The 288,358-nt window shown below is 43.5% G+C and overlaps 3 protein-coding genes and 1 pseudogene across 5 annotated transcripts; 3 read left to right on the top strand and 1 right to left on the bottom strand.

Moving 5' to 3' along the window:
* The first annotated feature begins 7,586 nt into the window (after positions 1-7,586).
* Positions 7,587-61,831, top strand: SLC7A2 (solute carrier family 7 member 2). The gene is made up of 12 exons (XM_036250384.1): positions 7,587-7,701; positions 44,117-44,506; positions 45,230-45,385; positions 46,436-46,601; positions 47,924-48,057; positions 49,289-49,511; positions 51,512-51,651; positions 55,218-55,320; positions 57,612-57,817; positions 58,860-59,026; positions 59,880-59,988; positions 61,397-61,831. The coding sequence occupies exons 2-12, from the start codon at positions 44,131-44,133 to the stop codon at positions 61,591-61,593; spliced, it is 1,977 nt and encodes a 658-aa protein (XP_036106277.1). The 5' UTR covers positions 7,587-7,701; positions 44,117-44,130; the 3' UTR covers positions 61,594-61,831.
* Positions 61,832-69,462: 7,631 nt separating this feature from the next.
* Positions 69,463-113,114, top strand: PDGFRL (platelet derived growth factor receptor like). Its single transcript, XM_036250275.1, has 6 exons — positions 69,463-69,574; positions 80,375-80,672; positions 103,932-104,083; positions 108,042-108,335; positions 110,841-110,980; positions 112,638-113,114. The coding sequence occupies exons 1-6, from the start codon at positions 69,520-69,522 to the stop codon at positions 112,824-112,826; spliced, it is 1,128 nt and encodes a 375-aa protein (XP_036106168.1). The 5' UTR covers positions 69,463-69,519; the 3' UTR covers positions 112,827-113,114.
* A 2,617-nt stretch (positions 113,115-115,731) lies between these two features.
* On the bottom strand, positions 115,732-252,370 carry MTUS1 (microtubule associated scaffold protein 1). Of its 3 annotated transcripts, XM_036250038.1 has the most exons (13): positions 252,283-252,370; positions 206,528-208,693; positions 203,023-203,197; positions 179,699-179,860; positions 144,545-144,759; positions 136,076-136,142; positions 124,861-125,075; positions 123,479-123,584; positions 122,370-122,443; positions 122,128-122,223; positions 119,111-119,227; positions 116,567-116,664; positions 115,732-116,006 (listed from the first exon to the last, which is right to left on the bottom strand). In XM_036250038.1, exons 2-13 carry the CDS (start codon positions 208,550-208,552, stop codon positions 115,793-115,795), a joined length of 3,564 nt encoding a protein of 1,187 aa, XP_036105931.1. In that variant the 5' UTR covers positions 208,553-208,693; positions 252,283-252,370; the 3' UTR covers positions 115,732-115,792. The 3 variants fall into 3 exon arrangements, with proteins under 3 accessions (XP_036105931.1, XP_036105932.1, XP_036105933.1); XM_036250039.1 differs by lacking the exons at positions 179,699-179,860; positions 203,023-203,197; positions 206,528-208,693; positions 252,283-252,370 and adding an exon at positions 158,443-158,860; XM_036250040.1 differs by lacking the exons at positions 144,545-144,759; positions 179,699-179,860; positions 203,023-203,197; positions 206,528-208,693; positions 252,283-252,370 and adding an exon at positions 137,131-137,184.
* Positions 166,067-167,358, top strand: LOC118622952 (annotated as a pseudogene).
* Positions 252,371-288,358: the final 35,988 nt, after the last annotated feature.

Below are 288,358 nucleotides of genomic sequence, written 5' to 3'. Positions count from 1 at the left end.
AGGGCTGGCTTAGTGTTCTTAAATTTTTTTATTTGAATGCTTTCTTTTTTTTTAAAATTTGTTTCCTTTATTGATTTTTGAGAAAGAGGAAATGAGAGGGGGAGAGAGAGAGATAGAAACATCGATGAGAGAGTACATGGATGGGCCACCTCCTGCATGCCCCCCACTGGGGATCGGGCCCACAACCTGGGCATGTGTCCTGGCCAGGAATCGAACCGGCAACCTCTTGGTGCACAGGTCAATGCTCAACCACTGAGCCACACTGACCAGACTGCTTTCTCAGTTTCATAGCCTCCCTCCCCCCATCTCACTATTGTCTGATGTCCAATTAAATTCAAATTTTGGTTGTTACCTGCCTGGCCTTGCAGAAAGCTGAGATTGTAGCATTGGAATTGGGGACCCAGTAGATTTTCCTGAGACCCATTCTTAGATGCATTTAATAACACACGCCAACTAATTTTTATATACTTTTAATAATTATCACATACCTGCATAAGCTGTAACGCAATTGAGAGTTTAAAATTAAAATGTTGTAATTTCAAGATTTTTCTCCCTTCTTCTATTTTTCTTCTGCTAGTGATCGCTCGCACTAAGGACCCCTGAGCTGTAAGAATGCCGGAAGGAAGGCGGGCACAGGGCCTGCAGAAGGAGAAGCGGCATGACCAGCATGCTGAAGTCCTTCCGGCCAGTGATCAGCTCCCTCTCCGGCCTCAGGGCTGCTGACCCACGGAGGTGGCACCGAATGCGACACCACTGGAGAAGGACTGCGGACAGATCAAGCTGGTTGAGAAGAATCCATTTTTTAAAACCTCGGTTTCTTTGTTTCCATGTCACATTAAAGATAATGCTATATTACATGACTGACGCCTATAACCTGAGAATCAAGAGTTAGATTTTTAACTGTAAATTGTATTTGGAGAAGAATTTTAGATTAATGGGGGTATGAATTGATGAGAAACCTTACTTAGTGACTTGACTTGTTTCCAGTGTTTTTGTTTACTTCTGTATCTCCTCAGGACCTCTGGAGAAGTTAAAGTAAGTATTATCCCAAGAGGGGGGGAGGGATGTAATCGACAATTTTTTGCTCAAAATCATACATTTAATTAAGTTAGCAACGAGTAGGATTAATTTGTGCTTTTTTCCCCCCTGCACATCATCTTTTAGTTCATCTCTGCCTCAGAATTAAATTTGAGGGAAAGATCAAAATGAAAACTTAAGGGGAACTGGAGTACCCTCTGCATTAGGCCAGGATCCTACCCAGGGTCAGCCTGGCTATAAACACTGTCTCTCCAGTTTCACGCGACAGCACCAAAGGCAAGTTGTCTCTCAAGCTTCTGGAGAAAAGGCACCGTTGTCCTGCGCTGTGTGGTCTGATCTGATAGTCCAGACGAGGACACAAGCCACACGGGCGCCAGCAGCTTCAACTCTGCCACACCTGCGGGGGCCCCCCAGGTGTTCTCCCTGAGACTGAGCAAGCCAGCGTCGACTTGTGCTGAAGAAGCCAGTCGGACCAGACTGCTCATCATTCACGCGGAGTCCGCCTTCCTGTCTAGGATACAGCAGGGGAGAAGGGCTACTTGCTTCGCTGAGAGGCATCCATTCCTGCCAATCCAAATAGAAACGTAAGACAGGTGAGAACTTTAAGATCTACTCTCTGAAGCACTCATCCCCTGAGGTCTTTAGGACACATTACCAACTCAGAGAGCGTTTGAAGGGGTGGGTCTTGGGGGCCTAAGCCAGACAGATAAAGACATCAAAGTCATGATGAGCGAGGAGCCAACTCTCTTCTCCCTTCCCCTCACCACCAGCGGTTAATTTACTTCTCATTGTTTGATCGCAAAGAATTCAATGTTTTGATGGGAAGGTCTAGACAGGAACACTTTCCACATGAGGATTTTGAGATCCAAGATTTGCAACTTGGAATTCACAGCAAGAAGTTGTTGCTAGGTGGAGGTTGGCATTCTGATCTTCGTTAAGACGTGTGCTAGAACTTTGGGGTGAGTGAGTTCTGCTATAGCTAGCCTTACGAACACGTATGTAGATGGAAGGGTCTGAAAGACCCAGTTCAGTATCTAACAGTTCAGACCTGCTGCCTACCCTTTCACCGGTGTCTTCCTTCCTTTGGGACTTGGAGGCTTCTTCTGCATCATGTAACCCTTTTACTGCAGGACTTGGAATTGGACCTGCTCCTCTGAATTTCTCATCTTGGGGTTTTCACTTCCCTTTGACGCTGTCTCTTAGCTAACAGCTTTTGAGAACAGGAAGGGGATTATAAGAGCAGCATGACATCAGAGGCGCTGGGGAGGTCTCAAAAGGAAGTGATGGGATTTTCGGTCCCATTGAAGATATGTCTACTTTTCGGTAGGTCTTCTTCTAGTCGCACTTTTTAAAGTTAAAACAGCTCTCCTTTATTTGATTGAGGGTATAACTCCCTTCCTCTTTATAGTATCCAGTGACACATTTTGTAAATGAAAGATGGATGAATTTAATATGAAAAATTGTGACCCTCTAGGACATCTCAAAACCGAGGCTAAAAAAAAAAATTGTCAAATCAATTCTATGGTGGCCAGAGAAAGCAACTCCTTTCCTTTAAAACATAATTACACTGTCTCTGTTATTTTGTCATAGAAATAAAATTAACAGGAGGCCAGTGACTAGAAATGAAAACAAAGTCAGAGCCCAGGACATGAGTGAGTAAGGTGGACCAACCATCCCAGTTTCCCTGTGACTAAATGGTTTTCCTAGGACATGGGACTTTTAGTGCTAAAACAGGGATGGTCCTGGGCAAATCAGAATGGTTGGTCAACCTGGGTAGGTGACAAGTTAAATAAACACGGAGTTCTGTTCTTTACGTGGGTTGAGCTCTTCATTCAAAGGTTTGCCCGGTTAAGGCAAATGTTGCCTCGGTGAAGACACTAAGTAGTGCCACTGTTCAGGAACATGCAGTTGAAGTACGCCTTCTGGAAGCTTCGTCAAAAGCAGGGCAAAGATCTGGCTGGCACCATGCATGTGCCTTTATTTCCTAGCTTCAGGTCCTGAGCATGATCAAGTTTGAAAGAAGTCAATGGGCCAGTATGAAAAGCAGGCAAGAAGTCCTTCTGGAGGTGACTGAGAGCAGAGAGCACAGGAGTGTGTAGATCCGAGACCCTGCCAGGGCACAGCACTCACCCAGACAAATCAGTCTACGCATTTACCCCAAGCCTGCTCAGTACTTCCCTGCCTTCTCTGACCTCGAATGCCTTTATTCTTCTTCCACAGCTGCAAAAAGGACATATCATCTATTTTTCAAGGATCTTTTAAAATTCTACTTCTCAGAAAAAGCATCTGTGAACACTTAGTCATTTAGTATTTGTCCTCTGATTGTAGCAATAATCAACTTTTAACTCCTTATGTCCCCAGCTGGGTTGTAAAGGGTTGGCTGAGGCTGGACTACTCTTTTCTTTCAAAAACTGCCTCTGAGCTGATGCGTTGTGCCTAGCCCAGAATACACTAATCAGTTGTCAGAATGAGCACTGTCAAAGAGAAATAGGTAAGCCACATTTGTGATTTAAAATTGTCTAGCAGTCTCTCTGAAAAGAAGTAAAAAGAAATGAGTGAGAATAATTAGCCCAATCTATCTCAAACATTATTTCAACATGGAATCAACATGAAAATATGATTAACGAGACATGTTTACATGGCTTTAAATGTACTAAATCTTTGAAATTCAGTGTGTATTTCATTCCAGCACATCTCAATTTGGACTAGCCACAAACCAGGTGCTCAGGAACCACACAGAGCTGGTGGCCACTGTATTGGACAGCATAGGTCTAAACGATGAGTTGAGAAAATGTACTAGACTTTACACAATAGAAATAATTTAACTTGAATCTACAATCAACGAGAAGACAACATGAGTTGTTTAGAAGACTTTAATAACTTGTCTTAACATGATGAGGATAGAGATTAGGGAGGTAAATTCATAGAAATCAAGAGAAAGGATTGTTTCTGTGATAAAGAATAGAGGGAGGAATAGTAGCAGAACTTTGTGGCTATTGGTACATAAAAATGCAAAGGAGGAAAGGAGTGAACAGTAACTGAGGGTGTCTGGAGTACCAGGAGAATGGTAAGAAGGAAGTTGGAGAGAGATATCAGTCTAAGAAAGAGATAAATAGATTTGTTTTCAACCATATAATTTCAGGTGCGAGCAAGAGACGCATTTTGGATCAAGGATGAAAAATGATGCCTGGCAAAGTAGCTTTTGGGATGGATGCTATCAAGTAGATTAAACCTTAGGAATGGATAACAACAGAGATTGTGAAGGTGAAGGGAGATGAGAATGATTCAAAAATTTCAAAAATTCAAAAATTTAATTTTATGAGTTCCCTAGTTAGCAAGCAGGACGAAAACTTACCAGGATGATAGGAAGAAAGCAAAGAGATCATGGGAGCCCTGGAGGGGTGAGGACACAATGGCAAGACCGAAAGGGACAAGAAAGCAGGAGAGAATTTGAGGCAGATGAGAACTGAGAAAATCCACTGGACATGACTAGGAAGCAATCTTTAGAGCAATTAGAACCTTTGTCAGGGCTGAACAAAAGAAAAGAAGGATTTATATGAGCCGAGCTCTCTTTCTAAACCCCCAGTTTCCAATCCTTAGAACAACAAACTGAGCAAAGATATTTGGATTGAGAAAGACTGACTTTTTGAAGCAAATACAGGCCCAGCAGTAATCCTGGCAGAAGAAAATAGAGACCAGCATAGGGTGGGTGGAGCTTTGGGTGATTCCTGACCAATGGCCAAGGTAAAGAAAACCCAAACAAGCCAAATGAAGGGTGCAGGGAATTTCACAGGGTGCAGGACTAAAAACCATTGGGAAACCATTACTCGGTATCAGCTAAAAGACAAGCAGAAGAAAAAGAGAATTTAAGAGATCATTTGTCATTGTAATGACCTATTGTATTTTTTCCAAACACATTTTCAATATTTTATTACTTACCTTAAAGGATGGGGGAAATATGGACCGTGTCCAGTGGAAAGTTGCCTTTAATTTTTATGTTTTTGAATGGGGAGTGGAGAACAACAGTGGCCTGCACGCCAACCCGATCCTTTGTCTCTTTCAAGATTATTCAGTAATAACATAAGCATCAGTATCCAGTATCCAACAATTGGAAAAAAAGAAAAAAGAAATTGGGAAATTTTAGCTTTGTCTTTGCTGAAATAGCTCAGGGATAATGGAGTTAAAATGAGAACTAGTAAGAATCAACTCACTGAGTCTTGTAAGTAAAGATAAATCACTCACTTGTGGACATGAGCTTTACGTTGGGTTGTATTTGGTAAGTGTAGCAGTACAAGGTATAAAATTTATTCAGCTAAAAAAGTGTTTTTGAAATTCCCTGCAATTTCCTTAGGAGTTCAGACAAGTATAAGCGCTTCTGAAATCTTTGGAAGATGACAATCTAAATTACTCCTGCTGAAATGACTAAGTTGGAATTTCTGTTTCATTCCTAAGGGTCCCAGAAGCTTGACAGATGACAGTGAAAAGTGATTGAGCCCTGGCTGGGTAGCTCAACTGGTTAAAGCGTCAGTCCAATAGGCCAAAGTTGCAGATTCAATCCCCAGGCAGGGCACACACAAAAATCAACCAATGAAATTAAGTGGAACTACAAATCTCAGTCTCTCTCCTCTCCCTCACCCCCATTACTCATACACAGAAACACAATGTGTTTTTGTTTCAGGAAGTACTCAGTTCCGATGGGCAGATTAGATAAACTCACAGGTTGGTAGTCTGACCAAATTGCCAGTTTCTAAATGTCAGATAGTTTGATCCCAAATCATTGTGTTGCAACCTAATCACAAACTGTCCCTTCAGGGTGTTTAAAGAAAAATATGTGAGGGAATAATCTCTTAAACTTAAAAATAGCCACCGCTATTTGAAACACACAGGTGAAAAATGTTAGATCAGATCCCTTCACCCTTAGAAATGAGACAAAGTTTACCGAGTCGTGGTGAGTCTTCACACGGTTGTGTAATGCCTCCTAGCTTTTGTGGGATTGACTGAATTCCGTGTCAGAGTCAACAGTATCATATCCCGAAGTCACTAATGGTTATTTGCATAAGGAATCTGCTTTATACTGTAAAAATAAGTTTATGTTGACAGAGTCTCTGTTACTTAGGATACTCACTAGAATTCATACTAGCACCCTTGTAGCCATGGTGCTATTTCAACGTCCAGTTCTTTAATGTGGTGCATGGATGGCTTCGCCACCTACATGAACTTTGGAAATAGTCACTGAGATGTTGTGCGTGTAGCATTTCCAGGAGGGAAGCCTCAAAACTTTAATCAGATTCTGTTGAGAATACCTGTGTTAAAGAAGCTAAGAATGATTTAGAGCACAACATTAAAAATAGATGCGTAATGCATCAGTATGACTTTGACACTTTGCCAAAGTTAACAGTATTAGTAGTAAATGAATAAAGAGTGTTCACAATTTTAAACAAAATGAGGTAGAACTTTCTATCAAACAAAAATAATAATATCACCCTGGCCGGTTTGGCTCAGCGGTTAGAGCGTCGGCCTGCGGTCCTGAGAGACCCGGGTTCAGTTCCCGCTAAGGGCGCGTACCTCGGTTGCAGTTTGTCCCCGGCCCTGGTCAGTTGTGCAGGTGGCAGCCACTCGATGTGTTCCTTTCACATCGATGTTTCTCTCTCTCTCTCTCTGTTCCTCTCTCTCCCTCCCACTCTACCTGAACAAAAAATGGAAAAATGTCCTCGGGTGAGGATAAAAATAATAATAATAATAATATCCACTACTGTTCAATTCAGTGTCAGTATTTTGCCTCCTTTTGGATGAAAATTAACATAGTTTCACATTGTGTCTTTCATCTTATCAGAGACTCCTAAAGTAAACAGTAGCATAGCATGAGAAACCTTGATTGTGTAACTTCTCTTGCTGTCTTGGAAATAGCAAATGTCATTTTCTTATAGCCTACCCCCCAAATGATCATTATTGGAGTTTTCAAAATAACTGCACATTTTTATAAACCTTCGTGGTTTTTATTGCTGAAGTAGTACTATTAGACAAAGCACTCTCATCTGGGCGTCTGTTTATCATTATCATAACTATATTTTATTATCCTTATTTCACTATGTACAAATTCTTCTGAAAATGAAAAGTAAACACAAGACAAAAACCCCACTTGGAATAACGCTGCTTAGGAGCTTCGGAGAGGCTCCTGATTGATGTTGGATCCTGCAGGGGAAGCGAAAATTCCTGGACGCCAGGTTTTCCCTCCCAGCAGGGCCCTGCTGCCCAGGCCCGGAGCCCCTGGAGCCGCCCACCCGCCAGCCCCAGGGAGCGCACGCCCACGAGTGTCCGAGTGTCCCCGCTGCGGGCTGTGCCCAGACCCGAGCCCCAGCAGCAGGACGCCGCCTACCGCGAGGATTGGCCCGCGCCGCCGGAGGTCTGGGCGGGAGGCTGGCTCGCGTGGGGGTGGAGCGCGGGGGAGGGGAGGGGCGGGGCCGCCCAGCCCCGCGCCCCGCCTCCCGCGCGGCTACACAGAGGGGCGCCCACGTGCCCAGCCCGTCTTTTGCAGCGCTGCGCGCCAGGGCGCTCCTCTTCGTGTGGACCAGTCCGCGTCGGTTGGTGCTCCAGCCTCCCACGTCCGCGGACCCCGACACGCTCCAGCCGCTCGCCCTCCACTGCCCTGTAGGCGCGGCCCCAGTAAGTTGCCAAGTCTCCCGCCTCGCGGAGGGGCCGCAGGCGAAGGGGGTGCCTGGGCGCCCCGACCCAGCGGAAGGGCTGGGCGGGGGCGCTGAGGGTCGCATCCAGCTGTGCGCAGCTGCCCCGAGGCCGCGCGGCAGTGACAGACCGGAGCCCTGGGGCTGCGGGAGGGGGCTGCTGCCGCTGCGAACCCCATCCTTAGGACTGCCCTGAGGCATCGGGGTCCGCGGTGGGCACGCAGGTTGCAAGAACTGGGGGACAGCCTGGCACAGCGACTCTGCGGGGGCCCTTTAGCCACTTTTGTCCTGGGGGTCCCCCGGCTCCCCTCTCTTGGAGGGCAGACCAGGCCTCCCCATTTTTTGCACGCTGAGGGGTCCCTGAAGTCGCCTTCCGCTCTCTTGGGGTTCTTGGTTTAAATATAAAACACCGTTTGGAGTTTGGGAAGCCTTTTCACATCCTAGACCTGCCCAGGACAGGCAGGACAGATAAAGTGGTGTTCGGGGCATTTTAAAGTAAATGGGTGCAGTTTTAAACCCGTTTGAGAGGGGTTGTACTTTTTAAGCCTATTTCATACGCTCTTCGGCCTTGAACTGGAAATGCCATTCCTGATCCTTGGGGAGTCCTGAGGCCCATCACGCCGCAATACCCTTCCTCCAGAGAACTTGACAACTTATTCTGACGAACGTGCAGTCCGCAGAGTAACGTCGGCAGAGATTGTACCTTAGATCAGATATTTAAAGGAGGTGGCTCGCAGGTCATCAAAATGGGAGCAATACCTAGATCTCAGGAGTAAAAATGTTCAGAGTTTAAACTGAACTGCCAAAAAGCATTTAGGAGACACGACTCTTTAGGACTGGTAATAAGATTTCTCTAGTCATTTATACAGAAACACTCATCCTTTTAATGAGGGAATATGGTCAGATGTTATTCCAATAGAGCTAGCTGAATCTTGGCTGGGGGCTCAGTATATGTCCTATAAATTGGTCCTTTCTCATTCTTGCCCAAAAACTTTGGTCACATTTTTTTTTAACCTCCCACAGAATTAATAATAATTACCTCCTCAGCAAACTGCAAACATTTGTGTTTGTGGTCTTTTTCCAGGGGATGTACAGGGTAAGAACATTCATTATATACTTTCTTATGGTTGCTTTTTTCCTTTTGTAATATTAAATCCTATTTTCTTTTAAATCATAACATGACATGATTTATCAGTGCAGAAGATCATAAGCATTTTTTTTATTTCCCTTTTTGCTAAGAAGGTGCTAGTTGGCTACTCGGGATGGGCTCTGGGAGGTCACATTATTTGTCAGGATTTTTCATGTTTTCTCCCTTGTCCCTCACTCGTTTTCCACTGTGACTTGATTAGGGAAAGTCATTTATCTTAAGTAATTTTAATCTTTTAGAGTTTGCCACAGCTTTGGAGACCAGAGTAAAATCTGGATGGTATTTGCAAGGATTCAGTTTGCAGGCTCCTTGACTTCTTGTGCATATCAGCAAAGCCTGTTTGATTCCAGTCTCTAATCATTATCTTTGGACGTAGTGTCAGGAGCCTATAAAGGAGAATAGAGGTGGGGAGGGGAGGGGAGGGGAGGGGAGACCTGGTAACTGTTGGAGTTGAAAAAATCCAGAATACTCTGGAGTCTTTAATCTGTATTCTCATCTATTTTTGTCATTTGCACATATGCACCTGAAGAATTGTCAAGCTCATGGTTCTCACTTTCCACTACAAACCTGGCACCTGTGCAGAGTGAGTGTGCCTGTTCTTGCTGGACGGCCCAGCTCTTGTTCCCGTCTCAGCTCCGTGGCCAAGGTTATCACTGTCCCTCCCAGCTCTTCCGGCCAGACCTGGAGCCCCCACCTGTGGCCACTGTGTCTCTTTTCAGCCCACTTTTTCCAAAGAGCTTTCCCTTCAAGTTTTCCTTTGGTGACTTCTCTAGCCTAGCTTCTGTCTTCCCTGCTGCTTTGTTCTCTTTGCTTGCTGCTTCATATCTACCTATCCAGAAATGTATGTATTTTTTAAAGTGTTCAGAGCCACCTGCTGGTTTTATTTCGGTGCCCTTCCGTGACCAACTTTCAGAACAGAACCTTGGCAATACCCTGATGTTGCCATTTATTTCCCCAAATGTGATATGAATGCATTGGTTTTTAAGGACTGGCTTCTTATAGACTACTTACTATATGTCAGACATTTAGAACAAAAGCAACGTTTATAGTTGAATATATTTCTATGTATTCACACGTTTGGTGCTGTGCACCTCGTTTGAATGTTTGGTTATCCCAGTGAATACAGGTGCACCTTGTCTTATTGTGCTCATTTATAGCCACACCGACGTTGTGTTTTCTACAAACTGAAGGTAAGACTTTCCACCAGTCCTGGCCGGTTTGGCTCAGAGATTAGAGCTTTGGCCTGTGGACCAAAGAGTCCCAGGTTTGATTCCAGCCAAGGGCATATACTTTCATTGCAGTTCATCCCCGGCCCCATTGGGGTCATGTGGGTGGCAACCAACTGATGTGTCTCTCTCACATTGATGTTTCTCTCTCTCTCTCTTTCTCTCTCCCTCCCATGCTGTCTGAAGATAAAAATGTAAAAAAAATATGTATATAGATCTATATATAGATCTATATATAGATATATATAGACTCGCCACCAGCAAAAAGATTAAGACTCACTTTATTGCAAGTCTTTACTTCTGTGGTCTGAAACAGAACTTGCAATATTTCCAAGGCACGCCTGTACTAAAAATCTCAGTTAACCTTCAGATTTCATATATGAGATACCACTTGTCTAAGTGGTTTTGAAAATCTACACAGTGAACTCATTTCTATACCTTTAATCTGAATATTCAAAACCACAGAGAGATGGCCTTGATAAAAAACAACTAATGAAATTGTTGTTTTCACTGTCTTCTGTTTTAATAACTTTTCCTTCACAGGATCGGGCAACTAATATTTGCTCCCTCTGTCTTTATTGCTGAGTAAATGCCACTGATCAGTAATTTGAGAAAGGGTATTGTGTCTGTCTTCAAATGTATATTTCTTCTTTGAAAGTTAGTGAGTGCCTACTCTGTACCATACACCGGACCAACAAAAGTGAGGTGTAGCTCCAATTTTAGAGGGATTCTACACTTATTCTTACATTCTGTAAACCCTCTGTTGAGGAATTTTAAGAGTAATTTTTTGTTGTAATTTTATATAAAGTAACAACACCTGTAAACAGAGGGCTTCAGTCCTGTCTATACCAGAAAACAAGTGAGGAACACACTCTCTAATCCAATCATACGTGACTTCATGATGGGAATACGTTCTGAGAAATTGAGTGTTAGGCGATCTCATCGTTGTGTGAACATCACCGGGCGCACTTGCAATCCCGGATGGTAGAGCCCACTATGCACCTAGACTGCATGGTATAGTCTGTTACCCCTTGGCTACAAGCCTGTGCAGCATATTACTGTACTAAACAACCCGAGAATAAATCAGAGGAAATGAATCAAGAGACACCGTAACCACAAGATAAATGAGGCTGCTGCCGGTGTGACAAGGCCTGCTGTTTGCAGCACACTTTTTTTGTGAGTAGAGTACATTCTAACGTAATGATAAAAGTGTAATATAGTAAATACATAACCAGTAACATAGACGTTTATTACCATCCTCAGGCATTACATGCTGGATATGATTGTATGCGCTATACTTTTGTATGACAGTACCAGCACCACCACCACCGTGTGAGTAATGTGGTATGCTCTGACTTTATCTTGACCACTCCAGCACTAGGTGATAGGAACCTTTCAGCTCCATGACAACCTCATGGGACCACCATCATACGTGTAGCCTGTCATTCACTGAAACATGGTTGAGCAGGACATGACTGTATAAAGATGACGCCACTGACTATTCCATTGTCAAAAGCACATGTGCTTGGTGTTTTTGTTTTAATGGCAATAACAGATCTGTCCTGATGCTTCTCATATTTTTCTTTAATGGCCTTTCTGGCTGTTGAGTCAGAAGGGTTGTCTGTGGCCGTGGAAATGCAGTCGATGCCACTGACACAACCAAGCCAACAACGGGGGTTCATTTCCATGAGGCTGGAGCTAGTTTTTCAGGCTCTGACTAGCTGAGTTAAGGTCATTGGAGCACGGTTTACCTATTAACTTTTCGTGTCCAACTTAGTAAACAGAACTGTTATATACTAATCTGTGGAAGCAAATAGTATGCTCTTGTTTTTCATGTGATCCCAGGACTCCTTTAGACTTTAAATGTCTCTGAGAATGGTCCCCACTGCCGTTAGTCAACCTTCTCATCGGTGAGTTCAGTTAGTATCGACTTTAAAATTTTAGTTAATGCGGTTTGTATTGAAGAGGCTGGGTCACATCTCTTCTATCCTTATGTAGACGTTTACTTTGGACCTCTGTCATCTGGGAAACCCGCGGTTCTCTGTTTTTCTGGGTGTGCATGGACAGGATACATTGTTGAAGATCTTGGGGTTTTTCGCATCCAAGATTGAATCATCAAGCCGGAGTGTCCTGTGTGATGATTTGGTGCTGTCAATGCCATGTATTTAATTTTATGCCTGTTCCCTATCCCACTGCAAAATAATAATAATAACACACTAGTGAAGACATCGCACAGCCATCCCAGCACTGCACACTCACACTGCTCGTTACAATGAGCCTCGTCTGGGACTGGGCAGTGAGGCGGGGCACATGTGAACATTTCATAACCTTTCTCCCAGGAGTTAGAGAAAAGTAAGAAAGAGCCCTGACTACTTTGTATTCATTGTTGGAATATTTTGTGAACAATACACAACAAAGAATTTTTATGTTCCTTGTTGATTCTTGCTAGTTTTTCCCACAGTTGCGGGGAGAATTTTTCCTTCCTTAACCCATTCTGGCTTCATCAAGGCTCCCTGAATCTTCATAGAGTCATACCTAATGTAATGCCGTTTATGTGGTCAAAGCCCACTTTCTTCCAGGGGGGACCAAGTGATCACAGTGGATAGAGCTTGATGTCACCAGGAGGCTGAAAGATACTGCAATTTAGTTAGATTCTTTGATTTTATTATTCTACTTTTGCCCATCTTTTTTTTGTGTCAGATTTTAAGATCATTGGATCTGTTCCACTTTTTTTTTTTTTTTTTAATCCTCACCCGAGGACATTTTTCCATTTTTTGTTCAGATAGAGTGGGAAGGGGGGGGGGGGGGGAGAGAGAGAGAGAGAAACATCGACATGAAAGGGACACATCAAGTGGCTGCCACCCACACGACCCCACCAGGGCAGGGGACAAACTACAACTGAGCTACGTGCCCTTAGCAGGAACCAAACTCAGGTCTCTCTGGACCGCAGGCCGACGCTCTAACCGCTGAGCCAAACTGGCCAGGGTGGATCTGTTCCACTTTTTTTTTTTAAAAGATGCTTATTCATTCAAAAAGGCAAGAAATAAATCTTAAAGCTCACTTTTTATTTGTTCTTCCCTTGTGTGGGTGCAAAGATGTTCTGTGAGTTGGTAGCTTGATCCTAATCAGGAGATAAAGGTTGTTGTGTTAAGGTTTTTTCTAGCCTTGGCTCTAGGTATCTAGCTGTCACCTTGGTAAAGGAAGACCACGATGATAGTCACTAGTGGAATTAACAGTTATTTTATATTGAACCATAAGGAGAAAATGAGGTCTCTTTGCATGTTCAGCCTTATTTCTTTACTTTCTTATTCTGAACTCGGGACAGATTTTCAGAATGTAGTTCAATTTGTACTTTTAAAAATCACACTAGCATCTCTAGAACTTGAGATAAATTTGAGTGCTGGATGTGGGACATTGTCTCTGTATCACCTGCAAAGTGTGTTTTCCCAAAGCCTGTGAGTTACATCCCCTCCTTCCCACATCCATGCCTTCTGGTTTCTGAAAGAATGTGTCTGTTTGTTGGAAACGACCGGATTTGATTTTTGTGAAACTAATATGGAAAATCGATAGTATTTAGCAATTGTATGAGCATCCAAATGAATGAATACTGTTTAATACATTGGGAGTCCCTTGGAATAGGAAATATGACTTTGTAACTTTGATTCTAAGAATATCCTATGAGGTATTCTATTTGGAGTCTTCCATGAGCAGCGGTCAGTTAATCCGTTTTGGGTGAATATGTGCTGTATATATCTGTGGCCCAGATCTAGAGTCTATAGAGAAGCAAAGAAAAACTTGGCCCCTGTGCTCTGGGCATTGCCCACCAGTGCAGGAGTTCAAAGCACACGCGCAGTGGGAAAGCTGCCGTTGAGTGATACAGATCGCTGAAGGGATCAAGAGGAGAGAACAATCTATCGCAAAGTTTTCTTTTTTTAATATACATGATGTGTTCCCAACATAAACCATGTGGTCAGTTGGTTTGGGTGCTGTCATCACCATCCGGTTTCTGTCGCTGCTTTTTGCTCCTATGGTTGCTCTTTGGTAGAACTTGGGTCAGTTGGACTTCAGTTCTGGCCGAGCAGTTGCTCACCAAATTTGCATTTTGGAGGCAGTAATACTTATTAATGATTTTGCAGAACTGCTCACTGTTTATTACCCTGGGCCTCTAGAAAAGTGGGACAGTTAACTGAAAATTCAAACTATTCTGAAAGGTCTTAGAGAGGAAAGTTAAAACACATTAGGAGATTATATTTTAGATGGAAATTTTTATTGAAAGGAGTCCTGGGGTAAGATCATTTCTACTTGGTAAAAATCGCTTCACAATATATTTCTTAATGGATGTTAGGTGCTCAGAATTCTACTAATCATAATTCTTTATTTAAAACACACTGATGACATTCCGATATTGGTTAATGTGTGACCAATATATGTTATTAATGTTAGGTTCTTGGGTTGAGTGGTGGATGGTTATTTATTGTATTATTATTTTATAATATATGGATAAATTAAATTTTAAATAACTTTCTCCTAAATAAATGAGTAAAAAAAAGTGTTTACAAATGTAGTCTTTGTGTTTTTCAAGTAGAGAACACCGTTATTAAACAAAAATGTCCCTTTCCTTCAGAACAGCTTGCTTTACACAGTGATGTTTTTTCTTCCCGAAGTTCACTTTATGCAGGCATAACCTTTCCAGACCACCACAATAAAGTGAGTCGTAATCTTTTTGCTGGTGGAGGATCGTGCCTTCATCTTGTCAAAAACACAGCATCTGTGACGTGCAATAAAGCGAAGGACAGTAAAACAAGGTATGACTGTACTCACTGCTGTAAAATTCCTGGTCTCCCCAGGCAAAGGGTACTTACTGTTTTTGCATGGGCTCATAGTCCACAGGACATTTGCAACTTGCTTAGGTACTTGTCCTAATAAAATTTAAGTGAAAATTTCCCGATAGTTTGTATCAACTTAGGTATGAATTCCTCTGGGAAAAGCTGTGTCTAAAACATTCAGGCTACACTGTACAGGCATTTATTAGCTTTAATGATCATACATTTTTTTCTTTATTGATTTTAGAGAGAGAGGAAAGAAGAGGGAGAGGGAGATAGACACATCAATGAGAGAGAACATCGATTGGCTGCCTCCTGCATGCCCCCCACTGGGATTTGGCCCACAACCTGGGCATGTGCCCTGACCAGGGATCGAACCAGCAACCTCTTGGTGCATGGGTTGACGCTCAACCACTGAGCCACACCGGCTGGGCTTTAATGATCATATTAAGCAACCCAGTTTTATATTTGTGTCTGAATCCAACAGCAGGTTTTAACTGTTTTCTTGAATTCTGTTGTAATGTGAGCAGTTGTTTGGGAGACATTTTTGTGAGACCTAGAAGTCCTAGGTGAGTTTTCACACACCATCCTCAGGGCTCAATAGCATTCAAGAGTGTTTGGGCCACTTTAGGAATTTACCTTTGTTCCAATGCAAGAAAATGGAGTCAAAATGGCTATGATGAATTAGGCGACGTGAGGCTGCCGTTTTAGTCTTTAGTTTTGACCTGTTGCATTGATCTGGACTTTTATGAAGGAGTTGACAGAAGGAGTAACAAATTTCATCCAAGTTCCAAACCTACCGAGAGTTCAGTTTGTTTGTCACCTCGAAACAGTGTCACTGCTCAGTTGTTTAGTGGGTCTCGGCTTGGTGGTGATGCTGAGCACCAGCTCTGCTGTGTGAGAAGGTGCCTGGCCCAATGGACAAGGTGCTTCTGCGGGTCACAGCTTAGTCTCTGGGGAGCATCATGGTGTTCAGAGTTACTCTCCTTCCAAATCCTCTTCTCTGGCTTGTTAATCTCTATTGTGAATTTACAGTAACATATTTGGGGGAGAGTTAAAGGTCATAGTCTTTGTAGTGGAATCATAGTAATATTTACAACATGAGGTCCACGCTGTTTGAGCAGTCTCTGAATTTCACTGTGTAACTCTTAAAAGATTGGACGAGCGAACTGAGGGGGGAAACAAAGGAGATTCAGGTTGAAGAGATTACCTTGACTTACCGTCTTTTCTTATGATAAGTTTCATATAGTTTTCCTCCACTGTATCTGGACTAATGGTATTTACAGTTCTTTGACATACATAGAAGGAGCTCCTTCCCTCTTAGTCCGATATTCTCAACATGCTGATTACATTTATACTTCATGGGAGGAGGAAGACCCACATGTCTGCATGTAAGATGCCCCCGACCCAATAATTTGTGTAAGACTTCTGGGTCGTCAGAATTCCCTGAATTCCAACCAGCGGACACTTAGGGTTTTAGGAACCCAGGACAAGAACCCTGCAATTCAAAGGCTATTTCATCTCCTGGAGAAAATGTCTGCGGAGAGAACGCTTTGGGGCAGGGTGGGTCCTTCTTGGTCATTCCTCCTTCCCTCTGGCTGATGTGAGACTGCTCCTGACCTCTGAGGAGAAGCTGAGAACCGGCCCAGAAGTAGGTGTGGCTGTGGGGCTCTCTGATGACAGTGACACAGTGATGACCATTCTCATTTCTGCCGTGGTGGGAGCAGTTTCCCGGCCTCAGAGGGACACTCTGGACTTCCCTTGTCTCTAGCATCACCACCCTTCTTTCCTCCAAATTCTCCTATTCGCAGGCTTCTGTGCCTACCTCTGGGCCAGGAAATAGGCTTGCTTCTCAGTTTAGCCGAGGTCGTTCTAATTGAATAGTTGTAAATATATACATAAATGGGAAGAAGAAAAGAATGGATGAAAATACTCAGTGCTCTTTTTTCTTACCTAAAATCGGAGCATCTTTAGAGTGACATTGGAAATCCAGCTCAATGCCAGTCTGATGTGGATCTTCTTGTAGAAATCTTTGGACTTTAATACATTTACAGTTTAGTAGAACGAAAGAAGTTATAGTAAAGAGCAAGGTAGCCCTGGCCGGTGTGGCTTTGCCATTAGCGTGTCGGCCCGTGGACCAATGGTCGCGGGTTCAATTTCGGTCAAGAGCACGCACCTCGGTTGCGGTTCCTCCTCCCTGCGGGACGCAACCAGTCGATGTGTCCCTCTCACATCGATGTTTCTCTCTCTCTCCCTCTCAAGCTATCTGAAGATAAATAGAAAAAAAAATATCCTCAGGTGAGGATTTTAAAAAAAGGAAAGAAAAAGAGCAAGATAAGCATCACTGCAGAGCCTAGTCAGTTTGTAAAGTATAAAACAGCCAAACCCTTTTCTTTTTACTTGTGCTGATTCAGTAATGTGCCTAATGAATAACAGTGGGCAACGTGAGCAACTGAAAAGTTGATTTCTCTACTGAAATTCTTATCTCTTGCACAACTTGCTTTATGAGTGGTTAGGGTTTGTAATGTTTTGTTGCGAAAAGCCCTGTGTAAATGCGTTGCATTTGTGGCGCTGTGGCTGTGTAGGTGGAGTGGGACTGTGTGTGCCGTATTCATGCGGAAAACAGCACAAAGCACGTGTACATGCCATTGAGAAACAGTCGTGGGTGTTGATAAAATGTGTACTATTAGAGCTTTGACAGCATACCCGGGGCTGATCTTGTAAACTCTCCCCTGAAACTTAGAATTTCTCCTTTAAAACAAAATCAGTTTTTCATTTTCATAATGTGAATACATGAATAAGGCCCAGTTTCCCGGAAATGTGGTTATTCCACTGTGAAAATGGTGGGACGCTGTTGGGATAGCTGGTTTTGTGTTCCATCCTCTACACTTAACAATGCACCGAGCCCTGGCCGGTTTGGCTCAGCGGTTAGAGTGTTGGCCTGCGGTCCGGAGAGACCCGGGTTCGGTTCCCGCTAAGGTCATGTACCTCGGTTGCAGTTTGTCCCTGGCCCTGGTTGGGTTGTGCAGGTGGCAGCCACTCGACGTGTCCCTTTCACATTGATGTTTCTCTCTCTCTCTCTCTCCCTCCCACTCTATCTTAACAAAAAATGGAAAAATGTCCATAGGTAAGGATAAAAACAAAACAAAACAAGAAAAACAATGCACCTCAGTCTGCCTCGTGGGCAATTCCTGACGCTTTGGGAGGGTTCATGTCCAGCTTCCCTGGCCGGAATAGTGGCTGCGTTCCTGGCACTAGGCGAATGCCAAGCACAGTGCTAGGCAGATTTGGAAGGGAAGCGGGCTTCTGAGAATGACATTTTAGAACTCTCTTTTTATAGATTAAGAAACAGATCTTACGAGGTGTAACTCATCTGAGGTCAGACAGCGAGGGGAGGATGAAGACGATTTCAAGCATTTTGACTTGACAGAAGCACTGAATTCATACCTGGCCACTCTGCTTTGGTGAAAGTATATCACAGTTGCTATAGTTACTACTTATGTGGCAGGAATTTTATAAATGAGAATCAAAATACAACTTGAACTTAAAAGTTAGATTTTTAAATTATTCTTGGAAATTAACATTTGAATAAGACATATTCGTATAGTGACATTTTTATCATGTTAATTTTTTAAAATGGCATGCTCTTACCAAAATAATGGAAAAAATGGAATCTTAACCTAAAAGTACAGACTGTACATATGTTCTCTAAGCCATCAAAAGTCATTAGGATTTAAACCTCATAAGTGGTGCTTTTAAACAAGTAAGTTCTGTTTGGAATGCTATTGTGCTATCTTTTCTAAAAAGCTGTTTGAATTTTTATTTTTTCGGATTATCATGAGTAACAGATGGCCTGCACTTAGTTTAGTGAACCAAACAAAAAAAGAGCGGACTTTGCATAAAATTTCTGTTGATAGTGCATTTTGTCTCACTGAGATGGATCATATGAACTTTCTGAATAATGAATAGCATATTTATATTTTTCTGATCTTTTCTGCTGCAGAGTACAAAAGATTCTGAAGGACACACAACCTAGTATTGTCACATTAAACATTATTCTTATAAATTAAAGTGTTGTCCTATTTTTACTACATTGCTTTCCCTGACCACTTCTAAAACTGATCAGTTGTTCCATTGACTTTGAAAACTGAAGGCACCGTGCGATTCATCGAACTACTGGAAATGGTAATACATGATTTTAAGCCTAAGCAAAGCCTCAAGAACCCACATTATTTCTCAAATCTCAGTTTTGAAAGCATTTAGTACAGTTGCTATCTAAAATTCGACTTTCTGTGGATTGATGATCACTGGCCTGGTCATAGTTACTGGTTGACTCCTGTGTGCGGCTGTGAAAGGCGGCGGTGACGGCGGCGGGCAGGCAGGACGATACGACCGAAGGGGAGGTGACCTGACTAGGGACGAGTGCAGACACCAGCTGTACTTGTTGGTACCAATGGTGATTTCAAGTTCAGTTGAAAGACTCCTGTTTTTCTCTCCCTCCTGCTCTATCTGCAGATGAATGCAAAAATGTCCTCGGGTGAGGATTAAAAAAAAAAAGACTCCCGTTTTAAGAATGGACCTGTACTTCATTCCATATCATTCAATGCATTACTTTAGACCAGGGGCCTCAGAGAAGCTGAACTGTATAATTTCACTTCTGACTTTGTATACATGAATCAGAATTCAAGCCATTTTCAAGAATTGGAAGAACAGTGCTCAGTTGATTGAACTAAGTGTAATTTCCAATGAGTGAAATAAAAGGAGAAAAAAAATGCAAGAAATCTTTATTTATTTTGCCTCAAAGAAAATGATGCACGTAAGACCATGTTGAAGGAGGAGAAAGTAATATTTCTCTAATGTTCATCTCAGCGGAATGTCTACAGAAATTATTTCCTGAATTGAATTTTCCACATCTTTAGAGGCATAAAATGCAGCATTGATAGTTCTAATAAATCATGGGATCCTAGGCTCAGAGAAGCTTGTATGTTTTTTTCCAAGCAGAACCATGACTAACCATTCCTCACAGGTGTGTTTCTATGTTAGCATGAGCTGGAGGTCATACATGTACAGACTTATCTGCAGAAAAGTCAAATAGTCCTAACCACTGACATGAATGAAAGCATTTTCATATTTAAAAACAGTAAAGTGTTGTCCTGGCCAGTTTGGCTCAGCGGTTAGAGTGTTGGCCTGCGGCCCGGAGAGACCCGGGTTCGGTTCCTACTAAGGGCATGTACTTTGGTTGCAGTTTGTCCCCTGCCCTGGTTGGGTCATGTGGGTGGCAGCCACTTGATGTGTCCCTTTCATGTCGATGTTTCTCTGTCTCTCTCTGTCTTTCTCCCTCTCACTCTATCTGAACAAAATATCAAAAAAATGTCCTCGGGTGAGGATAAAAACAAACAAACCAAAAAAAACAATAAAGAGTTGAGAATGTATATAACTGCAGCCAACAAGCAGTATTTTCTCCTTCACTTTGTAATCCCCAATACTAAATGTTGATTTCTTTCCAACTCTTATTTCAGTGCTTAGGAAGAGAGGGGCTTAGAACACCCGACAATCCCTTAAGCGTCTTTCCTGCTCTAGAAGAAAAATAGCGAGAGCACGTTCTCGTTTATTACTTCCTAGGCTTTCCCACCAAGAGCTTCTGGACATCTCTTGACTACACCCAATGTGCCACCACTCGCAGATGTTAGAGACCCTGACTTGGAGCCGGATGTTCCTTGGGGGCAGTGGCAACTGGTGGCCGTTTAAGATAATTCAGCTTAAAATCGAGAGAGCATTTACAGCTGGCTGCAGGTTCTCTTCCACCCTCCTCCTCCCGTCTCATTTTTCTTCCACTTGGAAGTGCGAATGCACAAACTGTCCAATTAACCTGAGCCCAGCACTCACCAGAGACCCAGCTGTCAAGGCTGAGCACCTCTGTGGACCATGCTCCGGGTGTCTCCCCTGACTCTCTGCTGTCCTTGGCGTGTAGGCTGTGTCTTCCCCTCGGGATAAGGTCAGCCTTGAAGAACATTGCTACACGCTCTGGGCAGAGGCCCCGGGGAGCACGCCAGTGTGTGGGAAACCGCACGTCAGCATCTCCTTGGTGGCATCTTGGCTCTCCTCTCCCTTCTTCTCTTCCTCACCTCCCTGTCCCTCGATCCTGGCCCTGCATGCACACTTGAGAACTGGCAAGGTTCTGAGAGTACAAAAACAAACCGAACAGTGACTACAGGGAGTGAAAGTCTGTAGCGTTTCAGTAAAATCTGCTTCCCCGTCCACGTGTAGCGTCATGGTAACTGCATGGAATAGCACTGTCTCATTACTCAGACAGGCCGGTGTCGTGTTTGCTGGGATGTCAGCCTCTCTGTTAGCATGTTCAGTCGTTGCTTTTTTGAGTGAGTATTACATGGAGCTAGAAAATGCTTGGTTCTGCCCTGGCCGGTTTGGCTCAGCGGTTAGAGAGTCGGCCTGCTGACCAAAGAGTTGAGTGTTCGATTCTGGTCAAGGGCACGTACCTTGGTTGCGGTTTGGTCCCTGGCCCTGGTTGGGGTAATGTGGGAGGCAACCAGTCAGTGTGTCTCTCTCACATCGATGTTTCTCTCTCTCCTTTCCTTTCTCTCTCTCCCCCCCCCCTCCCTCCCACTCTATCTGAAGGTAAATGGGAAAAAAATATCCTCAGGTGAGGATTTAAAAAAAAAGAAAATGCTCAGTTCATAATTTGAAGTAGGGCAGCATATTGACTGCTTTATGAAATCCTGTTATTATCAGTTACTACATTTGTTATTGTAAACATTATTCACAGGGTAGATTCAGTGAATTAGGTGTGGATTCAAGTACTGTTTCTAACGCATTAATCATTATGTTTATATTAAAAGAACTATTACACTTAAAAAACAGAACAATATACCCTAAGAAGCCTGAAACACCAATCAGAAAGAATATATGTACCCCCATCTTTGTAGCAGCACTATTTACAATCGCTAAGATCTGGAAACAGCCCAAGTGCCCATCAGTAGACGAATGGATTAAAAAGCTGTGGTACATATACACAATGGAGTACTACGCAGCGGTAAGAAAGAAAGATCTCTTATCCTTTGAGACTACATGGAGGGACCTGGAAAGTATCATCCTAAGTGAAACAAGCCAAGCAGAGAAAGACAAATTTCATATGATCTCACTGATTTCTGGAATATAATGAACATAACAGTTTGAGGACAATCCCCTAAGGAGTGGGGAATGAGAGAGGGATGAACAACAGAATTTATATGCATGTAGGCATGAACAGTGGACATGGACAACAATCGGGGGAAGGGGCAGGCAGGGAAGGGGGAGGGGGGAATCACTGGGGGAAAAAAGGAGAATCATTTGTAACAAAAATTAATAAAAAAAAAAACAAAAAACAGAACATAATTTAGTTCAGCTTTTTTAAGGATAATGACCATTTTATAAGGACTTACTGTTTCAAGGCACTAAACTTTGGGGCTTTACAAAGCCTGAACAACGATCCTGTCCATTGAAAAAATTTCCCATTTACAACTTAGATGCTGAAAGTTAGAATTTAGACAGTTGACCCCCTTCACAAGCCACCTCTCGACTGACTGTGACACACAGAACCAATGAGTCACGGCGTTATTTGCCAGTCTTTAAGCAAATGAAATCTTTGGCTCAAATGAAATGAAATGAAAGCAAAGATAAACATTAAACTTTATAATTTCATTTTTTTCTTTAAAAACATGTGGCTACTGAGTAGTTATGGAATGCCTCCCAAGTGCAGAACTATCCTGGGTACTTAGATGCAGACAGAGAAAAAACAGCATGCCGCTGAGCTCTTGGAACTTATATTCTAGGTCAGACTTATTGGTGTCTCCGTACCCAGAACAGAATAACAAATGACATGGCTTTTTTAAAGTGCAAAATAGTAAGGAATGGTGGGGAACTGCAGGGAACCAGAGAACAGTCCATTTTAAAACTACTGTGTGCCCCAAAACATACACTGGGACTTGGCAGGAGTGACTGATAAAACATTTACCAAGAACCCCGCGGAGTTCCTCACAACATGAACAGAGCAGATCTGGAATAAGAATGCAGCCCGGAAAACCTGCGTTTTTATTCTCGATCTCTTTAAATATGCCAGAGCACACCGGCACATAAAGCAACTCCAAATATAGCTTCCTTTCTTAAAAATACACGTAGAGGAAGAGACTGGGTAACGTGTAGCAGCTAATGATGGGAGTTGACTCCTTGCCGCTATGTAATTTGGGGATAACGTAAAATTGTAGGTTTTCCCAATTTCCCTCTTCCCTTAGAGCTACTCTGAATGAGAACAGAACTCGGTTTTGCTCTGTAGATTGTTCTTTTCGTGCTTCTTAGATCCCATACTCATCTCTTAAGCTAGCATCAGTGTCCTTTCATTTAGCCAAAAATGTTGTCTTGTAAAAATGATCCAATAAGCCTCAACCACCTTAAGTCCTGGAAGCATCACAGTAATGAGGATAAAGGCGGTGGAGACCGATGACTTTAACTGAAATGAGATCAGATCTCCCGTTCCTGTGTGGCCTGAACATTCCCAGTGCTTAGTTTTGTCATTGTCTGGGCTAAGGGAGTAAAGTGACTTTTCTTTCCTGCTCCTGTAGGGAAGTGTTTTACATGTGATAGACAGATGCATTGGTAGAGCTCTTATTAAAGGTATTACCTGCTATTTGGGATGAAATGTTTTATCCAAGGGTATAGGGAAAAGGGGAGAGAAAGAGGAATCATAATTGTTAATACTAAAATAGACTGGTTGCATCAGGTGAACCTTTAAACTTAAGAAAGGTTTATCAAATATTTATTTGATCTGAATGGTGGATATGTAATGATGTAATGTCCTTTGACACTTTTCCAAAGTCATCAGTGTTATGAGGACATACCTGTGAGTTTTTTATTTTCTGGTCACAGTGAACTTATGTGACTGCTACTTATTTGGAAAGAGGATGTTGAGTTGGGTGGAAGGTTTTGGACAAAATGGACTTTGGTGTAAACTACTTATTACCTGACTTGGTTTATACATATTCAGAGAATCATGAAAACTTAGTTTTTCAGTATAAAAAAGAGAAATCAGCCTGGCTGGTGTGGCTCAGAGGTTGAGCATTGACCCATGCAGCAAAAGGTCGCCGGTTCAGTTCCCGTCAGTGCACATGTGAGGGGCATGCAAGAGGCGGCCAATCAATGTTCTCTCATCAATGTTTCTATCTCTCCCTCTCCCTTCCTCTCTCTCTAAAATCAATAAAGGAAAAAAAAATTTTTTAAGAGAAATTTTACCATTAAATCATAGAATCTGAGTTGGCAGATACCTTAGCTATTACCCTTCTAACTAAACCTGGTTGCAAAAATTTCTGAATCATTCTGAATCACATGTTCTCTATTTAAAACAATAACAAATCTGACTCCTGTAGAGGTGGGCAGCTTCTTATAGGTAGGAACCGTCTTTATTAGGAAGGTCTGTATTTTGTTGGGTCAGTATCATCCCCTTTTTACATTTATTTCCTTTATTTGGAGTTTTTGTCTTCTAGTATAATATGGAGAGTTGTCTTCGTACATGTTGCCATTCACGTGTTCGAAGGAAGTTATCGTCTCTTCTCTAAGTCCCCCCCCCCCAAGAGTAAAAGAAGCAAAATGTAGAAATAATGCGAGCGTATGTTTCTAAAGCTCTTTGGTGTTTGCCAGATGTGTATTGTTCACTTATTCCTTATAGCAGTTCTTTTCAGTGATGAGAAGACTGGGGCCCCATTGACTTTCCCAGCACACGGCTGGGAACTCTCTGAGCTTATTGGCCAGACTCCAAGCAGGGTTCCCGCTGGGCCCCTGCTTTGTCTCTGCTTATTGTGCCAAATACTGAAATTTCTTTAATTCCTCTTCAAGTTAACATGGTTTTCAGATCCTTCACCCTCTTCTGGTTATTTTACTATACATACTTGGTTAGCATTGAAGAAAAAGTTGGTAGCTACAGCCAAGCATGCAAACATTCAGAAATATTTGAATGGCTCTGTGTGCCAGGTACTCTGTAGGTATTTGGGATATACCAGTGACAAAGCAGTCAAACGAAATCCCTGCCTTCTTAAAGCTTATAATCTGAAGGCTTATATTGGGGCTCATTCCCTTGTCCTACAACCAACATCTAAGAGGAGTTTGGAATAAGGGACTAAAGAGTTGGACTTGCAGACTCTGCGATGTTAAGGAGTTAATGTGGGAATTCTATAGGCAAACTTCAAATGATGTATCAAATGTATATCTATGATCTCTGCTGGTTTCCCCCTTTTCATTCCTTCAAACGGATTCCTTCTGTGGATTAAGAAAATAATGTTGACTTCAACTGAATTATATCAAATTACTCGCAGGCACAAAATGAGACCATAGAAAAATGTTGGCAATAGAAGGGAAAGGTCTCTGATATTATCAGAGGCCATTTGAAATAAAATCTAGGCAAAATTAAACACAAAAGATGTGACTTGCAGGGGCAGAAGACTGTTCTGAAATATGTTTTGAATTCAGAAATATGGGGAGAATTAAGAATATTAGGTATTTGAGAACCCAAGAGATGGATAAGGAATAAACTAGACAAATTGTAAAATGAATACAGTGTTTCAAAAAAAACTGTTTAGTAAAAATCAGTAAATCTCTTCAGCTTTAATATTATATTAAAGCCTTCTTATATTAAATCATTGCAGTTTTTTCAGCTAGAAGAAATGAGTTTTAATATATGTTAGAATTTTAATACAGACATAAGTTATGATGCTTATCTAGTTATTTTTATTGGTCCTTAAATTTATTTCTACATTGCTTATAGTTAAATAACTGTTATACTTTCAGTCTTAAGGTAGTAATGTTTTATGAATTGGGAAGGTTACAATCTATTAGAGATGAAGTTTTAAAATTCCAAAGTCTTCCAGATATTTTTTTGGTAACATCTGGATAATGACCTTCAAATTATCCTCCATCAGCTGGTATTTGGCTGCCAAGAGCCCAAGCAGCCGGGATTCTGCATTTCTCCTTGCTTGTGGGCTGTGAGGGCATAGACTTGGGAGTTTCACAACCTTAGGTTCAAATCTAGCTGTGATCTTGAGTAAGTTCTTAACATCCCTGAGCATGAAGTAATGTATATCAAGTGCCCAAAACATAACAGGAGACCAGTGAATGTTCCCAATTACTCCTTTTTATTGTCATAGCCCATATTTATTCCTTTTTCTTATTTCTTCCTTCCCTTCTTTCTTTTTTTTCACAACATTCAAAACTAAAGAAACAGTATCTTGCAACTATTCAGCATGCTATATTGAGCTAGATGATGTCACCATGAGCGGACGTTGGCTTTGAATCAAGCCGTGTGACACGTTTCTCTCCTTAAGGCATACCCTGGATAGTGTTTCATCTCAGTTTAGAGTGTGTACTTTATAACTGGACCATCTATTGGCAGATACTTGCCTGAGCTTCACTTTCTGGGATGTGAAAGATTTGTTTTGCTCCTCAGAGCACTCTTATTTCCTCAGTCGGGTGCTTGTCGTGCGAACCTTGAGCTCTGAAAGAAATAGAAACTTCACACTTGTCTCTTCAGGTGGTGCATATCGATCAAAATCTTCAGTGGCTGTAACAAAAATGAACCATTGGGGGGGAAAGGTGTGTGTGTGTGTGTGTGTGTGTGTGTGTGTGTGTGTGTGTGTAATTACAAGACTTCATGACATTGCTCCTAAAAGGCCCGTATTACATCTTCTTATGGAGAGTCAGACAGTCTTGATTTTGTATCCTGACTTTGATATACACTAGCTAGTATTTAACCTCTCTAAGCTTTGGTCCAATCTGTAAACTGGAAATAGTATTAGTACCTGCCTCGTAGGGCTGTTGGCAATTTAGTTGGGTTAATATACGTAATGCCCTTGATTAATGTTAGCTCTCAGTAGTGACAGCAGCAAAAGCCACAGCGGTGATAGTATATTTGTGTATTTTTTTAAATCCTCACCCAAGGATATTTTTCCATTGATTTTTTTTTTTAGATTGAGAGGGAGGGAGAGCGAGAGAAACATTGATGTGAGAGAGACACATTGACCAGTTGCCTCCTGCACTACCCGGCCCAGGGCCAGGATCGAACCTGCAACGGAGATACATGCCCTTGATCAGGAATTGCGACTCTTTAGTTTGCGGGCCAATGCTCTAACCACTGAACAAAACCTGCCAGGGCTATTTGTGTATATTTTATGAACATGTCTCATTCTAGAACCTTACCAGAACTGTTTTTAAATGTTAAATGGATGATTGAATTCTCTTTGAGCAACATCAATGAAAGTCTTGTCTTCTTTTCTATTCTTGCCGCCATTTTCTCTGCCCAGAGAAACCGCAAGTTGCCTGTCTCTGAATCCTGGTCTTCCAGCTGGTCTTCCAGCCCTGTCCCTCCAAGTCAGCCTCCACTGATGGCACTTCCTGGCCTCTGCGCTTGCTCTGCCTCTGCCTCAGCTTTATGCGCACAGGGCGTGGCCTGTCTCCAGCTTCCTGGCAGCAGGCCCCTCGTGAGCGTGGGGTGCTTGGGTGTGCTGGGCTCAGGAGGAAAGCTCCCGGCAAAGCCTTGAAGAAAGCCCAAGTCTTTACTTGTGCCGGTGCCCGTGCCCGGAACGATGCGTCGCTAGCACACTGCCAGTTGCAAAAGAAAGAAATCGAACCCAAATGTGAAGGCAAGTTTCTTAATGCTTTTGTTTCCCAGTTGAAAGTTTTCTGTCAAGCAACTTCCTTAGGAGGAGAACGCCCAGCAGGCATGCTCGGGAAATTGTTGTTGGCAAGTTCTTTGAACTGAGGTCACAGAATATCACTGCGACTGTGAGCTCATGTCCACAGTGGCTGCACGACCTCCTAGGCATGCGGAGGACAATGATACAGGCGGACTTGGGGCCTGGAAACTAAAAGCCTTACTAGTCACAGAGAAGCAGTGCTGAGCACGTGTCTTTGGACCTGGATATACAATGCCATCCTAGCAAGTGACTGAGAGGAGAGGCTTTGCAGGGATCTTATGTTTTATCATGTTTTCTCAGATGATATAATAAAAAGGACTATTTGCCCTCAACATCTGCTTTTGTTTTCACCTGGGCTTATACATAACCACCCAAAATAAAGATGAGGTTCTCAGACTCCCTAGAAGGCTGTATTCAATATGCTGATTAAGTCACACACTGCGTTTTAAATTTCTATAATTATATATTTTTTTTTCATTTCTGAACAATTTTTAAACTTTTTCTACATACTTATTCCATATACTTGTCTGATATTTCTAGCATCTGAAGTCTTAGGGAGTTTCAGTCTGTTGGTTGTTTCCACTGACTCTTAAAGAATAGTGGTTTATTTTGTGTGTGTTTGGGAATTTTTGATTGTGAACTCATTTTATATTGAATTTAATCTGTGGGAATCCTGAAGATCTAAATAGGGTGGCCTTTCCTCTGGAGAGGATTTGCATTAGTATATCCAAATAAGCTAAGAGACTCTTTGATTAGGTGCATTAGCCCCATTGTCCTTATCCCCATTGTCCGGCCCTAGCACAGTCTTCCTTCCAACTCACTCATCTTGAGGAGAATCTGAGGCTTCATACTTACACAGGCGTTTATTCCCTTCACATTAATTTTACATCCACTGTTCTGTTTTTAGCTCACTCATTCACATTTTTCCTGCCTGTGTCTGCCTGCCTTTCTCTGAGTGTGTGTCTGTCTCTTTGCCTTAGAAAACTTTCATTATTTTCTTGTGAGTTCTATCATTCTATGTTGTAATTTATCCAGGATTTAGTTGCATTTTTGTAACGAAGCTCTTCAGAATATGTAGCCCACTATACTTCTGGAAACAAATCCTTATGTACTTGCTAAGAATTAGTAGTGTGAGTATATTTAATAGTTTTCGATAAGCAGTGATGATATGAGAAAGATATCCTTGTACCCATAAGATTTAACAGTTACATTTATGTGCGGAGGTTAAGGATCTGATTTCCCAAGTCTCCTGACATTTAACAGACTGAACGGTAGAGCTTTCAGGAGACTCTGATGTCAGTATGCTGAGGTCTGGGCATAAGGGAATCTTATGTTAAAACAGACTTCTTTTGTCTTTCAAATGCAAAATCAAGGATTTGTTTCCTCTCCTTTAAATGCCTCCACTTCTAAAATTTGTATAAAGAGGAAAAGACTTGTTTATACAAAATCTCTTGGAAGAGAAGGGTGGGGTGGAGGGAGGGTGGAGGGGAGCCTGCCCCTTTGGTCTCACTGGGCTTCCTGACATGCCCTCAGGGAGTGAGCTGGAGAGTTGGTAAGTAAATCATTTCCTCTCTGAGCACTGCAAGCCACCTAGTACACCAAGAAGCGCGCTGGAGATAGAATTCAGCGTGATAAGCCACATGGTGTCATCAACAGAGCCCTGGTGAAATGGGAGACCTAGGTGCTAATGAGACCAGTCTCATTAGCTGTCTGTGAGCCTGGAAATAGTCCCAGGGCCTCCGTCTGTCTTCTTTACATTTAGAGTATGGGGCTGGTAGTCCATTTTATTCTAAATCTTCATTTCTGTATATCTACAAATCGTTTTAAGAGTGAGTGGCTTTTATACATGAATTATTTTTGGTGTTCCACGACATGAATGTCAAACATGTCTTTGATTTATATTATAATAGTAAATCAACTGCCCCTGTCATCCATTGAGTGCCTGCTCTGTAGTGGGCTCTCACATATAGTTTCTCCTCTGACCTTCATAACAGCCTCATGAAGATAAAACCTTCATTTTACCAGTGAGAAAATGAGGGCTGAGAGGAAAACTCTTCCTGCCACTGATCCCAAGTTATTTTCACACTGGGTTGCTTTTAGGAGTCTGCTTTTATCACCCACCATAGGATCAGATGAATGTGGATGGTAATATTATCACACCTGATTCTCATTCAAATTTGTGAAGGTGTTTAATCTTGTTTTGATGCCTGGAAGGATGAGAATAATTGAATTGTTGTCATTGCCCTGGTAAAGAGGCACATGAAAAGCATTTCGCGCCCCCCTCCCTGTAACACTTAGTCTCAGGAATGAGTAAAATAACTGGCTGAAGAGTTTATGCGTTTATTATATGCACAGTGTGACCTTCACATCTAACGCCAATATTTTTTTCTAGTTTGCTGGCAGCAGGGAAGAATACAGAGCCAAAATATGCCACCAGGAACAAGTTCTTAGCACATGTGATTGTTTCCCGGTGCTCACTTGCTGTGTATACTGACTGATAGCACTTTAACTTTTAGAAATGGAGAAATTACCGAAAATGATTGATTGGGGCAAGAGTCAAGGATGACTCAGAGCTGGGCTTTCTTCCTGCATCTACATAAAGTTGTAATCTAACATGGAACCATTTTCCCACATATTTCCCCCATATTTTTGCTACATTTGTGTTATTAAATTTATGCTTTCAGCCCACCAGAGATGTTTGCCTTGACTTTTTAAGTTGAGTAATATCCTTCCTTGGATATCTTACATCTGCTGGGCTCTTGGTTTGCTGCACTAGACAGGATATTTTGGTTGTGAGTATTTCTCTGTTTGAAGAAAAAGGAAGTGTTTAGAAAGCTTCAAAAAAATATATCAAATAAACAAGCTCAAGAATCTGAAACAAGAAAGTGCCCCCAAATCACAGCTGTAAATAGTATTGGTATTTGTTGTATTTTCTCCTGATTCCTCAATAAATACTCTTTGCACTCACAGACAAATGTCCTAGCCCTGGCCAGTGTGGCTCACTTGGTTGAGGGTCCTCCCGTGCTCAGAAAGGTGGCAGGTTCAATTCCCAGTCAGGGCACATGCCCAGGCTGTGGGCTCGTTCCCTGGTGGGGGCGGTGCAGGAGGCAGCCAATCATGCCCTGCTCTCACGCCAGTGTTTCTCTCTCCCTCTCCCGTCTTCTCTCTCAAAAATCAATAAAAACATCTTTAAAAAAAAGATGTCCTAGAAAACAGACCCTACGCAGACGGGATCAGACGTGAGCACTGTAGGAGTGGCAAGTCCTGGGAGAGGCACAGGGAGGGTCTGGAAGGATGTGTCTGCGGGGATGTAATTGGACAGTGAGCGGTTTTCCCGCCGCTTGCGCAGTACAGCGTGCGTGCTCCTTGGCCGCTGGGTGCGTGTGAGCTCACGCTCAGGGTCCCGCAGCCGCTGCGGGGCTGGAGTCCGCGGTGATGAAACGCCGTTTTGCTGCAAACAAGGACGTTCCGCAGGCGGGACCGTTGAAACCCTGTGAGGACCGAACAAACGTGGCCTTTGTTGACATGAGGTCAATGAAATCGGAAGGCTGGGTAGGGGGAGTTTAGGGGCTTCAGAGAATTTGCACAAGCTACACTTTTTGGTGATATTCATAGAATGTTGTCTCGGTGACAAGGAAGTCATTTGCTTATACCTTAGAACGTTCAGCAGTGGCTGGCAGACTCAGTCTTTGTACCCTTGATTATTTGTTCATTTGTTTGTTTGTTTGTTTATTTAAATCCTCACCCGAGGACATTTTTACATTAATCTTCAGATAGAGCTGGAGGGAGAGAGGGAGGCAGAGAGAGAGAGAAACGTTGATGTAAGAGAGACACATCAATTGGCTGCCACCTGCACAACCCCAACCAGGGCCGGGGACAAACTGCAACCAAGGTACATGCCCTTGGCTGGAATTGAACCCGGGACTCTTTGGTCCGCGGGTGACGCTCTTTCTGCTGAGACGTACTAGCCAGGGCCGTTCCCTTAATTTTTAAAAAGCAGATTTCTGATACAGAAAATATGGAGATAATTCCATGGACTGCGTGTAACCCTAAAGAGTCATGCCATTGGGAAAGATGTATGGACAAGTACAATCAACACCCTAATCAAATGCTCAGCGTGAGGAACGAGATGGGCAGAGATGACAAAGCTGCCTCGTGGCCGCCACGGGGGTTCATTGGCGGTGCCCCGACCAAGCACATGGGAGAGGAACGTAAGTGGTACGCATCTGTGAAAAGCAGCGAAGGGATGTTTGAGTTGAACCTTTCTGAAATTTAGTCAGGAAGGGGGAACCCGGTGTGACAGTCATAGGTGACTGACGGAAGGCAGAGCCATAAGTCCCTGTTTTGCTTTAGTCTTGACTAGAGGACAGAACACATAACGGAAGGGAACCTGAGACCCAGATTGAGAGAGAACCTAAGCTGCTTTAACTAGTTCACCATTTCAGGCCTGGGTGAAGGATATGTCCCAGCGTTAAAGTAAGTTGACGATGTGAGTGTGGAGTGACCACCTGTAGTCTGGCAGGTGCCCTGAGGTACAAGACAGGGAGCAGAGGAAAGGGAGGAGGCAGGTATCCTTACTTTCAGAGTGGAGGCCAATGTAGATCATAGAGCTGGACTGTGTTCACCAGCAGAACTGAGCCACTTGTGGTGTGGAGCTGGAAAAGAAGTGACCGGTTCCCTGAGGGCGTGAGTGCAGAGGGAACAATTATGCCTATCAAGCTCCAGGCCCTCTTTTCACGTGGTTATGAGACTGGTAGATCTGGGAAGTTTACGCATAATGTGTTAGGATTTTGGCAAAGCATTTAACACCATGGGTTATGATAACCTTGGGATAAGCTGGAGAGAAATGTGGGTTTCTAGTTGGTTGCATGATATACCCAGAGTGTTGATTAATGGATCGATACCAGTTTGGAGAGACAGGCTTGGTGGCCTGCCACGATACTCTGCCCGTGGCCCTGTGAGGTTTAAGCATGTTTATCATTTACTCGCATTAAGATAGAAGACATGCTTATTAAGTTGGCAGTGACATAGTGTATTTAGGTAGGATGCTGAATACCTTGATTGATGAATGGACTTGTATTACACATAATCCAGTGAAACAAAATGGATTCGAGAAGGCCAGTGCATATACAGATCTTTGAGAATAAAAGACCCCTGAGTGTTTTAGTGGACTATAAACCAAGTATGAATCGCTCATTCACTGAACGAACGTTTACTTCACTCCTATCTATATTTTAATCACTCTAAGTACGTTGATAATACCGCAAATGAATACATTACAGACCTTGCTTCCAAGCTGTTAGTCTAAAGGAGTGCTTTAGTTTCCTAGGGTTGCCATAAAAAAGTACACAAACTGGGTGCTTAAAATAAAAATACTGCCCCATCGATCTGGAACCTCGAAGTCTAAAATCAAGGTGTAGGTAGGGCCAGGCTCCCTCTGAAACCCACAGGCAAGAATCCCTCCCGGGCTCTTGGGGTTTTTGGGGGTGGCCGTGGAGCTTCGGTGTCCTGGGCTTGCGGCTGCGTCACCCACTGTCTGCCTCTGACGTCGCGTGGCGTTCTCCCTGGGTGTCTGCCTTCACGTGACATCTTCCTCTTCTTACAAGGACACCCGTCATCTTGGATTAGGCTCACCCTAATGACCTCATCTTAATTTGATGACACCAGCAATGAACCTATTTCCAAGTAGGGTTTAGCACTTTGGCATATCTTTTACGGGAGCACAGTTCAACCGAAGTATGTTCATCCAAGTAGTTTGACTTTGATCCTGATGAAGAAAAAGGGCCATAAAAATGCACAGTGCTGTGAGAACTGTGATAGGAAGGCCTTATTCAGCTCAGGGACGAGGGGTGTGGAGGCTGATTGGCAGCTATCTAGGTGAGGAGGAGGAGGGGGACGGGAGGAGGAGGAAGCAACTAGGCAGAAAGCCTGAGGCCCTAGGAGGCTAGAAACAAGGGAATGCAGAGCAGGTGGAGTGAGAGGAGGCCGATGGGCCAAGGAGAGGGCCAGAAGCGGGCCAGCCGAGCTTTGTACTGTGCTGAGATGGTTTGTGGCGTCTATTAAAAATAAGACAGAAAAAAATTAATAGGAGTGTATAGAACAGAGGCAGAGAATAAGCCAATTAGACTCTGCACTTGCTTGACCACATCTGAAATGCTTTGCCTTGTTGCGAGTGTCATTTAAAGTCAGAGTTTTTTCAAAATGTGGTTCTTGTACTTTGAATGTATTTCTCTGAGAAGACTTAGAAGTCTTAGGATGATGGCCACTTGGGATTATTTGAATGAGAAGACTTTTCCGAACTTGTTCTTCGGCCAGAATGAGGCCGGGGGCAGGAGCTGTAGGCGGCTGCAGGAGGGGAAGGCCTTGCAGCAGTCGGAGCTGCACAGGAGGAGGGGGCGCCCTACCCACGGGGTGGCCCCCTGTCGGAGACAAAGGAATTCTGCAGGGAAGGTGAGATGGGAGTGGCTTCCTCTACGGTCCCCTACGAGGTGGAACCACGAGGGTCTCAGTTAAGGTGCTAAGATTTCTAAAATACACCAGCATGCACTTTAAATTAAAAATTAAGAGCATTCAAAAGGCTTTAAAATGAAATGCCACTGGGGGATTATTAAATACCTGAATTCACTGAAAAATCTTTGCAATGCAATGCTATATGTCAGGGTACCGCAATTAAAAATATTTTGCAGAATTATTGCCACACAGGGGTTCTTCCTGAGGCAGCTATAGTCACAGCGAGTATCCTTAATCTCATGTCTTCGGTACCACTGTCTCTTTCTCTCAGCCGCCCCTGCTGGCCTGGTTTTCAAACTTGTATCTAGGGATCAGTTGCCAGTCATTTATATTACGTGAAATAAATCCTGTTTAGAAGTGGCGGAGGTAAATGTGTACATTCTGTTTCCCACCAAGCAAGCAGTTTTACCTCCACGGGGGGTGGAGGACACTTTGTGTACGCTACAGTGTTCATCCTTCCCAGGTGCCTCGGGACCCAGAAACACCGACCAGCTGCCAGAAGTGTATTCACAGGGGGTTTCGCCCTCCCCTTGTATCTCCTGAAGGAGACCCAGCCCACATACCACCCCCGCTCTGAACCTCCTTCCGTTTCTCTCCGCCCCTTCTCCGGGCCAGGTGGGCGCTCGCTCTCTAGGCCGCCGGCTGTGCTTCTGTCCCTGGCCCTTCATTCTGTCAATCAGCCTGGCTTCTTAGCTTTAATTTTTTCTGAGCGGGTGGTGTATGTTTTTTCTTCTTTGAGTCAAAAAAAAAAAGCTCAGGAGTTGACAGAAAAGGCAAGAAAGAACTTTGCTGCTGTCCCTGCAGTAGCCCAGAAGGCCTGGGAGGCAGACTGCTCTGTGGAGCAAAGGGGGCGACCAGGAGCACCAGGTCGGTGAGCCCTGTCCCGCACGTGGGGACGAGAAGGCCCGTGTTGGAGGGGTAGTAGGTGGATAAATTGGACAGCAGTATTTCTAGAGAACAGCAAAATAGAAGGCTAGGAAGGTAGGCCGAGGCCAGATGACAGGGGTGGTTTTGCAACCAGGCTGAAGCGTTCCATGGTTGATGTCGGCAGGAGGCAGATAGATACACGTGTAGGTAACTAGATCCAAAGCATTAAAATTACCCAGCATGTGTCAGAATTCTGTTAGTTAGGAGTATGCTGCTATTTGTAAACATTCACAAGCAGGTTTTAAAATCAAGGGCACTAAACTCTGTTTGACCAAAAGAATTCATTAACAAATCGCTGCACAGCTTGGTTTCAAATCGCAGCCTCCTGCCCCAGGCCTTATTTCAAGCCAGGGGAGGGAAATAACAGCGCTGGTTTGCCGGACTCAGCTGGAACCAGAGCCCAGAGATGGTCTCTTTCTCTCCACCTCTGGGCTCTAACACGCTGAAGGTCAGATGAAGCAGCTCTTTGCTGAGAAGTGGCAGGAGTGTGACCATGAAGGGAGGTCATTTATCTCTCTTCTTGTGACGTTCTTGTTGTAATATTACACATGTACTGTAACCGTCTTGTAGTACAGAGCATCATAGAGGCAAGAAGGCCAAGCTATTGTTTTATTTTTGGGTAACGAAAGATTAAAGATGAGTCTTTCTTAAAAGAAGTTTGGGAAACACCGTGAGTAGTAGATACATGTGTACATATATTTTGAATTTCTGCTTAAATGGCATATCTAACGATCCTCTGCACTTTTCATTTTTTATAAATTTTATTCTTTGTAGAGACCACTCTTCACACATTATTTGTTTAGAAAACTCTTAGTGATCAATGATTGCCTGATAGGGCTTTTAGAAGAATATGAGATAGTTTGAATTTTAAATTGTGTAGTAACTTAAACTGTTGCTATTCAGAATTAAAAACCAAAATAGATCTTTCTAAGATTTTGTAGATACATATGATTATTTTAATGATTTGTTGCTTTTATTAAGGGAAATAACCTCAGTTATTGTTAAATATCAGTAAAAAAGATTCAGGATCTTTTCCCAAGAAAGGATTCTTTTTTTTTTCCAAATAAAGTAAGAAAACATTGAGCTTTTAAGTAATTGATTTTAAGAAGTGGCAGATTATATAAATTTCAAAATGAGTCTTAAAGAATAGTGATATTGTTTAGTTATTAGAAAAATTCAGTTGTTTTTCTTATTTATATTCTTTGTTCTAAGGACTGGTAGAGCAGCATTCAGCCTTTATAAAAGATGAATTCTGGCCCTGCTGGTGTGGCTCAGAGGTTGAGCATTGACCCTGCACCAAGAGGTCGCTGGTTTGATTCCCAATCAGGGCACATGCCCAGGTTGTGGGCCCGATCCCCAGTAGGGGGCATGCAGGAGGCAGCCAATTGATGTTCTTTCTCTCTCATCAGTGTTTCTATCTCTCTCTCCCTCTCCCTTTTTTCTCTCTCAAAAAATCAATTTAAAAAAATTTTAAATGAATTCTGGAATGAAAGAATGGATAAGGAAGCAGGTCGATTTGGGCTCCACCCAGGAAGACTTCTCTGCTGCCCCAGCCCAGCCCCCGTCTGGACAGGGCACCCCTTGTGAGCACTTCAGGAGTACCCTGGGCTCCCCGTACCACAGGCATATTGTCTGGGAGTGGCCTAGTTGTACTTATTTTGCTTGTGTCCCCCTTCCCCGCACCCCACTCCGTGGAATTTTGTTTAGAAATTGCATGTAGACCATTTCATTTTTCTTTTTCAAAATTTCTAAGGCTTGACCTTTTAGAGAAATCAACAGTTCAATAAGTAATTGATAGTAATTAATATGCTCTAACTATAGTTTCTCCAACTTAAAAGTCTTCCTCGGCATTTTTCTTAAATTTTGTAATATAGTAATAGTATTACAAAAATAGAACATAAATGTGACAAGAATGTCAGACCTCGGTTTTAAGGACCTCATCATTTCAAGTTATTTTAGTTTTTAAAATTCTTAGTTTGCATATTCTACACTTAAAATTTAGTGGCTCCAAGTCTGGGTGGTGAACTGGTACTGTTTTAATTGCCTTCTCTGCAGCACAATAGAAATGTTTCATTCAGACTTGCTGGAAGCCAACATGAACTTCCAAACCCCTCAGCCAATAGCAATGCTTCAGCAGTCTGCCAAGATGCTAATGTTCAAGTTCTGGCAATACATTGTTTCTGTTCTTGAAGAAGTAACAGATCAGAACGTGCTTTTCAAAACTGAACATACTGTTTCAAAAATGACCGTTTTTTAAAGAAGTGTCTTTTCAGCAAAACCATAAATCTTAAGTACACTTGGTATATTATGCATCTAAATTTCTTGAACTTGGACTAAAATGAATGTAAATTCTTGTTGAATTCCTTTTCTGCCACAGTTTGATGGAAGGAACTTGGCCTAGCATTGAAGCAGAAGGGGTTTAATTTGAACACTTAATGGAATCAGATGCCTTTGAGGAGGTGGTGTAAGGTAGTGAATTGAGGGGGGTACTCTGGCTCTATTTGGAAAGAGCATGATGAGAGGAAACCAGTATTTCTCAATTCTTTGCTCTCAGACAAAAAAAGAGCTTTCTTGGATTTTAACATGCCTCCTAGTCCATGAACATATCTCTGACATTTTAAATCTGAAATTCAGCTACTAATGAAGACATAAATTAAAACAACAACAAACAAACAAATCTCCCTGAGCGACGGCTATCAGTCAGCAGGGCACAGGGCCCTCCAGGCCACCTGGGCTCACTGGTACCCTTGAGTTGGCTCTAATTTGTCTGATGGCAGATTAAAATTAGAATGAAGTTAATAGAGAATACTTTTTGCTGGCTTTATAAAACAGTTGTGTTTGTCTTTTTAGGCAGTTTCTTGAGAAGTAATACTGAGTGAATCACCTTCTTGTAAAGATGAGCAGTTCGGACTCCTGTTACCACAGCAGATAGCTAGCAGGACCCCTGAATTGTGGCAAGATTTGATCAAACACAGTCGAAGTTACAGAGATTTAAACTTCAGTGATCTAGAATGCCCACTCATCGAGAGTGTCTCGTTGCATGAAACGTCATGCCATATGTTACTGTTTTCTGGGAGTTCAAAGAGGTTGACATCATTTGAATTACATTCTAGAAGCCACGCTGACCCCTACTTATCTCGAACTTTCCCCAGCCCCTGGCACATGGTAAACAGTCAACAAACGTTAGTCATTTTAATAGTAAAGCACCTCAGGAGTGATGGCGTGGAGTCTTTGGAAAAAGGGATCTCCTGATGTTCGGAATGTTATATAGGCTGACAAGAGGACACTTCCTTTGGCAACTGGTCGGGGAGAGGGATTTGGGGGATTTATTAGCCAAAGATTGCTAAGACCCGATGCTATGGGTGGCTGCCCGGTGCTGCAGCGTGCCACCAAGATCCTTGACCGTGAGCACGGTGCCGACTAGGCAGATACCCCGGTCACAGAGGTGCGGAGGGCTCCGCTTCCTTTTCTGCACTTTTTTTAAACTTCCACTCTTCTCCAACCCTAAAAACCAAAGCTCGACACAGTGTTTTTTTGTTTTCTGTTTTTTCCAGCCATCTATTTGAATGAGACAGCTAGGCATGCCTTATGCCTTTATTTTTGCTTTTCCTGAAGCTAAATGGATTCACATGTTTTTAAGCTGCCTTTACAGACTTTCCAGAATTCTCTATCAGCTGCTTGTTTGCTGGTTGTCCTTAGGAAAGATGCTTATCTGTGTCTGGATTCCTTATCAGAAATTTTGAAATAGTTTAACTTCCTGGTGGTACCAATTTGGTATAAAAGAAGAGAAAATGTAAATGTTATTCCTGCAGGGTGTCTTTTGAGTGGCCTCAATTGTGTCTTTAATTTTTACCCCTTTATGTATTTGCATTCACCTATCTGGAGGAAATTTTGGAGGAAGATATACAGACAATCTTATTTGGAGAAAAGATAAGTTTTGAACCAAATATAACTGAAATGTCCATGAAAAAGTAGTTTTGTTTTTCAGAAAAATAAAGATTTTAGATTTGAATGCAAAGGTTTGTTGTTGTTGTCATTGTTTACTAACTAAAGTGAATAGTTACCATTTCAGATTATCTTTTTATCCTGAATTATACTTTTAATGTATTTTTTGAGGCATTAATCTCCTGAATGTAATGTAGAATGAGAGAAAAGTCACGAATTCCGTAGTATTATGTCTACATCTTCTTCTCCCTGCTACTAAATAGTTTAGCCTACAATGTAATTTGAAAATATGTTTTTGAACTTTAAAGTTGTAGAAGTGTAAATGATGTTGAGTTTGCAGACTGTCTAACCAAAAGGTCTAGTTTAGAGAACACACGCGCGCGTGCACACACACACACACACACACATACACTGCAGCAAAAATCCAAGTTGGTGGTTTAATTCCTTTTTCCCTGTTGATCCAAAAACAGAAAGTGCAGACAGATGTCTCACTATGATACTAGCAAATGGAACGAGGAAGGAAAATTTGGTTATAATTAGGATGAGTTGATTTGTTGCTGGAACACCTGCCTGCCCCCCAACTCGCCTCGGCTCCTTCTGTAAGATTTATTGACAGGGCCTGTCATACTGAGGCAGAGGACCGAGTTTGAAACTTCAGCCCTGGCTTAGGGGAGGAGGAGAAGATTCGTTTCCATGTGACTAAACACTACATCAAACTTTTGAACCAGAGTAAAAGTCCAGGACTGACATGTTTGACTGTAATTTGCAGATTTTCAAAGATTCCTGTGGCTAGTCGAAGGCAGTCTGCTCTGTGGTGTCATTGTCATTGTATCACTGGGGCTGGGGTTTACTCGATCCGCAGCTCTGCACTGACACGTTACAACCCGTTGCCGAGGAAGGAATTGAGCTTTTCGGTAAGAATTAATAGGGGCTCCATCAAGGAGTTAGGTTTCTTTTTTTGTTGTTAATCCTTACCTGAGGATATTTTTTCTATTTATCATCAAATAGAGAGGGAGGGAGGGAGTAGGGGAGGGAGGGAGGGAGAGAGAGAAACATCGTGAGAGAGACACATCGACTGGTTGCCTCCTGCACAACCTGACCAGGGCCAGGGACAAACCGCAACCAGTATGTGCCCTTGAACAGAATCGAACCCACCACTCATTGTTCTGAGGGCCAGTGCTCTAACTGCTGAGCCAAACTGGCCAGGGCTAGGTTTCTTGAAACTGTTTACTTAAGGTTGGGGGCTGAGGAAGACATGTATCATCAGGCTTGTTAGAATCATTCAGAGATGTTTGTGCTGCAGAATCTATTACAGGTCCCTTTGGGCCTTCCCTTGGCTAATTACATTTTCAGATCTTAGCTGAACATTTGCAGATTTTTCTCCTCAACAGAGAGCCCACTGTCTTAGCAAAAAGTAAATAGTTGTTTATTAAAGAAGGATACCTGTCTGTTTCTGGTATCACCAGAGTCACTTGTGACCTCATAGGAATGTTGACTTGAGTTTTACCCTCTAAGGCTAAGGCCTGGATATGAATGTTATGTAGACCTCTACATGTATGTAGGTTTCATATTAAATACCAGTCCTTGGTCACAGTAGCAGTAGCTGACAGTGCTCTTGGAAAAACAGAGATTGCACTCTCCAGACCAATAGAACCATCTTAAAAATCCCTGCATATTCTCCCTACAGAGGGATTTGTCGGTGAGGCAGTATACCAGCCCAGGCAAGGCCCGCGGGTGCAGATCTGGGCCAAAGCATAAGTATGAGTGGAATTTTCTGCAGCAAGGAAAGATCCTTGTAGAAATTAGAATAGTGTTGTCATAATCATTTTACATAAGGAGTATATCTTTTAAAAAATGGTTTAAAGGAAGAGTTATACAACTTTTAAAGCATGTAGATGTCAAATTATATCACTTACATTAGACACAAATATCCTATATTTTTCATTCTTCTATTGCCACTGTACTTTCATATGTCAGTCTGTCTCCACAAAAATGTATTTTATAAAAGCACGGGCTTTTTTTTTCTTTATTAACAAAACTGTGTATGATACACCTGCTAGGACTTAATAAGTGTTGGGTTAACAGTGATTCATCCAGTTGACGCAGGATGTTTTACATTGCTTTCTCTCTCCCGTTATATTTCTACAAAATTGATATTGTCATAGCTTTTGTGATCAGTATTTTATCAGCTGTGCATAATTGAATGTTTGCAGAGAGCACTGTGTAACCTGTCAGTGCTGAGTTCCTGACCTATGCTTTTCTGTTACTCAGAAGCCAATGGAACCTTGACAAATGGCAGCCTTATCTTATGTTCTGAGAGCAACATGGAAAACTGAGCCAAAAATACTTTTCTGCAATCAGATCTTACCTAATTAAAGCTATACATTTCTGTGAAGAACAGTTCTGCTTCCTATGTAAGGTGGAGTGAATTAAATTCACTTTTATATTGATGAGATGATGGCCCCTTACTCATTTTGGGTAACTATTAACAATAAAAGTTTTCACTATTTTTAACATTTTCAAAGGTTTGTTTATTGTTTGGCTTGTTTGTTCCCTTTCATTAAAAAAATATTTTTTTTAATCCTCACCCAAAGATATTTTTCTATTTATCTTCAGATAGAGAGGGAGGGAGAGAGAAGGAGAGACAGAAACATCGACATGAGAGGGTCACAGCGACCGGTTGCCTCCTGCACGACCCCGATCAGGGCCAGGGATGAACTGCAACTGAGCAGGTGCCCTTGGCTGGAATCGAAGCTGAGACTCATTGATCTGCAGACCAGCACTCTACCACTGAGCCAAACTGGCCAGGGCTAGTCCCTTTCATTTTTATACTGTTTTATTGGGGGAGGGGGGCTTTTTAAAAAGATCACTACCATAGTACCAGAAAAAGGATTTTAAAAAAGAAAACTTACCCACAATCCTATCACACTCCAAAATATCGTAATTTCCTTCCTTTATTCCAGATCCTTTCTCTTCATATGCAATCATTATAGAATTTGTGTCTTTTCATAAAAATTGAGGTTAAGTACTTTATTGACAGTGTTTATCTAGTTACATGACAAACATGTGTGCCTCATTTTGTGTATCAGTTGTTTCCTGGAGTTGTATATGACATGTCATTTTCACATGATCTTAAATCATTTTGAAATTCACTGAGTCTTCACTTCGGAGCATTTTTTAGTTGGCAGTGGTCCCTAAATCTTGATCTTTGCAGTTCTCTGTTTGTATAGAAATATTTAAATGTTAAGGAAGGTCAGTATTTGGTCAATACCCTAATTCCCACCCCTCCCCCACCATACACACACACCTTAGTTGACCTCCATATAACTTCAGCTTTTCACGTATTGATTCTTCTTTAAGCAGAACGCTTTCCTACCCTAAATTCTAGATGTATTATATGAGAAATAGCTAGTAAAGGGTTAGTTGTAGAAATTAATACACATTTGACTTATAGAAATACTGATACATTTTGACTTTAGATGCCAGAATACTGGCAAAATTGAAGATGTAATTCATCTGTTATTCTAAATTTTTCACCAAGTATTCGTGAGGTGCCACACTTGGCATTCTGCCAGGTGTGAAAGACGTGCAAAATTTTGTTGTTACTGTAAGGAACTTTTCACTCATTTTTGTTATTCTTTAGGGTTTTTCTTTGTATTCTTTGAGCTGCCTTCAATATTGAGGACTTGCATTTATATTGATGTGTGAATAATGTTCAGCAAGTTGTTTTATCTACTAGGTTTATTGTGAAACTGGATTAGTCATATGCCAGATATACATCTCTTATGAACAAGTCATTTAGATTTAGTATAGAAAATGTGTCTTATTTTATTTGTTATTTTTAAATAGAATAATTTTTAATAATAGGGTTTTTTGTTGTTGTTAATCCTCACAAGAGGATATTTTCCCATTGATTTTTATATAGAGTGGAAGGGAGGGAGAGAGAGAGAAACATCGATTGGTTACCTCCCATGGGACCTTGACCAGGGCTGGGGATCGAACCTGCACCCCAGGCACATGCCCTTGACTGGGAATCAAACCCATGATCCTTCAGAGGGCTGACATTCTAACCACTGAGCCAAACCGGCCAGGGCAATACTTTGTTTTAAAACAGAGATTAAGGTTGAGAAATGTTTAAAGGTTTATCTTATAAGATAAGAAATCTCTAAGTTCTTTGGAGAGGATTCCAGGTTGTGATCTCGAGTATTAAGGTTATTGATAATGAATGAATGAGATTGAAGGGAATGGCATTCAGCCTCTGTAGATTGTAATTCAGCACAAGTGGCAAAGTTGAATTTAAACTTCTAATATTTAATACATTTGAATTTAAGCACGGACAAGATGCACATACTATTATATTCCCTGTTCCCCAGTTATTTCCTAGTCTGCTGAGTTATATGTCTATAGACAAGGCCACGTGGGCTTTTTAATGTTTATACTTCTTTTGCATATACATTGTACATATTCATTGGAGATAAAATAGAAATACTAGGAATATAATACATATTATATGAAATATATAGAAGTAAAAATTATTCCACCACCCAAAGATCACTGGTGTTAATATTTGGTATCTTTTGCGTCAGCCTTTTTGTTGTAATAGGGGTGTGTGTGTGTGTGTGTGTGCTTTTTAAAAACCAAAACCCATACTTTCTTTTATAACCTGATAATATTTGTTCAGTGTTAGGTTGCTTGGATCTGTCTGGGGGGGAGAGTGGGGTAGTTGAGGGGGGAGTAAGACTTGCTGTCTACTTTATTCATTCCATTTAAAGGAACACTTAGTACTTGGCATGGACTTCAGGTTTATTTATTTATAAATCTCAAGTAACTATGAATAAGCGTATGTATTTCACTATGAATTCATACTTAAAGCTAGTAGAATAGAGGTTTTAGTTAGAAAAATCCAAGCATGTTTTTTGGGGGGGAATTTTTCTCCTCTAAAAGGTTCACATGGCTCCTTAAAGTAAAAGAGTGAAATGGAAACAGAGGCTCACACTGAATTTGCAGACAGGTGGCGCATGATGGCTATTTCCTGGGCGAGACTGGAGCGGTGATTCCAGCCACTTCTAATGCCCTCCTCCCTCCCCAGGTGACCTCCTCGCAATGATTCCCTGCAGAGCCGCACTGTCTTTCGCCCGATGTCTGATCCGGAGAAAAATCGTCGTCCTGGACGGGCTGGAAGATTCCAAATTAAGCCGCTGCTTATCCACCATGGACCTCATTGCCCTGGGGGTTGGCAGCACCCTGGGCGCTGGGGTGTACGTCCTCGCTGGGGAGGTCGCCAAGTCCGACTCCGGGCCCAGCATCGTCCTCTCCTTCCTCATCGCCGCCCTGGCCTCCGTGATGGCAGGCCTTTGCTACGCTGAGTTTGGGGCCCGGGTCCCCAAGACCGGGTCCGCGTACTTGTACACGTACGTCACCGTGGGAGAGCTGTGGGCCTTCATCACTGGCTGGAATCTCATTCTGTCCTACGTGATAGGTAGGTTTCCAGAGCCAGCGCCATCGCGTGCAGGGGTCGCAGTGGTACCCCCCACCCCGGCTTCGGCCCCTTGCAGTCTGCGCTGGTCAAGTCTGGGCGATCTTGAGTGAGCCACCTGACCCGTGTGGCTCTCATCTCTGAAGCGTCTCCTTCCCACTGCCAAATTGGGCAATTCTGCCTCATTTCTGAATATGCCCCTTAGAGGATTGAAAAACCTCTTTTTTTAAATGATTATAGTTCTGCCCTGGCCGGTTTGGCTCAGTGGTTAGAGCATCTGCCCGCAGACCAAAGTGTAATGGGTTCGATTCTGGTCAGGGGCACGTACCTCGGTCGTGGTTCGGTCCAGCCTGGTCGGGGTCGTGCAGGAGGCAACCAATCAATGTGTCTCTCTCACGTCAATGTATCTCTCTCTCTCTCTCCCTGTCTCTCCCTCCCACTCTGTCTAAAGATAAATGGAAAAATATCCTCGGGTGAGGATTTAAAATAAATAAAATAATCATAGTTCTTTAATGCGAACAAAGTTACCTGATTCCACAGGTGACGGACTTGAGCATTTGATTACTATTGTATACTTGTAGAATTATGAAGATACTTTTATATGGGATTAAAGTGGACAATTCTGTCTGAACTGGCCCATGTTCACCCTGGAACAGAATAGCAGTTGATGTTATGTTCCTTTTCTCCCAGTGACCTTGTAGTCTCTGAATGTCCTGTGTTTTGCAGGTACGTCAAGTGTTGCAAGAGCATGGAGCGGCACCTTTGATGAACTTCTTAACAAGCAGATTGGTCAGTTTTTCAGGACATACCTCAATATAAATTACACTGGCCTCGCAGAGTATCCAGACTTCTTTGCTGTGTGCCTCATATTACTTCTATCAGGTAAAAAAACAAACAAACAAACAAACAAACAAAAAAAACCCCAGTTGCACTTCCCCCTACATTAAGCCAGACTGATTGTCCCAGCAGAATAGATTGCCACTGAAATTGGGGCCCAAGTTCCCAAGACAAGGCAGCATATGTATACACTTAGATTATTATTGGAGATCCATGGGCCTGGCTAGAATCGCATGTTATCTTATGTGATACATATGCTTCAGAAAGAAATCTAAATTGTGTGGAGTGGTAGAAATAGCATTTTCAGGTTAGTGGCTCCTGGGATGCACTAAATAATAGGATGAGACACATCAGTTTTAGAACACTAGTTGGAGATTGCAGAAGTGGCCATAAAGTTTCAGTAAGGAAGAATGAATAATTTTTGGCATTATTCCATCTTGTTAGCTACAACTGAGGATATTTGCAGGTATACTATTTCTGAAAGAAATTCTGTCTTTCTGTTTATGCCTTTATCGATACAATGTAGGCATCTGGTTGAAAAGGAAGCATATTCTAACCACCTGTTATTTTTTGGTGTAGACATTATAGACAAACACACTTGGTCATGGAACTGTTTTGTGTCCATCAGTACTGTAGCACCGTGGTTTAGAAAGACATGGGAATTAGGCTCAGAGAAACCAGGCTTTTCACCCTCCTCTGCCACTTACTGTCTGGAACTGAGTGACGTAGTTTTTTCACGATTCAGTTTGCTCATCCGTAGGTGTCAGTGTGGATCTTGTGCAGGCCCCCTGCTTGGTACCTAGTGAGCACTTAGATGGAAGGCAGTCGTAGCCAAGGTTACGGGTTTTATCTGTTTCTTGGCTGGTGGGGTGTCTCCTGGCTGTGAGACATCTGCCTCCTGAAACCAGGTCAGTTGTGTCCAGGAGTCGTTTCTCAGGGAGGCAGGTGAGTGAGAACTCTCAGCAGAAAGGGACACATGTGGCTTAAATGTGTGAATGCTGGTGAAATAACGTCCCAACGCCCGTACCTGCCTCCAGCGCCGTTGCCTTCCCTGAAGCTGAGGGCCAGCGTAAAAGGCCCTTGTTCTTTCCACAGGTCTTCTGTCTTTCGGGGTAAAGGAGTCCGCTTGGGTGAACAAAGTCTTCACAGCTGTTAACATCCTGGTCCTTCTCTTTGTCATGATTGCTGGGTTTGTGAAAGGCAATGTGGCAAACTGGAAGATCAGTGAGGAGTTTCTCAAAAATATATCAGCAAGTGCCAGGTAAGATATCTGGGGTTTCCCCCTCTCACTCTGTTTGGTTTCTTGTTGGTTTTTGTTTGTTTAATTTGCTCACTTGTGTCTTGTGTTACATTTTCCGCTAGAACAATGGTTCTCAAACTTTGTGCTCCTGAGACCTTTCTGAGGGTCTGTTCTATTTCCAAGACCCTCTTCCGGGGCTCCCCCAACATATGGGGGTGCTCATCACCGAGCAGCTGTTGAAGCCACGCAGCTGCTGGTTCTCAACCTCAAGCTCTGCTCCAGGTTTAGGGGAAGAAAGGGGGACTCACCCGGCAGGTGTGGCTCAGTGGCTGAGCGTCGACCCATGCACCAGGAGGTTGCCGGTTCGATTCCCAGTCAGGGCACATGCCCAGGTTGTGGGCCTGATCCCCAGTGGGGGGCATGCAGGAGGCGGCCAATCAGTGTTCTTTCTCATCGATGTTTCTATCTCTCTCTCCCTCTCCCTTCCTCTCCCTCTAATGTCAATAAAGAAAAACATTTTTTTTTCTCCCAAAGGTTTTTCACCTCTACATAACAATGAGTATTTTTGAGTCATACATTCTTTAGTTCTTCCTTTGGGACCACCATTCGATTTTATTGCATTTTTTCAGCGTTGTAGTAATTTTCAGGCCTTGATTTTTGGAGAATGTTATTGGTTGCAAACCAGTCCTTGCATTCCCCAAAACTAAATTAATAATATATAAAAGGTTTCACCCCAAGGTTAATTTGATCATAATTCTCATATGTATATTTAAAATAAGATTCCAAAAATATCTATTCTATGGAGCGAGGTATCTCTACATGTTTTTCTTTACATGAGTTGTTTGTAGTCATTCTGATGAGGCAAAAAATTGGTATCCTCTGGTTTTATATAGTTTTTAACCTTTTAACATGCAATGAAATATTTGACTTCAGTATTACTAGTCCAACAGGGAGAATTTTATTTCACCTTTTCAAACGTCTTCGTAGTAAACACGTAGTCTGCCCACTGTCCAGAGAAGAGGACATTTCAGGTCATGGCCCCCAGATGGAGTCTCTGCTCTCAAAATCCTGCCTGGCTGTGAGTTCTAGCCAGAGTGGCTCTGGGCCTCCAAGATCAGTGTCCGTAACCCCAAGGGGGTGCCGTTGTTGGGGATCCTTCTGGATTATTCTCTAGAACAGAGTCAGAAAATCAGTGTTTACCTTTAGTTTGGTCTGCGTCAGCTTCAGAGAGCTAATGAGCACAACAGCCTTCTGAAGATGTCGTTTCAGACACATCACCAGACACAGTTTTCTATGAAAATGACTCTCTGAAAATTTCTATGAAAATCTGTTCTTTTCCCTAGAGAGCCGCCTTCTGAAAACGGAACCAGTATCTATGGGGCCGGTGGCTTCATGCCTTACGGTGTTGCGGGAACTTTGGCCGGGGCTGCAACCTGCTTTTATGCCTTTGTGGGATTTGACTGCATTGCAACAACTGGTAAGAGCAGGGTCCTGGTTCCAGGGGTAAGGGGAAGGTGCTCTGTGTACACGTGTACCTGTGGGTGGCAGCAGAGGGTCAAAGAAAGAGAACGGGATATGGACCTGGTTCCAGACCCAGTTGCGACATCTGGTGTATATGATTTAAAAACAAACAAACCAACAACTTAACGTCTCTGAGCCTTGGTTTCCACATTGGTAAAATTGGGAGAGTGGTACCTACCCCTCAGATGTTATGAAGGTTACCTGAGATATATATACATATAAAAAATAGTTCGCAAGCTGTCAAATACTTTATAAACGCCAGTCATAATTACTATCCTCAACCTTCTCTCTGAACATGCCATCACAACAAGTAACAAGTGATGGCCATGCTCTTAAATGATCTCTTCTTTATTAGGACAATAAATCGGGGTAATTCTTTTCTCTTTATTTTATACGAGGAGGTACTTATGCCAGAATCACTAAGTGTCTATTCTGGGTTTATATTTGTTGCATGGCCTTAAATTGATCATGTAGATGCTTCAAATGCAAGATCTTTTTTTTTTTTTTTTTTTTTTTTAATCCTCATCCGAGGACATTTTTCCATTTTTTGTACAGACAGAGTGGGAGGGAGAGAGAGGAAGAGAGAGAGAGGGAAACATCGATGTGAAAGGGACACATCGAGTGGCTGCCACCCGCACGACCAACCAGGGCCGGGGACAAACTGCAACCGAGGTACGTGCCCTTAGCGGGAACCGAACCCGGGCCTCTCCGGACCGCAGGTGGACGCTCTAACCGCTGAGCCAAACTGGCCAGGGCCAAATGCAAGATCTTATAGAAGGATCCAAAGTATACCATTTTCTATTGAAACTAGAGTTTAATACAAATAGATGGATTGGGCAGAAGTTTATCTGAAGCCTTCATATTTAAGGGCCTACAGAATGCCATGACAGGCATTTAATCTCTGTGGGTGAATTGTTTTCAAAATGGATTAGGACTACTTTCCTACTGCTAAACATTTTATCGTGCCTGTATACCGTGTTTTTTTGTTTTTGTTTTCTTTCCGGAATTGGATTTTTGTGCATTAGCAAAGCACCCTCAACAAAAGAGAATTGCATGTCAACTGGGTGGATCAAGCTAAGAACACAGAAGAGACAAAAGCAGAGTAGAATTCCCACGGAGGAGGAGGACAGTTCATGGTTTACCTATGAACGTTTCATTCAGCAGGCAAACCTTTTATGTTTCCGCAGGTGAAGAAGTCCGGAATCCTCAGAAGGCTATTCCTATTGGAATCGTGACATCTCTGCTCGTTTGCTTTATGGCCTATTTTGGGGTCTCTGCAGCTCTAACACTTATGATGCCATACTACCTCCTCGACGAAAAGAGCCCCCTTCCGGTAGCATTCGAGTATGTCGGATGGGGTCCTGCCAAATACGTCGTCGCTGCGGGCTCCCTCTGTGCTTTGTCAGCAAGGTACCTGGCGTTGCCTCTGGGGCGGGGGCTGTTCGGGTGACTGCACTGTGTTGTCCATTTTGTGTATTTTAAAAATAACCTGAATTTCAAGAACATTTTATGCAGCTATGTAGTCTCTGAACAGTTTGCCCAGAATTGCTGTCTTAATCTTAAGGGATAAAGTCTTTTTCCCTATCATTCAAGAGTCAGTTTTTCCAGATAATGATGGTCCAGGCTTCAGCAGAAATACAATACAGCATTGGAACAGGCATCCACATACACACACGTGTCCCCAGTGTCCATGTATGTGTGCATTATCGAACTTCGGGTGCTTTTCCTGTTTCCCTGCCGCTCTGGTGTCACTTGTAGTGCTTCAGACAACTGAGACCCCAGGTGCAGACTTGACATTTTCTGTTGTCTTTTAAAGTAATGTCAAGGCCATGGGCATGGAAACTGTATTCTGTGGCATTGTTAAATGTAATGTGCTTTTAAAAAGAATTTTTTTTTCCTTTATTGATTTTTAGAGAGAGAGGAATGGAGAGGGAGAGAGAGATGGAAACATTGATAAGCAAGAACATCGATTGGCCGCCTCCTGCATGCCCCCCACTGGGGATTTGGCCCACAACCTGGGCATGTGCCCTGACCGAGAATCAAACTGATGACCTCTGGGTGCGTGGGTCAGTGCTCAACCACTGAGCCATACCAGCTGAGCTATAACGTGCTTTTTATTGTGAAACACTGAGACTATTTCACTTAGCATTGGTCAGAGTGAACTTGGCCTAGAAACAGAAATTACCATTCTGAAATTAGTGGTGGAAATGTTATTATATCTATGCGAAAAGGAAGAATAGTTGAATCTCAGGTGTTTGGATTTCAGTAGCTGCTTGTTTTAATACCTCAGAATTCATTTCTCAAGTTTCCTGAGCTGCTCATTTTTTAAATTAACATGTGATCACAAGGTATTTCATTATAGTTTTATACTATGCTATCCAGTAGAGCATTCTTATAAAGAGAAAATTAATCTCTTTGCTTGATTACTAATTTTTTAAAGTGAAAATAATTTTGTATAAGTCTGCAAAAAACTATTTTTATATAATTTATCAGCCTGGGTTTCACCACCACCCCCTTTCCATTTTATTTTATATTCAATATAATGTGAAGTAGCAATTAGAAATTACTCCCATTGGTTTCTTAGCCATCTGCTAATGATAAGGTTTATTCTGAATAATTTCAAAAATCTGAACCTTACCAATACGGTCTTAGGAGAGATGAACACAGATTCATCTGTGGCCAACCTCAATCCAGCTCTTAAAAAATAAAGAAAGTGGATTTATTAAAATAAAATATTTTACTTATTTTCTCTTAAATGGTTATTTTTCACAACTAAGTCATGTATGGAATGGTGCAGTAAGCATACAGGTTTTTCAAAATATCTAAAGTTTTCTTAAACTTTTAATCATGGCTATTACCTATATACAAATTTTACAATGAGTTGATTTTTTAAATCTTTTATCTCTTGATTATCTTGTGATGCTGGGAATTATTTCTAATTTGATAAAAAATCAGGCTATATGAGGAAAAATAATGGTAAAATAAATATTAATGGGGGACTGTTCTATGAAATCGGATTACTTGATCTCTTTTTAAATTACATATCGGTTTAGGAATTTTATTTTCTGAGTTATTGCCACTGAAATGTCTTAATGATACAATTGCTTTGGTGTTTTTGTTAAGTCTTAATTACTTAGTTTTAATTCATTATAACCACGGGCATGCACAATTACTTGCATTATTGTTTTTAGTCTGATAATTTTGTGGGGCACATATCTGCAGCAGAATAATAAGTAGCCAGTGGTAAACATTGGTAATATTTTTAAATGCCCAATTATAATTTTAAAAATAACAAGACTTCATAATCATAGCTGTGATGCTGCGTTTTATGCAATTACTGAATTTGGGTTCTGGGATGTAATCCTGCATGAATGTGTTTGCCATACTGCGTGTGTTTGCTTTTCATTCAGTCTTCTTGGATGCATTTTCCCAATGCCTCGTGTAATCTATGCTATGGCGGAGGATGGGTTGCTTTTCAAATGTCTAGCTCAAATCAATTCCAAAACGAAGACACCAATAATTGCTACTTTATCATCGGGTGCGGTGGCAGGTGAGAGAGTTAACTTTTATTAAGAAGAGGGGGATCTTTTTTCATCCAGGATTCTGAAAAAATATGGAAACTTAGGTGGTTTTCTGTTCCGATTTACGTGAATATCAGTAACTTCTTTGTGAATGTTTCCTATTTGAATTTTTTTGGCATAGGTTGGCTCTGCACTTTAGTGTGTCCATTCTGTACCTGTATCTACCTGTCTAGGATAATGCTTGTAATAACTCACATGGATTATGAATTTTTCTGTTCTAGTCTCCTGGGCTCTATGTTTCCTTTACCCCGAATTCTGTTTGCCATGGCCCGGGATGGTTTACTGTTTAGATTTCTTGCCAAAGTGAGTAAGAGGCAGTCACCAGTTGCTGCCACACTGACTGCAGGGGTCATTTCTGGTAAGCTTTACAAACATAGGCTTCTTCAGTACTGGACTTGAACGTTTTGTGCGCATGCATGGACTTACAAGGAGGGTCTGCTTGCTGTGCATGTAAGTTAAGAACAAAATCACTGATGAATTGTGGTATGAGCATCGGGATGACATCTGAAAATTATGGTGGCAGTGGTTTACTGAAATTCATTCTTAACCGACCCTTTGGGATTCTTTTGCCATTTTGTTAATTTAATCTTTTGGGCTTCTAACAAATATGCAAATGGTTATAATGATTGTTCACTATATGTCAGGTATGAAATGCTTTTCAGATTGATTAAATCGCATATAAAATTATATTGTTGACACAAATCTTTAATTAAAGAATGATTACTTAATTTGGGATATATCAATTAAAAACAATGGTTCAGTATTTTGTTTTTTGTTCACCATGTAAGCTGGATATTGCTGGAGGACCATAGGATTTTGGAAAGCTAAAGCTTACTCATTCTTAATTAAGCATAAGAAGTGTCAAAAATAATTTGCACTTGGCAGTAGTAGTCACGGCTGTTAGTATGGCAGGTGTCCCCACTTCCTGGGCCATCACGGTTCTCTTGGTTACTAAACCCCATTAGGAAGCTGTTTTTCCTTTCAACAGTCTTGGTGCTTAAATCATGTTCAAAAACTCCAGAAACTTACCTTTTGGCATATCATAATATCCATGTCAAATGCCTTTGGCCAGAATTTTTTGCAGAAATTTTCAGATATGACAGGAAGCAAGAGAGAGACTTTAGCAAGCTTTATAGATTAGATGTTAAACTATCTTTTTTTTTTTTTTTCTTATCCTCACCTGAGGACATTTTTTCAATTTTTGTGTTCAGATAGAGTGGGAGGGAGAGAGAAGGAAAGAGAGAGAGAGAAAAAATCGACACAAAAGGGACACGATCGAGTGGCTGCCTCCTGCACGACCCAACCAGGGCCAGGGACAAACTGCAACCGAAGTACGTTCCCTTAGTGGGAACCGAACCCGGGTCTCTCTGGTCAGTGGGCCGACGTTCTAACCGCTGAGCCAAACCAGCCAGGGCTAAATTATCTTGATGTAGTAGAAATTTAAACGTGATAATTTTATTGAGGTTCCAAATTGTTGGGAAATTAGGTTAGAGAATGCTGATATTTAATTATTGTATGTAATGGGGTATTTTTCAGAGTCAGACAGTATTTGTCTAAACAGTTTCACTTTATAAATATTTTCTAGTAAGTGTGGCACTTCTGTAGGGATACATTGGAAGGTCAAGTCACTTATTTTCTCAGTGCTTAGATATCTGCACCCATCAATGGAAGTTGTAGTAGATAATCTAAAGTCCATTTTATTACTAAACAGTGCCTTATGATTTATAGTTTAAAACCACGACAAAGGAGCACACATTAACTCCATAAAAACTCCTATATTTTTTTCAGCAAAACTTTGCCCAGTGATATTCAGAATTTTATATATTATATTTAGAAATATATATTTAATTATAATATATATTTAGAAATATATATTCAGAATTTTAAAATATGTATCTGTCTTCCTTCAGGAAGAATTTAATTTGGCAGCATAACAAGATATTAAAATTAATAATTAAAAGAAGATAATTGTGCCTTGGCCGGTTTGGCTCAGCGGTTAGAGTTTCGGCCTGCGGTCCAGAGAGACCCGGGTTCGGTTCCCGCTAAGGGCATGTACCTCAGTTGCAGTTTGTCCCTGGCCCTGGTCGGTCGTGCAGGTGGCAGCCACTCGATGTGTCCCTTTCATGTCAATGTTTCTCTCTCTCTCTCTCTGTTCCTCTCTCTCCCTCCCACTCTACCTGAACAAAAAATGGAAAAATGTCCTTGGGTGAGGATTAAAAAAAAAAAAAGATAATTGTAACAAAAGGCTTTTTTTTAATGCTCTAAAACATATTTTTGTTATTTTGTATGCCTGTCTTACTTTGCTTGTATTTTAGTTAGATCATATTGCTTGTATGGATAATTAACCATGTCCTTCTGTCTTGGTTGCTTTCTTTTGGCTAGCTGTGATTCTTACAAAATATATTGAAATTTTAATCTAACGCATAAATATTCTAGCAATGGAGTTTTCAAATTAAGGCATGGGCTGCATTTAAAGAAACAATGTAGTGTTGTAGGAGGTGCACAGGGCTTCATTTAGGTGGAATTCTGCTTCTACCTGGTAGTTTTAACCTTGATAAGTGAACCTGTCTATAAAATAAGGATAATAATCCCATTATCATAAGGGATAATAATCCCATTATTGTAAGGATTATAACCCAGCAAAGCATGTAAAATTATTGGATTTTTTTTTTTTTTTTTTTGGTCAAAAACCATCAAATACTGGCCATTTTATATGGCTCAACCTAAATAATGTTTCCTGTCTCACAAGATTATTGAATTGAACATAAAAAGAGATCACAGAGAAAAAAATTTGCTGGGGGTGTAGTGGCCCATATAACTGAATGTAGTATCCACTTCCTAAGTTAGGGATGGCCGTGTGGTACATTCAAGTTAATATTATCACTATTTTGATGTTTTAATGGAGAAAAACATTGCTAAGTGCAAGTTAACTATTCTGCTATGTAAAGTATATTTTGCCCCTTAACATATTGGGATTTGGGTGCAGGACCATAGGGTGAGCCCTCAAAACTAGTTAGTCTTACTGGAGAGGGTGGTTTTAATCAGAGTAGAATTTAGCTTATGTAAGAAACATAATTTAATTGGAAATTATTTTATTGTGTATATGATATAACTCAAAATGCAAATGGAAATCAATATGATTTCAAGAATGAAAACTCTTTTGTTTGAATTTTGTATGGTTGAAAAAAAAAAGAGCCTGGCCAATATTTCTTAGCAGTGTTTTTCTTCTGAAACATCAAAAGAAAGTAATAATATTTTCTCTCTGTCAGGCCAGTATTTTTTAAAGTAATCGAAGTAGATGGTTTATAGTAATCAAAGCAGTAGTTACCAATCTGATAACTGAGAGATTTGTTAGCAATTTATATGATCTATAAAACATCTTATTAATTGTGAGAAATATAATTTCTGTGCCTTTTTGACTTATGTTGGTACTGAAACAAACAAACAAAATAGACAGTGCCCGACTTGAACGTTATCACTGCAGGGAATTTTAGCACAGGCCGTTTTCTTCATCGCCCTTGTCTTCCCTCAATAGCTGTGATGGCGTTCCTTTTTGACCTGAAGGCACTTGTGGACATGATGTCCATCGGCACTCTTCTGGCCTACTCCCTGGTTGCAGCCTGTGTCCTCATCCTCAGGTGAGTCGCCCTTGCTGTCAGGTGGTTCTGGAGGGTGTGTCCTGTTGCAGCCCAGGCAATGAAGGAAGCTGGGGCTCACCCTCCTTGCTTCCTTGGGGCCAGCAGTTTCAGAGGTTAGAGGTGATGCACATAAAACATCAGCATAGCCCTGGTCGGTTTGGCTCAGCGGTTAGAGTGTTGGCCTTCGGTCCAGAGAGACCTGGGTTCAGTTACTGCTAAGGGCATGTGCCTCAGTTGCAGTTTGTCCCCGGCCACAGTTGGGGTTGTGTGGGTGGCAACCACTTGATGTGTCTCTTTCACATTGATGTTTCTCTCTCTCTCTTTCTCTCTCCCTCCCACTCTACCTGAACAAAAAATGGAGAAATGTCCTCGGGTGAGGATAAAAAAAAAAAAAGAAAAGAAAGCATCAGCAAAGAATTTTAGCAAAGAATCAAATACAAGTGATAATTGGCAAGAATTGGGTTGGCCCAATTCTATGTGAACAGCACTTAAAAGACACTTAAAAATACTACACTTTTTGCCCCAAGAATTCAACTGCTAAGATTTTATACTAAAGACTTAATAATTGAGGCACACCCAGATCTATACAAAGGATGTTTGTGGAAAAGATCATTCACATTCCTGAAAGATTGAACTAACCTTGGTTGAATCAATGTTTCTCTAACCTGTCATCAATAAGAGACTGGTTAAATAAATAAGGGTACTTTTATTCAGTGGACTCTTCTACAACAAATAAAATGATATTTAATTATCATTAATTAAATGTATCAGTTTCAGGATGTAAAGCTCTATTAGCATCTGAACTTACTAAAATATCATAAATTTACACAAAGAAATAATTTTTGCCTATATATAAACATATAAGTATTTATGCCTGGCTGAAATCATATCAAAATACTAGCAGTGAATAACACTGGGCAGTTGTTTTAATTTTCTTCTGTGTACTTTTGGCTACTTTTTCCCCCAGCGAACATATTTCTTCTTTAGATGTTACTTTTGAATTAAAAAAATTTTTTTTCAATTACAGTTTACATTTAGTATTATTTTGTATTAGTTTCAGGTATACAGCACAGCAGTTAGACAATCATATATACTTTACAAAGTGACCCCCCTGATGTTTCCAGTGCCCAGCTGGCACCGTACATAATTATTACAATGTTACTGACTATATTCCCTATGCTGTACTTCATACCCATGACTGTTTTGTAAATATTAATTAATCTGTACTTCTCAATCACTTCACCTTTTTCACCCAACCCCCAACCCTCCGCCCTTCTGACAGCCATCAGTCTGTTCTCTGTATCTCTGAGTCTGTTTCTGTTTTGTTTGTTTGTTTATATTTTTCTTTATATTTTACAAATAGAGAACCCTAAAGATCCCACCAAAAAACTACTAGAACTGATAAATGAAAGTAGCAGGATGCAAAATAAATATCCAGAAATCAGTTGCATTTTTACTCAACAATAATGAAATATAAAGAAGGGAAACTAAGAAAATCCCATTTACCATTTTATAAAAAAAAAAAAAAGAAATACCTAGGAATAAATTTAACCAAGGAGGTAAAAGACCTGCACTCAGAAAATTATAAGACCCTGAAGAAAAACATTGAAGAAGATACAAATAAATGGAAGCATATACCGTGTTCATGACAGGAAGAATTAACATTGTTACTTTTAAATTTAAGTGAAGGCAGCTCAGAGGGAAGAGGCCCCCCTGGGGAGGCTGGGACAGATCTCAGGAGGGGAGGCAGGCTAAAACATAGGCTGGGAAGGAAAAAGGAATACAAGAGGACGCATTCGTGGGGTTGGGGGGTGGCCGGATGGCTGGGTGAGCTTGTTGGGGTGAAACCTGAGGCTCAGGTAGGCACGTTGAGGGCGATGAGGCCAGACAGGCCTGTGTGATGAGGCCTTTGAATGCCACGCTGAAGACTGTGTCATTCTGTCAAGGACACTCACCCAGCATTTCTGTGCTGTTTTCATGAACGTTTCCTTGGGCGGATATCTTCAGAGGAATCATCCCATTATCACAGTTGCTTCATGTTAAAACCCTCTTCCCCACCCACCGGGTAGCTTTCTGATTCAGTGGCTGGCGAAGGCAGTCAGGGTTGCTGCAGATGTTACACTGAGCAGGGTCGTGGGCTGACTCCACACGGGGGCTGGGCCCACGGGAAGTGTCTACTGATTGCACAGCTGTGACACTGTCAGATGTGTCACTGAGAGTCTTGGGAGCTTGTTCCATTTGGACCAAGTGTCTCTTTGAAAATCAAGACCCCGACCTTTATTTGGGGATAGGTACCAGCCTGGCTTACCTTACGAGCAGCCCAAATACTCTCCTGAGAAAGAAGCCCTGGAGTCGTGTGCTGGTATGGACTCAGAAAGAGCGTCCCAGGTCACCATGCTGCAGGGACAGGGCTTCAGCCTGCAGAGTGTCTTCAGCCCCTCGGCCCTGCCCACACAGCAGTCGGCTTCTCTCGTGAGCTTCCTGGTGGGTTTGCTTGGTAAGTCCTCTCACTGCGTGCGTGGGTGATGCAGGCCCGGTAGGAGGTGCGGGGAGCAGGCGGGATGAGAGAGGTCGAAAGGCCTCACGTTACCCTAGAATACGTTAGAAACTTCCCAGAGCCCTGAAATGTCCACCCAGTGGGTCACAGATGAGACCATCTTTATATTAGCGAGAAACATTGATCATAGTTTGGTAAATGAAGAAGAGAGGAAGAAATTCATGAGGTGAGAGTGTTAGAAGGAGAAAGTTGGTATGTTTTATTGGCTGGTAGGGAGCTCCCTGTGTGGAAGTGTCAGGCCAAGTACACCTGTCAATCATGGATCTGGGACCCAGGAGACCGAGAGGTAATATAGGAAATCCCGTCCGCTTACCCACAGTTACGTAACTTTTCGTATTTTCAGCGACATTTGTTGAGCATCATCTATGTGTCGGGAACTCTGCCGGGCACTTGGGATATCCGGAGAGATGGCCCTTGTGCCCACTGGGTTTACAGCACAGGATTAGTGGGGGTGAAGTAGGGGCGCAGGTTTCTCCGAGAGCACATTGGAGGGAACCCCGATGCAGACTTGATGATCAGAGAGAGGTTCGGTGGGTGGCGATGTCACTCTCTGAACTAGGGAGAAAAGAGGCAGATCATATTTTAGTTGTTTACATAAACAGTCAGTGTTTACAGCAGCTGAAAATGGACAGACTTGCCATTTCCCATTTGAAAAAAGGGAGGTATCCACCCCTGACCATGGCACATCAATCCACATGGTATAGTCTGAGGCAGAGGCAGGTGGGGACCCAGGGATCGCGGGCAGAAGAGGCAGGAGGGTCTTGCCAGTGGGGAGGTTAACTTCCGAGGAGGAGGCAATCACGAATAAGCAAGCGATTTCTTAAGTCATGAAACCAGCCATTGCTGCCTATAATGAAAATATCCGAGTATTCGGCAAAGTGGTCACATACAGAACTTGATGTCTTTTCCAAACCGACTGCACCGAGGCATCGGAGTGAGGTGTGTGTGCTGATTTTGTTTCGCGGACGTATCTCCTTTGCAGCGTTTCTCGTTTTGGGCCTGAGCATTCTGACCACGTACGGAGTGCAGGCCATTGCCAGGCTGGAGGCGTGGAGCCTTGCTCTTCTCGTGCTGCTGCTGCTGCTCTGCATCGGCATCGTTCTCACCATTTGGAGGCAGCCCCAGAATCAGCACAAAGTAGCCTTTATGGTAAGTGTCATGAGGATCAGAGATGCTGAATGCTGTGCACGTTTTCCCTGGGATGTTAGTTTGTATGAGTTGTTTCTTTAAAAAAACAAACAAACACTTCTGATGAAGCTGACCAACGAACAAGTGTCACCATGCTTCAAGATGTCCCTTTTTGTCCTGCGCATTCTGCCTACATCGGCTGGGTTACTGTTGTTTTCCAGAACTTGAGGATGCTCCTATCACAGGATTTTACACAATCGTAAACACATTTGCTGTCAAATAATTGACAGTATCAAAAGAATAATTAGTATATTTTATCTTAGAAAGTCAGGACCCGCTCAGGAAGATTATCCTTCCACTGCACGTGAAATTACCCTGTCCCGTCCGGACTAAGAGCAGGTTGTAGCTGGGAGAGAACTTTCTGGAAGTATCCCCCCGAGATGCTATGTGTATCCAGGGCTCCAGAGGCATGTCCTGTTGATGTCCCAACTAAACCTGTAAACTCCGAACGAAACTAAACCTCAAAGCTAGTTGCTTCTTGGTGATGAAATAGGTGTTAGCAGGCTGGACCAATCCTCTGTTGTTTTGGGCCACAATAAGCAACAGTAAAATGTGAGGCTCCCCTTAGTGCTCTTTAGAAGAGTGGTTTTTATTTAGGCTGCCCTTTTTTTAAGACTATAAACTTGGACTGACACAGAATGAAAGTGTATGCTATGGAACCGGGGTGGTTTTGCGGACCAATGCCACCCCCAAAACTTCAATTAAAAAATGAAGAAACTGTATACTCTGTTAAATTAGCTACCACCGTGTTGACATAGTTTGGGGAATGTGCTTTTGAAAATCCGAGTGTATTTAAGAAGATATTTCCCCTCAGGTTCCCGTCTTACCATTTCTGCCAGCATTCAGCATCCTGGTGAACATCTACCTGATGGTCCAGTTGAGTGCGGAGACTTGGATCCGATTCAGCATTTGGATGGCCCTTGGTAGGTCTTTTAATATTTTCGCTTTCTCAACTTTGGCTCTCTCTTTTCTATTTTATGCACTGTGACTAGAGAAATGCATCCCTTCCCGTTCCTGGAAATAGAAACATTTTTTTTCCAGTTTCCTCCTTTCCCAATTTTGAAAATATCTGAGTGCTTACTTGTCCATGTTTTCAGGTGTCTTTTTAAAATTCAAGTCTCCCAGTAACCTTGCAGGCCCCTTAGGTTCCACTTCTTCCAACTTGGTGGGTGAGGGAAGTGAAGCCCCCGAATGTCCTAGGATCTGACTTACAAATGGCAGTGCAGGAAGATCCCAGCGTGGCCAGTGGGTTTGTGGAGGCATTTCGAATGAACTAAAAGCAAAATAAATAAATATTTAAAAATCTTTTTTCTGATATCTAAAATTTTTATTATCAGAGCCTTAGAGGGAATTGAACATTAAATAACGCGAGTAAGCTTATTTATATCTATACCACTTTGTTTTTCATTTTGACTTCTTCAATTTCCTATGTGAAATTGCACCGACTGACTTCAAAATGTGAGCTGAAATAGTGAAATAAGAGATAAATCCGCATTGGTCTTGGTGGCCTGAGCAGTTTGGGTTTATGCTTTTTGTCCGTCCTCCCGTTGGCTCAATAAGAACAAATGTAATTCACTTGTGTGTTTGTATGTAAATGTTTGCTTTGGCTATAAATTAACTAATTTTCTATTTCAAGCCACCAACCCACCTGAGCTGATGGGGGAAAGAACCTGTCAGTTTTGCCCATCCCCCCACACCCACACTGACATCCTTGATCTTGGATAAAAGCATGAATTACAGAGTCAGATTCTCTGTATTTGAATCCAGCTGTGCCGTTGATTAGCTGGGCAACATAGGACAAGTTACCTCCCTGGGATTGTGCCTCAGTTTCTTTGTAAAATGGTGATGGTAGTCCCTGTAGTAGAGGACAGGGAGGGCTGGATCTTCAGACCTCTGTGGACAGGAGAGGAAATAGAATCATTCCTCTCTGGACCACGGGCCGACGCTCTAACCATTGGGCAACCGGCCAGGGCAGAATCATTCCTAATAACTGGATATGCCAAAATGCTTATTGGTAGCCTGCTTCCCATCATTTTAAAGATGAAAATTATAATGCATTTCATATCAACCCCAAACTCTCAACCAACCTTTTAAAAAATAACTAAAACCCACCAAAATGTCCATATATAAATAAGTACTACACTATTTTGTGAGGATACTTAAAACATTTCCTTCTGATCCCCATCAGCATGGCTGTTAACAGTTGCTTTAGACAGTCATTTGACACAGAAAGAGAAGGCAGACAGCCCTATTTATATTGTATTAAATATTCCATGTTCCTACAGTCATTTTCTGACACACCTAAAACACTGATATTTTGTTCTCTAAAAGGTTTCCTGATTTACTTCACCTATGGCATTAGACACAGCCTGGAGGGTACTTCAAGGGATGAAGATGATGACGAAGATTCATATTCAGACAACATTAACATAGAAACAGAAGAAAAATCTGCCATTCAAGCAAATGACCATCATCAAAGAAGCCTCAGTTTACCTTTTATACTCAATGAAAAGACGAGCGAATGCTAATGCTTGTAGGAGCAGGGCTGGTCCACAGTCTTAATGTACGTACCCTACACGAGTAAACCCCAACGGTGTCAGCATCGTGCCAGCTTGCCATGGGTTTGCTGCAGACGTAGTTCACCCTAATTTATACTCACCTGGACAGCACCCCCTCAGGTGGTGAATTATACCTGGGGAAACCTGAGCTCTCTCCTTGTGCTGAGTATCTCCCAAATAGTGAGCGTGTGTGTGTGTGTGTGTGTGTGTGTGTGTGTGTGTGTGTGTGTCAGCATATGTTGGGGAATACGAATGGTAAAAGTTGTTGGTGTTTTACTGTTATTGCATTACATTTTTCCAGTGTTTGTCGTAAATTGGTGTCATATACTACACATACTGAAATGGAGGTAATCACTGAATCGAAAAGTGTTTTGTATGTGCTCAGTATTGTTAGGGAAATAACTGTCGCTTTTCCCCGTTAGGTTTCATTAATGTCAACTTAGAAAATGCTGCAGATGCAGTTACTCATCTGGGTGTCTGTCATTGATCAGGAGCAAGAGGAGGGGATAGGAAATGAGCCTTTTCTATAACTTATAAATGCCAGCAGTGGATTTAGTACAGAGTTTTCTTCTGCAAGATATGACAGTTTGCTAAAACTTTAGCCAATAGGAGCATCTGCACCTGCCACACTACACAGGGCAGGAGTGACATTCTGCATCACCAGATGGCCCCTCTGACCTGCTGTCTTCTTTGAGAGCAGGGGTCCTTACCCGCTGTGAGTGCTATGCCCCCCTCCGCCCAATCAGGGGCTTGAGACTGGTAGTGTGATCCACTTGAGACCCTGTATGCTGGAAGGTGTCCTCCTGGCCAGAAAGCCAGTGTACGCAGCGATGATGAGGATGTGTTTGAGATGCAGAGTTAGACATATGCTGGGATAATTAGATATCAAGCATCCTTGTTTTATTTTTTTTTTTTTTATTTTTTTTTTTTTTATCCTCACCCGAGGACATTTTTCCATTTTTTGTACAGACAGAGTGGGAGGGAGAGAGGAAGAGAGAGTGAGAAACATCGATGTGAAAGGGACACATCGAGTGGCTGCCACCCGCACGACCAACCAGGGCCGGGGACAAACTGCAACCAAGGTACATGCCCTTAGCGGGAACCGAACCCGGGTCTCTCCGGACCGCAGGCGGGCGCTCTAACCGCTGAGCCAAACCGGCCAGGGCAAGCATCCTTGTTTTAAAAGTCACTTTAAGCCAAGACAATCTCCCAGTTCACACAGTTGGTGGAATGATTCATACTTTTTTCCATTGTTTAGTAACTACAGATCAGGTATTTAACCCTGTCAGGCATAGAATTCACTCCTCTGTTTCTGTTATTATTTTGTCTTATCCTATATAAGAGGGGCTACAGTAGCAAATTCTATCTTCACCACATGCAACAGAGGCACAAATGAAGGGATACAAGAAGGGAAAATTTGCCTGCACTAATTTTAAAGTGCCTATTCACATCATAAAGGGCATTTGGCTCATTTTGAAGGGTTCAGATCTAATTTGGCTGTTTCTTTTGGAAACATTTTGGGGTGTTTTTTATCCACCATCCCACAACAGTTTAGCACTTTCAATTTCATTTATTTTTAAATGGCCACACGAAAGCTATTTATACAAGCTCCAGTATGCTATAGTAACCTATCAGTGGTTGGGAAATAAAATATTTTGGTTAAATGCATGATTATTTAAAACTTTAAGTTAAAAAAATTAACCAAATTAAAGCTATAGAAGCAAAGAAACCCTTATATGAGTAAATGATGTGTTTGTATATGTAAGATTCTCTACTATGTTTTACTTTATAGGGTTCTCTAATAGTGGACTAATCTGAAGTGTGATTTTCTTCTCATGAGTTTTTCTTACAAATCATTAGATGGTCTACTAGATGAGGCTAGCGAATCAATGTATACATGGGTTACATACCCAGGACAAGCACACCGGTTGAGCAGCCTAATCCAGAAACAGGGAAAACATTTCTGACAGCCCTTCCAAGAGATCAGTTATTGTATTGATGCCATTACAAAGCAAGTTGTGATTGAATTGTCTAACCAAGAGTTTATTGTGATTAAATATCAAACACACAGGTAGAAAACCTGTGTTTCTGGCTGCTAGAGTCCCTGACATAGAACTCAGCACTGACATTCCAGTTTCCAGGGCGCACATGGTAGTCTGAGACCCAGAATTCTCTTCCAAGCTGCATGTGTCCCTGGAGAGGAGGAGCCGGGCAGGCAGGGGGTGGAGGTATTAGTCAGGACTGTCGTGCCAGGCATCTTGGCTGCTGCAGTGTACCCGAAGGCCCCTTTTATTCCATTATCTATCCAGAATAGACCCTTCACACAAGGAACATGAGGAATTTCTTATATGAAGATGTAACTCTTTCATTGTAACAAAATCAAGAAATTTTAGAATGTGATAGGCAGCTAAAACCATTAGCCCCTGTGTTTATTATAGAGGCAAACTTTAAAGATTCTTTTTCCACAATGAAACTCTTGGCAAACACAAATATCTATGAAAAGATGCTCTGTCAGTGACTGCTTTTCTTCCTTCGAAGACAAATGCGTGTCCGTATGTATGTGTGAGTGTGTATATATTATATATATGCATATGTATGTCTGTATTTCAAAGTCAGTTGGGTTTATGATGGGCTTTGGAAATGATACCATTGTATGGATTTTTAAAAAAAATACTCAACTGATGGAGAGAATATATAATGTTTTGTACTGATAGGTATGCTTATATAAAATGTTTTAGGTTTTAAAGTATTTTGAAATACACAATGATTTCATATATATAATATTTTCTATAGGTAGGTTCTTTAAGAAAGCTGTATTTATAATGTTTCTAATATGAAATCACTAAACTCGAGTACATTGTAACAGGTGCTGTGTGATTGAAATGGAGGGGGTAGGACTTGGGTGTTTCTGTTCACCGGTTTCTTCTCCTTGTCTGCATGTCCGTCGTGGTGTGTCCGGGAGGAGCCGGTACTGCCGGCTCTGGTACCACTTTCCTTTCCCTCCACTCGGATCCATAACCTTTTGAACAAAGTGTTGGTTTTACTTTCTTAGGATTACCAAAGCGCTTTTTATAGATTTGACTGGTAATCAATCACACTTACATAAAATCCTCTCCAGAAGCTAAAGCATTCTTACACACATTCTCTTCATTGATTACATAAAAACAGCCTAAATTACTTTTTTTTTTTTCACTAGGAAATATGTTTTCTTAATATTTTCAGTGAGAAACTTGTTCTAATAACACCTTTATTTTATACTCTTTTAAAAGAGAAGATGGTTTATGAGTAACCCTAGAAAGGTCCCCCCTACCCTATAACAAGGTAGCTCTGCAAATTCAAGTTTAAATAGTAGTTATGAGAAAACTCACATTAGAGCTGTTGCTATATACTGAAATGTAGATTATTACATAATCACATTGTCTCCAGAGAGAAACAGCAGGAAAACCAAGACCAGAACCTCATTTGGGGTATAAACATTAAAGCAGAACTAATGTTGATGTAGATAAATAAGACTTGACTGTTACCAACCCTAGTTGACGGAAAATATCCATTTCAGAATTATCTTCCTTTAAAAGAGCCTCTTCATTTTTTGGAATAAAGATTTCTTTTTAAAAAAAACTTTTAAAATTGTAAATGTCAGCTAAAATATTTAAGTCCTGGGAATTGACAGGCAGTTGTTACAATATTTTTGAATCCAAATCTGTATTTACCAAATTATTTTCTAAACTTATTTGAATGCTTAGCAAGGAGAATAAGGAAAGTGACCACCCTCCAGAGCTGATCAGGCCACAGGGCGCAGGTCAGCCTTATTCTCCCTCCTCTTAAGTCGGGGCAAGAGCCGAGATCACGGACCAGTGGTCAAGCTGAGGCCTTTCCAGCTCTGCCTTCCCTGTGATGTTGCTCATGACGTTCTCCGCCTGATTTCTTCTGACTTACTCCAAGTCAACACCAAAAAGAAAATTCCACCGAATTTTAAAGGATTGGATTGTGCATCATGGAATATTAAAATTCACATGTTTAGTGTGAATTTCAGGGCGAGGCGATAAACTGTTTTGTTTTACTAGAGCCCAAATAAAATAGCGCCTTCTCTGTCCATTTTCTGCTTATGTTCTCTAACGTGTCCTAAAACATCAGGGGAAAAGGACCCAGGTTCATGCAGTACATAATGCCAGCGCAGGTCATTTTTTAATGTAGATTTGAAAGCAAGATTGCTTGACTTTGTTGTTTAGCTGTTTGTTTTTTCCTCCTTGTATAATTATGTTTAAACATGTTTAAATGGCTTTCTGTGTTCTGGGTTTTGAGAGGCCTTCTCTGTTATTGTTGTGGTTGTTGGTTTGGTTGTTGGTTTTTGTAACGTTCACTACTGTTTATATGTACACAGTTTAGTCTTACTGATGATTTCAACTGCATTTTGCTATGGCTCAACCCAGTTGGCAACCCTGTTTGCTGGGAGCACTATAGTAGCTTTTATTCACTGTGGCTGATGCCACTGCCACATCTTGGGGCTTAAAGAGCCGTCACTGACCACTGGGGCCCCGTGGGGATTGTAAACCAGGACCCTGGGCTGGTTCCAGGGTCAGGCAGCCTGCAAAGTGTGAGCGTCTGTAGCTACCCCTGTTGGGTGGGGTCTTGGGATGTAACAGGAGGGTATGAAATAAAAGACTTCACACAAAAGTAAGGTAGTTTGGGGTCCTTAAAATTAGTTCCAAATACCCCATGAGTACCTCAAGGTAAATGACCAGGACGAAAGAACCTTTGTGTCTCATGAAAACAATGGCTGCTCCCTGGAACTGGCATCATGGGGCCCGGCTTACTGCAACCCCTGTACCGCCACAGACAGCCTCGGGGTGCAAAGTGCTTGGGCCAAGCTTCAGGTGATGAAGAACCTTGTATTACCAACAAGGTGGTTTCTCTGGCCCATGCCTGGTTGACTGGCTCTTCATCTTTAGTGTCCACTAGGGGTGCCCAGTTGTTTTATTCCTTTAGTTTGTTATCATTGTACTAAATCGAAACTGTAGTTAAGGCCCCAAACCCTACAGAAATCCTAGGTCTGTAAAAACCAACATTGGACTTGTGCGAATGTAAAGATTTTTTGTTTCGTAGGTAATTTTAAATTTGAATGTTTTTAATGATAATCAGTGTTTCTTTTTACTTATAAAGTTGGATTATTTTTTAGAATTTGTAATAAATAAAAACTGTTGCTGCTTTACCACTGTATAATAGGCTTTCTAATGTGACCATGTATTTTTTAAATAAATTTTAATACATCTTGTAATACTGGAGTATGCATGTGTATCACACATACCAAAGTCTACATTTCATACTTACCTAAAATTCTTCTTTAATTGGGAAAAGTTAAAGCTCAGAAATATAATACAGTCTAAATAGAAATAATTTTATTGTTAAGAATACTCAGATGGGCCCTGGTTGGTGGGCTCAGTGGTTAGCGCACAGGCAAATAGAAATGGCTAATAAAAACATGATAAGGCACTCATCCTCAGTAGTAAAAAAGGAATAGGAATGGAAAGAGCATAATTGAGACCCCTCACCCCCACCCCGGGGCTGCGAACTCTGGAGTCTAAGCCTTGCTGGTGAGCCCTCGAAGGGTTTATATTGGGTTGGATGTTTTAGAGTTTCATTTGAAGACAGATCTGATCGCTAGGGAAAGAGTGATTGAGGCACAAGAAGGAGGGGCAGGGAGACCAGCTAGGGGGCTGTGGCCATATCCCAGTCAGGGACGATAACAGCCAGAGCCTGGGCAGTGAGGCCAGGGATGATAGCAAAGAGGGACAGACTTGATGTGCAGTCAGGAGACAGACCAGGCAAGACCTGGCCACTGGAGGGCGTGATGAACCCCAGGTTCCAACACAGTGACAGCTGTCAACTTCATGGAGTCAGAACGGAAAGGGACCTCAGTAGGGATTAGCCCAGGCTCAGTTACTCCTGCCGTTGTCTGCTCAGGATGTTCCCAGAACGTCATATGTCACATCACAGTAGTTTCAGTGCTTGTCTCCAGGCCAGTGTCCTTGCCTCAAAAGTAGGAATGGTGTCTCAACCTCCTATCCATTATAATGGAGACACAGTAAACATCTAGGGAGCTCGAGTTGTGGGAGCTGAGAGCTAGTGGCAGAGACAGGGCCTGAACCTCGGACCTCCCTTCTCCCAGGCAACTGTTCTCCGCACTGCAAAACGAGGAATGGTGAGGCCAGGGCCAGAGCTGGCGAGGAAGGTAGAATTCTTCCTCTGGCGTGAAGTGGCTGCTAAGCACTAGTTTGTCATGACCTGCCGCTCTTCTTCCCTGGGGCGTTGAGGGAGAAGTCCCCTTCCTGTTACCTTGAATCCTGCTTGCTTTTAGTTGTAACTTAATGAACGGTCTGGAAGCGAGGCCCTGCTCCCCACCCGGAGGAATACACCGGCCTGCCCACACCTGCAAGCTGCTTTGACCTGATGAGCCTGCAGGCTCAGACACGATAGTCTTCCTGCAGAGAGGCACGTGGATGCCCAAGTCCTCTGCCCCCTCCAGCCCTGCCGTCCACAGCCCCAGACGATTGGCTCAGCCTCATTTCCCACTTTACTTGCACATGAATCTGCCCTTCCAATCTGGCCAGTGAACACTGCTGGACCGGTTTTTGCTTTGTGCCTAAGCCCATGCTCTCCTGACCTTGGCCAGACAACCAAGAGGACTCACTCCTCCCTCCTCCCCTCTCTCCCCTGCTCTCCAAATTCAAGCCCCACCCTCTATAGTGTCCAGGTCTCTCCCCCAACCTCTCATCTCTCCAAACTTCTATATTTTGGTTTGCGATGTTATTTTCTTTTCACCTTAATCATCTCCTCAGGATGCTTCATGATAAGCACACACAGGGTCTGGGGGAAGAATTTGCTAGAATTGAGGAGCCTCCTGGCAGAAAATAGATACCTACTACATTTAAAAGACACCCAGATGCCCTGGCTGGTTTGGCTCAGCGGTTAGAGTGTCCACCTGCAGTCCGGAGAGATCTGGGTTCGGTTCCCGCTAAGAGCACATAACTCCGTTGCAGTTTGTTCCTGGTTGGGTCGTGCAGGAGGCAGCCACGCGATGTGTCCCTTTCATGTCAATGTCTCTCCCCCCCACCCCCCACCCCCACACTCTATCTAAACAAAAAATGTCCTCTGGTAAGGATAAATAAATAAAAGACGCCCAGATAGCTGATCTTGACTCAGAAGGAGAGGGAGAGAGGGAGAGAGGGAGAGAGGGAAAGAGGGAGAGAGGGAGAGAGAAAGTGTGTGTGTGTGTGTGTGTGTGTGTGTGTGTGTGTGTGTGTGTGTGTTGGGGGCAGAGCAGCGCTGATGCCCTCACTTGGGTCTGTTCGTGTTCACAGTCCGCAAGAACAACTGAGAGTAAGGGGCTTGTGAGTGAGTACACGTGATAGACCTTCTGGGAATGAAATATTTAGGGGACACTTTTTGCAAAGCATTAAGCCTCTGCCTGAGCTAGTCGGAAGGCATTTGAACAATCATGGTTAAATATGACCCTGTCAGGACCGCAAGATCACACCGGGTCTTCTTGAAGTTGGTAACCTTGAGAAAACGCCCACTTGGAGAAACTGAAGGATTGTTTTAATGGACATTTCGCCCTAAGCCCTTCATCTCCGCACAGGAAAAAGCGCTGCGCTTCACCGCTCCGCCAGGGGGCAGAAGAGGTCACATTACACAGATTTTTTTAAAAAAAAAAAAAATCCCAAGACTTTTTCCCAAAAACTGTGTTCCTCCTCATGAAACCGAATCCTCCAGCTGTGGCGTCCCAGGCGCCCGCCCCTCGCCCGCCGCCACCCCTGCGCCCCTGCCCGCGCCCGGAGCTGTCGGCGCGCCTCGGACCCGCTGTCCCCAGCACCTTGGCCCCGGCGCTTTGCCCTGAAGATGAAGGTTTGGCTGCTGCTAGGTCTCCTGCTCGTGCACGAAGCACTAGAGGATGGTGAGTGACTCAGAATGGGGGTCACAGGTTTGTGCCCCGACTTGAGCCGGGATTCCCAACCCTCGTCGCCCTCCAGACAGCAGTTCCTCTCCTGACCTTCCGCGGCTCGCCCCGGCGCCACTCCCTGCCGCGTGCACCTGCCCCTCGAGGAGGGTCCCCTTGCAGCCCTCCCCACCTCCCCTGGGAGCCCCTGGGACGGTGGCAGCCACCCCGACCCCTGGGTCCCCAGCAGGAAGGCTCCAGCGCGCCCAGACGGCCCTGGGCGGGCAGAGCGAGCATCCCCGCCAGCGCCTGGTCCAGCCCCCACTGTCAACGTGTCGGTCTGGGAGGTGGCGCGGAACGGTGGCCGGCTTCCACCTCCGAGCCTCCGCGTTCGCCCGGGATCCTTATTCCTGAGGGCGGGGGCCACCCCGGCAGGGCAACTGCTGATTCTTCTGCAAAATTCCAAGTGCGCTCTTCCTCCCAGCCGCAGCCCAGTCTGTTTCCTCTACCACCTAGGGCTTGAATCCCGTACGATCTGTCTAAGTCTTAGACCAAATCTTTCTGTGGATTAAACCTCAAAACGAATCAAACCCCGCAGCTGTTAATTACACTTCTTAGTGGATGGGAAACGATAAAGAAAATGCGTTTTTGTTTAGCACACGGGAGCCTTGCGCCTCTGTGCTTTTTCCAGTGTGTGTGCCTGTCCTGGGCCCGTTCTGTTCTGTATTTTATGTGTGTGTGAATGTGCCGTTTATGTCTATGTCTATGTCTACATCCATATTACTGTTAGCACTTAACTGCCTTGCTGGTTCCATTATTTATTCGATTGGTGTTATTCGTGCAGTACATTTTGCATTTGGGTACATCCTGGCATCCTGAACCCTCCTTTGGAATTCCTCAGCTACAGCCACAGTTTTTGCTTAGTTTTGGTTGAAAAGCAGCTTTTGTTGTTATGCAACCTCAGGCTGGAGCCAGCTCAACCTGGCTCACATTTTATCCACTCCTTAGTCCTGACCAGTTTCTTTCTTTCCCATGAATCTAGAAGCCTTAGCCAAAAAATACCACATTCTAGTTTGCAAAGTCCAAGATGGTTGTGGGACTTGATGCTGAGCCTGAAGATCCTTAAACCTGGAGTCTTGCTGAATAAAATGTAGGGAGTGTTTCTACTCGGGGAAGCAACAGGTATTCTTTGCCCAAAGCGGAGCTGGCATGAGCTCACGTTGTAAAATGTGATACTAAAACGCTCCAGGCAGGTCCTCATATGATTGCTAAAGTGAAGGAAATGCGGTATTTGGGTTTTTTTTTTTGTTTTTTTACTAGGGCAGGAGGTGGCCAGACAAAATAAGTTCAAATAGCCCACTCATTTGATTATACAATTCACCCAAGATGCCTGCCTCAGAGGCTCAGGAAACAGCACAGCCTCTGCCTCCTGGATTTTTCCGATCAATGTGTGCCCAGACCCTGAGAATGACTGCAAACTGCCTGAATCAGTTAGCCCTGTTTTAGCCAAATGTCACTCATACAAGCAATAAACACTTATGAGACAATCTGAGAAAGTGGAACACAGACTAAATATTTTATAAGAAATAATTGATAGATTTTAGGTGTGCGAATAGCACTGTGGCTTTGTTTCTAAAGTATATACTTTAAAATATATAGTATAAATTATGAATAAAATATTGAACACATAGTTAGAAAAGTAAATCTGTCTCGTTAAATTATATAACAGTTTCCCTAAACCTATTAAGGATGCTTTTTCTGTTTTGAGTTATGATGTGGCTGGCTGGGGCTGGGAACAGGCCAATGAGAGTGCCAGACTCTGATTGGCAGGTTGGGATACAGTGCATGGCCAAACCCAGACCCAAGTCCATGACTCAACGTATCCCACTGCCTTTCCATTTTTCTGATCACTTCTCAGAGAGACCATCTGATAGAAACAGGCTACCCTACAAGCGTGTATTGGGTGCACAGCTGCTTTGCCTGGCCTAATTCTAAAATGCTTTCAAGTTTTAGAAGTAATGTTATTTCTCCTTATGAAGAGTGGGAGGTGGACGGGCACATATTATTCTTGTGGCATGAAAATAATAAACAGCCTGAGATCCCACTTAGAGTTGCCATGGCTTACAGCCCTGATTTTCAGCATCTGTATGGAACGCATGCCATACATATTGACGGGGGATGCTATTTTTTTTTTCTTTATTGATTTTAGAGAGAGAGTAAGAGAGAGGGAGAGAGAGATAGAAACATCGATGAGAAAGAACATCGATTGGCTGCCTCCCACATGCCCCTCACTGGGGATCGGGCCCACAACCTGGGCATGTGCCCTGACCGGGAATCGAACCAGCTACCTCTTGGTGCCTGGGTTGATGCTCAACCACTGAGCCACATGGGCTGGGCTTGGGGATGCTATTTTTACCTTAAGAAGTATAAAGGCACAGGCTAACTTTTGATCATCTACGTATTTTACGCAATGTCAGGAGCAAATGATGAAGCATATGTATTGATTTGTGACTACTGTGTTGTTGATCTTGATCAATGCTAATTTGCTCTTCAGTCTAACATGGGTTTATTTGGGATCCTGTGAAAGGTGACCTTTCTGGGAGGACTAAAGAGATTTATCATGACGTGAGGGCAATACAGCCAGATCTCTGTAAGAGCAACACTGATGATGACTCTAACCAAAACTATCATTTGTGTGTCTCCATTTATTCTTTAGAAAAAGGGGGTAAAAATTAGTTCAGAAATTCTTACCACGGGAAAAGAATTGTAAAAATTCTCATTGATGGCAAGTGCAAATCATGAATGTTTTGAAGCATTTAGGATTCGGGCCTGTATGTTTGATATACCAAATAATTTGATCCTTAGAAACAGAAAAGTCTGAGGCAAGAGAGAGATTGGCTGTGCAGGCCAGAGGAGGGAGGGACGTCCTGTGGATTGATGGCTTTCCCTGCACCAGGTCGTAAAACTCGTGAACTCATGGAGAGGACAGACGAAGAATAAACAAGTGAAGATTAATTTCAGGAAGTGATAAGTGACATGAAGAATCAATGATGAGGCTGTATGAGCTTCCTAGGGCCGCTGTCACCAAGTACCACAAACTAGATGGCTTAAGACAACAGAAGTTTATTCTTGCACAGTTCTGGAGGATAAAAGTCTGAAATTAAGGTGGGAGCAGGGCCATGCTGCCTCTGACACGCTGGGTGTCACCCCACTTGCCTCTCCCAGCTTCTGCTGGATCACTCCAGTCTCTGCCTCTGTGGTCAGCTGGCCATCTTTAACCTGTGTGTTTCTCTCTTCACGTGGCATTGTGTGTGTGTGTGTGTGTGTGTGTGTGTGTGTGTGTGTGTGTGTCTTCTCTTCTCTTCTTATAAGGACACCAGCATATTGGATTAAAGCTCACCCTAATGAGCTCTTCATAACTTGATTAATATCTGCAAAGATCCTATTTCCAAATAAGGTATCAGTCACCAGTACCAGGGGTTAGGGCTTCAATGTATCAGTTTGGGAACACAATTCATCCCGTAGCACAGGGTAAGAGGATGGAGAGACTGCGGACGGAGTGAGAGTGTGGCTGGGGAAGGAGAGGCAGAGGCCTGCCTGGAGGGGGAGCCAGTGCTGCAGGTGTCTGAAAGCACAAGCCTAGGGCACCCAGAGCACAGCAGCACCGGGTGGCCAGGGTGGCCGAAGGACCCTGAGGTGTGGGACAGAAAGTGGCAAAGCTTTGCAGGGCCTGGGAAGGCTTAGGGCTTTGCTCTAAAGTGGATGAAAGCCCAGGGGAGTCTTGAGCAGAGGCATGCTCATGGTCTGATGGACGTTCGCAGAGGTCGAAGTGGGCTGGGGTGGAAGCCAGGAGCTACATGTGAGGCGATTTCAATGGTCTAGTTGGCAAGTGGCTCGGTGCAGGGTGGTCACGGTGGATCAGAGGGGAAGAGATTGGGTTCGGGGTCTATTTTGAAGGCAAAGCCAGGAGGATTTACTGCTGGATTGGACATGGCTTAGGAGCGAAAGTAATTGTGTGTGACTCGGAGGATTTTGTCCCGAGAAACTGGGTGAACGGAGTCGCCGTTTCCTGACACCAGGACACTGGGGAAGCAGTTCCGCAGGGTTCCCGGAGCCAGCGTGGACGTGTCCAGTCTGCGCTGCCGGCCAGCTTCCCCAGGGGACCTGGAGTTTCGAGGCAAAACCAGGACAGGAACAAGGCAGCTCTCAGTGTGTAAGTGCCCAGGGGACCGGTGAGGCCACTTCGAGACGGAGTGTCACTAGCGACTGAGGGGAGTTTCGAGGAAGAAGGACTCAGATCAGGCAGGAAAAGGGAGGACTGGCTGCCAATCCGACCCAGAAGGAGCTGTCGGAGAAGTGGGGGAACGAAGGAGAGTGTTTCAACTCGGGGGTGCTCATTCCCAGTTACGCGCATACACATCTCCAATCGTGACCTTGCACACCCGAACCAGGCGTAATGCTGCATGTCAATACCTCGATTTTTTTAAAAAGGAAGAGTGATCAACTCTGTTCTAATGGCTGTTTGGGAAAAAAAAAATGTTTCAACGCAAGGTCTTCACCTTGGAATAGAAGGATCTAATTCTTAGAAATCGCTATTTTAAGAAAATGGTGTTTGAAGAAACAGCAGGAGGGTAACTTGGGTTGAAATTGTGGAAGGGAGTTGGGAAGGAGACTGTCATCTTTCTACACGGTCACCTGCCGAGGTCCACGCTCTCCCGCCTGCTCAGCTCTGGTCTTGGAAAAGTCTGTGTTCTCGGTGCTTCACGAGGAACGGAAAGATGAGGGTGAGGCAGGCTCTCGGGTTGTAGAACCCTGAGTCACCCAGCACATTTACAGGGGGGTCGGTTTGATGCTGCCCTGAGGGCAGACCTTTCCCCTTAACTGCTGTTGAGGAGAAAACACCAAACAGCAGCAGGTCTTTGATGTTAACGACTCATCACATGTAGTCCTCTAAGCAGCAGTCGGGGGTTCTTCCAACGAATGTATTTTCTCCTTCGACACAGTCCTAGAGAATTAGAGGCGAAAAGTCAGGTCGCCTTTATGGAACGAGGGTCCACTGCAATCCTGTTGATGCTGAAGAATCCCACTGCTTGCTCCTGCTTCTAACATTTGCTCATTCACTCCGGAGACGGGACTTTGCCCAGCGCCTCTGCACTTGGGGAGTCTAATGTATGCCTTGGAAAAGCACCTCCAGCCCTTCCAGGAAGGTTGTGCTCTCATCCCTGGCATCAGGTTTTGTTTGACTTGGAACTCATCGTCAAAGCCCAGGGCACATCCAACAAAGAAACCACTGAGACAATGTTGCTGTGCACGAGGTTTGTACAAGAAAAGTGAAACTGCTGTGTGCATCGAAGGGCAATGGCAGGAACCAGAGCAGACTCTCCACCTGGAGTCAAAGGGTCTGGTTTTTTGCTGCCTTCTTGGTGACCTGGGGTGAACTACTTGGCCTCTGTGACCTCAGTTCTTTTCACCTGTAAACTGGGAAAGACAGCTTCTTTGCCTCCACGTGTTGATCACGGAGCTCAGCATGAGACCTTGTTATGAGACAACCACAAAGTGAGGAGCACGAAGCTGACGCTCACTGGGGGTCAGGCACGATTCCCAGTATTTTAAACGATTGTTTAATTTATTCCCCACAACAATCCGTGAGATTGTCGTTGCTACCATATAATTCTCAGTTTACAGATGAGGAACCTGAGGCAGAGAAAGGCCAAGTCACTTCCCAGGGTCACACAGCTGGTACATGGTAGCCAGGACCTGAAGTCAATAATGATATGTAATGATCTGTGAATTTTACCACCTATTTCTCTATAAAATACAGTAGTCTCCAAAAATGCAGCGGTGCTACCCTTCCCCTTTTATTATCTACAATATGAATTCTTATATGATTTAGGCCTTTGAGAAATAGTTGATATAGTTAGGCTGAAGAGTCATGTTCTTTAAAAAGTAGACATGGGCCCTGGCCGGTTTGGCTCAGGTTAGAGCGTCAGCCCGCGGACCTGAGAGTCCCGGGTTCGGTTCCCACTAAGGGCATGTACCTTGGTTGCAATTTGTCCCCGGCCCCAGCTGGGGTCGTGTGAGTGGCGGCCACTCAATGTATCTCTCTCTATGTTTCTCTCTCTCTCTTCCTCCCTCCCTCCTGCTCTATCTGAAGATAAATGCAAAAGTGTCCTCGGGTGAGGATTTAAAAAAAAAAAAGTAGACATGGGATTTGGGAGTCACGCAATCCTAGGACCGTCTAGGTGTCTGTGGGGCCACTCGCCCGACTCCTTTAACTCAGTATCATTACTGTAAACCACTGACCAAGTCCATGGGCAGGCAGCTGGACCAACTAGATAGTTAGATGGACTGTCGGGCCTGTTTGGTCAAATGTTTAGATGACTTTGCAGGGATGATAGCACCTATTAGATGCATAATATTCAAAATTAGGTAATAAATGTTCCTGAGTGGGGCCGTCACAAGACCTGTGGCTTACGAGTCAGACAAGCTGAGCCTGCTGCCTGAATTCCACGGGGTTCACAGACAGCTGCCGTCTTGACAGCTTGAATTCCTGCCACGTGATACAGAAAACAGCGTGTTAGACATCAGCCCAGAGGCCCGTGGTCTCGCAGGCCCTGGACGGCGTGGCAGACTGGACACCACAGCACCAGGCTTTTGTTTTCTGCCCCAGGAGAAGCTGGGACTTCACTCTGCTGCGGAACAGGCTGCGCCCCACAGGCAGTGTTGCGGGATCAGGGGTTTTCTGTTGGCCTGGCACACTTTATTAATTTACATATTTATTGACTTATTTATTTCTAATTGAATGTATTGGGGTGGCATGGGTTAATACAATTTTATAGGTTTCAGGGGCATAATTCGATAACACATCATCTGTATATTGTATCAGGTGTTCACCACCCCAAGTCAAGTCTCCCTCCATCACCATTTATCCCCCTTTACCCTCTTCTACCTCCCCACCCCCCTCTGGAAATCACCTTACTGTTGTCCAGGATTTTGTTTGTTTGTTTAATCCCTTCACCATTTTCACCCAGCCCTCCCTCCCCCGACAGCTGTCAGTCTCTTCTCTGTGTCTATGAGTCTGTATCTTTCTCTGACTGGCCTTCTTACACCATGCACAAGAATAAACTCAACATGGATTAAAGACTTAAATGTTAGACTCAAAACCATAAAAGTCCTAGGAGAAAATATAGGCAGTATCATCTCGGACATTCTTGTAGCAATATTTCTTGTGATGTATCTCCTCGGACAAGGGAAACAAGAGAAGAAATAAACAAATGGGACTATATCAAACTAAAAACAAGGTGTGCACAGCAAAGGTCTGACTTGTTTCTGTGGTTACAGTGCTGCTCCTGGGGGCTGGGGGAGTGTGCATGTGTGCCACTGTGCACCCCTCTGTCATGGGAACCCCAGGGGTGCTCCGAACGGGCAGGGTCAGGGGAAGTCTTGGCAAATGGGAGGTTCAACAGCAGGTACTGGGGACTCTCCTTGGAGACAGGGGCTCAAGAACACAACTCTGTTGCCTGGAGAGACCCAGGGCAACCAGAGGGGAGGAAGGGCCTCAGGCCTAGGGAAGGAAGTGGGGTCACAGCTGGACCTAAAGTCATGGAACAGAGAGAAGGGCTCAGGGGACAAGGCATCCAAGCCCAATGGAGGCATCATGCCGAGGAGATGATGATGATGATGATGATGATGATGATGATGGGTCCAGAGCCTGGGCTAGGCTGAACTGAGTGGAGCCTAAATGGCCCCTGTTGCCAAAGGCAAAGGGCAACATGCAGAGGGAGCCAAGATCATCATTACCCAGCGGAGTCTGATCCGTGGACTTTTCTGTACAAGTCATAGGCTATGGCTCCACGAACACACACCCAGGTAGCCAGCTCAGATCAAGACAGAACGTTCCTGGCAACCCCTTCGTGTCCCCTCTGGTCATCCCCACCACGCCAAGGAAACCACAGCCTGACTTCTAACCTCTGAGATTCAGACCCGAGGTTTCTAAAAATTCCAGTTTCTCACATGTCTACGTCAGGAAGCCTGCGTTTCTGCCATCCTTGGGAGAGTCGGATCCAGCAGCCCCGGCTGTGGGCTCCCTCCAGGCAGAGGCCGGAGGTCGGCGCTGCTGCCCCTCGGAGCGCGGCCTCTCCCGCCCCCAGGCTCGCCTTGTTCTGTCACCTGCCTGGCCTGCTGGCATCAGACCTTGTAGCTCTTGTCTTTTTCCATCTCTTGATTCCAACTTCAATGCCTTTGTACTTTTGACCACTCCAAGCCTTTTGTACACCAAGGTAGTATTGGACAATACATAGATCAAATAGGAAAACAAGCCCTGGCCGGTTTGGCGCAGCGGTTAGAGCGTTGGCCTGGGAACCAAAGGGTCTCAGGTTCGATTCCTGGTCAAGAGCACGTACCTAGGTTGCAGGTTTGATCCCCCGCCCTGGTCAGGGTCATGCGGGAGGCGCCCAGTCTATGTGTCTCTCTCACATTGATGTTTCTCTCTCTTTGTCTCTCTTTCCCTCCTCCCTAACCTCCCCCTCTAAAAAAAAACAAAAAACAAGATTTTCTCCTGGTTTATCTCACTTCTCCATTTTAAACAAATGCCCTGTGATTCCCTCAGTTGGCCCGGATTTATGTAGGTATCTGGTCAAAATAATACAGGATGTTCATCTACATCGAGTGAAATGAGCACTCAGAATGGGATTTAACACCTGAGTTCTGCTCTCACGTTCTGCCGGGACTAGTTCCGGCAACTTATGTGATGCTTCAGGGCTTTATCGTTACCCCGTGAGGACGTGGCCTAGATGACCTCTCGGGTCCGGTACGTTGGGCCATTTTGTGGTTCTGTGGGCCTTCGCTGAGGCAGGCAGGTGCGCGGACGGCGTCTGCGGTCTCCCTCGCGTCCTGCTGGGGACACGCGCGTGGCTGTGGGCTGGGTGGTGCCCGCTGGGACTCTGGAGCCCGAGGCACACCAGGGGCCGGCCGGGGGGTGGCTCCTGCAGGCAGGAGATTTGGGCCCCGCTGTCTGTGCAGAAGGGAAAACCATAATACAACGGACTTAAAATGGTCAGTGTTAACTTTATTTTTATTGCTGACACTATTATAGATGTCCCCGTTTCCTCCCCCTTTGCCCACCGCCACCCAGCCCCCTCCCGTCCTGTCCTCTGGCCATCACCCCACTGTCCTCCGTGTCTGTGGGTTATGCATGTACGTTCCCGGGCTAATCCCTTCACCTTCTTCCACCCAGTCCCCCACCCCTGTCCCCTCTGACAGTTGTCAGTCTGGTCCATGTGTCCATGCCTCTGGCTCTATTTTGTTCATCGGTTTATTCTGCTCGTTAGATTCCACACATAAGTGAGATCATAGGGTACTTATCTTTCTCTGACTGGCTTATTTCATTTAGCATAATAATCTCCAGGTCCATCCATGCTGTCGCAAAAGATGAGGTTTCCTTACGTCAGTTTTTCCTTCTCACCATTGGCCAGCAATTCTCAACAATGTGGGAGCTAAAATACTCCTCCCCCAGAGAGACCAGAAGAGATTAACTAAAGAATTTATATGCACATATGCATTGCCCATGGACACAGACAATAGTGTGGTGGAGGCCTGGGGTGGGGCAGGGCTGGGTAGAGGGGGGAAAGGAGGGAAAATGGGAGACGTCTGTAATATTGTCAACAATAAGAAAGAATTCTCCTCCCAAAGCTCTTTGTGGGCTAAGTTCTAAACCATTGCTACAGTCCCGTTGAGTTTTAGTGGCTTCGAGGGAAGCTTTATGTGAGCACGGGTTTAGCAATGGTTTCTTGCTAACCTTGTGTTGTACGTGTACAGTGTCAGCCCCTGGGACACAAAGATGCCACTGTTTCCGCGTCTGGGAGAAAGTTCTTAACTGTTTGAAATATCCTGGGAGAGCTCCTGGTGCCGACTGCCCCCGCTGGCTGGAGACGATGTTTTCCTGCATTGAAACGGCGGGTTCACAGGGCACGGTGACAGCCCGGCCACTGCCAAGGGGCGGCAGAGCAGCGAGCCCTCAGAGGTTGTGAAACGGTGAACGACAAGGAAGAACGCTTTCCTTTCCTAAGCGCACGTTTTAGTTTGTACGTGCACCGTGTCTGGACAAAATATTTGAAGCTAAAATATATCCCCTTTCGGTCATTAATTGTTTTAAAACTAAAGACTGAACCAAGAAAATAGTGATTATTACTGAAAGTAATTTTGACCTAGGAGAGGGGTATTAAAAAGTGATCTGTGCCCTGGCCGGTTTGGCTCAGCAGTTGGAGCGTCGGCCTGCGGACCAGAATCCCGGGTACGGTTCCTGCTGGGGGCTCGTACCTCGGTTGCATTTTGTCCCCGCCCTGGTTGGTGGTGTGGGTGGCGACGGGTCGATGTGTCTCTCACATCGATGTTTCTCTCTCTCTCTCTTCCCCCTGTCTCCCTCCTGCTCTATCTGAAGATGAATGCAAAAATGTCATCTTGTGAGGACTAAAAAAATAAAATAAAATAAAAAATAAAAAAAGTGATCTGTGTTAGCCCTGGCTGGTTGCTCAGTGGTTAGATCACTGGCCCACGGACCAGTGAGTCGTGGGTTCGATTCTGGTCAAGGGCACGTACCTCGGTTACAGTTTGTCCCCGGCCCTGATTGGGGTCATGCGGGAGGCAGCCACTCGATGTGTCCCTTTCATGTCAATGTTTCTCTCTCCCTCTCTCCCTCCCACTCTATCTAAATAAAAAAATGGAAAAATGTCCTCTGGTGAGGATTTTTAAAAAAAAAAAATCTTTGTTAGGTGTGATACACTCCTACAGCCCATTGTTCTCTCCTCACGTTTGTACTAGTGACCGGCCAGCACCCTCCCAAGAACAAGCGTGCAAAGGAGCCTGGAGAGAACAGGATCAAGCCCATCACCAAAAAGGTGAAGCCCAAGATTCCTAAAACAAAGGACAGGGACTCGGCCGAGTCACCACCCAAGCGGCAATCCATAATGATGCAGATGACGGATCAAGGTCGCTTCCAGAAACCCTCGGCCACCCTGAGCCTGCCGGCTGGGCAGACCCTCGAGCTTCGATGTAAAGGGAGTAAAATCGGATGGAGCTACCCCGCCTATCTGGACACCTTCAAGGACTCCCGCCTCAGGTAGGCACGTGCTGTTTTGTGTGTTTTGTTTCATTTTTACTTCCATTGGCTGAAGGGTTTGGGTTCGTCCTCCCATCAAATATTGTATTGCTTCTGACGTCTACCCTTTCACTCTAACAGCTTATAGAAATGGAAGCTCAGTGGGCAAAAGCCATCGATTTTATTTCTTTGACCAGTTAAAAACATATTGCCAATCCTATCAACATTGGTTAAAACAGTGACATTTTATAGGACCCAGATGACAAAGAATTGAAACTGTGACGCATGGAGATAGATATTTAAGAATTCGAATGATGAAGAAGAATGGAGCCAATGCTTTATGTGGTGTTTTAAGTAATCGTAATGAAAACGAAAGTGACCTCACAGGGGTCTCCTATGAGCAACTTGACCAGAGACCAGTTTAAACTGTTTCTGAACTTTTCAACTGCTTTCGGTTATTTTTACTTTCCCTGTTATGTGACTTGTATGCAGAGGCTTCAGTTGGTAGGAAGGCTGACGATTTCTCGTTTGAATGAATCCTTTCAGGAGGCTGGTTTCTTGTGCAGGAAAGTGGTTAAGATGAACCTGAGAACTGTGAAAGGCAAGAAAACAGAGCTTCACCGGGTACCGGGAGGGGCCTGTGGGGCAGGGGACGCAAGTCCTGTGTGTCCTTGGCAAAGTCCCCTGACCTCCTTGTGTCTCAGTTTTCACATGAACATAATGAACTACAGAATTTTTTATTTTATTTTTTTTATGCTCACCTGAAGACATTTTTTCATTTTTTTGTTCAGATAGAATAGGAGGGAGAGAGAGGAAGAGAGAGAGAGAGAGAGAAGCATCGACGTGAAAGGGACACATCGAGTGGCTGCCACCCACACGACCAACCAGGGCCGGGGACAAACTGCAACCGAGGTGCATGCCCTTAGCGGGAACCGAACCCGGGTCTCTCCGGACCGCAGGCCGACACTCTAACCACTGAACCAAACCGGCCAGGGTTGAACTACAAAATTTTTAAGATTCTGCCCATTTCTTCTCATGATTTAGGATAGAGAAAGACAGCATATTGTCTGTTTGGGATGACTGGGGCGGAAGAGGAAGGAATGTGGATCCCAGGCATCCCAGACTCCGCATGTTCACGTCAGAGCCATGTATCTGCACACACGCCACCTCCGATCTTCCCTTCCCTCAAGGACACCACCACCCGCCCAGTTGCTGAGCCACCTGGTGGGCATCCTTGCCTTGTCCTTCTCCCGACTCCCCACATCCAATCAACCACCAAGTTCAGCCTGTTCAGCCTTCCCGTGAGCCATCAGCCTGTCCGCTGTCCATCTCCGGTCACTGCCCCAGTGCAGCCGGTGTCGTCCTCCTCACCATACTGCAGCCACCACGCCCAGACGCGTCCTGCCCCAACCCCTCACTGCCGCTGAGTGGTGTTTGAAAACTGCTCGTCTGATCATGTCACTCCCTACTTATCACTCGGTGGGTTTCCACTGGGGATAAAGTCCAGCATAGTCCCCTGGAAGCTGGCACCCTCCCTGCTGTCCACAGTCTCTCTCAAGTCACCTCCCCGTCTAGATTAGTGTCTCTGCCTCTGCTGGCTGGGCTCCGAGACACTGGGCTTCACGCTCTCAGGGCTTAAAACGTCCCTGGGCCCGCTCTTGGCCCCTGTTCACCTGGCTCACTTCCGCCCCGGGTCACTTTCTCCGGGAAGCCTGTGCCAGCCTCCCTAGGTTTACTCCACGGCCTCCGGGGCACCCTCTTTGAAAACGCCTCATCTTTGTGTCTGCATATACATATATATATATTTTTTGTAATCTGTGTTTTTCGCTGGGGCTTAACTAAGTGCTTGGCATTTCGCTTTATGTATTGAATGATGGAATGACGATCTTTTCCCTTCTTCACACACATACACACACACACACACACACACACACACAGACACGCATGCACCTTGGAGGATAAATAAATGAAAATATATGTATAAGCAATCTCTATCTAACCTCTGGCGTTAAGACCTCTTTCACATTTTATTCTGAAGTACTGTTCTGGCTCCACAGTGTGTACTAGTGTAAGGTTTTTCTAAAGGAATATTAGGTTGGATGAGGAGTAGGGGGGAGGGAATGAAACAGTTTTTCTCATTTTGATCACACCTGAAATACGCACGTGTGTGGAACAAACCTGGAACTGTTTATTTCCATAAACGTTTAAATATCTTAATTTACCAAAGTAAAATGTGTACACTTTAAGTAAAAAAAAAACAGAATGGAGCTGTTTTAAATTATTCGGAACATTTAGTCTTTGACCAACACAAAGTATCCTAAACCTAGATGATTTGCTCCTTAAAGATTTAATATTTTCTAGGAGCATTTTTAAAGTGATGTTAGCCAAAATATGTTTGAAAATATCTTAAGGACTCAAGGTAAAGTGAACATGAATCTGAATTGAAAAGAAATATCCAGTAGCTGAAAAAGCCAATTTTGACTTCACATTAAATAGATTCATTCAAAGCACAGGGAGGGCTTTATACGAAAGTAAGGACAGATGTGGGCCCCCAATGACCTCGTGAAAACATGTGAAAAATGTGAAAAACATCTAGTCCTAACTCTGTATCACACAACAACAACAAAAATCACGATTTATTTGACACCAGAGGTTCAGCAAGTCGACTCCTGACCCGTTTCCCGGAACGTGGTGTCTTTGGACAGAAGAGCAGCATTCATCCCCAGTTTTCTTTCCTGTGGAATGAGTCCATCGTTCACAGCTCTGGGGTTGGACGCTCCCCAGGTGTGCTTCCAACAAACCCCGGTCATTTTAAGCAATTTTGGTAGCTTTCTGGAACAAAGTCCACATGCCGCCGTATTGGGCCAGGTTTAACCCTCTGCCCAGAGGAGGGAGCGTGCTGTGGAACAGAGAGGTCAGGCGGATGCACAGCTGGATTTAAATCCCATCTTCACCACTAACCAGCAAGGTCATCTTCGATCAGTCATTTCCCTAGAATCCGGTTTCCTCTTCTGGAACATGGAGATAATACCTGCCTATGGTAAGCGCTGCCTGGCCCATGGTAAACGTTCAATAAATTACAACTAGTGTTGCTAGGCAAAAGTATTTCTCCAGCTGATCTCTTGAGACATTTAATTCTGACCCAGAGTGACACAAATCAGGGAATGGTACACAGCCGCACAGAGAGGACCCAAGAAAGTCTGTCCGCTTCTCGCCCACTTTTATTTCATTGGCCAGTTCTTCGCAAGCTGGGGCCTGTGTCCACCCTCCGCCGTGAACGCATAAGCCTCGTGAGGGCAAACGCCGCCTGTTTGGGTCATCGTCAGCTTCCCAGCACCTGGAGTGCTGCCTGCCCATACCAGAACTCAGGAACTGTCTTCCTGTTCCCCTGGGGTTTCGTGGTCATGTCAGAATCAGCTGCTAGTCACGCATGCGTTCATTCATCTGACAGTTAAAGATAATCACACGTAGTGATGACGTTTATTGGAAGGAGGGTAACAACAAGCTATAGATGTATTTTGTATGTAGGGCCCGGTGGCCCCTGGATTTGTCCCTGTGATCTCAGAGTCGGGTGATGTTGACCCTCCTCACCCACCCTCGCCCCTCGGTCTTCACTCCTCTCCGTCTCTTAGACTCCGGGGTCTGTCATTTCTACTCGACTCCTGCGCACGTCAAGGAAGGCATTTTGCCGTCTGTTTTCCCTCACTCCCGTTTGGAAATTTCCAGCCCCGAGTGAACCTGTTTACCCTCTGTCTCCGGGCACTGCTAAGGAGACCGTGCGGCTGGCCGGACGGGTGCCATTAGTTCGAGGTCACCTCGCCTGTGCCTGGCAAAGCTCAAGACATTTCTCTAGAGAGCTCACTTTTTTCCTCTGAAATCTCGGGCTTCTATCGCTCTCACTTTCAGCCAATAAAATCATCCCCTAATTTACCGAGAAATGTGAACCCTAGAATTGCCTCTTATCACCTCTCTTTCTTCCCTGCTCGCACAGGTCTCGTGGAGAAAGAGTCTGAACCCTTGGGCAGGGCCAGAGCCTCCCTGTGCCCTGGAGCTTGTCCTTACGTGCTTTCTCGGGAACTCAATAGGGCAGTCACTGCCTCGCTGTTCCGGTCGTCACCCTCCCCTTCTCCGCGGGATTCCTTCCGTAAATCTTGTCCATGTTAGAAAATCCCATCTCAGTCCCCAGGTGCCCTCTGGCCACCTCCCTCTCTCCTCTTACCTCCGCAGCCAAGCCCCTTGGAGGAGTCCCTGCATTCCCGCCTCACCCGCTGCACCTGATACCTGCCCCAGCCCCACATGCATTTATCACCAAGGTCGAGGTCACTAAGTCCAGAATTCACTTTTCAGTTCTTTTATGGCTGCTCCGTTGCAGAAGGGGACTCTCTGCTTGGCTTGCACAACACCATGTTTCTGGTGGTCTTCCTGCCTCCCCGGCCCCTCCTCACAGCATCGTTGACCAGCTGCGTACCCTCCACTGTTCCAGGGAGTACGTGTTGGTTCTGTGCCCTCTGCTCGCTGCCGAGTGCCCTTCGTGGTCGTGTGTTAGATGAAATGTTCCTTCTGAGCTCTAGACTGAACCCTCCAACTGCCTGGGTCTTTCAGGAGCCTTTCTCACAATGAAACCATCTGAAACTGAGCTCAGGATCCTTCTGCACGCCTGGTCGTCTTCCTGCGGCTTTGAGTTTATGACTGGCACGAATTCCATCCGGTGGCCCTTGACCACAGGCCTGGAAATCACGCTGGACGCTTCCCCTTTACTTCTAGTCAACCACCACGCCCCGGTGGTGCACAGTTCGCCTCGTGGGTCTCCCCGCTCCTTTGCACCACAGAACAGTAACCCCGTCTCTTAGTTACAGCCGTCATCACGTAACGGGCCTGTGCACCCCAGCTTGACCTCAGCTCTCCACGGCCGTCAGCTTTCACAGACACTTTCCTGCTTCCAGCCCTTCCGTGGGGCTTCCTGTTGCTCTTAGAACAGAGTGGAAACTCCTCACAAGACCCTGCCTTGCCCTCTGCCCATTTCATTTCACCCTCGCTTGTCCACACGCCAGGCTTTCTGGACTTTTTCCGATCCCCAGATATGCCAAACTCCTTCCTGCCTGGGCCTTGGCCCGGGGTGATGCACACGTTGGAATAACTGCTCTGCACCTTCGGGTGCAGGCCTGTCACATCCTAGGGAGAGCTCCTTGCTCTCAGTCCCCACCCCTCCGGCCCTGGGTACCCGCCCTCAGTGGGCACCGGTCATCAGTGGTGCAGTTTCCGTTTCCCTGCTCCCTGATGTTGGCGTCGGCTGTAAGCTCACCAGAGATGCCGTCCACTTACCCAGCGGTGCCTCCCAGCACCCAGCGTGGCTCCCCACACCGCAGGCTCCACGGGCGTTTCAGTGAGAGAAGGGTGCTGGGCACGGGCCCAGAGCGGGTCTTACGTCAGGCCCCTGTGATCGTGAGACCTGTGCCTTGGGAACGAGCTCATGGAACTTTGGAAATAAAAGGGACCTTAGTGGCTATCATGCTTAAGCCCCTCTTTTTAACAAGTGAGGAAGCTGAGAATCTACAAGGATAGATGGCTGGCCCATCCGTCGGGTGAGGGGCAGCGTGAGGGACAGCGTGAGTCTCCAATGCCTCCTCCCACTTCCCGATGTAGAGCAGGTGCCCCGCTCAGGAGCTCCGAGGATGGCTAGTGACCTACAAGCAGACGGAAGAACACGCGTGGCTTAATGAAGGTAGGAGCTCAGGGAAGATAAATTTGTTGTCTACTTTTTCTTTTTTTTTCTCTCTGGGTAGTAGACTAACAGATCTGATTCCTAAAGATAAGAATTAAAACAGAAATAAAATTCCTTTCCAGAGTAGTTAGTACATTGAAAGTGGTTGACATTGCACATTGATTTCAGATGCTTTGGACACTAGATGTTAAATATCACCTTGGGCTGCTGAGAAAGGGGAGCTCGGATAGAAAGCCGGCAATGATCCCCCACAGAAGGTGGACTCTGCCCGCCCCGCGGATGCAGCCCAGGGATGTGCGCTCCCGGGGTCCTCCGGTCCCCTATTCCCACGCTTTCCTTTCTCCTTGGCAAACCCATGTCGTCAGAAGTCCACTAGATGGCAGACTGCAGCCGTAGTACAGTTAGTTGTCTTCCTTTCACCAGTAAACATTTCCAGGGAGCACAGATCCCTGGTGGGGAACAACCACCCAGTTACCCCTCCCCTATATCCCAATTAACGCAAATTCACAAGAGTTGGAAAAAATAAAATAAAACAAGGACAGATTGAGTAAAATAATTGCACACTCGTGCATATGGTTCTTTCAGCTTTTTAGCCCATTCAGTGGTCACAGTTTAGAGCTATATTTTAAGCAGCTTCCCAACAAACAGATTTAGAAAGGCTTGGGCATGTGTCCGTTTCGGTGTCCACACGAGCCCCGAGTCCTGCAGAGTGGCCCAGAGCCCTGGGACCTTTGAAAGCCTTCGTTGCTTCCTCAGCAGCCAACGGTAACATATTTCCGGATGCTGAAAATTGACTCAGACTCAGTATATCCCAATCACATAGATCGCCATTCTCTTTTGAGATTAGGAAAGAGAGAGGATATATTTCTGACAACAGCCTTTATTGTTATGTTACCATTCACTGACTGCTTACTGACCCTCTGCCTCAGCCCCTTTCTGTTCTCCCACTTCGCTCCCACCTTCCCGCCTCCCTTAGTGTATTCTCTTCCTCTTTTCCAACAAGTATTACTTTTTAGCATCTATAATGTCCACGGTCCTGTGCCAGGTGGATGCTGGAGGTGATGGTGAACAAGACAGACACGGCCCAGCAACCACAGAGCTTTTAGTCTTGTGGGAAGACAGGTATTTAATAGGCCATGCTAACCCCCAGCTGCAGGAGCACCTTGCTAGCGGAAGTACAGGGTCCGGGAGGAGAAAACTCAAGCTAATGTCTGCAGGCTGAGAGTTAACCAGATGAAGAAGGGGATGGAGAAGAATGTAAGAAAATTCCAGAAGGAGAGAACAGCATGAGGACCTGTCTAGAGCGGAGAAAGAGTACAGCACCTGGAGCACTGAGGGGGTGGGGGGGGAGGTGGCTCCAGGCAGGGAGGAGGGAGGAGGTAACCAAGCAGAGATGATGCTGGAGGTAAGTAAAAGAGTCAAACCACGGGGGACCTTGTCAACCATGATGAGGGATTTAGAACGGAATCTAAGGGCAGTACGAGTCATTGACTTGAAGCTTTTCTGAGGAGACGAACACAAAGCACAGAGGGATAGTGACCGCTGGGCAGGGGTTCATCGTTCTCACTGCCTCTAGGAGAAGGACAGTCCCTTCCCAGTCTCAGGCTACCCAGTCTCTCTTCATGTGTCCCACCCCCGCCCCCCACAAGCTGGGGTCTGTAGACATAGTCTTGGACCTAAGTTTCTTTGCAGTAATTTTTTTAAATTTTGCTCTCATTTTGTTGATAATATAAAAAACATTAATATAAAAATATTCCGGACCATCTGATCAACCTCTGCTGGGCTATCAACACAATCGTCTCCATCTTCTCCGGAGACACTTTGCTTCTTCAGCCACATCATCACACACTTGCACAGTTCACAGCAGACGTTCCTGACACATGCTGAGCCAGGGAGCGAAGGAGACCCTTAGAATAAGCTGCCTGGAAGGTGGCTTCGCTGTCAGCACGACGGGGAGACGCTGGAGACATAAGGGAGACTGTTTGTTAGCTACACGGCAGAGGTGACACAAGCTGGGGCGGAGATGAAGAGCCCCGGCCCTGTGCGCTGTGTCGCAGGGTGTTTCTGTGCGGTGCGGTTGCGTGTTCACATTTCTCAGTCAAGAACTGTGACTTCGTAGTGGGTGGGGCGCAGGAGGCCTTTGAGGGCTGGTTCCTCTGAAAACAATAAATAGCTTCTGGGGAGCAGGGAGGGCATCTGGGCGTTCACTCCGCCACAGTTGGCAACAGCTCTCTCCACCCACAGGCAACACCAAGGCGGGTGGGCCGCGGAAGCAGCCTGGGGCCCAGGCCAGTGGACCCTGCGTCCCAGCGTGGGGAGCAGAGCAGTCTGGGCCCTGATGAGGGAAAGAGAGGACGCTGGTGTTTGTAAACAGAAGAATCCCTCTGTTGAACAAGAATCTATACAGACTTCGATCAATATTGTCGATCATACTCTGGTATTATACTGAGGAAGATGCCTTTTTATTTCCAGTTTATTTTATTTTGGTCATATATATATATATATAAAACAATATTGGCCATTTTAACTGTACAGGTCAGTGGCGGTAGGTACGTTCAGGTTGTTGTACAAGTGTCTTTTCGACTCAAACTCACCCCCTTCAAAGCCCGTTTTCCTTTGTTTTCTGAGCAGAGCAAACGAGGACGGTGCATTTCCACGCAGGTCCTGGCACTGCCTTCCTTTCGTCCTTCCCCGGGGTGCCGTCGGGGTCCAGTTTGCCGTGGGAAATCAAAAGCAGCAGCCAAACTCTGATAGATCGATTTCTACCTCCCGAAACAATCGAATCAAAAATAAATAACTTACTCTGCCCTGAAGGTAGAGTTCGCTACTCAGTGGCACCAGCGGCAGGACCCCCAGCATTTTCCGAGAAGGCTTGGGGTGGGGCAGGGTGCAGGCCCCCTCTGGTGCACTAGATGTTCTGCCTGTTCAGGTCACAGAAGAGCATGGCTCTGCTGCATTCGAGACTTGGGTGGGGGAGGCAGGAGAGACCCAGTCTCGTGCGGTGTTGTCAGGGTAGATGAGGCCACGCAGTGAGCCGTGTCGACAAGGGTACGCTGTTTGTATTCACAATCCTGTACCCAATGGACGTAAAGCACAAGAAAACAACTCGCTTTTCGATAATCTTTTTTTTACATTTTTTTTAATTGAAGTATAATTGACACGTGCCATTATATCCATTTCAGCTATACATTAATGAGTCAAAATTTATATACACTGCAAAATGATAACCACAATAAGTCTAGTTAACACCTGTCACCTCACATAGTTCCAAAATTGGTTTTCTAATGATGAGAAATTTTAAGATCTACTCTCTTAGCAACTTTCAAATATGCTATACAGTATTATTAACTACAGTCACCACACCAACCATCACATTCCCAGAACTTGTTTATTTTATAGCTCAAAGTTTGTGCCTTTTTACCCCTTTTGCCTGTTTAGCACCCAACACCCCTGCCTCTGCACCACTAATATGTCCCCTGTATTTATAAGCTTGGTATTACTGTTTTTGTCTCTTTTAGATTCCACATATATAGGTAAGAAGATTAGTATTTATCTTTCTCTCTCTGATTTATTCCACTTAGTATAATGCCTTCCAAGTCCATTCATGTCGCAAACGGCAAGATTTTATTCTTTCTTGTGGCTGAGAATCATTCTATTATATACCACACTCACAAAAAAAGTGTATATGTGGGTGAAGTGTGGGATTTAATGTGCAAAAATGAAAATGGGTGTTATTGTAGCATAATAATTTTTTGCCAAGTGTTTAAATATGCAAAATGCGAATAAAACAAATTTGAAAGGCATGTCAGAAGAGGAAATAAAAAAAACCAGGAATAAAGAATAATGCTATAGCCCTGGCCAGTTTGGCTCAGCGGTTAGAGTCGGCCTTGGGACCAGAGTCGTGGGTTCACTTCTGGCCAAGGGCACGTACCTCAGCTGTGGTTCGTCCCTGGCCCTGGTGGGAGTCGTGCAGGAGGCAACCAATCAATGTGTCTCTCTCACATCCATATCTCTCTCTCTCTCTCTCTCTCTCTCTCTCTCTCTCTCTCTCTCTCCTCTTCCTCTCCCTCCCTTCCACTCTGTCTAAAAGATAAATGAAAAAAATATCCTTGGGTGAGAATTAAAAAAAATAGCTGGGACAAGGCAGGGATATGGGACCCTGTGTACCAACCAAAATAGATACAAGAGAAGGTGCACGTGTTCACAGAGGCTCACGGAATGTCACGGGCAAGGGCATCAGCTGGGGGGCATCCTGGGGGTAGAGGCAGGGAGCAGCAGCTGTCCACCTGAAAGCAGGAGGGTGACCGTGGCAGCAGGTCCCTGCTTCAGATGACTAGGTATTCGGAGATTACTAGATTAGCGGGCTCAGCAGAGCGCCAGACAGAGTCACTGTCAGCCTGATGTCCGTAGAAAGACAGTCTACTCAGGAAGGCAGATGTGAAAACAACCACAAGTGGTCCTGACGACCGGCGGCTTGTGAACTAGTGGAACAAATGCCAATGTGCTGGATACAATTACACAGCAACAACGGACGGCTCGTGGGCAAGTGTGAGCGTGGGGATGGGAAGAGGGGCGGCTGCAGTCAGTGTGGGCCGGGGGGCAGGTGACTCGCCGAGTGATGGATCACCTAATCGTAGGGGACAGGGCCTTGAAGACAGGGTGAGGAGACGTGGAAAGAAGAGCCAAGGAGAAGAGCATGACAGTCCCCAAGTGCTCTCCAGACACAGTCAGCTTGGGATCACGGCTCTGGCCTGGACCGTCCATTTGACAAATGCTCAGGTTAGACCCACGGAGGCCCCAGGCTTTCTCAGGTTTGCACGACTCTTCTTCAAAGTGATCTAGACTTGAACCTCATGCCCAACAGCCCTCCAGCCTCAAGAAAGCAGTCTGTTTCTTTAGGTTTCTGATGTTTGTTCAGAAGGTTTATCATCCACATAACACTAGTTTGTGTGGGCACCTTGAGAATGTTGGCAGGATGGAAGGTTCGGTAGATCTCTCTCCGCTGTGAATTCGAGATGCCAGGTGGGAATGGGGCCCAGCCTGTGGCCCCTGCATTCACTGTCATAACAACCATAATACTCTCACTGGCTGTGTGCCAGCCCATTAGTAACCCACAGATTGTTTCCCTGACAAGGGTGGTGGTGGCTTGCTCCATTGTCCTCCAAGGCCTATTCTTCCCCAGTGTGGCCGAGAGCATGCAGCTAAGCAGAGCTGGGGGGGGGGGTCTATATTTCTGTGACCCACAGAGAAGTGCTGATGAGCCCATTCTACATATTAAAATTGCCAGAAATGTAAAGTGAGTCATTAAACATAAATAACCCCCATACATCAGAATCCTGTGGTTGCCAATTTTGAAAGATGACCTTGTAAAAATGACATGGACAATGATTTTCTGTGAGTTTCTCTACACGGCGAGCGCAGGTCCACTGAGCTGTATCTTACCATCACCTGTGAACTGGCTGTGTGACCTTGTTTGAGCCACTTGATCTCTGTAATATGAGGGATCCAACCAAATGGTCCCTAAAATACCTTCTAGTTCCAAAATGATTATTGGCACTTGTATTTCACTCGCTTAGATGGCACGGGACCAAGGAGCAAGAGCCTCTGGACAAGTTATTCAGCTCAGATTCACTCACTGAATTCTGTTCTGTTCCGCTCGCGGTCACCTAGAACTGCTGTCTGCAGAGCATTATGCCACGCAGGAGGCTCTGGGCAGTACAGGCCAGCGTAAGACGTGGTTCTTTTTGGGAAGGAATCATTTTACTAGAAAAATATAATAGGGAGTTGAAAAGGTCACACAGTGCAAAGCAGCAGATAGATAGATAGATAGATAGATAGATAGATAGATAGATAGACAGATAGATAGATAGAAAAAGAGAGAAAGGAAGGAAGGAAGGAAGGAAAGAAGGAAGGAAGGAAGGAAGGAAGGAGAGAAAGAGAGAAAGAAAGAGAGAAAGAAAGAAAAGAAAGAAAGAAAGATGGTAGATCTCCAAGATTTGTGATAAAGACATTAAGTGCAGGGTGTGAGAAGCTTAGATCTGTGTACTGGGGCAACCCCAACAGCACCTAACATTTGTTTACGCTTATTCTGTTCCAGCATCCTTCTAGGACCTTGTACAGTTATTAACTAATTTAATTCTCCTAACAACCCTAGACATAAAGACTATTACTACCTCCATGTCTCAGATGAGGACACTGAGCACATTGTGATTAAGCGATGTGGGAATAACGGTCCCAGAGCCAGTGAAGTGCAGAGGCGGGGTTGAAGCGAGGAACTCAGACTCCTGAATGCAGGCTTTTCACCACTGGTTTACAAATGCCCCTGGTCAGAAAAGTCTCCCTAAGGGCGGGACTCTGAAGCATAAGCAGGTACAGGCCAGGTGGAAAAGAAGGGAGCCTTTCAAAGGGAAGGAGGTCGCTGGAGGGCCGGGGTGGAAATGAGCCCCTGTGTCTGGGGTCAGTGAGGACTCGGGGTGGATGGAGAGAAGGGTCTATGATGGAGGAGCCGGGAGAGCACAGGAGCCTTGAACCCCAGGCGAAGTCGGGCGCATTCGCTTCTGTGTGCGCAGGGAGCCGTTCTCATTGTCGAGCTGGAGGCGGTAACAATGGTTTTTGAAAAGTATAGGTGACACTTTCGTAGAGCATTTGGAGGAGATACTTTTCTAGAAGGATCAATTTGTCCGCTGACAGAGTGTAAGGACTGGAACAGAGCTGGTGGGTCAATGTTGATAACACGACTCAGCCTGGGCGAAGGGGGCGCTAAGACTCCATGAAGGAGACAGGGAAATGCAGACGGGCCAAGTGAGCCTGGGAGGCCCGGTGAGGCTCCGGGGAGGCTGAACAGGTGTGAGGACAAAGGCACGCTGCCCTTCTGATTATCTTTTACACTCCAGCTGGCAGTATTTTTATTAATCAGAGCAGAATAATGTACTGGCTTTGGTAGGCCTCCAAAGGAACCTCTGCTCGTCCTGCCTTTGGAGTCCACATTCTAAAAGGCAACACAACGTAAAACTCGCCTTCAGATTTTGTTGTTGTTGTTATTGTTGTTTTTTTTATCCTCACCCGAGGACATTTTTTCCATTTTTTGTTCAGGTAGAGTGGGAGGGAGAGAGAGGAACAGAGAGAGAGAGAGAAACATCGATGCGAAAGGAACACATCGAGTGGCTGCCACCCGCACAACCGACCAGGGCCGGGGACAAACTGCAACCGAGGTACATGCCCTTAGCGGGAACCGAACCCGGGTCTCTCAGGACCGCAGGCCGGCGCTCTAACCGCTGAGCCAAACTGGCCAGGGCTCGCCTTCAGATTTTTTAAGTACAAATGAACCTTCTGTTTACAGAGCATGTGTTCTGTAGTTTTATAGGTGGTTTAACTTGTCTTGCTTTTATTATAGATTTTATTTTCTTATTACAAAATTATACATGCTCACTGAATTTAGAACCTTTGAAACTACAGATAAGTAGAAAGAAGGAAGAGATCACTGAATATTCCAAGATACACTGTCAACATTGTAGTGTAGAATCTTCTGGTTTAATTTATTTAGAAAATATTTTTATTAATTTTTAGAGGGAGAGAGAAATCTCTTTGTGAGAGGAAAACATCGCTTGGCTGCCTCCTGCATGTTCCCTACTGGGGGTCGAGCCCACAACCCAGGCATGTGCCCTGACCTGGAATCGAACCAGCAACCTTTAGGTGCACCTGATGACACCCAACCAAATGAGCCACACCAGCCAGGGCTAGTTTTATTTTTTATTTTTATTTTTTATTATTATTTTTAATCCTCACCCGAGGACATTTTTCCATTTTTTGCACAGATAGAGTGGGAGGGAGAGAGCGGAAGAGAGAGAGAGAGGGAAACATCGATGTGAAAGGGACACATCGAGTGGCTGCCACCCGCACGACCAACCAGGGCCGGGGACAAACTGCAACCGAGGTACATGCCCTTAGCGGGAACCGAACCCGGGTCTCTCCGGACCGCAGGCAGACACTCTAACCGCTGAGCCAAACCGACCAGGGCTAGTTTTATTTTTATATGTAACAAAAAACTGTATCAAAATGTACAAACTCCTTAATGATTAATTTTTACCTAATGTATCATGAATATTATTCTGTGTTATAAGTGTAAAGCCATAGTACATTAAATACATTTTTATTGTTGGAATCGTCATTCTTCCCAACCCCCCAGCCCCTTTTTTTTCTATCATAATCATTGCTGCAGTAAACATCTAGATAGCAATGATTTATTTCTACAAGTGGAATTGTTGGGCCTCAGGCATACACATCATAAGGCCTTTACTCTAGGAAGCCTCATGGGATTTCTGTTTGGTTAATCTCTGCTCTATCAGGCCTGGACTGGCTTGTGCTGTCAAAGGGGTACCCACGCCTCAGTTTCTTAGAATCTGGGAGATCTCTGAAGGAGGAAGAGCCGCTTTTCCTTTGTAAAGAAGCCAGATGGGCCTGGCCAGTTTGGCTCAGCGGTTAGAGCATCTGCCTGTGGTCCAGAGAGACCCGGGTTCGGTTCCCGCTAAGGGCATGTACCTCGGTTGCAGTTTGTCCCCGGCCCTGGTTGGTCGTGCGGGTGGCAGCCACTCGATGTGTCCCTTTCACATCGATGTTTCCCTCTCTCTCTTCCTCTCTCTCCCTCCCACTCTATCTGTGCAAAAAATGGAAAAATGTCCTCGGGTGAGGATAAAAAAAAAAAAGAAGCCAGATGGGTTTGCAACAAGAAAGGATGACATCAGCGGGGTGGGGGAGGTGGAGGAGGGAAGGGGCACCTCCCACCGCCATGATCGGAGTCTGTGGTCACTGTCAAGGACAGGAGCTGGGGAAAGGAGAGAGGTGTGTGCAGGGCTGGAGGGCCAGCACCTCTGTGAAAGAGTTAAAAATGCCTACGGTGACTTCTTTCTAAATAACACAGAGGAATCTGGTGTAAGCCATTGTAGCAAAGACCTGAGTCACACTTCACAGATGTTAACATAAATGGTTGTTGGAATAGAAATGTTATAGTTACCTTGTAAGGGTTTTGAGTAGGTCCTTGGATAGTCCTCTAACATGGAAAGAAAGAGAGGTATGTCAGCTTAATTTCTGATATTGAAACTGTATTCACTTTGAAGTTGCTCAGTTTGCAGGCTTGTTTCTCATGCATCTTTTTTTTTTGAATCATAAACTGTGGAGCTTGGATGTGTTTTACCCAGCTCTCTGTTTCCCAGGGTGTGTGCTCTGTCGACATGGCTCCATTCCCGGCATATCGTGGAGCAGTTATTTTTGACCCCTTCTTAAAAGGAGTTTAAGTGTAAACACAGACCCTATACAAACACTTGAAACATGGACAAGCAGATATGCACGAATCTTTATCTCCCTGATGCTTGGCCCAGTCCCTTGCACGTGGTAGAAGCTAATTTATAAATGTGAAATGTGTGTTGAGTAAGGAGGATATTTGATGACGTCTTTTTACTTTACTCCTTATCTCTGTTTTATGCCGATGGAGGCATCGGTCTCCAAGGCAGGATGTCTGGAATGATACAGTAGTTATTTAAACAGACATTCAGCTTCTCCTGTGGCTCCAACACTTGGGAAACTTACCTAACCACAGTTTGCTCACCTGTAATATGGGGATAATAATAGTATCTATCTCACAGAGCGCCTATGAAGAGTCAAAATATGTGAAGGACTTAAAACAGTGCTTAACACATATTAAGTATTATTTAAGTTTTAGTTGTTATCAGCAGTTTTGTTGTTACCAACTCATGATTGAGAAAGAAGAATGCATTCCTGGGGTCCTTTCCGTTGTGCAGTAAATGCTTAATAATTGCTTATTTGCTTGCCCTGTTTCCTTCCATTACTTCCTGAATGTTTAGTGTCCTCTACTTATTTATTTTGGTTTATTGTCCATTTAAATAGAAAATGAAGTATCGTGAATACTACTGAGCTAATATAATCAGATCTTACTGGGTGTGTGTGACCATATGTGACAGGACTTGCAGGCTAATGAGGGACACCATCTCTCAGTCACAAGTCCTTCAGTCCACTTCGTTTTGTAGGAAGGAAATCCACGCCCTTTTCATTTACATGCGTGACCTGCGTCTATGCTAGAAGCTCTACCATATAGTTGGGAGACTTGGGACAAGGTACCTCTCTTAGATTCAGTGTCCTCCTTGGCAAAGGGGGAACCATACCTCCATCCTGATGTCCTTCTGAGAACTAAAGAGGACCCTCATCATAGCGAGATCTAAGCTGTATTGAGCACGTACTCTGTGCCACGCACAGTTCAAGTCTTGAACCTATTTGAGAGGCTTGGTGCGATGCTCAGCCTTCTGTGGTGTTAGCCAATGTTGCTGCTGTTAGGACGCGTGGGAGAGGGAGGTGTAGCCGGACTGTGGAAGGTGTGAGCTCCAGCGAGGAGTCCGACAGTCAGGTGGAGCTGGGTTTGAATCCCATCAGTGCGGCTCCGACGTCCAGGACCGTGTGCCTCACGTGGCCACTGCCTCTCACCAAGCGCTTTGCCCACCTGTGTTCTAAACTCTGTTCCTCGCTGAACCTGCCTTTGTTTCCTGTCAGGGGATCTTCCCTGGGAATCCCCGCCTCCTGTTCTGTGCAGGTTGAAATCCTCCCCTTCTCTCAGGATCTTCGTCCCGAAGCTGTTCCTGGCTGCTCTCCTTGGATTCCCGCGGCACCGGCATAGGGGAGCTTGGGGCTCTTCACACATGGTGGCGTCCCCCCCTCTCTGTTCCAGAGCCTCCCACTTAATTTGCACTCTAAGTATTTATGGACCAATGACTAATCCCTTGTAACCCAGGGCTCACCTCCTGCCCTTGGCTCGCAGAAAGACAGGACCCACCACCATCACCTAGTCACTGCCCCAGGTGAGATGCCCAGGGGTCCCTCGCCTTGGGCGCTACCAGCCCATCCTCTGTGCCATCCCATGAGGCAGGCCCCCTTCAGAAGAGAGGATGCTGGGCTTCAGGCCTTCACTGATAGGAATGGGCTCTGTGTTTGTAAAGGCCGTGGGAGCTTGTTGGAACTCTCTCTCTCTCTCTCTCTCTCTCTCTCTCTCTCTCTCTCTCTCTCTCTCTCTCCTTCCCTCCCTCCTTCCCTCCCTCCCTTCTACATTTTGAACAAACCTCTCTGAGAGCCAGCAGGCTCTTTGAAACCTGGGCTTGTCCACCACTGAGCTCACGCGGCCAGGTCCGCAGGTGCTAGCTGCAGGGAGCAGGCCTCAGGTGAGCAGATGTGCTGGGATGTTCAGAGCTCATCCAATGAAAGTAAATTCTGCTTTTCTTAATTATACTTCTGGGGGGCACTTTGTTGCAGCACCTCTTTTTGCTCCACTCAAACTTCACATCCTGCACTTCTTCCATCCCTGGGGACTCAGCGGTTTGTTCGGAGAGGGGAAAGGGCTTTGGGGGAAGCACTGGGGGAAGCACCCCGTGAGGCGCTCTGCGGGCCTTCCTGAATCCTGAATCCTGGTCTCCATTTCATGGCGCAGGCTCTCCCTCCCGGGCCTCGCGTCCGTCCGTCCAGCCCTTGGGCAGCCTGATGTCGCACTGGCACTGTGTGAGGCCATTAGTAGAATCAACATTTAAATCCAGGCATTTAGACTGTAATCCTGCTAAATAATGTTTCCTGTTTTATATTGTTTGCATATGAGAGGGGGTGGAAAAATCCAGAAATGTTTTCCAGTGCATTTCCTTCCTTCCACCCCCAATCCTGCTAAAGATACAGCATGCAGATTTCATGGTGGTGGTAGGGTTACCCCAAGTGCTAAATTCCTGTGTGCCCAGTTCCCTTCCTGGTAGGAATGGCGTCACATACTTTTATCACTACAGTGCTAGCAAACGCTGGGCCCAGGCAAGTGCCAGATACATTTATTGATTACTTGCTGATTCTGTCCCCTGGTTTTGAGCTCTGCAGAGAATGTGGCCTAACATTATGGTCCACCCGGGAAGGCCTCCACCTTCTTTCTCTCTCCATCTTTCCATTTTCCATCTGCTGAAATCTAGCTCCATCCTCACAACTGAAATTGCTTGTTTGGTGGTGGCCAAAGACTTTCATTCTGCCAAATGAAGTGTGTGTGTGTGTGTGTGTGTCACCAATCTCTCTTTAGGTAGCTGATGCTTTGGAGCATCAATTTCTTGAATATTTCTCCTTGATGATTCCCTTTCCCAGTTTTTCTTTTTTTCCTGATTCTTTCTCTCCCCTCTATCCACCTCTTCTTTTTCTTCCGGCCCCCAGTTTGGCTCTAGATTGTGTCCTCACCCTACTCTCATCTTGTCTCGTTACTGTTTCTTGTTGACTCTGTTCCTTTAGCGTCCACTCTTGCCTGCATATGGACGACAAATGCAGGTGCGGCCCTGTTTTACCTCCTCGGTGCCAGGCCTGTAGGGCATCCACACCTCAACGACCCACATTTGCTCACAAATCCCAAATCACCAATAGTGACTCTATTATTTTGCCTACGCTCGATCTCCTTTCTCTTAGCTCTTCCATTCCAGGCAGTTAAAACCCCATTCTTTTCAACAGAAATACAAATTAAGTGAGCATCATCGATATCTCTCTTCTACTTCTCATAGTACGTCTGTCTGTCAAAAAATTTCCCCAAGAAAACATTCTTCTTTTTTTAAGTTTATTTATTTTGATAATTAATTTGTTTTTGTTACAGCTGTTTCTTCTTTTCCCCCCATCGACACCCTTCTCCCAATCCCCCCCCCCCACACACCCCCAGCATTGTTGTCTATGTCCATGGTTACGCACACATGCATATAAGTTCTGTGGTTTATCTCACCCCCCCATCCCCCTCCTCTGAGGTTTGTCAGTCTGTCTTTAAATTTGTTTCTGTGCCACTGCCAACACCCAGCCTGGCCCCAGCATCTGCCGAGCATGGCGGTACCCGCCTCTCAGCCTCTCCTCTTCCTCCTGCCTCCGGTTCTCTTCACTGGTGTCCTGGCTGAGGTGGGCCCCTCACTGCCTAGCTCCAAAACTGAGCATGCTCCCTGCTGCCAGGTGAGTGAAACGTGCACCCTTCTTCCTGTTCTCAGCCATGTGTCCTGAGACTCCCACCCCCTCCCTCTGTCTCCTTCCATAATAAATGGGTTGAACCCCTGAGTCCTTATTGAGTGCCTCTACCCACCATGCACTGGGGCCATGGCAATGAACAGAGCAGGCCAGGTCCTCGTGGAGCTGAGGTTTCCTGAGCAAGTGAGTTCAGGGCTTCTCAGCCCCCTTGCTGCCGGCACCCTTGCACCCCCGCCCGCTGTTAAAAGTCCAGCCTATCTCACTGCCTCCTCCAAGCAGCCCTCAGCCCCTTCAACCCGCAGCGGGGAGTCCCTTTTCAGATTTCCTGTTCCTGTTGTGAGCACCGGTTAGTTGTTCTCTGATGTTTTTCATGTATGTTAGTTTTTTGTTTTGTTTTTCTTGTTTTTTATTTGACTACCTGTACAAGTATTTGTGGTTTCCCTATGGTCACTCATCATTCCTAACTGGACTGTAATATACTCGAGGTCCGCTGGTTTTTATTTGTGGCGCTCACCATCCCCAACGTGTGTGTATCATTTGTCATTGTTGTAGTAGTGTTCATAATGGCTGCTACTAATCTGCAATGACATGCAATGAAGATCTCATTAGGATAATGCAATGACCCAGGCGTAGCAGGAAGTGCTTTATATGCATTTTCTTATCTAATGCGTGAGTATTCAGTACATGATTGATTGACGTAAGTCCTTGCTCAGTCTTCCCCAGCTGTGGCTCTCCGGGAGGTCACTTTCCTCGGACTGTTTCGTCATCAGCAGTACCGGGGGCTGGATGTCTGCTTTTCAAAGATCTTTCCAGCTCCAACCCTTGGCCTGATCCGTTTTCAGTCTGGTCATTTCTAGGGGATCCTTGCTGTGCACTCTGCACAGATTTATGGCTTGGAGAATGTAAAACACACACGCACAGTCCCTGCCCTAGGGTTCTTACCGTCCATTGTAATAACAGGAAGCCAGGGTGCCTGAGAGGTGGAGGACAAGGGAGCTAATTACATCACCAGGAGAAAGCGAGGAGGTTCCTGGGAGTTGATCCTAATCAGAAGCTTCCTGAAGGAGGAGAGATTTCCGTTTAGTTGAAAGGAGGGTGGGAGTACAGAGGCGCCTCTTGGCAGAACCCGTGGGCACAGCAGCTATTCAGTGGAGAACCAGAACAAGCTGTGTTCGAGGCCAACCAGCCAGGCATTTGCTGTGTGCTAAATTTAAAGGGTCAGCGCACTGCTGCCGCTGCTACCTACAGCCGGAGAATCTTGACTGCATCCGAAAAGCATGTGGCGCTCTGAGGGGTGAAACTTCTGGCTATTTGAGATGCATCCTCAGATGAAAACTATTTGCTTTGGCATCTGCACATGCTGAGCCCCGGGGGAGCATCTCTCCCAGAGTGAAACATCTGGATTCCTGATGCAGTTCATTACAATGACAGTCGGCTAATGCCAGTGTTGAATAGTCATAAATATTTATTTTTGTCTCTCCTCATTTCAAAATGGAACTGAGGGAGTCTGCAAATATATTCACAGGCACAAGATAAAAATACAAGAGGTAAAGCAGGAGAGGATAAAAGTAGAAATAATAGGGTAAAGCAAAGGAGAAGTAAGAATGCCCAAAGGCTCTAGATGCTTTTCCCAGAGGTGGACTGCATAATTGGGGCTCAGCATCTTAGCAACTAATGCATTTTGCCCTAAACAAAAGTGGAGGGTTTTTTAATTTTTTTATAATAAACATTTTATTTTAGAACAGTTTTGATTTACAGAATTATTGTGCAGAGATAGTACAAAGAATTCCCGAACATCCTTTGCCCAGTTTCCCTATTATCATTTCTTTTTCCTTTATTGATTTTGGAGAGAGAAGAAGGGAGAGGGAGTGAGAGAAACATCAATGAGTGAGAACATCTATTGGCCGCCTCCTGCATGCCTCCCACCGGGGATTTGGCCCACAACCTGGGCATGTGCCCTGACCCGGAATCGAACCTGCAACCTCTTGGTGCATGGGTCAATGCTCAACCACTGAGCCACACCGGCCAGGCCTCTTTTATCAGTTTTTAAAAATATTTTTATTGATTTTTTTTAGAGAGAGAAGAAGGGAGAGACAGAAATATCAACGTGAGAGAGAAACACCAATTGGCTGCCTCCTGCACCCCCCTTACTGGGGATCAAGCCTGCAACGTGGGCATGTGGCCTGCCTGGGAATCAAACCGGGACCTCTCAGTCCACGGAACAACACTCAATCCACTGAGCCACACTGGCCAGGCCAGTTCCCCTATTATTGACATCTTGCATTAGTATGGTACATATGATACTATTAATGAACCAATATCGATACAATATTAAATCAAGTTCATAGTTTGTTCAGATTTCTTTCTTTTTTTAACCTAATGTCCCTTTTCTTTAAATATTCTTTTTAAATTTTTCAATCACAGTTGACATACAATATTAAAATAAATTAGTTTCACCTATACAATATAGTGATTAGACATTATATACCTTACAAAATGTTCCTCCCAATAAGTCTAGTACCCATCTGACACCATACACAGTTATTAGAATATTATTGACTATGTTCCCTATGCTACACTTCACATCTCTGTGACTATTTTTGTAACTGGTAATTACTTCTTAATCCCTTTACATTTTCCACCCACACCCTCTCCCCTCCCACCTGACAACCATCAATTTGTTCTCTGTATCTATCAGTTGATTTCTGTTTTGTTTTTCAGACTCCACATATGAGTGAAATCATATGGTATGTGTCTTTCTCTGTCTTATTTATTTCACTTAGTGTAATACCCTCTAGGTCTATCCATGTTGTTGCAAATGGCAAAACTTTATTCTTTTGCATAGCCAAGTAGTAGTCCACTGTATATACATACTGTTTCTACTTTATCCCCTTATCTACCAATGGATACTTAGGCTGCTTCCACATCTTGTCCACTGTAGATAATGCTGCAGTGAACATAGGGGTGATGTATCTTTAGAATTAGTGTTTTGTCTTCCTTTGGATAAATGCCCAGAAGTGGTCTCATCATGGCTTTTTCCTTATATCCTTAGCTATAGGTCTTCTGTTCAGCTGGTCTTCAGGTGGTTCTCTGTGATGGTTGTTCTATAATTTAGTTGTCATTTTGACGTGGTTGTGGGAGGAGGAGAGCATAGCATTTTACCTACTCCTCCATCTTGACCAAAAGTCTCAAGGAAAATTTTTATTTTTATTTTGTGTGTTTTTACTTATGTTCTTATTTTTATTTTTTATTATTAAATTTATTGGTGGGCCCTGGCCGGTTTGGCTCAGCGGTTAGAGCATCAGCCTGCAGTCTGGAGAGACCCGGGTTCAGTTCCTGCTAGGGGCATGTACCTCGGTTGCAGTTTGTCCCCGGCCCTGGTTGGGTCATGCAGGAGGCAGCCACCCGATGTGTCTCTTTAACGTCAATGTTTCTCTCTCTCTCTCTTCCTCTCTTTCTCCCTCCCATTCTATCTGAACAAAAAAAATGGAAAAATGTCCTCGGGTGAGGATAAAAAAAAAATTGATTGGTGTAATAATGGTTAATAACATTATATACTTTTCATGTGCACATGATTATAATTTGATATCTGTGTACTCTATTGTATGCTCAATGCCCAGAGTCTAGTTTCCTTCTGTTACCATATATCTGACCCCTTTATGCACTTTGCCCTCACCCCCTTCTCCCTCTGGTCACCACCATTCTGTTGTGTATCTATGAGTTTGTTTTTGTTTACTTTGTTAGGTCTTATTTTACTTTTTGTTTTACATTCCACATATGGGTGAAATCATAGGGTTTTTTGGCCCTTTTCCAGCTGACTTATTTCACTTAGCATAATCTTGAGAGAATTACACCAAGTTTTTGTTTTTCATACAATAATGTAGCATCTCGAAGGTCCCAAGCTTGTATTTGGAGACTTATCCTTACTGATGACAGAGATGACACTGGATAATGCTGGTTTTTTTCATTTATGTCAACTGGTGTTGCAATGAACTCATTAAAAACAAAAGCCAAAAGCAAAGCACCTGCCCAAGGCTTTCTGGCTGCATTTCTGTGGCAGCGTCACAAGGTACCAGTGATTTTACTTAAAGAAACCCCAGCTCTGAGGTCGGAGAGAATGTCTTCTCTTTAGAAAATGTAACTGTCATTTTTATTATTATTTTTTTCTTTATTGATTTTGGAGAGAGAGGAAGGGAGAAGGAGAGAGAGATGGAAACATTGATGAGAGAGAACATTGATTGGCCGCCTCCTGCATGCCCCCCACCGGGAATTTGGCCCACAACCTGGGCATGTGCCCTGACCTGGAATCGAACCGGCGACCTCTTGGTGCCTGGGTCGACACTCAACCACTGAGCCACACGGGCCAGGCATAACTGTCATTTTTAAAGTTCCTTCTAGAAAGGGCTTCTCTCTCTGCCTCTCCCCCCGAGCACACCTCTCCCACCTGTGAGAAGCACTCTGCCCGACCTACCGGGCAGCCTGTTGGAACAAGGGAGGGGAGTGACAGGACGCGGCCGGCCGGTGACCCGCTCTCCTGCCGTTGACAGCGTGAAGCAGAACGAGCGCTACAGCCAGCTGACCCTGCTCAACTCCTCGGCGGCGGACACTGGCGAGTTCAGCTGCTGGAGCCAGCTGTGCACCGGCTACCTCTGCAGGAAGGACGAGACCAGGACGGGCTCCACCTACATCTTTTTCACAGGTAAAAGGTTTGCTGCATCAGGGGAACTCTCTGAACTGCTGGGCTTGCCCATATCCAAGGTTCCCCCTGTGTAGCAAATAATGGCCATCCGAGCGCCCACGCCCTGCAGGCCCTGGGCTCAGTGCTTTCCGTCAATTCGTTCATGAAAATCCCTCAACCGCCCTTCAGGGTAAGTACTAATATTATTTCTATTTTTCTCCAATGGAAAAGTTGATTAAGTCCTAAAGGTCATACTGCAAGCAAGGGCTGTATGAGAATTTGAACCCAGAACAGCCTGACTCCAGAGTTTGTACTTACAGCGTCCAATAGGGTAGCCACTGCACACCTGTGGCTATTTAAATTTACATGGGAATTAATTAAAATTAAACAAAATATAGAACTCAGATTCTCAGTGGCACTTACCATGTTTCAAGTGCGCCATCGCTATCTGGGGCTAGTGGCTAACCTAGTGGACACTGTCGACAGAGGACATCTCCATCGTCACAGAGAGCTCCTTGGGCAGCACTGCTGTGGACTCAGCTACACGCACTCAGAGCCTGTGAGGATCTCCTTTCTGGAAGCTCTGGAGTCACAGGACGCCTGGCTAACGGCCTCCTGGTACTTGTGCTCATGAGCGCTGAGAGCTGGAGTTTGAGGGGCAGGTTTCCCAGAGGTGGTCCTGGAGGCTCCTGTCCCAGCCCCTGTGCCTAAGGGAGGTGCCTGAAAAGGTGCAGGTCAGAGTGAACTCTCCTCCTCCCCGCAGCGCTAGGTGTGTTTTGTCCGTAGAATTGCACATGGTGAGCCAGGCATTGCAGAGTCGGCAGCTTCCCCTGCAGCTCTCTGAACGGCAGTTTGGGGGATGGCATTCTCCAAGCTCCAGTCAGGAACAGCTCCCAGGGATCTGACAAATGCCACCCCCTGGAGCTGCTGTCCTCGAAAGCATTTCAGGTGGTGTCAGATGCTTTCTGAGAGCCTGGGCAGGCGGGTTCAGGAGATTTGTCCACTTCCTGACCTTTCGGACCTTCGTGATTTAGGCCTATGACTCAAACAATCTTTCCGCCCTGGCCTTTCATGACGCTTTGACAACATCTCAGCGCTAATCCCTTCCCGGCCAGAGCGCTCCTCCGGCAAGCACACGCCTTAGCAGAGCCCTCTGCGCTCCTGGAGGCCCTGGGCCTCATTTCATTTGCACGGTGCCCCCAGGAAGTAGAAACTGCTTTAGGATGTCTGCCTCAGAAATAATGATGCTGACGCTGAGACTCGAAGGGCAAAGTGAGACTCAAAGGTTCATTGTTTCAGGACTCACAGTGGTGGAGGAAAGAGTCAAACCTTATGTTGTTGTTGTTGTTTTTAACAGGATCCAGTGTTCTTACTGCCCTAACCCGTTTCGAAGACAAGGTGATGGATGGGTGGATGGGCAGACAGGCAGGCACTAGCTAGCGTAACTGGTGTTGTCAGGGGTTGCTAACAGCTGCCCGCAGGGAGTCCCTCCTGACCCCCGAGCGAGAGCCCACGCGCCGTAGTGCAAGAGCCCACGCGCCGTAGTGTTACGCTGCACTGGGGAGCACCGTGGAAACGGCGACAGATTAAGACGAAGAAGAGCCTGTTATTTTGAATGAGGACTGATCCCCTATTTCAAACTACAGAATGAAGATTTTTTTTCTGTCACAGTGGGCACTGGTATCTTCCCAAACGATTGGTTTTTGAACTGAGATTTTGAGCTGAAGACCTCCCTTGAGCAGAATGTCCCATTAGGATCCTGGGCTCTCTGAGTTTTATGGGCAGGTCTTCTCCCTCCATTTACAGAAGCCCCTTTGTGAATCAAAGGCATGCCCCCAAATTAATATTTACTTCAACGGTCAAGAAACCTGGATCTAAAAGGGATGGGGCCTAATGCATTTAATCATTTTGCCGTTCCTCAACATGAAGTTAAGCGTCCAGTGGATTTTCAGTACAGGGTCTAGCAATTTGTCTTCTGAGGCTGGGTGGGTTTGCAAACCCAAGACGGGCTGTCATGAGCGCTGAGCTCCGTGGCTGGCTCCGGATCCCTTCAGAACATATGCTTCCCCGCTCCCACACAGAGGAACATCTGGCGTTCATCACGTTTGTGTGTGTCCTAGAGTCTGATTGCAAACATGGGCAAACTTCCTTTGGACTGATTTTTGTGTTAATTTGTGCAACTGTCACCTAGTATATTTCATTGTATCCAGGAGGCACTCAAGTGTGTGTGTGTGTGTGTGTTTTTTCCCTCCTCTAACTTTTTATGGACGTATAACAAAGAAAAATACACAAATCATAAGTATACAGCTCCGTAAAATATCCTCACGTCACATATAAACTACCAGCAGATCGAGGAGGAAGACATTCCTGGCAACGGGCCTTTCTCATAGCAAGCTTGGGGCCCCAATCTTCACATGTAGCAAAACCACATTAGTGGGGTTGGTTATAATTTTTATTTTAGTTTATAGCCTATTAACTCTTTTTTTTTTTAATCTAAATTTTCACGTGTTTAGTTTTCTTAAAGTAACGTTTGTTATATCTACTGAAGCAAATACAAACATATTTTCCGGGGGCACATGTCCTCTACAATTTTTTAAAAAAACTTGAGCATACTTTTTTTTTGGTCGATGGAATGTGCTCATTATAAACGAAAACAATTGCTGTGGCCACCTCTCTCGAAGCATGTACAAGAAGTGAGACCGCATCTCCGTGTTCTGAAATTCCGATCGTTATCCTACTGGCTTTGCCCACTGGTTGTTTCCTTTCCAAAACCTTGAAACAGAAGTTGCTTCTAAACCTCACCACCATACATTCCTTAAATGTTTTTGCCCAAAAGATATCTTTAACACTGTCTGCTCTGGATTCCTCTCTTTACAGATGGGGGAGAGACCTCCAAGTCCACATGGGGTTGCTCTTTGTGAACACAGGGCTGTTAGGTACCACGTTGACAAAGGTGCCCCCTTGCCCCAGCCTGGGAGGCAGTTTCTCATGAGGTGGCATGAATCCCCGGCCTGATAGCCCAGCAAGAGACGGAGTCTCTGAGCCGTGACTTACTCTTCCTTGACCTCAGTCAGAGCCCGGCGGAAAGAGCTCCATGTCAGTTATCTCGCATCCATCGCAAAACACTCTTGGCTCGTGAAGACCTTCGATATCTCCAGAAATTCTGTCCCCAACCTAAAACATTATATGACTGTGGCACAAAGAAGGGTAGTGGAGGAGAAAGCCAAGAATAATTGGCTGTTTCAGGAACATGGCAGGAAGAACATGCGGAACAATTTAGCAAATGTTGGGGTATAATTAAGTTAAAAGAGTTCTCTTAATTACTATAATATTCTCTCATCGTGTAGAAAACAAAAGATTTAATGTGCCGTGCCAAAAACAAACAAAAATAAAGTCAAGAGACTTTTGCGTTGAGGAAAGGTGGGTAAACCAGTCCTCGTTTCTATAAAGATAAGAACACCATTTTCGAGAGCTGAAAGACACAGAGTGGCGTCAGAGGAAACAGGAGTGAGAGACTGGCTGGAGGCCCCCAGCCCAGCGGCAGCCAAGCGGAGCTGAGCCTGAGATTAGCGGGTTCCTCTCTGTCTCTCCTCCGTTCCCGCTCCACGGACCTCGGCAGGAAAGTGATCCCCCGAGCACAGGCCATGGGGCCGGGTCTGTGTCCAGAGACACAGCACACTGTTTCCAGGTTTCAAAACTGCTCTGAAGATACAGAAATCAGCCTCCCTCCTTGCTTCCTCAGGAGAGGATCCATGGGCCTGATTCGGACTTGAACTAAGACCTATTTTATTAGAGATGGGAAGTAACATCCTCCTTCTAAAAAAGAAAATTATTTTTTTAAAAATAGCCTTTTCTGTTCATAAGGGCTCAGTACTCAGTATTCTGGTCCCCTCATCTTGTGCCCCGGAGGCATGAATCCATCAAGGGCTCTTCACCACGTTTCTCCGCAACAAATAAGCCTGTGTCTTTTTCTTTGCAGAGAAAGGAGAACTCTTTGTGCCTTCTCCCAGTTACTTTGATGTTGTGTACTTGAACCCGGACAGACAGGCTGTGGTTCCTTGTCGCGTGACTGTCCTGTCAGCCAAAGTCACACTCCATCGGGAGTTCCCGGCCAAGGAAATCCCCGCCAACGGAACAGACATCGTTTATGACATGAAGAGGGGCTTCGTGTACCTGCAACCTCATTCCGACCACCAGGGGGTGGTCTACTGCAAGGCGGAGGCTGGGGGCAAGTCTCAGATCTCTGTCAAGTATCAGCTCCTCTACGCCGAAGGTCAGTGTGCTTCCCACCACGGCCTAGATTCTCGCCGCTTCCAGCGGGTCAGCAGCAGGTACTGCTGCTCCGAAGTATGGGTGGAAATTAGGAGACACTGCATGCTGCTCTAATGGCTCCTTTGCTGCACCGCTGTTTCTAGAATGTTCTACTTCCTTAGCCGTGACCCTGACCCAACAGCCCTGGACTCCCTTCTCTCCAAACCGGTCACATTCACTTGGGCACTTCCTCTGTGTGACTGGTCAGCAGGTCTTCCGAAGCCCATCCTCTTCTTAGAACATCCTCTCAGATGAGCACACCCGCTTTGCGCTGACTACCCTGTCTTCTCGGGGCACTTCCCCTCCCGGACTCAAGGCCCACGTCCTGACGCCCATGTCCCACCCTCGCAGGACCTCTGCCCTCGGGACCGTGGCTACACCAGCTCTCTCATCTCTCCCCGTCACCCCCCAGGGGGCTCGCTGTCCTCCTGGCTCTGTCTTCTGGGTGACGTTAACGTGCACTGGAACCCATCAGCCGGGCGCCCCCACACCTTCTCACTGCACCGCAGACCCTGTCCTGCCCCAGTCACGACTGTAACACGCCGGCACGTCAGCGGCCTGACTTAGGACCGGAGTCAGACCTCCACCTTCCACCACAGCCTTCCCAGGTGGCTGGTTCAGTGACCCCTGGCCCGCTCCTCACCTGCCCCTTCCTCTCCAGGGCCCCAGTGCTCGCCCTGCCCCGCCCGCCGGCTTAGGTCCCAAAGCTCACGGCTTCCACGCCGCCTGCCGACGCCCTGGCTCAGTGCCCCTGTCGCCCCCCCCCCCCCCCAGGAAACACCACCCTACACGGACACAGCTGCACCCTCTCTCCTTGCCAGTGGCTGCTGGGACCGTCCCGTGGGAGGTAAACTCATTCCCCTCCAGGGGCCCCACTTCTTGACAGAATTGAAATGGGCTCAGAGCTGTCTGTTAAACATGGAAATATGTTTTTTTTAACATGACCATTTTAGTGAGGAGTTTCGATTCAGTGGGTTCATCTATGGACCCCCAGTCCTGCTGTATTGAAACCCCCTTTCCTAAAGGTGGTGGGCCCATCAGTGCTATCTCAGTCCAATTCCACACCCAACAGGCACTTGGAGTCAGGAGGACAGCCTTACCCAGTTTCCACGGCTTCATTGAAAATCTTCAACCCCACGTTTGACCCAGAGCCCACGCCTGCTTTGCCAGCAGGCCACACCGGGGGCCAGGGCGTGGGCTGGGGGAGACGGGTACCCTCCCCTCCCTGCTCTGCGGGCCGAGGCAGCTGTTCCCCGATGCAGATGCTGACCTTGTTCACGAACCCGTCTCCCTCCCGGGCCTGGCGCTTCGGCTCTCCTCTCTCCCTGATGGCGCGGTCACCCGGTGTGCGGGCCGAGACCAGAAGTCTGCTGGACACTCCTGCCTCCTCCTCGTCCTTCGGACTTTTCCCACTAACTCACTCTCCACCCCTCCATCTCTCTCCGCCCTCACTGCAGAGTTCAACCTGTCATCTCTTCCTCGCGCTCACGCGAACCCCTTTCCAGCTGGCCTCGCAGGTCCATGTTTTTCTCTCATCTTCCCCCTGGAGCTGATTATCATTCAGTTAAAAGTATCCGGGAAGTCCCCAGTCTTCCTAGAACCCAGGCCTGGAAGGCCCTGTCTGCCCGCCGTCCTCGACCTCATGGCGGGTCTCTGCCACTGCGGTTCCGGTCAGATGGCACCTCCCCCGTCTCCCCCCATGCCTGTAAGCTCACCCCGCAGATTTTAGTTCAAATATTGTTTCCTCGAGGAAGTCTTTGCTGATTCTCAGACTGTTCTGAACTTCTGGAGCACTTTGGGCTTCTTTTTACAGCTCGTGACACACTCCTTTAAAATTAACCATACAGTTGCTTGCTCCATGCCGCTGCTTCCTCTGGAAGCCAGGCCCAGGGCTCCGGTCTTGTCCCCTGCGGTTCCCTGCTCCTAGCACACTGCCTCGCTCAAGGCTGCCGTCAAACGCAGTTGCGTCAACTGACCATAGTGACGTTTCTGATGCTGTGACACAAGGGCCTGGGACGTAGGTAGCATTCCTGCCCCTCCTGCAAACATCTTTTCATTCGATTTAGATGCTCTCCTCTTCTGAGGATGAACAGCCACATCCCCTCTGTCCCCCTCCACCCCCGTGGTGGCCCGCCCTACATTCTGCTTGCTTTCTCCCCACATACCTCCTTCCTCAACTTTTTAATTCACTTCAGATGAGCCTTTGGCAGACCCATTGGCCTCCTCCCCAATCACAAGGGAAATGGCTAGACCTGGGGCATTCTGGGTGATGACCCCACTCGGACTACCATGGCAGAGAGAGGCGGCTTCAGAGAATCCGCAAGCGTGGAGTGGACGCGGCCTGGCGCCGACTGGGGAAGGCAGAGAGGTTACATGTCTGTCCCAAAAAAAGGCTGTGTTCGTAGGTTTGTCTTCAATGTCGCACTCGTGAATTTCATCTCTTTCCCTGTCTCCTGCTTCATTCCAGTTCCCAGTGGCCCTCCATCCACAACCATCTTGGCATCCTCCAACAGAGTGAAAAGCGGGGATGACATCAGTGTCCTCTGCACTGTCTTAGGGGAGCCTGACGTTGAGGTGGAGTTCAGGTGGATCTATCCAGGGCAGAAGGTGAGCCCCTTACCCCAGACTCAGCCAGCTGTCCTGATTCAGGTTTGTCTCCCCGCCCTCACCCCCCATCGAGGAAGACCTTAATAGCATACAAGGTGCAAGAAATGTGTGGGACTATGGCAGGCACCAGGCTCGTTTTCCTCTAAGATGTTGCAGTATATTTACAAATGGCTTTTTTTTAATAGGAGAAAAGGTGACTGGGTTTCATTAGACAGTTCAGTGTACCCTCTTCATATGTGATTTTCATAACCCTCAAATCAGAGGGCACAGGGGCCCAGCCAGTGTGGCTGCGTGGTTGAGCATCGACCCATGCACCAAGAGGTCGCTGGTTCGATTCCCGGTCAGGGCACATGCCCAGGTTGTGGGCCTGATCCCCAGTGTGAGGCATGCAGGAGGTGGCCAATCAATGTTCTTTCTCATGGATGTTCCTCTCTCTTTCTCCCCCTCCCTAATATCAATAAAGAAAAAAAATTAAAAAAAAAAAAAAAGAGGGAACAGAGGTTTGAAAGGGACAGGAATGGCTTCCCTCTTTCTCCATCCCAACCTTAACCTTCCATCTTATTTCCAGGTCGATTAGAGGCCAATCTAACCTCCTTCTGGTATCTTTCTGAGTGTCTCCCATACAGGCTGTACCCATGGCGAGGATCTCTGAGCAGACATCCACGGGCCCCACCCAAAAAGTGCTGAGGCCAGAGATCATTTTAAAATAGACTTCCCATAAAAGCAACTGCAGCTCATTATTTAGCCTCTGCATGTTCTGCTCACTAATATAAACAGCTTTGCTACCAACATGGAACAATCCCTTTGTTGCCAGAAGAGATTTGGCCTCCTGAGATGTGCTCAGTAGCCAATACCCTCCCGGCTTACGGGCTGTGATTGGTGGAAAATAACTCTCCCTGGAGAATGGTATTTTCCAGCCTGCTGGTACCAGGTGCTTGTTTTTGCAGTTGTCACAATTAGAAGACAGTAATTATTTTCAACAGAGATTTTGTTTTGAAATTGTAATTATTTTATGCGCAGAGGGGGGATTACTTTAGTAACACTATATTACAAATGTTAAGCTAATCGAGAAAACACTATGTTCTTATCACCAAACTGGGATGAAACATCTCAAAAGTGACCATCTGACTTTCTAGAAATAGGGAGTTATGTCATCTAGGGCATCACACTGCCCAGCCCTGGTACAATCTTTCTCCTCCTTGAGCCCTCCGCACGTTTGACTTATCATAGTTCCATTTCTCCCAAATCTGAACAGGTAGGAGCTTTTACTCACTTACACAGTGAGTGCGTTGGTTCCTTTCTGACCAGAAATTCTGTGAATAAGAATCAGAATGAGAGGATGAAAGTGGACAATGTAAAGAGAAGGGTAGAACATTTTATCCTTTTTTTTTTTTTTACTAATACCAGGTCTACCTCCTTGGAGTTCCAAAAGGATCAATCTTAGGTTAAGTAGAAACTTACTAAAGGAAAGGGCAGAAAGGGTGAGACAGCATAATGAAATCCCAGACTCTGCTTTGAAAAACAGGCAGCCGACATGATCTTGGTGTGAACGTGCCCCTCCAAGTCTTTCCTAAGCTTGTCTCAGCGTTGAGGGAAGGGGTGCTGTTTACCGCAGCTCGTCCTTCTCGCTTCAGTCCCTGTGGGTGTCATTACACAGGATGAAAGGCCCGTGACGATCCAAGACACGTGGAGGCTGATCCACCGAGGGCTGGGGCACACCACGAGGCTCTCCCAGAGCGTCATGGCCCTCGAAGACTTCGAGACCATTGACGCGGGGTACTACATTTGCACTGCCCAGAACCTCCGAGGGCAGACTACAGTCGCTACCACGGTTGAATTTTCCTGACGTGGAAGAGGAAGTGTGATGAACTGATGGAGAGCCCGTGTGGGTCCACAACCAGCTCGGGCGTTCTCTCGACCAGCGCTTCGCCAGAGGCTGACGCCAAGCACCAAACCCCAGTCCCTGCCTGTGAGACCCAGACATCCAAACTGACCGGAAGTCATCCGGCCTAATAATAGAAGTGTTAACTCCTCTGAGAGAAAGCTGTATTTTGATTGCTCACCTATGTATATGTGTTTCTAGTTTTTATACTAAAAAAGCATATATGTAGACAACTTGATATAATCTTTTCTATTAAATGAGCAAGTTTTTGTAAAAAAAATAAACAAAACAAAACTGGGCTAACTGCTCGTTTTTTTTAGGTTGGCAAAAGGACTTGTTGGTAGTGATGTTTGAGTTACTACCTAAAATTCTATTTCATTTAACCACCATACATGAGCATTTAAAACTGAAGCAACAGATAATTCAACGATATGAAATAGGATATGGAGGCATCCAAAAAAAACAAAAAAATCATAGAAACAAACTTTTTAGTAAAAAAAAACAAAAAACCTGCTGCACTCAGAAGTACTAGTTCTAGATTGTTACATTTAGAAAGATCTACAGCATGTGTTTTTAAAAGTTTAATTTTCCATATAAAATAGATACACAGATCAAGGAAATTCAACTTCATTTAAACCACAGTCATTTCACGTTTCTTACCTCAGACAGTGGAAACTGCTGAAACCCATCAAAAGTTATTTTTCTAAAACCCAGACTTGAATTCAGAAAAGCTTTGTTCTTCTAAGTTTAGCTCTGTGAGCCAGCTGTCAGCCCTGGCCAATCTTGTGGTTGCACTGGAAATTCCTGGGAAATCGCTTAGGAGGAGACACCACGTCGACTCCTGAGCCGTGAGGGGCTGCAAGCTGGTAACACTTTGAAGTAGGTCACAGATTGCACTTCTTGTATTAAATATTCCAGCATTATTTATTTAATCAAGGTAAAAATACACTTTGCATCATTACAAACTAAGCACAATTTTTACACATCTGTATATTTTATGACCTGCCAACATTTTGCATCATATGTGACACATTTGGTTTGAAAGAAAAAAATCTTAAAAGTTCTCTGTTTGGTTTCCTCTCTTCTCTCCAGTTGTCTCCCATTCTCTGAAGACATTTTATACTCACTGTGTAAGATTGATTTCCCCAGACACCTAAGTGGTGTGGAGGAGAGCAGGGGGCAGCACAGGGTTTGCCATGCGAGGGAACTGATGGCAAATCCAGCTTTGGCTAATGACACCGAGAACCACCTAACGGGTAAGCAGAGAGATTTCAGAAGTGGCAAAGAACCGAGTTCGCATTTTTCAGAAGCACACATGGAAGGTTACATACAGAATAAACGACTGAAGTTTGGACTTCAGACAAAATCACGGATAAAAACAAAAAAAACCATGCCTCATGAACATTAATTTGCTATGTAGTGTACATGTAAATGATGACCCAAATATCCACCTCTAGTGTCCCGAGTCTGTTCCTACTGTAGGGGTTATTTGTAGAGTCGTCAGCAATGCAGATTAGTGAGTACTGACGTCACAATGTTAACACATGCAGGGAGGGGGGAAGCCACAGTTCTTCCTTCCACCTCCCCCGAAGTATTAGAATTGGGGGAGGTGACATGTGAAGGCTGGAAAAGAAACGGAACTGCAACCATGGAGGAGAGTTCCAGAAGCCACCTTTTCTACTCGTAAGCTGGTCATTCTCCCTTCCCAAAGGCAGCAGGATTCCTCAAAGGGTACGTGGGACTTAGCATCATCTTCGACTGAATGCTGCGTCACTGGCTTAATCAAGGGACTCCTATTCGTGGATAAACACTGAATCCACCTTTCTTCGTTCTGCTAGCCAATGACTCTCTCCTTCTTTATCCCCTCGGGTTTCCCAAACCTCGTACTCTCAGGTGCAGGCTGTGGTTTATTTGGAAAGTGGTGTCAGCACCTTGAGGATGGGCTGGCTCTGGAAAAGCAGACTGCATCATCCTTGTCCCAGCGAACAGGTAGGAGGTAGAAGGTTTGCTTCTGTGGCTCTGGCCGGGGGAGGGTGTGCGGACGACGGGAGAAGACGACTGTGCACCAGTGAGGACAGCTTAGGGCAAGAGAAACGTAAGGCAGAAGCAACCCACTGCTGCTGCCCCTTTTCTTTACATAGAATTTTAGAAAAATTAGGGTTTTACATTTGCTTGTAGCCTGAGAAAGTAGTAAAATGTTAGGTTCACGTGGGGAAGTTAAAAATCTACAGAAACTGTATCTAGTTAGTTTTAACTGACATGGCTGAACACTGAATGCCAAGGAGCTCCAAAAGGACACAGAGACTGGCAGACAAGGACAGGTCAAAGCTCTTCTGCCGTCATGCGTCTCCTCCCTGCCCCCAGCCAAAGGGCGGAGCCCAGTGGGTGGCAGAGGGTCACGGTGCGAGCAGCTATGGCTCGCTCTTCTATGGCTTTCGCAGAAATGCATACACTGACTTCTCTGATTAGTGCGTGTCCAGAGATACTCAGCTTTTGACTTTCAATACACAGCAAAGGAGGCAGCATCAGACACAGGACACTCCGCTACATGTTTTATTCATACATCCTCCAAATAAAAATCACAAGAAGGTGCCTATGGTGAAGATCATCGTAAAGGTTATAAATCTTTATCTTAAGAGGCCCCTGAGAGTTTTCCCCTTATGCTCACGTGAAAAGGCAATGTTCTTTAAGTGCTTTGTGCGAATGTCCGTGCAGATCGATTCCGAAGTCACCTGGGGAGGAGTCTCTCGGCCAGAGTCACGTGTCCCTCCAGGGCTCCAGCCTCCCGAGGAGCCGATGCCGAGGGGGGGCGACTTTCCAGTTCTAGTGCGGCAATGACACGGCAGCTCACGGGGCTCTTGATCCCACGACCACGGCTAGGGTCGGCCCGCAGACCGGTAACAGTGCTCAGTCTCCCGCTTTCCGGAGCATCATCTGGGCGACACGCTGGGGCTGGGGAAGGAGCCCGAGTTCCTTGGCGACGGGAAGGGGATGGCGGGGGACGTGGGGGACCTGTCGGAGCTGCACAAGTCCCCATTGTGCAGCTTCCACAGCAGCTCCTCGTTCTCCATGGACAGTCGCTTGTTGACTTTCGACTCCTTCTCCAACCACTCCTGCAGGGTGGCCTGCTCCGTGGTAAGTTGCCTTCAAGACAAAAAAGGGCCAGAAACCACCTGGATCTGAATTTCTATACAAATATACCTGGAAAAATGTTTCTTACCGTTTTAAATGTGAGAGTCCAGAAAAACGGACTTTGGAGTAAGAAAAGCAGTCCTGCAGAGCTCCCGGCACTGGCACTGGCCGAGAGCCCAGAGGGGAGCTGGAGCCCCAGGGAAAGCTGCCCTTTGGGGCGAGTTCACAGAAGGCTCAGTGACGCCCCCGCAGTCATCTGCATGTCTCCTGACTGCCCTACATTTGGGGCTGTTCCCTGCTGTCCTGTGATGCTCTTTCTCGGAAAGTATTCTCGGCGTAGCCAGCGGGGTCTGGGAGGAAGGCTGGCGCCTGCTGGGTCACAGCGTTGGGTCCAGGCCCCGTGGCGGAGGCACGAAGTGTACCATCGCCTCCTCCAGAGAGAAGCCCTGGAATATACCCGGGCTGACACCACCCTCTGCAACCCTCTCCGGGAGGCGCCTGGCTGCAGTGTGGTAAGGAACACTAACTGCAGGAGGGAGGAGCGCGGAAACGCAGGGCCGCTTTCTTTTTACCTTGAAATCGCAATGTGCTTGTCTATCCGAGCTTTCAATTCCTCGTTCTCCTGCTGACATCGCTTCAGCTTGTCCACCAGCGCTGCGTTGTTGTCCACCTTGGCGCAAACGAGAGTGCCAACGGTTACACACTGAAAACCGGTACACGAAGCCCCTCACCCCCTACGGCACAGGCTTGACAAAGTGCACTTTGGAGAGACCTGAGGAAAGTTACACTAAATACTGAAATATCTGTACACGGACAAACTGCAAAAGAGAATCTGAAGCAGCAAAACAAAGCATCTAGATATTCTGTTTTCAAATGTGTGTCAGTTCGCAAAAGCCACCTGAGAACTGAGCACAAGGGGGTAACGGGGCTGTTCCAGGTCACACCGTTTTAGGTCCCGGAGAACTGGCGTCCTGACCTGGGCATCCGTGGGGCTGAGTGTCACCGTGGTAACCAAAGGCAGCAGCTGGACACAAGCCTGTGTTTACCAAGGGCACCAGGGCTCCTTATGGTCCATCTTACAAACAATACAAGAAAAATAAAAAAATTCCCACGTCTGATGGAAACTGCGAAGGCCAACAGGTCACAGTTCTGGGCGGCGTTTAATACGGCCTTAAGCATGGTTTCCTCGTTCCTCCTCAGCAAGTATCCACCTCCCAGTGGCCACACACGGCAGCGACGCACAGAGCCCTGTGGAGTGTCCAGGGACCTCCCTGCTCAGCTCAGCTGAAGGCCCCGCGTTCTGCTTTCCAGGGAAACACACTGATCAGCGGACCGAGGAAAGGATACAATCCCAGGAGACCGTTGACACGACGAAGAGTGGGTTCCGTTCCAGCTCGCATTCCAAAGGTAAGTTTTATCACTTGTGCAGGAGGCGGCATCACAGCCCTGTCACAGTGATGTCTAAGTCCCTGTCACTGTCCCGTGCGTCTGCTCCACTTGGATAAAGCTCGTGAGTCTGGGATCCTACTGTTCCTAACATATCTGATCATCCATAAAATGTGCAGGACAAGTCAACCAGGTGAAATAACTTTCTAAAAAACGACACTAGAATGTAAGAAAAAGGGCGCCTTGGAATTCCCAGTAATTACAGAGGAATTCAAGACAAAACACAAGTGAGAAAATCTACAATCACAGACTAGGCAGTGGCGGGCCTTCAAACAGCCTCTCATCCAACCCCTCACTGCAGAGAAGAGGAAGCAGCCGGCGGTGTCACAGAGCTACCTGGCGGCCAAGGGGGCTTCCACACCGAGCCTCCTACCTGAGGCTCCTTGCTTCCCACGTGTCGGGTTTCCGCAAAGACCGGAGCTTACAAATAAGCAGGCAGTGGAGGGCACACCTGGCGTCACAGCCCATCCTTCTGCATCGACCCGGTACAGTGCTGACCACGACCCCCAGAGCTCTTGGCGTGGCAAGAGACAGAAATATGTACGGACCAACACACATTAAAACGTGTTGGTAATTTTACAGCTGGGTCTGTTCTCACTGCACACGACATTCTGAAAAACGTTAATGCATGAAAGGCATCCGGGACAACAAATTAACAGGGTCATCTGAGTCACCGCTGACTGCTGGGGAAGCAGTTAGAGACTTCACAGTGCAGAATAACCTCTGGCAGGAACTGGTAGGTAAATGTACTAGGTCGGGCCTGTTATAAACCATGAGTTCCTTTCCTTCCTTTAAAAAAATCAAAATTTCCTGGTACTTCAGAGTGTGCAAGCATTCACATGGCGGTTAGCCCTTCCTCCCTCAACAGAGAGGTAGCAGTGTCCAGAAGAGAAGCAAAGCAAACACCAAAACCCAAACAAACAAACAAACACAAAAGCAAAGAGAGTGACTCCATGCTCCCTATCGTCCAGGACGAGTCTGGGTTCGAATGAGGCACTAACTCAACAATCAGTCACTCGTAACGGGGGGAGGGACAGGCAGGGCAAAGCACAGCAGTGGCTGGGACTGGACTCCCAGGGGGTGCCCCAGGGCTGGGCCAAGCCCACAGGACCCTGGGCGCAGGGCTCGAACACAGCGCTGGAGAGACTTGCCACTGGCTAACACCAGCTCTCTGTCCCAGTGAACTAAACTCCGCTCACAGTTTCTAATGCTTGTTATTTACCCAACTGCATTAATTTTGTGAAAGCACAGTTCTTTTATCCCATTCTAATTCACAAGCAGCAAGATGAAGAACTTAGCAAGATTAAGTTGCTCCAATGTGATTAATTCACGCATCTGTCAGAGGCCTACGAAACCTGCCCAGAGTTGGTGATTCTACATTATTTAAAAATTCTTCCTATGCCAGTGAAGAGTCCTTGACCACTGAAAGGAAGCTGGATTTGTGTGTTGTGGGTTTTCCAGGGACCCAGAGCCGCTTACATGTTCTGGGGGATAGGGTGGGGGTGGGGGTGGGGGTGGTGTTGCAGAGGGTAGAATTGACCTAGCCTTGAGCAAACATGGAAGAGAAAATGAAACCTCTTTTGCCTTTTGTACATTAGGAGCAGTTAAAACAACTCCGCGCTTCTAGTGCACAGTCGGGTCTCTCTGAGGAGGCCCTGAAAGAAACGTACCAGTTTCTCCATTTTCATCAACTTGACGTCCTGCTCATGCAGCTTCTCATTCTTGATCTCCAGCACGGCCTTCAGGCTGTCTAACTCCTGCTCCAGATACATGATCTGAGGGTTTTTCTGGAAAAGACACAGCGGAATATAGCTTTGACTGACCATTAATTACAACCCCACAGTTCACATTCTTAACATAAAGAATCTTGGTTTAGCCTTAGAAATTAGACAAAAGCGGCGAGAGACGTCTACCTTCGGATGGCAGTGTCAAAGAAAATTGGTGAAAGGAAGAGTTAGGGTGACTTGAAGCGCAAAGCCGTCGGTTATAAGAATGGCATAAAACATCTCATATTTGAAAACAAGCATTTCACTCATTTACCAGCAACTTAATGTGGAAAACAAATATTGGCAGCCCCACACATTTTACTGGAAATAGGAGAAAAACTATTGCTTAACGGTGCACAACAGAACACGGACCAGAAATTCGGCAATTCCATCACCAGTGTTTGAAGGGGAACATGGAACAACATCCCTCTCACACCAAAGTCAGTACCTGTAGGACTGGAAGGATTGGTACACACATCGGGCTCTCTGGAAAGCAACCGAAATGACAGCAATGCCCTGCGTCTTCTGGATTTTTATTTCAATGGGACTGTTGGTCTGGCTGTCTTCTAGGGCAGCGGTGATGCCCCATCGTTTTATTTTGTGACACCCCGACACCTCCATGGTATAGACTGCACACACTACTCAGTCTACTGCAAGCAGACACCTTCTTAGAGCACAACTGCAGGGCAGACTCCCCGAGACGCCTTGCTTCACTTATGGAAATTCACGTGCACCATCCAAAATGTATGATACAAATGGACATCACGAGAGCCACTGAGCAGATGTTTAATGAGGGAATTTCTTAGACAAGAGTCAATGATGTAGCCCTGGCCAGTTTGGCTCAGCAATTAGAGCGTTGGCCTGCGGTCCAGAGAGACCCAGGTTTGGTTCCCGCTAAGGGCATGTATCTTGGTTGTAGTTTGTCCCCGGCCCTGGTTGGGTCATACGGGTGGCAGCCACTCGATGTGTCCCTTTCACGTCGATGTTTCTCCCTTTCTCCCTTTCTCTCTCCCTTTCTCCCTTTCTCCCTTTCTCCCTTTCTCCCTTTCTCTCTCTCTCTCTCTCCCCCCCTCCCTCCCTCCCTCTCTAACTGAACAAAATAATGAAAAAATGTCCTCAGGTGAGTGAGGATAAAAAAAAAAGCAAACTACCCTCCTGGGCAGTGGTTAATGCTCTGGACAATCCTTAGGGGGAACCGGGAAGTGGGCCCTTGGGGACTCCTTAGTCACACCCCTCACTTCTCAGAAGGAGACGGCAAGTTCCTCGGCTCCAAGGACAGGCTCAGAGAAGGTGCTGGAACCAGAGCTGGGGCCGGACTTTCACTCCTGCGCTCTTCTGAACATTTCATGTTTCATGTGCTGTTATCCTTTCACATGATTACTTTTTCTACCCTAAAGAGAGCAAATCCTACCTTGTTTTTGTTAAAAAAACAAACAACAAACAAAAATCACCTTTCACTCTGTCAGTGTTTCACTCTGTCAACCAGAGCGGGCAGGACGGTTCCCACTGCACCGCCCGAGGAGACCGGGCCCTCGCCCTCGCGTGCGGGGAGGGGAGGCCCGGCTGCTCGCTCCCCCAGTCTGCGTCCTCTTTACTCTTCAGAAGCTGCGCATTCCCAGGAGGCTCTTTAAAATCTGTGACCCAGACCATTAGGAAGGTTTACCTTCTGCAGGTTAAATCTAGATTTTTTTTTAATCATTCCTTTTTCTAAGACTATTCCAAAATAAACAGCTTGGACGTTTCATTGAATGTGACCTCGTCTAATTATATTCAGATGTCTCGAGGGTCTCCCAGTGACTGGCAGCTAGAGGGTCACTGGGGGACCCACACAAGGCACCCCGTGAGCTGGCAACAGTTTACGCGGCGGAAAGAGCGTTGCTCCCGCAGCGCCAGGCCCTCTACGTGGGAGAGCAGGCCTCGGAGCACAGCGCAAGCTTGTCCCTCACACGAAGGAGCGGGGCAGGCGAGTCAGGGTACAAGTTCCAAGAGAAAGTTGAGCTTTCAAGAGACATATGTTCTTTTCAAAAGTGAGGATCAATCCATACCATGAAATATTGTTCCGCCAAAAAAAAAAAGGAATGAAGTCCCTACACACGCGATAACATGCGTGGATGGTGAGAACACGTGCTCAGTGAAAGAAGCCGCACACGAAGGCCACACACAGCACGATTCCACGTCCACGGAAAGTCCAGAAGAGGCAAATCCACACTGGTGGGCAAACGGGGTGACTGCTGGCGAGTGCAAGGTTCTCTCGGGCGAGAAAAGGCTCTGGCATTAGGTACTAGTGCACCACTTTGAGAATATACTAAAAAACACTGAATTGTACATTTTCAAAGGTGTATAGATTGTATCTCAATAGAGCAGGCAGCTTAAAAAAAAAAGCGAAGACTTCAAATAAAATCCTGACCTTCATTGATAGTTTTCTTGTCTTCCTGTAAGTATTAGCTTAGACCACATGCAATATATATACTGGGCTTCATCTGCATGTCAGTTTTTAGGATTTAAAGAGAGACACCACTTAAACATGGAAGCTGTTCAATACAGAGCATACTGCAAGGTATGGAAATGATTCCAAAACCTTGCTATTTCTCTAGCTGCCGAACACGAAAGGTAGCTGAGGCCCTGGACGGTTTGGCTCAGCAGTTAGAGTGTCAGCCTGCAGTCCAGAGAGACCCGGGTTCGGTGCCCACTAAGGGCATCTGCCTCGGTTGCAGTATGTTCCCAGCTTTGGTTGGGTCGTGCAGGTGGCAACCACTCAATGTGTCCCTTTCATGTCGATGTTTCTCTCTCTCTCTCTCCCTCCCACTCTATCTGAACAAAAAATGGAAAAATGTCCTCGGGTTAGGATAAAAAAAGAAGAAGAAAAGAAAGGTAGCTGAGGGGCAAAACTCAGTAGTGACCGGGGAGCACACTCAACTTACTAAATTTGCTTTCTCTCTTGAGATTCGTTTTTGTTCTTCTGATTTCAGCTTTTCATTTAAAGCCTCATTTTCACTCTTCAGATCATTGATTTGTTTCTAAAACACAAATAATGAAATGTGGAACTTAAGTCAGCACACAGACACCAGAAACATAGCAAAACATGCACAGAAACACACCAAAACCACACAGACCTCAAACCTCAAGAACGATGATCTGTTTTTTTATACTGAGATGTACCCACCTCTAGGGATTCCTGCTTCTCAGAAAGCAAATCCTCAAGTGATTTCTTTTCTAATTCATGGCTTTCCTTGATTTCTGGAAAGAAGGGATATTTTTTAACATCCTATGAGATCACTATGTTCTGGAGTTGTTAAAGCACATAGAGGCAAGAGTTGATAATAAAGCACTAGGACTATTACTTTATATCTGTATGATGCTTTTATATAAATTAACCTCTTCTCAGATTAGAGGTGACGAAGGCATATATTCCCAGTTTGTTACTGTGAACACTGAGGACACAGAGGCCAAGAGTGTGTAGGGAACACAGAGCAGACTTCTCAGAGGTGGGGCTCGAACCCTGGCCTGCAGACCCCGTCTTCAGCTCCTGTGTTCTCCTTTTGCATGTCATGAACCAAACAGAAATCTAAATGTAAACCCATTTCTAGCAGAAAGGAAGAAAAACAGTGTTTACTAAATGCCTCCCCTGGGCCAGTCACTCCTACATGTTACCATCTTGGACTTCACACAACAACTCTATTTTCTGATGAGAAAGGCCTCTGCCAAAGGTCACGCAGCCAGTTCTCACCACCTGCCCACATGCTTCTTGGTAGGACACAATGAGTTTAGTGTAACAATTCCAGCTACGCGGCCAACTATGTTCTGAAATAAAAAAATGGCTTCTTATTCTTCCCCTTCCACGTCAACCCTTCCAATCATGATGACATAATAAAAAGATTCTTTATTCAACAGGTGACATCTTGCTTTTCACAGCAGTGTTGGCGAGCAGAGTGCTCAGCATGGACCACCTGCGGTGGCCAGGACATAAGCTAACACCTCCACGTCCCAGAACCTAAGGTGGTAAAGCACAACTTTCCTAAAAGGCCTTTAAGTTCTTTTGAAGTCTGCCTACTTGCCAAAGTGCTGTCATTTATAACAAACCATCATCTGCATCCTTAGGGGAAAGGACATTTGCTAACAATGAACAATGCCAACAGAAACCAAAACACCCCAAGCTGAACGCCACGGGGTCTTCTCCGAGGAGGAAAAAGCTATGAATCATTTCCGTTTTAAAACATATCACGCTGTTCCATTAGATCTTGTTCTATTTAAATTGAAAAACAGTATTCTTGCCTGAAAGGGAGGTTTCGTAGGCCTTCTTTAGTAATTCTACTTCTTCTGAGTGGTTAGCTTCAATTTCCAACTTTGAGGTTTCATGGGCAGCATTTAAGTTGTCAAACTGTAAGAGAAGAACAACAAAACAATAGTTTACCAGTAAAATCAAAAGTCCCGAGTTCAATGGTAAGCAGCAACACTAAGAAACTTGACATACAGCTTGCATTCAAGTGAAGGGCGACCTAACGCATGTCAAGACCAACGTCACTTGAATTGCCACTCCTAGGCCTCCACTCTGTCCCCACTCAGGACCAAACACACAGCTCGCAGGGCTCGCTGACAGAAATGGTCAGTCCATCACCAGGAAAGAGCATGTCCGCTGACAGGACCATGGCGGCTCCACTTGTCATGCTGGCCTCTATATCCTCAGTCCCTAGCACATGGCGGATCGTAGGGACTCTACATATTTGCTAAATGGAAAACTGATTTTAAGAGGGAACAAGGAAATTAAAGAGCAGCTTATATTGTTAAGTGAAAAATATGGGTTATTAAACAAGTGCCATTTTAAAAAAGAAGAGGAAATTTGCCCTGGCCGGTGTGGCTCTGTTGTTTGGGCATTATCATTGTTCTGTGTGCTGAAAGGTCGCCAGTTCGATTCCCGGTGAGGGCACATGCCCAGGTTGTGGGCTCAATTCCTGGTGGGGTCCTGCGGGAGGCAGCTGATCAGTCTCTCTCTCTCTCTCTCTCTCTCTCTCTCTCTCTCTCTCTCTCTCTCCCTCTCCCTTCTTCTCTCTCTAAAATTCTATTTAAAAAACATTTTTTAAAAAAAGAAGAAATTCAGTCCTGGCCGGTTTGGCTCAGCGGTTGGAACGTCAGCCTGCGGTACAGAGAGACCCGGGTTCGGTTCCCGCTAAGGGCATGTACCTCGGTTGCAGTTTGTCCCCGGCCCTGGTTGGTCGTGAGGGTGGCAGCCACTCGATGTGCCCCTTCACATCGATGTTTCTCTCTCTCTCTCTTCCTCTCTCTCCCTCCCACTCTATCTGAACAAAAAATGGAAAAAAATGTCCTCGGGTGAGGATAAAAAAAAAGAAGAAGAAGAAGAAGAAGAAGAAGAAGAAATTCAAACCAAAGGTTTAGCAACACAACATCAGAATGCTCACCAGGGGATTATTCCTAGGTAACCAGATAAAAGGTTGTTTTTTTATTTTATCTTTTTCCTTCCCTTTCTCTCACCACATATACATTGCTTTAATCATGAGAAAAAATTAAATATCTTTGTCACTGTTTTAAACTTTTTTAAAAGTTCTTCAAGGGATGTTCATAAAGGAAATGGGTCATCAAACAACAATTAAAACTCAAATAAACAGCCAAGAATGTGCTCAGGTTCCGAAAGCACAGACCTGCTCTTGCAACTGCGTTTTATACTTCTCCGCTTCTTCGATGTAAATGCTCTGCAGCTTCCCACACTCCTCGGTGTAGAACTCTTTCAGCCGGTTCTCTAGCTCGGTCAGATCAGTCTGGTGCTGCTGGTTCAGCTTCTGGACAAATCCTTCATACGCTACTTGCAACTCGTTCCTGGCCTTTTCTAATTTCTCACAGGTGGATGAAGCAGTGACTGATGAGAGATGAAAAAGAAAAAAGATGACCTTTGACTTGTTCAATGTCCTAAATTCATAACATTTACACACAGCTGTGATGTCTCAGTTCTTGGTGGCCAGATTTTCAAACCGAAGAGTACAGAAGTGAACAGTGAAAAAGAACAAGGGGAAATAGGACTCTGGCAGCAACAACACACACAGAGCTATCTGTCTAAGAGATGTGCTTGAGAAAAGCCAGGTTCTCAGTGAAGAGCATCCTTTTACACAGTGACCAATCAGTGCAGGGGCCGCAAGGAGAAGAGGCTCTGATTGGCTGGGTGTCTCCAAGGGCAACCAGCCAGCAGGGAGAAGTGAAGACACGGAGTGGAGAGGATCGGAAAGAAGAAACAAATGGATTTAGTTTGTACTTAATTTGAGCCGATTTCAAAAATACATCTATGAAAAACAAAATATTAGACAGTATTGAAAACAAATCACCAGAGCATAAAAATTTTAGGAAATAACACATTATGAAAGCTACATAACATAATATGACATAATTATTATACAGGATATATTGAAAGGTGAACATTTTAAAAAGGCAAAGTAATCTGGTAAACATAATTTAAAATCAGAACATCCTCCTCTTCACCACAACCAAAACCAGCATTACCAACAGTACACTGTAGAACGCACACACAAATACACACTCCGGCACACGATAATAAGTCCTGAGGGACCTCTATCATTTCTCAGGAAGTCTGACTTCAAACCTTTCCAGCCTTCCTTCACTGATGTTAAGTACAGGTAAGTGGGATAATACAAAACGGTGACCGGTGAGCGTGCTAAATTAATCCTTCCCTCTCTTTTGATAAGGAAAATATACTTTAGGAGTTACAGAAGGAAAAAGATGGTATTAGGGTAGAGAAAAGGGTAGTTTAGCTCAGTGATTATTGTAATGTGGAACTGGCTGGCTCCTGGGATGCGTTCCTGGTGGTGAAGCAGACTTGTTCTCTTGGGAACATGCCACGTGGCAGGAGAACCCAACGCCCGTGCTGATACGGGCTCCTTATCAGTATTCTTGCACAGGTGAAACGGGCCATATTGAAATAATGACAAGAATAGTGTCTGCTAAAGAGAACCCTTAAAATACAAATAAACCCACAAATATTTGTTGAAGGAGAAAGGAACTAACATTAGAAACATGACTGCCGACTGGCACAGAAGGGGGCTCCCTGACGTTCTCTCATCTAACCCTCACGGAAGTCCTGAGAGAACCTTATTTCTAAATGTAAATATATATAAGGAAGCCAACAGAGAAGATAAATAATTTGCTCCTGGGCACGTGGCCAGTACGTGGTAGAAGACTGGACTGCAGGCAGCAACCTGGATCCTGCTGTTTCTGCCCGTGACCCTCCCACCCCACCCGCTGCCTCCTGTGCCAGGACCCGAGACCAGAGGCGGCCTCTCCGCGAAGCTCCCGTCTAACCGAGAAGACAAGACCTACACACCTGAGAGGCGACCACCCAGGGCAGAACCCAAGGGCCTGAGGAAGGCTCTCAAGCTAGTTTACATCCAGCTGGAGTGGTCTAGAAGGTTTGGTCAGCAGATTCAAAAATAATATTTTTTTTTTCCATTTTTGGAAATCTACACATACAATTTGGTATTTTGATCACTTTTAGTGCCCAGTTCTATGGCATTAGTACATTTACTGTGTGCAACCATCACCATCACTGACCTACAGGACTTGCCCTACAACTGAAACTCCTAACCAACTATACAACTCCTCCGCGCCCCTTCTCCACAGCCTGACACCCTGCTTCCCGCCTCTATGAATCTGACGACTCTGGGTACATCATGTAAGAGGAATAGTATCTGTCCTTTTGTGACTGGCTGCTTTCACTTACCAGAATGTCTTCAATGTCCACCCAGGTCCTAGCAGGTATCAGCATTTCCTGCCCTTTTCTAAGCGGGGTGGGATGCTCCCGTACGTAGGCAGACACCACATTTTGCTTTTCCAGTCACCCCTCAGTGACCACGGGGTTACTCCCACCTTCTGGCAACTGAGAATATAATGCTGCTCTGAACATGGAGAAGACTATAGCTGGAGGCCAGACTGTAGAGGCCATTCCATGAAATATCACTGACAACTCAGTCCTTTGGGAAGAAACTTGGGAAGTTATTATTTTTTTTAACGGTTCAGTAAAAGATAATGGTTACGTCAATTACTGAAGAACATCTTCATATTCACTTGTCCTTTTAATGCACTCGTTATTTATCAAAGGAGAAAAAAAATAATTCCAGAAGGCCAGTGTTTGTCAAACGAGTAGACACAACCTTAACTTCTGCTGACTAACGGCACAGAGGGCCCACGCACAGTGCCGGGGCCACGCGCCTCTCCCGTGTGGATTCTGTATTGGAACACTGCAGGGAAGTGGGCAATAGAAAAACATTCTGCAAGTAGTCATTAAAGGTATCAAATAGCTTTCTAGTCAGAAAAATGCCGTTTTCACACAGCCCTTTTGCTTAATTCCCTTGGGATTCCAGATATCAGAGGGAATAAGAAGGAATAACGTGATCCTAGCCCATCCAGATGCTCCTATCAGAACTAGAAAGCGGAAGAGCTTCTGTGTGAAAGCTCACCACTGTGAGCAGGGTGAAGGGAGGACAGACAGACAGACAGACAGGAGGAGGAGGGAAGGGAGGAGCTGGTGAGATGGGAGGGGTGCATTGCTGCTCTTGGTACACAGCCCAGGCGCAGGCGCAGCCGGGACGGTGACCTCAGCCGCAGCTGTGCGCGGACCTCTGCTCTGCGTGCCACCCGGTGTGCCGCGTGCAGAACAGCTGGGCTGAGCGATCACTCACACAAAGGGCTTCACTTCGAATTAGCTGGCCTGGGCTCCTGAGGAAACATTTACTTGGTATGAAGGCTCACGAAATACTTTTTTAAAGGACACGTCCACATAAAGGTTTATCAAGGATCCTCCGAGGGTTCCTGTCACCCCAGGTGTTGGTCCTGGGCTTTTCCTGGCACTTACTACAGGTTAGGAGAGATTTCGCACATCCCCCTGCTTGCTGACTCCATTCTCAGTCTTGTCTCTTCCTTGCTATTCTCCAGAGTCCCACTCACTTGTGGTCAATTAATCAGACACCCAGCAAGGCCAAAATCAAACACAAACTCTTTCAGAATTTAGACCAGTAAACAAGGAGTCTTCCCATACTGTTCTGTGATACCGCTCTCAGGAAGTTATTGGATAAATACAAAATCCACACAGTACAAAGTAGTCCTTTGTCCTGGTTTTTCAAAAATCATTCCATGAGGTGATTTTTAAAAGCGTGTTGGGCAAGGGCACCAAAGCACTGCCCGCAGAAGCCACGGGCTAGACCCGCACACGCGTGGGAAGAGCCACTTCCAGCATCGACCTGGAAATGACAAAGCCAGTTTCCAATACGAAGAAAAGCCTCCCGCTCATTTACAAGATTCGCCCTGAAACAAGGCTCTGGTACAGACGAGAAGTCCACATTTCAGTCCGGGACAAACCAGGTCCGAGAATCCTGGGCTAACGAGAAAACCGGAAAAACCCGGGACACTCCCCGGCAGCTTAAAACATCGATAACTGAGCAAGGAACACATCTTTCCGAAGAAGTGGCGAAATGCTGGATACTCTTCCTTTTCAAATAACTCTTTGGATGACATCTAGAAAAGGCCCAATGTCAGAGTCAAATATAATCTCTGAGAAATAGAATTGGATTTACCCCAGGTCCTCTCGCAGTTATCCCCAAGGAGAGGAAATGGAGCCATTACGTAATTAGTCTGGCGCCTTCCCAAGACGGGGAGGTCAGATTTTTATTATTTCCATCTCGTGGAGACTAATTTCCCTTTGGCGACTGATAAACGGACTGTTTGCAGAGAAAACCATCAGATAACCATGGTCCTAAACTTTAATATTCTTTTGAGATACAGAAATTTCTTGGTTTTTATGTCTGAATAGCACGCTTCACCATGAGACAACCACACGTTTTAATTCTCAAGAACATTAACATGTCTTAATGGAAAAGAGCTAGAATTCTTAGATTCAGATCTCAGCCACACCATCTAACTGCTCTGTGATCTGAACAAATTATGTAACCTTTCTGAACCTGCATTTCCTCATTTTTTAAATGGAGACAATATTTTAGTGTCTTTCCTGCAGGATAAAATAAAATCCATGTGAAGCAGCTGGCCCAGTGCCTAACCAGAGAAAGTATGCAGTAGATGTCACTGTTATTCACAGCCTTGCAAAAGCCCACCAGTTCAAATGTGTCTGATGAGCCCTCAAAGACATGCTTGGGGTTCCGTGACAGCATGTGCCAGTTGACAAGAAGACCTGCTTGTCTAGCATTCAGAGAAGATAAATACACATGTGCGCACATCCACATCCAATCTCCTCTTTCAACTCTCTTGTTCTTGACATTCTATGCAGTAGAATTTTCCCAATTTTTCAGTCATTTTATCTAAACTGGACATAGAATATAAAAAAAAAAAAGAAAAGAAAAAAATAAAACTGGGGAGGTAAGGTCACCTGGCAGAGCCTGTAAATAAATGTCTGTGATGACATATAAAAGATCATGACAGAAAGAAAGACAAACCAGAAAAGAAGACTTCATTCCCCAACTGTACACGCATGCTTTCTCCGGATGCTCCCAGCAGGCTGGCCGTGGGTGCCAGCCCTTCCCTGCGCAGAGATCCCCTTCTCGGCCCCATCCACGAGGCAAACGAGACGCCTGTACCCCTCTCTGCTTGCCTTTTTTGGGTCCCTCCCTCCATCTCTCTGGCCACCTGGGGAGCAAGACTCAGGCTCTTAGTTCTGGGCACCTTTGCTACTTTCTTCAATAGTACACACCTCTTAGGGTAAAGAGTTTTGTTGTTGTTTTTTTAACTTTTAATTGTGGAATAATTTTAGATTTATAGAAAAGGTACAATGAGTTCCTGTATACCCCTCACCTGGCTGCCCCAAGTATTAACATCTTACATAACATTTCTCTTACTTCTCCTGTGCCCCTGCCCTAGAATTAATTGTGAGTGGGGATTCTACCTACTACCACAGAAGTGTGACTATTTCATAATATTATTCTGTGAGGAGAAATCCAGTCAATGACACGCTTCCAGGGCAACTGACTATGTTGGTTTCTCTCTTAAACAATAGTTTAATTAGCTTAGAACTGGAGGTAGTAATATAACTGAACAAAGTAACCAAGAAGCCATTTTTAAAAAGTAAATTGCTACTTTGTGGAGAGGCAGGAGCCTACAGAAGAACAACAAAAGGGCAGGGTCCTAGATGATCCGACAACAGTCATTCCCAACTTTCTGCATATCGGTTTCCAGATGCACCTGCTCTGCTCACCTTGTAGTTTGGTGAGGACAGAGGGAAATAGACAGTATTATATTTTGTATATATAATAATAATTCACAGACTGTGGAATGAACAACTACTCCTAAGAGCCCCAGGTTTTGCTTGCCAAAAGGTACCACTTATTCATGTGACCAAGAAATTTGTAGACCTGTGGCAGAGAAAGGCCTTTCACTAAATTTCAAAATTAGTGACAAATGGTTTTCTGATTGTCCTTGGGAATTAAATGAATTGACATGAAGTGATTTCAAAGTCTTCCACTAATCATAATGTATCAGGAATTTACTTTTACAAAATGCCTGCACTATCAAATCAATTCTCCCATGAATAATACCACCTAACCTTTAAACTCAGTTCATACTTTACAAAGTGCTCTCACATTTATTACAAGTAATAAAATAACTAACGAAGTTAAAAGGAAAAAGAAACAGTAATAGGATAATAGTTGGGGACTGCAATATCCCACTCTCAACAATGGATAGATCATCCAGACAGAGAATCAATAAGGAAACAGTCGATTTGAACAGCACTATAGATCAAATGGACCGAACAGATATGGACAGAACATTCTCTCCAACAGCAGCAGAATGCACCCTCTGGAGCACACGTGGAGCCTTTTCTAGGCTAGACCATATGTTAAGTCAAAAAGCTATTCACAGCAAACTCAAGAAGAATCAAGTATCTTCTCTGTCCACAATGACTTGAAATTAGAAATTAACAACAAAAGGAAAACTGGAAAATTCACGAACACAAGGAAATTAACACTCTCCTAAACCAACCAATGGATCAAGAGAGAAATTAAAGGGGAAATAAAAGTTTCTTGAAACAAATGGAAATACAACATACCAAAACCTATGGAATGCAGCAAACACATTTCTAAAAGGGAAGTTCATAGCAATAAAGATCCCAAATAAAAACCCTAATTCTATTATCTTAAGGAACTAGAAAAAGTAGAGCAAACTGAACCCAGAGTGAGCAGAATAAAGGATACATGTCAAGTCAATAAAATCAGTATTAACTACAATCCCATTTCACTAGAGAGGGAACTGCCTCGGCAGAGGGGGTACAGCTCACGCGGCTCATCCTACCCCTGCAGGTCCCACAGCCCGGAGTGCGGTGTGGAACCTTAGCTGCGTGGGTCTTTTCTCAACCTGAGATGAAGAAAAGTGAATTCCCACATACAATGGACGCCTCAGGGTCTTAGGGCTTAATTATCTTGTGAAAGCTAGAAAGACAGCCAGATAAGGCAGGTAAAAATGATTATTTTCTTCCCCATGCTGATGAGTCCTGGCAAATTCTTCCTAGATGGGGGATGACGATCTTAGAACACGGGCCAGCTGGGCATCCATGGAGCCTCAGACTCTCTCCCAGTAAAAGGCTTTGTTGTTCTTCAGCTTACTCACTGGCCAACACCATGCTGCAAAACAGATGCTCTCATAATCTCAGAGCAAACATTCCGCCCACGATGAAAACCTTCAGGCGTGAAAGCATAATGGAGACCCACACCAGGCTAAGGAACTGACACCACGCCGTAAGCTTCAGGCCCGAGACAAATGCAGTAAGACTTCAAGGAAATCGCATTTCGGTCAAAAGAATAAATGTAATCTTACTAAAAAGGTGATTTTGAGTCAGGTACTATTCTGCCTCTCCTTCTTCCTGATGATTCATTTTTAGGGTGCGAGGTTCAAAGGGGCAGGTAAAGGTCGATCTGCAGAAGGACAGTCACAGTGGCATGTGGAGAGGAGAGAAGCAGGCCCGAGACAAGGTGACCTGCTAGATGACCAGTGCAGCATATTCCCGGCCAGAAAGTGTGACACTTTCAGTTAGAGTGGCAGCAGCCAGAGAGCTGAGCAGGGCCGGACCTGAGGGGACTGAGGACACAGGCTGGTGTGAGGAGGCAGGACAAGCAGTCTGACCGCTGCTGGCCGGGTGGCGAGCGAAAACCGCGCCACCGCAGATACACAGGCTGAGGACCGGGTCTGAGGAGCAGACACCGCGGAGCGTGCTCAGGAAGCGAGGGGCTGGCAAGTTATATATTCTAAATAGAGGAGAATATATAAAAATAACAGTATGTCAGGATAGTGGAACTATGGGTTGTTTTCCTCTCCAATGAGGCAATTTTCATACCTTGTTTTTTCAAAAACAGGAACTTTAAAGCCTCAAATGCCCATAAATATTTATCAGTTACCCATAAAAATGGAAAGCATATTATATGTTTTTACACAGGGAACAGGAAAGAATCTCTGCAATTAAGGAAATTACTATCTGAAGACAACAGGAAGACACGAGAAATAACAAACACGCGGATAGAAGTGTCACGGGCTCACTGGAGCGGAGGAGGCCTCGTGCTTTTGTTCGACGACGACCGAGATGGGCTTCTAACGAGGTTCTGCAGAAGCAAAGTCGCCCCAGGACGAGCTATGGCGCAGGCAGCAGAGCGTGCAGGCCGCGTGGGAGGTAAGCGGGCTTCGCCTGGCAGTACAGGCCACCGGTCAGGTGACGCGTGAGATGACAATGGAACGTCAGTCAACGGAGGGGACGAAGTAGGTCAGCAGTGCAGACTATATGGGCCCAGTGCTCCGAGCTCAGGGGTTGGTCTTTATTCTCTGCAGTTCTTAGCTTAGTGGGAACCTTCCCTCAGTTTTTATCGAGAAGGTAAAACAGAAATTACCCAATGGGCCCTGGTTGGTTTGGCTCAGCGGTTAGAGCATCAGCCCACAGACCAGAGTCTCAGGTTTGATTCCAGTCCAGGGCACGTACCTCGGTTGTGGTTCGGGCCCTGGCCCTGGTCAGGGTCATGTGGGAGGCAGCCAGTCGATGTGTCTAACATCAATATCCTCCCCCCCCCAATCCTTCCACTGGGGGAGATAGAAACATTGATGAGAGAGAACATCAACTGGCCGTTTCCTGCACGCCCCCCACTGGGGATCGGGCCCACAACCTGGGCATGTGCCCTGACCGGGAATCGAACCAACGACCTCTTGGTGCAGGGGTCGACGCTCAACCACCGAGCCACACAGGCCGGACAGGACAGCCCCTTTATAGGGAATGAAACTGGGACAGAATACATGTCGTGTGACTTGCCCAGGTCTCCCAGCTACCAGAATTGAACCTGGACAGTGTCACAACAGTTTAACCACTGTGCACTACTGCCTCCAATTTTAAAACTGAGTTTTTAAACGTTGCCGTGTGAACCTGTTTCTCTTTCAGTTCCTGCTACAGATAAACTGGGTGCTTCTGGGCTGTTTCAGCAGAACTATCTAAAGGCTTCTGTCCTGTCCCCTTGCGGAATCAAAACCCTCCCCAAAATGCTTTACGTTGTTACTCGAGCAACTCAACCGCATTCGACGGCAGCAGTGACATTCTGCGCGTTTGGCCTTGGGTGGCCGAACGACGTGGACGGGCCAGCCACTGCATCCCGACACTGATAACAGCAGTAAAGGACACCAGGGCACTCTCCTTATCGCAGACGGAAAGCTGAGAGTGGGCACAACTGTCAGGGCTGCTTCCTGTCAGGCTGTGTGACTAACGGGAGGTGCGGAGTCCCTGGGTCCTGATTCCAATCACTTAATTGCACTATCCACTAACAGGTAAAAAGAGGATGCCCCATTCAGGCGGAGTGAATGACAGCAGTGTTCCATCCGCGTTTCTGCCTTGTCTGGGGGAGGAGCTGAAACCTGAGCCAGCAGGTAGGCTCATCTCCACCTCTCCTGGGTTATAGTGAACTCTGAAGCACACAAAAAGTGTGGGGTTTTTTGGCCTGATCTTCTAACTCTGTAGCCATTCAATTACTTAGGGCACAGAGAAAAGCCAATTAAGTTGGTCATTTGAGTAAGCAAAAGGGCAGAAGTCTGGTTAAGTAACATGGCAGGAAGCTGAAAGTCTCTGAGTTGTTTCTCAGGTATGCTTTTCTTGACTGTTTCCCTAGAAGTCTCAAGTCTTTGGGGTCCTGAAGTTACATCTCTCTTAAAATTACTTTTCCATACAGAAGCCTTCATTTCCATAGCTCACAATAAGGTCAGGAGAGGATGTCCCAGCTAGGTATTAAGAATCAGGAGTCTGCCCTGGCCGGTTTGGCTCAGCGGTTGGAGCATCGGCCTGCGGTCCTGAGAGACCCGGGTTCGGTTCCCGCTAAGGGCGCGTACCTCGGTTGCAGTTTGTCCCCGGCCCTGGTCGGTTGTGCGGGTGGCAGCCACTCGATGTGTCTCTTTCACGTCGATGTTTCTCTCCCTCTCTCTCTCTCTCTCTCTCTCTCTCTCTCTCTCTCTCTCTGTTCCTCTCTCTCCCTCCCACTCTACCTGAACAAAAAATGGAAAAATGTCCTTGGGTGAGGATAAAAAAAAAGAATCAGGAGTCTGCCCTGGCCAGTTTGGCTCAGCGGTTAGAGCGTCAGCCTGCGGTCCAGAGAGACCCGGGTTTGGTTCCCACTAAGGGCACGTGCCTTGGTTGCGGTTTGTCCCTGACCCTGGTTGGGTTGTGGAGGAGGCAGCCACTCGATGTGTCTCTTTCACGTTGATGTTTCTCTCTCTCTCTCTCTTCCTCTCTCCCCTTCTCACTCTATCTGAACAAAACATGGAAAAAAAAATGTCTTCAGGTGAGAATAAAAAAAAAAAAACAGAATCAGGAGTCCAGCACTGTACCCCACTGGGAGGTGAAAAGCGGAGAGGAATGCAGAGAAGTCTTGACCCCACGCTTACTGCTATTTAATCTCTGCCCCGGGGGGTGAGGGGCGGGGGGGTGGAGTGTTCGCGTCCAGCACATTATACTGACAGTGTTTAGACTCTGGTCTTATCCCAAGAAAAATGAGCAGTTCCTCCTAGAACTAGATGAACAGTTTTTGTCTCCGGCTGTTGCCTCGGCATCATTTATACACACACCTCCACTTAGGTTATGTGAAGCTGTCAGCATGCACGGAAACCTGCAAGGGCAAGGGAGTCAGCCTTCCAGTGAGCATCCCAGATCAGGCTGGGGCTGACGCGAAAAGCTGGTTCCCCGAGGCAGCGGTGCCCACAGGCAGCCAGTCTGCCCCAACACGGTGGCCGAGGTAGGGAAGGCAGTATTGTCTCTTGCACGAATCCTGAGGACTCTTCCAGGAGGGACAAGGACTACAACACAGGCCAGCCTGGCACAGCAGCGCCAGGTGGGTCCTGACTCTCCATCAACCCCATCAAAGGGTGCAATCGGCACAGATGCGCCTTCTCCGCCCCCTACTCCTGTGAGCAGCGTCCTTCCCACTCCACACTCCCTGCTCACGAACCACCCCGAGGAGGTGCACCAGGATCACTGCCATCAGAGAGGGAATTTGCTCTCCACCCTTCAACATGAAAGTGGTTCAGGAAAGAACGTGACGGAACTATTGAACGGGAATCCACACGATGACAAAAAGCATTCTGTCCCCCTCTCCAGGAAGAAGAATGTTTTGGTCATCAGCAGCTCTGCTAGGCTCAGTCAGATCAGTGCCAGGAATTCTGTGAACTTCAGGTCAAGCTGCCAAGACTCCAAAGAAATGTCGATAGTGAGTGTTTGCACAGACGCAGCAGCAGGGCGAGCTACCAGCTGCCGGCCTGCGCCTCCAGCCACGGTGCACACAGGCACACCCACCGCCCCTCTGCCCCTCGCCCGGCAAAACTTTAGCAAAAGGCTCTTACCTAGCTCTCCCCGGAGGGTGACCAGTTCTTGAGATAGGGTCTTGTGTTGTTTCAGTGCTTCCTCCCGCTGCGGAAAACAAACATCGAGTTACTGGTGTTTGAAAGAGGGTCCCTTTCAGTAAGGCACACATGCGTTATCACCAGAAAAAGGAGACTCAGAACTGAGAAACCGAGATAGGCATCACTTAGGCTAACAGTTTGTGTTTTCAAAAACACAGATGTCCCTGAGTTGTCAAGGAAATTCATGTTTCAGAATCTGTATTTTCTCAGGGTCTCGTGAAACTTTCATCCGAGGCCCAGAGAAATGTTTACTCTGAGCCCCGCTGAGCTGCAGGACCTCTCAGCTGATGCACACTGTGCCGGAGACGTAATGCAGCTCCTCCAAGGGCAATAAAGACCTAATCAGTTTAAGATAAATATTTAATGTTCTAAACATGTGCGCTGGTATGCACTTTGTCCTCATTCGCAAATTAAAAAAAAAAGTTGCGTTACAATCCTTCACTTCTAAAAGGAAGACACAAAGTTTGTTACAAAGCTCAGGTGAAGAAATAATCTTTCCGAAACAAAATTAAATTGATTTCACTCAGCCACACATTACTTTCTGAAGATTATAATATTTTGAACCAGCTATAACTCTAAGTAGATGCTAGATGAATCAAAGAAAACCAAGCAGCTCATTCAGTAGTAACAAAGCAATTATCAATCTTGAAAAAAAAAGAACAATAATTTCCCAGTGACCAGCAACTTACAGCAATCCCCCATTTGCACACACTTGTACAAATTCAGCAATTAGACACCGTTTCTCATCAGGCAGAGCCCCAAGCAGGGTGCAAGGAAGGAAAAGGCAGAAGTCAAAGCTCTCCAAAAATGCCCTCCCAGGATCAGCCCAGACGGAGCCCTGCCGCACCTTGATCACAGTGTTGCAGAGATCATGAGACCAGCCTCTGCAGGCGAGAGTCGCTTGTCATTTCAAGCATTTCCCCCGAATCCCAGACAACCTCTGCCTTAGTCCCTGACACTCGTCCAGAAAAGCACTAGAAACAAATACGAATTACCCTTGTCGCTGCACATGGAGAATAGAGGCACATTTTGCTGCTGGGGCAGCCCATTTTCCAGCTTCTGTCTCCAACACCCCCCTCCCCCTGCACTGGCCAAGAGGTGCACAGGTGGCCACGCCACCCACCAGTCGGCCTGTCTACATTCAAAGCTCTACCAGGAGGAGCGCCATTGGTCCCGGGTTAGCCTTACTTCACGTCCTGCAGGTTACTGTCTGCCCCGGCGCCTCTCTGCACAGAAGCTGATGCCGCAGCTAGTGCCTTTGGCACAGGCAGCCTGCGATCACTTAAAGCCACAGCCCTTCATTTATGAAAAACGAGAGCCAGACATTACACTGATCGATTGCCACTTACTTCAATATCAGCTGGTACAGTGGAAAGAAAAACAGACCTTCTCTGCATGGATAATGGAGTTATTTTTAGATCTGTGAGCCTTTGTATTCCCCTCTCTAATTGAGGTCATTAGATTATCACCCTTACTAATAGAAAAGGGAAACCTGGTCTCTGACACCTGCGTGTGGAATGCGCTTATGAACCAGGTGAGTAACAACGAAAGCCTATGTGTTGTGACTTTGAATTTAAAGTGACATTACACATGGGGGTAATGGGGGGAAAAGAGGGGACATCTGTAATACATTCAACAATAAAGATGATAATTTAAATATTAAAAATTAATTAAAAATTTTTAAAAATAAAATGACATTACACAACGAACAGTGTTTTCTGCAAAATTTAATCTGAATGCTTAGAACATGGTCCTCTGGTGTTTTAAGAAAAAGTGTGAAATTCTGCTTTGAGAGTTGGAGTTAACACACTAGCACTGTCAGATGGACAGTTAACAGAGACTGGAATTTATGAAACACTTTCTCATTGAGACATTTTGGCCTCAATGGTACTCTAAATGCTTGACTTTTAAAATGCAGTACTGAGTTGTTCTGAAATCACAGATTAGTCCAGGTTTTGAAAACAAACAAGTAGTGGGGTTTTCTAATACAGAAATTAAAGTTTGAGGAAAAGCAGCCAGGATAAAATTAGAAAACTGAAAAATACATATACTATATACTTTCCTTAACCTCATCAAGCTAAGCCTTAATTTTGTTTGTCTGGTAATCTGGTTCGGCAAGTACCAGCAGCTTTGCCACTGAAGCAACAAGAAAATCAGAAGACAGCTTCACTAGATGCTCCCAGGCAGCCCTGCAACACATTCAGTGAACTGGCTTATAACCCACTTTTCTTGATGGTAACTCAATTGCTAGTGGAAAGAAAAGCTGCTTCAAATGTCCATAAAAAAAAAATTGGCATATAATTTCCAGGACTCATTTTGTGAAAATGTTTACACCCTATCACAGATATACATCAGCTGATCATTTTGCTCATTAAAGGGACTTTGGGGACAAGGAATTCCAGTACCATGTGGACATTTCTCCCAACTCTACTGCACTCAACCCTCCTGCCCTCCGTGCCCAGAGCCATGGCTAGCTTCCAACCTCTGTCAACTCCAGAAACAGTGACAGGAAAACCGTGAGGTCATATTTGACTCTTCTTTGTCTAAATGGGTGTGCCAACGTCAGTCTGTTTTCCCTTCCTGACGTGTCTTGAATGGCTCTTTTCTATTAGTGCCACCTCCACGCAAGTCCTGATCCTTGCCAACCCATTCCTGGGCTATCAAAGTCATCCCTCCACACTACCTTGCAGGGGGTTGTTAGATTATCCCATATTCCTTGTACATATAAACACATGAGTCTTCCATTGAATGCAGTTTTTAAAAAATCACCCTAATTCCATGAACCTCAATCATGCACCTGCTGTTTAGACTCCCGACTCCTCCTGTCCAAGTCATGCTCGCCACGCATGTCCCACCTGCACACTCTGGAATGCCTGGTCTGCTTTACCTGACCCGTTACATAAACCTTCGGGGAATGCTAAATGTCAACCACAGACATCATCCCCATTCCCCAAATGCCTAGACAGGACATTTATCCTTCTGAGTTGGCTGGCAAATTATTACTCAATACCAATGAACCAAGCACCATTCCAGATGCTGGGAAAAATATGAGAGAAATTTAAGACATGATCCCTGTCTTCGAGAAGCTTGGCACCTAGGTCAAACTAAAACGTCCAGGTCCAATTCTTTCATCATGCCTCAAAGCAGATGACCTCATCTGAGGGGAAGCAGTACAGCAATGGAAAAACCAAGGGCTTTCAATACGATTCTATGGAATGCTGACCACAGTGCCCATAACAGGCACACACTGTTTGTGTCTCCGCCCGACTCTCCCTGGTAGCTTGTCCTTTAAGATACCTACCCTTTAGTTACAGATGATAAAATAAATGTGTTTTGTCACTTAGATACTAACTGCCTATTTCTTTTTATTCAGCTGCTCCCATTTCAGTGCTTCTGTCTTAGATAATGAACTACAGTCCAGATAACAGGTTTATTTCATTCTCTTGGTAGCTTAACATGCAGAATTTCACACAATGTGAAAAAAGAGGGAGGTGGGACTCTGGATAGAAAAATGCTTTTATACTCATACATTAAATAAAGGAAGTGCTCAAAAAAAAAAAAAAAATGGATTCACCATAATTTAATTAGGAATCCCTGGGACACAGGCACTTAATCTTTGGCCGGCGTCCCATCAACAGGCCTGGCTCAGCGGCTGCTCAAAGGCGCAGCAGCACAGGGGTTGCAGGAAAGAGCCACGTCCAACAGCGCAGATTGGGCAGTGTCTGCCTTCTTCCCCCGCGCCCACGTGATGGGTTTTGTCTGCTTTTTGCTGTTGTTCTGAGACTATTTTACTTATAGTAGACTGCTAGTATCATTCAAAATTCACCTTTGTTTAGGCGCTATGTTAGGGTAGATTCCTCCGGTAAAAACAGAATTGGATGCACCCTGGGTAATCAGTCAGGGGTTGGGGTGGGGGGTGACCTCGGTCCTGTTCAGGCTTCCCTAGAAACTCATTCACAGACCAGTTCATGAAGACAGCAGGGTTGCTGCCAACACCATCCTTCATGGGGACAGACTGTACAGAAGGCTGCAGCTACAGAGGATAAAGGAGAATTAGGACCCAAACCATAGTATCTTCTCAGAGAGGTAGGAAGTGTGGTATTAGTTTCCAGATTTACGAGACACTCCATAGAGTTTCTGGTATGTAATGAATTGTGTCTGCCACTGAAATGGGAAAGTTGTAGTTATTAAATAGATTTGCAGCAAAAGGATAAGTTAATATTCCAGTAACCAACCATTTTTACCCATAATCTAAAGCTCCAAACCAATGAGAAAAAGTCAGCAATAACAAGACATACATCTATATACAGACCAATCTACATCTACAAAATCTATTATCTACCCATCAACATATCAATCAATCAATCACTTCTGTAATGGAAGGTTAAGAGAAAATCATTTTGAAGTAATTGCTTAACTTTTCCTTCCCAGCTGTTTTATAACAGTGCCCTGTACACATCAGGCAACCAGTAAATGTTTGCTGATTGGTTATAAAGAGCGAGCAAAAAACATTACATAAAGACTTCGTACGTTCAACTCACATCTGGGATTCCACCCTCACTATCCATCCCCTTGTTCAATCAGGTACACACTGTGTGTCTATCATGTATGAGACACGCCATAGCTGCGGGGTGGCCTCCAAGAAGAAACTAGACACGGGTCTTGCCCTCAGTGGGCTTCCTGTCTTTTTTTATCCTTACCCGAGGACATTTTTCGATATTTTGCTCAGATAGAGTGGAGGGGAGAGAGGGGAAGAGAGAGAGAGAGAAACATTGACGTGAAAGGGACATATTGAGTGGCTGCCACCTGCACAACCCAACCAGGGCTGGGGACAAATTGCAACCGAGGTACATGCTCTTAGCAGAAATCAAACCCGGGTCTCTCTGGACTGCAGGCTGACGCTTCAACCGCTGAGCCAAACCAGCCAGGGCGGGTTTCCTGTCTTAAAAAGCAAAAACAAGGGCTAAGTGGTTATCTATAACATGAGGCAGAGAGTGACAAATGTAAGTGCTCTTGGAGCCCAGACAACAGATAGAACACAGAACTAGAAGGACCGAGAAAGTAGTCATGAAAGGGAGATTTTAGCTGGGTTTCTATCTTTTATTAAAAAAAATTTTTTTTTATTGATCTGAGAGGGAGGGGAAGGGAGAGGGAGAGAGATAGAAACATCGATGAGAGAGAACATCAATTGGCCGCCTCCTGCATTCCCCCCACTGGGGATTGGGCCCACAACCTGGGCATGTGCCCTGACCGGGAATCAAACTGGCAACCTCTTGGTGCATGGGTCGACACTCAACCACTGAGCCACACCAACTGGGCTTAGCTGGATTTTTAGAAATCCGGTGCAGTCACAATTCATGGGCATCAGGACCCAAATGAGGCATAAGATGAAATTCACATCCAGTAGAAGTGGCCCTAAAACTCATTAAGAATTTGCCCTGCGGTGACGGACAAAGTACCTCTCAGCATGCCCTGCCCTGTGAGGCTTTCTTCTAGTGTGGGAACTGGGCTTTCTCCAAATGAGCGCCTCAGAGGCCAGGTCATCGGGGAAGAGAGTGTCTTTAAACACCAGGATCATACAGTGTGGAAGGCTCTGCCCACGCGGCGTTTGGGGACGGAGAATGGAGCTGAAGGAAGAGCTGACTCCAGTCTTTCATCTCACACCCACGCCTGGGCCTCTGCTCCCTGAGGGGCATGAAAGGCAGAACGGCCTGACCTATTTAATCTGCATTTTTAACTTCGGCTGTCTGTCCAATGAATCTGACAAATATACTGTAAATCAAATGCAGCTAGTGATGGGATGCTACTATAAGAGCTGAGCATGTGTGTGTCCGCAGGAAAGGTAGCAGTAGCCTAGTAATGGTATTTGAACAAAGGATGAAAAAGCACAAGATGTTCGTAGGGGATTTTGAGTTCGTAGTGTCCCAGACCTGGGTTCAAGTCCTGATCCTCCTCTTACTAGCTGTCTGACGATAGTCCAGTTTCCTAACGGCTCCATGCCTCGATTTTCTTATTGATAAATTCCAACTTGTGATTTTGGAGAGCATTTAATAAGTAAGAATGTCTGGTGCTGAGTAAATATTCACCGAATGTTACGTCCCTTTGCTTCTTTCCCTCCCCAACTACAAGCGGAGCATAGGGTAGTGAGGGTAAGGTCAGAAAGGGCATTTGGGGCCGAATTAGAGTCTCCTATCCCCGGTTATACACCAGGGTCATCCAAAGGAAACACAATGGGAGCCATGTACGTAATTTTAATTTTCTAGTAACCACCATTTTAAAAAAGTTTAACAGAGTATGTCCAAAATATTTTCATTTCAACTTGTTAGTGGCTAGAAAATTATTGAGATCGTTTACATCCTTCTTTTTTTCCATACCACGTCTTCAAAATCCATGTGTATTTGACATTTACTGTCTATCTCAGTTCGGCCTGACGACCCTTCCAGTGGTCAAGAGCACCATGAGGCTAGTGGCTGCCGCCTGATGGGTCAGCTGGAGGAGGAGGAAGAACCACGGAAGGTTTGTCAATAGAGTGCAAGTCTTTGGGAAGATGAATCTGTCACAGTGCTGGGGGTGGATTCGAGGGGAGCGCGCAAGTCTGAAGACTGGTTAACAAGTTGTTATCAGGGGGACAGTTACCCAGGGTCTGCACAGGGCTGGCCTCAGTAGGAAAGGAGAGAGGGGTGACGAGAGAAAGGCTGTGGGATTGGAGGTCACAGAGCTTGCTGAGTGATTTGTGGGAGAGGAGGGGGGAAAAGAGTTGAACACAAGATTGTGAGGTTGGGCACAATAAAATGAAGAACTGGTGTAGGTACAATTAAAAAGACAAACTAATTGTTCCCTAAATGGAATAGTATGTGGTTTCCAATTTAGCTCACTTGGTTATATAAACAAACTCTAGAATTCCTTCCTTATGTATTAGAGAAAAGCAAAAATATAGTATACTGCTACAGTTTAAAAACTAGGCAAATGTCTCCATCTCCCTCTCAAAATAATATATTTGGACAAAGTTATCAAATGTTCATCAAATATTAATCTAAACTGTCTACTAGCTTGGTAGCTTGTCCAAGGCACAGACCAAGTCACTTGCCCCTGTGTCCCCTGCCCCGCCCAGACCACCATATCGCAGAAACCTCTGTGGGAAATAAACACGGGAACAGAACTTTAGAACGAGCACACGGAACTGTTTCCTCCTGAGATGTCATGCACACCTACTTTAAAACTGATTACAAAGTAGCTAAAGAACCCAAGTTATAGTCTCACCCCAGTGTTTCCCCTTCGATAATAGTTTTTGTTGCTATGCCAGAGCATATGTTCACAGAAACTTGGTTTTCTCAATGAATTTTAATTAGTTCCTGAAATGACACCCTTGTAGCATATCAGCAAAGAGTAAGCAAGCAAAGAAAATCTGCTTTGCGTTTGTTGTACCACAAACTATTTTAGGAATGGAATTCTGAAGAGTCCCCAGACCAATACTGGGAGTCACCTCCAAAGTGTTCTTTGACCTGTAAATATAATCAACCTCATTTTTCAAAGCATTAAACTAGGTGTGATATGGAAAGCTACACAGAGTTAGATAAAAAATTAAGTGAGCCCTGGCCAGTTTGGCTCAACGGTTAGAGTATCGGCCTGCAGTCCAGAGAGACCGGGTTCGGTTCCCGCTAAGGGCACGTACCTCAGTTGCAGTTTGTCCCCGACCCTGGTTGGTCGTGCGGGTGGCAGCCACTCGATGTGTCCCTTTCACGTCAATGTTTCTCTCTCTCTCTCGCTCTCTCTCTCTGTTCCTCTCTCTCCCTCCCACTCTACCTGAACAAAAAATGGAGAAATGTCCTCGGATGAGGATGAAAAAAAAATTAAGTGAAAAAAATGATACTCTTGCCCTGGCCAGTTTGGCTCAGCAGTTAGAGCGTCAGCCTGTGGACTGGAGAGTCCTGGGTTCGGTTCCCACTAAGGGCATGTACCTCGGTTGCGGTCTGTCCCCGGCACCGGTTGGGGTCGTGTGGGTGCCAACCACTCGATGTGTCTCTCTCACATCAATGTTTCTCTCTTTCTCTCCCCACCCCCTCCCACTCTATCTGAAGATAAATGCAAAAATGTCCTCGGGTGAGCATAAAAAAAAAAAAAAAAGATACTGTTAATATAGTCTGGAGATGCACAGAGGTATAACACACAAATACGTTTTCATGACTGTCGGTCTAAGAGCCTCTATTTAGAGAAGAAAAAGAAGTACCTACTAGAAATGTTTTCATTCCAAATAAATCAGGTATCAAGTGAGTGGCAAAAGCATAACTGGATGAATTACATCTGATTTTACCGATCACCAACATAAAGATATTCACAAAACAAACCATGAACACTGCTCCCCTCCCTCCACCTCGGCGAAAACGACTGCCTGGGGGCACCCGCCCTCACCTCGGACAGCAGGTGCTGAACCACCACGGTGAGCGCCTCAAACCTGGTGTTGCCGCAGGAGACCAGCTGCTTGAGGCGCAGGACAAATCTGCTCTGGTTTTCACATTTCGTTTTACACTGAGCCAACTCGAGCGCTTCCTCAGAGGAGAGCGCGTCTGGCGACGTCTGCGTTTGGATACATGAACTTCTGGGAGTCTTCTGTCTGCTGTGTTCAACTGCAAGAGGAATTCATAATAGGTAGTAAAATACATGATTGTGATTTTTACAATAATCACCATATGCATTCAAATACAACTAGATAAGCCGCAGAAATGCATTTAAGTCATGTTCACATAAGGAAAGCATAAGAATGAGAACTGGAAGTAATCAACTATCTAGATGTTTGGAATTCATAAACACAGACAATGGCTTTAATTTTGACTTTCAAAGATTTCTACGGGGCAGAGAATTAGCTCCATGAAACAAATAGATTTTGCAACCCAGAAACAGGAAAATTGTGTGCAAAATAATGTTGAGTTCATAGCTTCTCATTCCCTAGGTAATTTGGTACAGAAACCTGTCACAATGACTCTAGCTCTATATTCTGGTCACAAATTCTGTAAGAAAAACACAAATCATTGGATTTTAAATGCCTTTCCCTCCTCCTACACATTGTTTTTTATAAACTTCCCACCCTTTTCCTGCCGGTGGCCTGGTCATTGCAAAGATTTATACTGCAGACAAGTCATTTCCTAATCTCTAATAAATCATCATGTACATTGAAAATCTTACTCACATTTTGTCCCTTATCTTTGTTAGTTCATTGTTAAGAGTACTATACTCTTGACTACACTATTTTAATTTCTATCAAACATACATACGCTTTGCTTGTTTTTTCCCCCTTCCAAGTAGCAGTAATAGCTTAAATCTTTTTTAAAAGCACACCTGGGATACCATCCACGTGATCATTCGCCTTCTATGCCACGGTGCCCTGGGAGTTACTCTATTTTAAGTGGAAAACTGTTCCATTTTGGAGCCATTCCAAATGTCTCCGTCACTTTAACTATCAGACAGAGTTGGAAAAGCAGGAAACAAGCAGCTTAGCTTTTTGAAATAAGTAGGCCAAATAATCAAAACAAATCTAAATCTAAAAAATGAAAAGCTACAAGAAACTACAACACCCGAGTGTTTCCTTGTTCTCGCAGGCACCCACATTCTGTGGTAACAGACAGACAGAGGCAACGTGAACAGGAATCCTTTTCTCTCGTTTTTCAGGGGGAGGAAACTAGTGATTTCTTGAAGGGAAATAAACAAAGAAACCTCAGCATCATGTTCCAAGAACCAAAGGAAAAAATGCACTCAATATACTCTCTAAGCGAAAAACAGAAAAAAAGGCTTTTATTTTCTACGGTTGCTTTCCACAGTTAACTCATATTTGTATTAATGCTTGATAATTCTCAGTTCTATTTATTTATTTATTTTTATCCTCACCCGAAGACATTTTTCGATATTTTGTTCATATAAAGTGGGAGGGGGAGAGAGAGAGAGAAACATTGATGTGAAAGGGACACATCGAGTGGCTGCCACCCGCACAACCCAACCAGGGCCGGGGACAAACTGCAACCGAGGTACGTGCCCTTAGTGGGAACCGAACCTGGGTCTCTCTGGACCGCAGGCCGACGCTCTAACCGCTGAGCCAAACCGGCCAGAACTAATTCTCAGTTCTAAAATGAATAAAATATCTATTGTGTTTTAAAATTACTTAAAAGAGGGGGAGAACATTTATCCATTATACTTTATCAGTAATCATTAATAGTTGTCTGTCAATAATTGCCAATTCCCTAGCAGATGGAGAAAGTAACTAAGTTAATAGTCATTAAATTCAAGTCCTAAAGGAAGAACTTTATCGAATTACTATATTAATGAAAAAAACAATCTATTTTACAACATGTCAAAATATATGAGCTTAGTATTACTTTATTTCATGTCACTTCTTAAAATGTTCTTAGAAATTACATTTTTCCTACACATATAATAATAACTATATAGTGTTTTAGTGTTCATATTGTGTCTCAATTTCCTCTCTTTCCACCCTCCCCGTCACCCTTGGTCGGGAAGGTGACATTAAAGGCCCAGGTGTAGATAGCTTCTATGGGCAGATTCCAGGTCAGGACCTAGGCTTCAGAAGCCAAGCCTCTACCGTTCCCACGCATTTTGGAAAGTGGAGATGGTATGGACGTGTAATCTATGTCGTAACTAAAACTAAATGTCTATGCAATAATCTTAATAAAATGTTACTTTGATACATTCAAGCCCATTATCTGAGAACTGTTCACTTCAATAAGCCTACATATATAAACATCTATGTTTTATACAGTGTTTTATATATTTTATACAAACAGAACAGCAATAAAAGTTTTTTATTCTTTAACCATCCGAAATTTATGTGGATATAAGTTCATTCTCCTGGTTGATATCATCACTATATATCTTACCAATACTTATTGAAATATTCATTTATTTATTGATACATTGCTTTGAGTTAATAATTTCTTGACTCCTTAACAATGTTTTTCTTTCTAGAATTTATATGCTAATCAATGCTATACTTTAACACAATATCAAAGTTTGAAAATTGTTAGGTTATAATTATTTACAAAATCTGAGTGGTAAATCTTTCATATTGACATTTTTAGAGAAAACATTCTTTAATATTCTTATCTACTTAGTCTTTAAGAAGAATTTTAGTATTCAGTAGTAAGTTCTAATAAGTTATTTCATAAGAAAATGTAATATACTGAATTAAATGTAAATTAACAATATTAAACATTGTTTTTCACACTCAGGTTCAGAATACAGGTACTCCCTTTATAGCACCAAATTTTACATTTTCCTTCAAATCATCTCTTACACCAAAGTCAGGCCATAGTTAAGTATTTACATCTGGCTCCTTTGTGAGCAAGTTTTTTTCCCATCATATTTTCAAATTTTTAAAAAATTTAACTTACAACTCTATGGAAAGTATCTATTAGCAATAATGTCTGCCTAAATTCCCTGTTTCTCAATAGATATAAAGTGTATTTTTTTAAAATATATTGACATCATGCTATGAATCTGTCAATATATTTTTTAAGTATTTATAAATCGAGTTAGTATTGCAGACTCCTTATTAGGTCGCTGAATCCATTATGATTTCTGACTGATTTTTATGTTAATTTGATAAATGTTGTTAAAGGCTTTTCTGATGCCATAGTGACTTCAAATCCCCGAGACGAGCTCTTACGTCTTTCGGATGCACTGATGGGACAGTGGACGTGGTTCCCAACTTGTTGCTGAGAGACTGGCATCGGGACATTTCCTTTACTGAATTTCAGATGTTTTAGCTTCGGGTAACAAAATGCACTTGTGCTTATAAAAGTCCTACTGTATTTCCATATTTTGAAACTATGAAGTATGTCAGGGCACATACAGTCTTTGAAAGTTTAGAAAGTTTTCTAGGACCCAAAACTACATTAAGAATGCTGCTAAGGTCCCTCCCGAATGAACTGAGTCACATTTGCTGCGAGGCAGCCTGGAAAACAACTGTCCACGTGCGGCTGTTCCCAGGTGCTAGCGCCGGGCCCCTGGCTGCTCTTCCTTTGTGCTGGGCCTGGGGGCTGACTCCCCTTCAGACGCAGTTCAGTGTCAGGTGTCAGCTCCATCTCACTAAAGAAGTAGGGGAGGGAAAGAGACTGCCTCCGGAAAATCCAAGCTGTCTGCACACCAGCCTCCTTCTCTCCGGCTGTCTGAGCGGCCTGAGAACTGGAACTTCAAGCATGGGGGAAGCCCATCCATCACATCAGCTCCTAAGTGTCCAGCCAAGAAACCCAAGCCTCACACCTCGAACACAGACACTGCTGTCAAAATCGTCGGATCTGTTCACCATGATGCAGTGCTAAATGTTACCTGAGAATCTCATCCAAGCATCGAAAACAATTCTGGTCACATCTGTCTGCACAATTTCATTTACTCAAATTGATGTTTGAAAACATAAAAAGCTTTGGGAGAAGCCTTGTCTAACACAAACTATTGAATTTGTAACTGGGAAGCCGGAATCAATCCTGTTATGAATACTATAGGGGAGTACAATGACATCACGAGAGGGGTTTTCATTGCAAACTTGTTGGCAAAGAGAAGATCAAAGAAACAACCCGGATGTCCATAAACAGAGGACTGGTTAAATAAATTACATTTATATAGTGGAACACCACAGTTGTAATGCAGAACTAAGAAGCTCTCCATGGTAAATGAAAAAAAGCATACTAAAGAACAATGTAGATAATATGCTCCATTGTACAAAAATGGGCATATAAGGCAATATTTTCTTATAAATGCGTAAAAAGTTATTACATAATACATATAAAAGTACTAACAATGTTTACTTTTCCAGAAAAGGGAATAGGAACTAGACAGACACGAGGCATTCTAGTGCATTTTTTTTATACTTTTTAACCTTGGGGTAAATGTTACCTGTTCAAAATGAAAAAGTAGTATTATTTTTTTAAAGGTGGCTAAAATGAATTCTAAGCATTTAAAATCTCTATTTTACACTTAGCCATTGAGAAAACATAGTCAATCTGTGTTTCTTCCTTGGGGAATCTCGACAGGAATCTAAGCAACATGAGTTTTGTTGTATTTGACTACTCAGAACAGACTTATGTTTAAGGAGAAAAGAAAACACTGACATATTACTCTTCTAAGAGTGCATGGCTTCAAATGTAACAAAAGAGCTAATAAGCTACCACACTGCAGAAAAGCAAGTTGTGACCCCAATCTTCCGCTCCACATCCTGTGCTCCCAGAGGACCAAGTCGCACCACGTGGTAGCAGACGACCAGTCTGAGCATCCCTCCGCCCTCTGTGCTCAACCGAAGAGCAGAGATGATTCAAAAGTCTCCAGTGATGCTCGAAGCCCCAGTGCTCAGAAACACTACTATAACACAACAGTTTCCCTTAAATCCTACAGGATTCATTATTTACAGGAAATGAGCATAATGTGAACCAAACTTTGCCCTTATGTTCCATTTAATAACATAGCACCACTTTGATAAAGCAGCTCTACTTAAAGGCACACGATATTTTGTTTGTTATACCTCATAACAAGATATGTTCCGATTTCAAAGGAGCAATTTAATCAGAAACCTTTCAATTAAATGTTAACTTCTACATAGAATCTTGTCTCTCAACAAGATAATTACCATTATAGTGTCTGACCTGACCTTCCCAGGATTCACTCTAATAAAACGGAAACCTCCATCAGGAAAAAAAAGTCCTGAATCAAAGACATGTGCTTACTTGAAAAACAGCTGGATAATAATGTTTGCTATCTTTGTTCTTTCTTACTCAGAAACCTCAATTTCATAAAATTTAAAACTAGCCTAATGATCTTAGTTATCAGCTTCTTAAAGGAGACGAAAATAGACCCTCGTCCCCTTTTGTTTCAGGCTCAATCACTCAGGCACCTAGATCCGAATCTCAAGGCGAAATACCATTTTCGAGAGACGGGCTGACAATCATCACATACTATGCTGCTGAGCATGCTTCCATCCGAAAGCCAAACAAGTCACTCACTGAATCTCCTGGATTTCTAAATATTAAAATCAACTTAGAGACCAGGACAGTGCCTTGGCTTCCATGAAACCCAAAACTAAACACAGAGTGTAGTAATAATGTGGTCTTGTGTTTTGTACACTCATTGACCTGCTCATTCACTCACCAAATATTTATCAAAATCTACTGTGATGGTTTTGCTGTGGTCAGGTGGACCTTCCCTGGGATTCTGGGGAACAGGGGAGGCATGTACAAGAGGTTGGTAGTGTACAGGGATCCCTGGTATTAATCTCTTCCTGAATGACTTTCACATATCCACCTACCTGAATGTAGGCAAGTCATTAGGTGGTCTGTGCTTTCTACTATATACTGTATTGAAAACTAATGTCTGTGGGTTAATAAAACATAGGTAATGAACTGATAGGCTGGTGAGGATTCTCTCCATTTCTATCTGTACCCTGGACAGACAGCTGATTCTCTTCTTTCTGGCTTAATCTGAACCTATATATTTAAAAGCCTTAATAGTTCTTTCAGTCAGTGTTTCCTCAGTATTAGATGATGGGTGTTTACCCTGAAATAGTCCACAAAAACAAAGCAATAAAATGCAAATTATTGGGCAATATGTGTTCTAATAAAAGGGTGTGTCCAATTAAGAACTGATCACCCATGGGAATACATACATCAAACTAAAAAGCTTCTGTACAGCAAAAGAAACCAGCATCAAGGTGAAAAGGGAACCCATGTCTGGGAGAACATATTTGCCAATGATACATTGGATAAGGAGGTAATATCCAAAATATATAGAGTACTCATACAACTCAACAAAAGGTAGACAAACAATTCAATTAAAAAAATGAGCAGAGGACCTGAATAGACACTTCTCCAAACACAACATACAAATGGCCAGGAGACATATGAAGAAATGTTTAATATCTCTAATCATCAGAGAAATGCAAATTAAAATGACTATGAGATATCACCTCACACCTGCCAGAATGGCTACCATCAACAAATCATCAAACAACAAGTGTTGGCGAGGGTGTGGAGAAAAGGGGACTCTAGTACACCGCTGATGGGAATGCAGACTGGTGCAGCCACTATGGAAAACAATATGGTGTTACCTCAAAAAATTAAAAATAGAACTGTCATTTGACCCAGTGATGCCATTTCTTGGATCTATCTTAAGAATCCTGAAACACTAATCAGGAAGAATATATGCACCCTTATGTTCACAGCAGCGCTATTTACAATAGCTAAGATATGGAAACAGTCCAAGTGCCCATAAGTACATGAGTGGATAAAAAAGCTGTGGTACATGTACACAGTGAAATACTATGCAGCTGTAAGAAAGAGAGATCTCTTACCCTTTGAGAGGACATGGAGGGACCTGGACAGTATTATGCTAAGTGAAATAAGCCACTCAGAAAAAGACAAGTACCACATGATCTCACTTATTTTTGGAACATAGTGAACACAATAAGCTGTCAACCAAAAGAGATCCAGAGTCATGGAAGTAGGGAACAGACTGACAAACCTTAGAGGGATGGGGGGGCGGGGGATAAATTAACCAAAGAACTTATATGCACATATGCACAACCAATGGACACAGACATTAGGCTGGGGAAAGGAGGGGGGTGGGAGTCGGAAGGAGGGGGTCAGTGGGGAAAAAAGGGGGACATCTGTAATACTTTCAACAATAAAAAAAATACTCAGTGTAGGTCAACTATTACTCTTGCTGAATAAAAAATATAAACAAACAATAACAAATAAATAAAAAGTATACAGAAGATTAAGTCAGCTTTGGAAGGTAACAACAACACACAAAGAATTAACAGCAGGGGCAAAAAATATCTGTGTAACTCATCACTTGTACACATATTTTAAATATATCTCTTCAATCACTTTCATAGTTGCTTTACTTCATTTTTCCTTATAATTTACCTTACCAATTCTGTACTAAAATTTTGTACTTATGAAAAATAACTTATTTTTTATGTTGATTTGAAAGCCACATTGGTTCCTTAGTATCACAAGACAGAATCCATAGCAGGAAAGAAAAATAAAAAATTAATGAACAGTTTCCACTTTCTCAAAATTAAAAAAGGATCAATCACTCAACCAATTACTGTTCATCCAGTAAATGTCTAACAGGTGTCTTTTTTAACAAACTGGTCCTTGCTTTTAAGGAACTTCTCTGTAGCAGAGATAGAAAGATGCCATCAGCAATGGCAACAGGGTTTGACAATTGGCAGAATTAGTATCCAGTGCGGTGAAAGTTCAGATGGAGAAACACCTGGATCCGGGGTTGTCAAGAAAGGGTTCTACAGCCCTGGCCGGTTTGGCTCAGCGGTTGGAGCGTCGGCCTGCGGTACAGAGAGACCCGGGTTCGGTTCCCTCTAAGGGCACATACTTCGGTTGCAGTTTGTCCCTGGCCCTGGTTGGTCGTGCGGGTGGCAGCCACTCGATGTGTCCCTTCACGCCGATGTTTCTCTCTCTCTCTTTCTCTCTTCCTCTCTCTCCCTCCCGCTCTATCTGGGAAAAAAAAAAAAAAGAAAGGGTTCTACAGACAGGATGGACATGCGCACGCTCGGCAGACAGATAAGCAGCACATGCAGAGGCACAGGAGGCACAGGAGGCCCGGAGGCCCTGGAAGCCATGCCGACGTCAGCACTCCTGAAGCTACGGCAAGAGGAAGCGGCTGGAAGCATAAACGGGGGCAAGAGCATATGTGCTGCAACTTTATCTTGTAGGAGGCACAGAACAATGCTGAGCAGGAGACAGGCGCTGTGTGAGAAAATCTGAGGGGGTGAGGTCAGGAGGGAGGTTCAGCAACAGAAACCCAGGGGTCAGTGGCAGTAAGAACAGGCAGGAAAGCATGAATGTGTTTATGAGGCAGAAGAGGAGGATTAGTGACCAGCTGGATCGAGGGAACCTGGGATGAGTCACAGGTTTCCAGCCAGGAAACAGCACTAAGAAGAGTAGATTTAGCACACAGGAATGGGCGGGCAAGAGGCAGGGGACGGTGTGGGTCACGGTGAGGAAGGTGTGGGTCACCAGCTCTGACGCTTCTCTCCTCCAGAGAGTCTGTGCTAACCTCACCTGCTCCATAGCACTGTCCAGATTTCATCACCTGCCACTTTCCTGAGGCGCAATCAGCTCTATTTCCCACTGCCCTGAATATTACGCACACACACTTTCTATGAACAGCGGACACACAGTGACCGACATAATCTTACCAAGAGATTTTAAAAAGTTATTACTCATGTCATCAATTATTGATTTGAATTTATATAAAACTTAACAATGCAGGAAGAGGGTACCCACCAAAAATACACTATAAAACACCCATCTTTTGTTAATGTATTTTAAGTATATAAAAGCCACATCTAAAGTTGAGAACATTCTCTCTCAGTGTATTATTTTAAGAGATCAAAATGAAATATTAATCTCTATGTTCAAACAACAAAATGACTTGAAAGCATTTAATTGACTAATTACAAAATAGGTAATCATTACCAAAAAAATTTCATATTATAAAAGAGAAAAAACAACAAGGTCTATTGTGAGATTCAACCTTATGTCTGTACTGTCCTTATGTATAAAGCAGCTAATAACACCTTTGGAAAGCACTGTTTTGCCTTCTCGGTGGCAGGACTACACAGGAAGGCTCAGCCCCTCTTATACCTGCATGCACTACAGTGACTGGAGAATTCAAACACTCAATATCCCAGAGTCCCTTGTGGGCAGAGACAGCCATGTGACTGAGACTTAGCCAGTGAAACGTAAGCTTTAGTGATTTGGCACCACCCCGTCCCTATTTTTTTTTTTCCTGCTGGGAGCAGCCATTGTGAGATCATGAAGCAACAGTCATGAGGAAAGTGCTAAGAAAACAGCAGAGATGTTGATCCTGACATTGCTGAGCCACCCACCAAGGTCAGAGCTGCTTTTTAGGTGAGACAAATTAGCTCCACCTTAATTGTCTCAACAAGCTGCAGCTAAAAGAAGTTCTACTGGCCCGGCCTGGGTGGCTCAGTGGATTGAGTGTCGTCCTGTGGACTGAGAGGTACTGGTTCGATTCCAGATCAGGGCACACGCCCAGGATTGTGCATTCGATCCCCAGAAGGAGGTGTGCAGGAGGCAGCTGATAGATATTTCTCTCTCACATCGATGTTTCTCTCTCTCTCCCTTCCTCTTTCTCAAAAAAACAAAAACAATACAAACATATTTTACAAAAACCATTTCTACTGGACAGTCTCAAAAAAGAATACCAAACAAAAACATAATGTGATGACTTTCATTCTAATTAAACAAATGTATTCACATTCTGCTTCACATTTACAGAATATCCAGTCAAAATAGTTCTCCTCGCCCTGGCCAGTATGGCTCCGTTGGTTGGAGCATCATCCCATACACCAAAAGGGTGCAGGTTTGATTCCCAGTCAGGGCACATACCTAAGTTGGGGGTGGGGTTCAATATCCCAATGTTTCTCTCTCATATTAATGTTTCTCTCCCTCCCTTCCTCTCCCTCGTCCTTCTTCTCTCTCTAGAATCAATAAATGGACATACTTGTATCTCCATCCATCCTTGGGTACCTTTAAGGAAACGAAAATATTTTCTGTTAATAATTCTCCTGTCTTTCCTCTCTATGTATGTATGTACATCCCTCCCTTTTGCTACTGTAATTACTTTTTTTAAATCCTCTCCCAAGGATATTTTTCCATTTATTTTCAGAGTGGGAGGGAGAGAGAGAGAGAAAAACATTGATGTGAGACACACACATCGATTGGTTGCCTCCCCCAACCAGAGCTGGGAATTGAACTGCAACTGTGGTACTGCCCTTGACTGGAATCGAACCCACAACTCTTGGGTCCACGGGCCAAAGCTCTAACTGCTGAGCCAAACCAGCCAGGGCTATAGTAATTGCTTTTAAAAAATATTCTCACCTGAGGATATGCTCTCATTGATTTTAGAAAGAGAGGAATGGGGAGAGAGACGGAGGGGGAGGGAGGGAGAGAGGGAGACAGAGTGGGAATCATCAATGTGCTTTTAATGTCACTAGCTCAGCAAAAAAAATTTCATTTATTAGTGTAAGAGCCTTCACTTGGATCAAGGAGAGCATTTACTCTTTAAGGCTCAAAAAGGCACTTTTCAGAATCATTAATATAGCTACGTCCAGCCTCACAGGAAAACGGAATTCTAATAAAACTGGTGGCAAGAAATATTTGTCCTTAGAAGATTCTTTTCCCTTCACTGACTCATTATAAAGTTGGAACTACCCCGTTGAGGCAGAATCCTGCAGCAGACTGAGCTGAGCCCTGGGGGGAGCGGGCCAGCACCTTGGCAGTCCCTGACACCACGCTGGGCTCCGCGCTCCTCAGGTGTCAGCACTGCCCGCCGCTGAGGTCTTCACCCGGGCCTGGCGCCCGGCAACAGCACTCAGAACGCCGACAAACCCACTTTCTTTTCGTGCCCGTTTACAGAGGGAATTACATGCTGGATCCGAAAACACAGCGTGTCGATGGGCGCCACACAGTCACAATACACTGAGCCGCAGAGCGCCATGTGAGGGTTCAGTGAAGGAGCCTGCTCTGTCTGGGTCCCTCTCATCGCCATCCTGATTGCCAGCACCTCTCTCCCCACAGTCACACCCAGGCATATTCAAATTCCTCATTTCCTTGAAGAAGCCGTCCTCTCCCCTCACCTCCGAGCCTTCACATGCGGTTTTCTCTGCCTGGAACACCTTTTTGTTTTTTGGGCAATTCCACATAATATCCTGAGGTCCCAGCTTAAACGGCAGAAGGTAAAAACAAATAGAGATTTCATAGGACAGACTTAGGTTCTTGCAACCAGTAAGTTGTGGATAAATGAGGAAGAACAATGATTCAAGGTGACTGAGATTTGATGATGGGATAAGGGAAAAACATGGTGTCATGAAGAGAAGTCAATCAGGTGTATTAACTGAGTTTGAGAGGTAAGAAGAGAATTAGTTTAGATGAGATGAGTTTTCAGGTGTCAGTAACACATCCTGGATGTTTAAAATCGACAGATTTCACAGAATCTCAGGTTAAAAGGACCTCGGAAATCATCTCTTCGGATTCCTTTACGTTGTAGCCCCATGTGGTTAAGTGATCAAAGTCAATGACCTGGTTACTAGCAGAACCAAGGCTGTATACAACCCAGGACTCTCGGAATCCGGGTCAACACCACTGCAGACACAGATGCAACATCTTCATTATCTGTTCTACTGGAAGAGTTCTCAGACCTTAAAGTTATGTGATATGGACAAGCTCTCAAAAGATTATTACTAGGGGTGAGTAGAATTTATATACTTGACATAACTTTAAAATACTCCACACACAAAACTTTTTTTCATCACTCTGTTCACTGGACCCAACAGAATCACAGCAAAATTCACAGCCGGTGAAACTCTATAAGCCGGAAATTCTAAACAGAGGTCCCAGGTCTGGGTCCCATCTCAGCCAGCCTGTGTGCCTTTGGGTGAGTTTGTTCACTTCTCTGGGCCTCGGACTCCTTGGTGTAAAATAAGATCAACTTAGATCTCTTCTAAGTGTACTCCAGCTCTGAAAATCAATTAAATGAATGTTTCAAGACATGTTTATATAAATTTGGAAAATAAAACGCAGCTAACATATCCCTGTTAGTTCAGCTCTGGTCATGAAAGCCGTGTCTCTTTTGCTTAGGCTGCCTTGGAAAGGCATCTGCTTCACAAAAATACTCCAAGCAACCTGAAATGTTCACTAACAGAAGACTGGGGGAATAAATCAGGGCTCGCTAGACAATGGGATATTACATGACCATTAAAAAGAAGGAGATAACTAAATGTGTTAATGTGGACATCTAAGAGATACTAACTTTAAAAGGCAAGCTACAGAAGAGTGTATGTAGTATGCTACCACTCCTGTATCACAAAGGACAGCAAAGATCCGCTAGGCTTACACGTGATCAGACGTGACCAGGAGGCTGCAACGCCCCGTGAGAGAGGCTCCCTTAGACCTGTACAACCCTCTGTACTGTTGGATTTTCCTTTTTAACCTGGAGTAGGGATTAGTCTTTTAAGTTAAAATGAAAAGCTTTTGGAGCTACCTAAGATCATATAAATTATTATAAAAAATAGGGCACTCTTTTGTTTTATTTTTTCACCTTTTTGTTTTCTAGGGTTGAAAAACTCACAGGGACATTTATTTGGGCTGGGAGGATGGAGCCGCTGTTAGCCTACCCTGCCTCGTTCACATTCACCTGCGGTGTCAGCTCAGACCGGGAGGGAGAGGCTGGCTGACTCCAGCGACAAGCGAGGGGAGCTATGAAACATGAGGAAGAGGTGCTGGGAAAAAGAATCATCCCACGGAGAAGGGAGATGCCTCTGGGAAAACTGAAAACAGTCCGCTGGGAAAACCTCTAGGGACAGAGGATAAACAAGATGCATAAGGGCTGACATGCGCATGAACCAGGAAAACAATCTTCTATTTACAGACCCCAACAATCCCATTAGAGTTAACACTAAGCGGCCAAAATCAAATATAACAGCACTCTAGTTCCTACAGCATAAAACCAACTGATTTACCATAGTTGCAATTATCCTCTAGAACAAGAGGCCACCATGTGAGGCTACTGAAGCCCCTCAAAGGGACACTCAGGTTTACATATGCCTAAAATAGACACTGCCACTGATTTCTATCTTAGGCACAGAAAATAAAAAGCAGATACAAGCATAAATGTCAGAAGCAGTCTTTTGTAGCTGCAAACAGTTTCCCTGTGAACCTTGGAAAACTTAATTTGTGGTTCACTTACTACCTCTCCATGACCATCAGGATGTTTGATTTCAGAAATGTTTAGAATATGGAAATCTTTTAGTATATTCAACTAACATCATAATCTCATTGAGAAATTACATAATGAAAAACTACAGAAACCTCTCATCTCACACTTTAAGGGAAAGAAAAATATTCCTAATTTACCTCTGTCCTATTTCCAAAATCATTTGAAGTAAAACGTAATTTGACAGGTGCAGGTTTTCACAGATTTGGTTGCCATCAGAGAAAAACGCTAGGGAGCTCCAAAGTAATAATTCCGCTTCCACAAACAAGCCGGGCACACATCTGCTTGCAAGCAGTAAAAACTCCAAGTACTCATGTGTCGAACCAACAGAAAACTGACTTTTTTTTTTTTTTTTTTTTACAAATTAAGCCTAGTTCTCTCATAGAGCTTTCTTTCCCCACTTAATCTATCTCGTTAAAAAATTCTGCAAACATCTGCAAGTTAATCAAGATGTCCCTCGTGCCACCCGAACCAGAGATCAACGCAAGACAAACCTGTATGGAAAATAACCGAGCTCTTCCTAAAGCCCGAAGGCAGGCGAAGATTCCGGAGCAGTCCTTTGGCAGTCAGGCGGACGTGGATGGTGGACAAGGAGAATTTGGGAGACAACAGCATGTCTTCAGAGCAGGTGGAAAGATTTCACACAGGAAACAGCTTCCATGGACCATCACACACTATCTTTTTAAAACCCAGCACTCGCCGAGGCCAAGAAAGCCAGCAAGAGAAAACATGCCTACGTAGCAAATGTCATCCCAGCACACGTACACAAAGAGAAGGAAAACAAAACCCAGAGCGGTCCAAGTGTTTCTGGCTTCCCTTTTCTCTCCCAGATGTTGCCAAAACAATGCTCTTCCTCCGAATAAAATCTTCTCTTGGCAGAGCCAGCAGCAAGCAGCCTGCGAATTACATCACACTGTACATGCTTATGGGGTTGTTATGGTTCTCATCAGAGATGGCAAAGGGGAGGAGGAAGTGGGTGGTCTCAGGAGCTTTATATAACCACCCATAATGTCGCATTCTGTAACTACCTGAGGACTGTTCAGGGAAATGAACCACTTACAGCGCCTCGTGTTTATTTAGTAATAGGGAAAAAAAATCAAGACTTCATTAAAGTAATCTGCATTGATTTTTAAAATTTTGATTACATTCACACTAATAACACGGGGAAGTTTTTCAAATTATTTACATGTAAGCCTATATATGAACCTGACACCTTGGATAAAATTTTTAAAAATGGCTTCAAGCAATATATGTTCTCTATTATAATTTTTAATAAGATTTCTATTATAGCAATGACAGATTGATAAAAGTTTAAAGTTTCAGGGTTAACACTGTTCTGAGGACCTCACTAATAACTAACAATAAAAGGTTAATGCAATTTCTCTAGCAGGTATAATATAACAGTTTCAGAGGAATACAAATTAGTCAGGTAGGCAGTATTCTAAGGACAACTTACTGCTTGCTAGATTGCATTTATAGGAAATCTGGTAGCCTCTCCAAGTCCAGTGCTGAGACTAGAAACACGGGGAGGGGTATGGTTGTATGTTTTTACTGGGATCTTTAAATGTTTATTATAGTAGAGAGGCTTATGAAAGTACATTAAATATATGATGGCAAAAAACGAAGTCAGAAGATAAAGATATGGACATAAGAAAATTATACTGGCAATAAGGTTACTTGAGGAAAGCGAATATTATTAAACCTGGAACAGCCCCAAATCTTAACCTTTTTTTAATCTAAGAAAGTACATGAAAACAATGTGTAAAAAATGATCTATGCTTGTTCCCAAGATTTCCTTTTAGAAAAAATAAGACACGATTATCAGAAATGAATGTAGACATTGTTAACTATAAATAGTTCTATTAATTGCCATTAAATGAGCAGGACGCACTCACTATTCTAGAAATTCTATAGAGCATGTAGGGTGTGATGAGGGAAGTGGAAAGGAAATTCTGAATAATTTCTTCTCCCTCTTCACTCAAACCCCAGCCTGTCATTTTAGAGGTTGTCAACAAAAGAGACAAACCCAGTGACGCATCAAGGTTTAGCTGTGGGAAAGATACAACTTGTTCATACGCAGGCAATGGATCTTGGAAACACATTGCACCCATGGTAACTGAAGCACAAATAACCAAGGAAGTAACATTTAAAAAGCTACATTTAAGTATTGCTTTTACATTCTATCACAGTTTTTTAATTATTATTATTAAAAATCCACCTTTTGTCCAGATTCTGCATATTAATAGTATGCTATGACCACCTCTCCTCCAACCCCCGCAAGAACTTGTAAAAACCAACATGCTCATCAGCGTTAAAACTGTAAACAGAAGAATAAAGTTAAATATGACTATTATTAAAAATAGACATACCACCCTGGCCAGTTTGGCTCAGCGGTTAGAGCGTTGGCCCACGGACCAGAGAGTCCCAGGTTCGGTTCCCACTAAGGGCATGTACCTCAGTTGCAGTTTGTCCCTGGCCACAGTGGGGGTCGCGTGGGTGGCAGCCCTCGATGTGTCTCTGTCACATCGATGTTTCTCTCTCTCCTTCCCTCTCTCCTTCCCACTCTATCTGAAGATAAACTCAAAAGTGTCCTCGGGTGAGGATAAAAAATTTTTAAAAAAGACATACCACCACCTACATAGGATTGTTTTTTGTTGTTGTTTTAGGGGATGGGTTGGTTTGTTAAGTAATAGTGATCTCTAAATTACCCTGGTCAAAAACTAAATCCTTTAGCCTAGACTACTCAAATAAAAAAATTAACAATATGCCACCCACTCACCATATTCATTGAAATTTTTAGCTACCACATATATTAAAAGTAAACATTGCAAGCCTTGGCCATGTAGTTCCGTTGGTGAGAGCATCATCCTGATACACCAAGGTTGTGGGTTCTCCAATCAGGGCATATACAAGAATCTACCAATGAATGCATAAATAAGTGGAACAACAAATCAACCTGTCTGTCTCTCTACTCTCTCTCTCTCTCTCTCTCTCTCTCTCAAAATCAATAAAAGTAAATGTTGCTGATGATCTTTTTTAACAGCAGAGCAAGGAACTGCAAGAATAAAGAGGAAGGGCTTCTGGTCAAGATGGCAGTGTATGTAAATGTGGTACTCAGAACCTCCCACAATCACATCGAAATTACAACTAAACTACAGAACAGCCATCATTCAGAAGTGCCTGAGGTCTAGCTGAACAGAAGTCCTATAACTAAGGATAGAAAGAAGAGGCCACATTGAGGCTGGTAGGAGGGGTGGAAAAACAGAACGGCCTGGTCTCACACTGACGTTTGGTGAATAAAAATTGGGAGGAGCCCTGGCCAGTTTGGCTCAGCGGTTAAAGCATCGGCCTGCGGACCAGAGAGCCCCGGGTTCAGTTCCCACTAAGGGCATGTACCTCGGTTGCAGTTTGTCCCCGGCCCCAGTTGGGGTCGTGTGGGTGGCAACCACTCAATGTGTCTCTCGCACGTCGGTGTTTCTCTCTCTTCACCCCTCTCTCCCTCCTGCTCTATCTGAAGATAAATGCAAAAAAATGTCCTCGAGTGAGGATAAAAACAGAAAAACTGGGAGGAATATCTCAGCTGCTGAGGATCCCCTACCAGAAGCAAGGGGTCCCAGCCCCAAACCAGACCCCTAGCCCAGGGTTCTAGTGTCAGGTAGAGAAGTCCCCATAACTTCTGGCTGTGAAAACCAGCAGGGACTATGGCTGAGTTCCTCTTAAAGGGCCCACACACTGACTTACTGGAGCTTAAGCCCTCTGAGCTCAAGCCCTGGAGCAGCAGCTCCAAAGGTACCATGGACATACAAGGAGGAACTGGATTGCCTGACATAATGTAAGGGCTGAAGGGGCAGCTTTCTCCTAGGCAGAAGTACCGGCAGAGCCACTGTTCATTTGCTGAGCCTAACCCCTACAGAGCTGGCAAGCAAGTGCCATATCTTAGTTTCCATCAACCTGGCTATCTCTGTTTGCCCTGCCCTGTTGATTCCCCGAGACCCCGCCCCATCCAACTTGCAGGCCCACCCAAGCTATTTCCAGTGACTTTTCCATACAAATGGCCTGTCTTGGCTCATACTACAAACTTTCCTAATATCTCTCAAACAAGTAGCATCTAGCTTTGACATGTCCCATACCTCTTGCTAAGTGGGCTCAGGGCCAGCGCTAGGAGCAGCTGGCCTGGGTTTGCAGTTTGGCTCTCCCAAGCATTTCCAAGCTCAGCACAAGTAACAGCCATTGCAGATCATTCTGTAGCTCATGCCAGGTGGCCCTGGGCAGAGCACAGGCAGTGGTTGACCTTGGCCTGCAACTCCCAGGAGGCCCCAGAGCCAGCACTCCAGGTAGATAGCTTTAGACCATGACACAGAACCACCTCCACAAATGACACACTCAAGGGGTGGACTCAGTGGTCACCAAAGCCCCACTGAAGCTAGTCCTGCTCTGTGGGGTTGGCCCCTACATAGCAGATCCTCCACTGTTGTCCTTACAACTAATCTGCCTGGGGGTAAATTCTTCCCACTGACATGCCAACAGCAGTCAAGACTCTACTACAACAGCAGGGTGCATACAGCCAAGGAGTGGGGGTGGGGGAGGTTGGGGGGCATACCTGGTGCACCCAGCTCAGGTGACTGGAAAGGCTGTGCCACTGGGCCCTACAGGACACCTTACTTATTAGACAAGGCCATTCTACCAAGACCGGAAGATACAGCAGCTCTACCTAATACTCAGAAACAAATACAGGGAGGCAGCCAAAAAATGAGGAGACAAACATGTCCCAAATGAAAGAACAGAACAAAACTCCAGAAAAAGAACTAAACGAAACAGAGACAAGCAATCTTCCAGATGCAGAGTTCAAAACGCTGGTTATAAGAATGTTCAATGGCCCTGGCCAGTTTGGCTCAGCAGTTAGAGCATCAGCCTGTTGTCCAGAGACACCAGGGTTCGGTTCCCACTAAGGGCATGTACTTCGGTTGCAGTTTGTCCCAGGCCCTGGTTGGGTTATGCGGGTGGCAACCACTCCATGTGTCCCTTTCATGTTGAAGTTTCTCTCTCTTCCTCTTTCTCCCTCTTGCTCTGTCTGAATAAAAAATGAAAAAATGTCCTCAGGTGAGGATTTAAAAAAAAAAGAATGTTCAATGAATTTAGAGGAAGAGTTGATTAACTTAATGAGAAATTCAACAAAGACATAGAAAATATAAAAATGGGGACAAAAAACATAAAAAGAACCAGACAGAAATGATGGATACACTACAGGGAATCAACAGTAGATAAAGCAGACGATCAAATCAATGATCTGGAAGATAAGAAAGAAGAAAACATCCCATCAGAACAACAAAAAAGAAAAAAGAATCCAGAAAAATGAGGACAGTTTAAGAAGCCTTTCGGACAACTTAAAGCATATCAACATTCACATCATGGGGGTGCTGGAAGGAGAAGAGAAAGAGCAAGGAATTGAAAATTTATTAAAAAAATAATTAGACATACAAGTCCAGGAAGTACAGAGAGTCCCACACCAAGACACATCATAATTAAAAAGCCAAAGGTTAAAGACAAAGAGAAATCTTAAAAGCAGCAAGAGAAAAGCAGTTAGTTACCTACAAGGGAGCTCCCATAAGACTGTCAGCTGATTTCTCAACAGAAACTCTGCAGGCCAAAAGGACTTAGCAAGAAATATTCAAAGTGATGGAAAACAAATACCTTCAACCAAGATTACTCTACTTAGCAAAACTATTATTTAGAATGGAAGGACAGATAAAGAGCTTCCCAGACAAAAACAAAAACAAAAAAACCAACAACAAAAAAACAAAAGCTAGAGTTCATCACCACCAAACCAAAAATGGCAATAAATACATATCTATAAACAATTACTTGAAATGCAAATAGATTAAATGCTCCAATCAAAAGACATATGGTGGTTGAATGGATAACAAAACAAGACCCTTACATATTCTGTCTACAAGAAACTTGCTTCAGATGGAAAGACACAAACAGTCTTAAAGTAAAGGAATGAAAAAAGATAACTGATAAAAATGGAAACAAACAACAACAAAAAGCTGGGGTAGCAATTCTTATACCAGACTAAACAGACTTTAAAACAAATGCTATAATAAGAGACAACGAAGGACCCAGCAATTCTACTTCTGGGTATTTATCTGAAGAAACTCAAAACATTAAATTGAAAAGACATGTGCATCCATATGTTCACTGCAGCATTATTTACAATAGCCGAGGTATGGAAGCAATCCAAGTGTCCACCAACGGATGAATGGATAAAGAAGTGGTGTGTATATGCATATATTCATATACAATGGAATATGACTCAGCTATAAAAAAGAACAAAATCTTGCCATCTGCAGCAACATGGATAGACATAGGGGATATTGTGCTGAGTGAAATAAGTCAGACAGAGAAAGACAGATGTCGAAAGATTTCACTTATATGTAGAATCTAAAGAACAAATGAACAAACAGAACACAGACTCGTAGATACAGAGAACATTTTGACAGCTGCCAGATGGGAGGGGCATTGGGAAATGGATGAAAAAGGTGAAGGGATTAAGAGATACAAATTGGTAGTTACAGAACAGTCATTGAGATGTAAAGTACAACACAGGGAACATAGTAAATAATGTTGTAATAACTATAAAGAGAAGCAGTGCTGGTGAAAAGAAAAAGTTAAAAGTCAGGAAGAATAGTTCTTGTTTGTACAGCAAAGTACAAGCACACAAGTAAGGTACACTAAGTAGATAAAGACTAAGTAACAGCTCAAACTAGGTTCAGTGCTTTCCCAAACATATTCTGCCCCCTGGTGGCAATTTAGCACAAGTGAGTCAAAGCAAAGGGGCAGCCTTGACAATCTATATTAACATGAACAGCCAATTCTTATGTAAGACAATCTGTGGTGTGCCAGGCACTCACTCAAACACTTTATATATATATATTCACTCATTTAAATAACTGAATAAGCAGTGGAGTAACAGCAATTTGTAAATACATATACTTTGAGGTATTTGGGGAAGCACAGATTTTTAAACTGGCTCAAAAATATTCTTTGATTATTTAGTGATTAGCTGTTATCGCTTGTGTCCTATCTGTAGTTTCTGAAATTAGACTAAATAAATGAGAAGTACCTATTTTTATTTGAGAGAACATAATACGGATCACTAAGGACAGTAAGGAAAAAAAATATCTATGGAGCTTTTGGTACCTAAAATAAAACACTGTAATTACTACTATAAAAATTAGGAATAAGATGAGTTTTATGAAGTTTAGCAAAGCTTGTATTAAGATGTCAAGTGGAAAAACAAAACCATGATTTAAAATTGTAATTATAGTAGGATCTTAACTATAAACAAAAATAAAGAATATTGAAGCATGCCCTGGCCGGTTTGGCTCAGTGGTTAGAGCGTCCGCCTGCGGTCCGGAGAGACCCGGGTTCGGTTCCCGCTAAGGGCATGTACCTCGGTTGCAGTTTGTCCCCGGTCCTGGTTGGTCGTGCGGGTGGCAGCCACTCGATGTGTCCCTTTCACATCGATGTTTCCCTCTCTCTCTTCCTCTCTCTCTGTACAAAAATGGAAAAATGTCCTCGGGTGAGGATAAAAAACAAAAACAAAAACAAAAAAAAAGAATATTGAAGCAAATATACCAAAATGCCAGCAATGGTCTGGAAGTTAGAGTAGGCATGATTTTTCATTTCTTTGCTATATGTTTCTGTATTTCCTCTATTTTTAACAAACACGAGGCAGAAAAATAAACTTTTAAAAAAGCTTACGTGACAGAATAGCTTTCTATAAAGCCTATGAATAAGCTGTTTCTATTAATGACACAAAGAAGAACAATGAAAAAGTTGTATAAGTCTTTAGTAAGGCTTAAAAAACAAAAGATATTATAGGGATGATATAAGTAATTGGCAGTCAATGTGTTGTGATATCACAGTATATTTAATGAGAATCACAGACCCCACTGCAGTCTGAATAGAGGGTGTGTGTGTGTGTGTTTAAACACTTGATTGTAGAAAACAATGATGTTATGATTCTAGACATGATTCTGACATGTGCTGTGCAGGGTTGCTTAGATGCTAGGAAGTACATCCAAACATGGTCTGATTTGTCTATTGTTAATGATCATGAAGAAACTGGAGAAAACTGGTATTGAAATCAGAGATTCAAGTCTCTTTTTCCAACACAGAGTATCAATCTTAACATTTATCCTCTTACTTTCCCTAACCGAACACTAATAGCCACATTTTCTTCATTTTTATGACTTATAATCTTTATGGTCTTACACTCTAATCTCTGTTTGATTGTAGAATGTTCAACTCAGGCTTCCATTTTTTCCATAATGTCCTATTCCTTAATAGGAGGAATAAAAAGCCTATAAGATATATTATAAACAATGATCAAAAATTTACGTAAAATAATTAGAAAAAATTTCAACAACACCCCCTCTCCCCCCCAATAACAATGTAAGTTCTCCAACATCAGTGACATTGCCTTTTATTTCTTTGGTCTCCCAAAATAAGAGCAGCAATGTTTTACCCATGCACAGTGTTTTAAAAACAAATTTAAAAAAAACACATGTTCATTGTAGGATTTTTTTTTTTAAATCCTCACCCGAGGACATTTTTTCCCATTTTTGTTCAGATAGAGTAGGAGGGAGAGAGAGGAAGAGAGAGAGAAACATCGACGTGAAAGGGACACATCGAATGGCTGCCACCTGCACGACCAACCAGGGCCGGGGACAAACTGCAACCGAGGTACGTGCCCTTAGCGGGAACCGAACCCGGGTCTCTCTGGACCGCAGGCTGACACTCTAACCGCTGAGCCAAACTGGCCAGGACCATTGTAGGATTTTAAAAAAATAAAAGTTAAATTAGAATTAGTCCGAGTGGAGCGAGCGAGCTGAGTGGTTGTGTGTCGCATCTTGGAGACCAGTAGCGCTTGCAGCGTGGCCGAAGGGCAGACTGCAGAATTCAAAGAAGCTTTTTCACTATTTGACAAGGATGGTGATGGAACTATAACAACAAAGAATTGGGGACTGTAATAAGGTCTCTTGGGCAGAATCCCACAGAAGCAGAGTTACAGGACACATTTAATGAAGTGGATGCTGATAGTAAGGGCACAATCGACTTCCCGGAATTTCTGACGATAGCGAGAAGAATGAAAGACACAGACAGTGAAGAAGAAATTCGAGAAGCATTCTGTGTGTGTGATAAGGATGACAATGGCCGTATTAATGCAGCAGAGCTTTGCCATGCGATGACAAACCTTGGAGAGAAGTTAACAGATGAAGAGGTTGATGAAATGATTGGGGAAGCAGATATTGATGGTGATGGTCAAGTAAACTATGAAGAGTTTGTACAAATGATGACAGCAAAGTGAAGGTATTGTACAGAATGTGTTAAATTTCTTGTACAAAATTGTTTGCCTTTTCTAACTTATCTGTAAAAGGTTCCTCCTACTGTCAAAAAAAAAAAAAAAAATATATATATATATGCATGTATAGTGACTTCATTCCTCCATGTTTTCTTCCCTTATCTACCTGTCATTGTCCTGAAACCTTATTTTAGAAAATTGATCAAGTAACATGTTGCATGTGGCTTACTCTGGATATATCTAAGCCCTTCTGCACATCTAAACTTAGATGGAGTTGGTCAAATGAGGGAACATCTGGGTTATGCCTTTCTTTTAATTAGTTTTCTTTAGAAACTGTCAGCATGTTGTCCTTGAAGTGTGGAGTTGTAACTCTGTGCAGACTATGGACAGTCAACAACATGTACTTGAAAGTTGCACTAATGCAAAACGGGTGTATTATCCACGTACTCATACACTGTTTTTTTGTACTGCTGGTCCTGTACCAGAAACATTTTCTTTTATTGTTACTTGCTTTTTAAACTTTGTTTAGCCGCTTAAAGAAAATCTGCTTATGGCACAGTTTGCCTCAAATCCATTCCAAGTTGTATATTTGTTTTCAAAAAAAAAAAGTTCAATTACATGCACATTACAGTGCTCTGTAACCAGTTTCTAAATTTGATGAAAGCTTAATAAACTTATTAAACTAAAAATTTTATCTTTCATGGCATTAAATGATCCTCTATATTGTTATGTAATGGCTTCAAAATGTTATTAAAATGTCGATGAACACAATTGAAATGGCATCTGTTGTTTGTATCAGTCAGGTTGGTTCCAATTTTTCCCCCTTCTAAATAGTTCTGGAAAGCAATAAAGCAATCAGTCATTCTTCCTAGAATCAATTCTGACAGATGGAGGTCCTGGGTAGAAAGCACGCATCACCGAAGTGCTTCAGAAAAGCTGCTGTAATTTATCCTCCCCTTCGAGGATGGTATGACGGACCTCATCATTCACTAAAAATAGATAAGAACTGATAGCACATTTTTAAAACCAGCAAACTTTTTCCTTATGTTTCTTAGCCCTCCGTATTTCTTCTTTTGTGTCGTCCGTTTACTTTTCTGCTATGGCGTCTTTCTCTTGCTGACTTGAAGAAGCCTATAGGAAGTAGACCTGCTGTGCACCTCGTCCCATTTGGTTGTTGGCTTGTAAACATTATTTATAATGTTTTAATTGATATGATTAACATATAACATTGTATTAGTTTCAAGCGTACAACATAATGATTCGATATTCGTACGTATTGTGAAATGATCACACCACAATAAGTCTAGTTTTCGTTAACATCAATCACCATGTTTATGATATTTTTGACAAAGGAGAAGTCTAAAACTTTTGTGGCCATAATTATTCATCTTTTCTTTTAAATAATTGTTTCTGGAAAGCCTTTTCTATCCAAGTCTCTGTTCTTAGTGCCGTATCAGTCTGATTTTTGTGTAAATAAAACTTCAATCTGGAATATACAAGGTGAGGCAAATGTGGGTTAACCGTTGTGAGTACCTGACATAGACTGTTCTTGTATTATTATTTAATTACTGTATTATTTTCCATACAAACAACTGTCAACCTACTCTTGCCCCTGTATTTATTTGTAGTATGTGAAGTAAGCATCTAGCTCCTGCCAAAAAAAATAGCCTTTGTCCCAACAGGCATTTATTAAATAATCTGTACTTTTCCCTGCTTTGAAACACCAAGTTTATTATATAATCAAAATAACTTCTGAAGTCTAAGAGGAGAGTGACAGTCCTAACCCGACCCTGAGCCACGGCCTCATCCTTCCTCTCTCCACGGGAAACCCAGGCCACCCCAGCACCACCTCATCAGAGCAGGTTTGCATCCACTTCCCAACACTTGGGAGAAGGGGTAGAGAACGCAACCCCTCCTGGGCTGCATTTAGTAAATGGATCTGGAAGGAGCTGCGTCTGCTCTCTGGGCAGACGCCGTGGCACCGGGCGCCGATGCTCTTGTGTAAAATAATCAGGGCTGGATAAATACAACGCGGGTGCTTTGGTTTCCCAAACAGCCTTCACGTGTGGTGGAACCAAGGTAATCATAGTGTGTGGTATGCGTGACATCTTCCTTAGAAACAGCAAACCAAGTTTTATTTATAGTCAATGTTGGCTAGAATCTTGTAACATCATAATCTTTAAATAAATTACAACAGCTAGACCCCATGAAGATGGCTCTTGACTTTCAGGATTTAAAATAATTCAGCTCCTGGAAAAGAACTCAAAGTAAGCCACCAGAATCGTAAGAACGGGAGGAATACCACCACCACCACCGCCCCGCAGCGAGCATTTGAGAGCTTTTGATGCAACGATTCTATGGGGTCAGAATGACTCCCACACAGGGCCTTAGTCCCCAAATATTCTCATATTCCCAAGTGAGACATTTGAGAGTTGGAGAGGCTTAGCACCTAGCCCAAGGTCAGAACAAAAGTGCAATGTGGCAAGACCAAGATTTAAACCAACACTCGATGCCTCTGAAGACTGTGCTCTTTCTGCTTCTCTCCGTGGTCATATGAGATCGCTGCATTGTCTTTGCAATCACTGACCTTTGGTTAAACTAAAATAATGCTATACAAAATTTTCAATGATTACATTAGCCAACAATTTTTTAAAATGGCACCCAGTGTTGACCAGAGTATGGTGAAGACAGCACTCTTATGTTGCCAATCCTGGGGGACATGGACATGAAGCTTTCGGAAGGCAATTTGGTTACCTGAGGGGAGTGACTACAAGTATGCACATGGTTTGATGTAGTTATATTACTTTAAAAAATCTTTCACAAGAAACTTCCCCAAACTTTAAAAGTGATCATTGTAAAGATGCTCATCACAGAATTATTTTTAAATATGATACAGAAGTGCCCCAAATATTCGAGAGTAGTTAGGCGATGCTCCCTATGCTAAATGTAACTTATTAAAGTGATCACTTAAGTGATGAAACAGGACTAAAGTTTTCTGAATTTTATTTAAACTCAAATTTTTAAAAACTAAATGGCGATTTCTAAACCTCTACAATGCTAACCTTTTTAGAATTTAGCAAACTGCTCTAATTAAAATTAAATGACTATTTTACTGAAAGGAAAGGATGTGAAGTTGGTCAACTTAATGTTCACCACTGTTTGCTACTTAAAGAAAAGAGCTATCTCAAAGCCACAGTACAATTGTTTAGACTTTAATGCTCGGAGGAACATGTTTGTATGAGGAGGCAATGTCCTCTGTATCACCCAAAAGGGGGCTATGGCAAGCGGAATCTGAAGAAAGTCAGGGGGATTTGTAGACACAGAATATGAGAGCAGGGGAAAACCTTAGTGATCAGCCATTTCAATTATGCAACATATTTACTATTAAAGAGGTTACATGATCCACCCAAAGTCACTGGCTGTTTGGACACCACATCCTAGCATCAAAGCTGTCCCTCCAAAAACCAACACACTGTGACTCTTCCTCAGCAGACTCATTGGTCTAAAATGATAACAACTCACCAACCTGAAAAACCCAGAAAAGGCATGTTTCTGATTTTGGGGAAATACATGTTCATTCCACCAGATTAAATTGCAACACTGACCCTTTAAAATATGTCTTTCTTTCCACTGCAATTATTAAAGCATTGTTGAACTCTGTCATACAGCCCATTTCTACTCCAAGGTTAAGTGCTTTGCCAAACAAAACCACACCATCGTTCAACTTCCCATTTCTTTTCTCACTTAGTCAGGAGTTAATTTTCCATTCCAATAACCTTACCTATCAAGGGTCAATTATATGCTTTGGAATTAAGGCCTAATTTCAGTCCAACAATGTGCTGAGAAAAAATGCCTAACGTTCGTAGGTTTTCTCTATATCAGGAAGGAGCTTGTACTATGCCTATCAGAGAAATATCCTTTCTCATAGTTTACATGATCATAGACTTGAGACATTACGACTGCCTTTCCAAGTTTCATATTTAATTCAGACTAAAACAGGCATGTAAGATGATAATGTCTTAAAATATGTGGCAGTTATAAATAGCAAGCGTTGATTCCCACTCAAGGAAAACCTCTGCTGTCCAAAAGCTTACAAATTCAATAGCGAGACAAACTGGAGTCCCCTGTTCTATCACGTCATCAGTGGAATGGCGAAGTCCTCATTCTCTGAAAGCTATCTTAGTATCACAGCTGGACGTTACTTTTCAATTTTGGGTGTATGTACAGATTATGGGGCTTTGTCATCAATAAAAACCACAAATTTATGTCATCCCAGCAAGGGGCCATTTGATGCCTCAGAAATCTATATAAGACCCTGCCTGGACAGACGAGAACCTTCTGGCTTGCCAAAGACTCTTTTCCCAATATTTCTGCCTAGTTTCTCTTCAATTCAGTAGAAAGGCAAAAGTGTTGATAAACATTCACTAGGTAATTAACCTCAAGTTACCACAGGATCCTTCACACACACACACGCGCATGCACACACACAATGCGGATCATAGCTGTGAGAGATTACACCTTTCTGGAAACTTATTTAGTAACATACATTAAGAAGTTCAAAAAGATTCATACATTTTTATGCATACAGTTCAGCTCAGTTTTCATCCCAGATAAAATCTGGGAGCTGGCCTGGCCGATGTGGTTGAGCACTGACCCATGCACCAAGAGGTTACCAATACGATTCCCAGTCAGGGCACATGCCCAAGTCGTGGGCCAAATCCCCAGTGGCGGGCATGCAGGAGGCAGCCAATTGATGTTCTTTCTCACATAGATGTTTCTATCTCTCTCTCCCTCTCCCTTCCTCTCTCTCTAAAATCAATAAAGAAAAAAAAATCTGGGAGGTGATTTACGTGGCCATCCATGCTATGCAACAAGAACACCCACGGTGCAGCTAGGGGCATCCCGTCCATGAGGACGAGGCAGAGTACAGGCAGCCAACTGGGTCAATAACGTGAGAACAGTAACATGCACACTCCTTGGCAGCTACGAGGATGAGGTTTGCTTCTGACCCTCCTCTGCTCCAGCAACATCTGCCCTGGAACCAAGGTGCCTAAGCCCCAAAGCTAAAACATAAATGGGAGTTCTGTCTAAATAACACAACCATCTTTTGTGTTATATGTAAACCTCTCCTCTCTCACTCACACAGGAATCCTCACTGAGGAGATGAAGGAAAGAAAAAAGAAGAGACTTCCCAGGCCAGAAGAGAAATGCTAAACAAAGGACTTCTGGAGAAACGGTGATAGTAACCTACTTTGCTTGGGCTGCGGTGTAACTCTGAGTCCACCCAGTTAACTAGGCAAAGGGATCTACACTATTTCCCAGGGAATATGTCGGGGTGAAATTAAGAGGGAAGAATTAAGTGAGCAAATACTATACTTCCTAAGAGAGTATCACGTTATACAATATTCAAGAGTGTAAACACAGCATTTTGTGCTTTTCTCTCCATGTTCAAGGAAAAAAAATCCATACAAAAATACTTGGAAAGTTTTATGGTTCTCTCTTCCCATAAAAGTTAACCTTGTAACCCATCTCCCCTTGCTAACCATTCAAACCAATGGCATGTTTATCACCAAACACTCACTGAGCCACAGGGAAAGTGTGAAGGTTCATTCCCTCACCACTGGTTTCCGAGTTTAGTTTCCTTTCCACCGACCCAGATGGGAGTTTGTTTTTTTGTTTGTTTGTTTTTTACCGTTTCCAAATAATCTTTGACACCCAATTCTAAGCATCCAATTCTATTGATATTCAACACTTACACTCACAAATTTCTTTATGACCAGCACTGATCCCTTTCTTCACCTCACATTTCTAGAAAAGGGTGAGATGTCTACCTTGCTGACTGATATGTTACAGACCCGAAACAGCTGGAAGTTTTTCACTGGGCTAAACCAACCCAGCCCCGACAGCAGTGCTCATGGCTGTCACACCAAACCCTGTAGACACATGCCATTTCCCTCCCCCGGTCTACGTCAAGCCTCTCACAGTGAGCCATCTGGTCCTTCTTCCTGTGCAGTATCCGGTCAAATCAACACAGAACCGGCCCTCCTACAGACAGGTGTCTGCCAATTCCCTACCCTCCCTTCCAATTCTCCCCTAGAGACCTGGCTCTTCCAACGTGGACAGGGAGCTAACGTAAGTGATAACACTGAAGATACCGCTACTATAAAATTCAACATAACTTCTTAAAGGATGGGTAGGGAATAACTTCATACTCGTAAAAAAACAGCACCAAAATTTCACAAAACATATTTTATAGATCTCCATACAAAATGAGCATTTCCGCTTTTGCTAAACTGAAATCCAAGAAAGAAGTAATGTTATTAGAGTTTTAAACATGCATTACAACAATCTGGGTTTTAGTCTTAATTTTTTTTAAATTATTGCGGTGACATTGGTTCATGCGATTATCTAGGTTTTGGGTGTAGATTTCCACGATACAAGATCTGTACAGCACACTGTGTGCCCACCTACTCTTTCCTGAACTCCCACTTTTTATTACTAAGCTTTAAACACAAAGGACCTGTATTTTCCAAAGAACTCAATAAAAGAATCTCTCACTAAAGCAGAAGACATATTTCTCACACGGGACAACACGCCTGTCCCTTTGCTCTCCATCACACGCACAACAGGAGGTGTTCTTCTAAAACAACTGTGTTTTTCCACTCTTCAGGTTCAATGCTGTCATACTGAGCACTAGATCCAGCCCCAGATCTAGAACTAACTTTGTTAACACGTGAGAGTCAAAATCCATATTTCAAGGACACAATTTCTGACTCAGATACAAACACACACATAGGTTCATGCTTATATGTAACACATATACACATATACATACACACACACACTCTGTGATCATCAGTTGTACACGCTTCCTCCCTTCCCTCTTCCCCACTTTACTAACAATGGTGAGGACAACCTGTGCTGAGCTGCACACACTTTTATGACCCACCTCTCACCCTCGATTCTCTCCTCTGGGCTGGCCCACCATGAGGCATGATGCCATGGAAGTGTTTCTCCTGCCCTCTATTTCAGTTCCTGCCATGGCAGCTGGTTGGTACCTGGGTGCTATCTAAATTTTCTCTTGTCCAGAGTCATTTTTCTTCAGCAGCAAAAGTTCCTACATAGTCCAGCCAGTGTGGCTCAGTGGCTGAGCACTGACTCATGTACCAAGAGGTCGCTGGTTCGATTCCTGGGCAGGACACATGCCCAGGCTGTGGGCCCGATCCCCAGTGGGCGGCATGGAGGAGGTGGCCAATCTGTGTTCTCACTCATCAATGTTCCTACCTCTCTCTCCCTCTCACTTTCTTTCTCTCAAATCAATAAAGGAAAAAAAAATTATTTTTTTAAAAGTTCCAATATAGTAAGAGGAGAGTAGTTTCAATTCATGGGGGAATCTTTAATAAGCGAGTTCTGGTCCTGACTTGGCCACTACCTGCTGTACTGAATCACTTCACCCCTTTATGTGCAGTGAGTGGGACTGACTATCAGGTATGGAAACAGACAGTCCCTAAGCTGCCATGGACCCCCACTAACTGATTATGGGGCCAATCCCACTGAGACCAGACCCCTCCTCAGATTCCCCTAAGCACAGTGTTCCATGGGCCCCAAGAACTCACAGCTGGTCTGTAGAATGGACGTGCGAAGCTGCACGTGTGCCCACCTAGGTCTCGGCCAGCTCACACGCAGTTTACATCTGTCCTGTCGTTTCCACCCTTGGTCCTAGCTGTCTCAGTTCGCTCGAATTATAGATTCCCTGGAGTCCTTAGTTTTAATTTCCTCATGGTCAAAATGTAGTTCAGGTGAAAAAGGGAGGGAGGAAGAAAGGAGAGGGAGGGAGGGGACTGAGCCTAAAGAGAAAATGAAGAGAGATTCTCAGAGAAGCCGAAGCAGAAGCAATGACTTTCCACCAGAGAAGGGCTTCTCAGAGCTCCAGACTTCTATTTGCAAACTAACATTTCCTGCGATATCTTAGCATCTAGTTAGCATTAGTGCTTGTTCTGTTTATTAAAGCATGTACACACACAGAGCCAACATTCTGCTCATTTCTTGAATTTTTGTGGGGATCAGCTTAACGCTCCCGCTGTGCCAGTCCATCTGCTCACCTGGCTTGAAATCAAATCACTACTGAAATCTAAGCTTTCCAATTCCAAAAGCAAAATTACTCAACTCCGTGATCACAACAATGTCTCACATAAACCCTGGAAAAGCACTGAAAGAATGAAAACAAAATTAATACCAATCTGGATAATTGTATCTTATTAAACAGTCCATTTAGACACGCACAGGCAATGAGCACATTTGTACTACAGGACCAGCGTACACATGGCCTGTCTGTCCTCCCGTCCTCACCCTTGGCAGACATCACTAGTCAAACACAGACTTTTGCTCTGAACCTAGGAGCAGCCTGAAAAGTTGTGCACACTGGACTCCAGGTGACTCCCACCCAGGGACCAGTGCAGGCAGGTGAGACCCACTGGCCATCCTGCAGCGAGGAAGAGATGAGGGTAAACAAGGCTCCCGCTTCTCCCTGTCGGCTTCATCACCTCTACAACCCAAGCACCTCCTTCCAAACGACCAGGCACCATCTCACGGGAATGAAGAAAACACAAGTGTCTAGTCCTCCCCTCCCATCCCTCAGGTGAGAACCCCCGGGCCAGGAGAGTGAACGATGGTCCAGCCTCATGAGTTCACATGAAAACTAGGCCGAGTCTGGGTTGAATAAACCTTTTCCAAGCATCACGCCGTCTGTGCCAGGGCTGGCCGTGAAGGGGAAGGAAAAGAAGGTTCCATTCCTTCAGTCAGCCTCCACCTGTTCTCCAACTTCCAGGAGAATGCGAATAGCTCCGGCGTGCGTCTCTTCCGTTTCCTCTCTCCGTCTGTCTCAAAAATAAACACGTTTTTGTGGCCAAAACGGAAGGAGAGGGAAGCCCCTGGACTTCACATTTGCTAAGGTGGTGGAATTATACACTCTCCAAAGACTTCCTTCTGCATCAGCACAGTGGTCCTCACACCATGAACTCTACTCAAGACCTACAAAGCATAATTAATTAATTTAATTTTTCTTTATTGATTTGTAGAGAGAGAAGAATGAAGAGGAAGAGAGAGACAGAAACATGGATGAGAGAGAACATCGACTAGCTGCCTCCTGCACGGCCCCCCCACTGGGGATCAGGCCCACAATCTGGGCCTGTGCCCTGACTGGGAATCAAAAGGTGACCTCTTGGTGCATGGGTCAAAGCTCAACCACTGAGCCACACCGGCCGGACAGCATAATTTATTTTTATCCAATCGTCTTAATAACTGGACTTGAGCTATCTTCTTCTGGAAGAGCTTATAATATTTAACCTCAATAAATGAGCACATTTTACCTAGAAGCAACTGTGCAATGTTTCATGCTTACACACAAAAGAGAAGTCAATACCTTTACATTTTTCTATGCTTAAAAGAACACAAAAAATCAGCTGAAACCCCCAAATAACAGAGATGTATTGTCTTATATACCTTGATTCTCCTTAAAACTTGTAGTGTCACCTCTGCAGGATCTCCAAGTGCTGAGAACCAGACGCCAGTTTCCACAGCACTGTGCAATATCAGAAGTTCCTACAGGACGCTACTATCATTGTCACCCCACAAAGCAATGAGCGGACAAAGCAAGAAAGCGTCCTTAAAAGGGGTTCACGTGCTCGATCCAATATGAACTAAAACACTGATCAAAAGATTATTTCCTAACTTGACCCACAACGATCAGAAATAGGGCAATTTCAGCTCAAAGTGATTTCTCATGTTTTAAGGTAATCTTTAAAAAGCACGCATCTTCAATGTTTTTGGATATAATGAGTAAAATTATCAGAGATGGGATGTTTTCATTTTAATTACAGGAAACTGTTTTTCTATCCTCGTACAACGAAACTACCAGCTATTTAATCAGAAACCAGACCACCAAATAATCTTTGATAATGAAGTAATTTCATGTGCCAAGAACATCACCAATGCTGCTGAATTAGACTGAGTTCTGAAACACATAAAATATACAACAAAATTGGTTCTGTACAGAATCACTGACAACTTAAACTATGTCCGAGAAACACGCAAAGAACATAAATTACAAGTCACAAAAACAGCAATCAAGAGATGCTAAATCGATGCACTGAATAAAAAATTAAGAGCATGCTTACAAAGGAAAGAATCAAACCAGAAATCCGACGTACTTCTGTTCCCAGTGAACGTGGCTAACAAAGGAGCTACACAAAGGCTGTAGGATCCCAGGACCAGCAGTGTCAGTAAAGTAGCATCATAGTGCCTCTCTGAACCAGCCGGTGGGGTGAGTGTAGAATTGATAAATATGTTTGAAGAAATATCCGTTTCTGTACAACTGCGAAACCCTCCTGGTACAGTCATTTAAAAGGATCGGAGCAAGCTCAAGCAGGAAAGGCTGCGGCCATGCTCACTCCCACCTCCTTCATGCTTGCTCTCAGTGAACTGGAACGGAGGGAAAATCCGTAAGCTCCAAGGCACCACACAGAACAGATCAGACCGGCTAGCAAATCAAACTGAGAGAGAGACTCATTGATCTGAATGCTTCATCTTCGGCAGGGACACATCGCCACTAGACAGGCTCTGTGGGAACAGGGTAAACCCCTTTGTTGCAAGACAAAAAGGAACAGACAAAAGCATTTCACAACCTCCTTAGGAGTCTCAGCCACGGCACTGAAACGGTGGCCAAGTCAACATGGCTGTCAATGGAAAAGGCTGGGTGGCGACACGACGGAACGTGTCACACATTCCGCTGCGGCAGGGTCCTCGGGGAGCACGCTGCTGATGCTGCTTGTTTTGAAAATTCCCACTGCACACAGAGAGCTGCAAGTGACATGCCCTCAGAATAACACACGTGCAGAACACCGATCCAAATCCATAATATCTGTCCCCTCAAACCCCTCCCATTTCATGCCACAACGTCAAAACCTAAACAATAAGCAGATGACGGTCCTTTCTCATTTTAAGTAACACGTTCCGGCATTCCTCAAGTTCTGCACACAGCCCCTCACTGACAGGAGACCGGCTACTGCTGCTATGTGAGCTCTCAGAAATGCGCTCATTGATTCATTCTCCATTCTGATCCCACACTGGCTGAGTGTCCTTGGGCCAGTGACAACCTCTCTGAGCCTGGATTACCTTACATATGAAAGCAGGCACAGAAGGTATTTGAGAGGGGAAAAAAAGAAACAATGTATGGTGACCCTGTAACAGCACTCCACACCCAAAAGATTCAAGAACCATGACTCCGCTTTGTCCCTGTCCCCTCTCTAGAAAGAAGAAACCCACCCTCCTTAAAGCAGAGAGAATTCCCCTCCTCCCCACCTCACCCTTATATCTGATTTTATCTGGTATTCTAGTTATCTATGTAAATACCTTTCTTCTCAACTACCTTTTAGGTAGGGACCATTTCTTTTGCAACCTGTATCTCTCACGGCATCTCTCGTGGTGCTGTACTGAGCAGGCACTCCAAAATTGTTCAAATTCATCTTTTTTTCTTTTTCTATCCTCACCCGAGGACATTTTTGATATTTTGTTCAGATAGAGTGGGAGGGAGAGAGAGAGAAACATCGACGTGAAAGGGACACATTGAGTGGTTGCCACCCGCACGACCCAACCAGGGCCAGGGATAAACTGCAACCGAGGTACGTGCCCTTAGCGGGAACCGAACCCAGGCCTCTCTGGACCGCAGGCTGACGCTCTAACCACTGAGAAAAACTGGCCAGGGCCTAATTCATCTTTTCAATGAAAAGAAGAGCTCAATTAATTCACCCATTTTATACAAAGAAAATAGAATTCACATTAACTAACAACTTCAAAAATATTCTGCTGAGTTTAAAATTAGGCTTGAAGTTATAATATACTAGTCATAGTACACGGAACCCAGTGTCCAAAGATTACAGAACACACATCTATAAAATTGGGTCTTTTACAAAATAAATGGAACTGAAGTTATCTTTTTTATGATTTTCACTTGGGGTCCAATGGCCCCTAGGTTGTTTTCTTTCCTTAAATGAATAAAAAATAACTATCACTTCAAATGACACACTTTAGAATCCTTCATGAAAAAACAAACAACAACAAAAAAAGCCCAGGTCTCTTCATCACAAATATTTCAGTGTTTCATAGAACATTCCTCAAAAGAGAATGTCATTGAAAGAATATTTTTCCTGCCAAACTTTCAGAGTATAAAGCTAAAGAAAAACAAAAAAAGGAGGGAGAGGAAGCAGCAATATGCCTATGTCCCCCTAAATCAGAGTAAAAATTTCTGTTAATTATTTTCAGTGCACTAGTTTTCCGTATAACTACAGTTTCAACAACTCCCAAAGGGTGACATACGACCAACTCACAGTTGCTGCTGTGAGTGTTCAGATCAGCGAGGGTGCCGGCGGACGGAGAGGGGCTTCCTGTTCTCCGGACTGCAGAACTTTTCAGGGCCGCGTTGGATTTAGGAAGTGGTCTAGGCAAATTCACCCAAGATGGCTGTGCGGTTTTCAAAGATGTAGGTTTTCCTTGAAGGTTAGGAAAAAAAAAAAAAAAGAGTTTCTACTGCTATTCATTCCAAAAGCCTTAAGCTTATAAACTCAAACTCCTGCACTAACAACTGAGTGAAAACACAAAATGAATATTCATAAGCATATAACTTCAGATGACGTCTTCACCTAGACTTCTTTATTTTTTTTTGATGTTAGAAGCCAAAGAGCAGAGATGACGTGAGGCAAGCAGGTTGCCTGTAACCACGCACCCTCCAGTAGTTAACGCCTGTCTTCTGTAATATAGTGATAGCTCAGGGCCATGTGAGGTAGAAGCTTTCAGCAAAATTGAAATCAAAGAGTAAACAAATTGATATGATGTGTCCCCCCCCACCCATACTCTTGATTGAAAATTACACAAATGAGCCCATTCACACACTAGGCTACCATATTAAAAATAGGCAAAAATGTTAAAACAACCAAATAGGAAAGGCGGGGGTTAATTTGATGAGCCCTGGCCGGTTTGGCTCAGCGGTTAGAGCGTTGGCCTGAGGTCCAGAGAGACCCGGGTTCGGTTTCTGTAAGGGCGTGTACCTTGGTTGCAGTTTGTCCCCGGCCCTGGTTGGTCGTGCGGGTGGCAGCCACTCGATGTGTCCCTTTCACGTCGATGTTTTTCTCTCTCTCTCTCTCTTCCTCTCTCTCCCTCCCACTCTATCTGAACCGAAAATGGAAAAATGTCCTCGAGTGAGGATAAAAAAAAAAAATTTAATTTGATGAGGAAAAAAAAAAAAATTCACTTAAAAAATACCTAATGTCTAACACCAGGTGGTGCTATATTATTAGCAGTATTTTTTCCTCTTAACTTTTCTCTTTACTCCTATTTGCCAAACTTAAATGACCTCTGCTCAAATTTCTAACTCTTTCTTGCAGCATAAGTGTTTCCACTTATCAACAAAATATATATGCTTCATTTTTGCTGGCATCTTTGAAATCACTCTCACACTGGCTGCCTGAATGTGGACACTTCCCAGACTCAAGCCTTTGCTCACGGCCTTCTTCACCCCCATCACTCCTGCAGAGTCCATTCCGTTCACTTTACTCTAACCGCGCCCTGCATGGATGAGCCCCAGATTCTCACCTGCAGCTCCATCCTCCTTCTAAAATCCCCATGCCACTCACATTTTCAATTCCTTGCTGAATGTTTCCCTTTGGACAATTAGAAAACTTCCTACCTGCTTATGCTCATTTGAATCTAGCCCCCACCCCACCCCCATCTCAAATTACCACATAATCTAGCACCAAGTCTCTCAATGCTAAAAGTATCACTTAACCGAAGGAGGTCAGGAATGGAAAAGACAGATAATGTTGTATATTCCTGAGGGTGCCATAACTGAGTAATCTGTCTGGAAAGTCATGCTCAGTGCTTTGTCCCCGTGATTTCACCTACAAAAATCACATCGTAATAGAGAAAAAGGAGCTTACAAATCTTACTTGGTTAAAGTTCTGCCTGTCTCCAGCCTCACCCCTGTGCTACTCTTTTCCATGGGCATGCATTCCGCTCCAACCAATCTACTTGGCTCTCTGACCCCAGGATGCTGCCATTCTCACTCACTAGGAATATTGTTTCTTTTCACAGAGGTCTTCTTCCTTTCAATGCAAGTCCTACAAATTCTTACTAAGCCCCTTAAATTTTGCCTAAATAACTGTATTAGACACTGTACGTCCTGTCCTTCTATCCCTCCCAACCCCATCATGTGGATTTCCTAAACTTTCATGAAAACTAAAGTCATAACCCAATCTAAAGCCTCCATTTCCCCATTATCTAACAGGACATTCTTCTCAATCCTCTCCACGACTATTTAATTTTAAAGGCAGTCATAGGGTTGATTCCTATCAACTTCTTCCCCCTTATGCTTTGCCATGCCTCCTTCCCTCTACACACACCTCATTTTTACCCCTCTGGGCCATGTGACTCTATTCTTCTGCTTATGACCATCTTTGTGAATGAAATGGCCGCCTTTCCATCTAGTCTTGTACCTCATCCAGTGGCTACAAAGTCAACCGCTGGTCCTTGTAAATCATTCCACTCCCTGGCAGCCCCACCTCGGATCCCAGGTGATTCAAACACACAGTAAGTATGAGAAGCACTGTTAAGAAACGGGCCCTCCTTGTAAATAAAGCCTTTCCTCCCAGGAGGCCCTCCCCTGTGTGCAGTGGACCACACCTCCCTTTACGCCCACACTGACACGTACTTGCTTCTACCACAGCCTCTGTTCTGACAGGTCCCTGGACTAGGTCTGCAGTCCCTGGGCACAGGAAGAGCACCTCACTCCCTTCTGTGCCTCAGGGCCTAGCAAGGTGCAGGGCGCGGAGCGATAGCTAATAAAGGCTTCTGAACTAATTTTTCTTTCCAGGCCAAGAGTAAGGTGGAGGAAAAAGGAGAGGTTGGTAAAGGGTACAAACTTTCCGCTGTCAACTGAGTAATGTCTGAGGCGCTGATGTAAAACATGAGGACTATAGTTGATAACATTGTATTATATAACTGAAACCTGCTAAGAGAGCAGTTCTCACACACACAAAAAGATAAATATGTGAGGTGGATGCATTAATTAATGTGATGGTGGGAACCCTTTCATAATGTATATATACATACAATCACCACAATGTACACTTTACATAGCTTACAACTTTATTTGCCAATTATACCTCAATCAAGCTGGAAAAAAATAAATGTAGAATTATAATGATGATGGTAATAAAGCTATTAAAATTTGTTTTAAAGGCAAGAGTAAATAAATGCTGATAATGTCTTCCCTCATCATCTACACTGAAGCATTAAACACTTAACCAAGTTTATTTGTCCTTTGTTAATATTAATAGACTCTTCAACTAACTAAATAAAAGGACATATTTTCCTTTACATTCCTTATTATAATTAGCAAGTAACAGATACTCAAACACCTATTTGATTTTTGAATTTACATTTAGCCACAAGTTTTACTTGCTTTTGGAGGGAGAGAAAAACAGATTTTTAGAATATAAGTTTACCAAATTGCTGCTCTTTAACAAATCATTCTGATGAGTCATATCATCGAAACCAATGGACAAGGTTGGGCAAGTTACAGATGAAAATGTGTGGGCCACAGCCACATTCAAACGAGACTCAACAAGTTTAGAAACTTAACTTATTTTTCAGAGAGAAATGTTCCATAGCATTGTTTCTGAGGGCATCGTAGGTTTACAGACATTCCTCAGTGTGCCTCAGAATTACTACAGACCTGTACCCTCTCTGAGTCCAACACACAGCCTGGGCCAGAAGTGAGCTTACCCAACGGCCCAGTGATCATTCCTGACCTGCCCTGTCCCATTTTCAAAAGTCACATTGTCACACACCCCCTACCCACCCCTTCCACCTAATGGCAATTTGTAGTCCTAGCCAAAGTCTTGCCCATTCTACCAATACATACTCCTGACTGTTGGGCACTGAGGGTGCTGAACAGTGCCTCCTTCACCAAAGGATTAGCTCCTTTGACACTCAGAATAATCTTAATAGCGCATTACTATTACTATCCCCCGTTTATAGATGAGAAACTACTTAGGTACTTAAATGGATTAATTGGGTCAAATACCTGAGGCCTCCAATACAGGCCACTTACAACCAGCCCAAAATTCCTCCTATTGTGCTACAGAACAGAAGCACCAAGGTTAAGGGGGAAAGTATCAGGCGTGGAGGCCAATCTGAACTGCTCCTCTTTCTAGAAGGATGTCCCTAGAGTGCAACAGTAAAAACAATAGGATACAACAAGTTGTCTGTTTCACCAACAAACCTAAAGTTTAACTTAATGGCCAACTTGGTCCAAAGTACCTGTGAGTAGACTTCATATAAAGGTGCAATAAAACATAGCCATCATGAACAATATTGAAGACAAGTCAATATTGGGCTGAGAGACTGCAAACAACCTGAGCACCAAATTCTTAAATGAAGTCGAAGTAGGACTGCTCTGAAGGACAGACAGTTCTGAAAAGGTGATGTTTATCAGTTTACTTCACATCATGTAATTCATCCCAGATGTGAATCATAAAGATTAAGATCTACCTGCAGAGATATTACTGACCTTAGTGATTCATTTTAAGTTCATGCCTTTAGCATAAACTTACATATAGAGTACTGATTTGTTTTGATTCTATCATTATAACATCTCGTCTAGGGGAAATATGGAAGGAATAATACTGGCATTTTGCCTTAGATGGTAACACAGAGTTCATGGATTTAAAATAGACCTTCATCAAACAAGCAATTTACTCAATCACCTTGAAAACCCGATTAAATATACTCATTTTAAAAAAAATCATTATGAAATACCTTACAAAACTAAAAATTCAATAGAAAGCTTTACTAAGAGAAATATAGGATCATGCCCTGGCCAGTTTGGTTCAGCGGTTAGAGCATCAGCCTGCGGTCCCGAGAGACCCAGGTTTGGTTCCCACTAAGGGCATGTACCTCGGTTGCAGTTTGTTCCTGGCCCCAGTTGGTCGTGCGGGTGGCAGCCACTCGATGTGTCCCTTTCACGTCAATGTCTCTCTCTCTCTCTGGTCCTCTCTCTCCCTCCCACTCTACCTGAACAAAAAATGGAAAAATGTCCTCAGGTGAGGATAAAAAAAAAAGAAAGAAAGGATCATTAATATTATCCTATTTTTTAAGTTTATAGTTACTATATATTGAAAAATTCTAGAAGGATATACCAGAATTGTATGGGACTGTTTGGGGAAGAAAAGAGAAGGAAAGAAGCAGGAATGGGGAATGTTCCCTACATACGTCATGAACTGACGTATCCCTCTATGTGAATTTGTTTATTAATATCAGCATCTTTTTATAATAAAAACTAAGAAATATAATTAAAGTCAATGGAGTCTAATATTTACTGAGATAAAAGATGCTCGAGGCAAAGCAAAGAAACCAAGAAAGGATAAATTGGATGAATAAAGTAGGTAGATTCTAATAACTATTTTTATTCTTATGCATTTGTAAGCATGAGGTATTCTTTAATTCTTTTAATTTTACTAAAAAAAAATAATAAACCCAAGAAACCAATGCCTTAAGTGGACATTTTTATATGGCTATGATGAAAAGTCACTGTACAACAGGAAAATTCTTCATGATTCCATAATGGTGTGTTTCCTAGGACTGACAGTTAAAGCTAAAGCACGAACTTCTAAATGGTACTCCTTCGTTCTGACACTTACAAATGACGCACTGTCTCTGGGAGAAGGGTCCCAGGGCCTTCACAGGTATGCTGTGCAATCTCTCGGCTCCAGTTTGGCCTCTGATTCTTTAAGGAAAGGCCTGGGAAAGAAGGTGGGTCCCACGCTGCTCACAAAACAAAGTAATGTGAGAGGTTTCCAAAGCCACAGAAACACCCACCAGTCAAAGCAAGTTCTCATCTCTGAACTCTCAACAAGACAAGAATGAATTCAGCATGAGTATGGTTTCCAAGAGGCTATTCAGTACTTAAAAACAAAAAAACAATGACTTGCTGCATTTTACATTGGACAAAATTCATGGGTCTGAAGAGGTTTTAATAAGTTTTTAAAAACTCATTATATGACTACCATATTACCTCTATTGGAAGACACAGATCACCTTAGTAAAAATCTGGACAATGGATTCACATCAGGGATTGTGTTACACATGTATTACTTGCTTACCCAGTAAGGTAACTGTAAGGGCAAAGTACAAATGTACAGGACACTAGAAACACCTGACATCTTACTCTAGAAATCATTACCAAATGTTTTCAATAAAATAATATACTAGAGAATACACTGTATCTCACCACATTGGGCTTTGCATTGCTCAGGAGACCAGCGCACTGCCAGGGCTAGAGGCAGTGCAAACTTTAACTAGACAGTGCAAAGAACACTGCTGAGCTCAGCAGTATAGGAATGGCCTGTTCCCTCATGCAAGTGGCAGGGCCATTAACTATCAGAGTCAGAACCAGAAAATGCCAAATAAACAAAGATAGTTAAAATACAAAAAAATGAGAATATATTTATAGTTATAATGATAACTATATAGAGAAAGTGACCTCGGGTGTAATTGTCTACAGTAACTAGGAATTATTATAAATTAAACTAAGTCTACCCAAAGGGATAAAAAAATAATAACTTACGGGAGAAATAAATTCTACAAACTCAAAACTGTGGCTGCAAGTTTACTTTTAACCCAAAGGACTAAATTCACTCATTAACACTAAGGTAGATATTAAACATTTATCTTCACTGGTAGAGTATTATTTTCTAAGAACTATTGAAATAATCCTGATACCATGCTTACAAAATAAATACATATAACAATCAACAGTTTTCCAATGCACCAGGAAAAATGTTAAAAAGATCCTTTTTCTTGGCAACACACACTATTTCTATAAATAAGTTATCAAAAAGTGCTAGTATTATGGAGAAATTATAAAACTGAGGAGCATAATATTTGTGTAAGTAAACATACATGTTAATTCTTCCCTGAATTAACATATTAATTGAATGCTATTCCAATCTAAATGTACATATGATTGTTTTTAAAGACTTAATAAAAATCACTCATAAAAATCCTAATAAATTTCAAAGAGCAAGATATTTCTTAGTACATTTTATGAAAGAACACTTGGTCCTTTTACAAAAAGCTCCCTTTTAATTTTAGAAGCATTACAGATTATACATAAGGAGAATTTTTTAAAACAATGTAAATTAGTCTAAAAGTTAAGAATAGACAAAAATTTCTGGAACATAAAAGTAATGAGGACTACAACTCAACAACAACAACACAATCTGATTTAAAACATGGGTGAAAGACTTGAATAGACCTTTCTCCAAAGAAGATACATAACTGCCAACAAGCACATGAAGAGATACTCGTCATCATTAATTAGGAAAACACAAACCAAAACCACAAAGAGATAACACTTCACAGCCGTTAGGATGGCTGTTATAAAAACAAAACAGAAAACTTTAACAAGTGTCAGTCAGGATTTGGAGAAATTGGAGCTCTGTACTTGGCTGGTAGAAAAGTAAAATGGTGTAGTTGCTGTAGAAAATGGCAGGGTGGCCTGGCCGGTGTGGCTCAGTGATTGAGTATTGACCCATGCACCAGAGGACCAGAGGTCACCAGTTCAGTTCTGGGTCAGGGCACATGCCCAGGTTGTGGGCCAGATCCCCAGTGAGGGGCATGCAGGAGGCAGCCAATCGATGTTCTCTCTCATCGATGTTTCTCTCTTTCTCCTTCGCCCTTCCTCTCTCTCCAAAATCAGTAAAGATAAAAATAAAATAAAATAAAATGGTAGGGTGGTTTCTCAAAAAACTTAAAAACATAACTACCATATGAGCCGGCAGTTCCACTTCTGGGTATATACCTAAAAGAACTGGAAGCAGGATCAAGATATATTTATCTTGTAGCATTATTCTCGTAGCATTATTCACAATAGCCAAAACGTAGAAGCAACCCACATGTACACTGACAGACGAATGGATAAACAAAAGGTGGTACATACATGCAATAAAATTGTAATCAGCCTGAAAAGTAAAGGAAATTCTGACATGCTACAATATGTAAGAATCTTAAAGATCTTACGGTTAGTGAAATAAGCCAGTCACAAAAGGACAAATACAGTATAATTCCTCTGGTATGATGTACCTAGAGTAGACAAATTCATAGAGCCAGACAGAACTGTGACTGTCAGGTGCTGAAAGAAGGGGCGAATGGGGAGCTAGTGTTTGATGGATAAAGAGTTTCAGTTGGGAAAACAAAAAGTTCTGGAGATGAGATGGTAGTGATTTAAAGACAACAATGTGATTGTACTTAAATACCATTGACCTATCCACTTAAAAATGGTTAAAATGGGTCCGGCAGGCATGGCTCAGTGGTTGAGGGTTGACACATGCACCAGGGGGTCTCCAGTTCAATTCCCGGTCAAGACACATGCCCAGGTGTGGGCCCGATCCCCAGTGGGGGACATGCAGGAGGAGCCAATCAATCTTCTCTCTCATTGATGTTTCTATCTCTCTCTCCCTCTCACTTCCTCTTCTCTAAAATCAATAAAAAATGGTTAAAATGGTAAATGTTTATTGATACATATCTTACCACAATAAAAAAAAATGTTTAAAAAATTAGATGAAAGCCCTGGCCGGTTTGGCTCAACGGTTAGAGCATCGGCTCAACGGTTAGAGCATCGCCCACGGACCAGAGAGACCCGGGTTGGGTTCCCACTAAGGGCACGTACCTCAGTTGCAGTTTGTCCCCGGCCCTGGTTGGGGTCGTGTGGGTGGCAAAAACTCAATATGTCTCTCTCACATCGATGTTTCTCTCTCTCTTCTCCTTCTCTCCCTCCCACTTTATTTGAAGATAAATGCAAAAAAAAAAAAATGTCCTCAGGTGTGGATAAAAAAAAAAAAATTAGATGAAAGAACGTGTGCTACTGGTTATTATAGGATATTATAAAATAGTAAAAGTTAATTCTGGTATAAAACTATATTGACAGATTAACAAATTGGTGTATAAGTCTCAGAAATATAGAAATTCAGAATAGGATAAGGGAGGTATTTCAAGTCAGTGAAGACATTTCTGGTATTAAGATATCTGAATTTTAAAAGGTGAAAATTGGAGAAGCAGTATGGTATAGTGATCAAAAGTCAAAAACCTAGAGCCAAACTGCACAGGTTTAAACCCGGCTGCACCACACACTGGTGGTGAGCGGGTTATTTAACCTCTCTGAACTTCTATTTTCTCATATGTAAGTAGAGGGGTGATTATAGTGGTACTTACTTCATAGGTTCTTGGGAGATTTAATTGAGTTTCTATTTTTAAAATGCGTAGAACAGCCCCTGGCACATAGCAAGTGATATAAATATTAGCTACCAGTTCTCGCTATCAAAAAAAATTAAAGTTGGGCCCTGGCCAGTTTGGCTCAGCGGTTCGAGTGTCAGCCTGCAGATGAGAGAGTCCTGGGTTCGGTTCCCACTAAAGGCACGTACCTCGGTTAGTTTTTTTCTGGCCCTGATTGGGTTCATGTGGGCAACCACTCAATGTATCTCTCTCACATCAATGTTTCTCTCTCTCTCTCTCTTCCTCCCTCTCTCCCTCCCACTCTATCTGAAGATAAATGCAAAAATGTCCTCAGGTAAGGATAAAAAACAAACAAACCTAAAATCGGGTTAAAACAAAACCATAAAAATTAACCATAATAATTAAATATAGATCAATCTTCCTTTTTGGTAGAGAAGCCTTGTTAAGCTTAAAAACAAATGAAACATTAAAGTAAAAGATGTGTTTAACAATAGAAAAGTGGAAAATTTTTAAAACCATCATACACAAAATAAAAAGGCACAGAGTAAAATACAGAACAAAGGACAAACGACAAGGTCAAACCAACAGAAAGGAATCACTGTGCCCCCCAATATCAAAATATAAATGAGCAAAAGCTCTAAGCAAAAAGGTAAATAAAAATAGGCAATACGTTTTTTAAAGTTTAGTCTGATTATACCTAACATCTTTCCTGGCTCCCCAACTGTCATTCCCAATCCGATTTCCATTGCTCCCACTTTATAAAAAGGTCTAAAAAGCCAGTGGTTGTGTTCCCAACCTTTCTTCAAGTTAGGGGTGACCATGTGACGCAATCTGTGCTGGTAAGACTTAAAGATACGAGCACTAGGGGTCAAGGTGCCGGGTAAGATCTCTCCTCCACGATCAATGTAGACAGGCATGCCAGGAAGAGGCTCTCGTCGGGGCCGCAGTCCTTCGCTTCCAGCCTGTGGACACGGTAGCAAGAGGACCGAACACTTGGAACTCTTAGCGACCATATTTTAACTGAAAAGTGACCGACAAAAGCAACACGCTGAGGCAGGAGGAGTGGAAGGGCAGAAAGATGCCATTACTGAATCACCCAACCTGGAGCTGCCTACCTCTCCACTTCCTGTTAAATACACACACAACCTCGTGGTTTGAACCAAACTGTGTTCTTAATGAAATCTTACCATTTGTGACCATGGGGAAGAAATGAGAGGGTATTATGCTATGTGAAAAAAGTCAGAGAAAGATAAATACCATCTGATTTCACTTACATGGGGAACAAAATGAACGAACTAACAAAACACTCACAGATACAGAGAATAGACTGATGGTCGCCAGAGGGTGGGGTTGGTGGACTGGATGAAAAACATGACAGAGTTAAGGAGTACCGATTGGTGGTTATGAAACAGTCAAAGGGGATGTAAAGTACAGTATAGGGAATGTAGTCAATAATACTATAATAACTAAGTATGGTGCCAGGTAGGTACTAAAAAGGCCAGGGGGATCCCTTTGTAAATTACTTGATTATCTAACCACCATGCTGTACATATGAAACTATGAATGTCAACAAAATTTTTTAAAAGACAAATTGTTTGCTTAATTACCATATTCCCCCGTCAACAGCATTTGATGCTATTGACTTCTTCTTCCTCCTTGAAACACTTCCTTTACTTGGCTTCCAGAATGCCCCTCCTGACTGATTTCCTTCCTACCTCCCTGGTTGTCCCTTCTTGTCTCCTTTGCGATTCCTCCTTGTCTCCCTAGCCTTTTAAAGCCTAGGAGTACCCCAGAGGGGCTGGGTAGTACTCCAGGGAGGTCCCCAGTGGTGCCCTTGATGTGTTCTTTTTCTACACTTACTCTCTTGGGGATTTCATCCAGTCTAGTGGTTTTAAATACCATCTAAATGTTGATGGATCCCTGCCCTGGCTGGTTTGGCTCAGCGGTTAGAGCGAGCCAAAGAGTCCTCAGACCAAAGAGTCCCGGGTTCGATTACAGCCAAGGGCATGTACCTCGGTGTGGTTTGTCCCTGGCCCCAGGTGGGGTTGTATGGGTGGCAACCAATCAATGTGTGATGTTTCTCTCTCTCTCTCTCTCTCTCTCTCTCTCTCTCTCTCTCTCTCTTCTTCCCTCTCACTCTATCTGAAGATAAATAGAAAATATCCTCAGATGCCCTGGCTGGTTTGGCTCAGCAGTTAGAGCATCGGCCCGCGGACCAGAGAGACCCAAGTTTGGTTTCCACTAAGGGCACATACCTCAGTTGCAGTTTGTCCTGGCCCCGGTTGGGGTAGCGTGGGTGGCAGCCAATTGATGTGTCTCTCTCACATCAATGATTCTCTCTCTTCTTCCCCATCTCCCTCCCACTCTATCTGAAGATAAATGCAAAAATGTCCTCTGGCAAGGATTAAAAAAAAAAGAAAAAATATCCTCAGGTGTGGATTTAAAAAAAAATTTTTTTTAATGTTGATGAATCCCAAATGTATATCTCTAGATCAGATTTTTCCTATGTACTCTAGACTTGTATATCCAACTTTCTACTCTACACCTTCACTTCTATATCTACTACTCATCTCAAGTTAATATCTCTATAACTGAATTCCTAATATCCTTCTTCCAACATCTGTGTCTCCATCATTCAGCCCCATCTGAGTAAATTCCAAAATCATCCTTCCACAGCTCACACCAAAATGTGTCTAGACATCCCTGACTGCTCTGTTTTGCTCTCACCCCACCCATCTCATCTGAGTAGATCTCTGTTGGCTTCACCTTCAATGCGCATATCTAGAATCTGACCACCCCCACTGCCAAAGCCCTGGTCAAAGCCACAATCTCCTGCCATGATTACCTCCTGCCAGCAATACCTTCTCAGTGAGCTCACTGATCTGTCCTCACCCCAATTCAATGTACTCTCAACACAGCCATCAGAGTGATCTTATTAAAATGTAAGTCAGTTTGGTTAAAATCCCAAGTCCTTATAATTTACAAGAATGTATCTGTTGTATCTTTCTCTGACTGCCTTATTTTGCTTAGTATTATAATCTCCAGGTCCATCCAAGCTGTCTCAAAGGGTAAGACATCCTTCTTTTTTATAGCTACATAGTATTCCATTGTGTAAATGTACCACAGCTTTTTTATCCACTCATCCACTGATGGGCATTTGGGCTGTTTCCAGATCTTAGCTATTGTAAATAAATGCTATTATGAACACAAGGGTGTATATATTCTTTCTGATGGATGTTTTGGCATTCTTAGGATATATTCCTAGAAGTAGGATCACTCAGTCAAAGGCAGTTCGATTTTTAATTTTTTTAGATCTCCATACTGTTTTCCACAGTGGCTGCACCAGTCCACCAGCACTTCACTAGAGTAGGATTCCTTTCTCCACACCCTTGACAACACTCGTCATTTGTTGCTTTGTTGATGGTAGACAAATATCACATGATCTCACTTATATGTGGAATCTAAAGAACAAAATTAACTTATAAAACAAGATAGGATCACAGACATGGAATTAGGGAACAGTCTGACAGATCTCAGAGGAAAGGTGGGAAGGAGGACAGGAAGAGATTATTCAAAGAACTTGTATGCATATATGCATAGCCCATGAACACAGACAATAGAAAGGCGAAGGCCTGGGATGGGGTGGGAGAGGGTGGAGGAGACTGCCCAGCTGGTGTGGCTCAGTGGTTGAGCACCGTCCCATGCACCAAGAGGTTGCTGGTTCAATTTCCGATCAGGGCACACGCCCAGGTTGTGGGCCCGATCCCCAGTGGGGGGGGTGCAGAAGGCAGCCAATCGATGTTCTCTCCCACACTGATGTCTCTATCTTTCTCCCTCTCCCTTTCTCTCTCTCTAAAATCAATAAAGAATAATTATTTTAAAAAGACTGTACCTGTTCTAGTCTCCACTGTTGGTCAAACCTCATCCCTAGTTCACTTTTCCTGTCTACATTTCTCGCTATTCCTAGTGCACAGGAGTCAACTCCACCTCAAGGTCTTTCCACGGAGACGGGTGTGTTTTCATCCAAATCTCCACATGCTGGCCCCCTCGAGCCTGCCCTCCAAGGCTGCCTTTCCCTGGCCACACCAACCCAAATGTCTCCCCTTCCTCTCTGCTCATACCCCCCAACATTTCATATTCCCTCTCTGGATGTATTTTTCATCTCTCTTTAGAACTTTACACTATCCAACAGCCTATATACTTTATTTGCTCATGTGGATGTGGTCTGTCTCTCCCACCAGGATGTCACTTCGAGAAGGGCGTGTTTTGATCTTGGATCCACTTCTTACCTCAGCACTCTGACCACAGAATCAACATTTACTCGATAAATATTTGCATGCCAAGCATATTCCAATTAAAATAAGAGCCCATTTTGCACTTTCCTAAAGAGTGAATATTTGGCAAGAGTGTTAAAAAAGTCAAAATTCTTATATACGCGCTGGGAAATCTCACGCACTCAGCGGAGGAGCACAGACTGCGTGCTGTTTCCGAAGGGCGATTTGGCGAAGCTGTCTAAAGCTTTAAAACACTCCACCCCCTGACTCTACCCAAAGGAATGTGTCCCAGGTATTCACCTGACCAGCTGTGTACTTACTACAAAGTTCTTCTGAGTAGAGCTGTTTAATACACTGAATAATACTGGAAACAACCCACTGTTTAAAGAAGTCTTAAGAAATAAGTCATAGCATGTTCAGATGATGAAATATTATACAGCCATTTAAAATCATGTTACTAAGAACATATACTAGTTTAAGAATTGAAGAAAACAGACACCATACCTTTTCAATGAAAAAGAAAAAATTCAATCAACTAATTAAGTGCCTACTGACTGTTAGATATGGGGTCTCTAGAATACTGGAAACTGTTTGTCCCCTTTAAATATATGTAAGCATGTGTGCACAAGAATATGCAAAAAGAAAAACACTGAATAGCCATAAATCATGAAGTTAAAAACTATTTGGGCCCTGGCCGGTCTGGCTCAGCGGTTGGAGCGTCGGCCTGCGGTACAGAGAGACCCGGGTTCGGTTCCCGCTAAGGGCACGTACCTCGGTTGCAGTTTGTCCCCGGCCCTGGTTGGTCGTGCGAGTGGCAACCACTCGATGTGTCCCTTCACATTGATGTTTCTCTCTCTCTCTCTCTCTTCCTCTCTCTCCCTCCCGCTCTGTCTGAACAAAAAATGCAAAAATGTCCTCGGGTGAGGATAAAAAAAACTAAAAAAAACTATTTGGCATTGATGAGATTAAGGGTGCTTTTTTTTTTTTCCTTCCTGCTGTTCACTTAAAGAACTATACTTTTAAATAGCCTACTAGAAAGCGGGCAGAGGAAACCTGATGAGCTATCCACATTAACCAGTTAAATTCAAGCTACAAGAGTAGAATAAGATTTACTTTGCTTGGGACAAGGCCCCCATGTTCCCTCCTTGCCATAGACAAATCTGAACTCTGTCTGGACCTCATCTCTTTGTTGACTGCCAGAACACCAATGTATTGTGTCCCAACTGCCCACAGTTCCATGCACCTGTACTGATTTCCTCAGTCTTTACATTCTAGACTCTGAACCTGAACTGCCCTTCGCTTCTACTGCTAGTGCACCAACCAAATTCTAAAAAAATACCTCAATCCATATGTATCCTTCTTATTTTTATTTCCGGGGTCTCAGTGGCAAAAATGGAACAGCAGAAAGCATTAATACTAAACCAAGACTAGTCCTTACATCTGTAAGCGTGTACCTCTATTATGTTACAGAAATGCCTATGTAAGAGCAAGAAAGAATTTCAGCAAACTTTGGCAGTGGGAATCTACTCTCTTCTGAAATCCTACAGCTTTCCCCCCCCCTAAGTATTATAAGAAAATGTGTCATGAAGGACAAATGTCATTTTCCCTATTTAGCTGATAATACCTGAGGGCAAGAACCACATGTTACCCATCTCATGATTCCTCAGGGTCTGTAGATTTGCACAGTAGACACTAGCAAACTGTTAAGTGAATGAATTATCTTCCAGAACGTAACATTTCAGTAACAGCCTGCATTTACATATTGCAAAGTGTGACTTTAGTATTCCACATTCTTGCATTGGCCAAGACAATATTATAGAAGTAGGGTACACGAAACTGCCTTCTGCATAACCACCACCACATGCTTAAACTCGAGTAAACTCACAAGATAAAGTCACAACACTACAAGTAAGTCACAACAAAAACACAGCAAGTCTTAAGAGGACCGTGATCTGGCAGAGAAATAAGAACATCCCACAGAGCAAGGATCTTATGATGACCTGACTTGCTAGAAGCACAGTATTCATGGTGACACTGTCAGTACCTGCCTCTGCAAGTGTGTTCACAAGATGTCTGCTGCTTAAACACAAAATAATTCCTTTTGTCACAGGCTTGGGAACACGTGTCCTTCAACTACAGGTGGAATACAGCAAAGCTCCAGAGGAGCTGCACCCTCCCCCAAGAACCACACAGCTGAACAAGGGTCTGCAAATGTCTGCTCATCAGCAAATGTATTTACTGGTTGTGAGTGAGCTAACCTGGCACTCACCCTGAGAATTCCTAATAAGAGGAGGAAGGCATGATGGGAGCCCTCCTCGCTCATTAGAAGCCCAGGTTCGTGAGCAGAGGAACTTTAAACAATGAGGTCATTGAGACTCAAATCGATCATCATCTTAAGTTTATTTCCTTTTAAAAGATTACAGAAGCAAGCAAATCAATACAATTTGCACAAACTCACCTGAAAGAAATCACCTAGCCTCATGAAACTGAGTTGGAAAATATGAGATAATGCCCAGCCCATTATCCACAGTGGATACTCTGAATCTTAACTCTTACAACCACTGTTACTCTGCATCGTGTTGCTTAAAACCACTGTTTAATCTCCAAGCGAGTCTCTGCCTCCACACGGTTGCATTCCTGTCTTCGTTTACCTGTGCACTGGACACATTCCGATGCCTCCACCGCCTGGCTGGCAGTCATCCTGCGGCCAGCTTCATCAGCTCTTTCCCCGAGCCTTCTTACCCTCCACACATTTTTACCATCTTAAACCTCAAACATGCACACAGCCTTTGAGATGCTTCTCAGTCTTCAGTCTCTGCAATTTAACATGACTCAAACTAAACCATCACTCTCCTGACTACTTCTTCTTTCTACTCTACTAGGGAAAACCTATTTCCGTGGCCACTGGAACAAGAAAGCTAAGGAGACACTTGGGACTATTCACCACCAACGGAAGCTACCAGACCCCCCTCTTCCTCCAAAACATCTTTAATATTTTCACTCTGCTTTCGATTCCCAAATACTGGTATGATTCTTTTTTTGCATTTATCTTCATATAGAGCAGGAGGGAGAGACAGGGGAAGAGAGAGAGAAACATCGATGTGAGAGAGACACATCAACTGGTCACTACCCACATGACCCCAACCGGGGCTGGGGACAAACTGCAACCGAGATACATGCCCTTAGAGGGAACCGAACCCAGGACTCTCTGGTCCGTGGGCCAATGCTCTAACCACTGAGCAAAACTGGCCAGGGCCTGGTATTCTGACAAGTTTGTGTCCAGATTATTAGAACTGATCTGCCTTAACCTCCCTTGGGGCTCACCTATCACTTACCCCAACACACGGTCTGCTCAAGGTATGATAAATTCCCAAACACACCATATCCTTTCATAATTCTACATGTGCACCCCTGGGAATGTCAGCAACCTCCCGTGCCTGGCAGATCCCTACAGGAACACTCCAAGGCCAGTTCAAACACCACAGCGCCTCTCCAGGCTCTCGCTTAGGCTGAGTCGGTGGTGCTCCCTTTACTGTGAACACAGTGCTTCACACAAGTCTCCACGCAAATCAAGCCAGACGACATTCTTAAACACCTGAGGCATAGTAGGCACACTGTGTTGAGCACTGGAAAATATAAAAATAACTAAGACCTGGACTCCATCCTCATGGGATGGCACAGTTTTGTAGGAAACAGGTAAGAAAATAATTACACTACAGAATAATAAATGCCAAGTACCACAGAGGCCAGGGCAGTTTAGATGGGGTTTGAAGAATGAAGAATTTGTGTTCAAATTATTTGCTTAAACACCCCTTGTCATCTCACCCTCCCACTGGTGGGCTCATCAGAAGGTCATTAACCATGTTTGTATCCGCAAACTCTAGTTGACTGCCCAGCACACAGGAGGCATTCAAAACATTTCTCAAGTGGAAAAATGAAGAAAGACTGCACGAGACAGTAAGCATAGTCTGAGTCATCCCATAAAGTGCTCTTCCCCTGAATCACGTGCCAAGTGAGAAGAATTGTAAGAATGCCTGCAAAATGACCAAGAATGTGCCGTGATGACGTTAGTACGGAGGAGAAGACACCTGTCTGCCAGGTGCCTACAAGGCGTTGCTCATTGCTCGTAGGCCTCCTCCCCTCCCAGCCCCCACCACACGCTGGGCAGCTCAGGGCCCCCAAGCACCAGCCGGACTGCCTCACCTCGACTTTGCACTTGCTGTTCCCTCTGCCTGCAAAGTCCTTCCATCCGATACCCAAATGTTTCCCTCTTTCTCCTCCCTCCTTCGGGTGTTGGCTCAAATGTCACCTGCTCAGTGAGGCCTTTCTTGACTACCCTACTTAAAAATCTAACTCCCTTCCCTGCTTTGTCTTTCTCCTCACCACTGAGCACCGTCTTACATACCCAACATCGTATTGGTTTACATCCGGGCTCGCCTTCCTAGAATTTAAGCTCTGCAAGGCCAAGAATGTGTCCCTCCTGTGCACTGCTCCTCCCAGCACTCCCAACAGCTCCCAGCACGCAGGCGCTCCGCTGCCCTGTTAAAGGGACGAGGGAGTGCGCGGGACCGCGGTGTGCCGAGACCTGGGGCCAGGCCGCTGGCCGGTTTCCTATCCCCACCAACTACTACTGGGTCACTTTGGGCAAGTTGCTCAAGCTTTCAAAACCTCGAATTCTTCATTTGTGGAGTGGGGATAATCACAGTATCTATAACTCAGGAGCTGTAAGAATTAAATAAAATTACGTATTTAGAAAGCTTAGTATCGGCTTGGCACCTCATTAGCATTCAAAACATATCACTACTCTTATTTTTATGGAAAGAAAGCTTGAGATATATTCTTTTAAGTGTCTTAATTACATACACATATAGAACTGTGAGCAACACATTAAAGTTGGTTTTTACAATAAGTACAAGGTGATAATTTCTGGTTTTTAATCATGCATTTGTGTAAGCACGTGAACAAATTTCTCATAATTTTGCTTGCTACCTCTCACAAACTCTTGCCTAGAAAAGGCTAACACGATATAAAATAAACTGAAAAGATTTTAAATTCTCTTTAACACTAAATACACAAAAATCAGTTTATAAAAGCAACTAAGGGAACAACTTAGTGTGAAAGAAGAGAAAACAACAGGATAGGCAAGTCTTCACAAGTCTGGGCTGTACTCCTGGTTTGAAAGGAATTTCTCTTATTAACCCCACAATAAACTGAATTAAAACAAAGGTATACTTTTTTGAATGTTATTTCTTTCTCTAGAACAAAACAAAGGCCAGCTCTGTCATGAAGCGTTTCTTTATGCTCTGCTATAATCAGGCGAGTCCCTGAACATTCTTCTTTTCCCCAAAGTCCCGGAGCACACAGGGGCCCTTTCCACACCCCTCCACACCCCTCCACACCCCTTGGTGGCGCTCTGTGGTTGCAGTGTGCTCCTGCATTTGCCTTGCTGGGGCAGGATAAAGGATCCCAGGGAAGGTCGTGTATTCTGTACAATTCCATCATCCTGCCTGACCAAGGCTGGTCACTGGAAGGGCAATTACATGTCTGTCTGAAGGAACACACACTTGTAATCTACAGCCTGGTACGAACTGGTATTGCCCCTGAAAGTGGTAGTAGGCAGGTCTCTGGGGATGCCTAAATCCATCAGGAAGTACCTACTAAGCAGCATTAATTTGCAATAACCATGTAAAATCATTTAGATCATGGTAAACAAATTTAGATTTTAAGCCAAGGGCCTGAAAAGAGAAATGTCACAGTATCTAAACCATTCAGCTGAGCAGAAGAATTCAAATTTACCAAAATGTGCAGTCATCCTAATAGTGTTTCTGCAGACTACAATGTGAGGGTTAAGAACTCCACTGGCGCCCTGGCTGGTTTGGCTCAGTGGTTAGAGCGTCGGCCTGCGGACCAGAGAGTCCTGAGTTCGGTTCCTAAGGGCACGTACCTTGGTCACAGTTTGTCCCCAGCCCCAGTTGGAGTCATGTGGGTGGCAGCCACTCCATGTGTCTCTCTCACATCGATGTTCCTCTCTCCCTTTTCCTCCCTCTCTCCCTCCCACTCTATCTGAAGATAAATGCAAACAAAAAATGTCCTTGGGTGAGGATTAAAAAAAAAAACAACTTCACTGCCTGGGCTGAATCCCACCTCTGCCCCTTTCTAGCTGCAACCTTGATGAATTGTTGAAGTTCTCTGTGACGATTTTCTCATCTGTAAAATGGGGGTAAGCCTCACAAAACTGTGCTGAGGAGTAAATAAAGTTGGAAATGAAGTGATTAAGACAGAGCCTGAAAGTTGGTAAGCATATAAATGTGAGCTGCTATCATTGGTGTTATAATTATTATCAGAAATAGTTGTCCCCACTCTCTCATCTTATTTGAGTAGTTAAAACACACACACACACACACACACACACACACACACACCCAAAAAGCAAAGATTCTTTGGATTTGCTTTGTTATAATCCCTCATAATCTGGTTTCATATAAATTTCCAGGTCTTGACAAATGGAAATGTTCTATTGGGCTTAATTACAATTCTTTCTCATACTCACTTTACAGCTTCAAGAAAATGGCTATTTGAACTTCAGCTCTGGTTTTCTACTTAGTTCTCTGAAAGGATTTATTGAAAGCCCCAGGTCGGCTGGGACATTCCTGCTGCTTACCTTTCAGTACAGTAACTGTGTATGAGCACAGAGGATGTCCATTTGGTTTCGGTTTTCTCATACACAAACACGTCATTGTACAGTAAATGGCAACATGCTCTCAATGATCTAAAGGCACATTGTGTTTGCTCCTTGATTTCTGCTCTACTTGTAACTCTGTGGTGATTAAGTTTCCTGTCCCCTACAACAAACACCTCTCAATTCGTTGTGAGCATCCAAACAAGTTAGTTGCTGTTAACTTTTTAAAAATGTAATACAGCATAATCAAGTCAGTCTTTCAATGCAAACCCATAAAGCTTCTGGTTACATCAATGTTGCTGTTGTTTTTTTTTTTCATTTATATATGGCATCCACCAGGTAAACTATAATTTACTTTTTAACTCAGATTGAAAACTCTGAATGTATAACTTAGTTATCAAACATATTTATACAAGTCAATAAAAGTTTAATAAACTTCCCCTTCTCTTCATGAGAATAAACAGACCTATTTTTCTCTCTTTACAGCAGTGATTTTCATCCTTTTTCACCTCATAGCACAAACTAATTACTAAAATTCTGCAGCACACCAAAAAATATATATATATTTTTTGCCAATCTGACAAAAAAAAAAAATTAGGTATAATTTTGATTCATTCACACCAGACAGCTATTGTAGACAGCTATTGTCGGGTGGGCTGTTGTCATTCTTTTATTTGACAATCTAAGAGAAAAGAGGTCAGTGCCCCTGACTAAACAGTCAGGTATTTCACGTTTTAAAAATTCTTGCAGCACACCTGTTGAAAATGGCATGTCATTATGCAGTATACAGTAAAGGGACTTAAATGATTTACCTGCTCTGGCTGGTTTGGCTCAGAGTTAAGAGAGTTTGCCCGCGGACCAAAGAGACCCAGGTTCAGTTCCCGCTAAGGGCACGTACCTCGGTTGCAGTTTGTCCCCGGCCCCAGATGGGGTCGTGTGGGTGGCAACCAGTCAATGTCTCTCTCATATTGATGTTTCTCTCTGTCTCTTCCTCCCTCACTCCCTCCCACTCTATCTGAAGATAAATACAAAAATGTCCTCGGATGAGGATAAAAAAAAAATGATTCATCCTTTGGTAAGACCAATCACCTACATAAAAGAACCCCATCTTTTAAAATATAGGGGAAGGCAAAGGTAGGTTAATAATATAATAAATAATAAAATAATTAATAAATAAAATCAACTGTTTTGTGTACTCACAACTGTGAGCCTACTTTTGCCCACCCCTGTACATCCTAGGTGTTGACCTCACTTGTTTTTTTTGTTTTGTTTTTTTATCCTCACCCGAGGATATTTTTCCATTTTTTGTACAGATAGAATGGGAGAGAGAGAGAGAGAAACATCGACGTGAAGGGACACATCGAGTGGCTACCACCCGCACGACCAACCAGGGCCGGGGACAAACTGCAACCGAGGTACGTGCCCTTAGCGGGAACCGAACCCAGGGCTCTCCGGACCGCAGGCCGACGCTCTAACCGCCGAGCCAAACTGGCCAGGGCGACCTCACTTGTTTTTTAATTGAATGTATTGGGGTAATATTGGTTCATAAAAACATACAGGTTTCAAGTGTACAAATCAATAAAACATCACCTGCACACTGCGTCATGTGCCCATCGCCCCACCCAAAGTCTCTTGCTGCCCCAATTTTACCCCCTCCCTTGCCCACCTAGTCCCCACCCCCTTTCCCTCTGGCTATCACCACACTGTGTCTGTGTCTATGTGTTATGTGTATATGTTTTCTGAGCTAACCCCTTCACTTTAGTTGCATTTCTTAAAAATATGCGCACTTCAGGTTTTCTGGGACTTGAGCATCGTGGGGCCCAACAGTAGCCACTACTGGGAAAATTAGGTGAGCTCCAAGTTGCCCCTAGGAAGAGGACTAGAAAAGTTGACAGGGACCTCCATTCTCAAACCTCACACTTCATAGAGGCAAAGGCTGAAGGCCAAGGAGGGCAATGGACCTGCCCAGGCGGCTCCTTGGTGCAGAGTGACACTGGCACACAGGCTCCTAACTACAGGCCCGGCTGTCAGCGGCCGTGGCTCTCGGGGCCACCAGGCCGCAGGCACTCCTAACATCCAAGCAGGAAGGGAGCTTCCGTCCTCCAGTAAACACCAGGAGCCTCATCCGGCAGCTACAGTAGGAAAAACCAAGGCTTTGATCTCACCTAGGCTTCAGCTCCCCAGCTGGCACTACCCAAACAAGGACCAGCGCTGCTCCGAAGGTCTGCCGCTTCCCTGCAAAGGAAGAGCCATCTTTCCTCCTCTGCACACCGCCTCCTGGCCTGTGGTCAGAACCTCTGGACCCTGATGCCAGGCTGGCCTCTAAATCAGCCCCCTTAGAACCCTCCTGCGCACTCCAGGCTTCTCCCCCCGGACGCTTCACAGTAGGTCTGGAGATAAAGCCTGCGAACTCCGAGCTGTGGAGACATGCGGAGATGCTCTGGGGTTGCTGGTTAGTTTCTGAAAACTGTTCTCATGTGTGTGGACACACAATGCTAGAGGCACTTTTTTTTTTTAAGACCATTCAATAGTAGTCACTATTTTTATAAGGGAATTTACTTCTACATCTTTCTGACATGCCTTTAATTTGCGCAAGGTTCTACCTGTTACAGTAAGGGGCGTTCCCCGCAGGGCATTCCCAGTGGCTTTCTGTCTCAGTCCCTGTGAAATAGGCCGACTTTCCATTTCCTGTTCTGATCTGTGACGGAGAAATCTGTGCACCTGCCAAGTCAGTGAGACACTCAGCTACTCAACCCCTCTCGACACTCAAATGTCATAAACCGAACACGACCTTGAAACAACTACTTCTCAAATACAAACCAACATAAATAAAAGTTCCTATTAGCAAAGTTTAACTTTTTAATCATTCTTATGTCCCTGAAAATTTCTTTTTTTTAGTATGTGCCCCTAGCAGGAACCAAACCCCGGACTCTCTGGTCCACAGGCCGACACTCCAACCGCTGAGCCAAACAGGCCAGGGCACATCCCTGAATATTTCTAATACATCTTTCAGAATTTAAAAAAAAAACACACACTAATCTCTTCACATATGGGGAGGACACATTATAAGTTTAGCAAATACCACTGAAGTGTTATTAAGCACTTAACAATTTTTTTTATTTTTAATGAAATAATTCATATATAACAGGTATATGCATGCTTCTGAATGGTTTATAAGTGAGTTTATGCACATGCACCGCCCCCGGTGAGCCTTCACAAAGAAAGGGCTGGGTCTTTGACTCTTTCTACCTTCCCTGGGTAAGATGTTAGTCCACAAAAAGTAAGTACTTTAGTGAGAGGATGCATTAGTTCTGAAACCAAAACCTGACTTTCTGCTTTCTGACACACCTCATTTTACATCAGAATAATCCATAAACGGCTATAAGGCCCAGCTGAGTGATTTCGTGCTCACCAGAGCTGGACACGCGCTTGATCCGCTGGAAGGACAAGGTGCGATCGGAGCCGAGCGCCCTGCCGCTGCCGCACCGCGGGCAGGAAGCTTTCGGACCAGGTGTTACCTGCAAACCCGCAGAGTCGGGCTTGGGTGCATGTCTACCTTGGGGGGGTGCCGTTTTTGAAGCAGAACCCTGTGAAGAAAATAGTTAAAATGTTAGTTCAGATCACACCTTCCCCCTATTTTTCCCTTGTGGTGTTAGCTGCATGAAAGAAACAATGTGTTTCTACATTGCAGTCTTTTTAAAGCTTTATTGAATTTACTGCGATGACACTGGTTAATAAAATTGAGTTTCTAGCCTGAAGATTTCAGATTCAAGACTACAATGTCAACTCTTCCCTGAATTTCCACCCTCCCAACCTTCTCTACAAGTTTCAGACTTGTCAGCCCCCTCAATCACGTGGCATAAGCCAGTCCCTTAAAATCAATCTCTATTACCTATCTTTCTATTCATACACACACGTATCTATCCCTATATATATGGATACACACACGTATACACACGTCTATCTATACACGCGCACATATTGCTATACACTGAATGTTTGTGCACCCCCCCCAAAAAAAAAATTTCATAAATTGAAAATCCAATCCCCAGTGTGATAGTCTTTGGAGGTGGTGCCTTTGAAAGCTGATTAAGTCTTGAGGGTGGAACTGAACCCTCATGAATGGGATTAGTACCCTCATAAAAGAGACCCCAACCTGCTCTCTTGCCACCTCCCACTATGTGAAGTTACAGGGAAGAGACAGGTATCTCTGAGGAAGCGGGCTCTCTCACCAGACACCAGATCTGCGGGGGCCTTGACCTAGGACATCTTAGCCTTCAGAATTATGAGAAAAAAATGTTTATTAAAAACAAAACAAACAAACACACCATTTGTTTAAGCAGAGATGCCAGATGAATATTTAATTTTCATTTTTATTTGAATTATGAAGAAATTCAAACTCTTCACAGTTTACTCTTAAAATCATCATTATCTGCCTTCTGTCCCCACCAGTGAGACTGTTCTCAAGATGACCAGTGCCACACCCCTACAGGCCTTCTCTGTGGCATCCGATGATGATGAGTGCATCTTTCTGTGTTTCACCAACACAGCTCTTCCTGGCTTTCTTTCTGTCTGTCTGGTATTCCTTTTCTGCATCCTGTTCTTTACCTTTCAGTGCTAACCAACATGAGAGTCCTAAACACAGCCCTGCTCTCCTTCTTACTATACCCTCTGCCTGGGTGATCGTGTCTGCTGTTTCAACCACCACCCATACACTGTCATGTCCAAAGTCTGCATGTCCAAGCCAGACTGTGGACATGACTCTCTCTCTCTCCGGAGCTTCCCGCAGATCTAGCTTCTATCTGCATCTGCCCACCTGACATCCTGCGGGCACCCCTACCTAACCATGTTGACAGTAATCCTACTGTGGTTTACCGATCAACGTACAGCCCTCACAAGATTAAAAATACCATTTTAAGTTCAAAATGCATGCATCCAATCCTCATAACCCTACAAGGCTGATACTTTCATCATATCCCATTTTACAAAAGAACAACGTGAAGCAGTTTCTAAAAGTAAACTAATTTTACCCATCCATCTTCAACTTAACTCTTCCCACATTCACCATAATGTTCCCAGACACCCAACTGTAACAATAAAAGCTTTTTCTAGGTGCTTCCTTCTTCCTTCTTAAACCTCTCTTGATGGCATTCTCTCTCTTCTCCACCCACCTCGGGCAGGCCTACATCATTCTTGGAGGGATTACTGAAACCATATTCTCAGGATCTTTCTGGTCTCACCAGCCTCCAATTCATCTTCCACTCCGCTGCTAAGGCAACCTCTCTCAAGTCCAAATTAGATTCGGCAGCTTCACTCTGTCTTCCAGATAAAGTCAAGTCTCCTTTTCCTTTTTTTTTTTTTTTTTTTTAACCTCACCCAAAGATATTTTTCCATTGATTTTTAGATAGAGTGGAAGGGAGGCAGGGAGAGAGAAACATTGAAGTGAGAGAGACACATCGACTGACTGCCTCCTGCATGACCCCAACCAGTGCCAGGGTATGTCCCCTTGCCTGGGAATTGAACCCGAGACCCTTCGGTCCATGGGCCAACTCTCTAACCACTAACCACTGAGCCAAAATGGCCATGGCTAACTCAAGTCTTCTTAACAAGGCACACCAAGCCCTTTTGGACGTGTTGGCCCCTGACGTCATCTTCAGCTTATTGCCATGGTTCTGCACTGCTGGCTCCCATCATACTCAAGTATGACTGCCTCAAGTCCCCTAAATGAGGACACTCTGTTTCTTCACCTTTGTACATGTTATTCTCTCCACCCAGAATACTTGCCCTTTAAGTTGATCTAGCAACTAACACGGTATCTCCCAGAGAAGTCTTCCTTGACAATGCTCCCCATCGCCACCACCCCGTTTTGCAGCACAGCAGTCCCAGCTTAGTACTTAACACCCTTTGGGTTTATCGTCTAAAATTACCCCCTGCATCAAACACTAGGATTGGCTAGGGGCTGTGTCTTTCTTTTCTGTATCCCAATAATCATCATCACATATGGCATGCTGTAGGTACCCCATAAATGTTCCCGTTCTACATGCAGGAGATAAGAGTCTGCCCTTCCTCAGAGAGCAAATCCCAACAACATAAGCTGTCAAATGTACCATCCCTTTACATAAAGTCTGACTGAGCCTCAGCGACTAAGTCACTCACTGGAGGTCCCTGCTGGTGAGTGATGGAGCTACAATTTGAAACCAAGTCTAAGCCCAGAACCTTTAAACTGCACGTGAACTCCTTTTTTGTTTAAAATGGAACTATAACGTTCCCCGCAAATATCTGACAGTTGCTACAAAAAACATACTGCTTTTTCACTGTATACGAATAAAATGGGTCTTGTTTATTTAATGTACCAGAAATCACCACATTTGGGCTGCAAGAGACCTCACACATCACCTTGGGGGTCTCAAAAGATGACTGGCCCAAAGTCACATCAGAGGCAGAATCCAGAACCCTCCTGCTCACAGAACTGCTCCCTCAACAAGAGGCCAGGTATCCTTGTGTTGAACTGTTTACCAGCTCTCGCCAGCCACTTCTAAAATGTGGTCCAGTACATTTTAAAGTTCATAAAAACAACAAAATAAAAACATTTTTTATAAATATAAAACAATCAGATGTTTAACTTCAAATAACTAATTACACTAAAATATTAAAGTAACCTGTTCTTTTTACTATGATATCGCAAGGAACATGACTATTCAAATACAAAATACTGAGCTTCAGGAATTTTCTTCCCCCGCAGGCGGGTTTAACCCTTCCTGTGCTGACAGAGGAATTACTGACTAGTACGGTAACACCTGAAAGCAGGTACGCACACCTAGTTCGGCAGCAGTATTGACAATCAGTGGATAACCAATTGCTAACACATCTCTCGGCTTCCTCCACCAGTCCCTGAAGCAGACAAAATTTTTACTTACCAAAAACACAGACCCGTATTCAAAGGTCTCATTCATAATTTCATTTTTTAGCTCTTGTTTTTCCAGAGGTGTCCTGTTTTCTTGTTCACCCCTCTTTTCAGGGCTAATCCTATGGACGTTGGAAACACAGGTCATTTCCAAACATTCCGCGCTGTCCATTTTAGCAGAGAACAGGCCTTTGCACTTCTGAAAAAATGAAGCCACGGAGCCAGGCTCACATGCTGAATTAGAAGAACCTGCTTTGTCAACATCTTCCTGATTCGATTTCAAGGCAGATGTTGTTCTTGAAACCTTGTGGGAAGCATTTTTAGAATGAGTTGCGACATGCTCAGCCTGGCTGGTGATGAGTTTATTCGACTGCTGCTTCTGTGCCTTGTTCATTGGGATTTCTGCTTGTGGGTCTACATTCAGGTCGGATCTTCGTGTTTTGCTCAAAACTGTCACCTGCCTTGAGGAAGATGTTGACGAGGGTGACGAGGCACTGGTCAACTGGGATCTGGGCGTGACCTTTGACAAAGCAGGGTCGTTGGACTGCAATGCTGGTCTAGACATCACTTTTGCTTTCACATTCTTGAAGTTTGGTCTTGGGTAACTTATGATTTTGTTTTTTCTAACTTTGCTGCCTATCGGGGTGTTTGCTTTGGTTGTTGGTTTCCCTAGATTAGGTTTAGCATGCTCTCGATGACTCTTCTCCAGTTTACTGCATTTCTCTGTTGCTTCAACTGGTGAAATAAAGAAGGTTGCATTCATGGGTTTTGGGATTGGCGTAGACATGCAAATTGTGTCATTTGCACTAATGACCATATCGTTGTCATCCCAAGTCAGTTCAAATGATGAAGCCAGCTTTTGTCCTGGTGGGCTACCTGGTACCAGTTCTATGGTGTGATTTTGGATTTCCAAATCCTTTTCCCTGGAGGCACTTGTGTTTTCAGCCTCAGTGACTTTACGTTCTGGGTTCAGCACTGCAGCTGTCCTTTTATCAAACGCTGGCGCCAGGAAAGGGCATTCGTCAGCTATAAGACAATCAGACACTGTTTCTCTTAGATTTTGGCCCATTTCCTTTTGCCCATATGAGCTCTCTGAATGTGTCTCACTATTTGGTTCATCTTTAGACAAACAAAAGAACTCCTCTGTTACAGACCCGTTGGGAACATCCATGCCATCAGAGATCGGTGTAAGAGCGTGTACCTCTTTTTCTCCAACTAGTCTTTGCTGTGACCCATCTGTGTACTCACCGGTGACATTTCCTGAAGAATATGGACACACATTTCCAATATCTGGAACAAAAACATCAGTTTGCATCACCACCTCAGAAAATACTGTGTATGTTGTATCTTGGGCCGCTGGTGTTGTGGCTGAAGGGATTTTGAAGACCTCTCGATCATAACTCATTTCCGTCCCACATACCTGATCGGAACGGGAAGATGTGCGAATGGAACAGGACAGAGATGCATTTCCGCTTCCAGAGGTGTGCAAAGACTGGCCCTTTCCCACGTCGTGGTGTTTTATAAAGGTGCAGTCAGCGTTGCCCACGTTCATGTCAAAGGTCTGGTTGAGTTTCAAGGCAGGCGGGTAGTCAGTACAGTTGAAAACCTCATCATTAGGTTTCCACACAAAAGGCAGAGATGTCTCAACACTCTGGTCCAGAGATGATTCTAGGGAATGACAACTGTTATGCAGGTACCGGGGCTCCTCTGTGGCAACAGCATGTGCAGGAGACTGGCACGTGGAATCTCTATGCATATGTAATACCTCCTTGCCAAGGAAATCACTCGAAGACGTCTGGTGATCAAGTACTTCAACACAGCGAGGGTTTAAGGAAATATTTTCAGCAACGTCCACAGCAGAGTTGGTTTCATAATCAAGCACCATGTCATCTGGGTTGACAGAATTCCAACTGTTGGCTGAACAGTTTTGTGTAGGTGGTGATTTTTGGTGGTATGCATAAGTGTTTCCATTTTTATCACTGATAAATAAGGACTGCAGTTCCTCTTCTGGCTTGTCTTCTGAACTATAATCATTCATTCTGAATATGAACTTGAGACCTCTGCCGTTTTATTTCTTCTTTAAATCCTTTCCAATGAGAGGGAAGGAAAAATTGTCCATCTTCTATGATTTTCAGCACAGTTGAAAGTTTCTTAGTCTAAGATGTTTTGAAGCTGTTCCCTGGAAGAAATAAAACGGTTAACTCAAGGAAATGTTAGAAAAATTTACAAGTCACCTCTTGATTAATTTCAATTACTGTGTTTTTACTTGTCCATCCTGTGACTATAGATATGGGTCATCCCGATGTGATTAGCTGACTCATCACTTTTCGGAGATTCCTATCCATTTGAGGGAATGGGGCAGAGTCTGCCACAACCGCCCTGGGACTGATTCCTGTCTCCGATGCCTCCTTCCTACTCAGTGATTCTCACTTGTCGTGATAAGAAAGATAAACCTGGTAAGAGTGTTTCCTTCCTGTTGATTGAAAGAATGACCACTGGTTCTGATTTGTCTAGGATCGTCTCAATTTATGCCTGTTGAATAATTAATAATAATGCCCTTTGCATTTTTCAGAGGGGCCCACTCTTTCTCCCTGGAGGTGAGGACAGACAGGCCTGGCAGGCGCAGCAGAGGAGCTGAGGATCAGTGAATATCTAGGGCCTTAGCACGTCTCTTTTCCATTTTCATTCTCTACCTCAAGCATACTCCATGTCAAAGTTGGAAAAAAAAAAGTGATTTTTTAACTTTTTCTCTTTATTAATTTTAGAAAGAGAAGAAGGGAGAGGGAGAGAGAGAGAGAAACATCGATGAGAGAGAATACCAATTGGCCGTCTCCTGCATGCCCCCCACTGGGGATTTGGCCCACAACCTGAGCATGTGCCCTGACCGGGAATCGAACCTACAACCTAGGGCACGGGTTGACGCTCAACCACTGAGCCACACCAGCCGGGCAAGTTGTTGATCCTTAATGGTTAAAATGGTACTCTATTCAAAGTTCCTAAAAATGATCTACTGCATGACACACCAACTCTACCCTTACATATCTGAGTCAAGAGAAATAAAAACAAATGTCCACACAAAAACTTCTACAGAAATGTACATGATTCTTAACAGAAGCATTATTCACAATAGCCAAAAAGTAAAAGCAAACCAAACATCCATTCACTAGTAAACAGATAACAGCATGTTATACAACACTCATACAACTGATACATTCCTCAGGAATGGGATACTGACAAATACAGTGTGGACACAGTGTTACAACCTAAAACACTATACTAATGAAAGAAGCCAGTCACCAAAGACATTACGTGACAGTATTTACATGAAATGTCCATAACAGGCAAGTCTATAGAGACAGAAAGTTGATTAGTGGTTCTCTAGGACTGAGGAGGGCAGGAGGGAAGGGCATGGGAGCGACTGCTAATTGGGATGGTGCTTCATTAAAGGGTAATGGAAATAGTCTAAAGATTATGGTGATGGTTGCACAATGGTGTAAATATACTGAAAACTATTGAATTGTAGACTTTTTAAAAATTATTAAAAACAACGCATGAGCCCTGGCCAGCTTGGCTCAACAGTTAGAGCATCAGCCCTTGAAACAAAGAGTCGCGGGTTCAATTCCAGTCAAGGGCACGTACCTTGGTTGCAGCTCATCCCCAGCCCCGGTCGAGTTGTGCGGGAGGCAGCCAGTCGATGTGTCTCTCTCACGTCGATGTTTCTCTTTCTCTCTCTCTCTGCCTTCCCCTCACCCCTCTCTATCTGAAGATATTTGAAAAAGTATCCTCAGGTGAGGATTTTTTAAAAATACAAGAAAGGCCCAAATGTCCAAGCTAGGACTGCAAATAAGTCATATAGAAAAACATTCACTTGAACTGATTTTCTAATCCTGATATTTAATGTCAATGAGATGTCATAGTTCTGTTCTGAAGAAATACAGTATCTGTGAGAAAAGACGACGACATTCTGTAACCTATAAATTTGTGAATTAAGAGTAGACTTCTTGCCCTGGCCAGTTTGTCTCAGGTTAGAGCATTGGCCCACGGACCAGAAAGTCCCAGGTTCGGTTCCCACTAAGGACATGTACCTCGGTTGTGGTTCGTCCCCAGCCTTGGTTGGGGTTGTGCAGATGGCAACCAGTCAATGTGTCTCTCTTACATAGATGTCTCTCTCTCTCTCTTCCTCCTTCTCTCCCTCCCGCTTTATCTAAAAATAAATGCAAAAATGTCCTTGGGTGAGGATAAAAAAAAAAGAGCAGACTTCTTTTCTATGCTGCAATATTTTCTCAGCATTTTTTAAATATTTTGTATTGATTTTAGAGAGAGAGGAAGGGACAGGGAGAGAGAGACAGAAACATCGATAAGAGAGAACATTGACTGGCCGCCTCCTGCATGTCCTCCACTGGGGATTTGGCCCACAACCTGGGCATGTGCCCTGACCGGGAATCGAACCAGTGACCTCTTGGTGCATGAGTCGACGCTCAACCACTGAGCCGCACCGGCTGGGCTTTTCTTGGCATTCCAACTTAAGTGAACTCGATATCCCCAGGAGGATAGAAATGACAGAAGAACTGAGAGGGTCAGCATCTTCACCAACAGTGCTCTGTGTGTTTCTGGCCGTGCATCCCCAACCCTTACTTGGGAGGGGGGTGCTGCAATGTTTCTCTCCATTGCACACATGCATGTATGTACAAGCACATGCATGCGCACACACTCAAAAAGACATCCTGAATCCTAAAATTAGTGCTGCATGATTTATATAGTGATGGAAAACGTAAACTAGACATTTTTGCCCCATCATAGCTCTTTAATCAAGATATCGCTGAAATAATAAGTTTTTGGCTAGCACCTTAATAAAAGCTTTCATGAAACAAATTAATATGTAATTCTTGAGTATGACATATGTTCAAGCTAAATGTTTAAATCGAGAAATACATTTTTCATTTTCTAGACCTGGGGTGGGGGTATATAATTTCAAAAAGCACTAAATATGCTACACCTTCTGCTTCCATGAAAGCCAATGCTCATTTAAGAGATTCTGGTATAAGCAAATACAAACACTGCAAACAGAAACATTTAATAAAAATTACAGTTATTTGTCTGTATAAACAGATTTATTAGTTTCAATTGATAGAGCTACCTGAGTTCCTTCTTCCAAAGTACATGAAAGATGATCACACACACACACACATACCCCTGATAAAAACTGAATAAAGTAAATGGTTCATATGTCAAAGCATTTCAAGTAATTTTTTAAATAGATGCCTAATCGGATAATCTATGCTTAGGTCATTTCTATTTTTCTCCTTTATAAACAACACTACACTAAACACCTGTAATTTTTGACTACCTCTGATTATTTCCTTTGGAAAAACTTCCTGGGAATAAAAGCACTAGTGAGCCAAAGTAGTCAAGAAATAGGATCTTTTAAGGCTCTTGAAATCGTTTGACAAATTGTTAAATGAAACAAAAGGCAGGGTTCTTTATGATATATGTATTAATATATGTATAGAATAGATACATGTCTTGAGTTGTGCTTTTTGTTCAGCATTGCTGTCTTCCAAGCATCGTTCCACGTTATTGTAATCTAAAACATTTATAATGGCTGAGAAATTCCACTAAAACTAAATGTTCTAGATTTATAAATCCGTAGTTTACAAAGAGTAATAGAAAAATAAAAACTTACCAACCGTTCAGCTTCCACATGACTGTTTAGCACAGTTGGGTTTATGCTTTTTTAAATTCACAACACAGATAAATGTTAAAGTTGGTGAGCAAAGCTATCCAAAAAATACCGTAAAAATGTATTCAGAAGAAATATTTAAGACAAGTTTTGATATGAAATAAATTTACTGAGGTCTTTTCTACTTTTGTAGATAAGAGGAAAGAATACCTGCTAGAGAGATTTGGACACCAAATCGATGCTGGGATTAGGCTTATCAGTTCCAGGATGACATTACCCTCCACTAAAGAAAACAACAGTCTCAAGTCGCCACCACTATGAAGATAAAGCCGTGGACAGAAAAGAGTTGACCAGCCTGCCCTCAGAATGTTGTCAGAAAGTTAAAAGTTAGACAGTTGTCTGATGGCCAATTTCACTCTCTCCCACTTTAAGACGAGTGCCTGCGTGAAGCCCTTGAAACGGGGAAAGCTGGAGTGAGGTAGTGGATTTCAAAGGGAAGGTTATGGACATGTCATGAGTGAGTCAGACTTCAACTTATTTAGGAAACAAGTATAAATCACCTTGTGAAAAGAGTGCAGACTGACTCAGTGGGTCTGGGGTGGGTCCTGAGAGTCTCATTTCTGTCCACCTCCCTGGTGATGCTGACATGCTCCTGGACCATGGAGTGGCCAGGATGTAAGAAAGCATGAGACGGACTCATCTCGCCAACCAGATCACAATTAGAGGCCCGCGGAAGCCGGGTTCCTCCACGTCCCACTGGGCAATGTTACTGTAACTAGGGGTTGGCTTTCCTTAACTCTGAACCCTTAACTTACGTCTCTGAATTCCCCTCTCAGATAGCTAGTACTCCCCCTACAGAAAATAATCGGAAATGTTTAGTTAGACGGGATGCTGCTTCTAAATCCCATCTGAGTTCATCCCTTCCAGGTGCGGGAAGTTGTTAGTGGAACATTCTTGCCCTTTCAGTCCTTTTCACTCGAGAGAAACAGTGACTTAAAGGACTCCGTAAATTTAGGAAGAACTAGTTGGGCAAGGACTAGGGTGAGGTGAGGGTGGTTTCTGCCTCAGGCACTATATTGGGGGGGGGGGGACACTCATTTTATTTTTATGTATTATATGTATTTAATTTATTGGGGTAACATTGGTTAATAAAATCATATAGGTTTCAAGTGTACACTTGTATAATAATCATCTGTATATTGTGTGTTCACCACCCAAAGTCAAGCTTCCTCCCATCATCATTTACCCCCCCCCTTACCCTCTTCTACCTCCCCCCACCCCACTTTCCCTCTGGTAATCACCACATTGTTGTCTGTGTCTATGAATTTGTTTGCTTTTTACTTAATCCCTTCACCTTTTTTACCCAGCCCCCACCCCCCTCCCCGGAGAGCAGTCAGTCTGTTTTCTGTATTTATGAGGCTGTTTCTACTTTATTAGTTTACTTTGTTCGTTAGATTCCACATCTCAGTGAAATCATAGGGTCTGTATCTGTCTTAGGCGCTAAGGCTAACAGGGCTCAGGAACAGTGCCCGCAGAGCCACACTGGAGCCTGAAACAAGGGAACGTCAGTAACACTTTATTTGAAAATTTGGGGTTTAGTTTATTATGGATTTCTTGCATTAATGCTGAGTTTTTAAAATAATTACCAAATATTGTTTATCTTGATCCCAACCTGAGTGCCCCACTCCACACCCGGCATCCCGGCCCCACCCACAGAGGGCACAAGTTCCAAGCTGTCCCCAGGAGCAGGCCTTGCCCACAGTGGGGAAGTGGGAAGGAGGGGAAGGGTGGTGGCCTAGTGACCTGGTGGCCTGCCTGCAGGGACTGCATGGGTCAGTGAGTCTCTCAAGCACAGCTCTGCCCCTCCTCCCCGCCCCGCTCAAACTATCTTTCATCTGTAATTCATCTATAATTATAGATGAAGTCCTATAATTACAGAATCTGTAATCATAATTCATCTATGACAATCTGTCCACCTTACTCTTTTTCTTATTTCTCAAATGGTTCAGAACCAGAGAGAGGAAGACGGTAGGAATAATCCTCAAAAGAGTGAATGAGCAATCCTGACCGTGCGCCGGCCACAGCCCTGGAGCAGGGTCCCAGAGGCCAGCCCCCTGGGAGCGAGGTATTTCCCCTTTAGTTCCTGGATCTGGGGAAATCCAAGGAACCGCCCCGAGAAGGCTGCAGGGGCTGCCACAACCCGAGGAAGCACAGGGAGCTTCGGGCAATGGCCATTCACCACCTTCCACTGCAGGAGACTATCTGGGATTTAACAACCCGCTCGGCCACTCTGAATAGCACCTTGAAAAGGGGGTATTATTTATGGAGCCCTCTCCAAATGTAAATATGTTACCTAGGCAACAAACCATGAGAAATAAACAGGGAGTAAATTCTGCGGGAATTTGGGCTAACTGGGGCTTCAGTCCTGGGCAAGGTGGGTGGTGCTTTTGTTCAGGGCACAAGCCAAATGTTTTTTCACACTGGTGATGTGCAGCCTAGATCCTGCAATCCAGCTCACTTTTTCAGGTGGGATATTGGTGTTCAATAACACAAACGGGGCAAGAGACGTTAAGCCCAAAACCATTCCTTCTCTTAACCCGAGTGGGAAACTCCAGCTCATGGCAGCTTTGTCCACAGGGGACTTCAAGGAAACAAGGTCTGGGCTGCATGCCGGAAACAAAGCCACTTGGGCCTTGGCACCGGACGGGCTTCTAGCAGGCGGCCTCCTCGTGCGGCCACGCAGCCAGACTCAACGAGCCCTGGCAGTTTCGCCCAGGCACCAGCAAGGCCGCCGAGATCAGGCAGGCAGGCAGGCGCCAGTGAGCACAGCTGCAGCCTCGGGGCACAGTCTGCTCGGGCCTTTTACACACTAGCGGTCAACACAGTATTTGCTGCTTTAAAATGGCCATGCAGGAGGTTTCTGTGTGCCCAGCAGAAAACTAGAGTGTTTCTAGCTTTAAATTGTTAATAATAGGTCTGGTAGGCAATGCTAGATGAATCCCCCCAATTCCATCGGGCATCAGAAGACGAGGAAATGGTGGGTGGAGTAGGGTGGAACCTATGTGGTTTTTCCAGACTCAAGAGTCACAACACCCTTATACACACACACGCCCACCCCCATGTTTCTAATTAGCATCTGATTGGATAATTAAATAGCAGGATGAGTCTTCCCAGGAGGCAGGTTTCTTAGACCTAAGAAACTGCAGAGGCAGAGGCAGGAGAAGCAGCTGGAGGTGCAGCCCCGAAGGTACCTGCTCCGAAGAGAGAGCCCAGGTGTGTCCTAGGCAGGCCTGCCGGTGCAGCTGATGGTCTTCGGAAACACAAAGCAGTTTCAGAAACTGGGTTCAAGAATATAAGTTTTGTCCCTGGCCGGTTTGGCTCAGCGGTTAGAGCATTGGTCTGCGGTCCGGAGAGACCCGGGTTCGGTTCCCGCTAAGGGCACGTACTTCGGTTGCAGTTTGTCCCCGGTCCTGGTTGGTCGTGCAGGTGGCAGCCACTCAATGTGTCCCTTCACGTCGATGTTTCTCTCTCTCTCTCTCCCTTCCTCTCTCTCCCTCCCTCTCTATCTGTCCAAAAAATGGAAAAATATCCTCAGGTGAGGATAAAAAAAAACAAAAAAAAACTATAAGTTTTGCCCTGGCCAGTTTGGCTCAGCGGTTGAGCGTTGGCCTGCGGACCAGAGAGTCCCGGGTTCAGTTCCTGCTAGGGACACGTACCACAAAAAAAAAAAAAAAGAATATAAGTTTTCCTGCATTACTAGTTCAAGATTAGGGGGCTGGCTTGTTTTCAAAATGCAATGGCTGGGGGAGGGGAGAGAGGCATTCTGTGATCATCTGTGTCCTCTTAGAACACAGGGTGCTGAACTCACACAGCTTCTAAGGCTTGGCGGTGACTACAGTCTTCCCCCTTCACCCACCGGGGGGGCTTATGTTCCAAGGCCCCCAGTGGTTGGCTGAGACCACGAATAGTTCCGTACCCTACATATACCATGTCTTCCTATCTAAACATACCTGTGGTAAAGTTTAATTTATAAATTAGGCACAGTAAGAGGTTAACAATAACTACTAAAATAGAAGGATTTTAACAATACACTGGCGTAAAATTTCTGTGAAGTGGTCTCTCTTTCTCGGATGACTGAGGGGTCTACAGCGTGGAGACAGTGGACACAGGGATGGTTTTGTCTTGAGTGGGACAGAGCAGGATGGCTCAAAATTTCATCATACTACTCAGAATGGCATAAAATGTTCAAGTTATGAATTGTTTATTTCTGGAATCTTCCATTTAATATTTTCAGACTGCAGTCAAGCACAGGTAACAAAACACAGAAACCAAAACTGTGAATAAAGAGGGACCACCGTACCACTCCCTTCATAGAAAATCAGTGCACTGTTCAAGTCCTTTCATGGATTGGTTGTTTGGAATTCAGAACACGGTTTCCATTATTTTTTTAAAAATATACTTGAACAATTGTTAGGTTTCCAGGCAGCCACAGATGACATTTACACTGTACTGGAACATAACTTTTGCCTAATGATATTGCTATTTCCCCCAGAATTATGCAAAAATATAGCCAACCTCCCATAGGGGGCCCTAAATGTCAGAAACACATATCCTCTGCCACAGGCACAGCCTCTCCATAAATAATCTTCCCTCCGCTCTCTAATGGGCGAAGTGCAGACAGTAATTACTCTTCACCCGGCCACTCAAAGAAAGTGATTTCTTGCTCTGTGTTTCCCAGATGGCGAGAGCGTCTGCATCCTTGCTTCCCCAACCCACACCTGCAGCCCAGTTGTGCACTCAGTGACAAGAAAAATTACATTCCCTCCAGACTTCTCTCTCCCTGCTTGCAGAGATAGCAAAACCTGAAATAGTCCTTCATTTCAAGAATCAGCAGCAGTGGAAACATTATTAGAAGTGAAGATCTTGGTATAAATACAAAAATATCTTTACCTTGGGAGAAGCCTACATACATAGCAACTAACTGTTCAAATGCTTAGCAGTACTGGAAACAAAAGAGAGAGATTTACCTTTTATATTAATATGATTAGTTTGGAACCTTAAACTCTACAGAGGTAAAGACCTTGGAGTATAAGTGCTTGCCATATACCCCTCAGGACAGGCTCAGTTATGCTGCAATAATAAATACCCCCAGCCCAGCAAGTGTGGCTCACTCACTGGTTGAGTGTCGACCCATACACCAAGAAGAGGTCACCAGTTCGATTCCTGGTTGGAGTACATGCCCAGGTTGTGGGCCCAATCCCCATTGGGGGCATATAGGAGGTGGCCAGTCAATGTTCTCTCTCATCAGTGGTTTTTTTTTTTTTATTGAATTTTTGAGAGAGAGAGAAAGGGAGAGGGAGAAAGAGATAGAAACATCGATGAGAGAGAACATCTATTGGCCACCTCCTGCATGCCCCCCACTGGGGATTGTGCCCACAACCTGGGCATGTGCTCTGACAGAGAATCGAATCGGCAACCTCTTGATGCATGGGTCAACACTCGATGACTGAGCCACACCGGCCGGGCTAATCGATGTTTCTCTCTCTCTCTCCTTCTCCCTTTCTCTCTCTAAAATTAAATGAAGAAAAAATATTTTGCCCTGGCCAGTTTGGCTCAGTGGTTATAGTGTCAGCCTGCAGACCGGAGAGTCTTCAGTTCCCGCTAAGGGCACATAACTTGGTTGCAGTTTGTCCCCAGCCCCAGGTTGGGGTCGTGTGGGTGGCAACCGGTCAATGTATCTCTCCCATCGATGCTTCTCTCTCCCTCCCCCCCCCACTCCTGCTCTGAAGATAAATGTAAAAAATGACCTCAGGTCGGGATAAAAATAAGGAAAAAGAAAAAATATTTTAAAAACAAACAAACACCACCAAACTTCGGTGGTTTAACACAAATGTCAAGGGGTGTTGACAGGGAACTCTACCCATATCACTGGTCAACCAGGGACCCACGGTGACGAGGCTTCATCTCAACAAAAATTTCCACTCACCAGACACTGGGACGGGACCACAGCAAAGCTTCTACCCACTCAGTGCTGCTGCCTAAAAGTGACACACATCACGTCTGCTCACATTTCGGCAAAGCAGGCTCCCATGTGCCCAAGAGTGAGAGAGCTGGAAACATTTGTGCTGAGCATTCAGGGAGTAAGGGAAGAATTTATTTCCATTATGAATTATGCCAACATTCAGCATAGGGCACAGTATATCACATTAGCATCTTCACTACAATCTGCCACGACTACACTCGAGTCCCTCTGCCCAAAATATACCACTTCCGCGATACCCTTTATCAGTGATTCACTCACAGCTTTCAGGAAAGAAAAGGGGAAATAAGGTGAGACATAAGCAAAGGCTTCCGTGTGTTCCCAATACCTCATTGTTCTCGAAAAGTAAGGTGGTTTTAATGACCAGTAACTGGCCCGGCTGGTGTGGTTCAGTGGTTGAACCTTGACCCATGCACCAAGAGGTCACTGGTTCAATTCCCGGTCAGGGCACATGCCTAGGTTGTGGGCCTGATCCCCAGTAGGGGGGCATGCAGGAGGCGGCCAATTGATGTTCTCTCTCATCGATGTTTCTAGCTCTCTCTCCCTCTCCCTTCTTCTCGCTCTAAAAATCAATAAATGGGGAAAAAATTTAAAAAAAAATTAATGACCAGTAACTGTGACAGAGACCGGCTGGTCACCAAACTAATTTTCTTTTTCTTTTTAAAATAAAACTGAAAGCACATTCTATTAGCAAAAAAAAAAATCAGTGTCAGTGCAATTTTAAGGTCAAGATCAGAAACTTGGCAACTGCGAGCTAATTAAATGTCCGCAGAGTACCATGCACATATGCCCAGTGCAGAGCAATCACCACCCTGGACCAGACACTGGAGAAATGGAAAATCGCTTCCATCCTCCCCCCGCCAAGGCCACAGACAAGTCCCATTCCTCCACAAGATCTCCCGTTCCTCCCACATGGTAAATGAAAACGATCTGCCCTCTGTATGTCACTGTGACATTTTAGAATAGCTACATTATAACAACTAACCGCAGCCAAAATCTGATTTCAGTTACGCACAGAAGGCTAATCTAAGTGGCCGCTGTGCCTACACCTAGTGGCAAGCAGCCCAGAGGCAGAGGTGCAACAAGGATGTCTCCAGGAAAAACACAAGAACAAACACTGGAACGTTTTAATCAACTCAAAAATTGAATGGAGAGAAATCTGAGAGAATATGAGCTGTTTCTGCCAGACAGTCAAAGTAAATTGGGAAAAAAGAGTTGTACAAGAAAGGAAACATCACCCTAGTACACCCCTTGGGTCACAGAGACAATATCCACATACTCATATTTTTGTTTAAAATGCGGAAGCAAATAGAAGAAATGGTGAAGAAAGGAATCGGGGCTGCCTCAGAGAATAGACAGTGGACTGTTCTGTTATATAATCCTCTTACTAGCATTACTCTTCTCAAACTCTGAGCACATGATAAGAATTAAAGAATTAGATGAAAGGATTATTTTGAATGGTTATTGTCTATCATGTTTTCTCCTTTCATTATGAATCATCTTAGTTTCTTTTTAAATCCTCAGCAGCTTAGCTCTTCTCTGAGCTTCAGGAAAAGCTCAGAATGAAGCTGCACACTGACTCCAGGACCACGCTGGCCAACTGGAGCTGGAGTGGCCTTTTTCTGAACCTAACACTGGTGAATTATTCAGTAGCTGCTCTACACCATGTATTCTGATTGGCTACTGGAATCTGCTCATTTTAAGCTGGTATTCATGCTTCACCATTTTTCTGCTATTAACTGGAGCCACTTTCGGGGTTACCAAGAACCCATCAAGGTCAAATGTTAACTTCTGCTCTAATTATATGTCAAAGAGAAGAAGCTGTCTCGTAAAACACATTCTAGTGTCAGAAACATTACAATGTAAAAATGTGTCTTAGAAATATAGCAATTTATTCAGAGCTCAACACTTCAAAGTCATTGACCCTCAGGGTGAGAAGTGACCTTAAAAATGATCAATGGAGTCTGGCCAGTGTGGCTCAGTGGCTGAGCATTAACCCATGCACCAAGAGATCGCCAGTTCAATTCCCAGTCAGGGTACAGGCCCAGTTGTGGACCAAGACCCCTGTGGGGGGCATGCAGGAGGCGGCCAATCGATGTTCTCTCTCTCTCTCAAATCAATAAAGAAAAAACATTTTTTAAAGAATGATCAATGGAATCTTATCACTAATCCAGCATTTTAAATCTTCTTAAAGTATAATCAATCAAATCTCTACCCAACCCAGAGGCTGCACCATGGTTCTGGGCAGTTCCCACTTCCCCTGTCTGGGCACTTCCTGTCCAAAGTCATAAAGCATACTCCAGTACTGGGGATTCAACACCTAGCCACAGGAGACAGGAACCCTCAGATAAGTGGCAAAAAACAAGACACAGGTTTAGTTCTCATACAAAAGGTTGTTGAGGATTAAGGAACCCAGCTGTCAGGGACCCAGGCTTCACCTTTCTCCTTCCTCTGCTGTGGGCGACCTCAACTTATGGCCCCAAATCGCTCTGTGTTTCATTGAAGAAGGTAGAAGGGTGAGAAGGCGACAAGTATGGAAGTTACCTCCACGTAACACCACACACCAGTGGCCCACAGGTTATCACATGGCCACACCTGCCTACAAGGCATGCTGGGAAATGGAGATCAATACAGGCTACCTGTACCCAGCTAAAACTTCTATAACCATAAAGAGGGGGAAATGGAGACTGGGGGACAAACAGCAATGTCTGCCATACTTACCGCAGACCCAATGCCCACCCCACAGAGCATTACTCTTCACTAGTAAGAGTCTAGGCTTGTAGTTAGACCTCCACGGTTATCTATCACATGTCAATAGTGTTTTTCTAGAAACCAGAATGCTTTAAACTCAGATCCATTCTGAAGGCACCTTGCTAGACTCGGGGGAAAATATTGTTAAGAGAGCTGGTTCTTTCACAATGCTGACATAGACGTCACAGTTGTGACGACTCTAGCAATGGGCTTGTAGACCCTAAGGAAAGAGCTGGATCCCTCTGAACCATTTTAACGTAACAGAAAAATTTAGTTTATTTTCATAAAGATGGTCCATCGAGCTTATTTCCAGCCTGGGTCTGCTTTTCAATGAATATAAGTCCTTGAATGGTTCCCTTAAGTGTAATTAATTAATGGCAGCTGTGCTTTTGGATCTTGGACTAAAATTTGTATTCCATCTGAAACTGAAGACTGGTAAAATCACAAAATAAATCAGAGCTACTCTTTGAAACGTGTATGTGATGTCTACCACATGCGGGCACAGGTAGGTTCGGGGGCTGCTACAGACTAGGTTAGAAGCGCGGGTGTGGGAAGCGAGAGACAGCAACGAGATAAGGCCAGACTATTCCAGCAGAAGCAATGAACGGACCACACCTGAGAGAAGATCTATGTTTGCTTAGGGGGCGGGGGGGGGCACCAAGTAGGAATGGAAGGACAGGCAATGCAGCCAGAGCCATCACACTGGCTCTGAAGTGTGAAGGGACCAAATGGCTGGGACAGTAAGAAGCTCAGAGTGGCCGAGGCTGGAATGAGGGCTCAAGAGCTGGGATTCTATTCTGGGAACAACGGGAGTCTGCCAAAACTGTTAGGATGGATATAACACTGTGGTTTGGCCGAAGTGTGGACGAGGTCCTGGTGAGGAAAGACCGACGGCAGGAAACTGTGGGGCTGGATCCCAACTAACCCGGCAGTGGTGAGGAGGACAAAGACACAGGCGGGCGAACGTAAAAGGCTCAGCTCCACGTCCTCTGCACGCAGCAGTGGAGAGCCTGGCACACGGCGAACGCTCAAGACGTGACTTTTGAATTAAACTTCAGTTTAAAAGACTATTTTACTCACAGTAACATTTTCAGAAGGTGGCTGGGGCAGAGGGCACGCAGGAAAGATGCATAAATAATCACATAAACACAGAAAGGATTTAAGCTTTTAGTGGAAATTTTAAGAGTTTTACTATATTCTCTCTTTTTCAAATAAACTAACAATGAGTAGGACACTAATTCTGGGTGCACTAGATGCTAAAACAAAAAAATATAAAGGAGATATTCAAAGGACGAATAAGAGATCTGGGTGAAAATAAATAATGTAGTAAGCAAAGAGACAAGCACTGTTTAGTTTGATCATCCAAGGAAAAGTAACTCACTTCTTTCTAAAATACACAAACTTACCTAAAAGTTTTTAAGTAAAAATAGTACTCAACACTGAGCCCTGTCAGAGAAACTTTGTTTATGCCATGGTAATCAGTTCAAACAAAATACCTCAACATAAATATTATACCTCCTTTCCCCATTCACCTCTAAAACCACATGAGGTTTACATTTAAAATATCTTTAAGAGCCTGTATTTCACTAATCAGAATATTTTTCTAGGAATAATCAAGTATTTCCAAGTTTCCTAAAAGTACACAGAAGCCCCTCACCTCCAAAAACAAAACAAAAAACATCTATTTACAAGATCAGCAGATAACAGAAAGCATATTCCAAACTGATATAAAACACCAGGAAAATTTTTAAATCATCTAAAGGAAAATAACTGTTTTTACACGAATGAAGATTAAATAATTGACCAGTATTCTGTTTAAACCTCATGGTAAATAAAGTTGTTTTAAGGGTATGGTTGTGTTTTAACGAGAATGGTCATCTGAAAACTAAATCATTGGTCATACAACACAGCGGGTCTTTCTTGGCTAATGCACACAATGCCAGTAAGAGCTTTCCAGGGGTATGAAGGTGGCCCCGGCCTAACATGTTCAGGACCCCAGCCCTGAAGAGAAGCTCCTTGCTAACGTCTACCCGGAAAGATGCCACACAAAGCCAAATAACTGACCTACTGACATTCAAAAATTCTGATTCCTGGACTTTATTTTAAAAACATACCTTTATTCCAAGATTTTCTAGCTTAAGAATTTCCTAAAACCTCAAAACCAGCATATGGAAGACCCCACACATTCACAAACTCTTAAAACTGCATTCTTAGAAGCTTAGTAACTTTACTAAATAAAATGTTTTAACATTTTTTCTTTACAAATGACTACATTTCAGCATAACCTATCTTCTTTAAACATATCATAAAACAGCAGAAATAGCAAAGTTGTGCTCCTCTAACCTTCATATCTTGTTGCTAAAAACAGTGTGAAAGCCAAATTGCTGGGTTAAACATGCTCAGAGCATTTTCAATCATAAATATTCGAACAGTTCGAGTTTTCCCCACTCCTCCCTCTCATTCTGCCTCATTCATTTACTTTGGTCAAGTATATAGACACAACACACATACACAGCACACACATGTGTGTGTACACTCAGAGCTATAACCAAAAAAATTAAAAATAAAACAACAAGGATGCAGACATTTCAGATGACACAATAAACTAAAATGTATATGGGTAATTTCCCTCACATTCCATGCTATTGCCGATGTGGCCATAAAGCGGCCATGGTCAGTGGTAACAACATAGTGAATGTTTACATGCTGCCTAATGACAGTTTCTGTATTTGACAACGTAAGCTCAAAACAAAGCACCACATTTAACAATTTTCCTCTCCAAAAAGTAGGTGAAAGTGTATTCACATTTGTTCATAATAACCCTTGCATTTTCACACATTCTAGAATTTATCCTGAAGCAGGGGTGCTTCAATATGATAAATATCACAAAATGTCAAGAAATGAGAAGTATATACAATTTTAAAAGCAGCTTTTTTTTCTCCCTTTTTAAAAAATTTATTTATTTATGTTACAGATGTTTCTCCTTTTTCCCCCACTGATTCCCCCTGCCTCTCCCTCCCCACCCTGTCCCTCCCTCCCCACCCTGTCCCCAGCTTTGTTGTCCATGTCCATTGTTCATGCATGCATGCATATAAGTTCTGTGGTTTATCTCTCCTCCCCCACCCCCTCTTCTGGGGATTGTCAGTCTGTACCCCACTTCCACATTTCTGGGACTACCTCATTCCTCAGACTGTTATGTTCATTATATTCCACAAATAAGTGAGATCATATGATACTTGTCTTTCTCTGTTTGGCTTGTTTCGCTTAGGATAATACTTTCCAGGTCCCTCCATGTCATCTCAAAGGATAAGAGATCTTTCTTTCTTACAGCTGCATGATACTCCATTATGTACATGTACCACAGCTTTTTTATCCACTTGTCTACTGATGGACATTTGGGCTGTTTCCAGATCTTAGCTATTGTAAAAAGCAGCTTATTTTTAAAAGTATCACTTCTAAAACATAATCAACTGTAGTGCTTTTGCTTGTTAAACATCCCAAATCAAGTACATCAAGGTAACTTACTTCCATTCCTCAGAATATCAAAATCAACAGCTGTGAAAGTAAACAAAAGAAGTATTATTCGTTATTTATCAAAAAAAAAAAAAATCAGTTTTGGTTGCACCTAAGAGACTGTCTTTTCCATACAGCAATGCAGAAACGACAACCAGACTAAGAGAAATTTGAACACCAGACCATAAAACGAATCCTCTCATGAGACCACGGTTATTCAAACACAGCTCGGCCTTGCAGCAGTAACAGCCGAGTGTAATGACTCTTTCCCCCGAACTCAAGAATTTTCCTTGGACTCTCTGCCAACAAAACATCACAGACTTTTCTGAGGCTCAGAGGCGTAAAACGCGGACGCAGATGTTTCTTGGTTATACTGTACACCGCTTACAGTAAAACTCCAACAAAAACCGAGAGTTCTGCCCTGGCCGGTTTGGCTCAGCGGTTAGAGCGTCGGCCTGTGGTCCCGAGAGACCCGGGTTCGGTTCCCGCTAAGGGCACGTACCTCGGTTGCAGATGGTCGCTGGCCCTGGTTGGTCGTGCGGGTGGCAGCCACTCGATGTGTCCCTTCACATCGATGTTTCTCTCTCTCTCTCTTCCTCTCTCTCCCTCCCACTCTATCTGAACAAAAAATGTCCTCGGGTGAGGATAAAAAAAAAAAAAAAACCGAGAGTTCTATAAAGTGAGCGACTGGCTGGTCTACCCAGAGCCTCTCTGGAAGCAGGATTGTGCTGTCAGATTGCATCAGCACTCGATGCACTGGGTGACTGCTTCTGGATTAAGAAACCAGAGCCGCCCAGTGATTTGGACAATAAAAAAAGGGCGGGGGGCTAAGGAAGGGGTGTAAAGGAAAGATGTTATTCATCACAATAGGAACTCCAATTTAAGGTACAGTCTTTATTCATCTATCTCCAGTTTTATGTCTCATTTCCTATAATAATAAATTCTTAGGAGTTTCATATCTGTTAAACTTAGGAAGTTCTAAGTACTCAAGAAATTTGCAAATTAGTAATATATTTTATGTGTAAGGGAAAGTTCTAGAAAGGTAAGTACTATACCATTACAGTGGTTCACGACCACTCCCTCAGGTGGAAAGAGGGGTGGGAGAGGGAGGATCTTTCCCGTTATAAATTTGCTTCATTCATTTCTACGATTATTTAAATATTTATAATTAATTTTGAAATCCTATGTAAATACCAAAATATTAAAAATATATTTATGCTCCAATGACATAAGACATATACTTTATAAACTGTCCTTTTATGATCAAAATTTCTTTCATAAAAACTGAAGTAAAAAGATCTGGAAATCATTTATTCAGAATCTTGGGCCAGCTGCCTGCTCTTTCCAACATGAATAATCAGTGTCATCAAAGCTGTTACTTTACAAAAGAGTCAATGTAGTCCCTAAATAAATGGGACTTTCAAATTCTAACAACAGACTGTCCAGTTCAGGCAAATACATGCCAGGAAGTCTTGCATGCAGGCAGTGTCCACATGAAGTCAAACACACAACAGATAAACTTTTCCTGAAATAAAACACGACTCTTCTTAACCAAGACAATTTTTCTGTTCTCCTGTAAAGAGGGCCCATTAATGGAAGAGGGGCTGACTAACACTGAGGATTGATTCATCGTCCAGTGTGTAGAGTATCCGGAGTTCATTCAATCCAACTACTCGCTCTGTATGTGAGAAAACTGTGGTGCAGAGAGGAAAAGTGGATTTCTAGTACTGAATCTATTGTATGACTCTAGGAGTCACCGTTCACACCACATCGTAGGGAAAAGAAACCCAGAGGCACCATTCACATTAAAGATGACAGTAATGGTGCTCCTAGAATCATGCAATGTAGGCGCCCTGATGACTTCCAAGTTCATACAACTATTTAGAGACAGAATCAGGATTCGAAACTCCTACCTCCAGCCCCTTTGGCTCAGCACCATCTTCCCACATGAAAATATAGAGGGGACAGCAGAAGGTAACGGTGCATTGAGGATAAAATCCCAGTTCTCACCCTCTTTAACACTATGCCTTTAACTACCTGAGGTGAAAGGGCAGAAGTACCACGGACTAACCCTGCATTAGGAACATTAAATATATAAAAAGAAAGCCTGCAGAATGTAGAGTCAAGCCTACAGAACAGCACTTTAAAAAATATATAAACATGCCCTACACCAATGTAACATATTAAGTAGTCTGTGCCCCAAAGCTACAGGTGAGAACAAGAGTACGTATTTCACTTGTATTCTCCTGCATCCCCACTGGCCTCAATCTGCCACCGCACAGGAGACAAAGGGATTCATATCTACAACCGCCATGTATCTGCTAAAACAAAATTACCTGGTCCTGCGTCCAAGTTGACCAGCCAGCTTCATCCCTATTGGTATCATACCAAGGAAGCACTTTTGGCTACAATCACTAATGCCAATTAAGATAAGAAACCAGTATATTCAGTTCCCTACTGGGTCTCACTTGAGACTAAATTTTTGTACAAAGAGAAACCAAGCCAAAAACTAAACGCCATATGTTCAACCCTTTTTGTAACCCAGTATCAGTCAGTGATTGGGAAGACACCATGATAAAATGTAGAAGGCCTACTATGAACTAAATTATCCTTCCGGCTCCCTAAGCATGTGCCACAAACATCCACACACAACTTTCCCTCCTGTCCCCTGCTTGATCTGAAAAGTTGCCTTGGACTGAGAATCTATGTCTTTATTCCCTGAGACACCAATGAGGATCCAAGGGAAATAAAGGTATACAGTAAACTAGATAGGAGACTAGGATTCAGATCCCCAGAAAAGAAACAATGAATTACACATCACTGGAAATTAATGTCTCTGAACCAAACTTTTAAAACACTTTGTGATGCCTCGGGGCCACCAACCCCAGGTGCAGCAGTGAGGGCGGAGTCAGCAAGAGTCCAGGCTGCCTGGAGGAGCTCTGGGCTGCTGGGAGCCATTCAGAAAGCCCAGTGTGGGCATTCGCAGCCTTCATGCACCAGTGCAAACTCGGAGCCTGCACTTGGCTGGAGCACCAGGGCCCAGCAGGGACTTCCCCGGAAGAACTCTCACATCTCCCTCATCGCTTCCTGTTTCGTCAGCCAACAGCATACAGACATCACACCTCCACACACAGGCATCCGCAGCCAGTGTCTCCGAGTGGAAACCCCAGCTCCAAGCGCACAACAGGTACGTGGGTCTCAGAGGCAAAGCTGCTCATTCCAAGCCCGCGTTCTTGCACACACGCCCTGCTTCACCTCCATGCTCCTCGTGACACAACCTGTCGCTGCGCTGCTGGTACAGGCAGGCCCCCGCTCAAAGGAAGGTTATCTTCCAAAGTTCATTTGGAAATTTAAGTCAAAACTAATTATCCTAGAGCAATGCTATAAATGATGATTAGGTTCCCAGGCTGGCCCCAAACACAAACCCACTAATCCATAATGTAAGTTCTACTAGGTTCAGAAAGACCTACTAAACCCTTAACATATGTGTAAAGACCAAGAAGCAGAACTTCAATGGCCAAAAAAAGGCATTCCAAGTCAGAAAAGACAAGTACAGAAGTTACTTTTCCACTTGACTCTCGCTGCCACGGAATATGACTCAGCCATGAAAAGGAATGACATTCTGATACATGCTGCAAATACATGAACCTTGAAAACATGCTAAATAAAATAAACCAGACAAAAGGGACAAAAATTGTATGATTCCTCTCCTATGAGGCACCTAGAATAGGTAAATTCATGGAGACACAAAGTAGAATAGAGGCTTTAGAATAGAAGTTACCAGGGGCTAGTGGGAAAGTTGAATGGGACATGATTCTTCACTGAGTTCAAAGTTTCTGTTTGGAATGATGAGAAATTTTGAAACTAGACAGTGGAAGTGGCTACACAACACTGTGAATGTACTAAATGCCACTGAATTGCATACTCAAAAATGGGCACAATGGTAATTTTATGTTATGTATATTTTACCACAATAAAAAAGAGAGAGAAAGCGAGCCCTGGCCAATCTGGCTCAGCAGTTAAAGTGTTGGCCCTTGGACCAAAGAGTCTTGGGTTCAATTCCAGTCAAGGAATGGAACCTCCCTCCCTCCCTCCTTCCCTCTGTCTCTTCCTCCTTATCTGAAGAAAAATGGGTAAATATCCTCAGGTGAGGATTAGAAAGAGAGAAAGAGAGAGAGAGAGCAACACCACAAACTAGATGAGCCAGAACTAACGGTCTAACTTCACTGCTACCCCAACTTTCCCAGTCTATACAAGAGAAAGCTATGACAGCCCGCATCTTAGACTCTGGGGCTGCCTCGTGAATACGTGAGATTGCAGATGTGAAGTCCACACATGGGCAGGGCCTACACCACAGCGCGCTCACCACGCTGGCCACCGTGGCATTGCACAGCCGCCAGAGGGAACAAATGGACGTAGAAGGAGTCCGCTTGTACAAAGAAATGGATACCTTAAGTTTGCAAGTTGTGTTAAGATCTTCATTGAAATTCTTACTCTACCAATGTGAGTCATAAAACAGATAACCGATTTCAGAAGAGTAACACTGGAATAGTAACCAGGGCAAACCCAACAGAGTCACACAACTTAGGAACAGGCTTCTGGGCAGGCATTTCAGTTACACCGAGGGGTTTAGACCCTCCAGACCACTAACAGTGTTGATACTATTTCCAGAGAAAGGCTGATGCAACTACCTCTACATGGAACACTCCCAACAGGCCCACGTAGTAAGAAATTCCTTCTCCGGGGTTAATAAATGTCACCCTCATTGCATGATTCCGAGAACAAGAGCTGTCTGATGAAGGACCTGCATTGACATCAGTCTCAGGCATAAAGGCTTACTTTGTGTTAACATTCAATAAATGTTGACTTTAAGTCAGATTTTCTTAGCTATCCATTAACTATTGGTCACAGATGATGGATCAAAACTAAAAAGTGGCCCTGGCCGGTTTGGCTCAGCGGTTAGAGCATCGGCCTGCGGTCCGGAGAGACCCGGGTTCGGTTCCCGCTAAGGGCACGTACTTCGGTTGCAGTTTGTCCCCGGCCCTGGTTGGTCGTGCGGTGGCAGCCACTCGATGTGTCCCTTTCACATCGATGTTTCTCTCTCTCTCTGTCTCTTCCTCTCTCTCCCTCCCACTCTATCTGTACAAAAAAATGGAAAAATGTCCTCGGGTGAGGATAAAAAAAAAAAAAAAAACTAAAAAGTGGTAAACAACTATTTTTTTCAATCTTACAGCTTTTTGGTTAATTTTTTCCTTTTTATTGCATTTATAGGGGTGACAAAATTATACAGGTTTCAGGTACACACTTCCATAACACATCACCTATTCACTGTATTGTGTGTTCACCACTCCAAGTCTCCATCCATCACCATTTATCCCCCCTACACCCTCCTCCACATCCCTCACCCCTCTCCACGCAGCAATGACCACACTGTTGTCCGTGTCCATAAGTTCTCTGTTTTTTTTTGTTCAATCCCTCCATCCCTCCACATGTCAGTCTGCTCTCTTAGTCTCTCTCTATTTTGCTTGTTAGTTCATTTTATTCATTAGATTCCACATATGAGCGAGAACAACTATTTTTAACATCACAACACAAATATAAAAAAGTAGATACGTATAATACTCTCCTGGCACCTTCCTCATATAAGACCTCATTGTAACTGTCCTTTTGGAAAGCAGTGTCAACAGTCATACAAATGGGCTTTGTATCATCTTACTTTAAATGAAAACCTTGAGTGTAAGCTCAGTTCACAACAACCCCCCTTCTCTGAGAGCAGTCCCTTTTACTCCAGGAGCGGGCCCCTCTGTGTGAACTAGCTCTGGTAGAGACACCTCCCTCAAATGGGTCAGATTTTCTCCCCCCAGCACCTGGAATTTGAAACCACTAGGTAGGCACAAGGTGTCCATGTAACTCCCTGGAACTGAAAAACATATCAATCCAATCCCTGGGGATGGGCCCCCTTCCTCATGCACCCAGCAGCACAGGAAGAGTGTCTACAAGGAACAGAATGCTCCCCATGTCCAAAGAGATGCAGACATGAAAAACAATGAGGGGATTCACTGACTGACTTGGTTCATGACAACTTCCTTCACATCGAGTTCTGAGAAATACTCTGTGCCCTTATAACGTTGATCCATTTTGTCCCCAGTCAGCTTGGATTTCTATTACTTTTAATTAAGAGTCTTAAGTAAACCACTGCCAAGAATTTACCTTAGGAAAGACTTTAAAGAAAGGGTTTTCAGCTTATTGTCTACAATTGTGATGACTTGGAAACAATCGAAATGTTAACAAGAGACTGATTTGAAAATTACAGTATTGTCAGTCGATGAAATACTACCATGTAAAAACTATGAAGTTTACTAAACAGCTGGGGGAAAAGTGTATGTTTTATGACTACAACCATGCACAACACAGAAAAAGAACATGAGAAAATAAAAACAGCAGACGTGAATGGGGTATGGGCTGTGGGTTATTGATGCTATTTTCATCCTGCCTGTGTTATTAATTAAAATCAGGAAGAAAAATCTAATTGCCAAAAATTCAAAATAACACTAGTGGATGAAAAAAAAAAAAAAATCACAGGACATCCACATCATGAAATACCACTCAGCACTGAAAAGGCAGATCACTGATACAAGAGGTATCACAAACACATACGCTAAGTGAAAGATGCCCGACACAAACTGCAATCACACTGTCTGGGAAGATATCTGCACAGGGACAGAACTCACATCAGTGTCCCCCCAGGAACGGAGGGAGAGCAGGGAACACAAGGAAACGCTGAGATGATAGACATTTCTATTTTTATTGTGGTTGGTGATTACACAACTCTGTCAAAATTTATTGAACTGTCCACCTAAAAATAAACACATTTCACTGTATGTAAATTATACTTCAGCAAACCTGACTTAAAAACAAAGAAGACACTGAGTTTGGAAACCAAATCAAAGCCAGGAGGAGGCACATCTAAGACGGGTTTTCTCCCACTGGGTGCCGTTCACTCATCAAACTTACCAAGCGCCCAGCATATGCCAAACACTCCACTAGGTGCTGATGTAGCGTGAACAAAATAGACAGAGAATAGCACAACTCTGCAAACAGAAAGTGTCGCCAGTGGAGAAAAGCCTGGGCAGTCTGACAGGTTCAACTGAGGCCTGAGGAATAAGTGGCAGGTAAGGAGGCCAAGAATGGAAAGGTTTCAAACGCAACATTTTATCGACAGTCAATAGCAACTCAACTGTTTACATAGATGAAGTGTGGTTCTGTGTTAACATTTTGATGTGATGAGGAATGGCGCCTCCTAAGTAAGCAGCAAGGTGAATGAAGGTGTTAGAACAGAATGGACAGTGGGCAGAAGAGGTAAACAAGGGTTTTTGGATTTCAGGGACCCTCAAAGGATATTATTGTTCCCCCGACTATTTTCAATATGTCAAACATGGTTAATGTACACATTCCCTAAAATAAAGTTGCCTAAGGCTAACTAAATGTTCTGGTGGTTTTAAGAGATTTGTTGTACTTGTTTTTAACTTGTGGCTGATTTACCATGGCTTCCACAAGCTTATCAAAGATTCTCAATGATTATACACATGTGTACACACACACACACACACACACACACACACACACTTAGTTACCAAGAAGTGAACTGAAGTGTTCCCTGCTTGGTAAACAAAACTCTTCACTTGGCACAGCACAGAGAAATTTGGGGTTTGGTTCCAGACCACCACAATAAAGCCAGTCACATAAATTCTCTGGCTTCCCAGTGCATGTAAAAGTTATGTTTACACTTTACTGTCATGTATTCAGTGTGCAATAGCATTATGTCTGAAAAAGCAAAATACATACCTTAGTTTTAAAAAATACTTTATTGCTAAAAACTGCTAACCACCATCTGAACCTTCAACAAGTCATTATCTTTTTTGCTGGTGGAGGGTCTTGCCTCTCTGTTGATGAATAGGGTGGTGGATGCTGACGGTTGGGGTGGCCGTGGCAGTTTCTTAAATAAGCAAAACAAAAATTAAGTTTGCCTCTACAATTGACTTTTCCTTTCATGAACAACTTCCCTGCAGCATGTGATTCTGTTTGACAGCATTTTACCCACAGCAGAACTTCTTTCAAAACTGAAGCCAATCATCTCCAACCCTGACCCTGCTTTATCAACTACATTTATGGAATATTCTAAAGCCTTTGCTGTCATTTCAATAATCTTCACCAGAAGTAGATTCCTTCTGAAAAAACCACTTCCTCTGCCCATCCACAGAAGCAGCTCCTCGTCCACTGATGTTTTATCGCGAGATTGCAGGCACTGCTCTCTTTATCCTCCTACACTCACAGGCTGCTCCGTGGCAACTGCTTTTTGCTGGATTCTTCTCTGACCAACCTCTACGTATTGGGAGTAAGGCAGGGCTTAGCCGCTTAACCCCTTCTTTTCCTACACTCATATCTTGTTTTAAGTACATTCTGTTTGGTAACTCCCACAAGGATAATTCCAGCCCTGATTTTTCCCTAAAGCTCCTGATTTGAAACCCAACTGTCAATTCAACATCTTCATTTGCCTACCAGGCACCTCAAATTTCACCCGAAAGAGAACTCCCGCCCTGTAGACCTCCCCCAGCTTCCCTCTTCCCAGTGGTCTCTGTTTTCCATGAAAGACATACTATGCATCCAAATTCATCATGCAAAAAAACCTGGGAGTCAGGCTTGATTCCCCTGTCCCGCTCCCCAATAGTGACTCCAACAGGTGCTATATCAAAATACACCCCCAAATGCAACCATTTTTCATCTTCACTGTCACTTCAGTCCAAGCCACCACTGAGCAAATCATTAGCCTCTTGCCTCCTTAGAGTGCATGTCAAACTGCGAACACAATGATCCTTCTGCATAGTAACTCAGCTCATATAAATCCTCTCAAAATCTTCTATGGTCTCTCATCACACAACAGAGAACACACACACACACACACACACACACACACCACCTGACCTGGAACAATCAGCAACAGATTAGAGGATACTGCTCACACCTCACAGTAAAAGAATCACTGACAATCAGTGACCACCCATGCCTAACTCAATGAGTGTTCAAACAAAATACTTTCCTCCTCTCATCTAATCAGACCTCCACAATTATCTTGAAGGCTGGGACAAAAAAGGTTCTTGACCTTTTGACCACTGATTGTTTTAATTTCCTTTTTTTTTTAATCCTCACCCGAGGATATTTTTTTCATTTATCTTCAGATAGAGTAGGAGGGTCTTCAGATAGAGTAGAAGGGAAGAAGGGAGGGAGAGAGGGAGAGAGGGAGAGAGGGAGAAAGAGAAACATCTTAGAGAGACACATCGATCGACTGGTTGCCTCCTGCATGACCCCGACCAGGGCCGGGGACAAACTGCAACTGAGGTACATGCCCTTGACCAGAATCGAACCTGAGACTCTTTGGTCCGTGGGCAGAGGCTCCAACCGCTGGGCCAAACCAGCCAGGGCTGATTGTTTTAATTTCTAAAGTGATCTGATTTCATCTTAAATAGAAAAAAAAAGAACTCTCTGAAACCCATACTAAGTTTTGAATGTGTTATATCTAGTCAGAAAACAGCTACCATTCTGAAAGATTATTTAGTATCTTTATTTCAGACTGAAGTTTCTTCTAGCCCTTATGACTTCAACATAAAATGTGCACCAACGTATCCAAAGTGTTGTTTGTGTGTTACACAATTCTCCCATAAATCTCCATTTAAATGTATAGGTCTTTGTTTAAATGACCGCAGTCTGCAAGTTCCCACACAGTGCTTCAGTCTGTGTCCCAGGCAGCATAGGAAACAAGGCCCGTTACTGTTTCCACTCCTCAAACATACTGTGACTAACATTAAATACAAAATATTTTCTTACAAACTAGAAACATCTAGAAATGTATCCCACTATATTCATAAGAAGAATCACCTCCAATATTTACTTGAGTGAAAGTTTCTATGGTTAAGTCAATCATTAAAAATTTTACTTCCTCCTACACAAGCCAGGAAGAGAGCAGTGACTGTGACCCCCCCTTTCACACCTGTCTTCAGACAGTCCCTCCCTAGAGGACCGCCTCCCGTCTTCTGACAGCAGGAGCTCTGGGCGGGTCAGGCCCTCCTCCCAAACTGTGGTTATTTTTAGGCCTATGGCCTCTCTCTGATTTCCAGCTTGGCCCTAGGTACCCATGAGGCAATCTTTTAGAGAAACCCTCCAGAAGCCAGGCCAGTCCCAGTAGACAGCACCTCTCCTCTGCTCACACAGCAAGAAGCCCCTGAGCCCACGAAGGAGAACGCCCTCTGTGGGCAGCAGGGTCATGACCTTCAGAGCCCTACCCACCCCCTGCCCTCCTCTGGCCAGGCCAACACCAGGCTGCCATTCCAAATGTGCCAGCCCTTAGTGCTTGCGATTTCATCAGTTTAAAAACAAAAAAACAAAAATGAAAGATGAAAGATTTCCTAGTCTTATGAGAATTTTAACCGTGTCAGAAATTTTGAAACAACTCAGTGATGAGATTATTTTCCCCTAAAATATCACGTCCAGCAACAACATTAAAATTTAAGATTTGCATAACAGCCTTGGAAAGAGGTTGCTATTGATAAAAATATTCAAAGAAAAATTTAGTCACCTTTCAATAAAAGAAAAGCATACCAAGACAGTACAGTAAGTTAACTATCCCTTTGTGCTATTTCAAAATAGAAGCATATACTGTAACATCTGTAACTGGAACAGGTCTACCAGAAACACTAAATATGTCTGATGTTAAAAGTCTACCAGCGCTGCCCTGGCCGGTTTGGCTCAGCGGTTAGAGCGTCGGCCTGCGGTCGGGAGAGACCCAGGTTTGGTTCCCGCTAGCGGCGCGTACCTCGGTTGCAGTTTGTCCCCGGCCCTGATTGGGTTGTGCGGGTGGCAGCCACTCGATGTGTCCCTTTCACGTCGATGTTTCTCTCTCTCTCCCTCTCCCTCTCTTTCCCTCCCACTCTATCTGAACAAAAAATGGAAAAATGTCCTCCGGTAAGGATTAAAAAAAAAAAATCTGTTAAAAAAGTCTACCAGCGCTGGGGAATGTCCAGACCGTGGGCCACATAAGGCCCTCGAAAGCAATTCCAGCTCACGTCACACGTCTCACCAAACTGGCCTGACCAAATGCAGCAGGCTCATTTCTAAGCTGATAATTCTGTATGGCCCGTGAATGATGTTACAAACATCCACATAGTCCTCAGCAGAGAAAAGGTTCCCCACTCCCACTACACCATCTACCGCTACACGCCTACGAGCGACAATTACAGTAACATAAAGTTCAATTTAAACGTTGGGTCAGTTTCTCCACCTCACTACTGAAACGAAGCATAAGGACCTCCAACTAGGCTTGAATGTTTTAACAACTGAAATTTCATGGGAGAGCACATCTTAAGAGTAGAGGGAAAAACACATTTATGTATTTCATCTTGTACCTTTCCTCCAAGGACATCATGACATACCAAAAGTGATCTTGTTCATTCATCCCCAACTTGAATTTTGTAAAGAACTGTATATCCTTTCTGAACCCACAAGCTTATAGTGTCAAGATATTTGCTCTCCAGAGTCTTACTGATAACACTAAATGAAGACCTCAATGAAACCTTAAGGGTAACCCACTGTCTCCAGTATTGGAGAAGACAGGCTGGCTGGACTCAGAGCTGCAGGTCCGAGGAACAGTGAAGACTCACTCCCTGGTCCTGGCATGGCAGCGACCATCTGTTCACGGGAGTCTCCGGCCCTGAAGGTGAGGGAGTACACCTCTGCCTGTCAGGTACCCTCCCCTCCAGGATGCAGTTCCAGGATGGCTAAATGTGGGTGGGAGTGCGCCGAGAGAACACAATGACACGACATGCACCTCAGGAAGCAAGAAACCCAGCCAAGTTCCCTCCCTTGCCCTCATAAGCAGAACATCTCACTGCTCCAAAACTGGCAACTTTCTGTATTTCTCAGAGGGAGTGCAGGAAGAGGGAGCCTATGGGATCTTAGAATCTCAGTAGACTGAGAGAAACAGATAGTGTAATTTTTTTTTTTAAAGAAAAAAAAAAAAATTGATCCCGCTGGTATGGCTCAGTGGTTGAGCATCGACCCCTGCACCAAGAGGTCACTGGTTCAATTCCCGGTCAGGGATCATGTCCTGGTTGTAGGCTAGTCCCCAGTGGGGGACATGTAGGAGGCGGCCAATTGATATTCTCTCTCATCAATGTTTCTATCTCTTTCTCCCTCTCCCTTCCTCTCTCTCAAAAAATTAATAAAGAAAAAATACTTAAAAAAAAGGAAAGAAAAACATTGAATATGCAATATTGTACTACAGAAGAATGTGGAAATTCACAAACTTGGTTTTGTTTAGCTTTATGTTTCTTTTTACATTTTTTTTTGTTGTTAATCTACACCCAGGGATATTTTTTTCATTGATTTTTAAAGAGAGTGGAAGAGAGGGGAGAGGAGGAGGAAGGGGGAAAGAGAGAGAGAGAGAGAAACATCAATGTGAGAGAGACACATCGATTGGTTGCCTCCTGCACATGTCCCAACCAGGGCTGAGGATCAAACCTGCAACCCCGGTATGTGCCCTTGACCAGGAATCGAACCCACAACCCTCTGATGTGTGGGTCGATGTTCTAACCACTAAGCAACACCAACCAGGGTTTAGCTTCATATTTCTAAGGCTGAGAAGTTTAATGCAAAGTCTTTAGGTCCATGAAAATGATCCAAGTCTGGCCCCCGACTGTATGCTGGCCTATGACAGCATTCAGAGCATTGGTACATAAAAGTCAATCAAGACAGACACCTCTAAATAATTACCCACAGCAATGAATTCTCAACAGAAACAATTCAGTAATACACTGACTCCATCCTTCACTGCAATCTGCAGCTCAGTCGTGGCCAACAAATTTCAGACTAACTGAGGCCAGGACCGCTGCTCCCATCCTCACAGATCTGTGGGCCTCCGGGGCATGACAGGCTGGCTCAGGGGTTAAAGGCCAAGAGGGATGCAATGGTGATTTGCACTTAAAAATGGAAAGGAGCCCTGGACGGTTTGGCTCAGTGGTTAGAGCGTCGGCCTGAGGTCCAGAGAGACCCGGGTTCGGTTCCCACTAAGGGCACGTACCTCGGTTGCAGTTTGTCCCCGGCCCAGTTCGGTCATGCAGGTGGCAGCCACTCGATGTGTCCCTTTCACATTGATGTTTCTCTCTCTCTCTCTGTTCCTCTCTCTCCCTCCCACTCTACCTGAACAAAAAATGGAAAAATGTCCTCGGGTGAGGATAAAAAAAAAAAAAAAAATGGAAAGGAAATATTCTACTCATGCTCACTCGACAAATATTTGTGGAGTTCAGTAGCCCCGCTTTTTAAAGTGAATAATTCCAGTATCCACTCATGCCTTTCTCCAAATGATTTCAATCCCTGTATAAAGTATGTTAATCAGAAGTTAAATGAGAACAAAATAAGCTGTCGACCAAAAGAGATCCAGAGTAATGGAAGTAGGGAACCGACTGACAAACCTCAGAGGGACGGGAGGTAGAAAGGGACAAACCCAAGAACTTATATGCACATATCCACACCCAGTGGACACAGACGTTAGGTTGGGGAAAGCAGGAAGGGGTGGGAGCGGGAAGGAGGTGGTCAATGAGAAAAAAAGAGGACATCTTTAATACTTTCAACAACAAAAAAAGAGAAATTAAATGAAATAGCATTTCTCCTCTTGGACTAACTTCCTAGTTTAGCTGTAAATGCAAGACGGCAGTGTGGTTTAACTTAATCCACAGTTACAGTGGACAATAACTCTATTCCCCACCATTAAATAAACATAAGCCCTGGCCAGTTTGGCTCAGCGGTTAGAGCGTCGGCCTGCAGTCCAGAGAGACCTGGGTTGGGTTCCCTTTAAGAGCATGTACCTCGGTTGCAGTTTGTCCCCGGCCCTGGTTGGGTTGTGCAGGTGGCAACCACTCGATGTGTCCCTTTCACATCGATGTTTTTTTCTCTCTCTCTCTCTCCCTCCCACTCTATCTGAACAAAAAATGAAAAAATGTCCTCGGGTGAGGATTTAAAAAAGATTTTTTAGTTAGCAATATAAACCTTACCAATTTTCTTACAACTGTTCTCTTTACAACAGCAACTTTCAAAAAAGAAATAATCCTATGTGATTTGTATTATAACAGAGACTCCAGTTAGCTACAAAAGGAGGAACCCATAGAACAGCATTAGTCCCACAGAAACTTAGCAGCTACAGAACGGGGCTCGGTTACTGCATGCACCACGCTGCCAGCTCCCTTCTCCCTGCTATAAAGTGTCCCTTTACTGCAAAAGCTTACATTCATTCAACAAGCATCCATTCATCACCTACCACGTGCCAGCTAATCTGCTAGCAGCACAAGGCGGTCCCTGTCCTCAAGGAGCCTTCCAAGAGCCTTTAGTGCAATCGAGAAGACAAGACAGTACAGGTAAATAATTACAAAAACTGCAAAAGTACAAGCAAGCAGAGCCCAAGGGGACTCCAAGGCTGTGGGGATGGAGCAATGCCCGAGTGCAGCTCCTGAAGGAGATGAAGTATAAGGAACAGCAGGTGAGTGTGTCTCCACCTTTCAGAGTTTATGGGCCAGTAAAATGTCCCCTCCTAAAATCTGGAGACACACATGGGAAAGCCAGTTCTTAATTTTGCCACTAAGCACACGTCAAAGTACAGGTTTACTGCTACCAACAATTATAAAAGGACATTTTTACCACTAACACATTATAAAAGGGCATTTTTTAGCCTGACCGGTGTGGCTCAGTGGATTGAGCATCGTCCCATGGACTGAGAGTCCCAGTTTGATTACTGGCAAGGGCACATGCTGGGGTTGCAGGCTCGATCCCCAGTAGGGGGCGTGCAGGAGGCAGATCTATTTTTCTCACATTGATGTTTCTACCTCTCTCTCTAAAAAAAAAAAAAAAAAAAAAATCAAAAGGGCGGGGGCATTTCATTAAAAAAAAAATGAAAGGACTACATAATACAAGCTAAAGCACAATTTTTTAGATTACATACATTTAGCTTGAGAAAAATTTTAATACATTTTATATATATATATATTTTCCATTTCACTGTATCATGGTAAACTTGTTTCCAAGCTTCAGACCCCCACCCCACCCTCTATGTGGAGACCCCCGAGTGGCTCCTCTGGGCCAGGTGAAAGGGCTGCAAGGGAGAGGGGGGTGGGGGGTGGACAAGGGAGGCTGCCAGATGGGATATGAGTGGCAGTTTCCCAGCTCTCCAGGAAGATCAAAGAGGAGGACCAGAGTGAAAGACACACATAAAAGAAGTGCTAAAAGGGCCAATGGACCAGAAGAGGCCAGGGACAAATCAAGAGTCACTGTGTCCTGATCCCTCCACCAGAAGCCGCAACAGAGACCACAGAAACCAGCACACACGTGGACAGAGCCGTCTGTCGATCAACCATGAGGAGTGACTCAGCAGAGGCCATGACTTCCGGAAGGCAACACCTGGACCAGACAACCTCACCCACTGCCTGAGATTATGATATTTTGTTAATTCGCACCCAAGGATATTTTTTCCATTGCTTTTTAAAGAGAGTGGGAAGGAGGGAAGAAAAGAAGGAGGGAAGGGAAGGAGAGAGAAAGGGAGAGTGTGAGAGAGAGAAAAACATCGATGTGAGAGAAACACTTCGATTGGTTGTCTTCCTGCACACGCCCCCACCAGGGCCAGGGACTGAACCTGCAACCCCAGTATGTGCCCTTGACCAGGAATCAAGCCTATGACCCTTTGGCTGCTCCAAGACCAAGGTACCATCCCAGACGTGGGCATACTGGGGAGGGAGGAAAACAACCCTTGAGAGGAGAGAACAGCCCTGGATAGGAAGTTTGAATTGACCTCATTTAAACCCTGAAGTTAGGTAGCATGTTTCATAACTGGCACCTGACGCCCTGGGGACTAGCTCATGTTCAGGAATACAGGAAGTGTACCCAAAGTAACCCCTGGCAGGCCAGACTACATAGCCACAGCCCTCAGGATTACTGAGGAACTCACCCACCTCACACCAATTCATGCTGTGTCATAGGTATTTCAAAAAGAAAAATCAAAATAGAATTAAAAAAAAAACAAAAAAACACTCTTTCCTAATAAAATTCACAAGTATTGTGGGGTGAGGCTGACCTCATAGCTGAAAAACTATCTGAGGCTTCTGACTGTCAGAAGGACTTGTGAGTGAAAAAGCGTGCCCACAGTGCTCAGGGTAGCAGGGACTGATAAGCGGGGACTGTCTCTCACTGACATGTTGTCGATTCCTACTTGTCCGGCCACAGTCAGCGAAGCGTGTGAGGCCAGGATGAGGCAGTGGGCCGCTACCTCCTCCGGGGAGAAAGATAACAAAGTTCACCAAGTGCTCTCACAGTCAAACTCCCGCAGCTGACAGCCCGTGGGACGGACAAGTCCCATGACCGTCACCTTCCTCCTAATCCTCCCCTCCTTTTAGAGATGTCAAACTTGATATTTTCACAACTTCAGCACCTTGTCCAGGAAACAGAGTTAATAAATAGCAATGGACATTAAACCCAGTTCAAATGTATAATCTTGCTTCCCACAAGAATAAAATCTACTACCTTTTGGCAGCTCTGGAAAGCTATGGACCCATGGCTACCTAGACTCGGAGGGCATGTGCTATTCATGGGGGGCTCCCACGTTAACTCAACAACTGGCTTATCTTCCTTGGGCAAGACAAAAATAATCTCAGCTGCATTTTCTTCATCTGTAAAAACCAATACAACAATAACAATACATCTCCCAAGGGTTGTTTTAAGAGTTAACAGGAATTTTTGGAAACTTTCTAAGTCACAATTATCAGTTGCTAGTGTTATAATGGCAACAACCTTGTAAAATAAGCTTTATTATTATCCTCATTTTACTTATGACCAGAGCCTAGCAACATTCTGAGGTAATGGACATGTGATAGATAGACAGACAGACAGACAGATTTTAACTATGTTGTTGGTTACATAGATCTATACTCGTCAAAAGTCTAATTGTACACTAAGCCAGGTGCATTTCATGGTACTTAATTTTATCTCTAATTTTTTTTTTTTTTTTTTTGATATTTTGTTCAGATAGAGTGGGAGAGAGAGAGAGAAACATCGACATGAAAGGGACACGTCGAGTGGTTGCCACCCTCACAACCCAATCAGGGCCGGGGACAAACTACAACCAAGGTACATGCCCTTAGCGGGAACCGAACCCGGGTCTCTCTGGACCGCAGGCCGACGCTCTAACCGCTGAGCCAAACTGGCCAGGGCTCTAATTTTTTTTTCAAACAGTAATATATTTTCCAGAATACATCCATTAATTCACACTGGAACCTACAGGTGGTCTTCGAGGCTTTTGTTCCATAATCTAGCTCCCAACTAATTCCTTGCTACCCAATTTAAAACCTGGAATGTTCACTATACCTACTAACCACCATTTCTGTCTGATCTCATGGACATGGAACATGCCCCACTTGTGTACAATTTTATGTTTCACTGTTACTTCCTGAATATATTGACCCTCCTCAAGGAGGTGGTTTCTGGCTATGACCCTGCAGGCCATTGACCTAAGTGATCACCTTATAAAGTCGGTCAGGACCACACACCAGCTGTCTACATCCCAAGACAGTAGACCGAGAATCTAAAATACTAAGTCAGCATTCCTTCAACACATTTCTGAGCAACTAAATACAAAACACTATTCTGTGTACTACTGATAGAGAGGTGAACAAAATTAAATTCTTGCTCTTGTGGATATCACATTGCAGATAATTTTCAGAATTTCATAAAAAAGTAAGCTTTGTCACAAAACTCAGTAAAAAGTGTGAGAGTCAAAACAATAAGACTAAGTTTCGGGATAGTACTGAGCCAGGATGGAATGGATTATCCTCGTGAAGGGAAGGATGTAAAACCAAACCCCCATTTACAGACAGTACCTATCAAGGGCTAAAAAAAAAACTGATGTAAAGACTCTGCATTGTTTGTTTCTAAATTACATACAGCTCGTTCCAGAAACTGACCAGAAGGTAGCACAGACTGTTTGAGGGGAAGGGAGGTGGGCTGGGTGTGCAGGGCAGTTTAAAGCTAAAATAAAATCTGTTCCTGAACGTGTGAAATGACCGTGAACAGCTCCCAGTTTAGAACCTTTCAGACAGTTGCCATCTCTCTCCAAAGTCCACTTGGCTAACAGGAAACAATTTTCCATCCGAGTCCTGCCAACGCCAGATGAAAACGCTGTGTGCAGTTACACAAGTCGGCAGGCACCTCGCGCTGTATCCCCCACCTTCACCAAACACCAACTTCCTGTACCCTTCACTTGAAAATGATCACCTGTGTCAGACTTTCCACTGCAAACAAAAGTTTCCTAGTAGAGGCCAATGTTTGCTCACATCTAACTTGAAGAGCAGCCCAAAGGAAGGGCCAACCAATGTAAAGGGACTTTTCACGTCCCAACACTGTATTTTCCTTAGAAGTCACTGTGGCAATAGGGAATTGCTGCCCTTCAGGCTAGAGACCATGATAGCTATCCAGGGTGGAACCGTGGTTTTACGGGACATTCTCTTCCCAGTTCTGACTGACACCAGGCCTCATCTCCTAGCTCAATTTCTACCTGGGATTACCTCCATTTACTCAAGAATTTCCTGCCGCCATGCAGCTGAAAATAAGGAAACAGGATTCAAAATTTCTATAGAAAAAGTGTTTCAGAAAAGTAAACATGAGTCTCTATTCAAGATACATGACCTTGGACTGCTGTCTGTAAAACAGGGACATTTTACAATGTCGTTTATTGTACAACTGAATGATTCAAATCATTGCTCTGATAAAATGTTATCTAGTTCTTCCTGAAAAAAAAAAATCTGAATAGTATAAAATCCTATAGAAATGTAATACATCATTGTAATAATCTGTAGCTGTCAATTTTCGATCTGTGCTAGTAATTTAATGGCTTACTGGATTTAACGCTCCATTTTATGTTCTCTGGTTAGAAAACGGAAAAATGACAAATCATAATTCTAAGCCATGTCATCTGAAAGGTTACATAGGCAAACTACTGCAGGCCTTTGATCCCATTTCAGCACCGACGTGAAGAAAAACCTACCAACGGCAATTTATGACTTCTTACGGAGTTCAGAGCAGTCAAGTAACAGTAGCACACTGGGCGTGCGGGATGGACCAGAGGGGAAGAAAGCCCTGGGTCCTTGTTCTAGCGCCATAGTGTACTCGTCACAATACAAAACATCTACCAATAGTTCCCGTCCTCAGCTTCCTCGAGTGTAAAACAGGGCTGGCACAACCTTCCCTGCCCTCCTCACAGGGCTGATGTGACAACTGAATGAAAATGTCCTTAATGTCGTATTTACAAAGTACTTTCTCCAAAAACACATGGAGCTATTATTTCACTTTGTTTGCAAAATGACAGTTCAGAATTGCCTTTAGTATTTAAACATGTGAATGGTAACATCTTACAACCAAAACTCTTAAATATACATATTGGTGGACCAAACTGCAGGTTAAAATTTAGAACAAAGGATGACAGTACTTTAAAAGCCACAAGTGCTTTATTGGTTCAAAGTGATGACTCAACTCGAAGTGCTTTTAGAATGTGCTGATAGCAAACCAGCAACGTGATTTACAGACTTCAGCAAAGATGAAAGTATCTGCTTTGATTTAAAAAAAGAAATGCAGCTCAACTATAACAAAATATCAGCAACTCACTAAACCCAAACCTTCAAGAAAACCAAGAGGTTACAAAGCTGGAGTCCAAGAATAAATAATCTCAACTGGTACTGGTATACAGGAATTTTTTTTTTAAAGGATGAAGGAAAGTTATTAAATTCCAGGCTCCTAGGAAGATCCAAGCAACGCCCCCACGAAATGTGAGTGGAGGAATTTAAATGAAACTTCCTATCCATGAAATCAGAAGAGATTTACAATGAGAAGCAAAGGAAGGTTATTAGCATTTGCTCACTGTCTTCTATATGCCTAACACTGCAGTAGAATAACCCAAGGAGACAGGTATTATCCCCACTATCCTGATGAGACCACTGGTGCAAAGGCTACAATGTAACTTACTGAAAATCATGTGGCATAACATAAAAGATCTCAGACAGGAGCTCAGCTTGGTCTAACTTAGAAGTCTGTGCAGACTCTATTACATTCCTGACCAAATGTTCTGGATACAGTAACATATTTTCTAGTTCTATAACCAAGTATGTCTCCAAGGTTTCATAATGGTCATCAGGGTAAGAAAAAAAATGCCTCTATTTGTTTTATTATTCCAATTTTAATAAAATCAGGAGGAAAGAGATGGGGGAAAAAGCAATACCCTGCCCTGTAGGCTTCTATTTATACAATATAAGTAGAAAATAGTTTTCATTCGACTATATGCCTATAAGGTTATAAATTTGAACCGTTTAGTGTGACAAGACGTAACCAACATTTTCTACCATAATAATATGTACAATATAAAATCATTTAAAATTTTGTACAAAAAGAGAATGCAGAATTTTTCCTATCTCCATTCCCTTTTCATTGACTAGACTCACTCTTCTCGTCTCAGAATAAAAGTGAATTAGTAAATCCCTCTGCATAGTTGTCATGAGTATCTTCATAAAGCAACATCAGAAATGTTTAAGCATCAAACAAAAAAAATTCCATACTTGAGAGTATTCAATCACATTCAATAACCATCAATTCTAGTGAACCATCAAAAAGTTTTCCAGAAGTGAAAAATTGCTCTGAAACACAAATTCTATTAATGTTATAAAGAGAAAGAACAATCCCAGACTGAAAAATTCATCTGAATGTTTCATTAAAAATGTAGATACATATTTTTCTAAACAAGGAACAGCCCAAGTCTCTATTCACGAGCAATTGTCAACTTGTGGCTGTCTGCACAAATGGAGAATGTCACAAATTCCCACAAATGGAATTAATTCTGCACAAGTATTGGCATGTGGGCATGCCAGGTACTTGATTAAAAACAGAATTATCACTCAGAAGGAAGAGGAACCTTCCACCTTCCTGCTCTCCGGTAGCCCAACTACTAACGGCCCTGGCTTTCACAGGCTGAGTGGCCTCGCTCTGCTTGCTGCATATCACAGTGGATGTGAGGGCAGGGCACGAGGAGCGGACAAGAAGGACCAAGAGGACAAAGTCAAGGAAAGCAAGAAGGACACTAACATCTCTCGCTTGATAGACCTTCTAGTAGCTGTGACTAACTGAAGAAAGAATTTCAAACACCATGCCATCAGAGCTCTCGATGATTTATTCCAGGCTACATCTGGTACAAATCATTCTGAAAGTGCAGATGTATCCAGCATCATAAGGTTTAGCCCCTGTTCTCAAGAAGCACACAAGATGTAACAGAAAGATACTGGAAAAGGTCTCTAAAAAGATGACCTAGGGAAACCACAGGCTGTAGTGCCAAGTATCTCACCTCTCAGCTCTTTTGGTGAGAAGAAAAAGAGAAAAGTAATCAAACATCACAAGTCTTGACAGAACCAAAATTGTCCAAACAGCCTTAGGTTCATGAAAACTTGGTCAAGGTAGCAGGCAGAATCTCCAGCGCATGGCACCATGTTAATGACTGGGGAGAATATTTCTAACAATCTGAACACTTACTGAAATTTCCAAAACTGCACTTTTCACAACAGTTGAGGCTTTTCTGACAAACTTCCTTGAGAACCGAGGCCATTTTTTCCCATATCTCAGCCCTTCCACTTTGCACAGTGTTTGGGTCAGTGGTTATTCTGGTAAGTACAGCTCCATCACCTTGACACCGAGGTGAGTCCATCTTTGAATGTCATCTATACTGACTTCAATTTTTGTTCCAGAAACTAACCAAGTGACCTGTGTTTTAAAAGGGCACGCAGCCCTGGCTGGTTTGGCTCAGCGGTTATAGCATCAACCTGCGGCCCAGAGAGACCTGGGTTCGGTTCCTGCTAAGGGCATGTACCTCTGTTGCAGTTTGTCCCCAGCCCTGGTTGGGTCATGCAGGTGGCAGTCACTCGATGTGTCCCTTTCACGTCGATGTTTCTCTCTCTCTGTGTCTTCCTCTCTCTCCCTCCCACTCTATCTGAACAAAAAATGAAAAAATGTCCTCAGGTGAGGATTAAAAAAAAAATTTTTTTTTAATAAAATAAAAGGGCATGCAGTCATCAAAACAATCTATGAGATAAACACAAGAGAACTTCTCATTTGTCACTGAACACTGACTGCTAAACGCATCACATGTCCAGAACTGCTTATCTGAAACAAGGTGAAGAAATATTGACTTTTCCTTCGGAACTGGCCTATAAGTAAATAACACTGGAGTTAAATATTACCAAGTTTCCAATCCAGAAAATGTAAAGAAAGCTAACCCAGCAGCCAAGATTCAGTGAGCAGTCATAAACATTATTTAGGCCAAATGCTTATTTAAAAAGAATGTCTTTTTATACCTCTCCTTCCTGCTCTTCTGATAGGTGTGGCTCTCCCACAGAGAATCCTTTTTCTCAATGACAGTTTAGGACACAAAATATCCTAAAATGTTTTAGTTAATTGTAGAGGATCAGAGTAATTATGATGGATTGGCTCTCAAACCTTACTTAACACTCATTTTCTTTTCTTCACGTTGAGCTGAAATATAAACTGACAAGGCACAAATATTTTAAAGTCTTTAAAAGAAGGAGAAGGTCATTTGATGGCTTTAACCTCCTCTCCAGGCACTTTTTCTGGCAGACTGAGGTGTCTGTCCCCAGTCTTCTGCCTGCCTCTTGCTGTGGACCTGCAGCGGGAGACCGGCCAGACCTGCCCTGCTGCTCAGCACGCCTCTCACTGAGCGTGAAATCAGCAGTTTCAGACAAAACTACACTACCTGGAAGTCATTTCCTTGTGACCCCTGTCCCCTCTCCAGCTGCTGTGAGAAACATATACCTGGCACTTGCCTGTCATCTCCTTTTGCTGCTCAGAGGAAATCTACTCACCCCTACTAAAAAGACACGTGTCCTCAGCGAAACTTGAAGACACTTTAAAACTCTCTTAGTTTTACAACTTCAAGATGAAATAAAACCTCTAGGTTCGAATAAAAGTTGTATGGTTTTTCTTAGTTTTCCTCTTTTAAGTAATGGGCACACAAGAGCATTGTTAATTTAGATCTGGGTCTATTAGGAAGACTTAAAAACTGTTTAAGTCAATACATTTTTATTTCTCTTCAATACGGGGCTTAAACTGAAGGGCAAGAAAAATCTACCAGCTGTAAAGAACAGAAGTAAGGTTTTGGAATCAAAGGTTTATATGCAAATATGTACTTGTAAAGTGCTTCAAGCTATTTACTTATGTACAACACCTCTAGATTGAACTTTGTTTACTCTCTAAATTAGTTGCCATTTCCTCCTTGACTGTATAAAAGTTGGCTATCAGGACAATCACAAATAGCAAATTAGGTTACAGTGTACAAAAGTGAAGTTTTAAGGAATAGCGCCCAAATCTGTCATCCCCAAAATGGAAAAATCTTTTTCATCTTGAGCCAAGTGAACAAGAAAAAGTCATGCATTAGTATCATGGATAACCACACACATAAAACTAGTAACTGCTGATTTCAAAGAATATTGAGGTCATTTTTAAAAATAACTATCATCAGGGCAGTGTTTTATAAAACCTGGTTTAGTAGAAATACATTTTTAGAAGTAGTAGCTGACAGTCAGACTCGGTTCCTGGTTATACTGGATGCCCTCAGCCAAGGATAAAGAACCTGGTCAAAGTAGGCTTTTCTGAACCAAATTTCAGGCTGGCTATGGTCATACTGTATTATCTAATCCCTCTCTTCTCTTCCTTTAAAAAAAAAAAAAGAATGGGCCAGGCCGGTTTGGCCCAGCAGTGGAGCATTGGTAGGTGGACCAGTGAGTCCCGGGTGGATTCCAAGGGCACATACCTCGGTTGTGGCTCATCCTGGCCCCGGTCGGGGTGGTGAGGAAGGCAACCAGTAGATGTGTCCCTCTCACGTCGATGTTTCTCTCTCTCCCTCTCTCTCTCTCCCTGAAGATAAATGGAAAAATATCCTCGGGGGAGGATTAAATAAACAGAACGGGGCACTCATCTCCAGACAGTCACTCCTCTGCAGGCCACAAGCCACCACTGTCCTAGCACCTGCCAGCTAAGTGGTATGGACACCTGCACTGCCTCCAGAGAGTCTGGGCCCATTTCTAAGCGTCCTCAAACACACACACCACACACAGACCTCATCCTCCTCCCAGCTCCCATTTGGCCCCCTGGCTTATTTTGAGGCTTTAAAAGATGACAGGGTCTGGGCTCAGAAGGCGAGCATGCTCAGTGCAGCACTCACAGCCCTCAGGGCACACTTGAGCTTCCACAGTATGGAAAGATAACTCAAGTTTGGGGAATCAAGACCCGCCCCCCCTTCAAATAAGTAGTTTAATCGATGAGTAGTGTTAGAAATCAATCTGGGAAAGTTTATAAACTACATATACACCTGACTAGACATCAAGAAAGACTCATGTCAACAATTCAAAACTACAATAATGAATACAAACAAATTCTGGCAAAATAATACTATTACAGATGAACCACTGAAAACAAATGGATTGTGAGCCAAGTTTACATAATCACAGAAAACAGGTCTGAAAGACATTCATTCCTAGAACGTAAAATGTCCCGTTGTTGTTCCTAATAGTAAACCATGCACAATTATTTCTCATCAACAAACACAGGCTGTTGGCAACAGTCTCTCCTTAGGATATGCAGGTTTTTATAACAGATTTGACAAAAATCTAATCCAGAATTGAGGGTGGGAGGTTCTTTTGAAAGTCATCTGCCACTGTCACACACAGCTCTTAAGCTATGATTCAGAAGTGTTAAAAATTTTGTTTTTGAGAAAGTCTACAAATTTGGCTACATTCAAGTATAGAAATTCTGTTAATCAAAACCACTACAAATATGTGCTAATTGTCTTTATAAAGCAAAGACAACATCGGGGAAAATATCTGCACTATGAAAGGCAAAAGTGTATTATCAAGCCATTAAAGGGTCTTATAAATTCATAGAAAAATACAAATACCCCAGGAAGAGAAATAAAAAATAACTAGAATTTTTGGTGTTCAACATTCTTTGTAATCAAAGAGATGAAAATTTAAATATTGAGATAGCACTGTTCACCTATAAAGCTAGCAAGAATTATTTTTCCTTTTAAAGACACTCCTCCTTATTAACAAGAATATGGTGACATAGGTACTCTCAAGGAGTGGGAGCATACCTTGGTATAACATTTTTTTTGAAAAGCAAGTGATCAATCTGTATAAAGAGATCTTTGAACCATCAACTGTATTTGGAGTACTCCATCTAAGGAACTATGCTCTGTAGATAACATTTCATAAAGAATATTTGTTGCATCAGTATATATTTAGTATTAATAATAGGAAAAATTTGAAAGTTCACAATGGTTGAGTGTCAACCATGTACCAAGAGGTCACTGGTTGAATTCCCAGTCAGGACATATAACCAGGTTGTGGGCTCAATGCCCAGTAGGGGGCATGCAGGAGGTGGCCAATCAATGTTCTCTCTCATCAATGTTTCTCTCTCTCTCTCTCTCCCTCTCACTTCCTCTCTCTCTAAAAATCAATAAAGGAAAAAGAAAGTTCAGCTATAAGGAAATGGTTAAGTTGTTACCTCTAGATAATATTATTCAGGCACTAAAATAAGATTTTTGAAGAACTATGAAAACATGAGAATTTTTTCATGTGTTAAGCAGTAAAATAAAAATAAAAATAAAAAAAAACCCAGCATGCAACAGTATACTTGTATAAGCTACATCATAAAAAAATCTTTTTGTTATATATTAACAAGTATTAAGAAAATATTAATTGTGATGATAGGATTAGTATGGTTATTATTTAGAGAAAGGGAGGGAGGGAGGGAGGGGGGGGAGAGAGAGAAACACCTATGTGAGAGCAAAACATTGATCTGATGTCTCCTGGGGATCAAGCTCGCAACTTGGCATGTGCCCTGACCTGGAATCAACAAGAAATCCTTCAGTGCACTGGATGATGCCCAACCAACTACACAGGCCAGGGCAGATTTAACTCTTACACTTTTTCTGAATCTACTAATTTTTATACAGCAAGCATGCATTACTTTTGAAATCATAACAAACAAGACCAACAGAACAGAGCTAGTAAGTAACATGCTTTTTAAATGCTTAGGTTTAATAACTGCAGCTTTGTTCCCAAGAAACACCCAAAGAAATGTAGCTATAATTTATAATACTATGAAATACTCCAAAATTGCAACCTTCAATTTCTGATATATAATTAAAAGGTGCAGATCTTCTACAAGCACTATTTGCTCTACACAGGGCCGACTTTCAAAAGAATAGGTGAAAAAGTCGGTGTGAGCTAAATAAATAACTATACATTATTTTAAACCAAATTCCACTCCTCAGTTTTGTTTTTTGTTTAAGGACAAGTTAGCATCTAATCATTTCTTTGTATAAATTATGGAAGACTGTACAAAAGAAAAAAAATTATGAAAGCACGTTGTAAAGCACTATACAGACAGGGCATCATTGTTTCAATTTAAATTGTCCATCATTTCCTGTCCTAATTATCCCTGAAAAAGAAGGTTGTCTACAGAATTACAATTCTAACTATGCAATTCCTTTCAGCGTTAACCAAACACTCTTCATCTGGGTATATCTACACTCCTTAAGGAAGTCCTAGGTTCTCAGGAAGCAGAAACTCTCATTTCTTCCCCCACCCCACCAAAGAATGGTGGTCAGGAAGGAGATTAACACCTCCCATTCACCCTCAGGCCTGAGGATTTAGCATGATGACCTCTGAATCCCCATCACCTGGCAAAACATCACCGCTTTCATCTCCTCGGTGCCCTCACCCCCCCCCCCCCCGCCCCACCCCGCACCACCTTTTGCCTGAGACTTTGATTTTATTCAAACAAAACAAAACACACTGGATTTCCTTTATTAGTATACTAACTACTTAAAATACACAGCATTAATAGGGTATGTGAAACTATATGCAAGTTAAAAGAAGAATTCATCTCTCCATTTTTACCCCAAAATAAATTAATCCGAGTCAAAAATCAACAAATAAAAGGGTACCTCTTGAAAAGAAGACAAAAAGATTTCTTTGAGGCAAGTGAACACATGCATCCACTAATTATTACAGGGTGGTCCAGCCAGGTGACCGTAAGGGTGGTTTTTCTGGGGAGCTGGAGGAGCACAGGAACCGCAGGAGCGGGACGGAGCGGGACGGCGCGGGACGGGAGCCCGGGGAACCGCAGCAACCCGCGTCGTGCCGCTCCCAGCACCGAGGACTTGAGCCGAGAATGGGCCCAAGCAAACCGCCCAGCGAGCCTCGGCTGGGGCTGCAGGGCCCTGGCGGGTCAAGTGTCTGGTGGGCGGTTTCCGGCTGAGGGGACTGGCTTGTCAGTCTGAGCAACTGAGTCTACCGTGGACCCCTTCGGTCACTTTCAAGGTGACAGCTACAAGGTCCTCAGTCAGTCCCTTCCGCAGGAGCTGCGCCGTGCCCACGTGAGACCTGCTCTCTGCGGCGTCCGCTGCGCCCGGGCTGCCGCCCCACTTCTCCCCCAACTTGGGCACACAAGCCCCTCGACGACCCGCCCCCTCCCCCAGGCTAGTCCCGCAACCTGGGACGGTGGCGTTCACCGCGTCCCCTCTCCAGCCGCCCGCGAGCCCCACGGCCGCCTGGCTGGGCGGCAGGAATCCACTCAGCCCCGCACTTACCTCAGCGCCTGGGCTGCAACCGCGAGCCCTCCGGGGAGCCGGCCGCAGGAGGGGGAGGCTGCATTCCGCGCCCCGGCGCCCTGTGCGCTCGGCGGAGGCGCTCCGGTCCGCACCCGAGGCCGCGTGCAATCGCGCACGCGGGGCAGCGTCTGCACCTGGGGCACACGGGCGGCCCCACCCCCACCCGCACGCCGGCGGCGGTGGCGGCTGCGGGGAGGGATCCCGGAGTCCCCGGCGCCCCAGCTCCCCCGCCCGCGCCTCTCGGGCCGCCGGGGGGCGGAGCGAGGGCGGAGTTCGGGAAACTTGTAAATAGAAGAGCTCGGCCGCCTCGCCTGCTGCCGCCCCCTCCAGACGGCCCCAGCCTGCGCCTGCGGCTGGGGACCAAGGCCGGCGGCGGCCGAGGGGGCTGCGCCCCGGGGACCGGGAAGACGCGCCAGGCGGTACCTCGGCACCGGCTCCGGGCTCGCGCCGCTCCCCGCCGGCGCCCTGCTCTCGCGCTCCCGGCTCCCAGTCCCGAGGCCCGCGCGCTCCGGCCAAATGCGGACGCTCCGCGCCGGGGCTTCCGCCCGGGACCTGCCGCACCTGTTGCCACGTGCGACGCGGCGCCCGCGGCCGCTGCCTGCGCACCTGGCCGAGCCTGGCCCGAGACCGCGCAGGTCCCCGCGAGCGACTGGAACTCTTCGCGCCCAGGGCCGGGAGCCCAGGCGGGGCTGCGGAGACCACCTGCCTCCCACGGCCCTGCTGGCACCTGTGTTCCGGAGCGAGCTCTCCGACTCCCCGCCAGCGGTGGGCCTGGTGGCCAGGGCCGACCCAGGCGTGGGAGGGCGTGGGAAGGTGGCAGAACGGCCAGGGCAGAGGTTTGCAAGTAAACAGCGGGGATTGTTTCCTCGGAGTGTCCGAGTCCCGGTCTGCACTTGTATCTTCATTATCTTCACTTCTAAGAGCCTTCCTAGCAAATACATTCTGAAGGTTAAAGAAATGAGTCCCAAAGCTGTTAGATCTTCGAATAAAAAGTGCTAAGGACACCAGAACACCATGGAAACGAGGCGCGACCCACTTTTCAGTAAACACAAACTACGGCCTTACTCTTTGCTAAACAGAACAACTCTCATTCCTAGCTGTCTGTTAGGACCATAAAACATCTTCTTCTACAGGCATATTTTTAATACAAAGCGTTTTCACAGATGCTCTTCCACATACGAGAGAGAGAGAGGTTACTGATAATTAAATGTCAGACAACCTGAATCCAATTTTTTTTTCTAATTACCTGGTTTGGATGTACTAAGTTTTTTAAGAGAAGTAACTCTTTTCTGAGACTTGATCTGAGAATACTGTATTTGACAAAGTTTCTATGCCATCAATATGAGATCAACTAACAGATATATTGCCATTCACAGTTGTAAAGCCTTTTCGTGCGTACAGTGTTCCATTATTTCCTCAAGACCCAGGACCATATGGTCAGACTATCATCTGCATTTTTCAACTGAAGAAATGGGAGCTCAGAAAGGTGAAGTGACTTGCCCTGGCCAGGTGCTCAATTGGTTGGAGCGTCAGTCGTCCTGTCCAGCAAAAGGTTGTGAGCTGGATTCCTGGTCAGGGCACATACCTAGGTTGCCGGTTTGACCCCGGGGAGGGGTGTGTATTGCAGGCAACTTATAGATGTTTCTCACATCCAGTTTTCTCTATCTCTCCAAAAACGTATACTCAGGTGATGACTTAAACTTTTTTTTTTTTAACAAAAAAGAAAGGTCAAGTGATTTGACCAGGTCACACAGCTAGTAAAGGGCATGTGCAAACCCAACAGGCCTAACTCCCAATATTCTCTTTTTATTTTGTTACATGATGACAACTCTCACATGCTTTTGAAGTTCCTGTTGTAAAGACAGGCACATAACTAACATGTGTCTGACTTTAGAAAAAGGCATGTGATTATTTTTTAGACAGACAGCATTAAACACCATTGAATGATTCTCCCTATACAAAATCACCAAAAACAAAACAAACCAAACCAGTGACATTGTTTCTGTAAGTCATCAGGCAATTATGCTAATTAGCAACATGCCTCCTTCCTAAACAGAATACTCCTGATGTTAAACATACCATTTAATCTTTAAAACCCTCAGGTGACCCAGATGATTTAGTCTACCCTCTTCCCCACCCAGTTCTATTGTGTGGCGGTTTCTATAAATATAGAACCTGTTTTACTTCATTTTTCCATAAGATAGATTTTTTAGAAAGAAAAACAAAACAAAAAACACTATGTATAAATAGAAGTAACTTTTGTGGCCATCGGAGAATCTGAAACTTAGCTTCTAATTGCATCCATATAAAAACAGAAGTTACCTTCTAGGGAGATCATCAGGGACTCTGTTGAGGCAAATATGCTTGAAATGGGGCCTGCTGACTTTTCGTTCCATCTTGGTTCTGGGCATATTGCCATGTTCTTGATCTCTGAACTTTAATGCTGACCTGCTCCAGACTTCATAAACAATATTAAGGGTCAGATAATAACTCCCCATAACTTTGTGGCTCTTTGTCCTAAGAAAAAGTTAGCCTAATTTTTATCTCCATTAGAAAGTTGCAAATTAAAGCAACATTGAAAAACTATTTTTTCACTTAATCAGATTGGCAACAATTAGAAAGTTTGATAACCACTGTGTGTTAGCAAAAGTGTGAGAAACGGGCAGTTACAAAACAGATGTGCATGTAAATGAAAATGACCTCCATCAAGGATAATTCACAATCCCTAACAAAAATATAAATGCACACATCTTTTGAGCCAGAAAGTGTACATATAAGAATTTATCTTACAACACATAAAAGAAATGGCAGGTATATATAAGCTTGTCCATTTCAGCATGATTTATAATAAGAAAAGATTGCAAAAGGTATAAATGTTCATTAATAAAGGACTGGTAAATTACAAAGCAGCCATAAAATTCTGTTTTATGAATTACCTTTTAAAAAATGAGAAAGCTCTTGATACTTTTATGAAATTACACAGCTTTTTTTTTTTTTTGTAGGTTTTATTTTGTTTTGTTTTGTTTGTTTGTTTTTTGTGGTACATGTCCCTAGCAGGAACCGAACCCGGGACTCTCTGGTCCACAGGCCAACGCTCAACTGCTGAGCCAGACTGGCCAGGGCACATTACACAACTTTTGAAATGCAAAATAAATATGCTACATTTTATTAAAAATGGGGAAATTATATACGCTTGTATGTATACATATATACATATGTTTGTATGAGCATAAAATATCTCTGAAAAAATATACCAGAAACTGATAAAATTGGTTGTATCTTGAGAAGCAAGCAGGTCAGCTGGAGGGCAGGGTTTGAAGAGAAACATTTCACTAAATATAATTTTTTATTGTTAAAATCCTGAACCACGTAAATAATAGTACCCATTCCAACATTTGAAGTTTTGTCGTAAGAAAAGTCTAAGATTCTTTTCCTACTAATTTCACTTATAGATAAATTAATGATTAAATTTCTCATGCATTAATGGGAGAGAGAAAAAGCAAAATGCCCCAACATGCTTTCAAACTTTTTCTTCTCTAATTTATTGAAAAAGAAAGACTTTAATACATAAAACTGTAATATGCTGTGATTTGGGTGAAAATGATGAGTAAGCTAATTCCTTAGAATTTTATTAACATGGACATCTCCCTGGGGTAGAGTTTCCAGCTAATTTTCCCAGTCACATTCAATCAGAAATGGAGGGAGGAGGATTCCAGGTTTGATTCCCCCAAAAGGGGGAAACTTTGGTACACTGATCTGAATAGTGAGGAAGTAATTCCATAGAAATTCCATGGAGTCATTTTATTTAATCCCCAAACTAGATTCCCCCCCTTCTTTTTTTACCTTTGTTACTTATTTATATGTATACCAGCATGTCACTGAATGGGGGATTTGAACAACTCTGAAAGACAGGCACAGTAAATTTAAAAAATAAATATTTGGAAGTATTTAAATAGGATACAAGGGAAAACATACAGGTAAGAAGAGTAAACATACCAATGAGTAACAAGTTAAACCATTGAGTTTTCTGGTAGCCAAATGCCACAACCAGTTACATAACTGCCATTTTCAAAAGGGGCAAAGGAGTCTTCAAGGGAAGCAAAGCTTTCATAGCACTGAATTCAAAGAGAAGTTTTTCACTCATATTTCAGATCAAGACTATGGAATAGAAAACAATATAGTATTAATAATATGTGAGAAACTTTATATGATTATTTTTCATAGTGGCTTAGAATATAAACTAAAAGTATTATAATAAAACTAAACTTGGTGAAGGTATTCACTCAGCCAACCCTTATAATGGCATATTGGGATCCAGGGTTGACCATAAATAGAGGTATGTATAGATAGTAGCTTTTTTGTATATGCTTTCGAAAGTCAAGTTTGCTCATAGTAAAATTCTAATATGTTCATAAATCCTTCAACTCAGAAATAGACACAATTGCTTTATACAACAGTCCAGAAATTTTCTAGTCATCTACCCATTTGAGAGGTGCTGAAGAATTGTTAGAAGTAGCAAAGACCCAGAATGCTGGAATTGTGTCATACTGTTGATGACTTTTTTCCTATTTCTGTTGATAGAAAATGTACATTGCAAATATTCACATGACTTTTAATTCCTGTATCTCATGATGGTGAGACATGCATGATCAAATGCACACACTGAGTGACAAACTGCATGAGAGAAGTCAATGGTCCTGATTTATTTACAAATAACTCTTGGCTTCCTAATTATCCATTCTTCTTTCTGCTTGAGGAAGGGTAACTATCAGAGTAGAGATAGTCTAGTGTAGAAGTCTGCAGATTTGTAAATAAAGTATCTCAAAAAGAAAAGAGTTTCTTGTAAGTTCAGAGCAGTAGCAATAACAAGGAAATACAGCTTCCTCTTATCAAAATGACCTGAGAGCATCTGAGAAACGTGTCCTCCCAAACTGTAGAAGGGATCTTCAACAGTCCTATTCCATTTATAGATGCAGTGTGAGGAACCATTCTTATAGTATGATGCCAAAATTATTTTAGTTCATGCACAAACAAGTAGTTCTGTAATTCTGCTTTGACCTCTTCATATTAGGAAGAAATTAAGAAAAATATAGCACCACCAGTGTGTTATGCAACCACTTTCAAAATGTTTACTTTGAGTGTTTAAAATGGCAAGACCCAAAACAACTGGTCTGCGTCATCTACTCTTGACAATGAATTATAGCTGTGTTACACTTGGAATTGGTTAATCTTTGCTCCAATCAGATAAAGTCTTCCCTTAGAAGGGGGATATATTTTCAACTTCAAAGAATTGATTGCTTCGTGACAAATACAACAATAAGTCTATGGCTTTGAAGTCTCATAACTTTGTGATGGTCACTGTCTACTTAGACTTTTTTAATTTGCTTTTAATTTCTGCCCCTGGGCTTATTCCCTTGGCTAAATGTGAGCCCTTAGAAAGCTGGGGTCAGCCTTCCAACTTGCTCTCATCCCTTTGGCCCTGCTAAATGATCAGTGATCACCTGATAGAATGTAGAGTGCAAACTCATAGAGTCTAATGAGGTCAATGTTGCTCTATCATAACAGGTACCCAGTATCCAGGCCTAGACTACTGATTGACTTTGGGTTCATTCCTTTTGCAACTTTTGGTCTTGAGTCATAGCTTCTGATTAACATTTAACTCTGAGATCCAATCCTCTTGCAAAAGGTGTGCAGTCCAGTGTACCTAGTGCTCTAAGATGTAAGAAATGATTGCAAACTATAATAATGTAGGAAGAGCCATGAACTAAATGAACAGTAGCCATTAGCCCTCATGCTGTTGCATAAGCGTTTTTCCAAATATAATCACTATTCTAAACACAGGCTGGGAATTCAGGAAAGAGCCACTGAAAATATTATCATCATTATTTTCTCCATACAGTGCATAGGACTAACAACACTGGGTTTGCCTAAATCACATTGCAGTGTGCCAACATGGCAAGTCAGTGCCCGGTTAGTTACCGGAAAGCAAGACAATATTACCTTTGAGTATCTAGAACACTGAAAGTCAGGTTGCTAACCCAGGTTAATAATTCAACACCACCAGATATTTATTTTAGATAAGTATTCTTCTAATCACTTTTTGAAAACCTACAAAATTATGGTTAGTCCCCACTAATTTACAATCCGATTATCTGCTCTAGAAACTCACAGCTAATTGTTAGTTGTTGTTCACCCCAAGGAAAAAAGAATTTACTGCCTCCATATCTTTGCATATCATATCTTAAATAGGAGAATGAATGTACTACGAACACCAAAAATATCATCACTCCAACACTTAAGACAAAACTGAAGTTAGAAAGTTAAGTTTTGACACCTAGATATGTTTTAATGGATTCAATATATCTGGATCTGTTTATACAATTAGTTCTTTAGATTCACAGGACCGCCCTGGCCAGTTTGGCTCAGTGGTTGGAGCGTCGGCCTGTGGTCCAGAGAGGCCCAGGTTCGGTTCCCGCTAAGGGCACGTACCTCGGTTGCAGTTTGTCCCCGGCCCTGGTTGAGTCGTGCAGGTGGCAGCCACTCAGTGTGTCCCTTTCACATCGATGTTTCTCTCTCTCTCTCTCTTCCTCCTGCTCTGTCTGAACAAAAAATGGAAAAATGTCTTTGGGTGAGGATAAAAAAAAAAAAGTAGATTCACAGGATTGTTGTGAGATAAAATATAAGATTATTATTTATGTATTTATGACTTGTATATAAGCTCATGTTTGGAATTACTGATATTATTCATTTCCTTTCCCTGTGGCCTATGAACTTAAGGCTACAGAAAAACTTGTCTTTCCAAAAACATCATTCCCTTCAGTCCAGCGACACCTGCCATTCCTCTTCATTTCAGACTTTCAGTTCACACCTGAGCTATTCAAGTGAGTAGACCAGTGGTCTCTAAACCCATTCACGTACACTGCCCTACCTATACAACACACTGAGGCCTGGCCAGTGTGGCTCAGTGGATTGAGCATCGTCCCCTAGACTAAGTGATCCCGGTTTGGTTCAATTGCTGGTGAAGGCACATCCCCTGGTTGTGGTCTCAGTCCCCAGTGAGGGGGCAGGAGGCAGCTGATTTATGTTTCTAGCTCTCTCTCCCTCTAAAAAATCAATTTAAAATATTTTAAAATAATAACAATTTAAAAACAAATTGAGTATATATGCCCAATATCTTTTATTTATAAATTATATATAGCACTAGAGTATTGATATATTATGAACCCAGTGAACTATACATAAAAATAGAAAAGGATAAGATTAAAAAATAACTAGCTAGAGAGAAGTTCTTTTGTTTTTCCCCCATACTCCACCAGATACCCTCTAGAGCCAAGAAACGATTCCATTTCTCTTAATGATCTTTACTGTAGAAGAATTTTTCATTGCTGAAAAGTTAAAAGGCAAAAATAAACTTTTAGTGTAGATACCTAGAGTTGCCTATTTTAACAGTTTGGCATCCTTCAACAGATTTCCATTAAAATGTGTGCACCTGGAAGCAACCCTTCAAATATTAATCTGATTAGTTCAAACCTTGCATCTAAAAAGATGTGTGTTAAAAAGAGGCAACAGGTTCAAAATGGAGTCAGTTGCGCTATGCCCTTCTACAGTTTAACGCCTAACCTAAGTGTAGTTTCAGCCGCTCCCAGGAGTGGAATTTTAAACCAATCAGTCTGGAATTTCCTGCCCAGCTCTTGTGAGGTCATCTGCCTGATAAGACCCTCCGACTTCCCCTAAGGGAAAGCGACCTTGCTGGAATAATCCACTCTTGATTTTCTTGTCTCGCCCCCATTTCTGCCTATAAAGCCCTTCCATTTTTTATAGCTCCTCAGAGCACCTTTACATTTACTAGATGGGATGCTGCCTGATTCATGAATCATTCAATAAAACTAATTAGATCTTTAAATTTACTCAGTTGAATATTTGTTCAACAGATAAAAAATTTTTAACCTTCTCCCATGTTGTTTTTTTCCAACACAAGCAATTCAATTCTCAGGGAACACTGAGAATTGTTCGCTGGGTGTCTTATAAATTTAACTCAATTATTAAATAGTATCAGATCCCACAGGTTAAGGGCTCAGTTGCACAAGACGGCCCCACTCAGATGCCAAATGCAAGTCCAGGTTGTTACCTGTGCTTCTGACGACTGGCTATAAACTGGAGTTTCCCATGACTTCCTCCTCAAGTTCCATCAATGTGCTAGAGAGGCTGAAAGTTTCAAACCTCTGATCACTTAGTCCTGGGGACCAGCTCCATCCTGAGGCAATGTAGGGGCCCCACTGTGTCACTTATTCACATAAACTCTGGTGTGCTCAAAAGGGGCTTCTTATGAATGACAAAACATACTCCTATCACTCTGGAAATTCCAAGGGTTTTAAGAGCTTTGTGCCAGGAACCAGGATCAAAGACCAAATACATTTCTTATACCACCCTTTCAATTGTAAAATATAACACAGACACAGAAAGCTACATGGAACAAATTTATAACTTAATAAATATTAAAAGTACACATTCTAGCCCTGGCTGGTTTGGCTCAGCAGTTAGAACATCAGCCCGCAGTCCAGAGAGACCTGGGTTCAGTTCCCTCTAAGGGTATGTAACTCAGTTGCAGTTTGTCCCCGGCCCTGGTTGGGGTCATGTGGGTGGCAGCCAGTCCATGCATCTTTCTCCCATCAATGTTTCTCTCTCTCTCTCTTCCTCCCTCTCTTCCTCTTACTCTATCTGAAGATGAGTGCAAAAGTGTCCTCGGGTGAGGATACAAAAATAAATAAGTAAATAAAATAAAAGTACACAATCTTTAAACCACTAACTACCTTGGTGAGGAAATAAATAGAATTTTGCCAAGCACCTCTCTCAATCATGACCTCTCCTTTAGCTTATATAGAAAAGACAGGAAAAAATACTCAGTTCTTTCCCTATCTTTACCTATTTTAATAAAACACTGAGTTGTTTTCCTGGAATCCTGCAAAGGTAACCAAATAGGTCTCTGTTTTTGATTTAATTACGAACTCATGTATTTCAATTCATTACAGTTCTTACCAAATTTTCTCATCTCTGGCCTTTGGGAGCTTTTTTAAGTTGGCTCCTCAGAACTTGTCACAAGATATTAGTAACCTTTGCGAACCTCCTTTTTATCTGAAGTGACAATATTTTCCAGGATTAGCTTGTACATTTCCTAGACCAGACTTGGAGTTAGCCATCTCTCTAAGAAGCTGGTTTCTTTTAGTGGTAAGAGGTATTCCTAGACCACAATCTGGGTGATAAGGAAGTTTATTCATACTGAGTTAGTTACTGTTTCTAGGAAGAGGTAGGCAATATTCTATATCTATGTTATCTATTGTCTATACCTAGTAAGTTTTCTACATTGAGAATCTTGGTTTGCAAGGTCAAAAGAGGTGATCGAGTTTGAATATTGCATGATGATTTATTTGTTTAACCACACACTATACACACATAATAACCTCAGGATACCAGACCATTAACACCAACTCCAGTAAAATTACTGAAAACAACTGAAAGTGTTTTGTATTTGCTACCCACCTTATCTTTATCTTTTCACATTTTTAATAGTTGTATGTTATTGATATTGTCAAGTGTACTGCTATTACAGGTTGTATTCACACATCCTTATTAGTTTTACTGTGCTATCAGACGTGTGTGTGTGTGTGTGTGTGTGTGTGTTTAATGCTTATCCCTAATCCATATGTTAATGTCTCTCATCATTGTGGTTGTCTGAAGCTTGTTCTCAAGTAGATTCCTCATAAAGTGTTCATGGTAACTAAATAAAATACCATAGGGTCTGGCCCAGCAGTTAGAGCGTCGGCCTGAGGACCAAAAGGTCTCAGGTTCGATTCCTGGTCAAGGGCACATGCCTGGGTTGCTGGTTCAATCTCTAGCCCCGTCATGTGGGAGGCAACCAGTTGAATTGTCTCTCTCACGCCATGTTTCTCTTGCTCTCTCTCCCTCCTCCCTTCCACTCTATCTAAAATTCAATGGAAAGGTATCCTTGGGTGAGGATTAGCAACAACAACAACAACAAAAATCATAGGGTCAGAAAACCCTGTGGCTAGACCACAGAGATATTTAGCTGGGAACAAGGAAGAGTTTCCATAAAAAAAGAAAAATACAACTGTAACACAGTTGCTGGATTTTCTCTTGTGACTGTAGCTCAGTGCCTCGCTTCTGAAATTCTGAAGGTATTAAAAGAACTGGGAAAAAAAGGACTCAAGGGAACAATATTCCCTGAGTTTTAGCACAGTGATAACATTTTGTATGCAGACTTTATCCTTGAAAACCCTCAAGTCTCATTTAATTTTTTTAATGTATTAAATGTTACTTCATTTTGTTCTGTCTAAATCTTGCTGTCAAAATTTTGATGACAAATCTGATTTTTTTCTAAGTGGACTCTTTTGCCTAGATGCCCAAAATTATTTTTTTCTTTAAACTCTAACAATTATATTGTAGTATGTATTGATGGTTTTAGTTCTGGGTCAATTTTCACAAGTATGTAGTATAACTTTTCTTTATATATATGTAGATAGATAGATAGATAGATAGATAGATAGATAGATAGATAGATAGATAGATAGATTTTTTTATCCTCACCCAAGGACATTTTTCCATTTTTTGTTCAGATAGAGTGGAAGGGAAAGAGAAACATCGACATGAAAGGGACACATCGAATGGCTGCCCCCCGCACGACCCAGCCAGGGCTGGGGACAAACTGCAACGGAGGCACATGCCCTTAGCAGGAACCGAACCCGGGTCTCTCTGGACCGCAGGCTGATGCTCTAACCGCTGAGCCAAACTGTCCAGGGCTAACTTTTCAATATGTAATTTTAAATATATATATATTTTTTTTAATTTAAAAAAAGTGTCCTTAATTATGTTTTGTTTTGGTTTGGCTTTTGTTCTTTGTAACATTCTTCTCTTGCTTTGGTTTTATGCTTGAGTGACTGCTGTTGAGCTTTGTTATATCTTCTTTGCTAATCTCTAAATGTCTTCCCCTCTCTCCAATCCTTTTAATAGCTTGTCTTTAATTTCTTTTCTTCTGATTTTTCTTAAGGCATATCTCTCGTGTTTACTTATTCTTGTGTTAGTTTTAGTTCAGGCTTCATTTCTGAATTAATTTTGTTTCTAACTTTTTCCTGAACTCTATCACCTCATTTTTGAGGTTTCCTAATGTTCATTTTTGTTGTTCGCTCATATCTTAATAATTTCTTTGATGTCATTTAGCTCATGTTGAAATAGCAGTAATGATTTTCATCTGTTTCGTAGGCATGTCTCTAGAGGTTTGTTTTTCAGTTTCTTATTCTTTTTTCCTTATATTAACTTTGTATGGGATTTACACTCGATAATTTTTTGCTCGTTTTTTTAATGGGAAACAGTCTTCCTGACCTTTGGGAAGGGGGCGGGATTCGCGAGAGCATCTCTGGTTTCACAGCTCTGGACCTCTGTGTGCTGTTCACTAGCAGCTACTCTGAGATCATTCGACTCTGGTCTCCATCCTCACTTTGATGCGGACCCTCTCCTTCCTCTGTCTCAGTGTTCTTGTTCGATCTAACGAGCATTATGTTCCCAGAAGTTTCTCCTCTGTGCAGGGGTTGTACTGGAGTGAAAATCTGTCTGTTAGTTCAGACATTCCCTGTGCCTCTGAAACACCCCAACTTCCAGCACCAGCAGCAGTTCCCAGTGGAAACTCAAGCTTTCCAGCGAGCGCTTTCTGGGTATTTTGAGATTCTCAGATCTATAAACTCTGCGCTGCTCCCCTCTGCTTTCTACTGCTTCCACTGCAGATACCTTGTAACCTGTTTGTTGTAGCTGTTGTCCACAGGCTCTGATTTGACCCCCCTTGGCCCTCAGTCTGGTTTTGTGGCGGGACTGATGGCCTCCCACCTTCCTGGCACAGTGACTATCATTTTGAAGATCTTGGTAGCCAGGAGCCCTGAGTGGTGGGCACTCCTTGGCGGCACAGAGAATGAACCGTTCAGACAGGTTGGCAGAAGCCCCCTGTGGATGCTAAAAGGGATCCGGAGAGAAAGAAAAGGAAAAGAGCAGAAAGCAACCTGCTTTTACGTGAGGTCTACAATGTGCCAGATATTTTGGTGGTAGTTTCCACATACATTATTTAATTTGATTTAATCGAATGATCACCACCACCTTAAAGTAGGATTTAAACCCAGGTCTTTATAAGCCCTGTGCCCACTTCACCCAGAATTGTGAGAGGAATTGATCAAAGTGCAACAGAGTCGAGATAGCTGTGTCAGCATCAGAGAACCTTGTGCCCTCTTCTTGTGTTTGCAAAACTGTGTTGTTTGTTTGGACCCTTAGGTAAGGTTATGAAAATCATTACAATGCAAAAGATGGCTTAGGTTTAAAAAATGCATTAAAAATATATATGTCCTAAAATGTAAAAGGAGTGTATTTAATAAATAAAGATGCTGTCAAAGCAGACAATTCAGAAGATAAATAAATAGCCCCCTGAGAAGTTATTAATTTAAACAGAAGTGTATAGCAGCTTCATAGGTAGCATGGATTCAAGAATTCCTTGGTTAAAATTTCGAGTTATTAAGATTAATTATGATGATAACCAAAATAATACCAAACCTTGATTGTATACCATGCACTATCATAAACAATTTACACTTGACATAATTGTTTAATTACTCATGACACACTATTATATATAGATATTTTTATACCCATTTTATATGATAAAAATGAAACCCAGTGTGGTTATAACCGGATTAGGGTGGAAACCCAGATCATCTGACTTCCAAGCATCAAACAACTGTGCCTTGATCATTCTTCGTAGTCCTTTGTTAGATTTACTTCTGTGCTCCAACCCCAGATGTACAGCTCAAAAATAATGCACAACTTTAACACTAAAGTTATTCTTTTATTGTTGACACTATTACAGATGTCCCCCATTTCCCTCCTCCTCCCCTTTGACCACTTAACAACCTTTTTAAAATATAAAGGACCAGGAGTAATTGTACAGTCTTTTGTTAAAGATCATGGAACAAATAAACACGAGAATTAGGTCACACTTGTATCAATTTATGTAAAAAACAAAAACATGGCCCAGCCAGTGTGGCTCCCTGGTTGAGCATCAATCCATGCACCAAGAGGTCTCCAGTTGGATTCCCGATCATGGCATATGCCCCAGCTGTGGGCTCAATCCCCAGTGGGGGTCATGCAGGACGTGGCCAATTGATGTTCTCTCTCATCGATGTTTCTATCTCTCTCTCCCCCTCCATTCCTCTCTCTCTAAAATCGATAAAGAAAAAACAAATTTAATAAAAAATAAAGAGGGAAAATTTCCCAATTAGACTGATTCCAAACCTTCTGTAGGTTCACTGTTCCCAGGTAAACCTGACCTGTCAGACTTCTTTTGTCGCTGCTTGATTGAATTGTTTCTTATCTTTCGTTCAGAGACCAAGGTGAACTGGAAACTGGAAGATCTTTGAAACAAAACATCATGTACAGTTGATATGTCTTCTGTTTGTATCCCAGGTAAAAATAATAAGCCAAGGATAAGAAATAAAGTTAAATGCAATCTTAGGTTCATGGACCCGTGTGGATATTTATAAGTACATATTATCTGTATATATGTGGAGAAGCTCTGTGGACCATGAAAATGGGATTTATAATAAACCCATGGCTAGTCTTTCAGGAGCACAGCCATAAAGCAAAGACTTAAAAGCTTTCCTCATTAGACTAATTGTAATTCACTTGATCCTCCATTGTAACAAAATCCTTCTATCTACTTTTCCAAGCTATTATTTCTTACATTCAGCATATTGGCTTGTCTGTCATTAAATATTCATTTTTCTACAGTGCTTTTTGGAAGGCAAACAAAGCAGTTACTTTGCTGCTTTATATTGATTCCTGGGTTGTCCTTGGGAAAAGCTTTCAGCAGGTTCAATAGTTTTGAATGATACTTAGGTTTACTCCATGATTGGCAAATAGATTTTTCTTCTTATTGCAAAAACAGAATGTTAGAACTTAGATCTTTATTTTTTTCATCTAGTCTATAATCTCATTATTAATGAAGACCTCATATGATACTGAACTGTAACTGAACTCTTATCTGTTTACAAAAATATTAAAACAGAAAACAGGACTACTTTGCATGCTTTTACCAGACATGATTTAATTGTTTTAAAAGGAAATTATGCAACCAGTGAAGAATGAAACTTCCAGGGAGGCCTGAAGCTAAGGGCTTCAGGTATAATTTTGCTTTCTTTGTAGAAGAACTAGATAGTTTTATTTAGCTAAGAAGGCCCTTTATGAAGATTTACTTACATCTGGTTTAAATCTGAGCTTGTGATTTATAGCATCTCTCCAAACAGACTAAACCCTTTTACAGAAATATCCAGATTCTTATGAGAGACCCTTTGGGTTGAGAGTATGATACGTCTTATCTTCCATAAAGTGGATTTAAATAAAATAGAGTCCTCTGTAATCTCCAATATGTTAATTGCATGTTTGATATAAATATTTAAAAGAAATCAATTATTATTATGGAAAAAATACATGGATACATGTAATAGTAATTTTCTTCCCCCCCCCAGCTTTATTGAGATATAATGAACATATAACATTGCATGAGTTTGTGTCATTTTTTTTTATTATAGCTAACCCCAAAATATTTACTGAATGGATACTATGTTCCTATGTGCTTTACCATGTGCAGATGCTACTCTAAAAAATCCACTGTACAAAGTGTAAAGCAAGGTATGAAATGCAGGAAGAAAATAGCAGACACAGACAACAACGTGCTGATTGTCAGGGGTGAAGGAGGATGGGGGAGGTGGAAGAGGGTAAAGGGGGATAAAGGGGGTGGAAAGAGACTTGACTTTGGGTGGTGAGTGCATGATGCAGAGTGCAGATGATATATTATAGAATGTACACTTGAAACCTGTGTGGTTTTATTAACCTATGTCACCCCAATAAATTCAATAAAAAAAAGAGAAGCGCTAATAGGTAATGATTGTTTGAAATTCATATAAAGCATTTTGTCCCATTTCATTATTTTTTTATTTTTATTTATTTATTTTTTTTATTTATTTATTTTTTTTATCCTCACCCGAGGACATTTTTCCATTTTTTGTTCAGGTAGAGTGGGAGGGAGAGAGAGGAACAGAGAGAGAGAGAGAAACATCGATGTGAAAGGGACACATCGAGTGGCTGCCACCCACACAACCAACCAGGGCCGGGGACAAACTGCAACCGAGGTACGCGCCCTTAGCAGGAACCGAACCCGGGTCTCTCTGGACCGCAGGCCGACATTCTAACCGCTGAGCCAAACCGGCCAGGGCCCATTTCATTATTTTTAATTGGCTCTTTTATTATTTAGACTCCGTACACCCATTTACTTACTCTAGTTGTGATCTGAAATCATTGCAAGTAACCTGTGAAATATCCTTCCGTTTTCTCTATCACCACAATTCTCTTAAGAATTTCAATAAACTTATTTTAATGATGAGCATTATCACTAACCGTTCAGAAACTGTCACCATGGTAGTATTCAACAAAGCACTTGAAATCTAAATCACTTTAAGTGCAATCACCCCAGAGAGCTCTCTCACCCTCTTCCCACCATGTGGAGATAAACTAAAAGGCAGCCCTCTACAAACGGAGAGAGGACAGGCTCTCTGACCTTGGGCTTCCAGCCTCCAGGACTCTGGGACATATGTGTCTGCTGTTTATGAGCCACCCTGTCTACCGTACTTTGTTGTAGCAACCCAAACTGACTACGACAGTGTACATAAGAGTGTGCATTTCATGCTATTTCAATTTTACTCCAAAGACGAAGAACCCAAAACAAATAGTAACTGTAGTAGGTTTGCTTTACTCAGTGAGTTAGCAATTCTGAAACTACTCTCTGTGTGTTCTAGACTTGAGCAATGTAGACATGTCTTGAGGAAAATAAAAGCCAGTTTTTTTCATTGTTGGTAATGGGAGTTAGAAATTTTGAAAAGGGGGAAGAATAGACTGTATCCTGTGAGACTGAATTGGAGGTACAAATATTAACTCATGGTTTTTAATAACCAGATAATAGTTCTATAAATTGTAATGGACTAGACATTTGTGGCCCCCCTTAATTAATGTGTTGAAACCCTAATTCTAATGTGATGACATTTGGAGGTGAAGCTTTGGGGAGGGGCTTTGATCATGAGGATGGAGGTCTGGTAATTGGATTAATGTCTTTATGAGAGTCCAGAGAGCTAGCTAGCCCTCCTTCCACCATGTGAGGATACTGCGAGAAGACGAGTGTCGGAAACCAGAAAGAGGGTCCTCACCAAGAACTTGACCGTGCTGGCGCCGCGATCTTGGATTTCTAGCCTCCAGAACTGTGAGAAATCGATGTTTGCTGTTTGACCACTGGTCTAAGAAGGCAACTTGTAATAGTAGTCTGAACTCAGATATAGGCAGAGTTGCAGATATGGAAAAAAATCTAGATGTGAGTACATATGTAGGTAAGAGTGTTATGTTTAAGTGTGTGTCTGTTTCCTGAGTCTGTCCTCTCACATGGCCCAGAAGCACCTCCAGCAAAGACCACACCTGTTACCAGATCATTATTTCTAAATACTTTTCCTCCATGAAGTGGAACCCGAATTCCTTGGGAAAATGCTGATTCTAAACCCCAGGCAAGAAAAATATAAGATGAGTCAGGAACTGTAAGGATTTACTCAAAATATCATGAGCACAGATCAAAGGATATGGGAGTTGGCTTTGAAGTGGCTTCGAGGGACCCAAACTGGGACACGTTGAGATTACTTCAATAATAGTAATGGATTTAAACCTGTTGAATAGCATTAGCATTGATGAGTCCAAACTGATATAAATGAAACAGGACAAAAGGGAAATGCTTTCTACTATGCCAATTCATAAATATTGAGGGAATGGTGGAATTAGAAAATCGTCATGTAATGAGTGAAAGTTTGGTGAGGAAAGGATATTTACAGAGTCTTCAAGTTTCTTCCCATAACTTTATTCATTTACTAGGGGGAAAAAAATAAGAACTTAATAGTGAAGAAACCTCCTATACATCACTCTAACCAGATGATCAAAATGGTCATCATCAAAAATAAAATTTAGGATAAAATCTGCTTCTTATCAATTTTACAAAATGATATTATGTATATGTAATCCTTTGAAATCAACGGGAAAAAAGTGGCTAAGTAAACTCAAAGTGCTTTGTATGTACTTAGGTGGTTATTAATGAGATAAAAGGCTCAAAGGAAGTAATTCAAGCAAGAATAAATTTAAAATTCTGACACTTCATGACCTGCTATAACAAGATCACTATTTCTTTTTTCCTGTCTCATTTTTAATTTTTTTTTTTAATTGTCACTCGAGGACATTTTTCCATTTTTTGTTCAGGTAGAGTGAGAGGGAGAGAGAGGGAGAAACCTCGACATGAAAGGGACACATCGAGTGGCTGCCACCCACACGACCAATCAGGGCCGGGGACAAACTGCAACCGAGGTACGCGCCCTTAGCGGGAACCGAACCCGGGTCTCTCTGGACTGCAGGCTGACGCTCTAACCGCTGAGCCAAGCCCACCAGGGCTCCTGTCTCATTTTTAAACCACTGACCTTCAAAATACCTTCGTAAAATCTAGTCTTCTAGAATTTCCTGTTTCCAAGTCTATCATCATCATCACCCATTCAGTTGCTCAAGACAGACCTTGGGGGTTGTCCTTGACATAATCTTCTTCGCCAGCCATAGCCAATCAAGCACTAACTCCTGACCATTTCTTCCCAAAGAGCTTCTGAATTTTTATTCTTCTTTCCATCTCCTCTGGCACTATCCTAGTTCAACAGACGTATACTTCAATGTTCTCCCCAAATTTCCCAAATCTCTAGCCCCTACCAAATCTTTGCATCAGAATGCAAATATGATTACATCAGTGCCCTCTGAGGAGACCAAATCCTAAACATCCACAGGCCCTGCATAGCTGAACCCTTGCCTCCTTCTCCAGCTTCTCCCCCTCCCCTTCTTACCTTATATTCCAGCCACACAGCCTCTTATCATTTTCCTGCTTCTTCCCACCTGAGGTCTCATTGATGATGATCCCTAAGCCTGGAATGTTCTTACCTCTTTTCTTGGCTAATGCTTATTTAGCAGTCTAAGCTTAGTTTGATAGATCCCTTCCTTACAGAAGTCTGCCCTAATCCCCAGCCTAGGACAGGTACTCTGCACTTTTCTCTTTCATTATTGATTTTAGAGAGAGGAAGGGAGAGGGAGAGAGAGAGAGAGAAACATCGCTGAGAGAGAGCATCGATTGGCTGCCTCTTGCATGTCCCCCACTAAGGATCGGGCCCACATCCTGGGCATGAGTGCTGAGTAGGAATCAAACCGGAGACCTCTTGGTGCGTCGGTTGATGCTCAACCACTGAGCCACACTGGCTGGGCCTGTACTTTTCCATTTACTGTACTGTGTGCATAAAAAACAATGACAGGTACAGAAAGCACTTCATGGCATTTCATGTTTTTTTTAACACCTCAACCACTAAAGAACTCTCTTGCCAGAAGCTAGTCTTGTTTGTATTGAAGATAAAACAGAGGGATAGATAGAAATAGAAGAGGATGAGGGACACACCTAGAAGCTCTTCAGGCCGAGGGACAGGAAGAACTATGGGGAAATCCATTCTTGTCAAAGACTAGCTGCTGGAAGCCATACCGAGAATGTAAGCTATAGAAAAAAAAAAGTTAAATATCTTTTGTTGTGCAATGAGAATGGACTCCCCTTGGCTTTTGTTTGTTTGTTTTGGTACGTGCCCCTAGAGGGAACTGAACCCAGGACTCTCTGGTCAGCAGGCCAACACTTCAACCACTGAGCCAAACCGGCCAGGGCTGTTTTTTTTGTTTTTGTTTTTGTTTTTTTAATGTTCTGGGCACTTACCAATAGAGTAGCAGGTTTATATGGGTTACAAACACTGAATATTAATTTAATGACTCTCTCCTCCCCTCACCCCCTGCATACAAACTTTATAAGGTCAGTGTCCTGTCTGTTTTGTTGGTCATTTTAGCTCAGGTGACTGCACAATCAGTAGTAGATGCTGAATCAATATTGTTTGAAATAATGTGTGATTTGGGACAATTTGCTTAACCTCTCCAGGATTCCATTAGTGTTACACTTTATGCTTCTTAACTTTTTCAATAGAAAAAGCACCAACTGCAGAAGCGAAGAAAATATTTACCTCCTGGAAATCTGGGGTAGCCTGAAGCACCCCACTACAGTTCTGATATTTTGCTGGAATTTCTTCGAAGTTTCATGTTTCATCTTAAAAACTTGTTTTATCCTACAACTTATTTAAATTTTCATTCCATGCCATTATATATCTGCACTTATTTAAAATGAAGGTAATTTTATTTCAAATCTTCTAATAAAAACGAATAAAACTGTACAGATTACCCCAGGGCTACATAACCCTCAAATCTTTTGAGAAACACAAATATTCATTAAGTGATATATACGGCTGCCTTTCTGCTCTATGCTTTATGGTTCTTAGATTCTAACAAATCAAACAACTATTATTTACTAGTTTCTTTCCCTGGGAGAATACACGGAACCATCAGATGAACTCTGACTTAAGGAGATTGAGCTGTGATGACAAGCCATACGCACATTAAAACGATAATGTTATGAGGAACAATGGAATGAGGGAAGCAGCTTGTCAATGCAGAAGAGTTCAGAAGAAAGAATAAGAATAGCTCTCCAGCCCTGGCCAGTTTGGCTCAGCGGTTAGAGCGTCGGCCTGCGGAACAGAGAGACCCGGGTTCGGTTCCCGCTAAGGGCATGTACCTTGGTTGCAATTTGTCCCTGGCCCCGGTTGGGGTTGTGTGGGTGGCAGCCACTCGATGTGTCTCCCTCTCTTCCCCCCCCTCTCCCTCCCTCTCTATATGAAGATACATGCAAAAAATGTCATCGGGTGAGGATTAAAAATAAATAAATAAATAAGAATACCTCTCCATGCCTCAGTTTCCTCATTTGCAACATGGGGTAGCAGTGCTCACACCTTTATCCCAGGCAGTGTTTAGAAAGCTCAGTGAGATCAAATATGCCCACTTCCAAATAAAAAATAGTACTGTGACGTCATCGGGGCATGACACTCATGGGTAGCAAACCAGTTGACAAGGCTAGCATGGGAAATGAGCTTCATGAAGTAATGGAGAGAGAAATATATCGCAAAGATACAGGAATCTGAAAGAACATAATCTTTATTGAGCGGTAAGCTCAATTATGGAAGAGATCTCTGAAAAAAGAAAAATATTATAGGCCTTGAATTCTAAGTTAGGGAATTTAGAATCACTCCTGTGGACTTTATTTTTAAAAGATAAGTCCCTTGGTATGATTTGGTTCATATTTGAGACAGCTGGAAACGTTTTGGCACAGACCAAAGGGCTATTTTAAATGTTTCAGCTCCTTTAAAGAATATTAAAAGGAGAATTGAAGAAACCAGATAATTGCTTGCAGAGATCAAATGTCAGGATCATAACATTGCTAAAAGAATAAAAAAGGAGACTATGGTTGCATTTCTTATTCAAAAATGAATTGGCATTATGCCAGGTGTGTGAGACCAGACTAAAAGTAAATTCAAAAAGGAGTTTCAAGTTAACTCTTGGTGGGAGGCTAAAAGTAAGTGGCCTCCAGCACAATTTTGGAATAAATTCCAGCGTTATTGAATGAATAACACATGCTTCAAATATTAATCTGAAAACTAAATTAGTAAATGTGATGAGATCTTTAAATTTGTAGAAGGCTGAGGGGTTTGGGCCATGATGTAAGGGAAATAGTACCTGATAATAAAGATAAGTCTTATCTGATTACTTAAATGGGGTGTTTGAAAATCAAGTTAAAAGAAAAGATATTGTTAGTATAAAGCAGTGGTTCTCAACCTTCCTAATGCTGCAACATTTTAATAAAGTTTCTCATGTTGTGGTGACCCCCAACCATAAAATTACTTTTTTTTACTACTTCATAACTGTAATTTTGCTACTGTTACGTCTTAGGCGACCCCTGTGAAAGGGTCGTTCGACCCCCAAAGGAGTTGCGACCCACAGGTTGAGAACCGCTGATATAAAGCATTAGAAATGGTTCAATGGAAGCATGTAAACACAGAGCAAAACCCTATTTTAAGAAGTTTTGATAAAGCATACCTTCTTTATATGTATATACATATATATATATATATTTATTGATATTGTTAGATAGGGAGGAAGGGAGAGGGGGAGAGAGATAGAAACATCGACAGAAAGAAATACCGACTGGCTGTCTCCTGCATTCCCCACACTGGGGATGGAGCCCGCAGCCTGGGCGTGTGCCCTGACCAGCAATCAACCAGTGACCTCTCAGTGCATGGGCAGACCACTGAGCCACATGGGCCGGGCAAGCATACCTTCTTTTGCAAAACATGGAAAGCAACACAAAACTTACTATTGAAACCATGTATGTTTGAGTACTAAGAAAGAAGGCTGCATTTGAACAGTGTATAGAGTGTGCTATACTTGTGCAGAAAAGACAGTGAAGAAAGAATACGCCTATTTGCTAGTGTATGTGTAAAATAACTCCGTAAGAACACAAAACAAACTTAATTCAGGTCTGTCTCCAGGACAAGGAATATAGGGGAGACAATTCTTTGTATACTCTTTTATATTTTTCAATTTGGTTCATGGTAGTTATGCAATCCAATAAGCAGTCAGACAAACAAATCAAATGATTGCAAATAAAATGGTTATCTTTGACAAGGTTTCTGAAGATTTGATGTTTAGTTTATTTTATTTACTTATTTATTTATGTTTTAAATCCTCACCTGAGGATATTTTTCCATTTATGTTCAGATCGAGAGGGAGGGGGAGAGAGGGAGAGAGAAACACTGATGTGAGACAGACACATCGATTGCTTGCCTCCTGAATGACCTTTACCAGGGCTGGGGACCCAACTGCAACCAAGGTACATGCCCTTGACCGGAATTGAACCGGCGACTCTTGGTCCTGCAGGCTGACGCTCTAACCGCTAAGCCAAACTGGCCAGGGTGGATGTTTATTTTATTAATATGTCAACTTACATCATATAGTCAGGTGGGTAGGATAGTAATTGTTCTCCAGCACACTTGTCTCTACGTTAGCATGCATCAGAATCACCTGGGGGCTGGTTAAAACTATTTCTTGGCCTTAACCCTGAGTTTCTGCTTCAGGAGATCTGAGGTGGGGCCTAAGAATCTACATTTCAAACAAGTTCCCAGGTGGTGCTGTTGCTGATTTGGGGACATGTGTGAACCACTGTCCTGGCAGTTACGTCAGTGATGAGTCAGTCATCAGTGCTGTAAAACCTCTCTTCACAAAACAGAAATAAAAATGTGTGATGAATTAGAAATCAGACTATAGAAAATATGAGCACAACTGTATAGATCTAAAATGTCACAGGACCTACAGATAACATCTTTAGGCAGATAGCTTCTCGGAGGTCTCCTCTGCGATCCATAAACCAACACCATGCCCCGCGCTCAACTATTTACTGAGAGTAACACAGTGACATCTGAGATGCTGCTCTCCTACCAAGAAGCGTCAGATCTAGTCCCTTTTTTTTTTCAATCCTCACCTGAGGATATTTTTTCCATTGATGTTTAGGAAGTGTGGAAGGGAGGGAGAGAGAGAGATTGAGAGAGAGAAACATCAACGCAAGAGAGACACATTGGCTGCCTCCCTCACACTCCCGGACCAGGGTGAGAGATCAAACCTGCAACCCAGGCATGTGCCCTTGACCAAAAATTGAACCTGGGACCCTTTGGTCCGCAGACCGATGCTCTAACCACTGAACCACGCTGGCCAGGGCTAGTTCCTTTCTGATAATCTATTTAAATGTTTGTCCTAAAACTCAAGAACGTAGAAAATATAACTCAAGGAGTTTTATGACAGTTTAAGTATCCCTTGTATTTATTTCTCATTAACTTTTACCCAGATTCAGATTTGTCTTGCTCAGTGAGCAATTTATAATTTTTGCGTGGAGAATAGAAAGCCCTCCTCTCATACTGTTTCTTCAGCTAAAACTAGGTAATCATTATAAACACTCCAAGTGTGGTACTCCATGATGGAAATGATGGAGCTAATATTTATTGAATATTTACTATGTACTAGAGGTTTACTGAACACTTACTAAGCGCTTTGTATGTATTCATAACAGCCTTGTGAGATATGTACTATTGTTATCCCCATTTCCAGATGAATAAATTGAAATCCAGAGAGATTAAGAAATTTGTCCAAGATTACTCAGTCAGTAAGTAATAGAGCCAGGATTTGTTTATTTTTATTTTTATTTTTTTTAAATTAATTTTATTTTTATTTTGGTACATGTCCCAAGCGGGAACCAAACCCGGGACTCTCTGGTCGGCAGGCCAATGCCCCAACCGCTGAGCCAAACTGGCCAGAGCTAGAGCCAGGATTTGAATACCTGTGCTCTTCCTGTAATTGCATGTCATGCTGCCTCTCTTTAAAGTTGGAGGTAAAGGTAAATCTTTTTTTTTTTTTTAATTAAAATTTTTTTTTCTTTATTGATTTTAGAGAGAGAAGAAGGGAGAGGGAGAGAGAGATAGAAACATCGATGAGAGAGAACTTTGACTGGCCATCTCCTGCATGACCCCACTGGGGATTTGGCCCACAACCTGGGCATGTGCCCTGACCAGGAATCGAACTGGCGACCTCTTAGTGCATGGGTTGATGCTCAGCCACTGAGCCATACTGGTCAGGTGGTAAAGTAAGTCTTTCTTATCTGCCCTTAGTAAAACATATACATTGCCTTCTGTTTTTTAAAATATATTGCCCTAATATAAGTTCTTATAAATGTATGGAAAACATATACATATGTGATTGCATGTTTCTCTGTGTGTATGTACACAACATAGTATGCATTTGAAGATCAATGTATAAAAGGCTGTTAACTCTAGACAACATCTAGTGAATGTTTATTGATTATTAACTTCTTCTCTAGTTTCTAGTAAATTTTTGTATTTTATTATACAAGTACTATACAAGGAGGAAAAACATTTGCATCCAAATATGAATGTTTGCCAAGTGTAGACATGGAACTAATCATCAAGAATGTCAGACAAAAACCAAAGGAAGTACTTTGCCAGCTCATTTATTTCTTTATAACAATAGTTATTTTGGAATACAACCACCAAACAATCTATCAAGCACTACAAGTTCAGAATGATAGGATGAACATTCATATATCTTGTGCTTAATCAGAAATTCATCCCCTTCAGGATATAGACACGTATTTCTTTTTTTTTAATATTTTTTTTCTTTATTGATTTTAGAGAAAGAGGGAGGGAGAGGGAGAGATAGATAGAAACATCAATGAAAGAGAACATTGATTGGCTGTGTCCTGCATGCCCCCCACTGGGGATCAGGCCCACAACTGGGTGTGGGCCATCGACTGGGAATCAAACTGGTGACCTCTTAGTGCATGGGTCGACACTCAACCACTGAGTCACACTGGCTGGGCTAGACAAGCATTTCTTAAACTGGTCATTAAAAAACACAAAAACAAGACTGATAATTTGGTCTTATTAAAATTAAGAACTATTTACCAAAAATAATACTAAGAGTGAGAAGGCAAGTCACAAACTGGGAGAAAATATTTTCAGAACTTATATACAACAAATATCTTATATTTAGAATATGTAAAGAAATTCCTAGGAAAGAAATAAACATCTGAATTTAAAAATGGGCAAAAGACCTAAATAAGTACTTCCTAAAAGAGTGTATCCAACTGATCATCATGGTATAAGTGTATGAAAAGGCCCTCAGCTTCTTAGTCCTCAGGAAAATGGCTATTAAGACCATATTGGGCCTTGGCTGGTTTGGCTCAGCGGTTAGAGCATTGGCCTGTGGACCAGAGAGTCCCGGGTTCAGTTCCCACTAAGGGTACGTGTCTCGGTTACAGTTTGTCCCCGGCCCAGTTTGGGGTCGTGTGGGTGACAACCACTCGATGTGTCTTTCTCACATTGATGTTTCTCTCTCTCTTCCTCCCTTTTTCTCTCCTGCTCTATCTGAAGATAAATGCAATAATGTCCTCAGGTGAGGATAAAAAAAAAAAAAGACCATTTTGGAATACTTTCCATACCCACCAGAATGGCTAAAGGTAAAGTAAGCAAACAAAACGTCTGACAATGCCAGCTATTGGTGATGATGCGAAGGAACCAGATTTCCCATACATTGCTGACTGAGATTTAAATTGGAACACCACTTTGAGAAACTGGTTGGCAAAATTTACTAAAGAGAAATGACCCTATGAATCGGGTACTTACATGAGAGAAATGTGTGTTTTTGTGCACTAAAAGGTATACTGAACAATGTCCCAAGAATGTTTGTAGCAGCTATATTCATAATAAACCCAAGCTGAAAACAACCTAAATGCTTATCAACAGTACAATAGTATATAAGTTGAGGAATATTCATACAATGGAATATACGACAAGCAATAAAAAGGAATGAACTACCTACCATTGCACGCAACAAAATGGGTGAGTCTCTCTGACAAATGTTTAATAAAAAGAAGCCAGGTACAGGAGTACATATTCTACTGTTTTTTCTCTCTATAGTTATGTGTATGTTTTTATACATATGTATATATACAGAATGATGCAAAAGTAGGTTTACAGTTGTTCCTATGGAAAATAGTACAAAAATTAATAAATTGTAATACAAGAATAAACTCTGTGTTTCACATACTCACAACCATAGACCTGTCATATTCAAGAACAGGCAAAACTACGGTGATAGAAGTTAGATGGTGATTGTGCTTGAACGCTGGAGCGGTGACTGATTGGCAGAGGTGTGACAACGCCGTCGGGGTTCTGGAATGTTCTCTATCTTGATTTAGGTGGGTGTTATACAAGTGAATACATATGAAAATTCATCATGTTGTACAGTTAAGATGTGTGCTTTTCTAACCACTATGCTATACACCTGAAACTAATACAAAATAACATCGAATGTCAACTATAATTGAAAAAAAGAAAAACTAAAAAAAAAAGAAAAATTATGCTTTTTACTGTGTATATGCTACACCTCAATAAAAAAGAAAATAAAGTCAATATCTCTGATTAACACTATGAAATATATATTTCCATGCTAAATCATTTCCAGCTCTAGGAAAATTAAAAGACTGAATGAGTACTGAATATTAATCCAGGCAGGAGGATCCGCAGCCGAGCGTGCGATGGTAACACTCCACTCCACCCGGGGCATTATGTGTGCTGCACCCGTGGACATCTGGGGGAGAATACTGAATAACACACACAGTGAATCTGCTTTCTGGTGAGTCATGTGTGAGTCAGAATGTGGAGGAGGAGGGAGGGAACCATTCTCCCACACGGCGCCCCTACTGACCACAGATTCTTGGCTTTGACTCTTATTAGGGGTTTTCTGTCAGATTTTATGGTTTTCCACATTCTACAACACAAGCACAAATAAATGACACATGCTTAAGGCCTGCAGATGCCTTTAGATGTTTCCTGACGTCCCTGGGGGCCAGTTCTCTACCTTCCCCCGCCCTCAGCCCCCTTTTTCATAATGGAACACAGATTGGGCATTTGGACTTGAATTAGCTGGCAACAGTGGATTTTTACTTTGGACTTTCGTTTGCCTGTTGTTGAAGTGGCTCTAGGTGAGGTTTGATTAGGGTAAAGCTCACAGGATTTCAATGAGCAAACTTGTAGGAATTGTTCCAAAGGTCACCTCTACCAGAGCAAAATCTTTTGGATGTCTCTATGAACGTTCGCAACCTGCTGGTGTGTTGCAAGCTGCATTCTGTAAGACTAACCTGGAACATACATACAACGGTAAAGGTAGAATTCGGATCGCTCCCACCCTCAGGTGTAAGGGTGCACATCCTGCTGGGTAGGCAGAAGGGAGAAGCTGGGATTTCTTCATGGCAGCATGGCTGAGGGTTACTGCAAGGCCGGCACATTAGAAATAGCAAAGAATACTGTGAGTTCTTCCCCCACTCAGTGCTGCGCCAAATCAGAGGGAGAGGAATATCTAGGATCCAGTGAAAGGGCAGAGCACTGTATTCCCCTGGCCTACAGCAGCCGGTGCAGAGGAATGCTTGCATGATAGAACACCCTGAGATTGTACACATTCTTCCCCTGCTCACCACCACCAGCCTCGTGAAAAACATAAACTATTCTAATTGCTCTGTCAGAGGGTGCCTAAACCTTCATTCATATGACTGAGTTTGGACTTTTGTGCAGAGACAATGATTGAAAGAGGTGCTTTCTTACCTTTGTCCCTGCAGATGTTTGCAAAAGAACCTTTCAGGCTCTCATCACTGGGGTGTGAGGTCAGGTCTGTCGGGCACAAATGCCAAGTGGCTAAAAGACATTCAGAGGTGAATTTGTTAAAATGATTCTGATAGAGACGAATTAGAACTGTACTAAGAACACCTTGCCATTTATCCAGATTTCAAATGAACTGTTCATGTTTAATGGTTATTTACCTTTCCTTTTATTTAATTATTTATTTTTATTGATTGATTTTAGAGAGAGAGAGAGGAAGTGAGAGAGAGAGAGAGAGAGAGAGAGAGAAACATCGATGAGAGAGAACATCAATTGGCCACCTCCTGCCCACCCCCCACTGGGGATCGGGCCCACAGCCTGGGCATGTGCCCTGACCGGGAATCAAACTGGTGACCTCTTGGTGCCTGGGTCAATGCTCAACCTCTGAGCCACACCGGCCGAGCTTACCTTTCCTTTTAAAGTGGAATTTAGATCATTGAAATTGCTGGTTCATTGTTCCTTAGTGGTTTTCTTTACCTTGCCCTCTACTTCTTAGAGACACTTTACATGGGCATGTGAATTCTAGGCCATGGATAGTTGGGTTCAAATGCCAGCTCTTTGCCTACTGGCTGTGTGATTTGGGCATTATTACTTAACCTCTCTGTGCCTATGTTTTGTCATTGATCAAAAGGGGATGATTATTATACAACCTAGCTCACAGGGTGGTTGGGAGGATTGATGAGTAAGCAGAGACAAGCACCAAGAACAGCATCTGGCGCTTGGTACACACCACGGTGTGTCAGCTGTCTTCCTGTGCTTGCTGAGGGATTGATTTTCTTGTACCTTTCATCCCACAACTTGCCTCTTGTGTTGCTGTTTCTCTGTCGAAATGCTGGCCTTTCTTCTACATCCGCATGCACAACTCAATGTTTGTTCCTTAGAATTTTCCCTCAACTGTTTTGAGTCATAAGATTCTCTGGGTGGCAGAGAATGACTGTTATTATTAACTTCCAAGACCTTGGTAGAGTATGGTAAGCCTGTCACTTGCTAAGTGATTCATTTATTACCCACTTCTGTCATGCGTTGGTCATAAGACCTTCGAAGGCACAAATGAAAAGAACACTCATCTACTTTGTTGTGTTTTGGAAATAGTATTAAAGACACAATCCTAAATCATAAAATCTAAGATTTGAGAGAGATCGAAAAGATCACTTAGCTTAGCTACCGTACCTAGCTGACGCTTATGTGCATTTGCAATATTCTGTATAACAGGTCTAACCTGTTGTGGATCCCGTGATGATAACCTAATCAACTCCAGAGGCAGCTTATTTTATCTTTTAGGTTGCTGTGATTCTTGGGAGGTTCTTTCTAACTTCACTCAAAATTAGCTTACTCGTCATTTTCATCCATCGTGCATTTTAATTGATTTGTTAATTTTCTTCTTGAGCTTTTGTGGAATAAATATAATCCAGCTTTCCATAAAAGCCCTTCGGTTTTTGCTGACTACTAGCATGTTTCTCCTGGAGCTCTCTTGCTGCCGGTTGAGCTAAGTATTACTCATGATTTCATTGCCCTGTGCATGGTCTCTTCACAGTGAACTTATGGTTTATTCGTGTCCTTTTCATTTTGGTCCAAAACTGAATCTAATATTTCTTTTTCTTTTTTAACTTTTTTTTTTTATCCTCACTCGAGGATATTTTTCCGTCTATCTTTAGACAGATTAGGAGGAAGGGAGAGAGAGAGAGAGAACGAGAAAAACATCAACAGGAGAGACACATTGACTGGTTGCCTCCTGCGCAACCCCAACCAGGGTTTGGGACAAACTGCAACTGAGGTACGTGCCCTTGGCTGGAATCAAACCCAGGTCTCATTGGTCCGCGGGCCAATGCTCTAACCACTGAGCCAAACCGGCCAGGGCTAATATTTTATATAAACTTGGATAAATCCAAAGTAGTTTCTACCTATATCTTTCTTCTAGATTTTAGATGTTATATTAATGGCCTCCAAGATCATATTAGCTTATATCTGTTAGCTAATTACCTGTGTGAATACTTTTGTATTAATTCTGACCAAATGACTCTTTCAATACAGGTCTAATTAGAGGCTCATTCTTTGAAGGGTCCATAGCATTTTGTACAGACTGCTATTGTATGAAAAAGTACAGAGGTATTCCAATTATTTTATTATGTTCTTGCATTTGACTGTGAACTCTGCATGGGTGAATTTTTTCATTATTTTATTATAGTGACTAATAACTAATGCTACCCAAAATGTTTGTCAAATAAATGTTGAATTAATTCCTCTATAGCGCTTTCTAAAGGTAACTAGTTAACAAAGATTATTACACCATAATGTCACATGAATTTTTTATTTTTCAATTACAGTTTACATTCAATATTATTCTGTGTTAGTGTCAGATGCACAGCAGTGAGTAGATAATCATGTACTTTACAGATTGGTCCTCTCAACGTTTCCAGTACCCACCTGGCCCCATACGTAGTTATCACGATATTGGTGACTATGTTCCCCATGCTGTGGTCTGCATCGCCAGGATTATTCTGTAACTACCGATTTGTACTTTATCATGTGAAATTTTTGATAGAAGAGCCCCACAGAGATGAATAAATGCATCTCCTTTCCTGAAGGCCCGCTTCTACCAAAGCACCTAGCTGAAGAGTTGTATAGCTTGAGTCTTATGAACATCAGGAAAAGGAATTATTAAACCCAATAGCTTAGTAAAGCATATGCCCTATGTAAGTCTCCAGCTGCACAACCGCTGGAAACATGATGTAACAGTTCAGGTGGATTACTGTGCAGATTCAGCACCTACCATGACAGAGCAATCGGCTTTGGAAGGCAGAGTCACATGCAAAGCTGCTCCATAGGAACCCGATGCTGGAAACTCAGTGAATTCTGCTGCCCTGGCAGATCCACGTCATCCAACCTTCTGGACCAAGGCAACTTATTCAGGCAACAAGCATGCCTTTCAGGAGATTGCAATGAACCTGACCTTAAACTAAATACTAGAACATTATGGTTCTATTTATGTTGCTTGTGTTTTCATATGTACTTCATATCCTTTCTTAATTGGTTTCAGTTAGCAAATATTCTTTGGTAACAGCTACTGCATTGAACACAGAGGAACAGCTACCTCAAGACCTTAAATTCTCTTGGATTTTTCGAACCTGGTTTTCAATTTCCAGCTTAGCTCTGAAAGCTGTACTTTCAAGTCAGGAGAAATGGGAAATGTTGAAACAAATTTTACCGACAACGAGGTCTTGTGCGCACCGAGGAGATCGGGAACATGGGAACAGGAGGTGTCCGTGTCTTTGATGTGGCTTACAGCCTGCATCCAGTCACAACTTCCTTCCTGTCTGTCCAGAAAGTCCCATCAGTAAAGTGAGAAGCAAAATACATAGAGCTTGTTGTTTGATTACTGCAAGGCCTGACAAGGAAGACATTCTAGCCCTTTCTTATTTGTACATTTTGTACCTGATCAGGTACAAAAAGAATCTACCTGAGGGACTAAGTCCCTAAAAATTAGTTCGCAGTGATTGAACTTCTCTCCAGGCCCATAGGTGGGGCCTCTGAAGGTCAAGAAGACCCCGAGCAGCCTGAGGCAAAGAACGCCAAGTGGCGGTGAGGCATGAAGCCCTGGGCCAAGCTCAGGGAGTTCACTGGGCCGGCCCCTCAGGGGGGAAAGGCTAAAGACAGGAGAGGAAAAAGGATCTGAACTGGGAAGAAAGTTATCTATGGGCGGCATTCTTTGCCTCTGTAACTGCAGGAAGCGAGCCGTGTTATGAATTCACAGTACAGTCTACCTGGAAATCAGCAGGAGCAGACCCACAGAGCCGCCTGTGGACCACGGGACAGCGGCATTCCTCTGTGAGAACCCACCCTGTGCAGGCAGAGACAATTCTGCACACAGTGGCCACACTGTCTTACCAGACGACAGAAGCCGGATCACAGGCACTCTGTGCAGGGCCTCGGGGCTGGCACCTCCCTTCCTGCCAAACGCAGAAACGCCGGTGCTGGGAAAGCGAACGAGAGTGTCTTCCTACCCCCCCACCGCTGGACTCTTTCAATCAACCACAAAATCCCCTCCTAACTCGGAAGAAGGCTTCTTATGTTTTCTCCCTTTTGCTTTAGGTCATTTGAACAAAATATTTTTCGGGTAAAATATACAAATGCTGATTTTTAAATATGTAAATGTTTATATTTTAAAGCACTCTGGCTCAGAAATTATTCTTTATTGAAGACCTGTCACATCTTGGACGGGAAGACTGTTTTGGCAGGTTTTATTTGTGGATACAGGAAAAAAGGAGTAACTGAAAATGGCTGAGGAGACTGCCCCACACTTTACCAAAAAAAAAAAAAAAAAAAAAAGTTGTTCTGGGCCTACCTCCAGCATGGAAAAGTTTTCGTCTCTAAATAGACTCTTTCAGGAAGTTTTGGATGATGGTGAAAATGGTCTCAAGAGAGTTAGTCACCCTGACTTCAGCTTCGATGAATATTGTCCTATGGAAATCTAAAGCGATCACGGCGCTCCAGAGTCGGTCTTTTACTAAAGTATGAAGCCAGCAGAAAGCGAGCTGGCGTTCATGCCCCTTGGCAGCTGGTCTGATCCAGGCTTGCTGACCGAAGGAATGAGTAGAGAGCGCTCACCAGCTGTCCACGCATCCTGGCTCAGGCATCCGATCCTCCAGGGGTTGCTGAAGACCATGGGGAGCACACTGATAGTCATCTGCATGCTAATCATCACCGAATTGCTTTTTTTCTTGCTCTGCTTCAGAAAGCTGTACCAGGATGTCGATCTGAACTTTCCACGTAGACTTCTTGCACATTAAGGTTCATCATGGAAGAGCGCCCTTGAACTAACACTACTGTCAAACTGCTCGGTTGCTCTGAATGAGAAGAGTGTTGAGGAATAACACTAATGATCTTCAAACTTTGGGGTGAATCAGATTTATTTATGGAACTTGTTAAAACTTAAGTGGCCCAGGCCTCCAACGTGATGTTAAAAACAGCCTTGAGAGTAAAACACATTGCCCTTCCGGACTCCTCCTAGCCCCTCCTCACACACAGCAATGCGTAGATGTTCCTCAGGCCTAGGTTTCAAAACATCCCTGTTTAGAAAAAGATCTTAATCCTAGTCACCAAATTCCTTGCATATTCTAAAGGTCTTCAGAGTTATTCTCTCTCTGGCCCTACTGATCTCTGAGTCAACATGGAACTCTCATTAAGATTTCATTGCTTTATTTTGCATATTCAATGATATGTAAAAGTCTATCAGCTTTTGACTTTTAAACTTTTTTTTGTTTAAGTATACGTTGTGGCTCAGTGGATAGAACAGCATCCCCTGGAATGAGAAGTCCTGGTTAGATTCCCGGTCAGGCCATGTGCCCGGGGTTGCGGGCTTGATCCCCAGTAGAGGGCATGCAAGAGGCAGCCATAGACGTATCTCTCTATTTCTCTCTTTTTATTGTGTGGTACGTGCCCCTAGTGGGAACCGAACCCGGGACTCTCTGGTCCACAGGCCAACACTCCAACCACTGAGCCAAATCGGCCTGGGCCGTTTCTCTCTTATATTGGTATTTTTATCTCTCTCTCTTTAAAACACCTATTTAAAAAACATATTTAAGTATATGATTTTCCATCTCTTCAACATGAGTCCATGCACAAAACTGTAGCGCTTTGAAATCACAGCTGTAGGACAAAAGTTGCCAGGGCTAGGGCAATTTTCTACCAATGAGCTACTCAGTGTTGTTTCAGATTTGACTTTCTCATAACTAGAGAAACATGGGACATTTTCATCTTTTTTTTTTTACTGGTAGTTAAAAAGCCAGCATTATCTCTAAAGGCCCTTCTTTTAGGAGTATGATTCCTAAGAATCTCAGTGAGCTGGTCAACAGAAAAGGGCAGAGAAGCCTTTATAACTAGCTGACTTTTCTGAGGTTTCATTTTACGTTTCAAGAGCCCTGTGTTCTAATATCACTCAACTGAAAAGAGACACGGGGGTGTAATAAAGGCGGAGGGTAGAAGCGAGGGAACAGCTGGCATATGTTGGCCACCTTTAAGAGCTCCAACACTACCTGGTGTTCCAAAGAATTACGACGTGCGAGATCATTCCAAAGGGTATAATCATTCCTTCTGGGAGAGAAGCCACCGCAGAAAGCAGAGAGCCATCTACTCTCCAACAAAGGGGTCTCTGTTCAGCACCCTGAAGAAAAAAGTCAAATGACCCTAAATCAAAACTGTGTAAGGTCGTTGTCTTCTGATGAACTTAAAAATCTCGTACTTCTGCGATAGGCTCTTGGCCTCATTCCAATTGCTATCCGACCTTGGAGAAAACTCTTTTGAAGTTTTCTGTGTCTATAAAACCTGGATAATAATACTATCTGTCCCAGATGGTTGAAATTGTAGGAATTAATTAGTTCAAGCTGGAAAGGTCTTTGATAATGTTAAATGCTGAATATTGTTATTGTTACAGGTGCAGGTGGAGGCAACGTTTCATGGCACGTCTATAATTAGAAAGGCCTAGAAACTGCAAATGGTGCCAACATCTCGGGAGTTCAGGAGACAATACCCTGTGTCATTTTCTCCCGGAGAAGTCGGCTTGTTATGACTGAATGCCTAATTCTGTCTTTTATCCTCTTGGAAAGGTTTTGGCTTGTCTTGGACTTGCCCACCACGGAGCATAGTTTTATTATGTGCACATGCTTTTGAAAGCAGTGTTCCAAATGACGTGTTAAAATGCTTGGGTCTATTATGATGCTTGTGAATTCATCTGCGTCCAGGGAGTAAGTCCTTCCCCAGAAATACCTGTCGACTGAAAAATGCAATTTTTGATCTATAAAATAAAGGGGAAAGTTTAAATCTTTTTTCAGAGAAGAAAAGCTTTCTTTCTTTGCCCCAAACAAATTTGTAAAATCACAAAGTGTTATGTGGAATCTAAACAGGTAAAATAGATTTGAGAAATGGAGCTATGTCAAATGAAAAGAGAAAGGGGGAGATCTACGTTCCTTGCAGTAATCCTGAGGCACCCCGGCAGAATCCAAGGCTCTCCTGAACCTCGTCCCCCCATGCCCAGGTCCCTGTCCCCCCATGTCGCCTGCTCCCCCCACACACAGTCTGGCCCAACTCCATGCCCACAGGACCCTCTCAAAGGGATCACTCCTCTGAGGGGTTAGGGCGCAGCTCCCAGGGGCGGCAAGGGTCAGAGAGCCAGTATGAGGCTGGTGTGCCCACTGTGATCCTCTAAGAACAGATCCTTTTCTAGGGAGCTGGGCCAGAGGGCTGGACCTAGAAGCACCAATGGACGACCCCACAAGGGAGCCCAGGCCTCAGCTGTGACCTGCCCATTTCAGCACCGTCCCCACAGATAGGGCCTGTGTCCTGCTCTGGGTCACCACCCCCGGTGCACCCCATGCAGGGCATGACAGCCCTTTCCCAGCTACTGCCACTAACTCACAAACCTCACCACGGTCCCTTCTCAGAGGACAGGTGACAGACCTTTCCTCTCTGCCCTGCCCCCGGAACACCCCACCCCATGGGAGTGTGCTCCAGAAAGTGTGCAGGGTGGGGTTTGTCCCAGGGGAGGCAGCGTCTCTAACAGACTGAGCTCTGAAAAAAACAGCACTTGAGTTTGTTGGCCCTGAGGTATAATCGCTGATGTAAATTAAAAGCATATTTGCATTTTAAAGCCCAATAAGTAATTCTCTAATGATGAAATTTCAGAGGAATTTATTTGAGACCGGGGTCTTCATGATATTTTGGCTTCAGGTAAAATAATCAATTTCCCTCTTTTACATCTAAACTTCTCAAATGACCTCCCTATTCTAACCGCTTATATTTCCTGGCTTCTGGTTATTCACTCCACTGGTCCATTCAAATGGACTTAAGGACACAGGTAACATTATCATTAAATCCAACAATCTCATTAGAACTGTTCCTCTTCCATGATTTATGGCACTTAATTTTTTTTTTTTTTAATTCTCACCTGAGGACATTTTCCATTTTTTTGTTCAGATAGAGTGGGAGGGAGGGAGAGAGAGGGAAACATCGACATGAAAGGGACATATCGAGTGGCTGCCACCCACACCACCCAACCAGGGCCGGGGACAAACTGCAACCGAGGTACATGCCCTTAGCGGGAACCGAACCCGGGTCTCTCGGGACCGCAGGCCAACGTTCTAACCGCTGAGCCAAACTGGCCAGGGCTATGGCACTTAATTTTTACATCATTCTTTCTGATTTGAAAAACTATTACACTGAAATTTATGTAACACTATACTTGTTTATTTAACTCCCCTCCCAATTCAGTGTAGAATCATACTTTTTCGCCTTTCAAAGCTTTTCTTCTTTTAATCTAATTGTATGAGTTCTTCAGGCTACTACTTGAGCAAATAATATCTGTATTTAAAATAGTCACTGGTGCCCCATCATCTATACCTTCACGAAGTGTGATCTATGAAATGCTGTCCCCACAAGACTGCAGTACAAAGCACATGTTCAGAAACGGGGAAGAATTCTCTCACCTGCACATTCTAGAGACTGTAAAACTATTCTCTTTCATGATCTTCCTTCCAGATGAAATCACCCGATGAGACAATTTTGGCAATAAGGCGGAAATTGAAGTTCGTTGACCCTTCACCCTTCTTCCTGCTCTCACCATGGACCGGAAGCAGGAACTGCAGTGGACAACTTGTGATTTTGAAGGAAGGGCAAAGTGAATTGCAGACATACCAGTTTCCACTGCAGAG

The sequence above is a fragment of the Molossus molossus genome, unplaced genomic scaffold (assembly GCF_014108415.1).
Source record: "Molossus molossus isolate mMolMol1 unplaced genomic scaffold, mMolMol1.p scaffold_m16_p_9, whole genome shotgun sequence".
NCBI lineage: Eukaryota > Metazoa > Chordata > Mammalia > Chiroptera > Molossidae > Molossus > Molossus molossus.
Note: the sequence above shows the minus strand (reverse complement) of the source record. Positions and strands in the feature narration are given on the sequence as shown.

Bases quoted from the DNA above. Each gene is read 5' to 3' on its own strand.
- SLC7A2 (XM_036250384.1), top strand. From the start codon at position 44,131: ATGATTCCCTGCAGAGCCGCACTGTCTTTCGCCCGATGTCTGATCCGG. The intron at 59,027-59,879 runs GTAAGTGTCATG...ATTTCCCCTCAG, and splicing joins AGCACAAAGTAGCCTTTATG to GTTCCCGTCTTACCATTTCT. The intron at 59,989-61,396 runs GTAGGTCTTTTA...GTTCTCTAAAAG, and splicing joins CAGCATTTGGATGGCCCTTG to GTTTCCTGATTTACTTCACC.
- PDGFRL (XM_036250275.1), top strand. From the start codon at position 69,520: ATGAAGGTTTGGCTGCTGCTAGGTCTCCTGCTCGTGCACGAAGCACTA. The intron at 80,673-103,931 runs GTAGGCACGTGC...TGCCGTTGACAG, and splicing joins TTCAAGGACTCCCGCCTCAG to CGTGAAGCAGAACGAGCGCT. The intron at 110,981-112,637 runs GTGAGCCCCTTA...GTCATTACACAG, and splicing joins GGATCTATCCAGGGCAGAAG to GATGAAAGGCCCGTGACGAT.
- MTUS1 (XM_036250038.1), bottom strand. From the start codon at position 208,552: ATGAATGATTATAGTTCAGAAGACAAGCCAGAAGAGGAACTGCAGTCC. The intron at 136,143-144,544 runs GTGAGGGCGGGT...TGTTTTCCGCAG, and splicing joins TTCAGCACCTGCTGTCCGAG to CGGGAGGAAGCACTGAAACA. The intron at 116,665-119,110 runs GTACGTTTCTTT...GTTTGCGCCAAG, and splicing joins TGATGAAAATGGAGAAACTG to GTGGACAACAACGCAGCGCT.